Raw genomic sequence first — 288,358 nt, 5'->3', positions numbered from 1 at the left:
GTTTCCCACAACAGCAGCTTTAAACACAGTGCTAATGGTCGCTTAATAGTCACGAGGACTGCGGGGCTGTAAATGATACCTGCCCTCAAAAAATGTCCTGGGGTAGGGAATAGGCAAGAAATTTCAACACATGACAAAGTTTTCAAGAAGTCAATATGAGAGGGAAGTTGTACTCACTCTTTAAAAAAAAAGGAAAAGAAAAAAAAAGACATGCCTATAGCTCAGTATAAGGAATTATTAGCTGCATGCAAATCCCACGTCCACAAAGGTTTCAGCTCACACCAGTCAAATGACCATCAGCAAAAAGTCTACAAACTATAAATGCTGAAGAGGTTTTAGGGAACTGTGTACCTTCTAGCTGCTGATGGGGTGTAAAGTGCTAACAGCACTAATGAAAACTGAATGCAGCTGCTTTAAAAGGTAAAAATTGAGCTACCGTATGATGCGGCAGGGCACCTTCTGGGCCTATAACCTAAGACCACCAGAATCGGAAAGACAGAGGCAGGCAAATGTGCACTGCAGCAATATTGAAAGAGCCAAGACATGGAAGCAAAAAAAAGCTCCATAAACAGATGAATGGACAAAGAAGAAGTGGTATATGTACAGAATGGAATATTAGCCACGAAAAAAAATAAAAGAATGGCATATGCAGCACCACGGATGAGCCTAGAGATAATCACACAACGTGAAGTAAGTCAGATTGCGAAAGACAAATGTTCTACGATATCACTTATGTTATCTGAAAATTCATAAAAATGAACATATTTCCATAGGGAAAGACAATCTCAGATGGAGAAGACAAACTTATGGTTAAGCCAAAGAAAAGGTGTGAGGAATGGACAAATTAGGATATTGGGGTTAACAAACATATACTAATACATATAAAATATATCATCCCCAAAGACCTATGGAATACCAAGAGTGGTCTATTCAACACTCTACAATAACCTACATGGAAAAGGACACAAAGATCAATAGATATATGTATATGTGTACATGAACAAGATTCTGTGCAGCTAGAACAAAAGACATTTTAAAATCCAATTTGCTCTGATAAAAATGAAAACTTAAAGACACAAACAAGAATTAAGGAGGCTAAAACTTATGGGGGTTTGTCCTGACACATTCCACTCTAATCTGCAACCTAAAAGCACAACTTGCAGCAAGGTTCTCTTTCCCTAGCAAGCAGAGTTGGCAACGTAGAAATGCTGCCACCTTAAGGCCGTTTCCTCAAACAGCAGCTTTAAATCCACTGCTAATGGTCACTGATATTCACAAGGACTGCAGGGCTGTAAATGACTCATGCCCTCAAAAACTGTCCTGGGGTAGGGAATGGCCAAAAAAATCCAAACGCGGCAAATTTTTCAAGAAGGAAATTTGAAGTTGTAAGTTTAGCTGAATCTTAAAAAAAAATGAAAAGGACATTGATCCACGCAAAACATCAGGAATTATTAGACGCATGCAAATCCAATCTACACAAACGTATCACCTCACACCAGTCAGAATGACCATCAGCAAAACGTCAACAAACAATAGATGTTGAAGAAGTTGTGGAGAATAGCGTAACCTCTCGGTCTAAGTGGGATGTAAACTGGTCACCGCCAATAATAGGAACAGAATGGCAGTGCGTTGAAAGGTAAAAATTGAGTCCCCATATGATCCGGAAGGCCCGCTATTGGGCCTGTCACCTGTGAAAGCCAGAATCAAAAAGACACAGGATGGAACATCGTGTATTGCAGCAGTATTTACAATAGCCAAGACATGGAAGCAACAAAAATGTCCATCATCAGATGAATGGACGAAAAAGTGGTCCATGTACACAATGCAATATTAGACACAGAAAAGAATGAAACAATGCCGTTTGCAGCACCATAGACGAGGCTACAGACAATCACACAACTTGAAGTAAGTCAGAAAGCGAGAGACACATATCCTATGATATCACGTATAGGTCTTATGTAAAAATTGATAGGAATGAACCTATTTCCACAGAGAAGGACACTCACGTGTTCAGAAAACAAGCTTGTGCTTAACCAAACGGAAAGGTGTGAGGAATGTATAACGGAGGATATTGGGTTTAACAGACATATGCTAATACTTATAAAATATATAATCATCAGACATACCGAATACCAAGAGAGGTCTACACAACATTCTGTAATAATCTCTACGGAACAGGATCCAAACATGAAAAGATATATGAATCAATGAAAGACATTCTGTACACCTAGAACAAACACAACATTGCAATCAAATTTGCTCTGAGAAAAATGAAAATTAAACTGAGAATATCAACAACAAATAAGTAGACATAGTTTCTGGGGGTTTGTCCTGGCACATTCCACTCTACTTTACAACCTACAAACAGGACTTCCAGGAAGGCTGTGTTGCCCTAGTAACCAGAGTTGGGAATATAGAAATGCTGCCCCCTTGTGGCCGTTTCCTGCAACAGCAGCTTTAAATGCAGAACTAATGGTCATGTGATATTCACAATTACTACAGGGCTGTAAAGGACACCTGCCCTCAAAAAATGTCCTGGTGCAGGTAATGGCCACAGGAATTCAGGGAACATGGCAAATTTTTCAAGGAAACAATTTGAAGAGGTGAGTTTCTCTGTTTTACTTAAAAAAAAAACGTAGATGAAAGCTCAATATCGGGAATTATTAGACGCATGCAAATCCAACCTACAAGAAGGTATCACCACCCAACACTCAAAATGCCATCAGTAAAAAGTCTACAAACAATAAATTCTGAAGGGGTTTTAGAGAACTGTGTACCCTCTAGTTGCTGGTGGCATGTAAACTGGTAACAGCCAGTAGTGAGAACAGAATGGAGGTGCGTTGAAAGGGAAAAATTTGAACCACCATATGATCTAGTAGGCCCACTGCTGGGCCTAATCCCTGAGAAGACCAGAATCCAAAAGACACAGGCTGGCAATCCTGCACTGCATCAATATTTAGCATTGCCAAGACTTGGAAGTAACCAAAATGTCCATCCACAGATGAATGCACAAAGAAGAAGTGGTCCATGTACACAATGCAATATTCGCCATGGAAAAGGATGAAACACTGCTCTTTGCAGCACCATAGATGAGCCTAGAGATAATCACAGAACATGAGGTAAGTCGGAAAGCAGCCGACAAGTAACCTGTGATACCACTCCTAGCTGTTACCTAACAACTGACACGTATGAACATATTTCCACAGAGAAAGACTCTCACAGACTTAGAAAACAAACTATGGTTATCTAAAAGGAAAGGTGGGAGGAATGGATACATTAAGATTAGGGTTACCGTACGTATACAAATACATATTAAACACACGTATCAAAAAGACCGACCATATACCAAGGGAGGTCTACTGAACGCTCTGTAATAATTTACACGGGGGCTTGCCTGGTGGCACCGTGGTTAAGAATCCACCTGCCAATGCAGGGGACACAGGTTCGATCCCTGGTTCGGGAAGGTCCCACATGCAGCAGAGCAACTAAGCCCGTGCACCACAACTAATGAGCCTACGCTCTGGAGCCCATGAGCCATAACTACTGAGCCCATGCGCCACAACTACTGAAGCCCACACGCCTAGAGCCCGTGCTCCGCAACAAGAGAAGCCACTGCAGTGAGAAGCCGGTGCACCGCAACGGAGAGTAGCCCCCGCTCACCGCAACTGGAGAAAGCCCACATGCAGCAACGAAGATCCAACTCAGCCAAAAATAAATAAATAAATAAAATAAATTTATTTAAAAAAATAATAGTAATTTACATGGGAAGAGGATCTGTACATGAGTAGATATATATAATGTTCAATTGAACCTGATTGTGCACACCCAGAACAAACACTATTCTGCTCATTACCCCAATTTAAAAAATTAAAACCACGAACAACAATTAATGAGACATAAAGTTATTGGGGTTTTCCCTGGCACATCCCATTCTAATTTACAACCTAGGAACACAACTTTCAGGAAGGCTCTGCTGCCCTAGTAACCAGACTTGGGAATGGAGAAATGCTGCCGCCTTGTGGCCGTTTCCCACAACAGCAGCTTTAAACACAGGGCTAAGGGTCACTTGAGATTCACAGTAATTGTAGGGCCGTAAATGACACGTGTCCTCAAAAAATGTCCTGGGGTAGGTAATGGCCAAGAAAGTTCACAACACGGAAAATTTTTCAAGAAAACAATTTGAAGAGGTAAGTGTTACTCACTCGGTTGTTTTAAAAAAAGAAGAACATGGATAAAAGCTCAATATCAGGAATTATTGGTTGGATGCAAATCCAAACTACAAAAAGATTTCACCACCCAATATTCAAAATGCCATCCGTAAAAAGTCTACAAACAATGCATGCTGACGGGTTGGGGGAGAAATGCATACCCACTATGCTGTTGGTTGGATGTAAACTGGTAACAGCTAATCATGAGAACAGAACGGAGCTGCGTTTAAAAGGTAAAAATTGAGCTACCATATCATGCGGCCGATCCCCTAATGGGCCTATACCCTAAGAAGACCAGAATGGGAAAGGCACAGACAGGCAAACATGCACTGCAGCAATATTTACAATAGCCAAGCCATGCAAGCAAACAAAATGTCCATCAACAGATAAATGGACAAAGAAGAAGTGGTGTACGTACCGAATGGAATAGTAGCCTCGGGAAAAAAATGAACAATGCCGTTTTCAGGACTACACATGAGCCTAGAAATAATCATAGTACGTTAAGTAAGTCAAAAAGGAATGACAAATATCCTATGATATCATTTATACGTGTTATCCATCCTAAGATTGCTCCCAATGAACATATTTCCACAGAAAAACACACTCACAGACTTATAAAACAAACTAATGGTTAACCAAAATGAAAGGTGGGAGGATGGATAAATTAGGATTATGGGGGTAGCATACATATACTAATGTATGTTAAATGTATATAAACATATAACATATAAACTATATGAATTATATAATCACCAATACATATAAAATATATCATGACAAAACACCTACCAAATACCAAGGGAGGTCTACTCAACATTCTGTAATAACGTACATGGTAACAGGATCCGAAGATGAACAGACATATGTATGAATCATTGACCAGATTCTGTACAGCCAGACAATCACAACACTCTAATCAAATTTCCTCCGATAAGAAATATAAATTAAATTTAAAAAACGAACATAAGTAAGGAGACATAAACTTCTGGGGGCTTGTCCCAGCACATTCCACTCTAATTTACAACCGAGGAACACGACGTCCAGGAAGACTCTGTTGCCCTAGTAACAAGAGTTGAGAACGTAATAATGCTGCCGCCTTGTGGCTGTTTCCCACAACAGCAGCTTTAAACACAGTGCTAATGGTCGCTTAATAGTCACGAGGACTGCGGGGCTGTAAATGATACCTGCCCTCAAAAAATGTCCTGGGGTAGGGAATAGGCAAGAAATTTCAACACATGACAAAGTTTTCAAGAAGTCAATATGACAGGGAAGTTGTACTCACTCTTTAAAAAAAAAGGAAAAGAAAAAAAAAGACATGCCTATAGCTCAGTATAAGGAATTATTAGCTGCATGCAAATCCCACGTCCACAAAGGTTTCAGCTCACACCAGTCAAATGACCATCAGCAAAAAGTCTACAAACTATAAATGCTGAAGAGGTTTTAGGGAACTGTGTACCTTCTAGCTGCTGATGGGGTGTAAAGTGCTAACAGCACTAATGAAAACTGAATGCAGCTGCTTTAAAAGGTAAAAATTGAGCTACCGTATGATGCGGCAGGGCACCTTCTGGGCCTATAACCTAAGACCACCAGAATCGGAAAGACAGAGGCAGGCAAATGTGCACTGCAGCAATATTGAAAGAGCCAAGACATGGAAGCAAAAAAAAGCTCCATAAACAGATGAATGGACAAAGAAGAAGTGGTATATGTACAGAATGGAATATTAGCCACGAAAAAAAATAAAAGAATGGCATATGCAGCACCACGGATGAGCCTACAGATAATCACACAACGTGAAGTAAGTCAGATTGCGAAAGACAAATGTTCTACGATATCACTTATGTTATCTGAAAATTCATAAAAATGAACATATTTCCATAGGGAAAGACAATCTCAGATGGAGAAGACAAACTTATGGTTAAGCCAAAGAAAAGGTGTGAGGAATGGACAAATTAGGATATTGGGGTTAACAAACATATACTAATACATATAAAATATATCATCCCCAAAGACCTATGGAATACCAAGAGTGGTCTATTCAACACTCTACAATAACCTACATGGAAAAGGACACAAAGATCAATAGATATATGTATATGTGTACATGAACAAGATTCTGTGCAGCTAGAACAAAAGACATTTTAAAATCCAATTTGCTCTGATAAAAATGAAAACTTAAAGACACAAACAAGAATTAAGGAGGCTAAAACTTATGGGGGTTTGTCCTGACACATTCCACTCTAATCTGCAACCTAAAAGCACAACTTGCAGCAAGGTTCTGTTTCCCTAGCAAGCAGAGTTGGCAACGTAGAAATGCTGCCACCTTAAGGCCGTTTCCTCAAACAGCAGCTTTAAATCCACTGCTAATGGTCACTGATATTCACAAGGACTGCAGGGCTGTAAATGACTCATGCCCTCAAAAACTGTCCTGGGGTAGGGAATGGCCAAAAAAATCCAAACGCGGCAAATTTTTCAAGAAGGAAATTTGAAGTTGTAAGTTTAGCTGAATCTTAAAAAAAAATGAAAAGGACATTGATCCACGCAAAACATCAGGAATTATTAGACGCATGCAAATCCAATCTACACAAACGTATCACCTCACACCAGTCAGAATGACCATCAGCAAAACGTCAACAAACAATAGATGTTGAAGAAGTTGTGGAGAATAGCGTAACCTCTCGGTCTAAGTGGGATGTAAACTGGTCACCGCCAATAATAGGAACAGAATGGCAGTGCGTTGAAAGGTAAAAATTGAGTCCCCATATGATCCGGAAGGCCCGCTATTGGGCCTGTCACCTGTGAAAGCCAGAATCAAAAAGACACAGGATGGAACATCGTGTATTGCAGCAGTATTTACAATAGCCAAGACATGGAAGCAACAAAAATGTCCATCATCAGATGAATGGACGAAAAAGTGGTCCATGTACACAATGCAATATTAGACACAGAAAAGAATGAAACAATGCCGTTTGCAGCACCATAGACGAGGCTACAGACAATCACACAACTTGAAGTAAGTCAGAAAGCGAGAGACACATATCCTATGATATCACGTATAGGTCTTATGTAAAAATTGATAGGAATGAACCTATTTCCACAGAGAAGGACACTCACGTGTTCAGAAAACAAGCTTGTGCTTAACCAAACGGAAAGGTGTGAGGAATGTATAACGGAGGATATTGGGTTTAACAGACATATGCTAATACTTATAAAATATATAATCATCAGACATACCGAATACCAAGAGAGGTCTACACAACATTCTGTAATAATCTCTACGGAACAGGATCCAAACATGAAAAGATATATGAATCAATGAAAGACATTCTGTACACCTAGAACAAACACAACATTGCAATCAAATTTGCTCTGAGAAAAATGAAAATTAAACTGAGAATATCAACAACAAATAAGTAGACATAGTTTCTGGGGGTTTGTCCTGGCACATTCCACTCTACTTTACAACCTACAAACAGGACTTCCAGGAAGGCTGTGTTGCCCTAGTAACCAGAGTTGGGAATATAGAAATGCTGCCCCCTTGTGGCCGTTTCCTGCAACAGCAGCTTTAAATGCAGAACTAATGGTCATGTGATATTCACAATTACTACAGGGCTGTAAAGGACACCTGCCCTCAAAAAATGTCCTGGTGCAGGTAATGGCCACAGGAATTCAGGGAACATGGCAAATTTTTCAAGGAAACAATTTGAAGAGGTGAGTTTCTCTGTTTTACTTAAAAAAAAAACGTAGATGAAAGCTCAATATCGGGAATTATTAGACGCATGCAAATCCAACCTACAAGAAGGTATCACCACCCAACACTCAAAATGCCATCAGTAAAAGGTCTACAAACAATAAATTCTGAAGGGGTTTTAGAGAACTGTGTACCCTCTAGTTGCTGGTGGCATGTAAACTGGTAACAGCCAGTAGTGAGAACAGAATGGAGGTGCGTTGAAAGGGAAAAATTTGAACCACCATATGATCTAGTAGGCCCACTGCTGGGCCTAATCCCTGAGAAGACCAGAATCCAAAAGACACAGGCTGGCAATCCTGCACTGCATCAATATTTAGCATTGCCAAGACTTGGAAGTAACCAAAATGTCCATCCACAGATGAATGCACAAAGAAGAAGTGGTCCATGTACACAATGCAATATTCGCCATGGAAAAGGATGAAACACTGCTCTTTGCAGCACCATAGATGAGCCTAGAGATAATCACAGAACATGAGGTAAGTCGGAAAGCAGCCGACAAGTAACCTGTGATACCACTCCTAGCTGTTACCTAACAACTGACACGTATGAACATATTTCCACAGAGAAAGACTCTCACAGACTTAGAAAACAAACTATGGTTATCTAAAAGGAAAGGTGGGAGGAATGGATACATTAAGATTAGGGTTACCGTACGTATACAAATACATATTAAACACACGTATCAAAAAGACCGACCATATACCAAGGGAGGTCTACTGAACGCTCTGTAATAATTTACACGGGGGCTTGCCTGGTGGCACCGTGGTTAAGAATCCACCTGCCAATGCAGGGGACACAGGTTCGATCCCTGGTTCGGGAAGGTCCCACATGCAGCAGAGCAACTAAGCCCGTGCACCACAACTAATGAGCCTACGCTCTGGAGCCCATGAGCCATAACTACTGAGCCCATGCGCCACAACTACTGAAGCCCACACGCCTAGAGCCCGTGCTCCGCAACAAGAGAAGCCACTGCAGTGAGAAGCCGGTGCACCGCAACGGAGAGTAGCCCCCGCTCACCGCAACTGGAGAAAGCCCACATGCAGCAACGAAGATCCAACTCAGCCAAAAATAAATAAATAAATAAAATAAATTTATTTAAAAAAATAATAGTAATTTACATGGGAAGAGGATCTGTACATGAGTAGATATATATAATGTTCAATTGAACCTGATTGTGCACACCCAGAACAAACACTATTCTGCTCATTACCCCAATTTAAAAAATTAAAACCACGAACAACAATTAATGAGACATAAAGTTATTGGGGTTTTCCCTGGCACATCCCATTCTAATTTACAACCTAGGAACACAACTTTCAGGAAGGCTCTGCTGCCCTAGTAACCAGACTTGGGAATGGAGAAATGCTGCCGCCTTGTGGCCGTTTCCCACAACAGCAGCTTTAAACACAGGGCTAAGGGTCACTTGAGATTCACAGTAATTGTAGGGCCGTAAATGACACGTGTCCTCAAAAAATGTCCTGGGGTAGGTAATGGCCAAGAAAGTTCACAACACGGAAAATTTTTCAAGAAAACAATTTGAAGAGGTAAGTGTTACTCACTCGGTTGTTTTAAAAAAAGAAGAACATGGATAAAAGCTCAATATCAGGAATTATTGGTTGGATGCAAATCCAAACTACAAAAAGATTTCACCACCCAATATTCAAAATGCCATCCGTAAAAAGTCTACAAACAATGCATGCTGACGGGTTGGGGGAGAAATGCATACCCACTATGCTGTTGGTTGGATGTAAACTGGTAACAGCTAATCATGAGAACAGAACGGAGCTGCGTTTAAAAGGTAAAAATTGAGCTACCATATCATGCGGCCGATCCCCTAATGGGCCTATACCCTAAGAAGACCAGAATGGGAAAGGCACAGACAGGCAAACATGCACTGCAGCAATATTTACAATAGCCAAGCCATGCAAGCAAACAAAATGTCCATCAACAGATAAATGGACAAAGAAGAAGTGGTGTACGTACCGAATGGAATAGTAGCCTCGGGAAAAAAATGAACAATGCCGTTTTCAGGACTACACATGAGCCTAGAAATAATCATAGTACGTTAAGTAAGTCAAAAAGGAATGACAAATATCCTATGATATCATTTATACGTGTTATCCATCCTAAGATTGCTCCCAATGAACATATTTCCACAGAAAAACACACTCACAGACTTATAAAACAAACTAATGGTTAACCAAAATGAAAGGTGGGAGGATGGATAAATTAGGATTATGGGGGTAGCATACATATACTAATGTATGTTAAATGTATATAAACATATAACATATAAACTATATGAATTATATAATCACCAATACATATAAAATATATCATGACAAAACACCTACCAAATACCAAGGGAGGTCTACTCAACATTCTGTAATAACGTACATGGTAACAGGATCCGAAGATGAACAGACATATGTATGAATCATTGACCAGATTCTGTACAGCCAGACAATCACAACACTCTAATCAAATTTCCTCCGATAAGAAATATAAATTAAATTTAAAAAACGAACATAAGTAAGGAGACATAAACTTCTGGGGGCTTGTCCCAGCACATTCCACTCTAATTTACAACCGAGGAACACGACGTCCAGGAAGACTCTGTTGCCCTAGTAACAAGAGTTGAGAACGTAATAATGCTGCCGCCTTGTGGCTGTTTCCCACAACAGCAGCTTTAAACACAGTGCTAATGGTCGCTTAATAGTCACGAGGACTGCGGGGCTGTAAATGATACCTGCCCTCAAAAAATGTCCTGGGGTAGGGAATAGGCAAGAAATTTCAACACATGACAAAGTTTTCAAGAAGTCAATATGAGAGGGAAGTTGTACTCACTCTTTAAAAAAAAAGGAAAAGAAAAAAAAAGACATGCCTATAGCTCAGTATAAGGAATTATTAGCTGCATGCAAATCCCACGTCCACAAAGGTTTCAGCTCACACCAGTCAAATGACCATCAGCAAAAAGTCTACAAACTATAAATGCTGAAGAGGTTTTAGGGAACTGTGTACCTTCTAGCTGCTGATGGGGTGTAAAGTGCTAACAGCACTAATGAAAACTGAATGCAGCTGCTTTAAAAGGTAAAAATTGAGCTACCGTATGATGCGGCAGGGCACCTTCTGGGCCTATAACCTAAGACCACCAGAATCGGAAAGACAGAGGCAGGCAAATGTGCACTGCAGCAATATTGAAAGAGCCAAGACATGGAAGCAAAAAAAAGCTCCATAAACAGATGAATGGACAAAGAAGAAGTGGTATATGTACAGAATGGAATATTAGCCACGAAAAAAAATAAAAGAATGGCATATGCAGCACCACGGATGAGCCTAGAGATAATCACACAACGTGAAGTAAGTCAGATTGCGAAAGACAAATGTTCTACGATATCACTTATGTTATCTGAAAATTCATAAAAATGAACATATTTCCATAGGGAAAGACAATCTCAGATGGAGAAGACAAACTTATGGTTAAGCCAAAGAAAAGGTGTGAGGAATGGACAAATTAGGATATTGGGGTTAACAAACATATACTAATACATATAAAATATATCATCCCCAAAGACCTATGGAATACCAAGAGTGGTCTATTCAACACTCTACAATAACCTACATGGAAAAGGACACAAAGATCAATAGATATATGTATATGTGTACATGAACAAGATTCTGTGCAGCTAGAACAAAAGACATTTTAAAATCCAATTTGCTCTGATAAAAATGAAAACTTAAAGACACAAACAAGAATTAAGGAGGCTAAAACTTATGGGGGTTTGTCCTGACACATTCCACTCTAATCTGCAACCTAAAAGCACAACTTGCAGCAAGGTTCTGTTTCCCTAGCAAGCAGAGTTGGCAACGTAGAAATGCTGCCACCTTAAGGCCGTTTCCTCAAACAGCAGCTTTAAATCCACTGCTAATGGTCACTGATATTCACAAGGACTGCAGGGCTGTAAATGACTCATGCCCTCAAAAACTGTCCTGGGGTAGGGAATGGCCAAAAAAATCCAAACGCGGCAAATTTTTCAAGAAGGAAATTTGAAGTTGTAAGTTTAGCTGAATCTTAAAAAAAAATGAAAAGGACATTGATCCACGCAAAACATCAGGAATTATTAGACGCATGCAAATCCAATCTACACAAACGTATCACCTCACACCAGTCAGAATGACCATCAGCAAAACGTCAACAAACAATAGATGTTGAAGAAGTTGTGGAGAATAGCGTAACCTCTCGGTCTAAGTGGGATGTAAACTGGTCACCGCCAATAATAGGAACAGAATGGCAGTGCGTTGAAAGGTAAAAATTGAGTCCCCATATGATCCGGAAGGCCCGCTATTGGGCCTGTCACCTGTGAAAGCCAGAATCAAAAAGACACAGGATGGAACATCGTGTATTGCAGCAGTATTTACAATAGCCAAGACATGGAAGCAACAAAAATGTCCATCATCAGATGAATGGACGAAAAAGTGGTCCATGTACACAATGCAATATTAGACACAGAAAAGAATGAAACAATGCCGTTTGCAGCACCATAGACGAGGCTACAGACAATCACACAACTTGAAGTAAGTCAGAAAGCGAGAGACACATATCCTATGATATCACGTATAGGTCTTATGTAAAAATTGATAGGAATGAACCTATTTCCACAGAGAAGGACACTCACGTGTTCAGAAAACAAGCTTGTGCTTAACCAAACGGAAAGGTGTGAGGAATGTATAACGGAGGATATTGGGTTTAACAGACATATGCTAATACTTATAAAATATATAATCATCAGACATACCGAATACCAAGAGAGGTCTACACAACATTCTGTAATAATCTCTACGGAACAGGATCCAAACATGAAAAGATATATGAATCAATGAAAGACATTCTGTACACCTAGAACAAACACAACATTGCAATCAAATTTGCTCTGAGAAAAATGAAAATTAAACTGAGAATATCAACAACAAATAAGTAGACATAGTTTCTGGGGGTTTGTCCTGGCACATTCCACTCTACTTTACAACCTACAAACAGGACTTCCAGGAAGGCTGTGTTGCCCTAGTAACCAGAGTTGGGAATATAGAAATGCTGCCCCCTTGTGGCCGTTTCCTGCAACAGCAGCTTTAAATGCAGAACTAATGGTCATGTGATATTCACAATTACTACAGGGCTGTAAAGGACACCTGCCCTCAAAAAATGTCCTGGTGCAGGTAATGGCCACAGGAATTCAGGGAACATGGCAAATTTTTCAAGGAAACAATTTGAAGAGGTGAGTTTCTCTGTTTTACTTAAAAAAAAAACGTAGATGAAAGCTCAATATCGGGAATTATTAGACGCATGCAAATCCAACCTACAAGAAGGTATCACCACCCAACACTCAAAATGCCATCAGTAAAAGGTCTACAAACAATAAATTCTGAAGGGGTTTTAGAGAACTGTGTACCCTCTAGTTGCTGGTGGCATGTAAACTGGTAACAGCCAGTAGTGAGAACAGAATGGAGGTGCGTTGAAAGGGAAAAATTTGAACCACCATATGATCTAGTAGGCCCACTGCTGGGCCTAATCCCTGAGAAGACCAGAATCCAAAAGACACAGGCTGGCAATCCTGCACTGCATCAATATTTAGCATTGCCAAGACTTGGAAGTAACCAAAATGTCCATCCACAGATGAATGCACAAAGAAGAAGTGGTCCATGTACACAATGCAATATTCGCCATGGAAAAGGATGAAACACTGCTCTTTGCAGCACCATAGATGAGCCTAGAGATAATCACAGAACATGAGGTAAGTCGGAAAGCAGCCGACAAGTAACCTGTGATACCACTCCTAGCTGTTACCTAACAACTGACACGTATGAACATATTTCCACAGAGAAAGACTCTCACAGACTTAGAAAACAAACTATGGTTATCTAAAAGGAAAGGTGGGAGGAATGGATACATTAAGATTAGGGTTACCGTACGTATACAAATACATATTAAACACACGTATCAAAAAGACCGACCATATACCAAGGGAGGTCTACTGAACGCTCTGTAATAATTTACACGGGGGCTTGCCTGGTGGCACCGTGGTTAAGAATCCACCTGCCAATGCAGGGGACACAGGTTCGATCCCTGGTTCGGGAAGGTCCCACATGCAGCAGAGCAACTAAGCCCGTGCACCACAACTAATGAGCCTACGCTCTGGAGCCCATGAGCCATAACTACTGAGCCCATGCGCCACAACTACTGAAGCCCACACGCCTAGAGCCCGTGCTCCACAACAAGAGAAGCCACTGCAGTGAGAAGCCGGTGCACCGCAACGGAGAGTAGCCCCCGCTCACCGCAACTGGAGAAAGCCCACATGCAGCAACGAAGATCCAACTCAGCCAAAAATAAATAAATAAATAAAATAAATTTATTTAAAAAAATAATAGTAATTTACATGGGAAGAGGATCTGTACATGAGTAGATATATATAATGTTCAATTGAACCTGATTGTGCACACCCAGAACAAACACTATTCTGCTCATTACCCCAATTTAAAAAATTAAAACCACGAACAACAATTAATGAGACATAAAGTTATTGGGGTTTTCCCTGGCACATCCCATTCTAATTTACAACCTAGGAACACAACTTTCAGGAAGGCTCTGCTGCCCTAGTAACCAGACTTGGGAATGGAGAAATGCTGCCGCCTTGTGGCCGTTTCCCACAACAGCAGCTTTAAACACAGGGCTAAGGGTCACTTGAGATTCACAGTAATTGTAGGGCCGTAAATGACACGTGTCCTCAAAAAATGTCCTGGGGTAGGTAATGGCCAAGAAAGTTCACAACACGGAAAATTTTTCAAGAAAACAATTTGAAGAGGTAAGTGTTACTCACTCGGTTGTTTTAAAAAAAGAAGAACATGGATAAAAGCTCAATATCAGGAATTATTGGTTGGATGCAAATCCAAACTACAAAAAGATTTCACCACCCAATATTCAAAATGCCATCCGTAAAAAGTCTACAAACAATGCATGCTGACGGGTTGGGGGAGAAATGCATACCCACTATGCTGTTGGTTGGATGTAAACTGGTAACAGCTAATCATGAGAACAGAACGGAGCTGCGTTTAAAAGGTAAAAATTGAGCTACCATATCATGCGGCCGATCCCCTAATGGGCCTATACCCTAAGAAGACCAGAATGGGAAAGGCACAGACAGGCAAACATGCACTGCAGCAATATTTACAATAGCCAAGCCATGCAAGCAAACAAAATGTCCATCAACAGATAAATGGACAAAGAAGAAGTGGTGTACGTACCGAATGGAATAGTAGCCTCGGGAAAAAAATGAACAATGCCGTTTTCAGGACTACACATGAGCCTAGAAATAATCATAGTACGTTAAGTAAGTCAAAAAGGAATGACAAATATCCTATGATATCATTTATACGTGTTATCCATCCTAAGATTGCTCCCAATGAACATATTTCCACAGAAAAACACACTCACAGACTTATAAAACAAACTAATGGTTAACCAAAATGAAAGGTGGGAGGATGGATAAATTAGGATTATGGGGGTAGCATACATATACTAATGTATGTTAAATGTATATAAACATATAACATATAAACTATATGAATTATATAATCACCAATACATATAAAATATATCATGACAAAACACCTACCAAATACCAAGGGAGGTCTACTCAACATTCTGTAATAACGTACATGGTAACAGGATCCGAAGATGAACAGACATATGTATGAATCATTGACCAGATTCTGTACAGCCAGACAATCACAACACTCTAATCAAATTTCCTCCCATAAGAAATATAAATTAAATTTAAAAAACGAACATAAGTAAGGAGACATAAACTTCTGGGGGCTTGTCCCAGCACATTCCACTCTAATTTACAACCGAGGAACACGACGTCCAGGAAGACTCTGTTGCCCTAGTAACAAGAGTTGAGAACGTAATAATGCTGCCGCCTTGTGGCTGTTTCCCACAACAGCAGCTTTAAACACAGTGCTAATGGTCGCTTAATAGTCACGAGGACTGCGGGGCTGTAAATGATACCTGCCCTCAAAAAATGTCCTGGGGTAGGGAATAGGCAAGAAATTTCAACACATGACAAAGTTTTCAAGAAGTCAATATGAGAGGGAAGTTGTACTCACTCTTTAAAAAAAAAGGAAAAGAAAAAAAAAGACATGCCTATAGCTCAGTATAAGGAATTATTAGCTGCATGCAAATCCCACGTCCACAAAGGTTTCAGCTCACACCAGTCAAATGACCATCAGCAAAAAGTCTACAAACTATAAATGCTGAAGAGGTTTTAGGGAACTGTGTACCTTCTAGCTGCTGATGGGGTGTAAAGTGCTAACAGCACTAATGAAAACTGAATGCAGCTGCTTTAAAAGGTAAAAATTGAGCTACCGTATGATGCGGCAGGGCACCTTCTGGGCCTATAACCTAAGACCACCAGAATCGGAAAGACAGAGGCAGGCAAATGTGCACTGCAGCAATATTGAAAGAGCCAAGACATGGAAGCAAAAAAAAGCTCCATAAACAGATGAATGGACAAAGAAGAAGTGGTATATGTACAGAATGGAATATTAGCCACGAAAAAAAATAAAAGAATGGCATATGCAGCACCACGGATGAGCCTAGAGATAATCACACAACGTGAAGTAAGTCAGATTGCGAAAGACAAATGTTCTACGATATCACTTATGTTATCTGAAAATTCATAAAAATGAACATATTTCCATAGGGAAAGACAATCTCAGATGGAGAAGACAAACTTATGGTTAAGCCAAAGAAAAGGTGTGAGGAATGGACAAATTAGGATATTGGGGTTAACAAACATATACTAATACATATAAAATATATCATCCCCAAAGACCTATGGAATACCAAGAGTGGTCTATTCAACACTCTACAATAACCTACATGGAAAAGGACACAAAGATCAATAGATATATGTATATGTGTACATGAACAAGATTCTGTGCAGCTAGAACAAAAGACATTTTAAAATCCAATTTGCTCTGATAAAAATGAAAACTTAAAGACACAAACAAGAATTAAGGAGGCTAAAACTTATGGGGGTTTGTCCTGACACATTCCACTCTAATCTGCAACCTAAAAGCACAACTTGCAGCAAGGTTCTGTTTCCCTAGCAAGCAGAGTTGGCAACGTAGAAATGCTGCCACCTTAAGGCCGTTTCCTCAAACAGCAGCTTTAAATCCACTGCTAATGGTCACTGATATTCACAAGGACTGCAGGGCTGTAAATGACTCATGCCCTCAAAAACTGTCCTGGGGTAGGGAATGGCCAAAAAAATCCAAACGCGGCAAATTTTTCAAGAAGGAAATTTGAAGTTGTAAGTTTAGCTGAATCTTAAAAAAAAATGAAAAGGACATTGATCCACGCAAAACATCAGGAATTATTAGACGCATGCAAATCCAATCTACACAAACGTATCACCTCACACCAGTCAGAATGACCATCAGCAAAACGTCAACAAACAATAGATGTTGAAGAAGTTGTGGAGAATAGCGTAACCTCTCGGTCTAAGTGGGATGTAAACTGGTCACCGCCAATAATAGGAACAGAATGGCAGTGCGTTGAAAGGTAAAAATTGAGTCCCCATATGATCCGGAAGGCCCGCTATTGGGCCTGTCACCTGTGAAAGCCAGAATCAAAAAGACACAGGATGGAACATCGTGTATTGCAGCAGTATTTACAATAGCCAAGACATGGAAGCAACAAAAATGTCCATCATCAGATGAATGGACGAAAAAGTGGTCCATGTACACAATGCAATATTAGACACAGAAAAGAATGAAACAATGCCGTTTGCAGCACCATAGACGAGGCTACAGACAATCACACAACTTGAAGTAAGTCAGAAAGCGAGAGACACATATCCTATGATATCACGTATAGGTCTTATGTAAAAATTGATAGGAATGAACCTATTTCCACAGAGAAGGACACTCACGTGTTCAGAAAACAAGCTTGTGCTTAACCAAACGGAAAGGTGTGAGGAATGTATAACGGAGGATATTGGGTTTAACAGACATATGCTAATACTTATAAAATATATAATCATCAGACATACCGAATACCAAGAGAGGTCTACACAACATTCTGTAATAATCTCTACGGAACAGGATCCAAACATGAAAAGATATATGAATCAATGAAAGACATTCTGTACACCTAGAACAAACACAACATTGCAATCAAATTTGCTCTGAGAAAAATGAAAATTAAACTGAGAATATCAACAACAAATAAGTAGACATAGTTTCTGGGGGTTTGTCCTGGCACATTCCACTCTACTTTACAACCTACAAACAGGACTTCCAGGAAGGCTGTGTTGCCCTAGTAACCAGAGTTGGGAATATAGAAATGCTGCCCCCTTGTGGCCGTTTCCTGCAACAGCAGCTTTAAATGCAGAACTAATGGTCATGTGATATTCACAATTACTACAGGGCTGTAAAGGACACCTGCCCTCAAAAAATGTCCTGGTGCAGGTAATGGCCACAGGAATTCAGGGAACATGGCAAATTTTTCAAGGAAACAATTTGAAGAGGTGAGTTTCTCTGTTTTACTTAAAAAAAAAACGTAGATGAAAGCTCAATATCGGGAATTATTAGACGCATGCAAATCCAACCTACAAGAAGGTATCACCACCCAACACTCAAAATGCCATCAGTAAAAAGTCTACAAACAATAAATTCTGAAGGGGTTTTAGAGAACTGTGTACCCTCTAGTTGCTGGTGGCATGTAAACTGGTAACAGCCAGTAGTGAGAACAGAATGGAGGTGCGTTGAAAGGGAAAAATTTGAACCACCATATGATCTAGTAGGCCCACTGCTGGGCCTAATCCCTGAGAAGACCAGAATCCAAAAGACACAGGCTGGCAATCCTGCACTGCATCAATATTTAGCATTGCCAAGACTTGGAAGTAACCAAAATGTCCATCCACAGATGAATGCACAAAGAAGAAGTGGTCCATGTACACAATGCAATATTCGCCATGGAAAAGGATGAAACACTGCTCTTTGCAGCACCATAGATGAGCCTAGAGATAATCACAGAACATGAGGTAAGTCGGAAAGCAGCCGACAAGTAACCTGTGATACCACTCCTAGCTGTTACCTAACAACTGACACGTATGAACATATTTCCACAGAGAAAGACTCTCACAGACTTAGAAAACAAACTATGGTTATCTAAAAGGAAAGGTGGGAGGAATGGATACATTAAGATTAGGGTTACCGTACGTATACAAATACATATTAAACACACGTATCAAAAAGACCGACCATATACCAAGGGAGGTCTACTGAACGCTCTGTAATAATTTACACGGGGGCTTGCCTGGTGGCACCGTGGTTAAGAATCCACCTGCCAATGCAGGGGACACAGGTTCGATCCCTGGTTCGGGAAGGTCCCACATGCAGCAGAGCAACTAAGCCCGTGCACCACAACTAATGAGCCTACGCTCTGGAGCCCATGAGCCATAACTACTGAGCCCATGCGCCACAACTACTGAAGCCCACACGCCTAGAGCCCGTGCTCCACAACAAGAGAAGCCACTGCAGTGAGAAGCCGGTGCACCGCAACGGAGAGTAGCCCCCGCTCACCGCAACTGGAGAAAGCCCACATGCAGCAACGAAGATCCAACTCAGCCAAAAATAAATAAATAAATAAAATAAATTTATTTAAAAAAATAATAGTAATTTACATGGGAAGAGGATCTGTACATGAGTAGATATATATAATGTTCAATTGAACCTGATTGTGCACACCCAGAACAAACACTATTCTGCTCATTACCCCAATTTAAAAAATTAAAACCACGAACAACAATTAATGAGACATAAAGTTATTGGGGTTTTCCCTGGCACATCCCATTCTAATTTACAACCTAGGAACACAACTTTCAGGAAGGCTCTGCTGCCCTAGTAACCAGACTTGGGAATGGAGAAATGCTGCCGCCTTGTGGCCGTTTCCCACAACAGCAGCTTTAAACACAGGGCTAAGGGTCACTTGAGATTCACAGTAATTGTAGGGCCGTAAATGACACGTGTCCTCAAAAAATGTCCTGGGGTAGGTAATGGCCAAGAAAGTTCACAACACGGAAAATTTTTCAAGAAAACAATTTGAAGAGGTAAGTGTTACTCACTCGGTTGTTTTAAAAAAAGAAGAACATGGATAAAAGCTCAATATCAGGAATTATTGGTTGGATGCAAATCCAAACTACAAAAAGATTTCACCACCCAATATTCAAAATGCCATCCGTAAAAAGTCTACAAACAATGCATGCTGACGGGTTGGGGGAGAAATGCATACCCACTATGCTGTTGGTTGGATGTAAACTGGTAACAGCTAATCATGAGAACAGAATGGAGCTGCGTTTAAAAGGTAAAAATTGAGCTACCATATCATGCGGCCGATCCCCTAATGGGCCTATACCCTAAGAAGACCAGAATGGGAAAGGCACAGACAGGCAAACATGCACTGCAGCAATATTTACAATAGCCAAGCCATGCAAGCAAACAAAATGTCCATCAACAGATAAATGGACAAAGAAGAAGTGGTGTACGTACCGAATGGAATAGTAGCCTCGGGAAAAAAATGAACAATGCCGTTTTCAGGACTACACATGAGCCTAGAAATAATCATAGTACGTTAAGTAAGTCAAAAAGGAATGACAAATATCCTATGATATCATTTATACGTGTTATCCATCCTAAGATTGCTCCCAATGAACATATTTCCACAGAAAAACACACTCACAGACTTATAAAACAAACTAATGGTTAACCAAAATGAAAGGTGGGAGGATGGATAAATTAGGATTATGGGGGTAGCATACATATACTAATGTATGTTAAATGTATATAAACATATAACATATAAACTATATGAATTATATAATCACCAATACATATAAAATATATCATGACAAAACACCTACCAAATACCAAGGGAGGTCTACTCAACATTCTGTAATAACGTACATGGTAACAGGATCCGAAGATGAACAGACATATGTATGAATCATTGACCAGATTCTGTACAGCCAGACAATCACAACACTCTAATCAAATTTCCTCCGATAAGAAATATAAATTAAATTTAAAAAACGAACATAAGTAAGGAGACATAAACTTCTGGGGGCTTGTCCCAGCACATTCCACTCTAATTTACAACCGAGGAACACGACGTCCAGGAAGACTCTGTTGCCCTAGTAACAAGAGTTGAGAACGTAATAATGCTGCCGCCTTGTGGCTGTTTCCCACAACAGCAGCTTTAAACACAGTGCTAATGGTCGCTTAATAGTCACGAGGACTGCGGGGCTGTAAATGATACCTGCCCTCAAAAAATGTCCTGGGGTAGGGAATAGGCAAGAAATTTCAACACATGACAAAGTTTTCAAGAAGTCAATATGAGAGGGAAGTTGTACTCACTCTTTAAAAAAAAAGGAAAAGAAAAAAAAAGACATGCCTATAGCTCAGTATAAGGAATTATTAGCTGCATGCAAATCCCACGTCCACAAAGGTTTCAGCTCACACCAGTCAAATGACCATCAGCAAAAAGTCTACAAACTATAAATGCTGAAGAGGTTTTAGGGAACTGTGTACCTTCTAGCTGCTGATGGGGTGTAAAGTGCTAACAGCACTAATGAAAACTGAATGCAGCTGCTTTAAAAGGTAAAAATTGAGCTACCGTATGATGCGGCAGGGCACCTTCTGGGCCTATAACCTAAGACCACCAGAATCGGAAAGACAGAGGCAGGCAAATGTGCACTGCAGCAATATTGAAAGAGCCAAGACATGGAAGCAAAAAAAAGCTCCATAAACAGATGAATGGACAAAGAAGAAGTGGTATATGTACAGAATGGAATATTAGCCACGAAAAAAAATAAAAGAATGGCATATGCAGCACCACGGATGAGCCTAGAGATAATCACACAACGTGAAGTAAGTCAGATTGCGAAAGACAAATGTTCTACGATATCACTTATGTTATCTGAAAATTCATAAAAATGAACATATTTCCATAGGGAAAGACAATCTCAGATGGAGAAGACAAACTTATGGTTAAGCCAAAGAAAAGGTGTGAGGAATGGACAAATTAGGATATTGGGGTTAACAAACATATACTAATACATATAAAATATATCATCCCCAAAGACCTATGGAATACCAAGAGTGGTCTATTCAACACTCTACAATAACCTACATGGAAAAGGACACAAAGATCAATAGATATATGTATATGTGTACATGAACAAGATTCTGTGCAGCTAGAACAAAAGACATTTTAAAATCCAATTTGCTCTGATAAAAATGAAAACTTAAAGACACAAACAAGAATTAAGGAGGCTAAAACTTATGGGGGTTTGTCCTGACACATTCCACTCTAATCTGCAACCTAAAAGCACAACTTGCAGCAAGGTTCTGTTTCCCTAGCAAGCAGAGTTGCCAACGTAGAAATGCTGCCACCTTAAGGCCGTTTCCTCAAACAGCAGCTTTAAATCCACTGCTAATGGTCACTGATATTCACAAGGACTGCAGGGCTGTAAATGACTCATGCCCTCAAAAACTGTCCTGGGGTAGGGAATGGCCAAAAAAATCCAAACGCGGCAAATTTTTCAAGAAGGAAATTTGAAGTTGTAAGTTTAGCTGAATCTTAAAAAAAAATGAAAAGGACATTGATCCACGCAAAACATCAGGAATTATTAGACGCATGCAAATCCAATCTACACAAACGTATCACCTCACACCAGTCAGAATGACCATCAGCAAAACGTCAACAAACAATAGATGTTGAAGAAGTTGTGGAGAATAGCGTAACCTCTCGGTCTAAGTGGGATGTAAACTGGTCACCGCCAATAATAGGAACAGAATGGCAGTGCGTTGAAAGGTAAAAATTGAGTCCCCATATGATCCGGAAGGCCCGCTATTGGGCCTGTCACCTGTGAAAGCCAGAATCAAAAAGACACAGGATGGAACATCGTGTATTGCAGCAGTATTTACAATAGCCAAGACATGGAAGCAACAAAAATGTCCATCATCAGATGAATGGACGAAAAAGTGGTCCATGTACACAATGCAATATTAGACACAGAAAAGAATGAAACAATGCCGTTTGCAGCACCATAGACGAGGCTACAGACAATCACACAACTTGAAGTAAGTCAGAAAGCGAGAGACACATATCCTATGATATCACGTATAGGTCTTATGTAAAAATTGATAGGAATGAACCTATTTCCACAGAGAAGGACACTCACGTGTTCAGAAAACAAGCTTGTGCTTAACCAAACGGAAAGGTGTGAGGAATGTATAACGGAGGATATTGGGTTTAACAGACATATGCTAATACTTATAAAATATATAATCATCAGACATACCGAATACCAAGAGAGGTCTACACAACATTCTGTAATAATCTCTACGGAACAGGATCCAAACATGAAAAGATATATGAATCAATGAAAGACATTCTGTACACCTAGAACAAACACAACATTGCAATCAAATTTGCTCTGAGAAAAATGAAAATTAAACTGAGAATATCAACAACAAATAAGTAGACATAGTTTCTGGGGGTTTGTCCTGGCACATTCCACTCTACTTTACAACCTACAAACAGGACTTCCAGGAAGGCTGTGTTGCCCTAGTAACCAGAGTTGGGAATATAGAAATGCTGCCCCCTTGTGGCCGTTTCCTGCAACAGCAGCTTTAAATGCAGAACTAATGGTCATGTGATATTCACAATTACTACAGGGCTGTAAAGGACACCTGCCCTCAAAAAATGTCCTGGTGCAGGTAATGGCCACAGGAATTCAGGGAACATGGCAAATTTTTCAAGGAAACAATTTGAAGAGGTGAGTTTCTCTGTTTTACTTAAAAAAAAAACGTAGATGAAAGCTCAATATCGGGAATTATTAGACGCATGCAAATCCAACCTACAAGAAGGTATCACCACCCAACACTCAAAATGCCATCAGTAAAAAGTCTACAAACAATAAATTCTGAAGGGGTTTTAGAGAACTGTGTACCCTCTAGTTGCTGGTGGCATGTAAACTGGTAACAGCCAGTAGTGAGAACAGAATGGAGGTGCGTTGAAAGGGAAAAATTTGAACCACCATATGATCTAGTAGGCCCACTGCTGGGCCTAATCCCTGAGAAGACCAGAATCCAAAAGACACAGGCTGGCAATCCTGCACTGCATCAATATTTAGCATTGCCAAGACTTGGAAGTAACCAAAATGTCCATCCACAGATGAATGCACAAAGAAGAAGTGGTCCATGTACACAATGCAATATTCGCCATGGAAAAGGATGAAACACTGCTCTTTGCAGCACCATAGATGAGCCTAGAGATAATCACAGAACATGAGGTAAGTCGGAAAGCAGCCGACAAATAACCTGTGATACCACTCCTAGCTGTTACCTAACAACTGACACGTATGAACATATTTCCACAGAGAAAGACTCTCACAGACTTAGAAAACAAACTATGGTTATCTAAAAGGAAAGGTGGGAGGAATGGACACATTAAGATTAGGGTTACCGTACGTATACAAATACATATTAAACACACGTATCAAAAAGACCGACCATATACCAAGGGAGGTCTACTGAACGCTCTGTAATAATTTACACGGGGGCTTGCCTGGTGGCACCGTGGTTAAGAATCCACCTGCCAATGCAGGGGACACAGGTTCGATCCCTGGTTCGGGAAGGTCCCACATGCAGCAGAGCAACTAAGCCCGTGCACCACAACTAATGAGCCTACGCTCTGGAGCCCATGAGCCATAACTACTGAGCCCATGCACCACAACTACTGAAGCCCACACGCCTAGAGCCCGTGCTCCGCAACAAGAGAAGCCACTGCAGTGAGAAGCCGGTGCACCGCAACGGAGAGTAGCCCCCGCTCACCGCAACTGGAGAAAGCCCACATGCAGCAACGAAGATCCAACTCAGCCAAAAATAAGTAAATAAATAAAATAAATTTATTTAAAAAAATAATAGTAATTTACATGGGAAGAGGATCTGTACATGAGTAGATATATATAATGTTCAATTGAACCTGATTGTGCACACCCAGAACAAACACTATTCTGCTCATTACCCCAATTTAAAAAATTAAAACCACGAACAACAATTAATGAGACATAAAGTTATTGGGGTTTTCCCTGGCACATCCCATTCTAATTTACAACCTAGGAACACAACTTTCAGGAAGGCTCTGCTGCCCTAGTAACCAGACTTGGGAATGGAGAAATGCTGCCGCCTTGTGGCCGTTTCCCACAACAGCAGCTTTAAACACAGGGCTAAGGGTCACTTGAGATTCACAGTAATTGTAGGGCCGTAAATGACACGTGTCCTCAAAAAATGTCCTGGGGTAGGTAATGGCCAAGAAAGTTCACAACACGGAAAATTTTTCAAGAAAACAATTTGAAGAGGTAAGTGTTACTCACTCGGTTGTTTTAAAAAAAGAAGAACATGGATAAAAGCTCAATATCAGGAATTATTGGTTGGATGCAAATCCAAACTACAAAAAGATTTCACCACCCAATATTCAAAATGCCATCTGTAAAAAGTCTACAAACAATGCATGCTGACGGGTTGGGGGAGAAATGCATACCCACTATGCTGTTGGTTGGATGTAAACTGGTAACAGCTAATCATGAGAACAGAACAGAGCTGCGTTTAAAAGGTAAAAATTGAGCTACCATATCATGCGGCCGATCCCCTAATGGGCCTATACCCTAAGAAGACCAGAATGGGAAAGGCACAGACAGGCAAACATGCACTGCAGCAATATTTACAATAGCCAAGCCATGCAAGCAAACAAAATGTCCATCAACAGATAAATGGACAAAGAAGAAGTGGTGTACGTACCGAATGGAATAGTAGCCTCGGGAAAAAAATGAACAATGCCGTTTTCAGGACTACACATGAGCCTAGAAATAATCATAGTACGTTAAGTAAGTCAAAAAGGAATGACAAATATCCTATGATATCATTTATACGTGTTATCCATCCTAAGATTGCTCCCAATGAACATATTTCCACAGAAAAACACACTCACAGACTTATAAAACAAACTAATGGTTAACCAAAATGAAAGGTGGGAGGATGGATAAATTAGGATTATGGGGGTAGCATACATATACTAATGTATGTTAAATGTATATAAACATATAACATATAAACTATATGAATTATATAATCACCAATACATATAAAATATATCATGACAAAACACCTACCAAATACCAAGGGAGGTCTACTCAACATTCTGTAATAACGTACATGGTAACAGGATCCGAAGATGAACAGACATATGTATGAATCATTGACCAGATTCTGTACAGCCAGACAATCACAACACTCTAATCAAATTTCCTCCGATAAGAAATATAAATTAAATTTAAAAAACGAACATAAGTAAGGAGACATAAACTTCTGGGGGCTTGTCCCAGCACATTCCACTCTAATTTACAACCGAGGAACACGACGTCCAGGAAGACTCTGTTGCCCTAGTAACAAGAGTTGAGAACGTAATAATGCTGCCGCCTTGTGGCTGTTTCCCACAACAGCAGCTTTAAACACAGTGCTAATGGTCGCTTAATAGTCACGAGGACTGCGGGGCTGTAAATGATACCTGCCCTCAAAAAATGTCCTGGGGTAGGGAATAGGCAAGAAATTTCAACACATGACAAAGTTTTCAAGAAGTCAATATGAGAGGGAAGTTGTACTCACTCTTTAAAAAAAAAGGAAAAGAAAAAAAAAGACATGCCTATAGCTCAGTATAAGGAATTATTAGCTGCATGCAAATCCCACGTCCACAAAGGTTTCAGCTCACACCAGTCAAATGACCATCAGCAAAAAGTCTACAAACTATAAATGCTGAAGAGGTTTTAGGGAACTGTGTACCTTCTAGCTGCTGATGGGGTGTAAAGTGCTAACAGCACTAATGAAAACTGAATGCAGCTGCTTTAAAAGGTAAAAATTGAGCTACCGTATGATGCGGCAGGGCACCTTCTGGGCCTATAACCTAAGACCACCAGAATCGGAAAGACAGAGGCAGGCAAATGTGCACTGCAGCAATATTGAAAGAGCCAAGACATGGAAGCAAAAAAAAGCTCCATAAACAGATGAATGGACAAAGAAGAAGTGGTATATGTACAGAATGGAATATTAGCCACGAAAAAAAATAAAAGAATGGCATATGCAGCACCACGGATGAGCCTAGAGATAATCACACAACGTGAAGTAAGTCAGATTGCGAAAGACAAATGTTCTACGATATCACTTATGTTATCTGAAAATTCATAAAAATGAACATATTTCCATAGGGAAAGACAATCTCAGATGGAGAAGACAAACTTATGGTTAAGCCAAAGAAAAGGTGTGAGGAATGGACAAATTAGGATATTGGGGTTAACAAACATATACTAATACATATAAAATATATCATCCCCAAAGACCTATGGAATACCAAGAGTGGTCTATTCAACACTCTACAATAACCTACATGGAAAAGGACACAAAGATCAATAGATATATGTATATGTGTACATGAACAAGATTCTGTGCAGCTAGAACAAAAGACATTTTAAAATCCAATTTGCTCTGATAAAAATGAAAACTTAAAGACACAAACAAGAATTAAGGAGGCTAAAACTTATGGGTGTTTGTCCTGACACATTCCACTCTAATCTGCAACCTAAAAGCACAACTTGCAGCAAGGTTCTGTTTCCCTAGCAAGCAGAGTTGGCAACGTAGAAATGCTGCCACCTTAAGGCCGTTTCCTCAAACAGCAGCTTTAAATCCACTGCTAATGGTCACTGATATTCACAAGGACTGCAGGGCTGTAAATGACTCATGCCCTCAAAAACTGTCCTGGGGTAGGGAATGGCCAAAAAAATCCAAACGCGGCAAATTTTTCAAGAAGGAAATTTGAAGTTGTAAGTTTAGCTGAATCTTAAAAAAAAATGAAAAGGACATTGATCCACGCAAAACATCAGGAATTATTAGACGCATGCAAATCCAATCTACACAAACGTATCACCTCACACCAGTCAGAATGACCATCAGCAAAACGTCAACAAACAATAGATGTTGAAGAAGTTGTGGAGAATAGCGTAACCTCTCGGTCTAAGTGGGATGTAAACTGGTCACCGCCAATAATAGGAACAGAATGGCAGTGCGTTGAAAGGTAAAAATTGAGTCCCCATATGATCCGGAAGGCCCGCTATTGGGCCTGTCACCTGTGAAAGCCAGAATCAAAAAGACACAGGATGGAACATCGTGTATTGCAGCAGTATTTACAATAGCCAAGACATGGAAGCAACAAAAATGTCCATCATCAGATGAATGGACGAAAAAGTGGTCCATGTACACAATGCAATATTAGACACAGAAAAGAATGAAACAATGCCGTTTGCAGCACCATAGACGAGGCTACAGACAATCACACAACTTGAAGTAAGTCAGAAAGCGAGAGACACATATCCTATGATATCACGTATAGGTCTTATGTAAAAATTGATAGGAATGAACCTATTTCCACAGAGAAGGACACTCACGTGTTCAGAAAACAAGCTTGTGCTTAACCAAACGGAAAGGTGTGAGGAATGTATAACGGAGGATATTGGGTTTAACAGACATATGCTAATACTTATAAAATATATAATCATCAGACATACCGAATACCAAGAGAGGTCTACACAACATTCTGTAATAATCTCTACGGAACAGGATCCAAACATGAAAAGATATATGAATCAATGAAAGACATTCTGTACACCTAGAACAAACACAACATTGCAATCAAATTTGCTCTGAGAAAAATGAAAATTAAACTGAGAATATCAACAACAAATAAGTAGACATAGTTTCTGGGGGTTTGTCCTGGCACATTCCACTCTACTTTACAACCTACAAACAGGACTTCCAGGAAGGCTGTGTTGCCCTAGTAACCAGAGTTGGGAATATAGAAATGCTGCCCCCTTGTGGCCGTTTCCTGCAACAGCAGCTTTAAATGCAGAACTAATGGTCATGTGATATTCACAATTACTACAGGGCTGTAAAGGACACCTGCCCTCAAAAAATGTCCTGGTGCAGGTAATGGCCACAGGAATTCAGGGAACATGGCAAATTTTTCAAGGAAACAATTTGAAGAGGTGAGTTTCTCTGTTTTACTTAAAAAAAAACGTAGATGAAAGCTCAATATCGGGAATTATTAGACGCATGCAAATCCAACCTACAAGAAGGTATCACCACCCAACACTCAAAATGCCATCAGTAAAAAGTCTACAAACAATAAATTCTGAAGGGGTTTTAGAGAACTGTGTACCCTCTAGTTGCTGGTGGCATGTAAACTGGTAACAGCCAGTAGTGAGAACAGAATGGAGGTGCGTTGAAAGGGAAAAATTTGAACCACCATATGATCTAGTAGGCCCACTGCTGGGCCTAATCCCTGAGAAGACCAGAATCCAAAAGACACAGGCTGGCAATCCTGCACTGCATCAATATTTAGCATTGCCAAGACTTGGAAGTAACCAAAATGTCCATCCACAGATGAATGCACAAAGAAGAAGTGGTCCATGTACACAATGCAATATTCGCCATGGAAAAGGATGAAACACTGCTCTTTGCAGCACCATAGATGAGCCTAGAGATAATCACAGAACATGAGGTAAGTCGGAAAGCAGCCGACAAATAACCTGTGATACCACTCCTAGCTGTTACCTAACAACTGACACGTATGAACATATTTCCACAGAGAAAGACTCTCACAGACTTAGAAAACAAACTATGGTTATCTAAAAGGAAAGGTGGGAGGAATGGACACATTAAGATTAGGGTTACCGTACGTATACAAATACATATTAAACACACGTATCAAAAAGACCGACCATATACCAAGGGAGGTCTACTGAACGCTCTGTAATAATTTACACGGGGGCTTGCCTGGTGGCACCGTGGTTAAGAATCCACCTGCCAATGCAGGGGACACAGGTTCGATCCCTGGTTCGGGAAGGTCCCACATGCAGCAGAGCAACTAAGCCCGTGCACCACAACTAATGAGCCTACGCTCTGGAGCCCATGAGCCATAACTACTGAGCCCATGCACCACAACTACTGAAGCCCACACGCCTAGAGCCCGTGCTCCGCAACAAGAGAAGCCACTGCAGTGAGAAGCCGGTGCACCGCAACGGAGAGTAGCCCCCGCTCACCGCAACTGGAGAAAGCCCACATGCAGCAACGAAGATCCAACTCAGCCAAAAATAAGTAAATAAATAAAATAAATTTATTTAAAAAAATAATAGTAATTTACATGGGAAGAGGATCTGTACATGAGTAGATATATATAATGTTCAATTGAACCTGATTGTGCACACCCAGAACAAACACTATTCTGCTCATTACCCCAATTTAAAAAATTAAAACCACGAACAACAATTAATGAGACATAAAGTTATTGGGGTTTTCCCTGGCACATCCCATTCTAATTTACAACCTAGGAACACAACTTTCAGGAAGGCTCTGCTGCCCTAGTAACCAGACTTGGGAATGGAGAAATGCTGCCGCCTTGTGGCCGTTTCCCACAACAGCAGCTTTAAACACAGGGCTAAGGGTCACTTGAGATTCACAGTAATTGTAGGGCCGTAAATGACACGTGTCCTCAAAAAATGTCCTGGGGTAGGTAATGGCCAAGAAAGTTCACAACACGGAAAATTTTTCAAGAAAACAATTTGAAGAGGTAAGTGTTACTCACTCGGTTGTTTTAAAAAAAGAAGAACATGGATAAAAGCTCAATATCAGGAATTATTGGTTGGATGCAAATCCAAACTACAAAAAGATTTCACCACCCAATATTCAAAATGCCATCCGTACAAAGTCTACAAACAATGCATGCTGACGGGTTGGGGGAGAAATGCATACCCACTATGCTGTTGGTTGGATGTAAACTGGTAACAGCTAATCATGAGAACAGAACGGAGCTGCGTTTAAAAGGTAAAAATTGAGCTACCATATCATGCGGCCGATCCCCTAATGGGCCTATACCCTAAGAAGACCAGAATGGGAAAGGCACAGACAGGCAAACATGCACTGCAGCAATATTTACAATAGCCAAGCCATGCAAGCAAACAAAATGTCCATCAACAGATAAATGGACAAAGAAGAAGTGGTGTACGTACCGAATGGAATAGTAGCCTCGGGAAAAAAATGAACAATGCCGTTTTCAGGACTACACATGAGCCTAGAAATAATCATAGTACGTTAAGTAAGTCAAAAAGGAATGACAAATATCCTATGATATCATTTATACGTGTTATCCATCCTAAGATTGCTCCCAATGAACATATTTCCACAGAAAAACACACTCACAGACTTATAAAACAAACTAATGGTTAACCAAAATGAAAGGTGGGAGGATGGATAAATTAGGATTATGGGGGTAGCATACATATACTAATGTATGTTAAATGTATATAAACATATAACATATAAACTATATGAATTATATAATCACCAATACATATAAAATATATCATGACAAAACACCTACCAAATACCAAGGGAGGTCTACTCAACATTCTGTAATAACGTACATGGTAACAGGATCCGAAGATGAACAGACATATGTATGAATCATTGACCAGATTCTGTACAGCCAGACAATCACAACACTCTAATCAAATTTCCTCCGATAAGAAATATAAATTAAATTTAAAAAACGAACATAAGTAAGGAGACATAAACTTCTGGGGGCTTGTCCCAGCACATTCCACTCTAATTTACAACCGAGGAACACGACGTCCAGGAAGACTCTGTTGCCCTAGTAACAAGAGTTGAGAACGTAATAATGCTGCCGCCTTGTGGCTGTTTCCCACAACAGCAGCTTTAAACACAGTGCTAATGGTCGCTTAATAGTCACGAGGACTGCGGGGCTGTAAATGATACCTGCCCTCAAAAAATGTCCTGGGGTAGGGAATAGGCAAGAAATTTCAACACATGACAAAGTTTTCAAGAAGTCAATATGAGAGGGAAGTTGTACTCACTCTTTAAAAAAAAAGGAAAAGAAAAAAAAAGACATGCCTATAGCTCAGTTTAAGGAATTATTAGCTGCATGCAAATCCCACGTCCACAAAGGTTTCAGCTCACACCAGTCAAATGACCATCAGCAAAAAGTCTACAAACTATAAATGCTGAAGAGGTTTTAGGGAACTGTGTACCTTCTAGCTGCTGATGGGGTGTAAAGTGCTAACAGCACTAATGAAAACTGAATGCAGCTGCTTTAAAAGGTAAAAATTGAGCTACCGTATGATGCGGCAGGGCACCTTCTGGGCCTATAACCTAAGACCACCAGAATCGGAAAGACAGAGGCAGGCAAATGTGCACTGCAGCAATATTGAAAGAGCCAAGACATGGAAGCAAAAAAAAGCTCCATAAACAGATGAATGGACAAAGAAGAAGTGGTATATGTACAGAATGGAATATTAGCCACGAAAAAAAATAAAAGAATGGCATATGCAGCACCACGGATGAGCCTAGAGATAATCACACAACGTGAAGTAAGTCAGATTGCGAAAGACAAATGTTCTACGATATCACTTATGTTATCTGAAAATTCATAAAAATGAACATATTTCCATAGGGAAAGACAATCTCAGATGGAGAAGACAAACTTATGGTTAAGCCAAAGAAAAGGTGTGAGGAATGGACAAATTAGGATATTGGGGTTAACAAACATATACTAATACATATAAAATATATCATCCCCAAAGACCTATGGAATACCAAGAGTGGTCTATTCAACACTCTACAATAACCTACATGGAAAAGGACACAAAGATCAATAGATATATGTATATGTGTACATGAACAAGATTCTGTGCAGCTAGAACAAAAGACATTTTAAAATCCAATTTGCTCTGATAAAAATGAAAACTTAAAGACACAAACAAGAATTAAGGAGGCTAAAACTTATGGGGGTTTGTCCTGACACATTCCACTCTAATCTGCAACCTAAAAGCACAACTTGCAGCAAGGTTCTGTTTCCCTAGCAAGCAGAGTTGCCAACGTAGAAATGCTGCCACCTTAAGGCCGTTTCCTCTAACAGCAGCTTTAAATCCACTGCTAATGGTCACTGATATTCACAAGGAGTGCAGGGCTGTAAATGACTCATGCCCTCAAAAACTGTCCTGGGGTAGGGAATGGCCAAAAAAATCCAAACGCGGCAAATTTTTCAAGAAGGAAATTTGAAGTTGTAAGTTTAGCTGAATCTTAAAAAAAAATGAAAAGGACATTGATCCACGCAAAACATCAGGAATTATTAGACGCATGCAAATCCAATCTACACAAACGTATCACCTCACACCAGTCAGAATGACCATCAGCAAAACGTCAACAAACAATAGATGTTGAAGAAGTTGTGGAGAATAGCGTAACCTCTCGGTCTAAGTGGGATGTAAACTGGTCACCGCCAATAATAGGAACAGAATGGCAGTGCGTTGAAAGGTAAAAATTGAGTCCCCATATGATCCGGAAGGCCCGCTATTGGGCCTGTCACCTGTGAAAGCCAGAATCAAAAAGACACAGGATGGAACATCGTGTATTGCAGCAGTATTTACAATAGCCAAGACATGGAAGCAACAAAAATGTCCATCATCAGATGAATGGACGAAAAAGTGGTCCATGTACACAATGCAATATTAGACACAGAAAAGAATGAAACAATGCCGTTTGCAGCACCATAGACGAGGCTACAGACAATCACACAACTTGAAGTAAGTCAGAAAGCGAGAGACACATATCCTATGATATCACGTATAGGTCTTATGTAAAAATTGATAGGAATGAACCTATTTCCACAGAGAAGGACACTCACGTGTTCAGAAAACAAGCTTGTGCTTAACCAAACGGAAAGGTGTGAGGAATGTATAACGGAGGATATTGGGTTTAACAGACATATGCTAATACTTATAAAATATATAATCATCAGACATACCGAATACCAAGAGAGGTCTACACAACATTCTGTAATAATCTCTACGGAACAGGATCCAAACATGAAAAGATATATGAATCAATGAAAGACATTCTGTACACCTAGAACAAACACAACATTGCAATCAAATTTGCTCTGAGAAAAATGAAAATTAAACTGAGAATATCAACAACAAATAAGTAGACATAGTTTCTGGGGGTTTGTCCTGGCACATTCCACTCTACTTTACAACCTACAAACAGGACTTCCAGGAAGGCTGTGTTGCCCTAGTAACCAGAGTTGGGAATATAGAAATGCTGCCCCCTTGTGGCCGTTTCCTGCAACAGCAGCTTTAAATGCAGAACTAATGGTCATGTGATATTCACAATTACTACAGGGCTGTAAAGGACACCTGCCCTCAAAAAATGTCCTGGTGCAGGTAATGGCCACAGGAATTCAGGGAACATGGCAAATTTTTCAAGGAAACAATTTGAAGAGGTGAGTTTCTCTGTTTTACTTAAAAAAAAACGTAGATGAAAGCTCAATATCGGGAATTATTAGACGCATGCAAATCCAACCTACAAGAAGGTATCACCACCCAACACTCAAAATGCCATCAGTAAAAAGTCTACAAACAATAAATTCTGAAGGGGTTTTAGAGAACTGTGTACCCTCTAGTTGCTGGTGGCATGTAAACTGGTAACAGCCAGTAGTGAGAACAGAATGGAGGTGCGTTGAAAGGGAAAAATTTGAACCACCATATGATCTAGTAGGCCCACTGCTGGGCCTAATCCCTGAGAAGACCAGAATCCAAAAGACACAGGCTGGCAATCCTGCACTGCATCAATATTTAGCATTGCCAAGACTTGGAAGTAACCAAAATGTCCATCCACAGATGAATGCACAAAGAAGAAGTGGTCCATGTACACAATGCAATATTCGCCATGGAAAAGGATGAAACACTGCTCTTTGCAGCACCATAGATGAGCCTAGAGATAATCACAGAACATGAGGTAAGTCGGAAAGCAGCCGACAAATAACCTGTGATACCACTCCTAGCTGTTACCTAACAACTGACACGTATGAACATATTTCCACAGAGAAAGACTCTCACAGACTTAGAAAACAAACTATGGTTATCTAAAAGGAAAGGTGGGAGGAATGGACACATTAAGATTAGGGTTACCGTACGTATACAAATACATATTAAACACACGTATCAAAAAGACCGACCATATACCAAGGGAGGTCTACTGAACGCTCTGTAATAATTTACACGGGGGCTTGCCTGGTGGCACCATGGTTAAGAATCCACCTGCCAATGCAGGGGACACAGGTTGGATCCCTGGTTCGGGAAGGTCCCACATGCAGCAGAGCAACTAAGCCCGTGCACCACAACTAATGAGCCTACGCTCTGGAGCCCATGAGCCATAACTACTGAGCCCATGCACCACAACTACTGAAGCCCACACGCCTAGAGCCCGTGCTCCGCAACAAGAGAAGCCACTGCAGTGAGAAGCCGGTGCACCGCAACGGAGAGTAGCCCCCGCTCACCGCAACTGGAGAAAGCCCACATGCAGCAACGAAGATCCAACTCAGCCAAAAATAAATAAATAAATAAAATAAATTTATTTAAAAAAATAATAGTAATTTACATGGGAAGAGGATCTGTACATGAGTAGATATATATAATGTTCAATTGAACCTGATTGTGCACACCCAGAACAAACACTATTCTGCTCATTACCCCAATTTAAAAAATTAAAACCACGAACAACAATTAATGAGACATAAAGTTATTGGGGTTTTCCCTGGCACATCCCATTCTAATTTACAACCTAGGAACACAACTTTCAGGAAGGCTCTGCTGCCCTAGTAACCAGACTTGGGAATGGAGAAATGCTGCCGCCTTGTGGCCGTTTCCCACAACAGCAGCTTTAAACACAGGGCTAAGGGTCACTTGAGATTCACAGTAATTGTAGGGCCGTAAATGACACGTGTCCTCAAAAAATGTCCTGGGGTAGGTAATGGCCAAGAAAGTTCACAACACGGAAAATTTTTCAAGAAAACAATTTGAAGAGGTAAGTGTTACTCACTCGGTTGTTTTAAAAAAAGAAGAACATGGATAAAAGCTCAATATCAGGAATTATTGGTTGGATGCAAATCCAAACTACAAAAAGATTTCACCACCCAATATTCAAAATGCCATCCGTACAAAGTCTACAAACAATGCATGCTGACGGGTTGGGGGAGAAATGCATACCCACTATGCTGTTGGTTGGATGTAAACTGGTAACAGCTAATCATGAGAACAGAACGGAGCTGCGTTTAAAAGGTAAAAATTGAGCTACCATATCATGCGGCCGATCCCCTAATGGGCCTATACCCTAAGAAGACCAGAATGGGAAAGGCACAGACAGGCAAACATGCACTGCAGCAATATTTACAATAGCCAAGCCATGCAAGCAAACAAAATGTCCATCAACAGATAAATGGACAAAGAAGAAGTGGTGTACGTACCGAATGGAATAGTAGCCTCGGGAAAAAAATGAACAATGCCGTTTTCAGGACTACACATGAGCCTAGAAATAATCATAGTACGTTAAGTAAGTCAAAAAGGAATGACAAATATCCTATGATATCATTTATACGTGTTATCCATCCTAAGATTGCTCCCAATGAACATATTTCCACAGAAAAACACACTCACAGACTTATAAAACAAACTAATGGTTAACCAAAATGAAAGGTGGGAGGATGGATAAATTAGGATTATGGGGGTAGCATACATATACTAATGTATGTTAAATGTATGTAAACATATAACATATAAACTATATGAATTATATAATCACCAATACATATAAAATATATCATGACAAAACACCTACCAAATACCAAGGGAGGTCTACTCAACATTCTGTAATAACGTACATGGTAACAGGATCCGAAGATGAACAGACATATGTATGAATCATTGACCAGATTCTGTACAGCCAGACAATCACAACACTCTAATCAAATTTCCTCCGATAAGAAATATAAATTAAATTTAAAAAACGAACATAAGTAAGGAGACATAAACTTCTGGGGGCTTGTCCCAGCACATTCCACTCTAATTTACAACCGAGGAACACGACGTCCAGGAAGACTCTGTTGCCCTAGTAACAAGAGTTGAGAACGTAATAATGCTGCCGCCTTGTGGCTGTTTCCCACAACAGCAGCTTTAAACACAGTGCTAATGGTCGCTTAATAGTCACGAGGACTGCGGGGCTGTAAATGATACCTGCCCTCAAAAAATGTCCTGGGGTAGGGAATAGGCAAGAAATTTCAACACATGACAAAGTTTTCAAGAAGTCAATATGAGAGGGAAGTTGTACTCACTCTTTAAAAAAAAAGGAAAAGAAAAAAAAAGACATGCCTATAGCTCAGTTTAAGGAATTATTAGCTGCATGCAAATCCCACGTCCACAAAGGTTTCAGCTCACACCAGTCAAATGACCATCAGCAAAAAGTCTACAAACTATAAATGCTGAAGAGGTTTTAGGGAACTGTGTACCTTCTAGCTGCTGATGGGGTGTAAAGTGCTAACAGCACTAATGAAAACTGAATGCAGCTGCTTTAAAAGGTAAAAATTGAGCTACCGTATGATGCGGCAGGGCACCTTCTGGGCCTATAACCTAAGACCACCAGAATCGGAAAGACAGAGGCAGGCAAATGTGCACTGCAGCAATATTGAAAGAGCCAAGACATGGAAGCAAAAAAAAGCTCCATAAACAGATGAATGGACAAAGAAGAAGTGGTATATGTACAGAATGGAATATTAGCCACGAAAAAAAATAAAAGAATGGCATATGCAGCACCACGGATGAGCCTAGAGATAATCACACAACGTGAAGTAAGTCAGATTGCGAAAGACAAATGTTCTACGATATCACTTATGTTATCTGAAAATTCATAAAAATGAACATATTTCCATAGGGAAAGACAATCTCAGATGGAGAAGACAAACTTATGGTTAAGCCAAAGAAAAGGTGTGAGGAATGGACAAATTAGGATATTGGGGTTAACAAACATATACTAATACATATAAAATATATCATCCCCAAAGACCTATGGAATACCAAGAGTGGTCTATTCAACACTCTACAATAACCTACATGGAAAAGGACACAAAGATCAATAGATATATGTATATGTGTACATGAACAAGATTCTGTGCAGCTAGAACAAAAGACATTTTAAAATCCAATTTGCTCTGATAAAAATGAAAACTTAAAGACACAAACAAGAATTAAGGAGGCTAAAACTTATGGGGGTTTGTCCTGACACATTCCACTCTAATCTGCAACCTAAAAGCACAACTTGCAGCAAGGTTCTGTTTCCCTAGCAAGCAGAGTTGGCAACGTAGAAATGCTGCCACCTTAAGGCCGTTTCCTCAAACAGCAGCTTTAAATCCACTGCTAATGGTCACTGATATTCACAAGGACTGCAGGGCTGTAAATGACTCATGCCCTCAAAAACTGTCCTGGGGTAGGGAATGGCCAAAAAAATCCAAACGCGGCAAATTTTTCAAGAAGGAAATTTGAAGTTGTAAGTTTAGCTGAATCTTAAAAAAAAATGAAAAGGACATTGATCCACGCAAAACATCAGGAATTATTAGACGCATGCAAATCCAATCTACACAAACGTATCACCTCACACCAGTCAGAATGACCATCAGCAAAACGTCAACAAACAATAGATGTTGAAGAAGTTGTGGAGAATAGCGTAACCTCTCGGTCTAAGTGGGATGTAAACTGGTCACCGCCAATAATAGGAACAGAATGGCAGTGCGTTGAAAGGTAAAAATTGAGTCCCCATATGATCCGGAAGGCCCGCTATTGGGCCTGTCACCTGTGAAAGCCAGAATCAAAAAGACACAGGATGGAACATCGTGTATTGCAGCAGTATTTACAATAGCCAAGACATGGAAGCAACAAAAATGTCCATCATCAGATGAATGGACGAAAAAGTGGTCCATGTACACAATGCAATATTAGACACAGAAAAGAATGAAACAATGCCGTTTGCAGCACCATAGACGAGGCTACAGACAATCACACAACTTGAAGTAAGTCAGAAAGCGAGAGACACATATCCTATGATATCACGTATAGGTCTTATGTAAAAATTGATAGGAATGAACCTATTTCCACAGAGAAGGACACTCACGTGTTCAGAAAACAAGCTTGTGCTTAACCAAACGGAAAGGTGTGAGGAATGTATAACGGAGGATATTGGGTTTAACAGACATATGCTAATACTTATAAAATATATAATCATCAGACATACCGAATACCAAGAGAGGTCTACACAACATTCTGTAATAATCTCTACGGAACAGGATCCAAACATGAAAAGATATATGAATCAATGAAAGACATTCTGTACACCTAGAACAAACACAACATTGCAATCAAATTTGCTCTGAGAAAAATGAAAATTAAACTGAGAATATCAACAACAAATAAGTAGACATAGTTTCTGGGGGTTTGTCCTGGCACATTCCACTCTACTTTACAACCTACAAACAGGACTTCCAGGAAGGCTGTGTTGCCCTAGTAACCAGAGTTGGGAATATAGAAATGCTGCCCCCTTGTGGCCGTTTCCTGCAACAGCAGCTTTAAATGCAGAACTAATGGTCATGTGATATTCACAATTACTACAGGGCTGTAAAGGACACCTGCCCTCAAAAAATGTCCTGGTGCAGGTAATGGCCACAGGAATTCAGGGAACATGGCAAATTTTTCAAGGAAACAATTTGAAGAGGTGAGTTTCTCTGTTTTACTTAAAAAAAAAAAACGTAGATGAAAGCTCAATATCGGGAATTATTAGACGCATGCAAATCCAACCTACAAGAAGGTATCACCACCCAACACTCAAAATGCCATCAGTAAAAAGTCTACAAACAATAAATTCTGAAGGGGTTTTAGAGAACTGTGTACCCTCTAGTTGCTGGTGGCATGTAAACTGGTAACAGCCAGTAGTGAGAACAGAATGGAGGTGCGTTGAAAGGGAAAAATTTGAACCACCATATGATCTAGTAGGCCCACTGCTGGGCCTAATCCCTGAGAAGACCAGAATCCAAAAGACACAGGCTGGCAATCCTGCACTGCATCAATATTTAGCATTGCCAAGACTTGGAAGTAACCAAAATGTCCATCCACAGATGAATGCACAAAGAAGAAGTGGTCCATGTACACAATGCAATATTCGCCATGGAAAAGGATGAAACACTGCTCTTTGCAGCACCATAGATGAGCCTAGAGATAATCACAGAACATGAGGTAAGTCGGAAAGCAGCCGACAAATAACCTGTGATACCACTCCTAGCTGTTACCTAACAACTGACACGTATGAACATATTTCCACAGAGAAAGACTCTCACAGACTTAGAAAACAAACTATGGTTATCTAAAAGGAAAGGTGGGAGGAATGGATACATTAAGATTAGGGTTACCGTACGTATACAAATACATATTAAACACACGTATCAAAAAGACCGACCATATACCAAGGGAGGTCTACTGAACGCTCTGTAATAATTTACACGGGGGCTTGCCTGGTGGCACCGTGGTTAAGAATCCACCTGCCAATGCAGGGGACACAGGTTCGATCCCTGGTTCGGGAAGGTCCCACATGCAGCAGAGCAACTAAGCCCGTGCACCACAACTAATGAGCCTACGCTCTGGAGCCCATGAGCCATAACTACTGAGCCCATGCACCACAACTACTGAAGCCCACACGCCTAGAGCCCGTGCTCCGCAACAAGAGAAGCCACTGCAGTGAGAAGCCGGTGCACCGCAACGGAGAGTAGCCCCCGCTCACTGCAACTGGAGAAAGCCCACATGCAGCAACGAAGATCCAACTCAGCCAAAAATAAATAAATAAATAAAATAAATTTATTTAAAAAAATAATAGTAATTTACATGGGAAGAGGATCTGTACATGAGTAGATATATATAATGTTCAATTGAACCTGATTGTGCACACCCAGAACAAACACTATTCTGCTCATTACCCCAATTTAAAAAATTAAAACCACGAACAACAATTAATGAGACATAAAGTTATTGGGGTTTTCCCTGGCACATCCCATTCTAATTTACAACCTAGGAACACAACTTTCAGGAAGGCTCTGCTGCCCTAGTAACCAGACTTGGGAATGGAGAAATGCTGCCGCCTTGTGGCCGTTTCCCACAACAGCAGCTTTAAACACAGGGCTAAGGGTCACTTGAGATTCACAGTAATTGTAGGGCCGTAAATGACACGTGTCCTCAAAAAATGTCCTGGGGTAGGTAATGGCCAAGAAAGTTCACAACACGGAAAATTTTTCAAGAAAACAATTTGAAGAGGTAAGTGTTACTCACTCGGTTGTTTTAAAAAAAGAAGAACATGGATAAAAGCTCAATATCAGGAATTATTGGTTGGATGCAAATCCAAACTACAAAAAGATTTCACCACCCAATATTCAAAATGCCATCCGTAAAAAGTCTACAAACAATGCATGCTGACGGGTTGGGGGAGAAATGCATACCCACTATGCTGTTGGTTGGATGTAAACTGGTAACAGCTAATCATGAGAACAGAACGGAGCTGCGTTTAAAAGGTAAAAATTGAGCTACCATATCATGCGGCCGATCCCCTAATGGGCCTATACCCTAAGAAGACCAGAATGGGAAAGGCACAGACAGGCAAACATGCACTGCAGCAATATTTACAATAGCCAAGCCATGCAAGCAAACAAAATGTCCATCAACAGATAAATGGACAAAGAAGAAGTGGTGTACGTACCGAATGGAATAGTAGCCTCGGGAAAAAAATGAACAATGCCGTTTTCAGGACTACACATGAGCCTAGAAATAATCATAGTACGTTAAGTAAGTCAAAAAGGAATGACAAATATCCTATGATATCATTTATACGTGTTATCCATCCTAAGATTGCTCCCAATGAACATATTTCCACAGAAAAACACACTCACAGACTTATAAAACAAACTAATGGTTAACCAAAATGAAAGGTGGGAGGATGGATAAATTAGGATTATGGGGGTAGCATACATATACTAATGTATGTTAAATGTATATAAACATATAACATATAAACTATATGAATTATATAATCACCAATACATATAAAATATATCATGACAAAACACCTACCAAATACCAAGGGAGGTCTACTCAACATTCTGTAATAACGTACATGGTAACAGGATCCGAAGATGAACAGACATATGTATGAATCATTGACCAGATTCTGTACAGCCAGACAATCACAACACTCTAATCAAATTTCCTCCGATAAGAAATATAAATTAAATTTAAAAAACGAACATAAGTAAGGAGACATAAACTTCTGGGGGCTTGTCCCAGCACATTCCACTCTAATTTACAACCGAGGAACACGACGTCCAGGAAGACTCTGTTGCCCTAGTAACAAGAGTTGAGAACGTAATAATGCTGCCGCCTTGTGGCTGTTTCCCACAACAGCAGCTTTAAACACAGTGCTAATGGTCGCTTAATAGTCACGAGGACTGCGGGGCTGTAAATGATACCTGCCCTCAAAAAATGTCCTGGGGTAGGGAATAGGCAAGAAATTTCAACACATGACAAAGTTTTCAAGAAGTCAATATGAGAGGGAAGTTGTACTCACTCTTTAAAAAAAAAGGAAAAGAAAAAAAAAGACATGCCTATAGCTCAGTATAAGGAATTATTAGCTGCATGCAAATCCCACGTCCACAAAGGTTTCAGCTCACACCAGTCAAATGACCATCAGCAAAAAGTCTACAAACTATAAATGCTGAAGAGGTTTTAGGGAACTGTGTACCTTCTAGCTGCTGATGGGGTGTAAAGTGCTAACAGCACTAATGAAAACTGAATGCAGCTGCTTTAAAAGGTAAAAATTGAGCTACCGTATGATGCGGCAGGGCACCTTCTGGGCCTATAACCTAAGACCACCAGAATCGGAAAGACAGAGGCAGGCAAATGTGCACTGCAGCAATATTGAAAGAGCCAAGACATGGAAGCAAAAAAAAGCTCCATAAACAGATGAATGGACAAAGAAGAAGTGGTATATGTACAGAATGGAATATTAGCCACGAAAAAAAATAAAAGAATGGCATATGCAGCACCACGGATGAGCCTAGAGATAATCACACAACGTGAAGTAAGTCAGATTGCGAAAGACAAATGTTCTACGATATCACTTATGTTATCTGAAAATTCATAAAAATGAACATATTTCCATAGGGAAAGACAATCTCAGATGGAGAAGACAAACTTATGGTTAAGCCAAAGAAAAGGTGTGAGGAATGGACAAATTAGGATATTGGGGTTAACAAACATATACTAATACATATAAAATATATCATCCCCAAAGACCTATGGAATACCAAGAGTGGTCTATTCAACACTCTACAATAACCTACATGGAAAAGGACACAAAGATCAATAGATATATGTATATGTGTACATGAACAAGATTCTGTGCAGCTAGAACAAAAGACATTTTAAAATCCAATTTGCTCTGATAAAAATGAAAACTTAAAGACACAAACAAGAATTAAGGAGGCTAAAACTTATGGGGGTTTGTCCTGACACATTCCACTCTAATCTGCAACCTAAAAGCACAACTTGCAGCAAGGTTCTGTTTCCCTAGCAAGCAGAGTTGGCAACGTAGAAATGCTGCCACCTTAAGGCCGTTTCCTCAAACAGCAGCTTTAAATCCACTGCTAATGGTCACTGATATTCACAAGGACTGCAGGGCTGTAAATGACTCATGCCCTCAAAAACTGTCCTGGGGTAGGGAATGGCCAAAAAAATCCAAACGCGGCAAATTTTTCAAGAAGGAAATTTGAAGTTGTAAGTTTAGCTGAATCTTAAAAAAAAATGAAAAGGACATTGATCCACGCAAAACATCAGGAATTATTAGACGCATGCAAATCCAATCTACACAAACGTATCACCTCACACCAGTCAGAATGACCATCAGCAAAACGTCAACAAACAATAGATGTTGAAGAAGTTGTGGAGAATAGCGTAACCTCTCGGTCTAAGTGGGATGTAAACTGGTCACCGCCAATAATAGGAACAGAATGGCAGTGCGTTGAAAGGTAAAAATTGAGTCCCCATATGATCCGGAAGGCCCGCTATTGGGCCTGTCACCTGTGAAAGCCAGAATCAAAAAGACACAGGATGGAACATCGTGTATTGCAGCAGTATTTACAATAGCCAAGACATGGAAGCAACAAAAATGTCCATCATCAGATGAATGGACGAAAAAGTGGTCCATGTACACAATGCAATATTAGACACAGAAAAGAATGAAACAATGCCGTTTGCAGCACCATAGACGAGGCTACAGACAATCACACAACTTGAAGTAAGTCAGAAAGCGAGAGACACATATCCTATGATATCACGTATAGGTCTTATGTAAAAATTGATAGGAATGAACCTATTTCCACAGAGAAGGACACTCACGTGTTCAGAAAACAAGCTTGTGCTTAACCAAACGGAAAGGTGTGAGGAATGTATAACGGAGGATATTGGGTTTAACAGACATATGCTAATACTTATAAAATATATAATCATCAGACATACCGAATACCAAGAGAGGTCTACACAACATTCTGTAATAATCTCTACGGAACAGGATCCAAACATGAAAAGATATATGAATCAATGAAAGACATTCTGTACACCTAGAACAAACACAACATTGCAATCAAATTTGCTCTGAGAAAAATGAAAATTAAACTGAGAATATCAACAACAAATAAGTAGACATAGTTTCTGGGGGTTTGTCCTGGCACATTCCACTCTACTTTACAACCTACAAACAGGACTTCCAGGAAGGCTGTGTTGCCCTAGTAACCAGAGTTGGGAATATAGAAATGCTGCCCCCTTGTGGCCGTTTCCTGCAACAGCAGCTTTAAATGCAGAACTAATGGTCATGTGATATTCACAATTACTACAGGGCTGTAAAGGACACCTGCCCTCAAAAAATGTCCTGGTGCAGGTAATGGCCACAGGAATTCAGGGAACATGGCAAATTTTTCAAGGAAACAATTTGAAGAGGTGAGTTTCTCTGTTTTACTTAAAAAAAAAAACGTAGATGAAAGCTCAATATCGGGAATTATTAGACGCATGCAAATCCAACCTACAAGAAGGTATCACCACCCAACACTCAAAATGCCATCAGTAAAAAGTCTACAAACAATAAATTCTGAAGGGGTTTTAGAGAACTGTGTACCCTCTAGTTGCTGGTGGCATGTAAACTGGTAACAGCCAGTAGTGAGAACAGAATGGAGGTGCGTTGAAAGGGAAAAATTTGAACCACCATATGATCTAGTAGGCCCACTGCTGGGCCTAATCCCTGAGAAGACCAGAATCCAAAAGACACAGGCTGGCAATCCTGCACTGCATCAATATTTAGCATTGCCAAGACTTGGAAGTAACCAAAATGTCCATCCACAGATGAATGCACAAAGAAGAAGTGGTCCATGTACACAATGCAATATTCGCCATGGAAAAGGATGAAACACTGCTCTTTGCAGCACCATAGATGAGCCTAGAGATAATCACAGAACATGAGGTAAGTCGGAAAGCAGCCGACAAATAACCTGTGATACCACTCCTAGCTGTTACCTAACAACTGACACGTATGAACATATTTCCACAGAGAAAGACTCTCACAGACTTAGAAAACAAACTATGGTTATCTAAAAGGAAAGGTGGGAGGAATGGATACATTAAGATTAGGGTTACCGTACGTATACAAATACATATTAAACACACGTATCAAAAAGACCGACCATATACCAAGGGAGGTCTACTGAACGCTCTGTAATAATTTACACGGGGGCTTGCCTGGTGGCACCGTGGTTAAGAATCCACCTGCCAATGCAGGGGACACAGGTTCGATCCCTGGTTCGGGAAGGTCCCACATGCAGCAGAGCAACTAAGCCCGTGCACCACAACTAATGAGCCTACGCTCTGGAGCCCATGAGCCATAACTACTGAGCCCATGCACCACAACTACTGAAGCCCACACGCCTAGAGCCCGTGCTCCGCAACAAGAGAAGCCACTGCAGTGAGAAGCCGGTGCACCGCAACGGAGAGTAGCCCCCGCTCACTGCAACTGGAGAAAGCCCACATGCAGCAACGAAGATCCAACTCAGCCAAAAATAAATAAATAAATAAAATAAATTTATTTAAAAAAATAATAGTAATTTACATGGGAAGAGGATCTGTACATGAGTAGATATATATAATGTTCAATTGAACCTGATTGTGCACACCCAGAACAAACACTATTCTGCTCATTACCCCAATTTAAAAAATTAAAACCACGAACAACAATTAATGAGACATAAAGTTATTGGGGTTTTCCCTGGCACATCCCATTCTAATTTACAACCTAGGAACACAACTTTCAGGAAGGCTCTGCTGCCCTAGTAACCAGACTTGGGAATGGAGAAATGCTGCCGCCTTGTGGCCGTTTCCCACAACAGCAGCTTTAAACACAGGGCTAAGGGTCACTTGAGATTCACAGTAATTGTAGGGCCGTAAATGACACGTGTCCTCAAAAAATGTCCTGGGGTAGGTAATGGCCAAGAAAGTTCACAACACGGAAAATTTTTCAAGAAAACAATTTGAAGAGGTAAGTGTTACTCACTCGGTTGTTTTAAAAAAAGAAGAACATGGATAAAAGCTCAATATCAGGAATTATTGGTTGGATGCAAATCCAAACTACAAAAAGATTTCACCACCCAATATTCAAAATGCCATCCGTAAAAAGTCTACAAACAATGCATGCTGACGGGTTGGGGGAGAAATGCATACCCACTATGCTGTTGGTTGGATGTAAACTGGTAACAGCTAATCATGAGAACAGAACGGAGCTGCGTTTAAAAGGTAAAAATTGAGCTACCATATCATGCGGCCGATCCCCTAATGGGCCTATACCCTAAGAAGACCAGAATGGGAAAGGCACAGACAGGCAAACATGCACTGCAGCAATATTTACAATAGCCAAGCCATGCAAGCAAACAAAATGTCCATCAACAGATAAATGGACAAAGAAGAAGTGGTGTACGTACCGAATGGAATAGTAGCCTCGGGAAAAAAATGAACAATGCCGTTTTCAGGACTACACATGAGCCTAGAAATAATCATAGTACGTTAAGTAAGTCAAAAAGGAATGACAAATATCCTATGATATCATTTATACGTGTTATCCATCCTAAGATTGCTCCCAATGAACATATTTCCACAGAAAAACACACTCACAGACTTATAAAACAAACTAATGGTTAACCAAAATGAAAGGTGGGAGGATGGATAAATTAGGATTATGGGGGTAGCATACATATACTAATGTATGTTAAATGTATATAAACATATAACATATAAACTATATGAATTATATAATCACCAATACATATAAAATATATCATGACAAAACACCTACCAAATACCAAGGGAGGTCTACTCAACATTCTGTAATAACGTACATGGTAACAGGATCCGAAGATGAACAGACATATGTATGAATCATTGACCAGATTCTGTACAGCCAGACAATCACAACACTCTAATCAAATTTCCTCCGATAAGAAATATAAATTAAATTTAAAAAACGAACATAAGTAAGGAGACATAAACTTCTGGGGGCTTGTCCCAGCACATTCCACTCTAATTTACAACCGAGGAACACGACGTCCAGGAAGACTCTGTTGCCCTAGTAACAAGAGTTGAGAACGTAATAATGCTGCCGCCTTGTGGCTGTTTCCCACAACAGCAGCTTTAAACACAGTGCTAATGGTCGCTTAATAGTCACGAGGACTGCGGGGCTGTAAATGATACCTGCCCTCAAAAAATGTCCTGGGGTAGGGAATAGGCAAGAAATTTCAACACATGACAAAGTTTTCAAGAAGTCAATATGAGAGGGAAGTTGTACTCACTCTTTAAAAAAAAAGGAAAAGAAAAAAAAAGACATGCCTATAGCTCAGTATAAGGAATTATTAGCTGCATGCAAATCCCACGTCCACAAAGGTTTCAGCTCACACCAGTCAAATGACCATCAGCAAAAAGTCTACAAACTATAAATGCTGAAGAGGTTTTAGGGAACTGTGTACCTTCTAGCTGCTGATGGGGTGTAAAGTGCTAACAGCACTAATGAAAACTGAATGCAGCTGCTTTAAAAGGTAAAAATTGAGCTACCGTATGATGCGGCAGGGCACCTTCTGGGCCTATAACCTAAGACCACCAGAATCGGAAAGACAGAGGCAGGCAAATGTGCACTGCAGCAATATTGAAAGAGCCAAGACATGGAAGCAAAAAAAAGCTCCATAAACAGATGAATGGACAAAGAAGAAGTGGTATATGTACAGAATGGAATATTAGCCACGAAAAAAAATAAAAGAATGGCATATGCAGCACCACGGATGAGCCTAGAGATAATCACACAACGTGAAGTAAGTCAGATTGCGAAAGACAAATGTTCTACGATATCACTTATGTTATCTGAAAATTCATAAAAATGAACATATTTCCATAGGGAAAGACAATCTCAGATGGAGAAGACAAACTTATGGTTAAGCCAAAGAAAAGGTGTGAGGAATGGACAAATTAGGATATTGGGGTTAACAAACATATACTAATACATATAAAATATATCATCCCCAAAGACCTATGGAATACCAAGAGTGGTCTATTCAACACTCTACAATAACCTACATGGAAAAGGACACAAAGATCAATAGATATATGTATATGTGTACATGAACAAGATTCTGTGCAGCTAGAACAAAAGACATTTTAAAATCCAATTTGCTCTGATAAAAATGAAAACTTAAAGACACAAACAAGAATTAAGGAGGCTAAAACTTATGGGGGTTTGTCCTGACACATTCCACTCTAATCTGCAACCTAAAAGCACAACTTGCAGCAAGGTTCTGTTTCCCTAGCAAGCAGAGTTGGCAACGTAGAAATGCTGCCACCTTAAGGCCGTTTCCTCAAACAGCAGCTTTAAATCCACTGCTAATGGTCACTGATATTCACAAGGACTGCAGGGCTGTAAATGACTCATGCCCTCAAAAACTGTCCTGGGGTAGGGAATGGCCAAAAAAATCCAAACGCGGCAAATTTTTCAAGAAGGAAATTTGAAGTTGTAAGTTTAGCTGAATCTTAAAAAAAAATGAAAAGGACATTGATCCACGCAAAACATCAGGAATTATTAGACGCATGCAAATCCAATCTACACAAACGTATCACCTCACACCAGTCAGAATGACCATCAGCAAAACGTCAACAAACAATAGATGTTGAAGAAGTTGTGGAGAATAGCGTAACCTCTCGGTCTAAGTGGGATGTAAACTGGTCACCGCCAATAATAGGAACAGAATGGCAGTGCGTTGAAAGGTAAAAATTGAGTCCCCATATGATCCGGAAGGCCCGCTATTGGGCCTGTCACCTGTGAAAGCCAGAATCAAAAAGACACAGGATGGAACATCGTGTATTGCAGCAGTATTTACAATAGCCAAGACATGGAAGCAACAAAAATGTCCATCATCAGATGAATGGACGAAAAAGTGGTCCATGTACACAATGCAATATTAGACACAGAAAAGAATGAAACAATGCCGTTTGCAGCACCATAGACGAGGCTACAGACAATCACACAACTTGAAGTAAGTCAGAAAGCGAGAGACACATATCCTATGATATCACGTATAGGTCTTATGTAAAAATTGATAGGAATGAACCTATTTCCACAGAGAAGGACACTCACGTGTTCAGAAAACAAGCTTGTGCTTAACCAAACGGAAAGGTGTGAGGAATGTATAACGGAGGATATTGGGTTTAACAGACATATGCTAATACTTATAAAATATATAATCATCAGACATACCGAATACCAAGAGAGGTCTACACAACATTCTGTAATAATCTCTACGGAACAGGATCCAAACATGAAAAGATATATGAATCAATGAAAGACATTCTGTACACCTAGAACAAACACAACATTGCAATCAAATTTGCTCTGAGAAAAATGAAAATTAAACTGAGAATATCAACAACAAATAAGTAGACATAGTTTCTGGGGGTTTGTCCTGGCACATTCCACTCTACTTTACAACCTACAAACAGGACTTCCAGGAAGGCTGTGTTGCCCTAGTAACCAGAGTTGGGAATATAGAAATGCTGCCCCCTTGTGGCCGTTTCCTGCAACAGCAGCTTTAAATGCAGAACTAATGGTCATGTGATATTCACAATTACTACAGGGCTGTAAAGGACACCTGCCCTCAAAAAATGTCCTGGTGCAGGTAATGGCCACAGGAATTCAGGGAACATGGCAAATTTTTCAAGGAAACAATTTGAAGAGGTGAGTTTCTCTGTTTTACTTAAAAAAAAAAACGTAGATGAAAGCTCAATATCGGGAATTATTAGACGCATGCAAATCCAACCTACAAGAAGGTATCACCACCCAACACTCAAAATGCCATCAGTAAAAAGTCTACAAACAATAAATTCTGAAGGGGTTTTAGAGAACTGTGTACCCTCTAGTTGCTGGTGGCATGTAAACTGGTAACAGCCAGTAGTGAGAACAGAATGGAGGTGCGTTGAAAGGGAAAAATTTGAACCACCATATGATCTAGTAGGCCCACTGCTGGGCCTAATCCCTGAGAAGACCAGAATCCAAAAGACACAGGCTGGCAATCCTGCACTGCATCAATATTTAGCATTGCCAAGACTTGGAAGTAACCAAAATGTCCATCCACAGATGAATGCACAAAGAAGAAGTGGTCCATGTACACAATGCAATATTCGCCATGGAAAAGGATGAAACACTGCTCTTTGCAGCACCATAGATGAGCCTAGAGATAATCACAGAACATGAGGTAAGTCGGAAAGCAGCCGACAAATAACCTGTGATACCACTCCTAGCTGTTACCTAACAACTGACACGTATGAACATATTTCCACAGAGAAAGACTCTCACAGACTTAGAAAACAAACTATGGTTATCTAAAAGGAAAGGTGGGAGGAATGGATACATTAAGATTAGGGTTACCGTACGTATACAAATACATATTAAACACACGTATCAAAAAGACCGACCATATACCAAGGGAGGTCTACTGAACGCTCTGTAATAATTTACACGGGGGCTTGCCTGGTGGCACCGTGGTTAAGAATCCACCTGCCAATGCAGGGGACACAGGTTCGATCCCTGGTTCGGGAAGGTCCCACATGCAGCAGAGCAACTAAGCCCGTGCACCACAACTAATGAGCCTACGCTCTGGAGCCCATGAGCCATAACTACTGAGCCCATGCACCACAACTACTGAAGCCCACACGCCTAGAGCCCGTGCTCCGCAACAAGAGAAGCCACTGCAGTGAGAAGCCGGTGCACCGCAACGGAGAGTAGCCCCCGCTCACCGCAACTGGAGAAAGCCCACATGCAGCAACGAAGATCCAACTCAGCCAAAAATAAATAAATAAATAAAATAAATTTATTTAAAAAAATAATAGTAATTTACATGGGAAGAGGATCTGTACATGAGTAGATATATATAATGTTCAATTGAACCTGATTGTGCACACCCAGAACAAACACTATTCTGCTCATTACCCCAATTTAAAAAATTAAAACCACGAACAACAATTAATGAGACATAAAGTTATTGGGGTTTTCCCTGGCACATCCCATTCTAATTTACAACCTAGGAACACAACTTTCAGGAAGGCTCTGCTGCCCTAGTAACCAGACTTGGGAATGGAGAAATGCTGCCGCCTTGTGGCCGTTTCCCACAACAGCAGCTTTAAACACAGGGCTAAGGGTCACTTGAGATTCACAGTAATTGTAGGGCCGTAAATGACACGTGTCCTCAAAAAATGTCCTGGGGTAGGTAATGGCCAAGAAAGTTCACAACACGGAAAATTTTTCAAGAAAACAATTTGAAGAGGTAAGTGTTACTCACTCGGTTGTTTTAAAAAAAGAAGAACATGGATAAAAGCTCAATATCAGGAATTATTGGTTGGATGCAAATCCAAACTACAAAAAGATTTCACCACCCAATATTCAAAATGCCATCCGTACAAAGTCTACAAACAATGCATGCTGACGGGTTGGGGGAGAAATGCATACCCACTATGCTGTTGGTTGGATGTAAACTGGTAACAGCTAATCATGAGAACAGAATGGAGCTGCGTTTAAAAGGTAAAAATTGAGCTACCATATCATGCGGCCGATCCCCTAATGGGCCTATACCCTAAGAAGACCAGAATGGGAAAGGCACAGACAGGCAAACATGCACTGCAGCAATATTTACTATAGCCAAGCCATGCAAGCAAACAAAATGTCCATCAACAGATAAATGGACAAAGAAGAAGTGGTGTACGTACCGAATGGAATAGTAGCCTCGGGAAAAAAATGAACAATGCCGTTTTCAGGACTACACATGAGCCTAGAAATAATCATAGTACGTTAAGTAAGTCAAAAAGGAATGACAAATATCCTATGATATCATTTATACGTGTTATCCATCCTAAGATTGCTCCCAATGAACATATTTCCACAGAAAAACACACTCACAGACTTATAAAACAAACTAATGGTTAACCAAAATGAAAGGTGGGAGGATGGATAAATTAGGATTATGGGGGTAGCATACATATACTAATGTATGTTAAATGTATATAAACATATAACATATAAACTATATGAATTATATAATCACCAATACATATAAAATATATCATGACAAAACACCTACCAAATACCAAGGGAGGTCTACTCAACATTCTGTAATAACGTACATGGTAACAGGATCCGAAGATGAACAGACATATGTATGAATCATTGACCAGATTCTGTACAGCCAGACAATCACAACACTCTAATCAAATTTCCTCCGATAAGAAATATAAATTAAATTTAAAAAACGAACATAAGTAAGGAGACATAAACTTCTGGGGGCTTGTCCCAGCACATTCCACTCTAATTTACAACCGAGGAACACGACGTCCAGGAAGACTCTGTTGCCCTAGTAACAAGAGTTGAGAACGTAATAATGCTGCCGCCTTGTGGCTGTTTCCCACAACAGCAGCTTTAAACACAGTGCTAATGGTCGCTTAATAGTCACGAGGACTGCGGGGCTGTAAATGATACCTGCCCTCAAAAAATGTCCTGGGGTAGGGAATAGGCAAGAAATTTCAACACATGACAAAGTTTTCAAGAAGTCAATATGAGAGGGAAGTTGTACTCACTCTTTAAAAAAAAAGGAAAAGAAAAAAAAAGACATGCCTATAGCTCAGTATAAGGAATTATTAGCTGCATGCAAATCCCACGTCCACAAAGGTTTCAGCTCACACCAGTCAAATGACCATCAGCAAAAAGTCTACAAACTATAAATGCTGAAGAGGTTTTAGGGAACTGTGTACCTTCTAGCTGCTGATGGGGTGTAAAGTGCTAACAGCACTAATGAAAACTGAATGCAGCTGCTTTAAAAGGTAAAAATTGAGCTACCGTATGATGCGGCAGGGCACCTTCTGGGCCTATAACCTAAGACCACCAGAATCGGAAAGACAGAGGCAGGCAAATGTGCACTGCAGCAATATTGAAAGAGCCAAGACATGGAAGCAAAAAAAAGCTCCATAAACAGATGAATGGACAAAGAAGAAGTGGTATATGTACAGAATGGAATATTAGCCACGAAAAAAAATAAAAGAATGGCATATGCAGCACCACGGATGAGCCTAGAGATAATCACACAACGTGAAGTAAGTCAGATTGCGAAAGACAAATGTTCTACGATATCACTTATGTTATCTGAAAATTCATAAAAATGAACATATTTCCATAGGGAAAGACAATCTCAGATGGAGAAGACAAACTTATGGTTAAGCCAAAGAAAAGGTGTGAGGAATGGACAAATTAGGATATTGGGGTTAACAAACATATACTAATACATATAAAATATATCATCCCCAAAGACCTATGGAATACCAAGAGTGGTCTATTCAACACTCTACAATAACCTACATGGAAAAGGACACAAAGATCAATAGATATATGTATATGTGTACATGAACAAGATTCTGTGCAGCTAGAACAAAAGACATTTTAAAATCCAATTTGCTCTGATAAAAATGAAAACTTAAAGACACAAACAAGAATTAAGGAGGCTAAAACTTATGGGGGTTTGTCCTGACACATTCCACTCTAATCTGCAACCTAAAAGCACAACTTGCAGCAAGGTTCTGTTTCCCTAGCAAGCAGAGTTGGCAACGTAGAAATGCTGCCACCTTAAGGCCGTTTCCTCAAACAGCAGCTTTAAATCCACTGCTAATGGTCACTGATATTCACAAGGACTGCAGGGCTGTAAATGACTCATGCCCTCAAAAACTGTCCTGGGGTAGGGAATGGCCAAAAAAATCCAAACGCGGCAAATTTTTCAAGAAGGAAATTTGAAGTTGTAAGTTTAGCTGAATCTTAAAAAAAAATGAAAAGGACATTGATCCACGCAAAACATCAGGAATTATTAGACGCATGCAAATCCAATCTACACAAACGTATCACCTCACACCAGTCAGAATGACCATCAGCAAAACGTCAACAAACAATAGATGTTGAAGAAGTTGTGGAGAATAGCGTAACCTCTCGGTCTAAGTGGGATGTAAACTGGTCACCGCCAATAATAGGAACAGAATGGCAGTGCGTTGAAAGGTAAAAATTGAGTCCCCATATGATCCGGAAGGCCCGCTATTGGGCCTGTCACCTGTGAAAGCCAGAATCAAAAAGACACAGGATGGAACATCGTGTATTGCAGCAGTATTTACAATAGCCAAGACATGGAAGCAACAAAAATGTCCATCATCAGATGAATGGACGAAAAAGTGGTCCATGTACACAATGCAATATTAGACACAGAAAAGAATGAAACAATGCCGTTTGCAGCACCATAGACGAGGCTACAGACAATCACACAACTTGAAGTAAGTCAGAAAGCGAGAGACACATATCCTATGATATCACGTATAGGTCTTATGTAAAAATTGATAGGAATGAACCTATTTCCACAGAGAAGGACACTCACGTGTTCAGAAAACAAGCTTGTGCTTAACCAAACGGAAAGGTGTGAGGAATGTATAACGGAGGATATTGGGTTTAACAGACATATGCTAATACTTATAAAATATATAATCATCAGACATACCGAATACCAAGAGAGGTCTACACAACATTCTGTAATAATCTCTACGGAACAGGATCCAAACATGAAAAGATATATGAATCAATGAAAGACATTCTGTACACCTAGAACAAACACAACATTGCAATCAAATTTGCTCTGAGAAAAATGAAAATTAAACTGAGAATATCAACAACAAATAAGTAGACATAGTTTCTGGGGGTTTGTCCTGGCACATTCCACTCTACTTTACAACCTACAAACAGGACTTCCAGGAAGGCTGTGTTGCCCTAGTAACCAGAGTTGGGAATATAGAAATGCTGCCCCCTTGTGGCCGTTTCCTGCAACAGCAGCTTTAAATGCAGAACTAATGGTCATGTGATATTCACAATTACTACAGGGCTGTAAAGGACACCTGCCCTCAAAAAATGTCCTGGTGCAGGTAATGGCCACAGGAATTCAGGGAACATGGCAAATTTTTCAAGGAAACAATTTGAAGAGGTGAGTTTCTCTGTTTTACTTAAAAAAAAAACGTAGATGAAAGCTCAATATCGGGAATTATTAGACGCATGCAAATCCAACCTACAAGAAGGTATCACCACCCAACACTCAAAATGCCATCAGTAAAAAGTCTACAAACAATAAATTCTGAAGGGGTTTTAGAGAACTGTGTACCCTCTAGTTGCTGGTGGCATGTAAACTGGTAACAGCCAGTAGTGAGAACAGAATGGAGGTGCGTTGAAAGGGAAAAATTTGAACCACCATATGATCTAGTAGGCCCACTGCTGGGCCTAATCCCTGAGAAGACCAGAATCCAAAAGACACAGGCTGGCAATCCTGCACTGCATCAATATTTAGCATTGCCAAGACTTGGAAGTAACCAAAATGTCCATCCACAGATGAATGCACAAAGAAGAAGTGGTCCATGTACACAATGCAATATTCGCCATGGAAAAGGATGAAACACTGCTCTTTGCAGCACCATAGATGAGCCTAGAGATAATCACAGAACATGAGGTAAGTCGGAAAGCAGCCGACAAATAACCTGTGATACCACTCCTAGCTGTTACCTAACAACTGACACGTATGAACATATTTCCACAGAGAAAGACTCTCACAGACTTAGAAAACAAACTATGGTTATCTAAAAGGAAAGGTGGGAGGAATGGACACATTAAGATTAGGGTTACCGTACGTATACAAATACATATTAAACACACGTATCAAAAAGACCGACCATATACCAAGGGAGGTCTACTGAACGCTCTGTAATAATTTACACGGGGGCTTGCCTGGTGGCACCGTGGTTAAGAATCCACCTGCCAATGCAGGGGACACAGGTTCGATCCCTGGTTCGGGAAGGTCCCACATGCAGCAGAGCAACTAAGCCCGTGCACCACAACTAATGAGCCTACGCTCTGGAGCCCATGAGCCATAACTACTGAGCCCATGCACCACAACTACTGAAGCCCACACGCCTAGAGCCCGTGCTCCGCAACAAGAGAAGCCACTGCAGTGAGAAGCCGGTGCACCGCAACGGAGAGTAGCCCCCGCTCACCGCAACTGGAGAAAGCCCACATGCAGCAACGAAGATCCAACTCAGCCAAAAATAAATAAATAAATAAAATAAATTTATTTAAAAAAATAATAGTAATTTACATGGGAAGAGGATCTGTACATGAGTAGATATATATAATGTTCAATTGAACCTGATTGTGCACACCCAGAACAAACACTATTCTGCTCATTACCCCAATTTAAAAAATTAAAACCACGAACAACAATTAATGAGACATAAAGTTATTGGGGTTTTCCCTGGCACATCCCATTCTAATTTACAACCTAGGAACACAACTTTCAGGAAGGCTCTGCTGCCCTAGTAACCAGACTTGGGAATGGAGAAATGCTGCCGCCTTGTGGCCGTTTCCCACAACAGCAGCTTTAAACACAGGGCTAAGGGTCACTTGAGATTCACAGTAATTGTAGGGCCGTAAATGACACGTGTCCTCAAAAAATGTCCTGGGGTAGGTAATGGCCAAGAAAGTTCACAACACGGAAAATTTTTCAAGAAAACAATTTGAAGAGGTAAGTGTTACTCACTCGGTTGTTTTAAAAAAAGAAGAACATGGATAAAAGCTCAATATCAGGAATTATTGGTTGGATGCAAATCCAAACTACAAAAAGATTTCACCACCCAATATTCAAAATGCCATCCGTAAAAAGTCTACAAACAATGCATGCTGACGGGTTGGGGGAGAAATGCATACCCACTATGCTGTTGGTTGGATGTAAACTGGTAACAGCTAATCATGAGAACAGAACGGAGCTGCGTTTAAAAGGTAAAAATTGAGCTACCATATCATGCGGCCGATCCCCTAATGGGCCTATACCCTAAGAAGACCAGAATGGGAAAGGCACAGACAGGCAAACATGCACTGCAGCAATATTTACAATAGCCAAGCCATGCAAGCAAACAAAATGTCCATCAACAGATAAATGGACAAAGAAGAAGTGGTGTACGTACCGAATGGAATAGTAGCCTCGGGAAAAAAATGAACAATGCCGTTTTCAGGACTACACATGAGCCTAGAAATAATCATAGTACGTTAAGTAAGTCAAAAAGGAATGACAAATATCCTATGATATCATTTATACGTGTTATCCATCCTAAGATTGCTCCCAATGAACATATTTCCACAGAAAAACACACTCACAGACTTATAAAACAAACTAATGGTTAACCAAAATGAAAGGTGGGAGGATGGATAAATTAGGATTATGGGGGTAGCATACATATACTAATGTATGTTAAATGTATATAAACATATAACATATAAACTATATGAATTATATAATCACCAATACATATAAAATATATCATGACAAAACACCTACCAAATACCAAGGGAGGTCTACTCAACATTCTGTAATAACGTACATGGTAACAGGATCCGAAGATGAACAGACATATGTATGAATCATTGACCAGATTCTGTACAGCCAGACAATCACAACACTCTAATCAAATTTCCTCCGATAAGAAATATAAATTAAATTTAAAAAACGAACATAAGTAAGGAGACATAAACTTCTGGGGGCTTGTCCCAGCACATTCCACTCTAATTTACAACCGAGGAACACGACGTCCAGGAAGACTCTGTTGCCCTAGTAACAAGAGTTGAGAACGTAATAATGCTGCCGCCTTGTGGCTGTTTCCCACAACAGCAGCTTTAAACACAGTGCTAATGGTCGCTTAATAGTCACGAGGACTGCGGGGCTGTAAATGATACCTGCCCTCAAAAAATGTCCTGGGGTAGGGAATAGGCAAGAAATTTCAACACATGACAAAGTTTTCAAAAAGTCAATATGACAGGGAAGTTGTACTCACTCTTTAAAAAAAAAGGAAAAGAAAAAAAAAGACATGCCTATAGCTCAGTATAAGGAATTATTAGCTGCATGCAAATCCCACGTCCACAAAGGTTTCAGCTCACACCAGTCAAATGACCATCAGCAAAAAGTCTACAAACTATAAATGCTGAAGAGGTTTTAGGGAACTGTGTACCTTCTAGCTGCTGATGGGGTGTAAAGTGCTAACAGCACTAATGAAAACTGAATGCAGCTGCTTTAAAAGGTAAAAATTGAGCTACCGTATGATGCGGCAGGGCACCTTCTGGGCCTATAACCTAAGACCACCAGAATCGGAAAGACAGAGGCAGGCAAATGTGCACTGCAGCAATATTGAAAGAGCCAAGACATGGAAGCAAAAAAAAGCTCCATAAACAGATGAATGGACAAAGAAGAAGTGGTATATGTACAGAATGGAATATTAGCCACGAAAAAAAATAAAAGAATGGCATATGCAGCACCACGGATGAGCCTACAGATAATCACACAACGTGAAGTAAGTCAGATTGCGAAAGACAAATGTTCTACGATATCACTTATGTTATCTGAAAATTCATAAAAATGAACATATTTCCATAGGGAAAGACAATCTCAGATGGAGAAGACAAACTTATGGTTAAGCCAAAGAAAAGGTGTGAGGAATGGACAAATTAGGATATTGGGGTTAACAAACATATACTAATACATATAAAATATATCATCCCCAAAGACCTATGGAATACCAAGAGTGGTCTATTCAACACTCTACAATAACCTACATGGAAAAGGACACAAAGATCAATAGATATATGTATATGTGTACATGAACAAGATTCTGTGCAGCTAGAACAAAAGACATTTTAAAATCCAATTTGCTCTGATAAAAATGAAAACTTAAAGACACAAACAAGAATTAAGGAGGCTAAAACTTATGGGGGTTTGTCCTGACACATTCCACTCTAATCTGCAACCTAAAAGCACAACTTGCAGCAAGGTTCTGTTTCCCTAGCAAGCAGAGTTGGCAACGTAGAAATGCTGCCACCTTAAGGCCGTTTCCTCAAACAGCAGCTTTAAATCCACTGCTAATGGTCACTGATATTCACAAGGACTGCAGGGCTGTAAATGACTCATGCCCTCAAAAACTGTCCTGGGGTAGGGAATGGCCAAAAAAATCCAAACGCGGCAAATTTTTCAAGAAGGAAATTTGAAGTTGTAAGTTTAGCTGAATCTTAAAAAAAAATGAAAAGGACATTGATCCACGCAAAACATCAGGAATTATTAGACGCATGCAAATCCAATCTACACAAACGTATCACCTCACACCAGTCAGAATGACCATCAGCAAAACGTCAACAAACAATAGATGTTGAAGAAGTTGTGGAGAATAGCGTAACCTCTCGGTCTAAGTGGGATGTAAACTGGTCACCGCCAATAATAGGAACAGAATGGCAGTGCGTTGAAAGGTAAAAATTGAGTCCCCATATGATCCGGAAGGCCCGCTATTGGGCCTGTCACCTGTGAAAGCCAGAATCAAAAAGACACAGGATGGAACATCGTGTATTGCAGCAGTATTTACAATAGCCAAGACATGGAAGCAACAAAAATGTCCATCATCAGATGAATGGACGAAAAAGTGGTCCATGTACACAATGCAATATTAGACACAGAAAAGAATGAAACAATGCCGTTTGCAGCACCATAGACGAGGCTACAGACAATCACACAACTTGAAGTAAGTCAGAAAGCGAGAGACACATATCCTATGATATCACGTATAGGTCTTATGTAAAAATTGATAGGAATGAACCTATTTCCACAGAGAAGGACACTCACGTGTTCAGAAAACAAGCTTGTGCTTAACCAAACGGAAAGGTGTGAGGAATGTATAACGGAGGATATTGGGTTTAACAGACATATGCTAATACTTATAAAATATATAATCATCAGACATACCGAATACCAAGAGAGGTCTACACAACATTCTGTAATAATCTCTACGGAACAGGATCCAAACATGAAAAGATATATGAATCAATGAAAGACATTCTGTACACCTAGAACAAACACAACATTGCAATCAAATTTGCTCTGAGAAAAATGAAAATTAAACTGAGAATATCAACAACAAATAAGTAGACATAGTTTCTGGGGGTTTGTCCTGGCACATTCCACTCTACTTTACAACCTACAAACAGGACTTCCAGGAAGGCTGTGTTGCCCTAGTAACCAGAGTTGGGAATATAGAAATGCTGCCCCCTTGTGGCCGTTTCCTGCAACAGCAGCTTTAAATGCAGAACTAATGGTCATGTGATATTCACAATTACTACAGGGCTGTAAAGGACACCTGCCCTCAAAAAATGTCCTGGTGCAGGTAATGGCCACAGGAATTCAGGGAACATGGCAAATTTTTCAAGGAAACAATTTGAAGAGGTGAGTTTCTCTGTTTTACTTAAAAAAAAAAGTAGATGAAAGCTCAATATCGGGAATTATTAGACGCATGCAAATCCAACCTACAAGAAGGTATCACCACCCAACACTCAAAATGCCATCAGTAAAAAGTCTACAAACAATAAATTCTGAAGGGGTTTTAGAGAACTGTGTACCCTCTAGTTGCTGGTGGCATGTAAACTGGTAACAGCCAGTAGTGAGAACAGAATGGAGGTGCGTTGAAAGGGAAAAATTTGAACCACCATATGATCTAGTAGGCCCACTGCTGGGCCTAATCCCTGAGAAGACCAGAATCCAAAAGACACAGGCTGGCAATCCTGCACTGCATCAATATTTAGCATTGCCAAGACTTGGAAGTAACCAAAATGTCCATCCACAGATGAATGCACAAAGAAGAAGTGGTCCATGTACACAATGCAATATTCGCCATGGAAAAGGATGAAACACTGCTCTTTGCAGCACCATAGATGAGCCTAGAGATAATCACAGAACATGAGGTAAGTCGGAAAGCAGCCGACAAATAACCTGTGATACCACTCCTAGCTGTTACCTAACAACTGACACGTATGAACATATTTCCACAGAGAAAGACTCTCACAGACTTAGAAAACAAACTATGGTTATCTAAAAGGAAAGGTGGGAGGAATGGATACATTAAGATTAGGGTTACCGTACGTATACAAATACATATTAAACACACGTATCAAAAAGACCGACCATATACCAAGGGAGGTCTACTGAACGCTCTGTAATAATTTACACGGGGGCTTGCCTGGTGGCACCGTGGTTAAGAATCCACCTGCCAATGCAGGGGACACAGGTTCGATCCCTGGTTCGGGAAGGTCCCACATGCAGCAGAGCAACTAAGCCCGTGCACCACAACTAATGAGCCTACGCTCTGGAGCCCATGAGCCATAACTACTGAGCCCATGCACCACAACTACTGAAGCCCACACACCTAGAGCCCGTGCTCCGCAACAAGAGAAGCCACTGCAGTGAGAAGCCGGTGCACCGCAACGGAGAGTAGCCCCCGCTCACCGCAACTGGAGAAAGCCCACATGCAGCAACGAAGATCCAACTCAGCCAAAAATAAATAAATAAATAAAATAAATTTATTTAAAAAAATAATAGTAATTTACATGGGAAGAGGATCTGTACATGAGTAGATATATATAATGTTCAATTGAACCTGATTGTGCACACCCAGAACAAACACTATTCTGCTCATTACCCCAATTTAAAAAATTAAAACCACGAACAACAATTAATGAGACATAAAGTTATTGGGGTTTTCCCTGGCACATCCCATTCTAATTTACAACCTAGGAACACAACTTTCAGGAAGGCTCTGCTGCCCTAGTAACCAGACTTGGGAATGGAGAAATGCTGCCGCCTTGTGGCCGTTTCCCACAACAGCAGCTTTAAACACAGGGCTAAGGGTCACTTGAGATTCACAGTAATTGTAGGGCCGTAAATGACACGTGTCCTCAAAAAATGTCCTGGGGTAGGTAATGGCCAAGAAAGTTCACAACACGGAAAATTTTTCAAGAAAACAATTTGAAGAGGTAAGTGTTACTCACTCGGTTGTTTTAAAAAAAGAAGAACATGGATAAAAGCTCAATATCAGGAATTATTGGTTGGATGCAAATCCAAACTACAAAAAGATTTCACCACCCAATATTCAAAATGCCATCCGTACAAAGTCTACAAACAATGCATGCTGACGGGTTGGGGGAGAAATGCATACCCACTATGCTGTTGGTTGGATGTAAACTGGTAACAGCTAATCATGAGAACAGAACGGAGCTGCGTTTAAAAGGTAAAAATTGAGCTACCATATCATGCGGCCGATCCCCTAATGGGCCTATACCCTAAGAAGACCAGAATGGGAAAGGCACAGACAGGCAAACATGCACTGCAGCAATATTTACTATAGCCAAGCCATGCAAGCAAACAAAATGTCCATCAACAGATAAATGGACAAAGAAGAAGTGGTGTACGTACCGAATGGAATAGTAGCCTCGGGAAAAAAATGAACAATGCCGTTTTCAGGACTACACATGAGCCTAGAAATAATCATAGTACGTTAAGTAAGTCAAAAAGGAATGACAAATATCCTATGATATCATTTATACGTGTTATCCATCCTAAGATTGCTCCCAATGAACATATTTCCACAGAAAAACACACTCACAGACTTATAAAACAAACTAATGGTTAACCAAAATGAAAGGTGGGAGGATGGATAAATTAGGATTATGGGGGTAGCATACATATACTAATGTATGTTAAATGTATATAAACATATAACATATAAACTATATGAATTATATAATCACCAATACATATAAAATATATCATGACAAAACACCTACCAAATACCAAGGGAGGTCTACTCAACATTCTGTAATAACGTACATGGTAACAGGATCCGAAGATGAACAGACATATGTATGAATCATTGACCAGATTCTGTACAGCCAGACAATCACAACACTCTAATCAAATTTCCTCCGATAAGAAATATAAATTAAATTTAAAAAACGAACATAAGTAAGGAGACATAAACTTCTGGGGGCTTGTCCCAGCACATTCCACTCTAATTTACAACCGAGGAACACGACGTCCAGGAAGACTCTGTTGCCCTAGTAACAAGAGTTGAGAACGTAATAATGCTGCCGCCTTGTGGCTGTTTCCCACAACAGCAGCTTTAAACACAGTGCTAATGGTCGCTTAATAGTCACGAGGACTGCGGGGCTGTAAATGATACCTGCCCTCAAAAAATGTCCTGGGGTAGGGAATAGGCAAGAAATTTCAACACATGACAAAGTTTTCAAGAAGTCAATGTGAGAGGGAAGTTGTACTCACTCTTTAAAAAAAAAGGAAAAGAAAAAAAAAGACATGCCTATAGCTCAGTATAAGGAATTATTAGCTGCATGCAAATCCCACGTCCACAAAGGTTTCAGCTCACACCAAATGACCATCAGCAAAAAGTCTACAAACTATAAATGCTGAAGAGGTTTTAGGGAACTGTGTACCTTCTAGCTGCTGATGGGGTGTAAAGTGCTAACAGCACTAATGAAAACTGAATGCAGCTGCTTTAAAAGGTAAAAATTGAGCTACCGTATGATGCGGCAGGGCACCTTCTGGGCCTATAACCTAAGACCACCAGAATCGGAAAGACAGAGGCAGGCAAATGTGCACTGCAGCAATATTGAAAGAGCCAAGACATGGAAGCAAAAAAAAGCTCCATAAACAGATGAATGGACAAAGAAGAAGTGGTATATGTACAGAATGGAATATTAGCCACGAAAAAAAATAAAAGAATGGCATATGCAGCACCACGGATGAGCCTAGAGATAATCACACAACGTGAAGTAAGTCAGATTGCGAAAGACAAATGTTCTACGATATCACTTATGTTATCTGAAAATTCATAAAAATGAACATATTTCCATAGGGAAAGACAATCTCAGATGGAGAAGACAAACTTATGGTTAAGCCAAAGAAAAGGTGTGAGGAATGGACAAATTAGGATATTGGGGTTAACAAACATATACTAATACATATAAAATATATCATCCCCAAAGACCTATGGAATACCAAGAGTGGTCTATTCAACACTCTACAATAACCTACATGGAAAAGGACACAAAGATCAATAGATATATGTATATGTGTACATGAACAAGATTCTGTGCAGCTAGAACAAAAGACATTTTAAAATCCAATTTGCTCTGATAAAAATGAAAACTTAAAGACACAAACAAGAATTAAGGAGGCTAAAACTTATGGGGGTTTGTCCTGACACATTCCACTCTAATCTGCAACCTAAAAGCACAACTTGCAGCAAGGTTCTGTTTCCCTAGCAAGCAGAGTTGGCAACGTAGAAATGCTGCCACCTTAAGGCCGTTTCCTCAAACAGCAGCTTTAAATCCACTGCTAATGGTCACTGATATTCACAAGGACTGCAGGGCTGTAAATGACTCATGCCCTCAAAAACTGTCCTGGGGTAGGGAATGGCCAAAAAAATCCAAACGCGGCAAATTTTTCAAGAAGGAAATTTGAAGTTGTAAGTTTAGCTGAATCTTAAAAAAAAATGAAAAGGACATTGATCCACGCAAAACATCAGGAATTATTAGACGCATGCAAATCCAATCTACACAAACGTATCACCTCACACCAGTCAGAATGACCATCAGCAAAACGTCAACAAACAATAGATGTTGAAGAAGTTGTGGAGAATAGCGTAACCTCTCGGTCTAAGTGGGATGTAAACTGGTCACCGCCAATAATAGGAACAGAATGGCAGTGCGTTGAAAGGTAAAAATTGAGTCCCCATATGATCCGGAAGGCCCGCTATTGGGCCTGTCACCTGTGAAAGCCAGAATCAAAAAGACACAGGATGGAACATCGTGTATTGCAGCAGTATTTACAATAGCCAAGACATGGAAGCAACAAAAATGTCCATCATCAGATGAATGGACGAAAAAGTGGTCCATGTACACAATGCAATATTAGACACAGAAAAGAATGAAACAATGCCGTTTGCAGCACCATAGACGAGGCTACACACAATCACACAACTTGAAGTAAGTCAGAAAGCGAGAGACACATATCCTATGATATCACGTATAGGTCTTATGTAAAAATTGATAGGAATGAACCTATTTCCACAGAGAAGGACACTCACGTGTTCAGAAAACAAGCTTGTGCTTAACCAAACGGAAAGGTGTGAGGAATGTATAACGGAGGATATTGGGTTTAACAGACATATGCTAATACTTATAAAATATATAATCATCAGACATACCGAATACCAAGAGAGGTCTACACAACATTCTGTAATAATCTCTACGGAACAGGATCCAAACATGAAAAGATATATGAATCAATGAAAGACATTCTGTACACCTAGAACAAACACAACATTGCAATCAAATTTGCTCTGAGAAAAATGAAAATTAAACTGAGAATATCAACAACAAATAAGTAGACATAGTTTCTGGGGGTTTGTCCTGGCACATTCCACTCTACTTTACAACCTACAAACAGGACTTCCAGGAAGGCTGTGTTGCCCTAGTAACCAGAGTTGGGAATATAGAAATGCTGCCCCCTTGTGGCCGTTTCCTGCAACAGCAGCTTTAAATGCAGAACTAATGGTCATGTGATATTCACAATTACTACAGGGCTGTAAAGGACACCTGCCCTCAAAAAATGTCCTGGTGCAGGTAATGGCCACAGGAATTCAGGGAACATGGCAAATTTTTCAAGGAAACAATTTGAAGAGGTGAGTTTCTCTGTTTTACTTAAAAAAAAACGTAGATGAAAGCTCAATATCGGGAATTATTAGACGCATGCAAATCCAACCTACAAGAAGGTATCACCACCCAACACTCAAAATGCCATCAGTAAAAAGTCTACAAACAATAAATTCTGAAGGGGTTTTAGAGAACTGTGTACCCTCTAGTTGCTGGTGGCATGTAAACTGGTAACAGCCAGTAGTGAGAACAGAATGGAGGTGCGTTGAAAGGGAAAAATTTGAACCACCATATGATCTAGTAGGCCCACTGCTGGGCCTAATCCCTGAGAAGACCAGAATCCAAAAGACACAGGCTGGCAATCCTGCACTGCATCAATATTTAGCATTGCCAAGACTTGGAAGTAACCAAAATGTCCATCCACAGATGAATGCACAAAGAAGAAGTGGTCCATGTACACAATGCAATATTCGCCATGGAAAAGGATGAAACACTGCTCTTTGCAGCACCATAGATGAGCCTAGAGATAATCACAGAACATGAGGTAAGTCGGAAAGCAGCCGACAAATAACCTGTGATACCACTCCTAGCTGTTACCTAACAACTGACACGTATGAACATATTTCCACAGAGAAAGACTCTCACAGACTTAGAAAACAAACTATGGTTATCTAAAAGGAAAGGTGGGAGGAATGGATACATTAAGATTAGGGTTACCGTACGTATACAAATACATATTAAACACACGTATCAAAAAGACCGACCATATACCAAGGGAGGTCTACTGAACGCTCTGTAATAATTTACACGGGGGCTTGCCTGGTGGCACCGTGGTTAAGAATCCACCTGCCAATGCAGGGGACACAGGTTCGATCCCTGGTTCGGGAAGGTCCCACATGCAGCAGAGCAACTAAGCCCGTGCACCACAACTAATGAGCCTACGCTCTGGAGCCCATGAGCCATAACTACTGAGCCCATGCACCACAACTACTGAAGCCCACACACCTAGAGCCCGTGCTCCGCAACAAGAGAAGCCACTGCAGTGAGAAGCCGGTGCACCGCAACGGAGAGTAGCCCCCGCTCACCGCAACTGGAGAAAGCCCACATGCAGCAACGAAGATCCAACTCAGCCAAAAATAAATAAATAAATAAAATAAATTTATTTAAAAAAATAATAGTAATTTACATGGGAAGAGGATCTGTACATGAGTAGATATATATAATGTTCAATTGAACCTGATTGTGCACACCCAGAACAAACACTATTCTGCTCATTACCCCAATTTAAAAAATTAAAACCACGAACAACAATTAATGAGACATAAAGTTATTGGGGTTTTCCCTGGCACATCCCATTCTAATTTACAACCTAGGAACACAACTTTCAGGAAGGCTCTGCTGCCCTAGTAACCAGACTTGGGAATGGAGAAATGCTGCCGCCTTGTGGCCGTTTCCCACAACAGCAGCTTTAAACACAGGGCTAAGGGTCACTTGAGATTCACAGTAATTGTAGGGCCGTAAATGACACGTGTCCTCAAAAAATGTCCTGGGGTAGGTAATGGCCAAGAAAGTTCACAACACGGAAAATTTTTCAAGAAAACAATTTGAAGAGGTAAGTGTTACTCACTCGGTTGTTTTAAAAAAAGAAGAACATGGATAAAAGCTCAATATCAGGAATTATTGGTTGGATGCAAATCCAAACTACAAAAAGATTTCACCACCCAATATTCAAAATGCCATCCGTAAAAAGTCTACAAACAATGCATGCTGACGGGTTGGGGGAGAAATGCATACCCACTATGCTGTTGGTTGGATGTAAACTGGTAACAGCTAATCATGAGAACAGAACGGAGCTGCGTTTAAAAGGTAAAAATTGAGCTACCATATCATGCGGCCGATCCCCTAATGGGCCTATACCCTAAGAAGACCAGAATGGGAAAGGCACAGACAGGCAAACATGCACTGCAGCAATATTTACAATAGCCAAGCCATGCAAGCAAACAAAATGTCCATCAACAGATAAATGGACAAAGAAGAAGTGGTGTACGTACCGAATGGAATAGTAGCCTCGGGAAAAAAATGAACAATGCCGTTTTCAGGACTACACATGAGCCTAGAAATAATCATAGTACGTTAAGTAAGTCAAAAAGGAATGACAAATATCCTATGATATCATTTATACGTGTTATCCATCCTAAGATTGCTCCCAATGAACATATTTCCACAGAAAAACACACTCACAGACTTATAAAACAAACTAATGGTTAACCAAAATGAAAGGTGGGAGGATGGATAAATTAGGATTATGGGGGTAGCATACATATACTAATGTATGTTAAATGTATATAAACATATAACATATAAACTATATGAATTATATAATCACCAATACATATAAAATATATCATGACAAAACACCTACCAAATACCAAGGGAGGTCTACTCAACATTCTGTAATAACGTACATGGTAACAGGATCCGAAGATGAACAGACATATGTATGAATCATTGACCAGATTCTGTACAGCCAGACAATCACAACACTCTAATCAAATTTCCTCCGATAAGAAATATAAATTAAATTTAAAAAACGAACATAAGTAAGGAGACATAAACTTCTGGGGGCTTGTCCCAGCACATTCCACTCTAATTTACAACCGAGGAACACGACGTCCAGGAAGACTCTGTTGCCCTAGTAACAAGAGTTGAGAACGTAATAATGCTGCCGCCTTGTGGCTGTTTCCCACAACAGCAGCTTTAAACACAGTGCTAATGGTCGCTTAATAGTCACGAGGACTGCGGGGCTGTAAATGATACCTGCCCTCAAAAAATGTCCTGGGGTAGGGAATAGGCAAGAAATTTCAACACATGACAAAGTTTTCAAGAAGTCAATGTGAGAGGGAAGTTGTACTCACTCTTTAAAAAAAAAGGAAAAGAAAAAAAAAGACATGCCTATAGCTCAGTATAAGGAATTATTAGCTGCATGCAAATCCCACGTCCACAAAGGTTTCAGCTCACACCAAATGACCATCAGCAAAAAGTCTACAAACTATAAATGCTGAAGAGGTTTTAGGGAACTGTGTACCTTCTAGCTGCTGATGGGGTGTAAAGTGCTAACAGCACTAATGAAAACTGAATGCAGCTGCTTTAAAAGGTAAAAATTGAGCTACCGTATGATGCGGCAGGGCACCTTCTGGGCCTATAACCTAAGACCACCAGAATCGGAAAGACAGAGGCAGGCAAATGTGCACTGCAGCAATATTGAAAGAGCCAAGACATGGAAGCAAAAAAAAGCTCCATAAACAGATGAATGGACAAAGAAGAAGTGGTATATGTACAGAATGGAATATTAGCCACGAAAAAAAATAAAAGAATGGCATATGCAGCACCACGGATGAGCCTAGAGATAATCACACAACGTGAAGTAAGTCAGATTGCGAAAGACAAATGTTCTACGATATCACTTATGTTATCTGAAAATTCATAAAAATGAACATATTTCCATAGGGAAAGACAATCTCAGATGGAGAAGACAAACTTATGGTTAAGCCAAAGAAAAGGTGTGAGGAATGGACAAATTAGGATATTGGGGTTAACAAACATATACTAATACATATAAAATATATCATCCCCAAAGACCTATGGAATACCAAGAGTGGTCTATTCAACACTCTACAATAACCTACATGGAAAAGGACACAAAGATCAATAGATATATGTATATGTGTACATGAACAAGATTCTGTGCAGCTAGAACAAAAGACATTTTAAAATCCAATTTGCTCTGATAAAAATGAAAACTTAAAGACACAAACAAGAATTAAGGAGGCTAAAACTTATGGGGGTTTGTCCTGACACATTCCACTCTAATCTGCAACCTAAAAGCACAACTTGCAGCAAGGTTCTGTTTCCCTAGCAAGCAGAGTTGGCAACGTAGAAATGCTGCCACCTTAAGGCCGTTTCCTCAAACAGCAGCTTTAAATCCACTGCTAATGGTCACTGATATTCACAAGGACTGCAGGGCTGTAAATGACTCATGCCCTCAAAAACTGTCCTGGGGTAGGGAATGGCCAAAAAAATCCAAACGCGGCAAATTTTTCAAGAAGGAAATTTGAAGTTGTAAGTTTAGCTGAATCTTAAAAAAAAATGAAAAGGACATTGATCCACGCAAAACATCAGGAATTATTAGACGCATGCAAATCCAATCTACACAAACGTATCACCTCACACCAGTCAGAATGACCATCAGCAAAACGTCAACAAACAATAGATGTTGAAGAAGTTGTGGAGAATAGCGTAACCTCTCGGTCTAAGTGGGATGTAAACTGGTCACCGCCAATAATAGGAACAGAATGGCAGTGCGTTGAAAGGTAAAAATTGAGTCCCCATATGATCCGGAAGGCCCGCTATTGGGCCTGTCACCTGTGAAAGCCAGAATCAAAAAGACACAGGATGGAACATCGTGTATTGCAGCAGTATTTACAATAGCCAAGACATGGAAGCAACAAAAATGTCCATCATCAGGTGAATGGACGAAAAAGTGGTCCATGTACACAATGCAATATTAGACACAGAAAAGAATGAAACAATGCCGTTTGCAGCACCATAGACGAGGCTACAGACAATCACACAACTTGAAGTAAGTCAGAAAGCGAGAGACACATATCCTATGATATCACGTATAGGTCTTATGTAAAAATTGATAGGAATGAACCTATTTCCACAGAGAAGGACACTCACGTGTTCAGAAAACAAGCTTGTGCTTAACCAAACGGAAAGGTGTGAGGAATGTATAACGGAGGATATTGGGTTTAACAGACATATGCTAATACTTATAAAATATATAATCATCAGACATACCGAATACCAAGAGAGGTCTACACAACATTCTGTAATAATCTCTACGGAACAGGATCCAAACATGAAAAGATATATGAATCAATGAAAGACATTCTGTACACCTAGAACAAACACAACATTGCAATCAAATTTGCTCTGAGAAAAATGAAAATTAAACTGAGAATATCAACAACAAATAAGTAGACATAGTTTCTGGGGGTTTGTCCTGGCACATTCCACTCTACTTTACAACCTACAAACAGGACTTCCAGGAAGGCTGTGTTGCCCTAGTAACCAGAGTTGGGAATATAGAAATGCTGCCCCCTTGTGGCCGTTTCCTGCAACAGCAGCTTTAAATGCAGAACTAATGGTCATGTGATATTCACAATTACTACAGGGCTGTAAAGGACACCTGCCCTCAAAAAATGTCCTGGTGCAGGTAATGGCCACAGGAATTCAGGGAACATGGCAAATTTTTCAAGGAAACAATTTGAAGAGGTGAGTTTCTCTGTTTTACTTAAAAAAAAACGTAGATGAAAGCTCAATATCGGGAATTATTAGACGCATGCAAATCCAACCTACAAGAAGGTATCACCACCCAACACTCAAAATGCCATCAGTAAAAAGTCTACAAACAATAAATTCTGAAGGGGTTTTAGAGAACTGTGTACCCTCTAGTTGCTGGTGGCATGTAAACTGGTAACAGCCAGTAGTGAGAACAGAATGGAGGTGCGTTGAAAGGGAAAAATTTGAACCACCATATGATCTAGTAGGCCCACTGCTGGGCCTAATCCCTGAGAAGACCAGAATCCAAAAGACACAGGCTGGCAATCCTGCACTGCATCAATATTTAGCATTGCCAAGACTTGGAAGTAACCAAAATGTCCATCCACAGATGAATGCACAAAGAAGTGGTCCATGTACACAATGCAATATTCGCCATGGAAAAGGATGAAACACTGCTCTTTGCAGCACCATAGATGAGCCTAGAGATAATCACAGAACATGAGGTAAGTCGGAAAGCAGCCGACAAATAACCTGTGATACCACTCCTAGCTGTTACCTAACAACTGACACGTATGAACATATTTCCACAGAGAAAGACTCTCACAGACTTAGAAAACAAACTATGGTTATCTAAAAGGAAAGGTGGGAGGAATGGATACATTAAGATTAGGGTTACCGTACGTATACAAATACATATTAAACACACGTATCAAAAAGACCGACCATATACCAAGGGAGGTCTACTGAACGCTCTGTAATAATTTACACGGGGGCTTGCCTGGTGGCACCGTGGTTAAGAATCCACCTGCCAATGCAGGGGACACAGGTTCGATCCCTGGTTCGGGAAGGTCCCACATGCAGCAGAGCAACTAAGCCCGTGCACCACAACTAATGAGCCTACGCTCTGGAGCCCATGAGCCATAACTACTGAGCCCATGCACCACAACTACTGAAGCCCACACACCTAGAGCCCGTGCTCCGCAACAAGAGAAGCCACTGCAGTGAGAAGCTGGTGCACCGCAACGGAGAGTAGCCCCCGCTCACCGCAACTGGAGAAAGCCCACATGCAGCAACGAAGATCCAACTCAGCCAAAAATAAATAAATAAATAAAATAAATTTATTTAAAAAAATAATAGTAATTTACATGGGAAGAGGATCTGTACATGAGTAGATATATATAATGTTCAATTGAACCTGATTGTGCACACCCAGAACAAACACTATTCTGCTCATTACCCCAATTTAAAAAATTAAAACCACGAACAACAATTAATGAGACATAAAGTTATTGGGGTTTTCCCTGGCACATCCCATTCTAATTTACAACCTAGGAACACAACTTTCAGGAAGGCTCTGCTGCCCTAGTAACCAGACTTGGGAATGGAGAAATGCTGCCGCCTTGTGGCCGTTTCCCACAACAGCAGCTTTAAACACAGGGCTAAGGGTCACTTGAGATTCACAGTAATTGTAGGGCCGTAAATGACACGTGTCCTCAAAAAATGTCCTGGGGTAGGTAATGGCCAAGAAAGTTCACAACACGGAAAATTTTTCAAGAAAACAATTTGAAGAGGTAAGTGTTACTCACTCGGTTGTTTTAAAAAAAGAAGAACATGGATAAAAGCTCAATATCAGGAATTATTGGTTGGATGCAAATCCAAACTACAAAAAGATTTCACCACCCAATATTCAAAATGCCATCCGTAAAAAGTCTACAAACAATGCATGCTGACGGGTTGGGGGAGAAATGCATACCCACTATGCTGTTGGTTGGATGTAAACTGGTAACAGCTAATCATGAGAACAGAACGGAGCTGCGTTTAAAAGGTAAAAATTGAGCTACCATATCATGCGGCCGATCCCCTAATGGGCCTATACCCTAAGAAGACCAGAATGGGAAAGGCACAGACAGGCAAACATGCACTGCAGCAATATTTACAATAGCCAAGCCATGCAAGCAAACAAAATGTCCATCAACAGATAAATGGACAAAGAAGAAGTGGTGTACGTACCGAATGGAATAGTAGCCTCGGGAAAAAAATGAACAATGCCGTTTTCAGGACTACACATGAGCCTAGAAATAATCATAGTACGTTAAGTAAGTCAAAAAGGAATGACAAATATCCTATGATATCATTTATACGTGTTATCCATCCTAAGATTGCTCCCAATGAACATATTTCCACAGAAAAACACACTCACAGACTTATAAAACAAACTAATGGTTAACCAAAATGAAAGGTGGGAGGATGGATAAATTAGGATTATGGGGGTAGCATACATATACTAATGTATGTTAAATGTATATAAACATATAACATATAAACTATATGAATTATATAATCACCAATACATATAAAATATATCATGACAAAACACCTACCAAATACCAAGGGAGGTCTACTCAACATTCTGTAATAACGTACATGGTAACAGGATCCGAAGATGAACAGACATATGTATGAATCATTGACCAGATTCTGTACAGCCAGACAATCACAACACTCTAATCAAATTTCCTCCGATAAGAAATATAAATTAAATTTAAAAAACGAACATAAGTAAGGAGACATAAACTTCTGGGGGCTTGTCCCAGCACATTCCACTCTAATTTACAACCGAGGAACACGACGTCCAGGAAGACTCTGTTGCCCTAGTAACAAGAGTTGAGAACGTAATAATGCTGCCGCCTTGTGGCTGTTTCCCACAACAGCAGCTTTAAACACAGTGCTAATGGTCGCTTAATAGTCACGAGGACTGCGGGGCTGTAAATGATACCTGCCCTCAAAAAATGTCCTGGGGTAGGGAATAGGCAAGAAATTTCAACACATGACAAAGTTTTCAAGAAGTCAATGTGAGAGGGAAGTTGTACTCACTCTTTAAAAAAAAAGGAAAAGAAAAAAAAAGACATGCCTATAGCTCAGTATAAGGAATTATTAGCTGCATGCAAATCCCACGTCCACAAAGGTTTCAGCTCACACCAAATGACCATCAGCAAAAAGTCTACAAACTATAAATGCTGAAGAGGTTTTAGGGAACTGTGTACCTTCTAGCTGCTGATGGGGTGTAAAGTGCTAACAGCACTAATGAAAACTGAATGCAGCTGCTTTAAAAGGTAAAAATTGAGCTACCGTATGATGCGGCAGGGCACCTTCTGGGCCTATAACCTAAGACCACCAGAATCGGAAAGACAGAGGCAGGCAAATGTGCACTGCAGCAATATTGAAAGAGCCAAGACATGGAAGCAAAAAAAAGCTCCATAAACAGATGAATGGACAAAGAAGAAGTGGTATATGTACAGAATGGAATATTAGCCACGAAAAAAAATAAAAGAATGGCATATGCAGCACCACGGATGAGCCTAGAGATAATCACACAACGTGAAGTAAGTCAGATTGCGAAAGACAAATGTTCTACGATATCACTTATGTTATCTGAAAATTCATAAAAATGAACATATTTCCATAGGGAAAGACAATCTCAGATGGAGAAGACAAACTTATGGTTAAGCCAAAGAAAAGGTGTGAGGAATGGACAAATTAGGATATTGGGGTTAACAAACATATACTAATACATATAAAATATATCATCCCCAAAGACCTATGGAATACCAAGAGTGGTCTATTCAACACTCTACAATAACCTACATGGAAAAGGACACAAAGATCAATAGATATATGTATATGTGTACATGAACAAGATTCTGTGCAGCTAGAACAAAAGACATTTTAAAATCCAATTTGCTCTGATAAAAATGAAAACTTAAAGACACAAACAAGAATTAAGGAGGCTAAAACTTATGGGGGTTTGTCCTGACACATTCCACTCTAATCTGCAACCTAAAAGCACAACTTGCAGCAAGGTTCTGTTTCCCTAGCAAGCAGAGTTGGCAACGTAGAAATGCTGCCACCTTAAGGCCGTTTCCTCAAACAGCAGCTTTAAATCCACTGCTAATGGTCACTGATATTCACAAGGACTGCAGGGCTGTAAATGACTCATGCCCTCAAAAACTGTCCTGGGGTAGGGAATGGCCAAAAAAATCCAAACGCGGCAAATTTTTCAAGAAGGAAATTTGAAGTTGTAAGTTTAGCTGAATCTTAAAAAAAAATGAAAAGGACATTGATCCACGCAAAACATCAGGAATTATTAGACGCATGCAAATCCAATCTACACAAACGTATCACCTCACACCAGTCAGAATGACCATCAGCAAAACGTCAACAAACAATAGATGTTGAAGAAGTTGTGGAGAATAGCGTAACCTCTCGGTCTAAGTGGGATGTAAACTGGTCACCGCCAATAATAGGAACAGAATGGCAGTGCGTTGAAAGGTAAAAATTGAGTCCCCATATGATCCGGAAGGCCCGCTATTGGGCCTGTCACCTGTGAAAGCCAGAATCAAAAAGACACAGGATGGAACATCGTGTATTGCAGCAGTATTTACAATAGCCAAGACATGGAAGCAACAAAAATGTCCATCATCAGATGAATGGACGAAAAAGTGGTCCATGTACACAATGCAATATTAGACACAGAAAAGAATGAAACAATGCCGTTTGCAGCACCATAGACGAGGCTACAGACAATCACACAACTTGAAGTCAGTCAGAAAGCGAGAGACACATATCCTATGATATCACGTATAGGTCTTATGTAAAAATTGATAGGAATGAACCTATTTCCACAGAGAAGGACACTCACGTGTTCAGAAAACAAGCTTGTGCTTAACCAAACGGAAAGGTGTGAGGAATGTATAACGGAGGATATTGGGTTTAACAGACATATGCTAATACTTATAAAATATATAATCATCAGACATACCGAATACCAAGAGAGGTCTACACAACATTCTGTAATAATCTCTACGGAACAGGATCCAAACATGAAAAGATATATGAATCAATGAAAGACATTCTGTACACCTAGAACAAACACAACATTGCAATCAAATATGCTCTGAGAAAAATGAAAATTAAACTGAGAATATCAACAACAAATAAGTAGACATAGTTTCTGGGGGTTTGTCCTGGCACATTCCACTCTACTTTACAACCTACAAACAGGACTTCCAGGAAGGCTGTGTTGCCCTAGTAACCAGAGTTGGGAATATAGAAATGCTGCCCCCTTGTGGCCGTTTCCTGCAACAGCAGCTTTAAATGCAGAACTAATGGTCATGTGATAGTCACAATTACTACAGGGCTGTAAAGGACACCTGCCCTCAAAAAATGTCCTGGTGCAGGTAATGGCCACAGGAATTCAGGGAACATGGCAAATTTTTCAAGGAAACAATTTGAAGAGGTGAGTTTCTCTGTTTTACTTAAAAAAAAACGTAGATGAAAGCTCAATATCGGGAATTATTAGACGCATGCAAATCCAACCTACAAGAAGGTATCACCACCCAACACTCAAAATGCCATCAGTAAAAAGTCTACAAACAATAAATTCTGAAGGGGTTTTAGAGAACTGTGTACCCTCTAGTTGCTGGTGGCATGTAAACTGGTAACAGCCAGTAGTGAGAACAGAATGGAGGTGCGTTGAAAGGGAAAAATTTGAACCACCATATGATCTAGTAGGCCCACTGCTGGGCCTAATCCCTGAGAAGACCAGAATCCAAAAGACACAGGCTGGCAATCCTGCACTGCATCAATATTTAGCATTGCCAAGACTTGGAAGTAACCAAAATGTCCATCCACAGATGAATGCACAAAGAAGAAGTGGTCCATGTACACAATGCAATATTCGCCATGGAAAAGGATGAAACACTGCTCTTTGCAGCACCATAGATGAGCCTAGAGATAATCACAGAACATGAGGTAAGTCGGAAAGCAGCCGACAAATAACCTGTGATACCACTCCTAGCTGTTACCTAACAACTGACACGTATGAACATATTTCCACAGAGAAAGACTCTCACAGACTTAGAAAACAAACTATGGTTATCTAAAAGGAAAGGTGGGAGGAATGGATACATTAAGATTAGGGTTACCGTACGTATACAAATACATATTAAACACACGTATCAAAAAGACCGACCATATACCAAGGGAGGTCTACTGAACGCTCTGTAATAATTTACACGGGGGCTTGCCTGGTGGCACCGTGGTTAAGAATCCACCTGCCAATGCAGGGGACACAGGTTCGATCCCTGGTTCGGGAAGGTCCCACATGCAGCAGAGCAACTAAGCCCGTGCACCACAACTAATGAGCCTACGCTCTGGAGCCCATGAGCCATAACTACTGAGCCCATGCACCACAACTACTGAAGCCCACACACCTAGAGCCCGTGCTCCGCAACAAGAGAAGCCACTGCAGTGAGAAGCCGGTGCACCGCAACGGAGAGTAGCCCCCGCTCACCGCAACTGGAGAAAGCCCACATGCAGCAACGAAGATCCAACTCAGCCAAAAATAAATAAATAAATAAAATAAATTTATTTAAAAAAATAATAGTAATTTACATGGGAAGAGGATCTGTACATGAGTAGATATATATAATGTTCAATTGAACCTGATTGTGCACACCCAGAACAAACACTATTCTGCTCATTACCCCAATTTAAAAAATTAAAACCACGAACAACAATTAATGAGACATAAAGTTATTGGGGTTTTCCCTGGCACATCCCATTCTAATTTACAACCTAGGAACACAACTTTCAGGAAGGCTCTGCTGCCCTAGTAACCAGACTTGGGAATGGAGAAATGCTGCCGCCTTGTGGCCGTTTCCCACAACAGCAGCTTTAAACACAGGGCTAAGGGTCACTTGAGATTCACAGTAATTGTAGGGCCGTAAATGACACGTGTCCTCAAAAAATGTCCTGGGGTAGGTAATGGCCAAGAAAGTTCACAACACGGAAAATTTTTCAAGAAAACAATTTGAAGAGGTAAGTGTTACTCACTCGGTTGTTTTAAAAAAAGAAGAACATGGATAAAAGCTCAATATCAGGAATTATTGGTTGGATGCAAATCCAAACTACAAAAAGATTTCACCACCCAATATTCAAAATGCCATCCGTACAAAGTCTACAAACAATGCATGCTGACGGGTTGGGGGAGAAATGCATACCCACTATGCTGTTGGTTGGATGTAAACTGGTAACAGCTAATCATGAGAACAGAACGGAGCTGCGTTTAAAAGGTAAAAATTGAGCTACCATATCATGCGGCCGATCCCCTAATGGGCCTATACCCTAAGAAGACCAGAATGGGAAAGGCACAGACAGGCAAACATGCACTGCAGCAATATTTACAATAGCCAAGCCATGCAAGCAAACAAAATGTCCATCAACAGATAAATGGACAAAGAAGAAGTGGTGTACGTACCGAATGGAATAGTAGCCTCGGGAAAAAAATGAACAATGCCGTTTTCAGGACTACACATGAGCCTAGAAATAATCATAGTACGTTAAGTAAGTCAAAAAGGAATGACAAATATCCTATGATATCATTTATACGTGTTATCCATCCTAAGATTGCTCCCAATGAACATATTTCCACAGAAAAACACACTCACAGACTTATAAAACAAACTAATGGTTAACCAAAATGAAAGGTGGGAGGATGGATAAATTAGGATTATGGGGGTAGCATACATATACTAATGTATGTTAAATGTATATAAACATATAACATATAAACTATATGAATTATATAATCACCAATACATATAAAATATATCATGACAAAACACCTACCAAATACCAAGGGAGGTCTACTCAACATTCTGTAATAACGTACATGGTAACAGGATCCGAAGATGAACAGACATATGTATGAATCATTGACCAGATTCTGTACAGCCAGACAATCACAACACTCTAATCAAATTTCCTCCGATAAGAAATATAAATTAAATTTAAAAAACGAACATAAGTAAGGAGACATAAACTTCTGGGGGCTTGTCCCAGCACATTCCACTCTAATTTACAACCGAGGAACACGACGTCCAGGAAGACTCTGTTGCCCTAGTAACAAGAGTTGAGAACGTAATAATGCTGCCGCCTTGTGGCTGTTTCCCACAACAGCAGCTTTAAACACAGTGCTAATGGTCGCTTAATAGTCACGAGGACTGCGGGGCTGTAAATGATACCTGCCCTCAAAAAATGTCCTGGGGTAGGGAATAGGCAAGAAATTTCAACACATGACAAAGTTTTCAAGAAGTCAATATGAGAGGGAAGTTGTACTCACTCTTTAAAAAAAAAGGAAAAGAAAAAAAAAGACATGCCTATAGCTCAGTTTAAGGAATTATTAGCTGCATGCAAATCCCACGTCCACAAAGGTTTCAGCTCACACCAGTCAAATGACCATCAGCAAAAAGTCTACAAACTATAAATGCTGAAGAGGTTTTAGGGAACTGTGTACCTTCTAGCTGCTGATGGGGTGTAAAGTGCTAACAGCACTAATGAAAACTGAATGCAGCTGCTTTAAAAGGTAAAAATTGAGCTACCGTATGATGCGGCAGGGCACCTTCTGGGCCTATAACCTAAGACCACCAGAATCGGAAAGACAGAGGCAGGCAAATGTGCACTGCAGCAATATTGAAAGAGCCAAGACATGGAAGCAAAAAAAAGCTCCATAAACAGATGAATGGACAAAGAAGAAGTGGTATATGTACAGAATGGAATATTAGCCACGAAAAAAAATAAAAGAATGGCATATGCAGCACCACGGATGAGCCTAGAGATAATCACACAACGTGAAGTAAGTCAGATTGCGAAAGACAAATGTTCTACGATATCACTTATGTTATCTGAAAATTCATAAAAATGAACATATTTCCATAGGGAAAGACAATCTCAGATGGAGAAGACAAACTTATGGTTAAGCCAAAGAAAAGGTGTGAGGAATGGACAAATTAGGATATTGGGGTTAACAAACATATACTAATACATATAAAATATATCATCCCCAAAGACCTATGGAATACCAAGAGTGGTCTATTCAACACTCTACAATAACCTACATGGAAAAGGACACAAAGATCAATAGATATATGTATATGTGTACATGAACAAGATTCTGTGCAGCTAGAACAAAAGACATTTTAAAATCCAATTTGCTCTGATAAAAATGAAAACTTAAAGACACAAACAAGAATTAAGGAGGCTAAAACTTATGGGGGTTTGTCCTGACACATTCCACTCTAATCTGCAACCTAAAAGCACAACTTGCAGCAAGGTTCTGTTTCCCTAGCAAGCAGAGTTGGCAACGTAGAAATGCTGCCACCTTAAGGCCGTTTCCTCAAACAGCAGCTTTAAATCCACTGCTAATGGTCACTGATATTCACAAGGACTGCAGGGCTGTAAATGACTCATGCCCTCAAAAACTGTCCTGGGGTAGGGAATGGCCAAAAAAATCCAAACGCGGCAAATTTTTCAAGAAGGAAATTTGAAGTTGTAAGTTTAGCTGAATCTTAAAAAAAAATGTAAAGGACATTGATCCACGCAAAACATCAGGAATTATTAGACGCATGCAAATCCAATCTACACAAACGTATCACCTCACACCAGTCAGAATGACCATCAGCAAAACGTCAACAAACAATAGATGTTGAAGAAGTTGTGGAGAATAGCGTAACCTCTCGGTCTAAGTGGGATGTAAACTGGTCACCGCCAATAATAGGAACAGAATGGCAGTGCGTTGAAAGGTAAAAATTGAGTCCCCATATGATCCGGAAGGCCCGCTATTGGGCCTGTCACCTGTGAAAGCCAGAATCAAAAAGACACAGGATGGAACATCGTGTATTGCAGCAGTATTTACAATAGCCAAGACATGGAAGCAACAAAAATGTCCATCATCAGATGAATGGACGAAAAAGTGGTCCATGTACACAATGCAATATTAGACACAGAAAAGAATGAAACAATGCCGTTTGCAGCACCATAGACGAGGCTACAGACAATCACACAACTTGAAGTCAGTCAGAAAGCGAGAGACACATATCCTATGATATCACGTATAGGTCTTATGTAAAAATTGATAGGAATGAACCTATTTCCACAGAGAAGGACACTCACGTGTTCAGAAAACAAGCTTGTGCTTAACCAAACGGAAAGGTGTGAGGAATGTATAACGGAGGATATTGGGTTTAACAGACATATGCTAATACTTATAAAATATATAATCATCAGACATACCGAATACCAAGAGAGGTCTACACAACATTCTGTAATAATCTCTACGGAACAGGATCCAAACATGAAAAGATATATGAATCAATGAAAGACATTCTGTACACCTAGAACAAACACAACATTGCAATCAAATTTGCTCTGAGAAAAATGAAAATTAAACTGAGAATATCAACAACAAATAAGTAGACATAGTTTCTGGGGGTTTGTCCTGGCACATTCCACTCTACTTTACAACCTACAAACAGGACTTCCAGGAAGGCTGTGTTGCCCTAGTAACCAGAGTTGGGAATATAGAAATGCTGCCCCCTTGTGGCCGTTTCCTGCAACAGCAGCTTTAAATGCAGAACTAATGGTCATGTGATAGTCACAATTACTACAGGGCTGTAAAGGACACCTGCCCTCAAAAAATGTCCTGGTGCAGGTAATGGCCACAGGAATTCAGGGAACATGGCAAATTTTTCAAGGAAACAATTTGAAGAGGTGAGTTTCTCTGTTTTACTTAAAAAAAAACGTAGATGAAAGCTCAATATCGGGAATTATTAGACGCATGCAAATCCAACCTACAAGAAGGTATCACCACCCAACACTCAAAATGCCATCAGTAAAAAGTCTACAAACAATAAATTCTGAAGGGGTTTTAGAGAACTGTGTACCCTCTAGTTGCTGATGGCATGTAAACTGGTAACAGCCAGTAGTGAGAACAGAATGGAGGTGCGTTGAAAGGGAAAAATTTGAACCACCATATGATCTAGTAGGCCCACTGCTGGGCCTAATCCCTGAGAAGACCAGAATCCAAAAGACACAGGCTGGCAATCCTGCACTGCATCAATATTTAGCATTGCCAAGACTTGGAAGTAACCAAAATGTCCATCCACAGATGAATGCGCAAAGAAGAAGTGGTCCATGTACACAATGCAATATTCGCCATGGAAAAGGATGAAACACTGCTCTTTGCAGCACCATAGATGAGCCTAGAGATAATCACAGAACATGAGGTAAGTCGGAAAGCAGCCGACAAATAACCTGTGATACCACTCCTAGCTGTTACCTAACAACTGACACGTATGAACATATTTCCACAGAGAAAGACTCTCACAGACTTAGAAAACAAACTATGGTTATCTAAAAGGAAAGGTGGGAGGAATGGATACATTAAGATTAGGGTTACCGTACGTATACAAATACATATTAAACACACGTATCAAAAAGACCGACCATATACCAAGGGAGGTCTACTGAACGCTCTGTAATAATTTACACGGGGGCTTGCCTGGTGGCACCGTGGTTAAGAATCCACCTGCCAATGCAGGGGACACAGGTTCGATCCCTGGTTCGGGAAGGTCCCACATGCAGCAGAGCAACTAAGCCCGTGCACCACAACTAATGAGCCTACGCTCTGGAGCCCATGAGCCATAACTACTGAGCCCATGCACCACAACTACTGAAGCCCACACACCTAGAGCCCGTGCTCCGCAACAAGAGAAGCCACTGCAGTGAGAAGCCGGTGCACCGCAACGGAGAGTAGCCCCCGCTCACCGCAACTGGAGAAAGCCCACATGCAGCAACGAAGATCCAACTCAGCCAAAAATAAATAAATAAATAAAATAAATTTATTTAAAAAAATAATAGTAATTTACATGGGAAGAGGATCTGTACATGAGTAGATATATATAATGTTCAATTGAACCTGATTGTGCACACCCAGAACAAACACTATTCTGCTCATTACCCCAATTTAAAAAATTAAAACCACGAACAACAATTAATGAGACATAAAGTTATTGGGGTTTTCCCTGGCACATCCCATTCTAATTTACAACCTAGGAACACAACTTTCAGGAAGGCTCTGCTGCCCTAGTAACCAGACTTGGGAATGGAGAAATGCTGCCGCCTTGTGGCCGTTTCCCACAACAGCAGCTTTAAACACAGGGCTAAGGGTCACTTGAGATTCACAGTAATTGTAGGGCCGTAAATGACACGTGTCCTCAAAAAATGTCCTGGGGTAGGTAATGGCCAAGAAAGTTCACAACACGGAAAATTTTTCAAGAAAACAATTTGAAGAGGTAAGTGTTACTCACTCGGTTGTTTTAAAAAAAGAAGAACATGGATAAAAGCTCAATATCAGGAATTATTGGTTGGATGCAAATCCAAACTACAAAAAGATTTCACCACCCAATATTCAAAATGCCATCCGTAAAAAGTCTACAAACAATGCATGCTGACGGGTTGGGGGAGAAATGCATACCCACTATGCTGTTGGTTGGATGTAAACTGGTAACAGCTAATCATGAGAACAGAACGGAGCTGCGTTTAAAAGGTAAAAATTGAGCTACCATATCATGCGGCCGATCCCCTAATGGGCCTATACCCTAAGAAGACCAGAATGGGAAAGGCACAGACAGGCAAACATGCACTGCAGCAATATTTACAATAGCCAAGCCATGCAAGCAAACAAAATGTCCATCAACAGATAAATGGACAAAGAAGAAGTGGTGTACGTACCGAATGGAATAGTAGCCTCGGGAAAAAAATGAACAATGCCGTTTTCAGGACTACACATGAGCCTAGAAATAATCATAGTACGTTAAGTAAGTCAAAAAGGAATGACAAATATCCTATGATATCATTTATACGTGTTATCCATCCTAAGATTGCTCCCAATGAACATATTTCCACAGAAAAACACACTCACAGACTTATAAAACAAACTAATGGTTAACCAAAATGAAAGGTGGGAGGATGGATAAATTAGGATTATGGGGGTAGCATACATATACTAATGTATGTTAAATGTATATAAACATATAACATATAAACTATATGAATTATATAATCACCAATACATATAAAATATATCATGACAAAACACCTACCAAATACCAAGGGAGGTCTACTCAACATTCTGTAATAACGTACATGGTAACAGGATCCGAAGATGAACAGACATATGTATGAATCATTGACCAGATTCTGTACAGCCAGACAATCACAACACTCTAATCAAATTTCCTCCGATAAGAAATATAAATTAAATTTAAAAAACGAACATAAGTAAGGAGACATAAACTTCTGGGGGCTTGTCCCAGCACATTCCACTCTAATTTACAACCGAGGAACACGACGTCCAGGAAGACTCTGTTGCCCTAGTAACAAGAGTTGAGAACGTAATAATGCTGCCGCCTTGTGGCTGTTTCCCACAACAGCAGCTTTAAACACAGTGCTAATGGTCGCTTAATAGTCACGAGGACTGCGGGGCTGTAAATGATACCTGCCCTCAAAAAATGTCCTGGGGTAGGGAATAGGCAAGAAATTTCAACACATGACAAAGTTTTCAAGAAGTCAATATGAGAGGGAAGTTGTACTCACTCTTTAAAAAAAAAGGAAAAGAAAAAAAAAGACATGCCTATAGCTCAGTATAAGGAATTATTAGCTGCATGCAAATCCCACGTCCACAAAGGTTTCAGCTCACACCAGTCAAATGACCATCAGCAAAAAGTCTACAAACTATAAATGCTGAAGAGGTTTTAGGGAACTGTGTACCTTCTAGCTGCTGATGGGGTGTAAAGTGCTAACAGCACTAATGAAAACTGAATGCAGCTGCTTTAAAAGGTAAAAATTGAGCTACCGTATGATACGGCAGGGCACCTTCTGGGCCTATAACCTAAGACCACCAGAATCGGAAAGACAGAGGCAGGCAAATGTGCACTGCAGCAATATTGAAAGAGCCAAGACATGGAAGCAAAAAAAAGCTCCATAAACAGATGAATGGACAAAGCAGAAGTGGTATATGTACAGAATGGAATATTAGCCACGAAAAAAAATAAAAGAATGGCATATGCAGCACCACGGATGAGCCTAGAGATAATCACACAACGTGAAGTAAGTCAGATTGCGAAAGACAAATGTTCTACGATATCACTTATGTTATCTGAAAATTCATAAAAATGAACATATTTCCATAGGGAAAGACAATCTCAGATGGAGAAGACAAACTTATGGTTAAGCCAAAGAAAAGGTGTGAGGAATGGACAAATTAGGATATTGGGGTTAACAAACATATACTAATACATATAAAATATATCATCCCCAAAGACCTATGGAATACCAAGAGTGGTCTATTCAACACTCTACAATAACCTACATGGAAAAGGACACAAAGATCAATAGATATATGTATATGTGTACATGAACAAGATTCTGTGCAGCTAGAACAAAAGACATTTTAAAATCCAATTTGCTCTGATAAAAATGAAAACTTAAAGACACAAACAAGAATTAAGGAGGCTAAAACTTATGGGGGTTTGTCCTGACACATTCCACTCTAATCTGCAACCTAAAAGCACAACTTGCAGCAAGGTTCTGTTTCCCTAGCAAGCAGAGTTGGCAACGTAGAAATGCTGCCACCTTAAGGCCGTTTCCTCAAACAGCAGCTTTAAATCCACTGCTAATGGTCACTGATATTCACAAGGACTGCAGGGCTGTAAATGACTCATGCCCTCAAAAACTGTCCTGGGGTAGGGAATGGCCAAAAAAATCCAAACGCGGCAAATTTTTCAAGAAGGAAATTTGAAGTTGTAAGTTTAGCTGAATCTTAAAAAAAAATGTAAAGGACATTGATCCACGCAAAACATCAGGAATTATTAGACGCATGCAAATCCAATCTACACAAACGTATCACCTCACACCAGTCAGAATGACCATCAGCAAAACGTCAACAAACAATAGATGTTGAAGAAGTTGTGGAGAATAGCGTAACCTCTCGGTCTAAGTGGGATGTAAACTGGTCACCGCCAATAATAGGAACAGAATGGCAGTGCGTTGAAAGGTAAAAATTGAGTCCCCATATGATCCGGAAGGCCCGCTATTGGGCCTGTCACCTGTGAAAGCCAGAATCAAAAAGACACAGGATGGAACATCGTGTATTGCAGCAGTATTTACAATAGCCAAGACATGGAAGCAACAAAAATGTCCATCATCAGATGAATGGACGAAAAAGTGGTCCATGTACACAATGCAATATTAGACACAGAAAAGAATGAAACAATGCCGTTTGCAGCACCATAGACGAGGCTACAGACAATCACACAACTTGAAGTCAGTCAGAAAGCGAGAGACACATATCCTATGATATCACGTATAGGTCTTATGTAAAAATTGATAGGAATGAACCTATTTCCACAGAGAAGGACACTCACGTGTTCAGAAAACAAGCTTGTGCTTAACCAAACGGAAAGGTGTGAGGAATGTATAACGGAGGATATTGGGTTTAACAGACATATGCTAATACTTATAAAATATATAATCATCAGACATACCGAATACCAAGAGAGGTCTACACAACATTCTGTAATAATCTCTACGGAACAGGATCCAAACATGAAAAGATATATGAATCAATGAAAGACATTCTGTACACCTAGAACAAACACAACATTGCAATCAAATTTGCTCTGAGAAAAATGAAAATTAAACTGAGAATATCAACAACAAATAAGTAGACATAGTTTCTGGGGGTTTGTCCTGGCACATTCCACTCTACTTTACAACCTACAAACAGGACTTCCAGGAAGGCTGTGTTGCCCTAGTAACCAGAGTTGGGAATATAGAAATGCTGCCCCCTTGTGGCCGTTTCCTGCAACAGCAGCTTTAAATGCAGAACTAATGGTCATGTGATAGTCACAATTACTACAGGGCTGTAAAGGACACCTGCCCTCAAAAAATGTCCTGGTGCAGGTAATGGCCACAGGAATTCAGGGAACATGGCAAATTTTTCAAGGAAACAATTTGAAGAGGTGAGTTTCTCTGTTTTACTTAAAAAAAAACGTAGATGAAAGCTCAATATCGGGAATTATTAGACGCATGCAAATCCAACCTACAAGAAGGTATCACCACCCAACACTCAAAATGCCATCAGTAAAAAGTCTACAAACAATAAATTCTGAAGGGGTTTTAGAGAACTGTGTACCCTCTAGTTGCTGATGGCATGTAAACTGGTAACAGCCAGTAGTGAGAACAGAATGGAGGTGCGTTGAAAGGGAAAAATTTGAACCACCATATGATCTAGTAGGCCCACTGCTGGGCCTAATCCCTGAGAAGACCAGAATCCAAAAGACACAGGCTGGCAATCCTGCACTGCATCAATATTTAGCATTGCCAAGACTTGGAAGTAACCAAAATGTCCATCCACAGATGAATGCGCAAAGAAGAAGTGGTCCATGTACACAATGCAATATTCGCCATGGAAAAGGATGAAACACTGCTCTTTGCAGCACCATAGATGAGCCTAGAGATAATCACAGAACATGAGGTAAGTCGGAAAGCAGCCGACAAATAACCTGTGATACCACTCCTAGCTGTTACCTAACAACTGACACGTATGAACATATTTCCACAGAGAAAGACTCTCACAGACTTAGAAAACAAACTATGGTTATCTAAAAGGAAAGGTGGGAGGAATGGATACATTAAGATTAGGGTTACCGTACGTATACAAATACATATTAAACACACGTATCAAAAAGACCGACCATATACCAAGGGAGGTCTACTGAACGCTCTGTAATAATTTACACGGGGGCTTGCCTGGTGGCACCGTGGTTAAGAATCCACCTGCCAATGCAGGGGACACAGGTTCGATCCCTGGTTCGGGAAGGTCCCACATGCAGCAGAGCAACTAAGCCCGTGCACCACAACTAATGAGCCTACGCTCTGGAGCCCATGAGCCATAACTACTGAGCCCATGCACCACAACTACTGAAGCCCACACACCTAGAGCCCGTGCTCCGCAACAAGAGAAGCCACTGCAGTGAGAAGCCGGTGCACCGCAACGGAGAGTAGCCCCCGCTCACCGCAACTGGAGAAAGCCCACATGCAGCAACGAAGATCCAACTCAGCCAAAAATAAATAAATAAATAAAATAAATTTATTTAAAAAAAATAATAGTAATTTACATGGGAAGAGGATCTGTACATGAGTAGATATATATAATGTTCAATTGAACCTGATTGTGCACACCCAGAACAAACACTATTCTGCTCATTACCCCAATTTAAAAAATTAAAACCACGAACAACAATTAATGAGACATAAAGTTATTGGGGTTTTCCCTGGCACATCCCATTCTAATTTACAACCTAGGAACACAACTTTCAGGAAGGCTCTGCTGCCCTAGTAACCAGACTTGGGAATGGAGAAATGCTGCCGCCTTGTGGCCGTTTCCCACAACAGCAGCTTTAAACACAGGGCTAAGGGTCACTTGAGATTCACAGTAATTGTAGGGCCGTAAATGACACGTGTCCTCAAAAAATGTCCTGGGGTAGGTAATGGCCAAGAAAGTTCACAACACGGAAAATTTTTCAAGAAAACAATTTGAAGAGGTAAGTGTTACTCACTCGGTTGTTTTAAAAAAAGAAGAACATGGATAAAAGCTCAATATCAGGAATTATTGGTTGGATGCAAATCCAAACTACAAAAAGATTTCACCACCCAATATTCAAAATGCCATCCGTACAAAGTCTACAAACAATGCATGCTGACGGGTTGGGGGAGAAATGCATACCCACTATGCTGTTGGTTGGATGTAAACTGGTAACAGCTAATCATGAGAACAGAACGGAGCTGCGTTTAAAAGGTAAAAATTGAGCTACCATATCATGCGGCCGATCCCCTAATGGGCCTATACCCTAAGAAGACCAGAATGGGAAAGGCACAGACAGGCAAACATGCACTGCAGCAATATTTACAATAGCCAAGCCATGCAAGCAAACAAAATGTCCATCAACAGATAAATGGACAAAGAAGAAGTGGTGTACGTACCGAATGGAATAGTAGCCTCGGGAAAAAAATGAACAATGCCGTTTTCAGGACTACACATGAGCCTAGAAATAATCATAGTACGTTAAGTAAGTCAAAAAGGAATGACAAATATCCTATGATATCATTTATACGTGTTATCCATCCTAAGATTGCTCCCAATGAACATATTTCCACAGAAAAACACACTCACAGACTTATAAAACAAACTAATGGTTAACCAAAATGAAAGGTGGGAGGATGGATAAATTAGGATTATGGGGGTAGCATACATATACTAATGTATGTTAAATGTATATAAACATATAACATATAAACTATATGAATTATATAATCACCAATACATATAAAATATATCATGACAAAACACCTACCAAATACCAAGGGAGGTCTACTCAACATTCTGTAATAACGTACATGGTAACAGGATCCGAAGATGAACAGACATATGTATGAATCATTGACCAGATTCTGTACAGCCAGACAATCACAACACTCTAATCAAATTTCCTCCGATAAGAAATATAAATTAAATTTAAAAAACGAACATAAGTAAGGAGACATAAACTTCTGGGGGCTTGTCCCAGCACATTCCACTCTAATTTACAACCGAGGAACACGACGTCCAGGAAGACTCTGTTGCCCTAGTAACAAGAGTTGAGAACGTAATAATGCTGCCGCCTTGTGGCTGTTTCCCACAACAGCAGCTTTAAACACAGTGCTAATGGTCGCTTAATAGTCACGAGGACTGCGGGGCTGTAAATGATACCTGCCCTCAAAAAATGTCCTGGGGTAGGGAATAGGCAAGAAATTTCAACACATGACAAAGTTTTCAAGAAGTCAATATGAGAGGGAAGTTGTACTCACTCTTTAAAAAAAAAGGAAAAGAAAAAAAAAGACATGCCTATAGCTCAGTATAAGGAATTATTAGCTGCATGCAAATCCCACGTCCACAAAGGTTTCAGCTCACACCAGTCAAATGACCATCAGCAAAAAGTCTACAAACTATAAATGCTGAAGAGGTTTTAGGGAACTGTGTACCTTCTAGCTGCTGATGGGGTGTAAAGTGCTAACAGCACTAATGAAAACTGAATGCAGCTGCTTTAAAAGGTAAAAATTGAGCTACCGTATGATACGGCAGGGCACCTTCTGGGCCTATAACCTAAGACCACCAGAATCGGAAAGACAGAGGCAGGCAAATGTGCACTGCAGCAATATTGAAAGAGCCAAGACATGGAAGCAAAAAAAAGCTCCATAAACAGATGAATGGACAAAGCAGAAGTGGTATATGTACAGAATGGAATATTAGCCACGAAAAAAAATAAAAGAATGGCATATGCAGCACCACGGATGAGCCTAGAGATAATCACACAACGTGAAGTAAGTCAGATTGCGAAAGACAAATGTTCTACGATATCACTTATGTTATCTGAAAATTCATAAAAATGAACATATTTCCATAGGGAAAGACAATCTCAGATGGAGAAGACAAACTTATGGTTAAGCCAAAGAAAAGGTGTGAGGAATGGACAAATTAGGATATTGGGGTTAACAAACATATACTAATACATATAAAATATATCATCCCCAAAGACCTATGGAATACCAAGAGTGGTCTATTCAACACTCTACAATAACCTACATGGAAAAGGACACAAAGATCAATAGATATATGTATATGTGTACATGAACAAGATTCTGTGCAGCTAGAACAAAAGACATTTTAAAATCCAATTTGCTCTGATAAAAATGAAAACTTAAAGACACAAACAAGAATTAAGGAGGCTAAAACTTATGGGGGTTTGTCCTGACACATTCCACTCTAATCTGCAACCTAAAAGCACAACTTGCAGCAAGGTTCTGTTTCCCTAGCAAGCAGAGTTGGCAACGTAGAAATGCTGCCACCTTAAGGCCGTTTCCTCAAACAGCAGCTTTAAATCCACTGCTAATGGTCACTGATATTCACAAGGACTGCAGGGCTGTAAATGACTCATGCCCTCAAAAACTGTCCTGGGGTAGGGAATGGCCAAAAAAATCCAAACGCGGCAAATTTTTCAAGAAGGAAATTTGAAGTTGTAAGTTTAGCTGAATCTTAAAAAAAAATGAAAAGGACATTGATCCACGCAAAACATCAGGAATTATTAGACGCATGCAAATCCAATCTACACAAACGTATCACCTCACACCAGTCAGAATGACCATCAGCAAAACGTCAACAAACAATAGATGTTGAAGAAGTTGTGGAGAATAGCGTAACCTCTCGGTCTAAGTGGGATGTAAACTGGTCACCGCCAATAATAGGAACAGAATGGCAGTGCGTTGAAAGGTAAAAATTGAGTCCCCATATGATCCGGAAGGCCCGCTATTGGGCCTGTCACCTGTGAAAGCCAGAATCAAAAAGACACAGGATGGAACATCGTGTATTGCAGCAGTATTTACAATAGCCAAGACATGGAAGCAACAAAAATGTCCATCATCAGATGAATGGACGAAAAAGTGGTCCATGTACACAATGCAATATTAGACACAGAAAAGAATGAAACAATGCCGTTTGCAGCACCATAGACGAGGCTACAGACAATCACACAACTTGAAGTAAGTCAGAAAGCGAGAGACACATATCCTATGATATCACGTATAGGTCTTATGTAAAAATTGATAGGAATGAACCTATTTCCACAGAGAAGGACACTCACGTGTTCAGAAAACAAGCTTGTGCTTAACCAAACGGAAAGGTGTGAGGAATGTATAACGGAGGATATTGGGTTTAACAGACATATGCTAATACTTATAAAATATATAATCATCAGACATACCGAATACCAAGAGAGGTCTACACAACATTCTGTAATAATCTCTACGGAACAGGATCCAAACATGAAAAGATATATGAATCAATGAAAGACATTCTGTACACCTAGAACAAACACAACATTGCAATCAAATTTGCTCTGAGAAAAATGAAAATTAAACTGAGAATATCAACAACAAATAAGTAGACATAGTTTCTGGGGGTTTGTCCTGGCACATTCCACTCTACTTTACAACCTACAAACAGGACTTCCAGGAAGGCTGTGTTGCCCTAGTAACCAGAGTTGGGAATATAGAAATGCTGCCCCCTTGTGGCCGTTTCCTGCAACAGCAGCTTTAAATGCAGAACTAATGGTCATGTGATATTCACAATTACTACAGGGCTGTAAAGGACACCTGCCCTCAAAAAATGTCCTGGTGCAGGTAATGGCCACAGGAATTCAGGGAACATGGCAAATTTTTCAAGGAAACAATTTGAAGAGGTGAGTTTCTCTGTTTTACTTAAAAAAAAAACGTAGATGAAAGCTCAATATCGGGAATTATTAGACGCATGCAAATCCAACCTACAAGAAGGTATCACCACCCAACACTCAAAATGCCATCAGTAAAAAGTCTACAAACAATAAATTCTGAAGGGGTTTTAGAGAACTGTGTACCCTCTAGTTGCTGGTGGCATGTAAACTGGTAACAGCCAGTAGTGAGAACAGAATGGAGGTGCGTTGAAAGGGAAAAATTTGAACCACCATATGATCTAGTAGGCCCACTGCTGGGCCTAATCCCTGAGAAGACCAGAATCCAAAAGACACAGGCTGGCAATCCTGCACTGCATCAATATTTAGCATTGCCAAGACTTGGAAGTAACCAAAATGTCCATCCACAGATGAATGCACAAAGAAGAAGTGGTCCATGTACACAATGCAATATTCGCCATGGAAAAGGATGAAACACTGCTCTTTGCAGCACCATAGATGAGCCTAGAGATAATCACAGAACATGAGGTAAGTCGGAAAGCAGCCGACAAATAACCTGTGATACCACTCCTAGCTGTTACCTAACAACTGACACGTATGAACATATTTCCACAGAGAAAGACTCTCACAGACTTAGAAAACAAACTATGGTTATCTAAAAGGAAAGGTGGGAGGAATGGACACATTAAGATTAGGGTTACCGTACGTATACAAATACATATTAAACACACGTATCAAAAAGACCGACCATATACCAAGGGAGGTCTACTGAACGCTCTGTAATAATTTACACGGGGGCTTGCCTGGTGGCACCGTGGTTAAGAATCCACCTGCCAATGCAGGGGACACAGGTTCGATCCCTGGTTCGGGAAGGTCCCACATGCAGCAGAGCAACTAAGCCCGTGCACCACAACTAATGAGCCTACGCTCTGGAGCCCATGAGCCATAACTACTGAGCCCATGCACCACAACTACTGAAGCCCACACGCCTAGAGCCCGTGCTCCGCAACAAGAGAAGCCACTGCAGTGAGAAGCCGGTGCACCGCAACGGAGAGTAGCCCCCGCTCACCGCAACTGGAGAAAGCCCACATGCAGCAACGAAGATCCAACTCAGCCAAAAATAAATAAATAAATAAAATAAATTTATTTAAAAAAATAATAGTAATTTACATGGGAAGAGGATCTGTACATGAGTAGATATATATAATGTTCAATTGAACCTGATTGTGCACACCCAGAACAAACACTATTCTGCTCATTACCCCAATTTAAAAAATTAAAACCACGAACAACAATTAATGAGACATAAAGTTATTGGGGTTTTCCCTGGCACATCCCATTCTAATTTACAACCTAGGAACACAACTTTCAGGAAGGCTCTGCTGCCCTAGTAACCAGACTTGGGAATGGAGAAATGCTGCCGCCTTGTGGCCGTTTCCCACAACAGCAGCTTTAAACACAGGGCTAAGGGTCACTTGAGATTCACAGTAATTGTAGGGCCGTAAATGACACGTGTCCTCAAAAAATGTCCTGGGGTAGGTAATGGCCAAGAAAGTTCACAACACGGAAAATTTTTCAAGAAAACAATTTGAAGAGGTAAGTGTTACTCACTCGGTTGTTTTAAAAAAAGAAGAACATGGATAAAAGCTCAATATCAGGAATTATTGGTTGGATGCAAATCCAAACTACAAAAAGATTTCACCACCCAATATTCAAAATGCCATCCGTACAAAGTCTACAAACAATGCATGCTGACGGGTTGGGGGAGAAATGCATACCCACTATGCTGTTGGTTGGATGTAAACTGGTAACAGCTAATCATGAGAACAGAACGGAGCTGCGTTTAAAAGGTAAAAATTGAGCTACCATATCATGCGGCCGATCCCCTAATGGGCCTATACCCTAAGAAGACCAGAATGGGAAAGGCACAGACAGGCAAACATGCACTGCAGCAATATTTACAATAGCCAAGCCATGCAAGCAAACAAAATGTCCATCAACAGATAAATGGACAAAGAAGAAGTGGTGTACGTACCGAATGGAATAGTAGCCTCGGGAAAAAAATGAACAATGCCGTTTTCAGGACTACACATGAGCCTAGAAATAATCATAGTACGTTAAGTAAGTCAAAAAGGAATGACAAATATCCTATGATATCATTTATACGTGTTATCCATCCTAAGATTGCTCCCAATGAACATATTTCCACAGAAAAACACACTCACAGACTTATAAAACAAACTAATGGTTAACCAAAATGAAAGGTGGGAGGATGGATAAATTAGGATTATGGGGGTAGCATACATATACTAATGTATGTTAAATGTATATAAACATATAACATATAAACTATATGAATTATATAATCACCAATACATATAAAATATATCATGACAAAACACCTACCAAATACCAAGGGAGGTCTACTCAACATTCTGTAATAACGTACATGGTAACAGGATCCGAAGATGAACAGACATATGTATGAATCATTGACCAGATTCTGTACAGCCAGACAATCACAACACTCTAATCAAATTTCCTCCGATAAGAAATATAAATTAAATTTAAAAAACGAACATAAGTAAGGAGACATAAACTTCTGGGGGCTTGTCCCAGCACATTCCACTCTAATTTACAACCGAGGAACACGACGTCCAGGAAGACTCTGTTGCCCTAGTAACAAGAGTTGAGAACGTAATAATGCTGCCGCCTTGTGGCTGTTTCCCACAACAGCAGCTTTAAACACAGTGCTAATGGTCGCTTAATAGTCACGAGGACTGCGGGGCTGTAAATGATACCTGCCCTCAAAAAATGTCCTGGGGTAGGGAATAGGCAAGAAATTTCAACACATGACAAAGTTTTCAAGAAGTCAATATGAGAGGGAAGTTGTACTCACTCTTTAAAAAAAAAGGAAAAGAAAAAAAAAGACATGCCTATAGCTCAGTATAAGGAATTATTAGCTGCATGCAAATCCCACGTCCACAAAGGTTTCAGCTCACACCAGTCAAATGACCATCAGCAAAAAGTCTACAAACTATAAATGCTGAAGAGGTTTTAGGGAACTGTGTACCTTCTAGCTGCTGATGGGGTGTAAAGTGCTAACAGCACTAATGAAAACTGAATGCAGCTGCTTTAAAAGGTAAAAATTGAGCTACCGTATGATACGGCAGGGCACCTTCTGGGCCTATAACCTAAGACCACCAGAATCGGAAAGACAGAGGCAGGCAAATGTGCACTGCAGCAATATTGAAAGAGCCAAGACATGGAAGCAAAAAAAAGCTCCATAAACAGATGAATGGACAAAGCAGAAGTGGTATATGTACAGAATGGAATATTAGCCACGAAAAAAAATAAAAGAATGGCATATGCAGCACCACGGATGAGCCTAGAGATAATCACACAACGTGAAGTAAGTCAGATTGCGAAAGACAAATGTTCTACGATATCACTTATGTTATCTGAAAATTCATAAAAATGAACATATTTCCATAGGGAAAGACAATCTCAGATGGAGAAGACAAACTTATGGTTAAGCCAAAGAAAAGGTGTGAGGAATGGACAAATTAGGATATTGGGGTTAACAAACATATACTAATACATATAAAATATATCATCCCCAAAGACCTATGGAATACCAAGAGTGGTCTATTCAACACTCTACAATAACCTACATGGAAAAGGACACAAAGATCAATAGATATATGTATATGTGTACATGAACAAGATTCTGTGCAGCTAGAACAAAAGACATTTTAAAATCCAATTTGCTCTGATAAAAATGAAAACTTAAAGACACAAACAAGAATTAAGGAGGCTAAAACTTATGGGGGTTTGTCCTGACACATTCCACTCTAATCTGCAACCTAAAAGCACAACTTGCAGCAAGGTTCTGTTTCCCTAGCAAGCAGAGTTGGCAACGTAGAAATGCTGCCACCTTAAGGCCGTTTCCTCAAACAGCAGCTTTAAATCCACTGCTAATGGTCACTGATATTCACAAGGACTGCAGGGCTGTAAATGACTCATGCCCTCAAAAACTGTCCTGGGGTAGGGAATGGCCAAAAAAATCCAAACGCGGCAAATTTTTCAAGAAGGAAATTTGAAGTTGTAAGTTTAGCTGAATCTTAAAAAAAAATGAAAAGGACATTGATCCACGCAAAACATCAGGAATTATTAGACGCATGCAAATCCAATCTACACAAACGTATCACCTCACACCAGTCAGAATGACCATCAGCAAAACGTCAACAAACAATAGATGTTGAAGAAGTTGTGGAGAATAGCGTAACCTCTCGGTCTAAGTGGGATGTAAACTGGTCACCGCCAATAATAGGAACAGAATGGCAGTGCGTTGAAAGGTAAAAATTGAGTCCCCATATGATCCGGAAGGCCCGCTATTGGGCCTGTCACCTGTGAAAGCCAGAATCAAAAAGACACAGGATGGAACATCGTGTATTGCAGCAGTATTTACAATAGCCAAGACATGGAAGCAACAAAAATGTCCATCATCAGATGAATGGACGAAAAAGTGGTCCATGTACACAATGCAATATTAGACACAGAAAAGAATGAAACAATGCCGTTTGCAGCACCATAGACGAGGCTACAGACAATCACACAACTTGAAGTAAGTCAGAAAGCGAGAGACACATATCCTATGATATCACGTATAGGTCTTATGTAAAAATTGATAAGAATGAACCTATTTCCACAGAGAAGGACACTCACGTGTTCAGAAAACAAGCTTGTGCTTAACCAAACGGAAAGGTGTGAGGAATGTATAACGGAGGATATTGGGTTTAACAGACATATGCTAATACTTATAAAATATATAATCATCAGACATACCGAATACCAAGAGAGGTCTACACAACATTCTGTAATAATCTCTACGGAACAGGATCCAAACATGAAAAGATATATGAATCAATGAAAGACATTCTGTACACCTAGAACAAACACAACATTGCAATCAAATTTGCTCTGAGAAAAATGAAAATTAAACTGAGAATATCAACAACAAATAAGTAGACATAGTTTCTGGGGGTTTGTCCTGGCACATTCCACTCTACTTTACAACCTACAAACAGGACTTCCAGGAAGGCTGTGTTGCCCTAGTAACCAGAGTTGGGAATATAGAAATGCTGCCCCCTTGTGGCCGTTTCCTGCAACAGCAGCTTTAAATGCAGAACTAATGGTCATGTGATATTCACAATTACTACAGGGCTGTAAAGGACACCTGCCCTCAAAAAATGTCCTGGTGCAGGTAATGGCCACAGGAATTCAGGGAACATGGCAAATTTTTCAAGGAAACAATTTGAAGAGGTGAGTTTCTCTGTTTTACTTAAAAAAAACGTAGATGAAAGCTCAATATCGGGAATTATTAGACGCATGCAAATCCAACCTACAAGAAGGTATCACCACCCAACACTCAAAATGCCATCAGTAAAAAGTCTACAAACAATAAATTCTGAAGGGGTTTTAGAGAACTGTGTACCCTCTAGTTGCTGGTGGCATGTAAACTGGTAACAGCCAGTAGTGAGAACAGAATGGAGGTGCGTTGAAAGGGAAAAATTTGAACCACCATATGATCTAGTAGGCCCACTGCTGGGCCTAATCCCTGAGAAGACCAGAATCCAAAAGACACAGGCTGGCAATCCTGCACTGCATCAATATTTAGCATTGCCAAGACTTGGAAGTAACCAAAATGTCCATCCACAGATGAATGCGCAAAGAAGAAGTGGTCCATGTACACAATGCAATATTCGCCATGGAAAAGGATGAAACACTGCTCTTTGCAGCACCATAGATGAGCCTAGAGATAATCACAGAACATGAGGTAAGTCGGAAAGCAGCCGACAAATAACCTGTGATACCACTCCTAGCTGTTACCTAACAACTGACACGTATGAACATATTTCCACAGAGAAAGACTCTCACAGACTTAGAAAACAAACTATGGTTATCTAAAAGGAAAGGTGGGAGGAATGGATACATTAAGATTAGGGTTACCGTACGTATACAAATACATATTAAACACACGTATCAAAAAGACCGACCATATACCAAGGGAGGTCTACTGAACGCTCTGTAATAATTTACACGGGGGCTTGCCTGGTGGCACCGTGGTTAAGAATCCACCTGCCAATGCAGGGGACACAGGTTCGATCCCTGGTTCGGGAAGGTCCCACATGCAGCAGAGCAACTAAGCCCGTGCACCACAACTAATGAGCCTACGCTCTGGAGCCCATGAGCCATAACTACTGAGCCCATGCACCACAACTACTGAAGCCCACACACCTAGAGCCCGTGCTCCGCAACAAGAGAAGCCACTGCAGTGAGAAGCCGGTGCACCGCAACGGAGAGTAGCCCCCGCTCACCGCAACTGGAGAAAGCCCACATGCAGCAACGAAGATCCAACTCAGCCAAAAATAAATAAATAAATAAAATAAATTTATTTAAAAAAATACTAGTAATTTACATGGGAAGAGGATCTGTACATGAGTAGATATATATAATGTTCAATTGAACCTGATTGTGCACACCCAGAACAAACACTATTCTGCTCATTACCCCAATTTAAAAAATTAAAACCACGAACAACAATTAATGAGACATAAAGTTATTGGGGTTTTCCCTGGCACATCCCATTCTAATTTACAACCTAGGAACACAACTTTCAGGAAGGCTCTGCTGCCCTAGTAACCAGACTTGGGAATGGAGAAATGCTGCCGCCTTGTGGCCGTTTCCCACAACAGCAGCTTTAAACACAGGGCTAAGGGTCACTTGAGATTCACAGTAATTGTAGGGCCGTAAATGACACGTGTCCTCAAAAAATGTCCTGGGGTAGGTAATGGCCAAGAAAGTTCACAACACGGAAAATTTTTCAAGAAAACAATTTGAAGAGGTAAGTGTTACTCACTCGGTTGTTTTAAAAAAAGAAGAACATGGATAAAAGCTCAATATCAGGAATTATTGGTTGGATGCAAATCCAAACTACAAAAAGATTTCACCACCCAATATTCAAAATGCCATCCGTACAAAGTCTACAAACAATGCATGCTGACGGGTTGGGGGAGAAATGCATACCCACTATGCTGTTGGTTGGATGTAAACTGGTAACAGCTAATCATGAGAACAGAACGGAGCTGCGTTTAAAAGGTAAAAATTGAGCTACCATATCATGCGGCCGATCCCCTAATGGGCCTATACCCTAAGAAGACCAGAATGGGAAAGGCACAGACAGGCAAACATGCACTGCAGCAATATTTACAATAGCCAAGCCATGCAAGCAAACAAAATGTCCATCAACAGATAAATGGACAAAGAAGAAGTGGTGTACGTACCGAATGGAATAGTAGCCTCGGGAAAAAAATGAACAATGCCGTTTTCAGGACTACACATGAGCCTAGAAATAATCATAGTACGTTAAGTAAGTCAAAAAGGAATGACAAATATCCTATGATATCATTTATACGTGTTATCCATCCTAAGATTGCTCCCAATGAACATATTTCCACAGAAAAACACACTCACAGACTTATAAAACAAACTAATGGTTAACCAAAATGAAAGGTGGGAGGATGGATAAATTAGGATTATGGGGGTAGCATACATATACTAATGTATGTTAAATGTATATAAACATATAACATATAAACTATATGAATTATATAATCACCAATACATATAAAATATATCATGACAAAACACCTACCAAATACCAAGGGAGGTCTACTCAACATTCTGTAATAACGTACATGGTAACAGGATCCGAAGATGAACAGACATATGTATGAATCATTGACCAGATTCTGTACAGCCAGACAATCACAACACTCTAATCAAATTTCCTCCGATAAGAAATATAAATTAAATTTAAAAAACGAACATAAGTAAGGAGACATAAACTTCTGGGGGCTTGTCCCAGCACATTCCACTCTAATTTACAACCGAGGAACACGACGTCCAGGAAGACTCTGTTGCCCTAGTAACAAGAGTTGAGAACGTAATAATGCTGCCGCCTTGTGGCTGTTTCCCACAACAGCAGCTTTAAACACAGTGCTAATGGTCGCTTAATAGTCACGAGGACTGCGGGGCTGTAAATGATACCTGCCCTCAAAAAATGTCCTGGGGTAGGGAATAGGCAAGAAATTTCAACACATGACAAAGTTTTCAAGAAGTCAACATGAGAGGGAAGTTGTACTCACTCTTTAAAAAAAAAGGAAAAGAAAAAAAAAGACATGCCTATAGCTCAGTATAAGGAATTATTAGCTGCATGCAAATCCCACGTCCACAAAGGTTTCAGCTCACACCAGTCAAATGACCATCAGCAAAAAGTCTACAAACTATAAATGCTGAAGAGGTTTTAGGGAACTGTGTACCTTCTAGCTGCTGATGGGGTGTAAAGTGCTAACAGCACTAATGAAAACTGAATGCAGCTGCTTTAAAAGGTAAAAATTGAGCTACCGTATGATGCGGCAGGGCACCTTCTGGGCCTATAACCTAAGACCACCAGAATCGGAAAGACAGAGGCAGGCAAATGTGCACTGCAGCAATATTGAAAGAGCCAAGACATGGAAGCAAAAAAAAGCTCCATAAACAGATGAATGGACAAAGAAGAAGTGGTATATGTACAGAATGGAATATTAGCCACGAAAAAAAATAAAAGAATGGCATATGCAGCACCACGGATGAGCCTAGAGATAATCACACAACGTGAAGTAAGTCAGATTGCGAAAGACAAATGTTCTACGATATCACTTATGTTATCTGAAAATTCATAAAAATGAACATATTTCCATAGGGAAAGACAATCTCAGATGGAGAAGACAAACTTATGGTTAAGCCAAAGAAAAGGTGTGAGGAATGGACAAATTAGGATATTGGGGTTAACAAACATATACTAATACATATAAAATATATCATCCCCAAAGACCTATGGAATACCAAGAGTGGTCTATTCAACACTCTACAATAACCTACATGGAAAAGGACACAAAGATCAATAGATATATGTATATGTGTACATGAACAAGATTCTGTGCAGCTAGAACAAAAGACATTTTAAAATCCAATTTGCTCTGATAAAAATGAAAACTTAAAGACACAAACAAGAATTAAGGAGGCTAAAACTTATGGGGGTTTGTCCTGACACATTCCACTCTAATCTGCAACCTAAAAGCACAACTTGCAGCAAGGTTCTGTTTCCCTAGCAAGCAGAGTTGGCAACGTAGAAATGCTGCCACCTTAAGGCCGTTTCCTCAAACAGCAGCTTTAAATCCACTGCTAATGGTCACTGATATTCACAAGGACTGCAGGGCTGTAAATGACTCATGCCCTCAAAAACTGTCCTGGGGTAGGGAATGGCCAAAAAAATCCAAACGCGGCAAATTTTTCAAGAAGGAAATTTGAAGTTGTAAGTTTAGCTGAATCTTAAAAAAAAATGAAAAGGACATTGATCCACGCAAAACATCAGGAATTATTAGACGCATGCAAATCCAATCTACACAAACGTATCACCTCACACCAGTCAGAATGACCATCAGCAAAACGTCAACAAACAATAGATGTTGAAGAAGTTGTGGAGAATAGCGTAACCTCTCGGTCTAAGTGGGATGTAAACTGGTCACCGCCAATAATAGGAACAGAATGGCAGTGCGTTGAAAGGTAAAAATTGAGTCCCCATATGATCCGGAAGGCCCGCTATTGGGCCTGTCACCTGTGAAAGCCAGAATCAAAAAGACACAGGATGGAACATCGTGTATTGCAGCAGTATTTACAATAGCCAAGACATGGAAGCAACAAAAATGTCCATCATCAGATGAATGGACGAAAAAGTGGTCCATGTACACAATGCAATATTAGACACAGAAAAGAATGAAACAATGCCGTTTGCAGCACCATAGACGAGGCTACAGACAATCACACAACTTGAAGTAAGTCAGAAAGCGAGAGACACATATCCTATGATATCACGTATAGGTCTTATGTAAAAATTGATAGGAATGAACCTATTTCCACAGAGAAGGACACTCACGTGTTCAGAAAACAAGCTTGTGCTTAACCAAACGGAAAGGTGTGAGGAATGTATAACGGAGGATATTGGGTTTAACAGACATATGCTAATACTTATAAAATATATAATCATCAGACATACCGAATACCAAGAGAGGTCTACACAACATTCTGTAATAATCTCTACGGAACAGGATCCAAACATGAAAAGATATATGAATCAATGAAAGACATTCTGTACACCTAGAACAAACACAACATTGCAATCAAATTTGCTCTGAGAAAAATGAAAATTAAACTGAGAATATCAACAACAAATAAGTAGACATAGTTTCTGGGGGTTTGTCCTGGCACATTCCACTCTACTTTACAACCTACAAACAGGACTTCCAGGAAGGCTGTGTTGCCCTAGTAACCAGAGTTGGGAATATAGAAATGCTGCCCCCTTGTGGCCGTTTCCTGCAACAGCAGCTTTAAATGCAGAACTAATGGTCATGTGATATTCACAATTACTACAGGGCTGTAAAGGACACCTGCCCTCAAAAAATGTCCTGGTGCAGGTAATGGCCACAGGAATTCAGGGAACATGGCAAATTTTTCAAGGAAACAATTTGAAGAGGTGAGTTTCTCTGTTTTACTTAAAAAAAAACGTAGATGAAAGCTCAATATCGGGAATTATTAGACGCATGCAAATCCAACCTACAAGAAGGTATCACCACCCAACACTCAAAATGCCATCAGTAAAAAGTCTACAAACAATAAATTCTGAAGGGGTTTTAGAGAACTGTGTACCCTCTAGTTGCTGGTGGCATGTAAACTGGTAACAGCCAGTAGTGAGAACAGAATGGAGGTGCGTTGAAAGGGAAAAATTTGAACCACCATATGATCTAGTAGGCCCACTGCTGGGCCTAATCCCTGAGAAGACCAGAATCCAAAAGACACAGGCTGGCAATCCTGCACTGCATCAATATTTAGCATTGCCAAGACTTGGAAGTAACCAAAATGTCCATCCACAGATGAATGCGCAAAGAAGAAGTGGTCCATGTACACAATGCAATATTCGCCATGGAAAAGGATGAAACACTGCTCTTTGCAGCACCATAGATGAGCCTAGAGATAATCACAGAACATGAGGTAAGTCGGAAAGCAGCCGACAAATAACCTGTGATACCACTCCTAGCTGTTACCTAACAACTGACACGTATGAACATATTTCCACAGAGAAAGACTCTCACAGACTTAGAAAACAAACTATGGTTATCTAAAAGGAAAGGTGGGAGGAATGGATACATTAAGATTAGGGTTACCGTACGTATACAAATACATATTAAACACACGTATCAAAAAGACCGACCATATACCAAGGGAGGTCTACTGAACGCTCTGTAATAATTTACACGGGGGCTTGCCTGGTGGCACCGTGGTTAAGAATCCACCTGCCAATGCAGGGGACACAGGTTCGATCCCTGGTTCGGGAAGGTCCCACATGCAGCAGAGCAACTAAGCCCGTGCACCACAACTAATGAGCCTACGCTCTGGAGCCCATGAGCCATAACTACTGAGCCCATGCACCACAACTACTGAAGCCCACACACCTAGAGCCCGTGCTCCGCAACAAGAGAAGCCACTGCAGTGAGAAGCCGGTGCACCGCAACGGAGAGTAGCCCCCGCTCACCGCAACTGGAGAAAGCCCACATGCAGCAACGAAGATCCAACTCAGCCAAAAATAAATAAATAAATAAAATAAATTTATTTAAAAAAATAATAGTAATTTACATGGGAAGAGGATCTGTACATGAGTAGATATATATAATGTTCAATTGAACCTGATTGTGCACACCCAGAACAAACACTATTCTGCTCATTACCCCAATTTAAAAAATTAAAACCACGAACAACAATTAATGAGACATAAAGTTATTGGGGTTTTCCCTGGCACATCCCATTCTAATTTACAACCTAGGAACACAACTTTCAGGAAGGCTCTGCTGCCCTAGTAACCAGACTTGGGAATGGAGAAATGCTGCCGCCTTGTGGCCGTTTCCCACAACAGCAGCTTTAAACACAGGGCTAAGGGTCACTTGAGATTCACAGTAATTGTAGGGCCGTAAATGACACGTGTCCTCAAAAAATGTCCTGGGGTAGGTAATGGCCAAGAAAGTTCACAACACGGAAAATTTTTCAAGAAAACAATTTGAAGAGGTAAGTGTTACTCACTCGGTTGTTTTAAAAAAAGAAGAACATGGATAAAAGCTCAATATCAGGAATTATTGGTTGGATGCAAATCCAAACTACAAAAAGATTTCACCACCCAATATTCAAAATGCCATCCGTACAAAGTCTACAAACAATGCATGCTGACGGGTTGGGGGAGAAATGCATACCCACTATGCTGTTGGTTGGATGTAAACTGGTAACAGCTAATCATGAGAACAGAACGGAGCTGCGTTTAAAAGGTAAAAATTGAGCTACCATATCATGCGGCCGATCCCCTAATGGGCCTATACCCTAAGAAGACCAGAATGGGAAAGGCACAGACAGGCAAACATGCACTGCAGCAATATTTACAATAGCCAAGCCATGCAAGCAAACAAAATGTCCATCAACAGATAAATGGACAAAGAAGAAGTGGTGTACGTACCGAATGGAATAGTAGCCTCGGGAAAAAAATGAACAATGCCGTTTTCAGGACTACACATGAGCCTAGAAATAATCATAGTACGTTAAGTAAGTCAAAAAGGAATGACAAATATCCTATGATATCATTTATACGTGTTATCCATCCTAAGATTGCTCCCAATGAACATATTTCCACAGAAAAACACACTCACAGACTTATAAAACAAACTAATGGTTAACCAAAATGAAAGGTGGGAGGATGGATAAATTAGGATTATGGGGGTAGCATACATATACTAATGTATGTTAAATGTATATAAACATATAACATATAAACTATATGAATTATATAATCACCAATACATATAAAATATATCATGACAAAACACCTACCAAATACCAAGGGAGGTCTACTCAACATTCTGTAATAACGTACATGGTAACAGGATCCGAAGATGAACAGACATATGTATGAATCATTGACCAGATTCTGTACAGCCAGACAATCACAACACTCTAATCAAATTTCCTCCGATAAGAAATATAAATTAAATTTAAAAAACGAACATAAGTAAGGAGACATAAACTTCTGGGGGCTTGTCCCAGCACATTCCACTCTAATTTACAACCGAGGAACACGACGTCCAGGAAGACTCTGTTGCCCTAGTAACAAGAGTTGAGAACGTAATAATGCTGCCGCCTTGTGGCTGTTTCCCACAACAGCAGCTTTAAACACAGTGCTAATGGTCGCTTAATAGTCACGAGGACTGCGGGGCTGTAAATGATACCTGCCCTCAAAAAATGTCCTGGGGTAGGGAATAGGCAAGAAATTTCAACACATGACAAAGTTTTCAAGAAGTCAATATGAGAGGGAAGTTGTACTCACTCTTTAAAAAAAAAGGAAAAGAAAAAAAAAGACATGCCTATAGCTCAGTATAAGGAATTATTAGCTGCATGCAAATCCCACGTCCACAAAGGTTTCAGCTCACACCAGTCAAATGACCATCAGCAAAAAGTCTACAAACTATAAATGCTGAAGAGGTTTTAGGGAACTGTGTACCTTCTAGCTGCTGATGGGGTGTAAAGTGCTAACAGCACTAATGAAAACTGAATGCAGCTGCTTTAAAAGGTAAAAATTGAGCTACCGTATGATGCGGCAGGGCACCTTCTGGGCCTATAACCTAAGACCACCAGAATCGGAAAGACAGAGGCAGGCAAATGTGCACTGCAGCAATATTGAAAGAGCCAAGACATGGAAGCAAAAAAAAGCTCCATAAACAGATGAATGGACAAAGAAGAAGTGGTATATGTACAGAATGGAATATTAGCCACGAAAAAAAATAAAAGAATGGCATATGCAGCACCACGGATGAGCCTAGAGATAATCACACAACGTGAAGTAAGTCAGATTGCGAAAGACAAATGTTCTACGATATCACTTATGTTATCTGAAAATTCATAAAAATGAACATATTTCCATAGGGAAAGACAATCTCAGATGGAGAAGACAAACTTATGGTTAAGCCAAAGAAAAGGTGTGAGGAATGGACAAATTAGGATATTGGGGTTAACAAACATATACTAATACATATAAAATATATCATCCCCAAAGACCTATGGAATACCAAGAGTGGTCTATTCAACACTCTACAATAACCTACATGGAAAAGGACACAAAGATCAATAGATATATGTATATGTGTACATGAACAAGATTCTGTGCAGCTAGAACAAAAGACATTTTAAAATCCAATTTGCTCTGATAAAAATGAAAACTTAAAGACACAAACAAGAATTAAGGAGGCTAAAACTTATGGGGGTTTGTCCTGACACATTCCACTCTAATCTGCAACCTAAAAGCACAACTTGCAGCAAGGTTCTGTTTCCCTAGCAAGCAGAGTTGGCAACGTAGAAATGCTGCCACCTTAAGGCCGTTTCCTCAAACAGCAGCTTTAAATCCACTGCTAATGGTCACTGATATTCACAAGGACTGCAGGGCTGTAAATGACTCATGCCCTCAAAAACTGTCCTGGGGTAGGGAATGGCCAAAAAAATCCAAACGCGGCAAATTTTTCAAGAAGGAAATTTGAAGTTGTAAGTTTAGCTGAATCTTAAAAAAAAATGAAAAGGACATTGATCCACGCAAAACATCAGGAATTATTAGACGCATGCAAATCCAATCTACACAAACGTATCACCTCACACCAGTCAGAATGACCATCAGCAAAACGTCAACAAACAATAGATGTTGAAGAAGTTGTGGAGAATAGCGTAACCTCTCGGTCTAAGTGGGATGTAAACTGGTCACCGCCAATAATAGGAACAGAATGGCAGTGCGTTGAAAGGTAAAAATTGAGTCCCCATATGATCCGGAAGGCCCGCTATTGGGCCTGTCACCTGTGAAAGCCAGAATCAAAAAGACACAGGATGGAACATCGTGTATTGCAGCAGTATTTACAATAGCCAAGACATGGAAGCAACAAAAATGTCCATCATCAGATGAATGGACGAAAAAGTGGTCCATGTACACAATGCAATATTAGACACAGAAAAGAATGAAACAATGCCGTTTGCAGCACCATAGACGAGGCTACAGACAATCACACAACTTGAAGTAAGTCAGAAAGCGAGAGACACATATCCTATGATATCACGTATAGGTCTTATGTAAAAATTGATAGGAATGAACCTATTTCCACAGAGAAGGACACTCACGTGTTCAGAAAACAAGCTTGTGCTTAACCAAACGGAAAGGTGTGAGGAATGTATAACGGAGGATATTGGGTTTAACAGACATATGCTAATACTTATAAAATATATAATCATCAGACATACCGAATACCAAGAGAGGTCTACACAACATTCTGTAATAATCTCTACGGAACAGGATCCAAACATGAAAAGATATATGAATCAATGAAAGACATTCTGTACACCTAGAACAAACACAACATTGCAATCAAATTTGCTCTGAGAAAAATGAAAATTAAACTGAGAATATCAACAACAAATAAGTAGACATAGTTTCTGGGGGTTTGTCCTGGCACATTCCACTCTACTTTACAACCTACAAACAGGACTTCCAGGAAGGCTGTGTTGCCCTAGTAACCAGAGTTGGGAATATAGAAATGCTGCCCCCTTGTGGCCGTTTCCTGCAACAGCAGCTTTAAATGCAGAACTAATGGTCATGTGATAGTCACAATTACTACAGGGCTGTAAAGGACACCTGCCCTCAAAAAATGTCCTGGTGCAGGTAATGGCCACAGGAATTCAGGGAACATGGCAAATTTTTCAAGGAAACAATTTGAAGAGGTGAGTTTCTCTGTTTTACTTAAAAAAAAACGTAGATGAAAGCTCAATATCGGGAATTATTAGACGCATGCAAATCCAACCTACAAGAAGGTATCACCACCCAACACTCAAAATGCCATCAGTAAAAAGTCTACAAACAATAAATTCTGAAGGGGTTTTAGAGAACTGTGTACCCTCTAGTTGCTGGTGGCATGTAAACTGGTAACAGCCAGTAGTGAGAACAGAATGGAGGTGCGTTGAAAGGGAAAAATTTGAACCACCATATGATCTAGTAGGCCCACTGCTGGGCCTAATCCCTGAGAAGACCAGAATCCAAAAGACACAGGCTGGCAATCCTGCACTGCATCAATATTTAGCATTGCCAAGACTTGGAAGTAACCAAAATGTCCATCCACAGATGAATGCGCAAAGAAGAAGTGGTCCATGTACACAATGCAATATTCGCCATGGAAAAGGATGAAACACTGCTCTTTGCAGCACCATAGATGAGCCTAGAGATAATCACAGAACATGAGGTAAGTCGGAAAGCAGCCGACAAATAACCTGTGATACCACTCCTAGCTGTTACCTAACAACTGACACGTATGAACATATTTCCACAGAGAAAGACTCTCACAGACTTAGAAAACAAACTATGGTTATCTAAAAGGAAAGGTGGGAGGAATGGATACATTAAGATTAGGGTTACCGTACGTATACAAATACATATTAAACACACGTATCAAAAAGACCGACCATATACCAAGGGAGGTCTACTGAACGCTCTGTAATAATTTACACGGGGGCTTGCCTGGTGGCACCGTGGTTAAGAATCCACCTGCCAATGCAGGGGACACAGGTTCGATCCCTGGTTCGGGAAGGTCCCACATGCAGCAGAGCAACTAAGCCCGTGCACCACAACTAATGAGCCTACGCTCTGGAGCCCATGAGCCATAACTACTGAGCCCATGCACCACAACTACTGAAGCCCACACACCTAGAGCCCGTGCTCCACAACAAGAGAAGCCACTGCAGTGAGAAGCCGGTGCACCGCAACGGAGAGTAGCCCCCGCTCACCGCAACTGGAGAAAGCCCACATGCAGCAACGAAGATCCAACTCAGCCAAAAATAAATAAATAAATAAAATAAATTTATTTAAAAAAATAATAGTAATTTACATGGGAAGAGGATCTGTACATGAGTAGATATATATAATGTTCAATTGAACCTGATTGTGCACACCCAGAACAAACACTATTCTGCTCATTACCCCAATTTAAAAAATTAAAACCACGAACAACAATTAATGAGACATAAAGTTATTGGGGTTTTCCCTGGCACATCCCATTCTAATTTACAACCTAGGAACACAACTTTCAGGAAGGCTCTGCTGCCCTAGTAACCAGACTTGGGAATGGAGAAATGCTGCCGCCTTGTGGCCGTTTCCCACAACAGCAGCTTTAAACACAGGGCTAAGGGTCACTTGAGATTCACAGTAATTGTAGGGCCGTAAATGACACGTGTCCTCAAAAAATGTCCTGGGGTAGGTAATGGCCAAGAAAGTTCACAACACGGAAAATTTTTCAAGAAAACAATTTGAAGAGGTAAGTGTTACTCACTCGGTTGTTTTAAAAAAAGAAGAACATGGATAAAAGCTCAATATCAGGAATTATTGGTTGGATGCAAATCCAAACTACAAAAAGATTTCACCACCCAATATTCAAAATGCCATCCGTACAAAGTCTACAAACAATGCATGCTGACGGGTTGGGGGAGAAATGCATACCCACTATGCTGTTGGTTGGATGTAAACTGGTAACAGCTAATCATGAGAACAGAACGGAGCTGCGTTTAAAAGGTAAAAATTGAGCTACCATATCATGCGGCCGATCCCCTAATGGGCCTATACCCTAAGAAGACCAGAATGGGAAAGGCACAGACAGGCAAACATGCACTGCAGCAATATTTACAATAGCCAAGCCATGCAAGCAAACAAAATGTCCATCAACAGATAAATGGACAAAGAAGAAGTGGTGTACGTACCGAATGGAATAGTAGCCTCGGGAAAAAAATGAACAATGCCGTTTTCAGGACTACACATGAGCCTAGAAATAATCATAGTACGTTAAGTAAGTCAAAAAGGAATGACAAATATCCTATGATATCATTTATACGTGTTATCCATCCTAAGATTGCTCCCAATGAACATATTTCCACAGAAAAACACACTCACAGACTTATAAAACAAACTAATGGTTAACCAAAATGAAAGGTGGGAGGATGGATAAATTAGGATTATGGGGGTAGCATACATATACTAATGTATGTTAAATGTATATAAACATATAACATATAAACTATATGAATTATATAATCACCAATACATATAAAATATATCATGACAAAACACCTACCAAATACCAAGGGAGGTCTACTCAACATTCTGTAATAACGTACATGGTAACAGGATCCGAAGATGAACAGACATATGTATGAATCATTGACCAGATTCTGTACAGCCAGACAATCACAACACTCTAATCAAATTTCCTCCGATAAGAAATATAAATTAAATTTAAAAAACGAACATAAGTAAGGAGACATAAACTTCTGGGGGCTTGTCCCAGCACATTCCACTCTAATTTACAACCGAGGAACACGACGTCCAGGAAGACTCTGTTGCCCTAGTAACAAGAGTTGAGAACGTAATAATGCTGCCGCCTTGTGGCTGTTTCCCACAACAGCAGCTTTAAACACAGTGCTAATGGTCGCTTAATAGTCACGAGGACTGCGGGGCTGTAAATGATACCTGCCCTCAAAAAATGTCCTGGGGTAGGGAATAGGCAAGAAATTTCAACACATGACAAAGTTTTCAAGAAGTCAACATGAGAGGGAAGTTGTACTCACTCTTTAAAAAAAAAGGAAAAGAAAAAAAAAGACATGCCTATAGCTCAGTATAAGGAATTATTAGCTGCATGCAAATCCCACGTCCACAAAGGTTTCAGCTCACACCAGTCAAATGACCATCAGCAAAAAGTCTACAAACTATAAATGCTGAAGAGGTTTTAGGGAACTGTGTACCTTCTAGCTGCTGATGGGGTGTAAAGTGCTAACAGCACTAATGAAAACTGAATGCAGCTGCTTTAAAAGGTAAAAATTGAGCTACCGTATGATGCGGCAGGGCACCTTCTGGGCCTATAACCTAAGACCACCAGAATTGGAAAGACAGAGGCAGGCAAATGTGCACTGCAGCAATATTGAAAGAGCCAAGACATGGAAGCAAAAAAAAGCTCCATAAACAGATGAATGGACAAAGAAGAAGTGGTATATGTACAGAATGGAATATTAGCCACGAAAAAAAATAAAAGAATGGCATATGCAGCACCACGGATGAGCCTAGAGATAATCACACAACGTGAAGTAAGTCAGATTGCGAAAGACAAATGTTCTACGATATCACTTATGTTATCTGAAAATTCATAAAAATGAACATATTTCCATAGGGAAAGACAATCTCAGATGGAGAAGACAAACTTATGGTTAAGCCAAAGAAAAGGTGTGAGGAATGGACAAATTAGGATATTGGGGTTAACAAACATATACTAATACATATAAAATATATCATCCCCAAAGACCTATGGAATACCAAGAGTGGTCTATTCAACACTCTACAATAACCTACATGGAAAAGGACACAAAGATCAATAGATATAAGTATATGTGTACATGAACAAGATTCTGTGCAGCTAGAACAAAAGACATTTTAAAATCCAATTTGCTCTGATAAAAATGAAAACTTAAAGACACAAACAAGAATTAAGGAGGCTAAAACTTATGGGGGTTTGTCCTGACACATTCCACTCTAATCTGCAACCTAAAAGCACAACTTGCAGCAAGGTTCTGTTTCCCTAGCAAGCAGAGTTGCCAACGTAGAAATGCTGCCACCTTAAGGCCGTTTCCTCAAACAGCAGCTTTAAATCCACTGCTAATGGTCACTGATATTCACAAGGACTGCAGGGCTGTAAATGACTCATGCCCTCAAAAACTGTCCTGGGGTAGGGAATGGCCAAAAAAATCCAAACGCGGCAAATTTTTCAAGAAGGAAATTTGAAGTTGTAAGTTTAGCTGAATCTTAAAAAAAAATGAAAAGGACATTGATCCACGCAAAACATCAGGAATTATTAGACACATGCAAATCCAATCTACACAAACGTATCACCTCACACCAGTCAGAATGACCATCAGCAAAACGTCAACAAACAATAGATGTTGAAGAAGTTGTGGAGAATAGCGTAACCTCTCGGTCTAAGTGGGATGTAAACTGGTCACCGCCAATAATAGGAACAGAATGGCAGTGCGTTGAAAGGTAAAAATTGAGTCCCCATATGATCCGGAAGGCCCGCTATTGGGCCTGTCACCTGTGAAAGCCAGAATCAAAAAGACACAGGATGGAACATCGTGTATTGCAGCAGTATTTACAATAGCCAAGACATGGAAGCAACAAAAATGTCCATCATCAGATGAATGGACGAAAAAGTGGTCCATGTACACAATGCAATATTAGACACAGAAAAGAATGAAACAATGCCGTTTGCAGCACCATAGACGAGGCTACAGACAATCACACAACTTGAAGTAAGTCAGAAAGCGAGAGACACATATCCTATGATATCACGTATAGGTCTTATGTAAAAATTGATAGGAATGAACCTATTTCCACAGAGAAGGACACTCACGTGTTCAGAAAACAAGCTTGTGCTTAACCAAACGGAAAGGTGTGAGGAATGTATAACGGAGGATATTGGGTTTAACAGACATATGCTAATACTTATAAAATATATAATCATCAGACATACCGAATACCAAGAGAGGTCTACACAACATTCTGTAATAATCTCTACGGAACAGGATCCAAACATGAAAAGATATATGAATCAATGAAAGACATTCTGTACACCTAGAACAAACACAACATTGCAATCAAATTTGCTCTGAGAAAAATGAAAATTAAACTGAGAATATCAACAACAAATAAGTAGACATAGTTTCTGGGGGTTTGTCCTGGCACATTCCACTCTACTTTACAACCTACAAACAGGACTTCCAGGAAGGCTGTGTTGCCCTAGTAACCAGAGTTGGGAATATAGAAATGCTGCCCCCTTGTGGCCGTTTCCTGCAACAGCAGCTTTAAATGCAGAACTAATGGTCATGTGATATTCACAATTACTACAGGGCTGTAAAGGACACCTGCCCTCAAAAAATGTCCTGGTGCAGGTAATGGCCACAGGAATTCAGGGAACATGGCAAATTTTTCAAGGAAACAATTTGAAGAGGTGAGTTTCTCTGTTTTACTTAAAAAAAAACGTAGATGAAAGCTCAATATCGGGAATTATTAGACGCATGCAAATCCAACCTACAAGAAGGTATCACCACCCAACACTCAAAATGCCATCAGTAAAAAGTCTACAAACAATAAATTCTGAAGGGGTTTTAGAGAACTGTGTACCCTCTAGTTGCTGGTGGCATGTAAACTGGTAACAGCCAGTAGTGAGAACAGAATGGAGGTGCGTTGAAAGGGAAAAATTTGAACCACCATATGATCTAGTAGGCCCACTGCTGGGCCTAATCCCTGAGAAGACCAGAATCCAAAAGACACAGGCTGGCAATCCTGCACTGCATCAATATTTAGCATTGCCAAGACTTGGAAGTAACCAAAATGTCCATCCACAGATGAATGCGCAAAGAAGAAGTGGTCCATGTACACAATGCAATATTCGCCATGGAAAAGGATGAAACACTGCTCTTTGCAGCACCATAGATGAGCCTAGAGATAATCACAGAACATGAGGTAAGTCGGAAAGCAGCCGACAAATAACCTGTGATACCACTCCTAGCTGTTACCTAACAACTGACACGTATGAACATATTTCCACAGAGAAAGACTCTCACAGACTTAGAAAACAAACTATGGTTATCTAAAAGGAAAGGTGGGAGGAATGGATACATTAAGATTAGGGTTACCGTACGTATACAAATACATATTAAACACACGTATCAAAAAGACCGACCATATACCAAGGGAGGTCTACTGAACGCTCTGTAATAATTTACACGGGGGCTTGCCTGGTGGCACCATGGTTAAGAATCCACCTGCCAATGCAGGGGACACAGGTTCGATCCCTGGTTCGGGAAGGTCCCACATGCAGCAGAGCAACTAAGCCCGTGCACCACAACTAATGAGCCTACGCTCTGGAGCCCATGAGCCATAACTACTGAGCCCATGCACCACAACTACTGAAGCCCACACACCTAGAGCCCGTGCTCCGCAACAAGAGAAGCCACTGCAGTGAGAAGCCGGTGCACCGCAACGGAGAGTAGCCCCCGCTCACCGCAACTGGAGAAAGCCCACATGCAGCAACGAAGATCCAACTCAGCCAAAAATAAATAAATAAATAAAATAAATTTATTTAAAAAAATAATAGTAATTTACATGGGAAGAGGATCTGTACATGAGTAGATATATATAATGTTCAATTGAACCTGATTGTGCACACCCAGAACAAACACTATTCTGCTCATTACCCCAATTTAAAAAATTAAAACCACGAACAACAATTAATGAGACATAAAGTTATTGGGGTTTTCCCTGGCACATCCCATTCTAATTTACAACCTAGGAACACAACTTTCAGGAAGGCTCTGCTGCCCTAGTAACCAGACTTGGGAATGGAGAAATGCTGCCGCCTTGTGGCCGTTTCCCACAACAGCAGCTTTAAACACAGGGCTAAGGGTCACTTGAGATTCACAGTAATTGTAGGGCCGTAAATGACACGTGTCCTCAAAAAATGTCCTGGGGTAGGTAATGGCCAAGAAAGTTCACAACACGGAAAATTTTTCAAGAAAACAATTTGAAGAGGTAAGTGTTACTCACTCGGTTGTTTTAAAAAAAGAAGAACATGGATAAAAGCTCAATATCAGGAATTATTGGTTGGATGCAAATCCAAACTACAAAAAGATTTCACCACCCAATATTCAAAATGCCATCCGTACAAAGTCTACAAACAATGCATGCTGACGGGTTGGGGGAGAAATGCATACCCACTATGCTGTTGGTTGGATGTAAACTGGTAACAGCTAATCATGAGAACAGAACGGAGCTGCGTTTAAAAGGTAAAAATTGAGCTACCATATCATGCGGCCGATCCCCTAATGGGCCTATACCCTAAGAAGACCAGAATGGGAAAGGCACAGACAGGCAAACATGCACTGCAGCAATATTTACAATAGCCAAGCCATGCAAGCAAACAAAATGTCCATCAACAGATAAATGGACAAAGAAGAAGTGGTATACGTACCGAATGGAATAGTAGCCTCGGGAAAAAAATGAACAATGCCGTTTTCAGGACTACACATGAGCCTAGAAATAATCATAGTACGTTAAGTAAGTCAAAAAGGAATGACAAATATCCTATGATATCATTTATACGTGTTATCCATCCTAAGATTGCTCCCAATGAACATATTTCCACAGAAAAACACACTCACAGACTTATAAAACAAACTAATGGTTAACCAAAATGAAAGGTGGGAGGATGGATAAATTAGGATTATGCGGGTAGCATACATATACTAATGTATGTTAAATGTATATAAACATATAACATATAAACTATATGAATTATATAATCACCAATACATATAAAATATATCATGACAAAACACCTACCAAATACCAAGGGAGGTCTACTCAACATTCTGTAATAACGTACATGGTAACAGGATCCGAAGATGAACAGACATATGTATGAATCATTGACCAGATTCTGTACAGCCAGACAATCACAACACTCTAATCAAATTTCCTCCGATAAGAAATATAAATTAAATTTAAAAAACGAACATAAGTAAGGAGACATAAACTTCTGGGGGCTTGTCCCAGCACATTCCACTCTAATTTACAACCGAGGAACACGACGTCCAGGAAGACTCTGTTGCCCTAGTAACAAGAGTTGAGAACGTAATAATGCTGCCGCCTTGTGGCTGTTTCCCACAACAGCAGCTTTAAACACAGTGCTAATGGTCGCTTAATAGTCACGAGGACTGCGGGGCTGTAAATGATACCTGCCCTCAAAAAATGTCCTGGGGTAGGGAATAGGCAAGAAATTTCAACACATGACAAAGTTTTCAAGAAGTCAACATGAGAGGGAAGTTGTACTCACTCTTTAAAAAAAAAGGAAAAGAAAAAAAAAGACATGCCTATAGCTCAGTATAAGGAATTATTAGCTGCATGCAAATCCCACGTCCACAAAGGTTTCAGCTCACACCAGTCAAATGACCATCAGCAAAAAGTCTACAAACTATAAATGCTGAAGAGGTTTTAGGGAACTGTGTACCTTCTAGCTGCTGATGGGGTGTAAAGTGCTAACAGCACTAATGAAAACTGAATGCAGCTGCTTTAAAAGGTAAAAATTGAGCTACCGTATGATGCGGCAGGGCACCTTCTGGGCCTATAACCTAAGACCACCAGAATCGGAAAGACAGAGGCAGGCAAATGTGCACTGCAGCAATATTGAAAGAGCCAAGACATGGAAGCAAAAAAAAGCTCCATAAACAGATGAATGGACAAAGAAGAAGTGGTATATGTACAGAATGGAATATTAGCCACGAAAAAAAATAAAAGAATGGCATATGCAGCACCACGGATGAGCCTAGAGATAATCACACAACGTGAAGTAAGTCAGATTGCGAAAGACAAATGTTCTACGATATCACTTATGTTATCTGAAAATTCATAAAAATGAACATATTTCCATAGGGAAAGACAATCTCAGATGGAGAAGACAAACTTATGGTTAAGCCAAAGAAAAGGTGTGAGGAATGGACAAATTAGGATATTGGGGTTAACAAACATATACTAATACATATAAAATATATCATCCCCAAAGACCTATGGAATACCAAGAGTGGTCTATTCAACACTCTACAATAACCTACATGGAAAAGGACACAAAGATCAATAGATATATGTATATGTGTACATGAACAAGATTCTGTGCAGCTAGAACAAAAGACATTTTAAAATCCAATTTGCTCTGATAAAAATGAAAACTTAAAGACACAAACAAGAATTAAGGAGGCTAAAACTTATGGGGGTTTGTCCTGACACATTCCACTCTAATCTGCAACCTAAAAGCACAACTTGCAGCAAGGTTCTGTTTCCCTAGCAAGCAGAGTTGGCAACGTAGAAATGCTGCCACCTTAAGGCCGTTTCCTCAAACAGCAGCTTTAAATCCACTGCTAATGGTCACTGATATTCACAAGGACTGCAGGGCTGTAAATGACTCATGCCCTCAAAAACTGTCCTGGGGTAGGGAATGGCCAAAAAAATCCAAACGCGGCAAATTTTTCAAGAAGGAAATTTGAAGTTGTAAGTTTAGCTGAATCTTAAAAAAAAATGAAAAGGACATTGATCCACGCAAAACATCAGGAATTATTAGACGCATGCAAATCCAATCTACACAAACGTATCACCTCACACCAGTCAGAATGACCATCAGCAAAACGTCAACAAACAATAGATGTTGAAGAAGTTGTGGAGAATAGCGTAACCTCTCGGTCTAAGTGGGATGTAAACTGGTCACCGCCAATAATAGGAACAGAATGGCAGTGCGTTGAAAGGTAAAAATTGAGTCCCCATATGATCCGGAAGGCCCGCTATTGGGCCTGTCACCTGTGAAAGCCAGAATCAAAAAGACACAGGATGGAACATCGTGTATTGCAGCAGTATTTACAATAGCCAAGACATGGAAGCAACAAAAATGTCCATCATCAGATGAATGGACGAAAAAGTGGTCCATGTACACAATGCAATATTAGACACAGAAAAGAATGAAACAATGCCGTTTGCAGCACCATAGACGAGGCTACAGACAATCACACAACTTGAAGTAAGTCAGAAAGCGAGAGACACATATCCTATGATATCACGTATAGGTCTTATGTAAAAATTGATAGGAATGAACCTATTTCCACAGAGAAGGACACTCACGTGTTCAGAAAACAAGCTTGTGCTTAACCAAACGGAAAGGTGTGAGGAATGTATAACGGAGGATATTGGGTTTAACAGACATATGCTAATACTTATAAAATATATAATCATCAGACATACCGAATACCAAGAGAGGTCTACACAACATTCTGTAATAATCTCTACGGAACAGGATCCAAACATGAAAAGATATATGAATCAATGAAAGACATTCTGTACACCTAGAACAAACACAACATTGCAATCAAATTTGCTCTGAGAAAAATGAAAATTAAACTGAGAATATCAACAACAAATAAGTAGACATAGTTTCTGGGGGTTTGTCCTGGCACATTCCACTCTACTTTACAACCTACAAACAGGACTTCCAGGAAGGCTGTGTTGCCCTAGTAACCAGAGTTGGGAATATAGAAATGCTGCCCCCTTGTGGCCGTTTCCTGCAACAGCAGCTTTAAATGCAGAACTAATGGTCATGTGATATTCACAATTACTACAGGGCTGTAAAGGACACCTGCCCTCAAAAAATGTCCTGGTGCAGGTAATGGCCACAGGAATTCAGGGAACATGGCAAATTTTTCAAGGAAACAATTTGAAGAGGTGAGTTTCTCTGTTTTACTTAAAAAAAAACGTAGATGAAAGCTCAATATCGGGAATTATTAGACGCATGCAAATCCAACCTACAAGAAGGTATCACCACCCAACACTCAAAATGCCATCAGTAAAAAGTCTACAAACAATAAATTCTGAAGGGGTTTTAGAGAACTGTGTACCCTCTAGTTGCTGGTGGCATGTAAACTGGTAACAGCCAGTAGTGAGAACAGAATGGAGGTGCGTTGAAAGGGAAAAATTTGAACCACCATATGATCTAGTAGGCCCACTGCTGGGCCTAATCCCTGAGAAGACCAGAATCCAAAAGACACAGGCTGGCAATCCTGCACTGCATCAATATTTAGCATTGCCAAGACTTGGAAGTAACCAAAATGTCCATCCACAGATGAATGCGCAAAGAAGAAGTGGTCCATGTACACAATGCAATATTCGCCATGGAAAAGGATGAAACACTGCTCTTTGCAGCACCATAGATGAGCCTAGAGATAATCACAGAACATGAGGTAAGTCGGAAAGCAGCCGACAAATAACCTGTGATACCACTCCTAGCTGTTACCTAACAACTGACACGTATGAACATATTTCCACAGAGAAAGACTCTCACAGACTTAGAAAACAAACTATGGTTATCTAAAAGGAAAGGTGGGAGGAATGGATACATTAAGATTAGGGTTACCGTACGTATACAAATACATATTAAACACACGTATCAAAAAGACCGACCATATACCAAGGGAGGTCTACTGAACGCTCTGTAATAATTTACACGGGGGCTTGCCTGGTGGCACCGTGGTTAAGAATCCACCTGCCAATGCAGGGGACACAGGTTCGATCCCTGGTTCGGGAAGGTCCCACATGCAGCAGAGCAACTAAGCCCGTGCACCACAACTAATGAGCCTACGCTCTGGAGCCCATGAGCCATAACTACTGAGCCCATGCACCACAACTACTGAAGCCCACACACCTAGAGCCCGTGCTCCGCAACAAGAGAAGCCACTGCAGTGAGAAGCCGGTGCACCGCAACGGAGAGTAGCCCCCGCTCACCGCAACTGGAGAAAGCCCACATGCAGCAACGAAGATCCAACTCAGCCAAAAATAAATAAATAAATAAAATAAATTTATTTAAAAAAATAATAGTAATTTACATGGGAAGAGGATCTGTACATGAGTAGATATATATAATGTTCAATTGAACCTGATTGTGCACACCCAGAACAAACACTATTCTGCTCATTACCCCAATTTAAAAAATTAAAACCACGAACAACAATTAATGAGACATAAAGTTATTGGGGTTTTCCCTGGCACATCCCATTCTAATTTACAACCTAGGAACACAACTTTCAGGAAGGCTCTGCTGCCCTAGTAACCAGACTTGGGAATGGAGAAATGCTGCCGCCTTGTGGCCGTTTCCCACAACAGCAGCTTTAAACACAGGGCTAAGGGTCACTTGAGATTCACAGTAATTGTAGGGCCGTAAATGACACGTGTCCTCAAAAAATGTCCTGGGGTAGGTAATGGCCAAGAAAGTTCACAACACGGAAAATTTTTCAAGAAAACAATTTGAAGAGGTAAGTGTTACTCACTCGGTTGTTTTAAAAAAAGAAGAACATGGATAAAAGCTCAATATCAGGAATTATTGGTTGGATGCAAATCCAAACTACAAAAAGATTTCACCACCCAATATTCAAAATGCCATCCGTACAAAGTCTACAAACAATGCATGCTGACGGGTTGGGGGAGAAATGCATACCCACTATGCTGTTGGTTGGATGTAAACTGGTAACAGCTAATCATGAGAACAGAACGGAGCTGCGTTTAAAAGGTAAAAATTGAGCTACCATATCATGCGGCCGATCCCCTAATGGGCCTATACCCTAAGAAGACCAGAATGGGAAAGGCACAGACAGGCAAACATGCACTGCAGCAATATTTACAATAGCCAAGCCATGCAAGCAAACAAAATGTCCATCAACAGATAAATGGACAAAGAAGAAGTGGTGTACGTACCGAATGGAATAGTAGCCTCGGGAAAAAAATGAACAATGCCGTTTTCAGGACTACACATGAGCCTAGAAATAATCATAGTACGTTAAGTAAGTCAAAAAGGAATGACAAATATCCTATGATATCATTTATACGTGTTATCCATCCTAAGATTGCTCCCAATGAACATATTTCCACAGAAAAACACACTCACAGACTTATAAAACAAACTAATGGTTAACCAAAATGAAAGGTGGGAGGATGGATAAATTAGGATTATGGGGGTAGCATACATATACTAATGTATGTTAAATGTATATAAACATATAACATATAAACTATATGAATTATATAATCACCAATACATATAAAATATATCATGACAAAACACCTACCAAATACCAAGGGAGGTCTACTCAACATTCTGTAATAACGTACATGGTAACAGGATCCGAAGATGAACAGACATATGTATGAATCATTGACCAGATTCTGTACAGCCAGACAATCACAACACTCTAATCAAATTTCCTCCGATAAGAAATATAAATTAAATTTAAAAAACGAACATAAGTAAGGAGACATAAACTTCTGGGGGCTTGTCCCAGCACATTCCACTCTAATTTACAACCGAGGAACACGACGTCCAGGAAGACTCTGTTGCCCTAGTAACAAGAGTTGAGAACGTAATAATGCTGCCGCCTTGTGGCTGTTTCCCACAACAGCAGCTTTAAACACAGTGCTAATGGTCGCTTAATAGTCACGAGGACTGCGGGGCTGTAAATGATACCTGCCCTCAAAAAATGTCCTGGGGTAGGGAATAGGCAAGAAATTTCAACACATGACAAAGTTTTCAAGAAGTCAACATGACAGGGAAGTTGTACTCACTCTTTAAAAAAAAAGGAAAAGAAAAAAAAAGACATGCCTATAGCTCAGTATAAGGAATTATTAGCTGCATGCAAATCCCACGTCCACAAAGGTTTCAGCTCACACCAGTCAAATGACCATCAGCAAAAAGTCTACAAACTATAAATGCTGAAGAGGTTTTAGGGAACTGTGTACCTTCTAGCTGCTGATGGGGTGTAAAGTGCTAACAGCACTAATGAAAACTGAATGCAGCTGCTTTAAAAGGTAAAAATTGAGCTACCGTATGATGCGGCAGGGCACCTTCTGGGCCTATAACCTAAGACCACCAGAATCGGAAAGACAGAGGCAGGCAAATGTGCACTGCAGCAATATTGAAAGAGCCAAGACATGGAAGCAAAAAAAAGCTCCATAAACAGATGAATGGACAAAGAAGAAGTGGTATATGTACAGAATGGAATATTAGCCACGAAAAAAAATAAAAGAATGGCATATGCAGCACCACGGATGAGCCTAGAGATAATCACACAACGTGAAGTAAGTCAGATTGCGAAAGACAAATGTTCTACGATATCACTTATGTTATCTGAAAATTCATAAAAATGAACATATTTCCATAGGGAAAGACAATCTCAGATGGAGAAGACAAACTTATGGTTAAGCCAAAGAAAAGGTGTGAGGAATGGACAAATTAGGATATTGGGGTTAACAAACATATACTAATACATATAAAATATATCATCCCCAAAGACCTATGGAATACCAAGAGTGGTCTATTCAACACTCTACAATAACCTACATGGAAAAGGACACAAAGATCAATAGATATATGTATATGTGTACATGAACAAGATTCTGTGCAGCTAGAACAAAAGACATTTTAAAATCCAATTTGCTCTGATAAAAATGAAAACTTAAAGACACAAACAAGAATTAAGGAGGCTAAAACTTATGGGGGTTTGTCCTGACACATTCCACTCTAATCTGCAACCTAAAAGCACAACTTGCAGCAAGGTTCTGTTTCCCTAGCAAGCAGAGTTGCCAACGTAGAAATGCTGCCACCTTAAGGCCGTTTCCTCAAACAGCAGCTTTAAATCCACTGCTAATGGTCACTGATATTCACAAGGACTGCAGGGCTGTAAATGACTCATGCCCTCAAAAACTGTCCTGGGGTAGGGAATGGCCAAAAAAATCCAAACGCGGCAAATTTTTCAAGAAGGAAATTTGAAGTTGTAAGTTTAGCTGAATCTTAAAAAAAAATGAAAAGGACATTGATCCACGCAAAACATCAGGAATTATTAGACGCATGCAAATCCAATCTACACAAACGTATCACCTCACACCAGTCAGAATGACCATCAGCAAAACGTCAACAAACAATAGATGTTGAAGAAGTTGTGGAGAATAGCGTAACCTCTCGGTCTAAGTGGGATGTAAACTGGTCACCGCCAATAATAGGAACAGAATGGCAGTGCGTTGAAAGGTAAAAATTGAGTCCCCATATGATCCGGAAGGCCCGCTATTGGGCCTGTCACCTGTGAAAGCCAGAATCAAAAAGACACAGGATGGAACATCGTGTATTGCAGCAGTATTTACAATAGCCAAGACATGGAAGCAACAAAAATGTCCATCATCAGATGAATGGACGAAAAAGTGGTCCATGTACACAATGCAATATTAGACACAGAAAAGAATGAAACAATGCCGTTTGCAGCACCATAGACGAGGCTACAGACAATCACACAACTTGAAGTAAGTCAGAAAGCGAGAGACACATATCCTATGATATCACGTATAGGTCTTATGTAAAAATTGATAGGAATGAACCTATTTCCACAGAGAAGGACACTCACGTGTTCAGAAAACAAGCTTGTGCTTAACCAAACGGAAAGGTGTGAGGAATGTATAACGGAGGATATTGGGTTTAACAGACATATGCTAATACTTATAAAATATATAATCATCAGACATACCGAATACCAAGAGAGGTCTACACAACATTCTGTAATAATCTCTACGGAACAGGATCCAAACATGAAAAGATATATGAATCAATGAAAGACATTCTGTACACCTCGAACAAACACAACATTGCAATCAAATTTGCTCTGAGAAAAATGAAAATTAAACTGAGAATATCAACAACAAATAAGTAGACATAGTTTCTGGGGGTTTGTCCTGGCACATTCCACTCTACTTTACAACCTACAAACAGGACTTCCAGGAAGGCTGTGTTGCCCTAGTAACCAGAGTTGGGAATATAGAAATGCTGCCCCCTTGTGGCCGTTTCCTGCAACAGCAGCTTTAAATGCAGAACTAATGGTCATGTGATATTCACAATTACTACAGGGCTGTAAAGGACACCTGCCCTCAAAAAATGTCCTGGTGCAGGTAATGGCCACAGGAATTCAGGGAACATGGCAAATTTTTCAAGGAAACAATTTGAAGAGGTGAGTTTCTCTGTTTTACTTAAAAAAAAACGTAGATGAAAGCTCAATATCGGGAATTATTAGACGCATGCAAATCCAACCTACAAGAAGGTATCACCACCCAACACTCAAAATGCCATCAGTAAAAAGTCTACAAACAATAAATTCTGAAGGGGTTTTAGAGAACTGTGTACCCTCTAGTTGCTGGTGGCATGTAAACTGGTAACAGCCAGTAGTGAGAACAGAATGGAGGTGCGTTGAAAGGGAAAAATTTGAACCACCATATGATCTAGTAGGCCCACTGCTGGGCCTAATCCCTGAGAAGACCAGAATCCAAAAGACACAGGCTGGCAATCCTGCACTGCATCAATATTTAGCATTGCCAAGACTTGGAAGTAACCAAAATGTCCATCCACAGATGAATGCGCAAAGAAGAAGTGGTCCATGTACACAATGCAATATTCGCCATGGAAAAGGATGAAACACTGCTCTTTGCAGCACCATAGATGAGCCTAGAGATAATCACAGAACATGAGGTAAGTCGGAAAGCAGCCGACAAATAACCTGTGATACCACTCCTAGCTGTTACCTAACAACTGACACGTATGAACATATTTCCACAGAGAAAGACTCTCACAGACTTAGAAAACAAACTATGGTTATCTAAAAGGAAAGGTGGGAGGAATGGATACATTAAGATTAGGGTTACCGTACGTATACAAATACATATTAAACACACGTATCAAAAAGACCGACCATATACCAAGGGAGGTCTACTGAACGCTCTGTAATAATTTACACGGGGGCTTGCCTGGTGGCACCGTGGTTAAGAATCCACCTGCCAATGCAGGGGACACAGGTTCGATCCCTGGTTCGGGAAGGTCCCACATGCAGCAGAGCAACTAAGCCCGTGCACCACAACTAATGAGCCTACGCTCTGGAGCCCATGAGCCATAACTACTGAGCCCATGCACCACAACTACTGAAGCCCACACACCTAGAGCCCGTGCTCTGCAACAAGAGAAGCCACTGCAGTGAGAAGCCGGTGCACCGCAACGGAGAGTAGCCCCCGCTCACCGCAACTGGAGAAAGCCCACATGCAGCAACGAAGATCCAACTCAGCCAAAAATAAATAAATAAATAAAATAAATTTATTTAAAAAAATAATAGTAATTTACATGGGAAGAGGATCTGTACATGAGTAGATATATATAATGTTCAATTGAACCTGATTGTGCACACCCAGAACAAACACTATTCTGCTCATTACCCCAATTTAAAAAATTAAAACCACGAACAACAATTAATGAGACATAAAGTTATTGGGGTTTTCCCTGGCACATCCCATTCTAATTTACAACCTAGGAACACAACTTTCAGGAAGGCTCTGCTGCCCTAGTAACCAGACTTGGGAATGGAGAAATGCTGCCGCCTTGTGGCCGTTTCCCACAACAGCAGCTTTAAACACAGGGCTAAGGGTCACTTGAGATTCACAGTAATTGTAGGGCCGTAAATGACACGTGTCCTCAAAAAATGTCCTGGGGTAGGTAATGGCCAAGAAAGTTCACAACACGGAAAATTTTTCAAGAAAACAATTTGAAGAGGTAAGTGTTACTCACTCGGTTGTTTTAAAAAAAGAAGAACATGGATAAAAGCTCAATATCAGGAATTATTGGTTGGATGCAAATCCAAACTACAAAAAGATTTCACCACCCAATATTCAAAATGCCATCCGTACAAAGTCTACAAACAATGCATGCTGACGGGTTGGGGGAGAAATGCATACCCACTATGCTGTTGGTTGGATGTAAACTGGTAACAGCTAATCATGAGAACAGAATGGAGCTGCGTTTAAAAGGTAAAAATTGAGCTACCATATCATGCGGCCGATCCCCTAATGGGCCTATACCCTAAGAAGACCAGAATGGGAAAGGCACAGACAGGCAAACATGCACTGCAGCAATATTTACAATAGCCAAGCCATGCAAGCAAACAAAATGTCCATCAACAGATAAATGGACAAAGAAGAAGTGGTGTACGTACCGAATGGAATAGTAGCCTCGGGAAAAAAATGAACAATGCCGTTTTCAGGACTACACATGAGCCTAGAAATAATCATAGTACGTTAAGTAAGTCAAAAAGGAATGACAAATATCCTATGATATCATTTATACGTGTTATCCATCCTAAGATTGCTCCCAATGAACATATTTCCACAGAAAAACACACTCACAGACTTATAAAACAAACTAATGGTTAACCAAAATGAAAGGTGGGAGGATGGATAAATTAGGATTATGGGGGTAGCATACATATACTAATGTATGTTAAATGTATATAAACATATAACATATAAACTATATGAATTATATAATCACCAATACATATAAAATATATCATGACAAAACACCTACCAAATACCAAGGGAGGTCTACTCAACATTCTGTAATAACGTACATGGTAACAGGATCCGAAGATGAACAGACATATGTATGAATCATTGACCAGATTCTGTACAGCCAGACAATCACAACACTCTAATCAAATTTCCTCCGATAAGAAATATAAATTAAATTTAAAAAACGAACATAAGTAAGGAGACATAAACTTCTGGGGGCTTGTCCCAGCACATTCCACTCTAATTTACAACCGAGGAACACGACGTCCAGGAAGACTCTGTTGCCCTAGTAACAAGAGTTGAGAACGTAATAATGCTGCCGCCTTGTGGCTGTTTCCCACAACAGCAGCTTTAAACACAGTGCTAATGGTCGCTTAATAGTCACGAGGACTGCGGGGCTGTAAATGATACCTGCCCTCAAAAAATGTCCTGGGGTAGGGAATAGGCAAGAAATTTCAACACATGACAAAGTTTTCAAGAAGTCAACATGAGAGGGAAGTTGTACTCACTCTTTAAAAAAAAAGGAAAAGAAAAAAAAAGACATGCCTATAGCTCAGTATAAGGAATTATTAGCTGCATGCAAATCCCACGTCCACAAAGGTTTCAGCTCACACCAGTCAAATGACCATCAGCAAAAAGTCTACAAACTATAAATGCTGAAGAGGTTTTAGGGAACTGTGTACCTTCTAGCTGCTGATGGGGTGTAAAGTGCTAACAGCACTAATGAAAACTGAATGCAGCTGCTTTAAAAGGTAAAAATTGAGCTACCGTATGATGCGGCAGGGCACCTTCTGGGCCTATAACCTAAGACCACCAGAATCGGAAAGACAGAGGCAGGCAAATGTGCACTGCAGCAATATTGAAAGAGCCAAGACATGGAAGCAAAAAAAAGCTCCATAAACAGATGAATGGACAAAGAAGAAGTGGTATATGTACAGAATGGAATATTAGCCACGAAAAAAAATAAAAGAATGGCATATGCAGCACCACGGATGAGCCTAGAGATAATCACACAACGTGAAGTAAGTCAGATTGCGAAAGACAAATGTTCTACGATATCACTTATGTTATCTGAAAATTCATAAAAATGAACATATTTCCATAGGGAAAGACAATCTCAGATGGAGAAGACAAACTTATGGTTAAGCCAAAGAAAAGGTGTGAGGAATGGACAAATTAGGATATTGGGGTTAACAAACATATACTAATACATATAAAATATATCATCCCCAAAGACCTATGGAATACCAAGAGTGGTCTATTCAACACTCTACAATAACCTACATGGAAAAGGACACAAAGATCAATAGATATATGTATATGTGTACATGAACAAGATTCTGTGCAGCTAGAACAAAAGACATTTTAAAATCCAATTTGCTCTGATAAAAATGAAAACTTAAAGACACAAACAAGAATTAAGGAGGCTAAAACTTATGGGTGTTTGTCCTGACACATTCCACTCTAATCTGCAACCTAAAAGCACAACTTGCAGCAAGGTTCTGTTTCCCTAGCAAGCAGAGTTGCCAACGTAGAAATGCTGCCACCTTAAGGCCGTTTCCTCAAACAGCAGCTTTAAATCCACTGCTAATGGTCACTGATATTCACAAGGACTGCAGGGCTGTAAATGACTCATGCCCTCAAAAACTGTCCTGGGGTAGGGAATGGCCAAAAAAATCCAAACGCGGCAAATTTTTCAAGAAGGAAATTTGAAGTTGTAAGTTTAGCTGAATCTTAAAAAAAAATGAAAAGGACATTGATACACGCAAAACATCAGGAATTATTAGACGCATGCAAATCCAATCTACACAAACGTATCACCTCACACCAGTCAGAATGACCATCAGCAAAACGTCAACAAACAATAGATGTTGAAGAAGTTGTGGAGAATAGCGTAACCTCTCGGTCTAAGTGGGATGTAAACTGGTCACCGCCAATAATAGGAACAGAATGGCAGTGCGTTGAAAGGTAAAAATTGAGTCCCCATATGATCCGGAAGGCCCGCTATTGGGCCTGTCACCTGTGAAAGCCAGAATCAAAAAGACACAGGATGGAACATCGTGTATTGCAGCAGTATTTACAATAGCCAAGACATGGAAGCAACAAAAATGTCCATCATCAGATGAATGGACGAAAAAGTGGTCCATGTACACAATGCAATATTAGACACAGAAAAGAATGAAACAATGCCGTTTGCAGCACCATAGACGAGGCTACAGACAATCACACAACTTGAAGTAAGTCAGAAAGCGAGAGACACATATCCTATGATATCACGTATAGGTCTTATGTAAAAATTGATAGGAATGAACCTATTTCCACAGAGAAGGACACTCACGTGTTCAGAAAACAAGCTTGTGCTTAACCAAACGGAAAGGTGTGAGGAATGTATAACGGAGGATATTGGGTTTAACAGACATATGCTAATACTTATAAAATATATAATCATCAGACATACCGAATACCAAGAGAGGTCTACACAACATTCTGTAATAATCTCTACGGAACAGGATCCAAACATGAAAAGATATATGAATCAATGAAAGACATTCTGTACACCTCGAACAAACACAACATTGCAATCAAATTTGCTCTGAGAAAAATGAAAATTAAACTGAGAATATCAACAACAAATAAGTAGACATAGTTTCTGGGGGTTTGTCCTGGCACATTCCACTCTACTTTACAACCTACAAACAGGACTTCCAGGAAGGCTGTGTTGCCCTAGTAACCAGAGTTGGGAATATAGAAATGCTGCCCCCTTGTGGCCGTTTCCTGCAACAGCAGCTTTAAATGCAGAACTAATGGTCATGTGATATTCACAATTACTACAGGGCTGTAAAGGACACCTGCCCTCAAAAAATGTCCTGGTGCAGGTAATGGCCACAGGAATTCAGGGAACATGGCAAATTTTTCAAGGAAACAATTTGAAGAGGTGAGTTTCTCTGTTTTACTTAAAAAAAAAACGTAGATGAAAGCTCAATATCGGGAATTATTAGACGCATGCAAATCCAACCTACAAGAAGGTATCACCACCCAACACTCAAAATGCCATCAGTAAAAAGTCTACAAACAATAAATTCTGAAGGGGTTTTAGAGAACTGTGTACCCTCTAGTTGCTGGTGGCATGTAAACTGGTAACAGCCAGTAGTGAGAACAGAATGGAGGTGCGTTGAAAGGGAAAAATTTGAACCACCATATGATCTAGTAGGCCCACTGCTGGGCCTAATCCCTGAGAAGACCAGAATCCAAAAGACACAGGCTGGCAATCCTGCACTGCATCAATATTTAGCATTGCCAAGACTTGGAAGTAACCAAAATGTCCATCCACAGATGAATGCACAAAGAAGAAGTGGTCCATGTACACAATGCAATATTCGCCATGGAAAAGGATGAAACACTGCTCTTTGCAGCACCATAGATGAGCCTAGAGATAATCACAGAACATGAGGTAAGTCGGAAAGCAGCCGACAAATAACCTGTGATACCACTCCTAGCTGTTACCTAACAACTGACACGTATGAACATATTTCCACAGAGAAAGACTCTCACAGACTTAGAAAACAAACTATGGTTATCTAAAAGGAAAGGTGGGAGGAATGGATACATTAAGATTAGGGTTACCGTACGTATACAAATACATATTAAACACACGTATCAAAAAGACCGACCATATACCAAGGGAGGTCTACTGAACGCTCTGTAATAATTTACACGGGGGCTTGCCTGGTGGCACCGTGGTTAAGAATCCACCTGCCAATGCAGGGGACACAGGTTCGATCCCTGGTTCGGGAAGGTCCCACATGCAGCAGAGCAACTAAGCCCGTGCACCACAACTAATGAGCCTACGCTCTGGAGCCCATGAGCCATAACTACTGAGCCCATGCACCACAACTACTGAAGCCCACACGCCTAGAGCCCGTGCTCCGCAACAAGAGAAGCCACTGCAGTGAGAAGCCGGTGCACCGCAACGGAGAGTAGCCCCCGCTCACCGCAACTGGAGAAAGCCCACATGCAGCAACGAAGATCCAACTCAGCCAAAAATAAATAAATAAATAAAATAAATTTATTTAAAAAAATAATAGTAATTTACATGGGAAGAGGATCTGTACATGAGTAGATATATATAATGTTCAATTGAACCTGATTGTGCACACCCAGAACAAACACTATTCTGCTCATTACCCCAATTTAAAAAATTAAAACCACGAACAACAATTAATGAGACATAAAGTTATTGGGGTTTTCCCTGGCACATCCCATTCTAATTTACAACCTAGGAACACAACTTTCAGGAAGGCTCTGCTGCCCTAGTAACCAGACTTGGGAATGGAGAAATGCTGCCGCCTTGTGGCCGTTTCCCACAACAGCAGCTTTAAACACAGGGCTAAGGGTCACTTGAGATTCACAGTAATTGTAGGGCCGTAAATGACACGTGTCCTCAAAAAATGTCCTGGGGTAGGTAATGGCCAAGAAAGTTCACAACACGGAAAATTTTTCAAGAAAACAATTTGAAGAGGTAAGTGTTACTCACTCGGTTGTTTTAAAAAAAGAAGAACATGGATAAAAGCTCAATATCAGGAATTATTGGTTGGATGCAAATCCAAACTACAAAAAGATTTCACCACCCAATATTCAAAATGCCATCCGTACAAAGTCTACAAACAATGCATGCTGACGGGTTGGGGGAGAAATGCATACCCACTATGCTGTTGGTTGGATGTAAACTGGTAACAGCTAATCATGAGAACAGAACGGAGCTGCGTTTAAAAGGTAAAAATTGAGCTACCATATCATGCGGCCGATCCCCTAATGGGCCTATACCCTAAGAAGACCAGAATGGGAAAGGCACAGACAGGCAAACATGCACTGCAGCAATATTTACAATAGCCAAGCCATGCAAGCAAACAAAATGTCCATCAACAGATAAATGGACAAAGAAGAAGTGGTGTACGTACCGAATGGAATAGTAGCCTCGGGAAAAAAATGAACAATGCCGTTTTCAGGACTACACATGAGCCTAGAAATAATCATAGTACGTTAAGTAAGTCAAAAAGGAATGACAAATATCCTATGATATCATTTATACGTGTTATCCATCCTAAGATTGCTCCCAATGAACATATTTCCACAGAAAAACACACTCACAGACTTATAAAACAAACTAATGGTTAACCAAAATGAAAGGTGGGAGGATGGATAAATTAGGATTATGGGGGTAGCATACATATACTAATGTATGTTAAATGTATATAAACATATAACATATAAACTATATGAATTATATAATCACCAATACATATAAAATATATCATGACAAAACACCTACCAAATACCAAGGGAGGTCTACTCAACATTCTGTAATAACGTACATGGTAACAGGATCCGAAGATGAACAGACATATGTATGAATCATTGACCAGATTCTGTACAGCCAGACAATCACAACACTCTAATCAAATTTCCTCCGATAAGAAATATAAATTAAATTTAAAAAACGAACATAAGTAAGGAGACATAAACTTCTGGGGGCTTGTCCCAGCACATTCCACTCTAATTTACAACCGAGGAACACGACGTCCAGGAAGACTCTGTTGCCCTAGTAACAAGAGTTGAGAACGTAATAATGCTGCCGCCTTGTGGCTGTTTCCCACAACAGCAGCTTTAAACACAGTGCTAATGGTCGCTTAATAGTCACGAGGACTGCGGGGCTGTAAATGATACCTGCCCTCAAAAAATGTCCTGGGGTAGGGAATAGGCAAGAAATTTCAACACATGACAAAGTTTTCAAGAAGTCAACATGAGAGGGAAGTTGTACTCACTCTTTAAAAAAAAAGGAAAAGAAAAAAAAAGACATGCCTATAGCTCAGTATAAGGAATTATTAGCTGCATGCAAATCCCACGTCCACAAAGGTTTCAGCTCACACCAGTCAAATGACCATCAGCAAAAAGTCTACAAACTATAAATGCTGAAGAGGTTTTAGGGAACTGTGTACCTTCTAGCTGCTGATGGGGTGTAAAGTGCTAACAGCACTAATGAAAACTGAATGCAGCTGCTTTAAAAGGTAAAAATTGAGCTACCGTATGATGCGGCAGGGCACCTTCTGGGCCTATAACCTAAGACCACCAGAATCGGAAAGACAGAGGCAGGCAAATGTGCACTGCAGCAATATTGAAAGAGCCAAGACATGGAAGCAAAAAAAAGCTCCATAAACAGATGAATGGACAAAGAAGAAGTGGTATATGTACAGAATGGAATATTAGCCACGAAAAAAAATAAAAGAATGGCATATGCAGCACCACGGATGAGCCTAGAGATAATCACACAACGTGAAGTAAGTCACATTGCGAAAGACAAATGTTCTACGATATCACTTATGTTATCTGAAAACTCATAAAAATGAACATATTTCCATAGGGAAAGACAATCTCAGATGGAGAAGACAAACTTATGGTTAAGCCAAAGAAAAGGTGTGAGGAATGGACAAATTAGGATATTGGGGTTAACAAACATATACTAATACATATAAAATATATCATCCCCAAAGACCTATGGAATACCAAGAGTGGTCTATTCAACACTCTACAATAACCTACATGGAAAAGGACACAAAGATCAATAGATATATGTATATGTGTACATGAACAAGATTCTGTGCAGCTAGAAGAAAAGACATTTTAAAATCCAATTTGCTCTGATAAAAATGAAAACTTAAAGACACAAACAAGAATTAAGGAGGCTAAAACTTATGGGGGTTTGTCCTGACACATTCCACTCTAATCTGCAACCTAAAAGCACAACTTGCAGCAAGGTTCTGTTTCCCTAGCAAGCAGAGTTGGCAACGTAGAAATGCTGCCACCTTAAGGCCGTTTCCTCAAACAGCAGCTTTAAATCCACTGCTAATGGTCACTGATATTCACAAGGACTGCAGGGCTGTAAATGACTCATGCCCTCAAAAACTGTCCTGGGGTAGGGAATGGCCAAAAAAATCCAAACGCGGCAAATTTTTCAAGAAGGAAATTTGAAGTTGTAAGTTTAGCTGAATCTTAAAAAAAAATGAAAAGGACATTGATCCACGCAAAACATCAGGAATTATTAGACGCATGCAAATCCAATCTACACAAACGTATCACCTCACACCAGTCAGAATGACCATCAGCAAAACGTCAACAAACAATAGATGTTGAAGAAGTTGTGGAGAATAGCGTAACCTCTCGGTCTAAGTGGGATGTAAACTGGTCACCGCCAATAATAGGAACAGAATGGCAGTGCGTTGAAAGGTAAAAATTGAGTCCCCATATGATCCGGAAGGCCCGCTATTGGGCCTGTCACCTGTGAAAGCCAGAATCAAAAAGACACAGGATGGAACATCGTGTATTGCAGCAGTATTTACAATAGCCAAGACATGGAAGCAACAAAAATGTCCATCATCAGATGAATGGACGAAAAAGTGGTCCATGTACACAATGCAATATTAGACACAGAAAAGAATGAAACAATGCCGTTTGCAGCACCATAGATGAGGCTACAGACAATCACACAACTTGAAGTAAGTCAGAAAGCGAGAGACACATATCCTATGATATCACGTATAGGTCTTATGTAAAAATTGATAGGAATGAACCTATTTCCACAGAGAAGGACACTCACGTGTTCAGAAAACAAGCTTGTGCTTAACCAAACGGAAAGGTGTGAGGAATGTATAACGGAGGATATTGGGTTTAACAGACATATGCTAATACTTATAAAATATATAATCATCAGACATACCGAATACCAAGAGAGGTCTACACAACATTCTGTAATAATCTCTACGGAACAGGATCCAAACATGAAAAGATATATGAATCAATGAAAGACATTCTGTACACCTAGAACAAACACAACATTGCAATCAAATTTGCTCTGAGAAAAATGAAAATTAAACTGAGAATATCAACAACAAATAAGTAGACATAGTTTCTGGGGGTTTGTCCTGGCACATTCCACTCTACTTTACAACCTACAAACAGGACTTCCAGGAAGGCTGTGTTGCCCTAGTAACCAGAGTTGGGAATATAGAAATGCTGCCCCCTTGTGGCCGTTTCCTGCAACAGCAGCTTTAAATGCAGAACTAATGGTCATGTGATATTCACAATTACTACAGGGCTGTAAAGGACACCTGCCCTCAAAAAATGTCCTGGTGCAGGTAATGGCCACAGGAATTCAGGGAACATGGCAAATTTTTCAAGGAAACAATTTGAAGAGGTGAGTTTCTCTGTTTTACTTAAAAAAAAAACGTAGATGAAAGCTCAATATCGGGAATTATTAGACGCATGCAAATCCAACCTACAAGAAGGTATCACCACCCAACACTCAAAATGCCATCAGTAAAAAGTCTACAAACAATAAATTCTGAAGGGGTTTTAGAGAACTGTGTACCCTCTAGTTGCTGGTGGCATGTAAACTGGTAACAGCCAGTAGTGAGAACAGAATGGAGGTGCGTTGAAAGGGAAAAATTTGAACCACCATATGATCTAGTAGGCCCACTGCTGGGCCTAATCCCTGAGAAGACCAGAATCCAAAAGACACAGGCTGGCAATCCTGCACTGCATCAATATTTAGCATTGCCAAGACTTGGAAGTAACCAAAATGTCCATCCACAGATGAATGCACAAAGAAGAAGTGGTCCATGTACACAATGCAATATTCGCCATGGAAAAGGATGAAACACTGCTCTTTGCAGCACCATAGATGAGCCTAGAGATAATCACAGAACATGAGGTAAGTCGGAAAGCAGCCGACAAATAACCTGTGATATCACTCCTAGCTGTTACCTAACAACTGACACGTATGAACATATTTCCACAGAGAAAGACTCTCACAGACTTAGAAAACAAACTATGGTTATCTAAAAGGAAAGGTGGGAGGAATGGACACATTAAGATTAGGGTTACCGTACGTATACAAATACATATTAAACACACGTATCAAAAAGACCGACCATATACCAAGGGAGGTCTACTGAACGCTCTGTAATAATTTACACGGGGGCTTGCCTGGTGGCACCGTGGTTAAGAATCCACCTGCCAATGCAGGGGACACAGGTTCGATCCCTGGTTCGGGAAGGTCCCACATGCAGCAGAGCAACTAAGCCCGTGCACCACAACTAATGAGCCTACGCTCTGGAGCCCATGAGCCATAACTACTGAGCCCATGCACCACAACTACTGAAGCCCACATGCCTAGAGCCCGTGCTCCGCAACAAGAGAAGCCACTGCAGTGAGAAGCCGGTGCACCGCAACGGAGAGTAGCCCCCGCTCACCGCAACTGGAGAAAGCCCACATGCAGCAACGAAGATCCAACTCAGCCAAAAATAAATAAATAAATAAAATAAATTTATTTTAAAAAATAATAGTAATTTACATGGGAAGAGGATCTGTACATGAGTAGATATATATAATGTTCAATTGAACCTGATTGTGCACACCCAGAACAAACACTATTCTGCTCATTACCCCAATTTAAAAAATTAAAACCACGAACAACAATTAATGAGACATAAAGTTATTGGGGTTTTCCCTGGCACATCCCATTCTAATTTACAACCTAGGAACACAACTTTCAGGAAGGCTCTGCTGCCCTAGTAACCAGACTTGGGAATGGAGAAATGCTGCCGCCTTGTGGCCGTTTCCCACAACAGCAGCTTTAAACACAGGGCTAAGGGTCACTTGAGATTCACAGTAATTGTAGGGCCGTAAATGACACGTGTCCTCAAAAAATGTCCTGGGGTAGGTAATGGCCAAGAAAGTTCACAACACGGAAAATTTTTCAAGAAAACAATTTGAAGAGGTAAGTGTTACTCACTCGGTTGTTTTAAAAAAAGAAGAACATGGATAAAAGCTCAATATCAGGAATTATTGGTTGGATGCAAATCCAAACTACAAAAAGATTTCACCACCCAATATTCAAAATGCCATCCATAAAAAGTCTACAAACAATGCATGCTGACGGGTTGGGGGAGAAATGCATACCCACTATGCTGTTGGTTGGATGTAAACTGGTAACAGCTAATCATGAGAACAGAACGGAGCTGCGTTTAAAAGGTAAAAATTGAGCTACCATATCATGCGGCCGATCCCCTAATGGGCCTATACCCTAAGAAGACCAGAATGGGAAAGGCACAGACAGGCAAACATGCACTGCAGCAATATTTACAATAGCCAAGCCATGCAAGCAAACAAAATGTCCATCAACAGATAAATGGACAAAGAAGAAGTGGTGTACGTACCGAATGGAATAGTAGCCTCGGGAAAAAAATGAACAATGCCGTTTTCAGGACTACACATGAGCCTAGAAATAATCATAGTACGTTAAGTAAGTCAAAAAGGAATGACAAATATCCTATGATATCATTTATACGTGTTATCCATCCTAAGATTGCTCCCAATGAACATATTTCCACAGAAAAACACACTCACAGACTTATAAAACAAACTAATGGTTAACCAAAATGAAAGGTGGGAGGATGGATAAATTAGGATTATGGGGGTAGCATACATATACTAATGTATGTTAAATGTATATAAACATATAACATATAAACTATATGAATTATATAATCACCAATACATATAAAATATATCATGACAAAACACCTACCAAATACCAAGGGAGGTCTACTCAACATTCTGTAATAACGTACATGGTAACAGGATCCGAAGATGAACAGACATATGTATGAATCATTGACCAGATTCTGTACAGCCAGACAATCACAACACTCTAATCAAATTTCCTCCGATAAGAAATATAAATTAAATTTAAAAAACGAACATAAGTAAGGAGACATAAACTTCTGGGGGCTTGTCCCAGCACATTCCACTCTAATTTACAACCGAGGAACACGACGTCCAGGAAGACTCTGTTGCCCTAGTAACAAGAGTTGAGAACGTAATAATGCTGCCGCCTTGTGGCTGTTTCCCACAACAGCAGCTTTAAACACAGTGCTAATGGTCGCTTAATAGTCACGAGGACTGCGGGGCTGTAAATGATACCTGCCCTCAAAAAATGTCCTGGGGTAGGGAATAGGCAAGAAATTTCAACACATGACAAAGTTTTCAAGAAGTCAATATGAGAGGGAAGTTGTACTCACTCTTTAAAAAAAAAGGAAAAGAAAAAAAAAGACATGCCTATAGCTCAGTATAAGGAATTATTAGCTGCATGCAAATCCCACGTCCACAAAGGTTTCAGCTCACACCAGTCAAATGAGCATCAGCAAAAAGTCTACAAACTATAAACGCTGAAGAGGTTTTAGGGAACTGTGTACCTTCTAGCTGCTGATGGGGTGTAAAGTGCTAACAGCACTAATGAAAACTGAATGCAGCTGCTTTAAAAGGTAAAAATTGAGCTACCGTATGATGCGGCAGGGCACCTTCTGGGCCTATAACCTAAGACCACCAGAATCGGAAAGACAGAGGCAGGCAAATGTGCACTGCAGCAATATTGAAAGAGCCAAGACATGGAAGCAAAAAAAAGCTCCATAAACAGATGAATGGACAAAGAAGAAGTGGTATATGTACAGAATGGAATATTAGCCACGAAAAAAAATAAAAGAATGGCATATGCAGCACCACGGATGAGCCTAGAGATAATCACACAACGTGAAGTAAGTCAGATTGCGAAAGACAAATGTTCTACGATATCACTTATGTTATCTGAAAATTCATAAAAATGAACATATTTCCATAGGGAAAGACAATCTCAGATGGAGAAGACAAACTTATGGTTAAGCCAAAGAAAAGGTGTGAGGAATGGACAAATTAGGATATTGGGGTTAACAAACATATACTAATACATATAAAATATATCATCCCCAAAGACCTATGGAATACCAAGAGTGGTCTATTCAACACTCTACAATAACCTACATGGAAAAGGACACAAAGATCAATAGATATATGTATATGTGTACATGAACAAGATTCTGTGCAGCTAGAACAAAAGACATTTTAAAATCCAATTTGCTCTGATAAAAATGAAAACTTAAAGACACAAACAAGAATTAAGGAGGCTAAAACTTATGGGGGTTTGTCGTGACACATTCCACTCTAATCTGCAACCTAAAAGCACAACTTGCAGCAAGGTTCTGTTTCCCTAGCAAGCAGAGTTGCCAACGTAGAAATGCTGCCACCTTAAGGCCGTTTCCTCAAACAGCAGCTTTAAATCCACTGCTAATGGTCACTGATATTCACAAGGACTGCAGGGCTGTAAATGACTCATGCCCTCAAAAACTGTCCTGGGGTAGGGAATGGCCAAAAAAATCCAAACGCGGCAAATTTTTCAAGAAGGAAATTTGAAGTTGTAAGTTTAGCTGAATCTTAAAAAAAAATGAAAAGGACATTGATCCACGCAAAACATCAGGAATTATTAGACGCATGCAAATCCAATCTACACAAACGTATCACCTCACACCAGTCAGAATGACCATCAGCAAAACGTCAACAAACAATAGATGTTGAAGAAGTTGTGGAGAATAGCGTAACCTCTCGGTCTAAGTGGGATGTAAACTGGTCACCGCCAATAATAGGAACAGAATGGCAGTGCGTTGAAAGGTAAAAATTGAGTCCCCATATGATCCGGAAGGCCCGCTATTGGGCCTGTCACCTGTGAAAGCCAGAATCAAAAAGACACAGGATGGAACATCGTGTATTGCAGCAGTATTTACAATAGCCAAGACATGGAAGCAACAAAAATGTCCATCATCAGATGAATGGACGAAAAAGTGGTCCATGTACACAATGCAATATTAGACACAGAAAAGAATGAAACAATGCCGTTTGCAGCACCATAGACGAGGCTACAGACAATCACACAACTTGAAGTAAGTCAGAAAGCGAGAGACACATATCCTATGATATCACGTATAGGTCTTATGTAAAAATTGATAGGAATGAACCTATTTCCACAGAGAAGGACACTCACGTGTTCAGAAAACAAGCTTGTGCTTAACCAAACGGAAAGGTGTGAGGAATGTATAACGGAGGATATTGGGTTTAACAGACATATGCTAATACTTATAAAATATATAATCATCAGACATACCGAATACCAAGAGAGGTCTACACAACATTCTGTAATAATCTCTACGGAACAGGATCCAAACATGAAAAGATATATGAATCAATGAAAGACATTCTGTACACCTAGAACAAACACAACATTGCAATCAAATTTGCTCTGAGAAAAATGAAAATTAAACTGAGAATATCAACAACAAATAAGTAGACATAGTTTCTGGGGGTTTGTCCTGGCACATTCCACTCTACTTTACAACCTACAAACAGGACTTCCAGGAAGGCTGTGTTGCCCTAGTAACCAGAGTTGGGAATATAGAAATGCTGCCCCCTTGTGGCCGTTTCCTGCAACAGCAGCTTTAAATGCAGAACTAATGGTCATGTGATATTCACAATTACTACAGGGCTGTAAAGGACACCTGCCCTCAAAAAATGTCCTGGTGCAGGTAATGGCCACAGGAATTCAGGGAACATGGCAAATTTTTCAAGGAAACAATTTGAAGAGGTGAGTTTCTCTGTTTTACTTAAAAAAAAACGTAGATGAAAGCTCAATATCGGGAATTATTAGACGCATGCAAATCCAACCTACAAGAAGGTATCACCACCCAACACTCAAAATGCCATCAGTAAAAAGTCTACAAACAATAAATTCTGAAGGGGTTTTAGAGAACTGTGTACCCTCTAGTTGCTGGTGGCATGTAAACTGGTAACAGCCAGTAGTGAGAACAGAATGGAGGTGCGTTGAAAGGGAAAAATTTGAACCACCATATGATCTAGTAGGCCCACTGCTGGGCCTAATCCCTGAGAAGACCAGAATCCAAAAGACACAGGCTGGCAATCCTGCACTGCATCAATATTTAGCATTGCCAAGACTTGGAAGTAACCAAAATGTCCATCCACAGATGAATGCGCAAAGAAGAAGTGGTCCATGTACACAATGCAATATTCGCCATGGAAAAGGATGAAACACTGCTCTTTGCAGCACCATAGATGAGCCTAGAGATAATCACAGAACATGAGGTAAGTCGGAAAGCAGCCGACAAATAACCTGTGATACCACTCCTAGCTGTTACCTAACAACTGACACGTATGAACATATTTCCACAGAGAAAGACTCTCACAGACTTAGAAAACAAACTATGGTTATCTAAAAGGAAAGGTGGGAGGAATGGATACATTAAGATTAGGGTTACCGTACGTATACAAATACATATTAAACACACGTATCAAAAAGACCGACCATATACCAAGGGAGGTCTACTGAACGCTCTGTAATAATTTACACGGGGGCTTGCCTGGTGGCACCGTGGTTAAGAATCCACCTGCCAATGCAGGGGACACAGGTTCGATCCCTGGTTCGGGAAGGTCCCACATGCAGCAGAGCAACTAAGCCCGTGCACCACAACTAATGAGCCTACGCTCTGGAGCCCATGAGCCATAACTACTGAGCCCATGCACCACAACTACTGAAGCCCACACGCCTAGAGCCCGTGCTCCGCAACAAGAGAAGCCACTGCAGTGAGAAGCCGGTGCACCGCAACGGAGAGTAGCCCCCGCTCACCGCAACTGGAGAAAGCCCACATGCAGCAACGAAGATCCAACTCAGCCAAAAATAAATAAATAAATAAAATAAATTTATTTAAAAAAATACTAGTAATTTACATGGGAAGAGGATCTGTACATGAGTAGATATATATAATGTTCAATTGAACCTGATTGTGCACACCCAGAACAAACACTATTCTGCTCATTACCCCAATTTAAAAAATTAAAACCACGAACAACAATTAATGAGACATAAAGTTATTGGGGTTTTCCCTGGCACATCCCATTCTAATTTACAACCTAGGAACACAACTTTCAGGAAGGCTCTGCTGCCCTAGTAACCAGACTTGGGAATGGAGAAATGCTGCCGCCTTGTGGCCGTTTCCCACAACAGCAGCTTTAAACACAGGGCTAAGGGTCACTTGAGATTCACAGTAATTGTAGGGCCGTAAATGACACGTGTCCTCAAAAAATGTCCTGGGGTAGGTAATGGCCAAGAAAGTTCACAACACGGAAAATTTTTCAAGAAAACAATTTGAAGAGGTAAGTGTTACTCACTCGGTTGTTTTAAAAAAAGAAGAACATGGATAAAAGCTCAATATCAGGAATTATTGGTTGGATGCAAATCCAAACTACAAAAAGATTTCACCACCCAATATTCAAAATGCCATCCGTAAAAAGTCTACAAACAATGCATGCTGACGGGTTGGGGGAGAAATGCATACCCACTATGCTGTTGGTTGGATGTAAACTGGTAACAGCTAATCATGAGAACAGAACGGAGCTGCGTTTAAAAGGTAAAAATTGAGCTACCATATCATGCGGCCGATCCCCTAATGGGCCTATACCCTAAGAAGACCAGAATGGGAAAGGCACAGACAGGCAAACATGCACTGCAGCAATATTTACAATAGCCAAGCCATGCAAGCAAACAAAATGTCCATCAACAGATAAATGGACAAAGAAGAAGTGGTGTACGTACCGAATGGAATAGTAGCCTCGGGAAAAAAATGAACAATGCCGTTTTCAGGACTACACATGAGCCTAGAAATAATCATAGTACGTTAAGTAAGTCAAAAAGGAATGACAAATATCCTATGATATCATTTATACGTGTTATCCATCCTAAGATTGCTCCCAATGAACATATTTCCACAGAAAAACACACTCACAGACTTATAAAACAAACTAATGGTTAACCAAAATGAAAGGTGGGAGGATGGATAAATTAGGATTATGGGGGTAGCATACATATACTAATGTATGTTAAATGTATATAAACATATAACATATAAACTATATGAATTATATAATCACCAATACATATAAAATATATCATGACAAAACACCTACCAAATACCAAGGGAGGTCTACTCAACATTCTGTAATAACGTACATGGTAACAGGATCCGAAGATGAACAGACATATGTATGAATCATTGACCAGATTCTGTACAGCCAGACAATCACAACACTCTAATCAAATTTCCTCCGATAAGAAATATAAATTAAATTTAAAAAACGAACATAAGTAAGGAGACATAAACTTCTGGGGGCTTGTCCCAGCACATTCCACTCTAATTTACAACCGAGGAACACGACGTCCAGGAAGACTCTGTTGCCCTAGTAACAAGAGTTGAGAACGTAATAATGCTGCCGCCTTGTGGCTGTTTCCCACAACAGCAGCTTTAAACACAGTGCTAATGGTCGCTTAATAGTCACGAGGACTGCGGGGCTGTAAATGATACCTGCCCTCAAAAAATGTCCTGGGGTAGGGAATAGGCAAGAAATTTCAACACATGACAAAGTTTTCAAGAAGTCAATATGAGAGGGAAGTTGTACTCACTCTTTAAAAAAAAGGAAAAGAAAAAAAAAGACATGCCTATAGCTCAGTATAAGGAATTATTAGCTGCATGCAAATCCCACGTCCACAAAGGTTTCAGCTCACACCAGTCAAATGACCATCAGCAAAAAGTCTACAAACTATAAATGCTGAAGAGGTTTTAGGGAACTGTGTACCTTCTAGCTGCTGATGGGGTGTAAAGTGCTAACAGCACTAATGAAAACTGAATGCAGCTGCTTTAAAAGGTAAAAATTGAGCTACCGTATGATGCGGCAGGGCACCTTCTGGGCCTATAACCTAAGACCACCAGAATCGGAAAGACAGAGGCAGGCAAATGTGCACTGCAGCAATATTGAAAGAGCCAAGACATGGAAGCAAAAAAAAGCTCCATAAACAGATGAATGGACAAAGAAGAAGTGGTATATGTACAGAATGGAATATTAGCCACGAAAAAAAATAAAAGAATGGCATATGCAGCACCACGGATGAGCCTAGAGATAATCACACAACGTGAAGTAAGTCAGATTGCGAAAGACAAATGTTCTACGATATCACTTATGTTATCTGAAAATTCATAAAAATGAACATATTTCCATAGGGAAAGACGATCTCAGATGGAGAAGACAAACTTATGGTTAAGCCAAAGAAAAGGTGTGAGGAATGGACAAATTAGGATATTGGGGTTAACAAACATATACTAATACATATAAAATATATCATCCCCAAAGACCTATGGAATACCAAGAGTGGTCTATTCAACACTCTACAATAACCTACATGGAAAAGGACACAAAGATCAATAGATATATGTATATGTGTACATGAACAAGATTCTGTGCAGCTAGAACAAAAGACATTTTAAAATCCAATTTGCTCTGATAAAAATGAAAACTTAAAGACACAAACAAGAATTAAGGAGGCTAAAACTTATGGGGGTTTGTCCTGACACATTCCACTCTAATCTGCAACCTAAAAGCACAACTTGCAGCAAGGTTCTGTTTCCCTAGCAAGCAGAGTTGGCAACGTAGAAATGCTGCCACCTTAAGGCCGTTTCCTCAAACAGCAGCTTTAAATCCACTGCTAATGGTCACTGATATTCACAAGGACTGCAGGGCTGTAAATGACTCATGCCCTCAAAAACTGTCCTGGGGTAGGGAATGGCCAAAAAAATCCAAACGCGGCAAATTTTTCAAGAAGGAAATTTGAAGTTGTAAGTTTAGCTGAATCTTAAAAAAAAATGAAAAGGACATTGATCCACGCAAAACATCAGGAATTATTAGACGCATGCAAATCCAATCTACACAAACGTATCACCTCACACCAGTCAGAATGACCATCAGCAAAACGTCAACAAACAATAGATGTTGAAGAAGTTGTGGAGAATAGCGTAACCTCTCGGTCTAAGTGGGATGTAAACTGGTCACCGCCAATAATAGGAACAGAATGGCAGTGCGTTGAAAGGTAAAAATTGAGTCCCCATATGATCCGGAAGGCCCGCTATTGGGCCTGTCACCTGTGAAAGCCAGAATCAAAAAGACACAGGATGGAACATCGTGTATTGCAGCAGTATTTACAATAGCCAAGACATGGAAGCAACAAAAATGTCCATCATCAGATGAATGGACGAAAAAGTGGTCCATGTACACAATGCAATATTAGACACAGAAAAGAATGAAACAATGCCGTTTGCAGCACCATAGACGAGGCTACAGACAATCACACAACTTGAAGTAAGTCAGAAAGCGAGAGACACATATCCTATGATATCACGTATAGGTCTTATGTAAAAATTGATAGGAATGAACCTATTTCCACAGAGAAGGACACTCACGTGTTCAGAAAACAAGCTTGTGCTTAACCAAACGGAAAGGTGTGAGGAATGTATAACGGAGGATATTGGGTTTAACAGACATATGCTAATACTTATAAAATATATAATCATCAGACATACCGAATACCAAGAGAGGTCTACACAACATTCTGTAATAATCTCTACGGAACAGGATCCAAACATGAAAAGATATATGAATCAATGAAAGACATTCTGTACACCTAGAACAAACACAACATTGCAATCAAATTTGCTCTGAGAAAAATGAAAATTAAACTGAGAATATCAACAACAAATAAGTAGACATAGTTTCTGGGGGTTTGTCCTGGCACATTCCACTCTACTTTACAACCTACAAACAGGACTTCCAGGAAGGCTGTGTTGCCCTAGTAACCAGAGTTGGGAATATAGAAATGCTGCCCCCTTGTGGCCGTTTCCTGCAACAGCAGCTTTAAATGCAGAACTAATGGTCATGTGATATTCACAATTACTACAGGGCTGTAAAGGACACCTGCCCTCAAAAAATGTCCTGGTGCAGGTAATGGCCACAGGAATTCAGGGAACATGGCAAATTTTTCAAGGAAACAATTTGAAGAGGTGAGTTTCTCTGTTTTACTTTAAAAAAAAACGTAGATGAAAGCTCAATATCGGGAATTATTAGACGCATGCAAATCCAACCTACAAGAAGGTATCACCACCCAACACTCAAAATGCCATCAGTAAAAAGTCTACAAACAATAAATTCTGAAGGGGTTTTAGAGAACTGTGTACCCTCTAGTTGCTGGTGGCATGTAAACTGGTAACAGCCAGTAGTGAGAACAGAATGGAGGTGCGTTGAAAGGGAAAAATTTGAACCACCATATGATCTAGTAGGCCCACTGCTGGGCCTAATCCCTGAGAAGACCAGAATCCAAAAGACACAGGCTGGCAATCCTGCACTGCATCAATATTTAGCATTGCCAAGACTTGGAAGTAACCAAAATGTCCATCCACAGATGAATGCACAAAGAAGAAGTGGTCCATGTACACAATGCAATATTCGCCATGGAAAAGGATGAAACACTGCTCTTTGCAGCACCATAGATGAGCCTAGAGATAATCACAGAACATGAGGTAAGTCGGAAAGCAGCCGACAAATAACCTGTGATATCACTCCTAGCTGTTACCTAACAACTGACACGTATGAACATATTTCCACAGAGAAAGACTCTCACAGACTTAGAAAACAAACTATGGTTATCTAAAAGGAAAGGTGGGAGGAATGGACACATTAAGATTAGGGTTACCGTACGTATACAAATACATATTAAACACACGTATCAAAAAGACCGACCATATACCAAGGGAGGTCTACTGAACGCTCTGTAATAATTTACACGGGGGCTTGCCTGGTGGCACCGTGGTTAAGAATCCACCTGCCAATGCAGGGGACACAGGTTCGATCCCTGGTTCGGGAAGGTCCCACATGCAGCAGAGCAACTAAGCCCGTGCACCACAACTAATGAGCCTACGCTCTGGAGCCCATGAGCCATAACTACTGAGCCCATGCACCACAACTACTGAAGCCCACACGCCTAGAGCCCGTGCTCCGCAACAAGAGAAGCCACTGCAGTGAGAAGCCGGTGCACCGCAACGGAGAGTAGCCCCCGCTCACCGCAACTGGAGAAAGCCCACATGCAGCAACGAAGATCCAACTCAGCCAAAAATAAATAAATAAATAAAATAAATTTATTTAAAAAAATAATAGTAATTTACATGGGAAGAGGATCTGTACATGAGTAGATATATATAATGTTCAATTGAACCTGATTGTGCACACCCAGAACAAACACTATTCTGCTCATTACCCCAATTTAAAAAATTAAAACCACGAACAACAATTAATGAGACATAAAGTTATTGGGGTTTTCCCTGGCACATCCCATTCTAATTTACAACCTAGGAACACAACTTTCAGGAAGGCTCTGCTGCCCTAGTAACCAGACTTGGGAATGGAGAAATGCTGCCGCCTTGTGGCCGTTTCCCACAACAGCAGCTTTAAACACAGGGCTAAGGGTCACTTGAGATTCACAGTAATTGTAGGGCCGTAAATGACACGTGTCCTCAAAAAATGTCCTGGGGTAGGTAATGGCCAAGAAAGTTCACAACACGGAAAATTTTTCAGGAAAACAATTTGAAGAGGTAAGTGTTACTCACTCGGTTGTTTTAAAAAAAGAAGAACATGGATAAAAGCTCAATATCAGGAATTATTGGTTGGATGCAAATCCAAACTACAAAAAGATTTCACCACCCAATATTCAAAATGCCATCCATAAAAAGTCTACAAACAATGCATGCTGACGGGTTGGGGGAGAAATGCATACCCACTATGCTGTTGGTTGGATGTAAACTGGTAACAGCTAATCATGAGAACAGAACGGAGCTGCGTTTAAAAGGTAAAAATTGAGCTACCATATCATGCGGCCGATCCCCTAATGGGCCTATACCCTAAGAAGACCAGAATGGGAAAGGCACAGACAGGCAAACATGCACTGCAGCAATATTTACAATAGCCAAGCCATGCAAGCAAACAAAATGTCCATCAACAGATAAATGGACAAAGAAGAAGTGGTGTACGTACCGAATGGAATAGTAGCCTCGGGAAAAAAATGAACAATGCCGTTTTCAGGACTACACATGAGCCTAGAAATAATCATAGTACGTTAAGTAAGTCAAAAAGGAATGACAAATATCCTATGATATCATTTATACGTGTTATCCATCCTAAGATTGCTCCCAATGAACATATTTCCACAGAAAAACACACTCACAGACTTATAAAACAAACTAATGGTTAACCAAAATGAAAGGTGGGAGGATGGATAAATTAGGATTATGGGGGTAGCATACATATACTAATGTATGTTAAATGTATATAAACATATAACATATAAACTATATGAATTATATAATCACCAATACATATAAAATATATCATGACAAAACACCTACCAAATACCAAGGGAGGTCTACTCAACATTCTGTAATAACGTACATGGTAACAGGATCCGAAGATGAACAGACATATGTATGAATCATTGACCAGATTCTGTACAGCCAGACAATCACAACACTCTAATCAAATTTCCTCCGATAAGAAATATAAATTAAATTTAAAAAACGAACATAAGTAAGGAGACATAAACTTCTGGGGGCTTGTCCCAGCACATTCCACTCTAATTTACAACCGAGGAACACGACGTCCAGGAAGACTCTGTTGCCCTAGTAACAAGAGTTGAGAACGTAATAATGCTGCCGCCTTGTGGCTGTTTCCCACAACAGCAGCTTTAAACACAGTGCTAATGGTCGCTTAATAGTCACGAGGACTGCGGGGCTGTAAATGATACCTGCCCTCAAAAAATGTCCTGGGGTAGGGAATAGGCAAGAAATTTCAACACATGACAAAGTTTTCAAGAAGTCAATATGAGAGGGAAGTTGTACTCACTCTTTAAAAAAAAAGGAAAAGAAAAAAAAAGACATGCCTATAGCTCAGTATAAGGAATTATTAGCTGCATGCAAATCCCACGTCCACAAAGGTTTCAGCTCACACCAGTCAAATGACCATCAGCAAAAAGTCTACAAACTATAAATGCTGAAGAGGTTTTAGGGAACTGTGTACCTTCTAGCTGCTGATGGGGTGTAAAGTGCTAACAGCACTAATGAAAACTGAATGCAGCTGCTTTAAAAGGTAAAAATTGAGCTACCGTATGATGCGGCAGGGCACCTTCTGGGCCTATAACCTAAGACCACCAGAATCGGAAAGACAGAGGCAGGCAAATGTGCACTGCAGCAATATTGAAAGAGCCAAGACATGGAAGCAAAAAAAAGCTCCATAAACAGATGAATGGACAAAGAAGAAGTGGTATATGTACAGAATGGAATATTAGCCACGAAAAAAAATAAAAGAATGGCATATGCAGCACCACGGATGAGCCTAGAGATAATCACACAACGTGAAGTAAGTCAGATTGCGAAAGACAAATGTTCTACGATATCACTTATGTTATCTGAAAATTCATAAAAATGAACATATTTCCATAGGGAAAGACAATCTCAGATGGAGAAGACAAACTTATGGTTAAGCCAAAGAAAAGGTGTGAGGAATGGACAAATTAGGATATTGGGGTTAACAAACATATACTAATACATATAAAATATATCATCCCCAAAGACCTATGGAATACCAAGAGTGGTCTATTCAACACTCTACAATAACCTACATGGAAAAGGACACAAAGATCAATAGATATATGTATATGTGTACATGAACAAGATTCTGTGCAGCTAGAACAAAAGACATTTTAAAATCCAATTTGCTCTGATAAAAATGAAAACTTAAAGACACAAACAAGAATTAAGGAGGCTAAAACTTATGGGGGTTTGTCCTGACACATTCCACTCTAATCTGCAACCTAAAAGCACAACTTGCAGCAAGGTTCTGTTTCCCTAGCAAGCAGAGTTGCCAACGTAGAAATGCTGCCACCTTAAGGCCGTTTCCTCAAACAGCAGCTTTAAATCCACTGCTAATGGTCACTGATATTCACAAGGACTGCAGGGCTGTAAATGACTCATGCCCTCAAAAACTGTCCTGGGGTAGGGAATGGCCAAAAAAATCCAAACGCGGCAAATTTTTCAAGAAGGAAATTTGAAGTTGTAAGTTTAGCTGAATCTTAAAAAAAAATGAAAAGGACATTGATCCACGCAAAACATCAGGAATTATTAGACGCATGCAAATCCAATCTACACAAACGTATCACCTCACACCAGTCAGAATGACCATCAGCAAAACGTCAACAAACAATAGATGTTGAAGAAGTTGTGGAGAATAGCGTAACCTCTCGGTCTAAGTGGGATGTAAACTGGTCACCGCCAATAATAGGAACAGAATGGCAGTGCGTTGAAAGGTAAAAATTGAGTCCCCATATGATCCGGAAGGCCCGCTATTGGGCCTGTCACCTGTGAAAGCCAGAATCAAAAAGACACAGGATGGAACATCGTGTATTGCAGCAGTATTTACAATAGCCAAGACATGGAAGCAACAAAAATGTCCATCATCAGATGAATGGACGAAAAAGTGGTCCATGTACACAATGCAATATTAGACACAGAAAAGAATGAAACAATGCCGTTTGCAGCACCATAGACGAGGCTACAGACAATCACACAACTTGAAGTAAGTCAGAAAGCGAGAGACACATATCCTATGATATCACGTATAGGTCTTATGTAAAAATTGATAGGAATGAACCTATTTCCACAGAGAAGGACACTCACGTGTTCAGAAAACAAGCTTGTGCTTAACCAAACGGAAAGGTGTGAGGAATGTATAACGGAGGATATTGGGTTTAACAGACATATGCTAATACTTATAAAATATATAATCATCAGACATACCGAATACCAAGAGAGGTCTACACAACATTCTGTAATAATCTCTACGGAACAGGATCCAAACATGAAAAGATATATGAATCAATGAAAGACATTCTGTACACCTAGAACAAACACAACATTGCAATCAAATTTGCTCTGAGAAAAATGAAAATTAAACTGAGAATATCAACAACAAATAAGTAGACATAGTTTCTGGGGGTTTGTCCTGGCACATTCCACTCTACTTTACAACCTACAAACAGGACTTCCAGGAAGGCTGTGTTGCCCTAGTAACCAGAGTTGGGAATATAGAAATGCTGCCCCCTTGTGGCCGTTTCCTGCAACAGCAGCTTTAAATGCAGAACTAATGGTCATGTGATATTCACAATTACTACAGGGCTGTAAAGGACACCTGCCCTCAAAAAATGTCCTGGTGCAGGTAATGGCCACAGGAATTCAGGGAACATGGCAAATTTTTCAAGGAAACAATTTGAAGAGGTGAGTTTCTCTGTTTTACTTTAAAAAAAAACGTAGATGAAAGCTCAATATCGGGAATTATTAGACGCATGCAAATCCAACCTACAAGAAGGTATCACCACCCAACACTCAAAATGCCATCAGTAAAAAGTCTACAAACAATAAATTCTGAAGGGGTTTTAGAGAACTGTGTACCCTCTAGTTGCTGGTGGCATGTAAACTGGTAACAGCCAGTAGTGAGAACAGAATGGAGGTGCGTTGAAAGGGAAAAATTTGAACCACCATATGATCTAGTAGGCCCACTGCTGGGCCTAATCCCTGAGAAGACCAGAATCCAAAAGACACAGGCTGGCAATCCTGCACTGCATCAATATTTAGCATTGCCAAGACTTGGAAGTAACCAAAATGTCCATCCACAGATGAATGCACAAAGAAGAAGTGGTCCATGTACACAATGCAATATTCGCCATGGAAAAGGATGAAACACTGCTCTTTGCAGCACCATAGATGAGCCTAGAGATAATCACAGAACATGAGGTAAGTCGGAAAGCAGCCGACAAATAACCTGTGATATCACTCCTAGCTGTTACCTAACAACTGACACGTATGAACATATTTCCACAGAGAAAGACTCTCACAGACTTAGAAAACAAACTATGGTTATCTAAAAGGAAAGGTGGGAGGAATGGACACATTAAGATTAGGGTTACCGTACGTATACAAATACATATTAAACACACGTATCAAAAAGACCGACCATATACCAAGGGAGGTCTACTGAACGCTCTGTAATAATTTACACGGGGGCTTGCCTGGTGGCACCGTGGTTAAGAATCCACCTGCCAATGCAGGGGACACAGGTTCGATCCCTGGTTCGGGAAGGTCCCACATGCAGCAGAGCAACTAAGCCCGTGCACCACAACTAATGAGCCTACGCTCTGGAGCCCATGAGCCATAACTACTGAGCCCATGCACCACAACTACTGAAGCCCACACGCCTAGAGCCCGTGCTCCGCAACAAGAGAAGCCACTGCAGTGAGAAGCCGGTGCACCGCAACGGAGAGTAGCCCCCGCTCACCGCAACTGGAGAAAGCCCACATGCAGCAACGAAGATCCAACTCAGCCAAAAATAAATAAATAAATAAAATAAATTTATTTAAAAAAATAATAGTAATTTACATGGGAAGAGGATCTGTACATGAGTAGATATATATAATGTTCAATTGAACCTGATTGTGCACACCCAGAACAAACACTATTCTGCTCATTACCCCAATTTAAAAAATTAAAACCACGAACAACAATTAATGAGACATAAAGTTATTGGGGTTTTCCCTGGCACATCCCATTCTAATTTACAACCTAGGAACACAACTTTCAGGAAGGCTCTGCTGCCCTAGTAACCAGACTTGGGAATGGAGAAATGCTGCCGCCTTGTGGCCGTTTCCCACAACAGCAGCTTTAAACACAGGGCTAAGGGTCACTTGAGATTCACAGTAATTGTAGGGCCGTAAATGACACGTGTCCTCAAAAAATGTCCTGGGGTAGGTAATGGCCAAGAAAGTTCACAACACGGAAAATTTTTCAGGAAAACAATTTGAAGAGGTAAGTGTTACTCACTCGGTTGTTTTAAAAAAAGAAGAACATGGATAAAAGCTCAATATCAGGAATTATTGGTTGGATGCAAATCCAAACTACAAAAAGATTTCACCACCCAATATTCAAAATGCCATCCATAAAAAGTCTACAAACAATGCATGCTGACGGGTTGGGGGAGAAATGCATACCCACTATGCTGTTGGTTGGATGTAAACTGGTAACAGCTAATCATGAGAACAGAACGGAGCTGCATTTAAAAGGTAAAAATTGAGCTACCATATCATGCGGCCGATCCCCTAATGGGCCTATACCCTAAGAAGACCAGAATGGGAAAGGCACAGACAGGCAAACATGCACTGCAGCAATATTTACAATAGCCAAGCCATGCAAGCAAACAAAATGTCCATCAACAGATAAATGGACAAAGAAGAAGTGGTGTACGTACCGAATGGAATAGTAGCCTCGGGAAAAAAATGAACAATGCCGTTTTCAGGACTACACATGAGCCTAGAAATAATCATAGTACGTTAAGTAAGTCAAAAAGGAATGACAAATATCCTATGATATCATTTATACGTGTTATCCATCCTAAGATTGCTCCCAATGAACATATTTCCACAGAAAAACACACTCACAGACTTATAAAACAAACTAATGGTTAACCAAAATGAAAGGTGGGAGGATGGATAAATTAGGATTATGGGGGTAGCATACATATACTAATGTATGTTAAATGTATATAAACATATAACATATAAACTATATGAATTATATAATCACCAATACATATAAAATATATCATGACAAAACACCTACCAAATACCAAGGGAGGTCTACTCAACATTCTGTAATAACGTACATGGTAACAGGATCCGAAGATGAACAGACATATGTATGAATCATTGACCAGATTCTGTACAGCCAGACAATCACAACACTCTAATCAAATTTCCTCCGATAAGAAATATAAATTAAATTTAAAAAACGAACATAAGTAAGGAGACATAAACTTCTGGGGGCTTGTCCCAGCACATTCCACTCTAATTTACAACCGAGGAACACGACGTCCAGGAAGACTCTGTTGCCCTAGTAACAAGAGTTGAGAACGTAATAATGCTGCCGCCTTGTGGCTGTTTCCCACAACAGCAGCTTTAAACACAGTGCTAATGGTCGCTTAATAGTCACGAGGACTGCGGGGCTGTAAATGATACCTGCCCTCAAAAAATGTCCTGGGGTAGGGAATAGGCAAGAAATTTCAACACATGACAAAGTTTTCAAGAAGTCAACATGAGAGGGAAGTTGTACTCACTCTTTAAAAAAAAAGGAAAAGAAAAAAAAAGACATGCCTATAGCTCAGTATAAGGAATTATTAGCTGCATGCAAATCCCACGTCCACAAAGGTTTCAGCTCACACCAGTCAAATGACCATCAGCAAAAAGTCTACAAACTATAAATGCTGAAGAGGTTTTAGGGAACTGTGTACCTTCTAGCTGCTGATGGGGTGTAAAGTGCTAACAGCACTAATGAAAACTGAATGCAGCTGCTTTAAAAGGTAAAAATTGAGCTACCGTATGATGCGGCAGGGCACCTTCTGGGCCTATAACCTAAGACCACCAGAATCGGAAAGACAGAGGCAGGCAAATGTGCACTGCAGCAATATTGAAAGAGCCAAGACATGGAAGCAAAAAAAAGCTCCATAAACAGATGAATGGACAAAGAAGAAGTGGTATATGTACAGAATGGAATATTAGCCACGAAAAAAAATAAAAGAATGGCATATGCAGCACCACGGATGAGCCTAGAGATAATCACACAACGTGAAGTAAGTCAGATTGCGAAAGACAAATGTTCTACGATATCACTTATGTTATCTGAAAATTCATAAAAATGAACATATTTCCATAGGGAAAGACGATCTCAGATGGAGAAGACAAACTTATGGTTAAGCCAAAGAAAAGGTGTGAGGAATGGACAAATTAGGATATTGGGGTTAACAAACATATACTAATACATATAAAATATATCATCCCCAAAGACCTATGGAATACCAAGAGTGGTCTATTCAACACTCTACAATAACCTACATGGAAAAGGACACAAAGATCAATAGATATATGTATATGTGTACATGAACAAGATTCTGTGCAGCTAGAACAAAAGACATTTTAAAATCCAATTTGCTCTGATAAAAATGAAAACTTAAAGACACAAACAAGAATTAAGGAGGCTAAAACTTATGGGGGTTTGTCCTGACACATTCCACTCTAATCTGCAACCTAAAAGCACAACTTGCAGCAAGGTTCTGTTTCCCTAGCAAGCAGAGTTGGCAACGTAGAAATGCTGCCACCTTAAGGCCGTTTCCTCAAACAGCAGCTTTAAATCCACTGCTAATGGTCACTGATATTCACAAGGACTGCAGGGCTGTAAATGACTCATGCCCTCAAAAACTGTCCTGGGGTAGGGAATGGCCAAAAAAATCCAAACGCGGCAAATTTTTCAAGAAGGAAATTTGAAGTTGTAAGTTTAGCTGAATCTTAAAAAAAAATGAAAAGGACATTGATCCACGCAAAACATCAGGAATTATTAGACGCATGCAAATCCAATCTACACAAACGTATCACCTCACACCAGTCAGAATGACCATCAGCAAAACGTCAACAAACAATAGATGTTGAAGAAGTTGTGGAGAATAGCGTAACCTCTCGGTCTAAGTGGGATGTAAACTGGTCACCGCCAATAATAGGAACAGAATGGCAGTGCGTTGAAAGGTAAAAATTGAGTCCCCATATGATCCGGAAGGCCCGCTATTGGGCCTGTCACCTGTGAAAGCCAGAATCAAAAAGACACAGGATGGAACATCGTGTATTGCAGCAGTATTTACAATAGCCAAGACATGGAAGCAACAAAAATGTCCATCATCAGATGAATGGACGAAAAAGTGGTCCATGTACACAATGCAATATTAGACACAGAAAAGAATGAAACAATGCCGTTTGCAGCACCATAGACGAGGCTACAGACAATCACACAACTTGAAGTAAGTCAGAAAGCGAGAGACACATATCCTATGATATCACGTATAGGTCTTATGTAAAAATTGATAGGAATGAACCTATTTCCACAGAGAAGGACACTCACGTGTTCAGAAAACAAGCTTGTGCTTAACCAAACGGAAAGGTGTGAGGAATGTATAACGGAGGATATTGGGTTTAACAGACATATGCTAATACTTATAAAATATATAATCATCAGACATACCGAATACCAAGAGAGGTCTACACAACATTCTGTAATAATCTCTACGGAACAGGATCCAAACATGAAAAGATATATGAATCAATGAAAGACATTCTGTACACCTAGAACAAACACAACATTGCAATCAAATTTGCTCTGAGAAAAATGAAAATTAAACTGAGAATATCAACAACAAATAAGTAGACATAGTTTCTGGGGGTTTGTCCTGGCACATTCCACTCTACTTTACAACCTACAAACAGGACTTCCAGGAAGGCTGTGTTGCCCTAGTAACCAGAGTTGGGAATATAGAAATGCTGCCCCCTTGTGGCCGTTTCCTGCAACAGCAGCTTTAAATGCAGAACTAATGGTCATGTGATATTCACAATTACTACAGGGCTGTAAAGGACACCTGCCCTCAAAAAATGTCCTGGTGCAGGTAATGGCCACAGGAATTCAGGGAACATGGCAAATTTTTCAAGGAAACAATTTGAAGAGGTGAGTTTCTCTGTTTTACTTTAAAAAAAAACGTAGATGAAAGCTCAATATCGGGAATTATTAGACGCATGCAAATCCAACCTACAAGAAGGTATCACCACCCAACACTCAAAATGCCATCAGTAAAAAGTCTACAAACAATAAATTCTGAAGGGGTTTTAGAGAACTGTGTACCCTCTAGTTGCTGGTGGCATGTAAACTGGTAACAGCCAGTAGTGAGAACAGAATGGAGGTGCGTTGAAAGGGAAAAATTTGAACCACCATATGATCTAGTAGGCCCACTGCTGGGCCTAATCCCTGAGAAGACCAGAATCCAAAAGACACAGGCTGGCAATCCTGCACTGCATCAATATTTAGCATTGCCAAGACTTGGAAGTAACCAAAATGTCCATCCACAGATGAATGCACAAAGAAGAAGTGGTCCATGTACACAATGCAATATTCGCCATGGAAAAGGATGAAACACTGCTCTTTGCAGCACCATAGATGAGCCTAGAGATAATCACAGAACATGAGGTAAGTCGGAAAGCAGCCGACAAATAACCTGTGATATCACTCCTAGCTGTTACCTAACAACTGACACGTATGAACATATTTCCACAGAGAAAGACTCTCACAGACTTAGAAAACAAACTATGGTTATCTAAAAGGAAAGGTGGGAGGAATGGACACATTAAGATTAGGGTTACCGTACGTATACAAATACATATTAAACACACGTATCAAAAAGACCGACCATATACCAAGGGAGGTCTACTGAACGCTCTGTAATAATTTACACGGGGGCTTGCCTGGTGGCACCGTGGTTAAGAATCCACCTGCCAATGCAGGGGACACAGGTTCGATCCCTGGTTCGGGAAGGTCCCACATGCAGCAGAGCAACTAAGCCCGTGCACCACAACTAATGAGCCTACGCTCTGGAGCCCATGAGCCATAACTACTGAGCCCATGCACCACAACTACTGAAGCCCACACGCCTAGAGCCCGTGCTCCGCAACAAGAGAAGCCACTGCAGTGAGAAGCCGGTGCACCGCAACGGAGAGTAGCCCCCGCTCACCGCAACTGGAGAAAGCCCACATGCAGCAACGAAGATCCAACTCAGCCAAAAATAAATAAATAAATAAAATAAATTTATTTAAAAAAATAATAGTAATTTACATGGGAAGAGGATCTGTACATGAGTAGATATATATAATGTTCAATTGAACCTGATTGTGCACACCCAGAACAAACACTATTCTGCTCATTACCCCAATTTAAAAAATTAAAACCACGAACAACAATTAATGAGACATAAAGTTATTGGGGTTTTCCCTGGCACATCCCATTCTAATTTACAACCTAGGAACACAACTTTCAGGAAGGCTCTGCTGCCCTAGTAACCAGACTTGGGAATGGAGAAATGCTGCCGCCTTGTGGCCGTTTCCCACAACAGCAGCTTTAAACACAGGGCTAAGGGTCACTTGAGATTCACAGTAATTGTAGGGCCGTAAATGACACGTGTCCTCAAAAAATGTCCTGGGGTAGGTAATGGCCAAGAAAGTTCACAACACGGAAAATTTTTCAGGAAAACAATTTGAAGAGGTAAGTGTTACTCACTCGGTTGTTTTAAAAAAAGAAGAACATGGATAAAAGCTCAATATCAGGAATTATTGGTTGGATGCAAATCCAAACTACAAAAAGATTTCACCACCCAATATTCAAAATGCCATCCATAAAAAGTCTACAAACAATGCATGCTGACGGGTTGGGGGAGAAATGCATACCCACTATGCTGTTGGTTGGATGTAAACTGGTAACAGCTAATCATGAGAACAGAACGGAGCTGCGTTTAAAAGGTAAAAATTGAGCTACCATATCATGCGGCCGATCCCCTAATGGGCCTATACCCTAAGAAGACCAGAATGGGAAAGGCACAGACAGGCAAACATGCACTGCAGCAATATTTACAATAGCCAAGCCATGCAAGCAAACAAAATGTCCATCAACAGATAAATGGACAAAGAAGAAGTGGTGTACGTACCGAATGGAATAGTAGCCTCGGGAAAAAAATGAACAATGCCGTTTTCAGGACTACACATGAGCCTAGAAATAATCATAGTACGTTAAGTAAGTCAAAAAGGAATGACAAATATCCTATGATATCATTTATACGTGTTATCCATCCTAAGATTGCTCCCAATGAACATATTTCCACAGAAAAACACACTCACAGACTTATAAAACAAACTAATGGTTAACCAAAATGAAAGGTGGGAGGATGGATAAATTAGGATTATGGGGGTAGCATACATATACTAATGTATGTTAAATGTATATAAACATATAACATATAAACTATATGAATTATATAATCACCAATACATATAAAATATATCATGACAAAACACCTACCAAATACCAAGGGAGGTCTACTCAACATTCTGTAATAACGTACATGGTAACAGGATCCGAAGATGAACAGACATATGTATGAATCATTGACCAGATTCTGTACAGCCAGACAATCACAACACTCTAATCAAATTTCCTCCGATAAGAAATATAAATTAAATTTAAAAAACGAACATAAGTAAGGAGACATAAACTTCTGGGGGCTTGTCCCAGCACATTCCACTCTAATTTACAACCGAGGAACACGACGTCCAGGAAGACTCTGTTGCCCTAGTAACAAGAGTTGAGAACGTAATAATGCTGCCGCCTTGTGGCTGTTTCCCACAACAGCAGCTTTAAACACAGTGCTAATGGTCGCTTAATAGTCACGAGGACTGCGGGGCTGTAAATGATACCTGCCCTCAAAAAATGTCCTGGGGTAGGGAATAGGCAAGAAATTTCAACACATGACAAAGTTTTCAAGAAGTCAACATGAGAGGGAAGTTGTACTCACTCTTTAAAAAAAAAGGAAAAGAAAAAAAAAGACATGCCTATAGCTCAGTATAAGGAATTATTAGCTGCATGCAAATCCCACGTCCACAAAGGTTTCAGCTCACACCAGTCAAATGACCATCAGCAAAAAGTCTACAAACTATAAATGCTGAAGAGGTTTTAGGGAACTGTGTACCTTCTAGCTGCTGATGGGGTGTAAAGTGCTAACAGCACTAATGAAAACTGAATGCAGCTGCTTTAAAAGGTAAAAATTGAGCTACCGTATGATGCGGCAGGACACCTTCTGGGCCTATAACCTAAGACCACCAGAATCGGAAAGACAGAGGCAGGCAAATGTGCACTGCAGCAATATTGAAAGAGCCAAGACATGGAAGCAAAAAAAAGCTCCATAAACAGATGAATGGACAAAGAAGAAGTGGTATATGTACAGAATGGAATATTAGCCACGAAAAAAAATAAAAGAATGGCATATGCAGCACCACGGATGAGCCTAGAGATAATCACACAACGTGAAGTAAGTCAGATTGCGAAAGACAAATGTTCTACGATATCACTTATGTTATCTGAAAATTCATAAAAATGAACATATTTCCATAGGGAAAGACAATCTCAGATGGAGAAGACAAACTTATGGTTAAGCCAAAGAAAAGGTGTGAGGAATGGACAAATTAGGATATTGGGGTTAACAAACATATACTAATACATATAAAATATATCATCCCCAAAGACCTATGGAATACCAAGAGTGGTCTATTCAACACTCTACAATAACCTACATGGAAAAGGACACAAAGATCAATAGATATATGTATATGTGTACATGAACAAGATTCTGTGCAGCTAGAACAAAAGACATTTTAAAATCCAATTTGCTCTGATAAAAATGAAAACTTAAAGACACAAACAAGAATTAAGGAGGCTAAAACTTATGGGGGTTTGTCCTGACACATTCCACTCTAATCTGCAACCTAAAAGCACAACTTGCAGCAAGGTTCTGTTTCCCTAGCAAGCAGAGTTGGCAACGTAGAAATGCTGCCACCTTAAGGCCGTTTCCTCAAACAGCAGCTTTAAATCCACTGCTAATGGTCACTGATATTCACAAGGACTGCAGGGCTGTAAATGACTCATGCCCTCAAAAACTGTCCTGGGGTAGGGAATGGCCAAAAAAATCCAAACGCGGCAAATTTTTCAAGAAGGAAATTTGAAGTTGTAAGTTTAGCTGAATCTTAAAAAAAAATGAAAAGGACATTGATCCACGCAAAACATCAGGAATTATTAGACGCATGCAAATCCAATCTACACAAACGTATCACCTCACACCAGTCAGAATGACCATCAGCAAAACGTCAACAAACAATAGATGTTGAAGAAGTTGTGGAGAATAGCGTAACCTCTCGGTCTAAGTGGGATGTAAACTGGTCACCGCCAATAATAGGAACAGAATGGCAGTGCGTTGAAAGGTAAAAATTGAGTCCCCATATGATCCGGAAGGCCCGCTATTGGGCCTGTCACCTGTGAAAGCCAGAATCAAAAAGACACAGGATGGAACATCGTGTATTGCAGCAGTATTTACAATAGCCAAGACATGGAAGCAACAAAAATGTCCATCATCAGATGAATGGACGAAAAAGTGGTCCATGTACACAATGCAATATTAGACACAGAAAAGAATGAAACAATGCCGTTTGCAGCACCATAGACGAGGCTACAGACAATCACACAACTTGAAGTAAGTCAGAAAGCGAGAGACACATATCCTATGATATCACGTATAGGTCTTATGTAAAAATTGATAGGAATGAACCTATTTCCACAGAGAAGGACACTCACGTGTTCAGAAAACAAGCTTGTGCTTAACCAAACGGAAAGGTGTGAGGAATGTATAACGGAGGATATTGGGTTTAACAGACATATGCTAATACTTATAAAATATATAATCATCAGACATACCGAATACCAAGAGAGGTCTACACAACATTCTGTAATAATCTCTACGGAACAGGATCCAAACATGAAAAGATATATGAATCAATGAAAGACATTCTGTACACCTAGAACAAACACAACATTGCAATCAAATTTGCTCTGAGAAAAATGAAAATTAAACTGAGAATATCAACAACAAATAAGTAGACATAGTTTCTGGGGGTTTGTCCTGGCACATTCCACTCTACTTTACAACCTACAAACAGGACTTCCAGGAAGGCTGTGTTGCCCTAGTAACCAGAGTTGGGAATATAGAAATGCTGCCCCCTTGTGGCCGTTTCCTGCAACAGCAGCTTTAAATGCAGAACTAATGGTCATGTGATATTCACAATTACTACAGGGCTGTAAAGGACACCTGCCCTCAAAAAATGTCCTGGTGCAGGTAATGGCCACAGGAATTCAGGGAACATGGCAAATTTTTCAAGGAAACAATTTGAAGAGGTGAGTTTCTCTGTTTTACTTTAAAAAAAAACGTAGATGAAAGCTCAATATCGGGAATTATTAGACGCATGCAAATCCAACCTACAAGAAGGTATCACCACCCAACACTCAAAATGCCATCAGTAAAAAGTCTACAAACAATAAATTCTGAAGGGGTTTTAGAGAACTGTGTACCCTCTAGTTGCTGGTGGCATGTAAACTGGTAACAGCCAGTAGTGAGAACAGAATGGAGGTGCGTTGAAAGGGAAAAATTTGAACCACCATATGATCTAGTAGGCCCACTGCTGGGCCTAATCCCTGAGAAGACCAGAATCCAAAAGACACAGGCTGGCAATCCTGCACTGCATCAATATTTAGCATTGCCAAGACTTGGAAGTAACCAAAATGTCCATCCACAGATGAATGCACAAAGAAGAAGTGGTCCATGTACACAATGCAATATTCGCCATGGAAAAGGATGAAACACTGCTCTTTGCAGCACCATAGATGAGCCTAGAGATAATCACAGAACATGAGGTAAGTCGGAAAGCAGCCGACAAATAACCTGTGATATCACTCCTAGCTGTTACCTAACAACTGACACGTATGAACATATTTCCACAGAGAAAGACTCTCACAGACTTAGAAAACAAACTATGGTTATCTAAAAGGAAAGGTGGGAGGAATGGACACATTAAGATTAGGGTTACCGTACGTATACAAATACATATTAAACACACGTATCAAAAAGACCGACCATATACCAAGGGAGGTCTACTGAACGCTCTGTAATAATTTACACGGGGGCTTGCCTGGTGGCACCGTGGTTAAGAATCCACCTGCCAATGCAGGGGACACAGGTTCGATCCCTGGTTCGGGAAGGTCCCACATGCAGCAGAGCAACTAAGCCCGTGCACCACAACTAATGAGCCTACGCTCTGGAGCCCATGAGCCATAACTACTGAGCCCATGCACCACAACTACTGAAGCCCACACGCCTAGAGCCCGTGCTCCGCAACAAGAGAAGCCACTGCAGTGAGAAGCCGGTGCACCGCAACGGAGAGTAGCCCCCGCTCACCGCAACTGGAGAAAGCCCACATGCAGCAACGAAGATCCAACTCAGCCAAAAATAAATAAATAAATAAAATAAATTTATTTAAAAAAATAATAGTAATTTACATGGGAAGAGGATCTGTACATGAGTAGATATATATAATGTTCAATTGAACCTGATTGTGCACACCCAGAACAAACACTATTCTGCTCATTACCCCAATTTAAAAAATTAAAACCACGAACAACAATTAATGAGACATAAAGTTATTGGGGTTTTCCCTGGCACATCCCATTCTAATTTACAACCTAGGAACACAACTTTCAGGAAGGCTCTGCTGCCCTAGTAACCAAACTTGGGAATGGAGAAATGCTGCCGCCTTGTGGCCGTTTCCCACAACAGCAGCTTTAAACACAGGGCTAAGGGTCACTTGAGATTCACAGTAATTGCAGGGCCGTAAATGACACGTGTCCTCAAAACATGTCCTGGGGTAGGTAATGGCCAAGAAAGTTCACAACACGGAAAATTTTTCAAGAAAACAATTTGAAGAGGTAAGTGTTACTCACTCGGTTGTTTTAAAAAAAGAAGAACATGGATAAAAGCTCAATATCAGGAATTATTGGTTGGATGCAAATCCAAACTACAAAAAGATTTCACCACCCAATATTCAAAATGCCATCCGTACAAAGTCTACAAACAATGCATGCTGACGGGTTGGGGGAGAAATGCATACCCACTATGCTGTTGGTTGGATGTAAACTGGTAACAGCTAATCATGAGAACAGAACGGAGCTGCGTTTAAAAGGTAAAAATTGAGCTACCATATCATGCGGCCGATCCCCTAATGGGCCTATACCCTAAGAAGACCAGAATGGGAAAGGCACAGACAGGCAAACATGCACTGCAGCAATATTTACAATAGCCAAGCCATGCAAGCAAACAAAATGTCCATCAACAGATAAATGGACAAAGAAGAAGTGGTGTACGTACCGAATGGAATAGTAGCCTCGGGAAAAAAATGAACAATGCCGTTTTCAGGACTACACATGAGCCTAGAAATAATCATAGTACGTTAAGTAAGTCAAAAAGGAATGACAAATATCCTATGATATCATTTATACGTGTTATCCATCCTAAGATTGCTCCCAATGAACATATTTCCACAGAAAAACACACTCACAGACTTATAAAACAAACTAATGGTTAACCAAAATGAAAGGTGGGAGGATGGATAAATTAGGATTATGGGGGTAGCATACATATACTAATGTATGTTAAATGTATATAAACATATAACATATAAACTATATGAATTATATAATCACCAATACATATAAAATATATCATGACAAAACACCTACCAAATACCAAGGGAGGTCTACTCAACATTCTGTAATAACGTACATGGTAACAGGATCCGAAGATGAACAGACATATGTATGAATCATTGACCAGATTCTGTACAGCCAGACAATCACAACACTCTAATCAAATTTCCTCCGATAAGAAATATAAATTAAATTTAAAAAACGAACATAAGTAAGGAGACATAAACTTCTGGGGGCTTGTCCCAGCACATTCCACTCTAATTTACAACCGAGGAACACGACGTCCAGGAAGACTCTGTTGCCCTAGTAACAAGAGTTGAGAACGTAATAATGCTGCCGCCTTGTGGCTGTTTCCCACAACAGCAGCTTTAAACACAGTGCTAATGGTCGCTTAATAGTCACGAGGACTGCGGGGCTGTAAATGATACCTGCCCTCAAAAAATGTCCTGGGGTAGGGAATAGGCAAGAAATTTCAACACATGACAAAGTTTTCAAGAAGTCAATATGAGAGGGAAGTTGTACTCACTCTTTAAAAAAAAAGGAAAAGAAAAAAAAAGACATGCCTATAGCTCAGTATAAGGAATTATTAGCTGCATGCAAATCCCACGTCCACAAAGGTTTCAGCTCACACCAGTCAAATGACCATCAGCAAAAAGTCTACAAACTATAAATGCTGAAGAGGTTTTAGGGAACTGTGTACCTTCTAGCTGCTGATGGGGTGTAAAGTGCTAACAGCACTAATGAAAACTGAATGCAGCTGCTTTAAAAGGTAAAAATTGAGCTACCGTATGATGCGGCAGGGCACCTTCTGGGCCTATAACCTAAGACCACCAGAATCGGAAAGACAGAGGCAGGCAAATGTGCACTGCAGCAATATTGAAAGAGCCAAGACATGGAAGCAAAAAAAAGCTCCATAAACAGATGAATGGACAAAGAAGAAGTGGTATATGTACAGAATGGAATATTAGCCACGAAAAAAAATAAAAGAATGGCATATGCAGCACCACGGATGAGCCTAGAGATAATCACACAACGTGAAGTAAGTCAGATTGCGAAAGACAAATGTTCTACGATATCACTTATGTTATCTGAAAATTCATAAAAATGAACATATTTCCATAGGGAAAGACAATCTCAGATGGAGAAGACAAACTTATGGTTAAGCCAAAGAAAAGGTGTGAGGAATGGACAAATTAGGATATTGGGGTTAACAAACATATACTAATACATATAAAATATATCATCCCCAAAGACCTATGGAATACCAAGAGTGGTCTATTCAACACTCTACAATAACCTACATGGAAAAGGACACAAAGATCAATAGATATATGTATATGTGTACATGAACAAGATTCTGTGCAGCTAGAACAAAAGACATTTTAAAATCCAATTTGCTCTGATAAAAATGAAAACTTAAAGACACAAACAAGAATTAAGGAGGCTAAAACTTATGGGGGTTTGTCCTGACACATTCCACTCTAATCTGCAACCTAAAAGCACAACTTGCAGCAAGGTTCTGTTTCCCTAGCAAGCAGAGTTGGCAACGTAGAAATGCTGCCACCTTAAGGCCGTTTCCTCAAACAGCAGCTTTAAATCCACTGCTAATGGTCACTGATATTCACAAGGACTGCAGGGCTGTAAATGACTCATGCCCTCAAAAACTGTCCTGGGGTAGGGAATGGCCAAAAAAATCCAAACGCGGCAAATTTTTCAAGAAGGAAATTTGAAGTTGTAAGTTTAGCTGAATCTTAAAAAAAAATGAAAAGGACATTGATCCACGCAAAACATCAGGAATTATTAGACGCATGCAAATCCAATCTACACAAACGTATCACCTCACACCAGTCAGAATGACCATCAGCAAAACGTCAACAAACAATAGATGTTGAAGAAGTTGTGGAGAATAGCGTAACCTCTCGGTCTAAGTGGGATGTAAACTGGTCACCGCCAATAATAGGAACAGAATGGCAGTGCGTTGAAAGGTAAAAATTGAGTCCCCATATGATCCGGAAGGCCCGCTATTGGGCCTGTCACCTGTGAAAGCCAGAATCAAAAAGACACAGGATGGAACATCGTGTATTGCAGCAGTATTTACAATAGCCAAGACATGGAAGCAACAAAAATGTCCATCATCAGATGAATGGACGAAAAAGTGGTCCATGTACACAATGCAATATTAGACACAGAAAAGAATGAAACAATGCCGTTTGCAGCACCATAGACGAGGCTACAGACAATCACACAACTTGAAGTAAGTCAGAAAGCGAGAGACACATATCCTATGATATCACGTATAGGTCTTATGTAAAAATTGATAGGAATGAACCTATTTCCACAGAGAAGGACACTCACGTGTTCAGAAAACAAGCTTGTGCTTAACCAAACGGAAAGGTGTGAGGAATGTATAACGGAGGATATTGGGTTTAACAGACATATGCTAATACTTATAAAATATATAATCATCAGACATACCGAATACCAAGAGAGGTCTACACAACATTCTGTAATAATCTCTACGGAACAGGATCCAAACATGAAAAGATATATGAATCAATGAAAGACATTCTGTACACCTAGAACAAACACAACATTGCAATCAAATTTGCTCTGAGAAAAATGAAAATTAAACTGAGAATATCAACAACAAATAAGTAGACATAGTTTCTGGGGGTTTGTCCTGGCACATTCCACTCTACTTTACAACCTACAAACAGGACTTCCAGGAAGGCTGTGTTGCCCTAGTAACCAGAGTTGGGAATATAGAAATGCTGCCCCCTTGTGGCCGTTTCCTGCAACAGCAGCTTTAAATGCAGAACTAATGGTCATGTGATATTCACAATTACTACAGGGCTGTAAAGGACACCTGCCCTCAAAAAATGTCCTGGTGCAGGTAATGGCCACAGGAATTCAGGGAACATGGCAAATTTTTCAAGGAAACAATTTGAAGAGGTGAGTTTCTCTGTTTTACTTTAAAAAAAAACGTAGATGAAAGCTCAATATCGGGAATTATTAGACGCATGCAAATCCAACCTACAAGAAGGTATCACCACCCAACACTCAAAATGCCATCAGTAAAAAGTCTACAAACAATAAATTCTGAAGGGGTTTTAGAGAACTGTGTACCCTCTAGTTGCTGGTGGCATGTAAACTGGTAACAGCCAGTAGTGAGAACAGAATGGAGGTGCGTTGAAAGGGAAAAATTTGAACCACCATATGATCTAGTAGGCCCACTGCTGGGCCTAATCCCTGAGAAGACCAGAATCCAAAAGACACAGGCTGGCAATCCTGCACTGCATCAATATTTAGCATTGCCAAGACTTGGAAGTAACCAAAATGTCCATCCACAGATGAATGCACAAAGAAGAAGTGGTCCATGTACACAATGCAATATTCGCCATGGAAAAGGATGAAACACTGCTCTTTGCAGCACCATAGATGAGCCTAGAGATAATCACAGAACATGAGGTAAGTCGGAAAGCAGCCGACAAATAACCTGTGATATCACTCCTAGCTGTTACCTAACAACTGACACGTATGAACATATTTCCACAGAGAAAGACTCTCACAGACTTAGAAAACAAACTATGGTTATCTAAAAGGAAAGGTGGGAGGAATGGACACATTAAGATTAGGGTTACCGTACGTATACAAATACATATTAAACACACGTATCAAAAAGACCGACCATATACCAAGGGAGGTCTACTGAACGCTCTGTAATAATTTACACGGGGGCTTGCCTGGTGGCACCGTGGTTAAGAATCCACCTGCCAATGCAGGGGACACAGGTTCGATCCCTGGTTCGGGAAGGTCCCACATGCAGCAGAGCAACTAAGCCCGTGCACCACAACTAATGAGCCTACGCTCTGGAGCCCATGAGCCATAACTACTGAGCCCATGCACCACAACTACTGAAGCCCACACGCCTAGAGCCCGTGCTCCGCAACAAGAGAAGCCACTGCAGTGAGAAGCCGGTGCACCGCAACGGAGAGTAGCCCCCGCTCACCGCAACTGGAGAAAGCCCACATGCAGCAACGAAGATCCAACTCAGCCAAAAATAAATAAATAAATAAAATAAATTTATTTAAAAAAATAATAGTAATTTACATGGGAAGAGGATCTGTACATGAGTAGATATATATAATGTTCAATTGAACCTGATTGTGCACACCCAGAACAAACACTATTCTGCTCATTACCCCAATTTAAAAAATTAAAACCACGAACAACAATTAATGAGACATAAAGTTATTGGGGTTTTCCCTGGCACATCCCATTCTAATTTACAACCTAGGAACACAACTTTCAGGAAGGCTCTGCTGCCCTAGTAACCAGACTTGGGAATGGAGAAATGCTGCCGCCTTGTGGCCGTTTCCCACAACAGCAGCTTTAAACACAGGGCTAAGGGTCACTTGAGATTCACAGTAATTGTAGGGCCGTAAATGACACGTGTCCTCAAAAAATGTCCTGGGGTAGGTAATGGCCAAGAAAGTTCACAACACGGAAAATTTTTCAGGAAAACAATTTGAAGAGGTAAGTGTTACTCACTCGGTTGTTTTAAAAAAAGAAGAACATGGATAAAAGCTCAATATCAGGAATTATTGGTTGGATGCAAATCCAAACTACAAAAAGATTTCACCACCCAATATTCAAAATGCCATCCATAAAAAGTCTACAAACAATGCATGCTGACGGGTTGGGGGAGAAATGCATACCCACTATGCTGTTGGTTGGATGTAAACTGGTAACAGCTAATCATGAGAACAGAACGGAGCTGCGTTTAAAAGGTAAAAATTGAGCTACCATATCATGCGGCCGATCCCCTAATGGGCCTATACCCTAAGAAGACCAGAATGGGAAAGGCACAGACAGGCAAACATGCACTGCAGCAATATTTACAATAGCCAAGCCATGCAAGCAAACAAAATGTCCATCAACAGATAAATGGACAAAGAAGAAGTGGTGTACGTACCGAATGGAATAGTAGCCTCGGGAAAAAAATGAACAATGCCGTTTTCAGGACTACACATGAGCCTAGAAATAATCATAGTACGTTAAGTAAGTCAAAAAGGAATGACAAATATCCTATGATATCATTTATACGTGTTATCCATCCTAAGATTGCTCCCAATGAACATATTTCCACAGAAAAACACACTCACAGACTTATAAAACAAACTAATGGTTAACCAAAATGAAAGGTGGGAGGATGGATAAATTAGGATTATGGGGGTAGCATACATATACTAATGTATGTTAAATGTATATAAACATATAACATATAAACTATATGAATTATATAATCACCAATACATATAAAATATATCATGACAAAACACCTACCAAATACCAAGGGAGGTCTACTCAACATTCTGTAATAACGTACATGGTAACAGGATCCGAAGATGAACAGACATATGTATGAATCATTGACCAGATTCTGTACAGCCAGACAATCACAACACTCTAATCAAATTTCCTCCGATAAGAAATATAAATTAAATTTAAAAAACGAACATAAGTAAGGAGACATAAACTTCTGGGGGCTTGTCCCAGCACATTCCACTCTAATTTACAACCGAGGAACACGACGTCCAGGAAGACTCTGTTGCCCTAGTAACAAGAGTTGAGAACGTAATAATGCTGCCGCCTTGTGGCTGTTTCCCACAACAGCAGCTTTAAACACAGTGCTAATGGTCGCTTAATAGTCACGAGGACTGCGGGGCTGTAAATGATACCTGCCCTCAAAAAATGTCCTGGGGTAGGGAATAGGCAAGAAATTTCAACACATGACAAAGTTTTCAAGAAGTCAATATGAGAGGGAAGTTGTACTCACTCTTTAAAAAAAAAGGAAAAGAAAAAAAAAGACATGCCTATAGCTCAGTATAAGGAATTATTAGCTGCATGCAAATCCCACGTCCACAAAGGTTTCAGCTCACACCAGTCAAATGACCATCAGCAAAAAGTCTACAAACTATAAATGCTGAAGAGGTTTTAGGGAACTGTGTACCTTCTAGCTGCTGATGGGGTGTAAAGTGCTAACAGCACTAATGAAAACTGAATGCAGCTGCTTTAAAAGGTAAAAATTGAGCTACCGTATGATGCGGCAGGGCACCTTCTGGGCCTATAACCTAAGACCACCAGAATCGGAAAGACAGAGGCAGGCAAATGTGCACTGCAGCAATATTGAAAGAGCCAAGACATGGAAGCAAAAAAAAGCTCCATAAACAGATGAATGGACAAAGAAGAAGTGGTATATGTACAGAATGGAATATTAGCCACGAAAAAAAATAAAAGAATGGCATATGCAGCACCACGGATGAGCCTAGAGATAATCACACAACGTGAAGTAAGTCAGATTGCGAAAGACAAATGTTCTACGATATCACTTATGTTATCTGAAAATTCATAAAAATGAACATATTTCCATAGGGAAAGACAATCTCAGATGGAGAAGACAAACTTATGGTTAAGCCAAAGAAAAGGTGTGAGGAATGGACAAATTAGGATATTGGGGTTAACAAACATATACTAATACATATAAAATATATCATCCCCAAAGACCTATGGAATACCAAGAGTGGTCTATTCAACACTCTACAATAACCTACATGGAAAAGGACACAAAGATCAATAGATATATGTATATGTGTACATGAACAAGATTCTGTGCAGCTAGAACAAAAGACATTTTAAAATCCAATTTGCTCTGATAAAAATGAAAACTTAAAGACACAAACAAGAATTAAGGAGGCTAAAACTTATGGGGGTTTGTCCTGACACATTCCACTCTAATCTGCAACCTAAAAGCACAACTTGCAGCAAGGTTCTGTTTCCCTAGCAAGCAGAGTTGCCAACGTAGAAATGCTGCCACCTTAAGGCCGTTTCCTCAAACAGCAGCTTTAAATCCACTGCTAATGGTCACTGATATTCACAAGGACTGCAGGGCTGTAAATGACTCATGCCCTCAAAAACTGTCCTGGGGTAGGGAATGGCCAAAAAAATCCAAACGCGGCAAATTTTTCAAGAAGGAAATTTGAAGTTGTAAGTTTAGCTGAATCTTAAAAAAAAATGAAAAGGACATTGATCCACGCAAAACATCAGGAATTATTAGACGCATGCAAATCCAATCTACACAAACGTATCACCTCACACCAGTCAGAATGACCATCAGCAAAACGTCAACAAACAATAGATGTTGAAGAAGTTGTGGAGAATAGCGTAACCTCTCGGTCTAAGTGGGATGTAAACTGGTCACCGCCAATAATAGGAACAGAATGGCAGTGCGTTGAAAGGTAAAAATTGAGTCCCCATATGATCCGGAAGGCCCGCTATTGGGCCTGTCACCTGTGAAAGCCAGAATCAAAAAGACACAGGATGGAACATCGTGTATTGCAGCAGTATTTACAATAGCCAAGACATGGAAGCAACAAAAATGTCCATCATCAGATGAATGGACGAAAAAGTGGTCCATGTACACAATGCAATATTAGACACAGAAAAGAATGAAACAATGCCGTTTGCAGCACCATAGACGAGGCTACAGACAATCACACAACTTGAAGTAAGTCAGAAAGCGAGAGACACATATCCTATGATATCACGTATAGGTCTTATGTAAAAATTGATAGGAATGAACCTATTTCCACAGAGAAGGACACTCACGTGTTCAGAAAACAAGCTTGTGCTTAACCAAACGGAAAGGTGTGAGGAATGTATAACGGAGGATATTGGGTTTAACAGACATATGCTAATACTTATAAAATATATAATCATCAGACATACCGAATACCAAGAGAGGTCTACACAACATTCTGTAATAATCTCTACGGAACAGGATCCAAACATGAAAAGATATATGAATCAATGAAAGACATTCTGTACACCTAGAACAAACACAACATTGCAATCAAATTTGCTCTGAGAAAAATGAAAATTAAACTGAGAATATCAACAACAAATAAGTAGACATAGTTTCTGGGGGTTTGTCCTGGCACATTCCACTCTACTTTACAACCTACAAACAGGACTTCCAGGAAGGCTGTGTTGCCCTAGTAACCAGAGTTGGGAATATAGAAATGCTGCCCCCTTGTGGCCGTTTCCTGCAACAGCAGCTTTAAATGCAGAACTAATGGTCATGTGATATTCACAATTACTACAGGGCTGTAAAGGACACCTGCCCTCAAAAAATGTCCTGGTGCAGGTAATGGCCACAGGAATTCAGGGAACATGGCAAATTTTTCAAGGAAACAATTTGAAGAGGTGAGTTTCTCTGTTTTACTTAAAAAAAAAGTAGATGAAAGCTCAATATCGGGAATTATTAGACGCATGCAAATCCAACCTACAAGAAGGTATCACCACCCAACACTCAAAATGCCATCAGTAAAAAGTCTACAAACAATAAATTCTGAAGGGGTTTTAGAGAACTGTGTACCCTCTAGTTGCTGGTGGCATGTAAACTGGTAACAGCCAGTAGTGAGAACAGAATGGAGGTGCGTTGAAAGGGAAAAATTTGAACCACCATATGATCTAGTAGGCCCACTGCTGGGCCTAATCCCTGAGAAGACCAGAATCCAAAAGACACAGGCTGGCAATCCTGCACTGCATCAATATTTAGCATTGCCAAGACTTGGAAGTAACCAAAATGTCCATCCACAGATGAATGCACAAAGAAGAAGTGGTCCATGTACACAATGCAATATTCGCCATGGAAAAGGATGAAACACTGCTCTTTGCAGCACCATAGATGAGCCTAGAGATAATCACAGAACATGAGGTAAGTCGGAAAGCAGCCGACAAATAACCTGTGATATCACTCCTAGCTGTTACCTAACAACTGACACGTATGAACATATTTCCACAGAGAAAGACTCTCACAGACTTAGAAAACAAACTATGGTTATCTAAAAGGAAAGGTGGGAGGAATGGACACATTAAGATTAGGGTTACCGTACGTATACAAATACATATTAAACACACGTATCAAAAAGACCGACCATATACCAAGGGAGGTCTACTGAACGCTCTGTAATAATTTACACGGGGGCTTGCCTGGTGGCACCGTGGTTAAGAATCCACCTGCCAATGCAGGGGACACAGGTTCGATCCCTGGTTCGGGAAGGTCCCACATGCAGCAGAGCAACTAAGCCCGTGCACCACAACTAATGAGCCTACGCTCTGGAGCCCATGAGCCATAACTACTGAGCCCATGCACCACAACTACTGAAGCCCACACACCTAGAGCCTGTGCTCCGCAACAAGAGAAGCCACTGCAGTGAGAAGCCGGTGCACCGCAACGGAGAGTAGCCCCCGCTCACCGCAACTGGAGAAAGCCCACATGCAGCAACGAAGATCCAACTCAGCCAAAAATAAATAAATAAATAAAATAAATTTATTTAAAAAAATAATAGTAATTTACATGGGAAGAGGATCTGTACATGAGTAGATATATATAATGTTCAATTGAACCTGATTGTGCACACCCAGAACAAACACTATTCTGCTCATTACCCCAATTTAAAAAATTAAAACCACGAACAACAATTAATGAGACATAAAGTTATTGGGGTTTTCCCTGGCACATCCCATTCTAATTTACAACCTAGGAACACAACTTTCAGGAAGGCTCTGCTGCCCTAGTAACCAGACTTGGGAATGGAGAAATGCTGCCGCCTTGTGGCCGTTTCCCACAACAGCAGCTTTAAACACAGGGCTAAGGGTCACTTGAGATTCACAGTAATTGTAGGGCCGTAAATGACACGTGTCCTCAAAACATGTCCTGGGGTAGGTAATGGCCAAGAAAGTTCACAACACGGAAAATTTTTCAAGAAAACAATTTGAAGAGGTAAGTGTTACTCACTCGGTTGTTTTAAAAAAAGAAGAACATGGATAAAAGCTCAATATCAGGAATTATTGGTTGGATGCAAATCCAAACTACAAAAAGATTTCACCACCCAATATTCAAAATGCCATCCGTAAAAAGTCTACAAACAATGCATGCTGACGGGTTGGGGGAGAAATGCATACCCACTATGCTGTTGGTTGGATGTAAACTGGTAACAGCTAATCATGAGAACAGAACGGAGCTGCGTTTAAAAGGTAAAAATTGAGCTACCATATCATGCGGCCGATCCCCTAATGGGCCTATACCCTAAGAAGACCAGAATGGGAAAGGCACAGACAGGCAAACATGCACTGCAGCAATATTTACAATAGCCAAGCCATGCAAGCAAACAAAATGTCCATCAACAGATAAATGGACAAAGAAGAAGTGGTGTACGTACCGAATGGAATAGTAGCCTCGGGAAAAAAATGAACAATGCCGTTTTCAGGACTACACATGAGCCTAGAAATAATCATAGTACGTTAAGTAAGTCAAAAAGGAATGACAAATATCCTATGATATCATTTATACGTGTTATCCATCCTAAGATTGCTCCCAATGAACATATTTCCACAGAAAAACACACTCACAGACTTATAAAACAAACTAATGGTTAACCAAAATGAAAGGTGGGAGGATGGATAAATTAGGATTATGGGGGTAGCATACATATACTAATGTATGTTAAATGTATATAAACATATAACATATAAACTATATGAATTATATAATCACCAATACATATAAAATATATCATGACAAAACACCTACCAAATACCAAGGGAGGTCTACTCAACATTCTGTAATAACGTACATGGTAACAGGATCCGAAGATGAACAGACATATGTATGAATCATTGACCAGATTCTGTACAGCCAGACAATCACAACACTCTAATCAAATTTCCTCTGATAAGAAATATAAATTAAATTTAAAAAACGAACATAAGTAAGGAGACATAAACTTCTGGGGGCTTGTCCCAGCACATTCCACTCTAATTTACAACCGAGGAACACGACGTCCAGGAAGACTCTGTTGCCCTAGTAACAAGAGTTGAGAACGTAATAATGCTGCCGCCTTGTGGCTGTTTCCCACAACAGCAGCTTAAAACACAGTGCTAATGGTCGCTTAATAGTCACGAGGACTGCAGGGCTGTAAATGATACCTGCCCTCAAAAAATGTCCTGGGGTAGGGAATAGGCAAGAAATTTCAACACATGACAAAGTTTTCAAGAAGTCAATATGAGAGGGAAGTTGTACTCACTCTTTAAAAAAAAAGGAAAAGAAAAAAAAAGACATGCCTATAGCTCAGTATAAGGAATTATTAGCTGCATGCAAATCCCACGTCCACAAAGGTTTCAGCTCACACCAGTCAAATGACCATCAGCAAAAAGTCTACAAACTATAAATGCTGAAGAGGTTTTAGGGAACTGTGTACCTTCTAGCTGCTGATGGGGTGTAAAGTGCTAACAGCACTAATGAAAACTGAATGCAGCTGCTTTAAAAGGTAAAAATTGAGCTACCGTATGATGCGGCAGGGCACCTTCTGGGCCTATAACCTAAGACCACCAGAATCGGAAAGACAGAGGCAGGCAAATGTGCACTGCAGCAATATTGAAAGAGCCAAGACATGGAAGCAAAAAAAAGCTCCATAAACAGATGAATGGACAAAGAAGAAGTGGTATATGTACAGAATGGAATATTAGCCACGAAAAAAAATAAAAGAATGGCATATGCAGCACCACGGATGAGCCTAGAGATAATCACACAACGTGAAGTAAGTCAGATTGCGAAAGACAAATGTTCTACGATATCACTTATGTTATCTGAAAATTCATAAAAATGAACATATTTCCATAGGGAAAGACAATCTCAGATGGAGAAGACAAACTTATGGTTAAGCCAAAGAAAAGGTGTGAGGAATGGACAAATTAGGATATTGGGGTTAACAAACATATACTAATACATATAAAATATATCATCCCCAAAGACCTATGGAATACCAAGAGTGGTCTATTCAACACTCTACAATAACCTACATGGAAAAGGACACAAAGATCAATAGATATATGTATATGTGTACATGAACAAGATTCTGTGCAGCTAGAACAAAAGACATTTTAAAATCCAATTTGCTCTGATAAAAATGAAAACTTAACGACACAAACAAGAATTAAGGAGGCTAAAACTTATGGGGGTTTGTCCTGACACATTCCACTCTAATCTGCAACCTAAAAGCACAACTTGCAGCAAGGTTCTGTTTCCCTAGCAAGCAGAGTTGCCAACGTAGAAATGCTGCCACCTTAAGGCCGTTTCCTCAAACAGCAGCTTTAAATCCACTGCTAATGGTCACTGATATTCACAAGGACTGCAGGGCTGTAAATGACTCATGCCCTCAAAAACTGTCCTGGGGTAGGGAATGGCCAAAAAAATCCAAACGCGGCAAATTTTTAAAGAAGGAAATTTGAAGTTGTAAGTTTAGCTGAATCTTAAAAAAAAATGAAAAGGACATTGATCCACGCAAAACATCAGGAATTATTAGATGCATGCAAATCCAATCTACACAAACGTATCACCTCACACCAGTCAGAATGACCATCAGCAAAACGTCAACAAACAATAGATGTTGAAGAAGTTGTGGAGAATAGCGTAACCTCTCGGTCTAAGTGGGATGTAAACTGGTCACCGCCAATAATAGGAACAGAATGGCAGTGCGTTGAAAGGTAAAAATTGAGTCCCCATATGATCCGGAAGGCCCGCTATTGGGCCTGTCACCTGTGAAAGCCAGAATCAAAAAGACACAGGATGGAACATCGTGTATTGCAGCAGTATTTACAATAGCCAAGACATGGAAGCAACAAAAATGTCCATCATCAGATGAATGGACGAAAAAGTGGTCCATGTACACAATGCAATATTAGACACAGAAAAGAATGAAACAATGCCGTTTGCAGCACCATAGACGAGGCTACAGACAATCACACAACTTGAAGTAAGTCAGAAAGCGAGAGACACATATCCTATGATATCACGTATAGGTCTTATGTAAAAATTGATAGGAATGAACCTATTTTCACAGAGAAGGACACTCACGTGTTCAGAAAACAAGCTTGTGCTTAACCAAACGGAAAGGTGTGAGGAATGTATAACGGAGGATATTGGGTTTAACAGACATATGCTAATACTTATAAAATATATAATCATCAGACATACCGAATACCAAGAGAGGTCTACACAACATTCTGTAATAATCTCTACGGAACAGGATCCAAACATGAAAAGATATATGAATCAATGAAAGACATTCTGTACACCTAGAACAAACACAACATTGCAATCAAATTTGCTCTGAGAAAAATGAAAATTAAACTGAGAATATCAACAACAAATAAGTAGACATAGTTTCTGGGGGTTTGTCCTGGCACATTCCACTCTACTTTACAACCTACAAACAGGACTTCCAGGAAGGCTGTGTTGCCCTAGTAACCAGAGTTGGGAATATAGAAATGCTGCCCCCTTGTGGCCGTTTCCTGCAACAGCAGCTTTAAATGCAGAACTAATGGTCATGTGATATTCACAATTACTACAGGGCTGTAAAGGACACCTGCCCTCAAAAAATGTCCTGGTGCAGGTAATGGCCACAGGAATTCAGGGAACATGGCAAATTTTTCAAGGAAACAATTTGAAGAGGTGAGTTTCTCTGTTTTACTTAAAAAAAAAACGTAGATGAAAGCTCAATATCGGGAATTATTAGACGCATGCAAATCCAACCTACAAGAAGGTATCACCACCCAACACTCAAAATGCCATCAGTAAAAAGTCTACAAACAATAAATTCTGAAGGGGTTTTAGAGAACTGTGTACCCTCTAGTTGCTGGTGGCATGTAAACTGGTAACAGCCAGTAGTGAGAACAGAATGGAGGTGCGTTGAAAGGGAAAAATTTGAACCACCATATGATCTAGTAGGCCCACTGCTGGGCCTAATCCCTGAGAAGACCAGAATCCAAAAGACACAGGCTGGCAATCCTGCACTGCATCAATATTTAGCATTGCCAAGACTTGGAAGTAACCAAAATGTCCATCCACAGATGAATGCGCAAAGAAGAAGTGGTCCATGTACACAATGCAATATTCGCCATGGAAAAGGATGAAACACTGCTCTTTGCAGCACCATAGATGAGCCTAGAGATAATCACAGAACATGAGGTAAGTCGGAAAGCAGCCGACAAATAACCTGTGATATCACTCCTAGCTGTTACCTAACAACTGACACGTATGAACATATTTCCACAGAGAAAGACTCTCACAGACTTAGAAAACAAACTATGGTTATCTAAAAGGAAAGGTGGGAGGAATGGACACATTAAGATTAGGGTTACCGTACGTATACAAATACATATTAAACACACGTATCAAAAAGACCGACCATATACCAAGGGAGGTCTACTGAACGCTCTGTAATAATTTACACGGGGGCTTGCCTGGTGGCACCGTGGTTAAGAATCCACCTGCCAATGCAGGGGACACAGGTTCGATCCCTGGTTCGGGAAGGTCCCACATGCAGCAGAGCAACTAAGCCCGTGCACCACAACTAATGAGCCTACGCTCTGGAGCCCATGAGCCATAACTACTGAGCCCATGCACCACAACTACTGAAGCCCACACGCCTAGAGCCCGTGCTCCGCAACAAGAGAAGCCACTGCAGTGAGAAGCCGGTGCACCGCAACGGAGAGTAGCCCCCGCTCACCGCAACTGGAGAAAGCCCACATGCAGCAACGAAGATCCAACTCAGCCAAAAATAAATAAATAAATAAAATAAATTTATTTAAAAAAATAATAGTAATTTACATGGGAAGAGGATCTGTACATGAGTAGATATATATAATGTTCAATTGAACCTGATTGTGCACACCCAGAACAAACACTATTCTGCTCATTACCCCAATTTAAAAAATTAAAACCACGAACAACAATTAATGAGACATAAAGTTATTGGGGTTTTCCCTGGCACATCCCATTCTAATTTACAACCTAGGAACACAACTTTCAGGAAGGCTCTGCTGCCCTAGTAACCAGACTTGGGAATGGAGAAATGCTGCCGCCTTGTGGCCGTTTCCCACAACAGCAGCTTTAAACACAGGGCTAAGGGTCACTTGAGATTCACAGTAATTGTAGGGCCGTAAATGACACGTGTCCTCAAAACATGTCCTGGGGTAGGTAATGGCCAAGAAAGTTCACAACACGGAAAATTTTTCAAGAAAACAATTTGAAGAGGTAAGTGTTACTCACTCGGTTGTTTTAAAAAAAGAAGAACATGGATAAAAGCTCAATATCAGGAATTATTGGTTGGATGCAAATCCAAACTACAAAAAGATTTCACCACCCAATATTCAAAATGCCATCCGTACAAAGTCTACAAACAATGCATGCTGACGGGTTGGGGGAGAAATGCATACCCACTATGCTGTTGGTTGGATGTAAACTGGTAACAGCTAATCATGAGAACAGAACGGAGCTGCGTTTAAAAGGTAAAAATTGAGCTACCATATCATGCGGCCGATCCCCTAATGGGCCTATACCCTAAGAAGACCAGAATGGGAAAGGCACAGACAGGCAAACATGCACTGCAGCAATATTTACAATAGCCAAGCCATGCAAGCAAACAAAATGTCCATCAACAGATAAATGGACAAAGAAGAAGTGGTGTACGTACCGAATGGAATAGTAGCCTCGGGAAAAAAATGAACAATGCCGTTTTCAGGACTACACATGAGCCTAGAAATAATCATAGTACGTTAAGTAAGTCAAAAAGGAATGACAAATATCCTATGATATCATTTATACGTGTTATCCATCCTAAGATTGCTCCCAATGAACATATTTCCACAGAAAAACACACTCACAGACTTATAAAACAAACTAATGGTTAACCAAAATGAAAGGTGGGAGGATGGATAAATTAGGATTATGGGGGTAGCATACATATACTAATGTATGTTAAATGTATATAAACATATAACATATAAACTATATGAATTATATAATCACCAATACATATAAAATATATCATGACAAAACACCTACCAAATACCAAGGGAGGTCTACTCAACATTCTGTAATAACGTACATGGTAACAGGATCCGAAGATGAACAGACATATGTATGAATCATTGACCAGATTCTGTACAGCCAGACAATCACAACACTCTAATCAAATTTCCTCCGATAAGAAATATAAATTAAATTTAAAAAACGAACATAAGTAAGGAGACATAAACTTCTGGGGGCTTGTCCCAGCACATTCCACTCTAATTTACAACCGAGGAACACGACGTCCAGGAAGACTCTGTTGCCCTAGTAACAAGAGTTGAGAACGTAATAATGCTGCCGCCTTGTGGCTGTTTCCCACAACAGCAGCTTTAAACACAGTGCTAATGGTCGCTTAATAGTCACGAGGACTGCAGGGCTGTAAATGATACCTGCCCTCAAAAAATGTCCTGGGGTAGGGAATAGGCAAGAAATTTCAACACATGACAAAGTTTTCAAGAAGTCAATATGAGAGGGAAGTTGTACTCACTCTTTAAAAAAAAAGGAAAAGAAAAAAAAAGACATGCCTATAGCTCAGTATAAGGAATTATTAGCTGCATGCAAATCCCACGTCCACAAAGGTTTCAGCTCACACCAGTCAAATGACCATCAGCAAAAAGTCTACAAACTATAAATGCTGAAGAGGTTTTAGGGAACTGTGTACCTTCTAGCTGCTGATGGGGTGTAAAGTGCTAACAGCACTAATGAAAACTGAATGCAGCTGCTTTAAAAGGTAAAAATTGAGCTACCGTATGATGCGGCAGGGCACCTTCTGGGCCTATAACCTAAGACCACCAGAATCGGAAAGACAGAGGCAGGCAAATGTGCACTGCAGCAATATTGAAAGAGCCAAGACATGGAAGCAAAAAAAAGCTCCATAAACAGATGAATGGACAAAGAAGAAGTGGTATATGTACAGAATGGAATATTAGCCACGAAAAAAAATAAAAGAATGGCATATGCAGCACCACGGATGAGCCTAGAGATAATCACACAACGTGAAGTAAGTCAGATTGCGAAAGACAAATGTTCTACGATATCACTTATGTTATCTGAAAATTCATAAAAATGAACATATTTCCATAGGGAAAGACAATCTCAGATGGAGAAGACAAACTTATGGTTAAGCCAAAGAAAAGGTGTGAGGAATGGACAAATTAGGATATTGGGGTTAACAAACATATACTAATACATATAAAATATATCATCCCCAAAGACCTATGGAATACCAAGAGTGGTCTATTCAACACTCTACAATAACCTACATGGAAAAGGACACAAAGATCAATAGATATATGTATATGTGTACATGAACAAGATTCTGTGCAGCTAGAACAAAAGACATTTTAAAATCCAATTTGCTCTGATAAAAATGAAAACTTAAAGACACAAACAAGAATTAAGGAGGCTAAAACTTATGGGGGTTTGTCCTGACACATTCCACTCTAATCTGCAACCTAAAAGCACAACTTGCAGCAAGGTTCTGTTTCCCTAGCAAGCAGAGTTGGCAACGTAGAAATGCTGCCACCTTAAGGCCGTTTCCTCAAACAGCAGCTTTAAATCCACTGCTAATGGTCACTGATATTCACAAGGACTGCAGGGCTGTAAATGACTCATGCCCTCAAAAACTGTCCTGGGGTAGGGAATGGCCAAAAAAATCCAAACGCGGCAAATTTTTCAAGAAGGAAATTTGAAGTTGTAAGTTTAGCTGAATCTTAAAAAAAAATGAAAAGGACATTGATCCACGCAAAACATCAGGAATTATTAGACGCATGCAAATCCAATCTACACAAACGTATCACCTCACACCAGTCAGAATGACCATCAGCAAAACGTCAACAAACAATAGATGTTGAAGAAGTTGTGGAGAATAGCGTAACCTCTCGGTCTAAGTGGGATGTAAACTGGTCACCGCCAATAATAGGAACAGAATGGCAGTGCGTTGAAAGGTAAAAATTGAGTCCCCATATGATCCGGAAGGCCCGCTATTGGGCCTGTCACCTGTGAAAGCCAGAATCAAAAAGACACAGGATGGAACATCGTGTATTGCAGCAGTATTTACAATAGCCAAGACATGGAAGCAACAAAAATGTCCATCATCAGATGAATGGACGAAAAAGTGGTCCATGTACACAATGCAATATTAGACACAGAAAAGAATGAAACAATGCCGTTTGCAGCACCATAGATGAGGCTACAGACAATCACACACCTTGAAGTAAGTCAGAAAGCGAGAGACACATATCCTATGATATCACGTATAGGTCTTATGTAAAAATTGATAGGAATGAACCTATTTCCACAGAGAAGGACACTCACGTGTTCAGAAAACAAGCTTGTGCTTAACCAAACGGAAAGGTGTGAGGAATGTATAACGGAGGATATTGGGTTTAACAGACATATGCTAATACTTATAAAATATATAATCATCAGACATACCGAATACCAAGAGAGGTCTACACAACATTCTGTAATAATCTCTACGGAACAGGATCCAAACATGAAAAGATATATGAATCAATGAAAGACATTCTGTACACCTAGAACAAACACAACATTGCAATCAAATTTGCTCTGAGAAAAATGAAAATTAAACTGAGAATATCAACAACAAATAAGTAGACATAGTTTCTGGGGGTTTGTCCTGGCACATTCCACTCTACTTTACAACCTACAAACAGGACTTCCAGGAAGGCTGTGTTGCCCTAGTAACCAGAGTTGGGAATATAGAAATGCTGCCCCCTTGTGGCCGTTTCCTGCAACAGCAGCTTTAAATGCAGAACTAATGGTCATGTGATATTCACAATTACTACAGGGCTGTAAAGGACACCTGCCCTCAAAAAATGTCCTGGTGCAGGTAATGGCCACAGGAATTCAGGGAACATGGCAAATTTTTCAAGGAAACAATTTGAAGAGGTGAGTTTCTCTGTTTTACTTAAAAAAAAAACGTAGATGAAAGCTCAATATCGGGAATTATTAGACGCATGCAAATCCAACCTACAAGAAGGTATCACCACCCAACACTCAAAATGCCATCAGTAAAAAGTCTACAAACAATAAATTCTGAAGGGGTTTTAGAGAACTGTGTACCCTCTAGTTGCTGGTGGCATGTAAACTGGTAACAGCCAGTAGTGAGAACAGAATGGAGGTGCGTTGAAAGGGAAAAATTTGAACCACCATATGATCTAGTAGGCCCACTGCTGGGCCTAATCCCTGAGAAGACCAGAATCCAAAAGACACAGGCTGGCAATCCTGCACTGCATCAATATTTAGCATTGCCAAGACTTGGAAGTAACCAAAATGTCCATCCACAGATGAATGCACAAAGAAGAAGTGGTCCATGTACACAATGCAATATTCGCCATGGAAAAGGATGAAACACTGCTCTTTGCAGCACCATAGATGAGCCTAGAGATAATCACAGAACATGAGGTAAGTCGGAAAGCAGCCGACAAATAACCTGTGATACCACTCCTAGCTGTTACCTAACAACTGACACGTATGAACATATTTCCACAGAGAAAGACTCTCACAGACTTAGAAAACAAACTATGGTTATCTAAAAGGAAAGGTGGGAGGAATGGACACATTAAGATTAGGGTTACCGTACGTATACAAATACATATTAAACACACGTATCAAAAAGACCGACCATATACCAAGGGAGGTCTACTGAACGCTCTGTAATAATTTACACGGGGGCTTGCCTGGTGGCACCGTGGTTAAGAATCCACCTGCCAATGCAGGGGACACAGGTTCGATCCCTGGTTCGGGAAGGTCCCACATGCAGCAGAGCAACTAAGCCCGTGCACCACAACTAATGAGCCTACGCTCTGGAGCCCATGAGCCATAACTACTGAGCCCATGCACCACAACTACTGAAGCCCACACGCCTAGAGCCCGTGCTCCGCAACAAGAGAAGCCACTGCAGTGAGAAGCCGGTGCACCGCAACGGAGAGTAGCCCCCGCTCACCGCAACTGGAGAAAGCCCACATGCAGCAACGAAGATCCAACTCAGCCAAAAATAAGTAAATAAATAAAATAAATTTATTTAAAAAAATACTAGTAATTTACATGGGAAGAGGATCTGTACATGAGTAGATATATATAATGTTCAATTGAACCTGATTGTGCACACCCAGAACAAACACTATTCTGCTCATTACCCCAATTTAAAAAATTAAAACCACGAACAACAATTAATGAGACATAAAGTTATTGGGGTTTTCCCTGGCACATCCCATTCTAATTTACAACCTAGGAACACAACTTTCAGGAAGGCTCTGCTGCCCTAGTAACCAGACTTGGGAATGGAGAAATGCTGCCGCCTTGTGGCCGTTTCCCACAACAGCAGCTTTAAACACAGGGCTAAGGGTCACTTGAGATTCACAGTAATTGTAGGGCCGTAAATGACACGTGTCCTCAAAAAATGTCCTGGGGTAGGTAATGGCCAAGAAAGTTCACAACACGGAAAATTTTTCAAGAAAACAATTTGAAGAGGTAAGTGTTACTCACTCGGTTGTTTTAAAAAAAGAAGAACATGGATAAAAGCTCAATATCAGGAATTATTGGTTGGATGCAAATCCAAACTACAGAAAGATTTCACCACCCAATATTCAAAATGCCATCCGTAAAAAGTCTACAAACAATGCATGCTGACGGGTTGGGGGAGAAATGCATACCCACTATGCTGTTGGTTGGATGTAAACTGGTAACAGCTAATCATGAGAACAGAACGGAGCTGCGTTTAAAAGGTAAAAATTGAGCTACCATATCATGCGGCCGATCCCCTAATGGGCCTATACCCTAAGAAGACCAGAATGGGAAAGGCACAGACAGGCAAACATGCACTGCAGCAATATTTACAATAGCCAAGCCATGCAAGCAAACAAAATGTCCATCAACAGATAAATGGACAAAGAAGAAGTGGTGTACGTACCGAATGGAATAGTAGCCTCGGGAAAAAAATGAACAATGCCGTTTTCAGGACTACACATGAGCCTAGAAATAATCATAGTACGTTAAGTAAGTCAAAAAGGAATGACAAATATCCTATGATATCATTTATACGTGTTATCCATCCTAAGATTGCTCCCAATGAACATATTTCCACAGAAAAACACACTCACAGACTTATAAAACAAACTAATGGTTAACCAAAATGAAAGGTGGGAGGATGGATAAATTAGGATTATGGGGGTAGCATACATATACTAATGTATGTTAAATGTATATAAACATATAACATATAAACTATATGAATTATATAATCACCAATACATATAAAATATATCATGACAAAACACCTACCAAATACCAAGGGAGGTCTACTCAACATTCTGTAATAACGTACATGGTAACAGGATCCGAAGATGAACAGACATATGTATGAATCATTGACCAGATTCTGTACAGCCAGACAATCACAACACTCTAATCAAATTTCCTCCGATAAGAAATATAAATTAAATTTAAAAAACGAACATAAGTAAGGAGACATAAACTTCTGGGGGCTTGTCCCAGCACATTCCACTCTAATTTACAACCGAGGAACACGACGTCCAGGAAGACTCTGTTGCCCTAGTAACAAGAGTTGAGAACATAATAATGCTGCCGCCTTGTGGCTGTTTCCCACAACAGCAGCTTTAAACACAGTGCTAATGGTCGCTTAATAGTCACGAGGACTGCGGGGCTGTAAATGATACCTGCCCTCAAAAAATGTCCTGGGGTAGGGAATAGGCAAGAAATTTCAACACATGACAAAGTTTTCAAGAAGTCAATATGAGAGGGAAGTTGTACTCACTCTTTAAAAAAAAAGGAAAAGAAAAAAAAAAGACATGCCTATAGCTCAGTATAAGGAATTATTAGCTGCATGCAAATCCCACGTCCACAAAGGTTTCAGCTCACACCAGTCAAATGACCATCAGCAAAAAGTCTACAAACTATAAATGCTGAAGAGGTTTTAGGGAACTGTGTACCTTCTAGCTGCTGATGGGGTGTAAAGTGCTAACAGCACTAATGAAAACTGAATGCAGCTGCTTTAAAAGGTAAAAATTGAACTACCGTATGATGCGGCAGGGCACCTTCTGGGCCTATAACCTAAGACCACCAGAATCGGAAAGACAGAGGCAGGCAAATGTGCACTGCAGCAATACTGAAAGAGCCAAGACATGGAAGCAAAAAAAAGCTCCATAAACAGATGAATGGACAAAGCAGAAGTGGTATATGTACAGAATGGAATATTAGCCACGAAAAAAAATAAAAGAATGGCATATGCAGCACCACGGATGAGCCTAGAGATAATCACACAACGTGAAGTAAGTCAGATTGCGAAAGACAAATGTTCTACGATATCACTTATGTTATCTGAAAATTCATAAAAATGAACATATTTCCATAGGGAAAGACAATCTCAGATGGAGAAGACAAACTTATGGTTAAGCCAAAGAAAAGGTGTGAGGAATGGACAAATTAGGATATTGGGGTTAACAAACATATACTAATACATATAAAATATATCATCCCCAAAGACCTATGGAATACCAAGAGTGGTCTATTCAACACTCTACAATAACCTACATGGAAAAGGACACAAAGATCAATAGATATATGTATATGTGTACATGAACAAGATTCTGTGCAGCTAGAACAAAAGACATTTTAAAATCCAATTTGCTCTGATAAAAATGAAAACTTAAAGACACAAACAAGAATTAAGGAGGCTAAAACTTATGGGGGTTTGTCCTGACACATTCCACTCTAATCTGCAACCTAAAAGCACAACTTGCAGCAAGGTTCTGTTTCCCTAGCAAGCAGAGTTGGCAACGTAGAAATGCTGCCACCTTAAGGCCGTTTCCTCAAACAGCAGCTTTAAATCCACTGCTAATGGTCACTGATATTCACAAGGACTGCAGGGCTGTAAATGACTCATGCCCTCAAAAACTGTCCTGGGGTAGGGAATGGCCAAAAAAATCCAAACGTGGCAAATTTTTCAAGAAGGAAATTTGAAGTTGTAAGTTTAGCTGAATCTTAAAAAAAAAATGAAAAGGACATTGATACACGCAAAACATCATGAATTATTAGACGCATGCAAATCCAATCTACACAAACGTATCACCTCACACCAGTCAGAATGACCATCAGCAAAACGTCAACAAACAATAGATGTTGAAGAAGTTGTGGAGAATAGCCTAACCTCTCGGTCTAAGTGGGATGTAAACTGGTCACCGCCAATAATAGGAACAGAATGGCAGTGCGTTGAAAGGTAAAAATTGAGTCCCCATATGATCCGGAAGGCCCGCTATTGGGCCTGTCACCTGTGAAAGCCAGAATCAAAAAGACACAGGATGGAACATCGTGTATTGCAGCAGTATTTACAATAGCCAAGACATGGAAGCAACAAAAATGTCCATCATCAGATGAATGGACGAAAAAGTGGTCCATGTACACAATGCAATATTAGACACAGAAAAGAATGAAACAATGCCGTTTGCAGCACCATAGACGAGGCTACAGACAATCACACAACTTGAAGTAAGTCAGAAAGCGAGAGACACATATCCTATGATATCACGTATAGGTCTTATGTAAAAATTGATAGGAATGAACCTATTTCCACAGAGAAGGACACGCACGTGTTCAGAAAACAAGCTTGTGCTTAACCAAACGGAAAGGTGTGAGGAATGTATAACGGAGGATATTGGGTTTAACAGACATATGCTAATACTTATAAAATATATAATCATCAGACATACCGAATACCAAGAGAGGTCTACACAACATTCTGTAATAATCTCTACGGAACAGGATCCAAACATGAAAAGATATATGAATCAATGAAAGACATTCTGTACACCTAGAACAAACACAACATTGCAATCAAATTTGCTCTGAGAAAAATGAAAATTAAACTGAGAATATCAACAACAAATAAGTAGACATAGTTTCTGGGGGTTTGTCCTGGCACATTCCACTCTACTTTACAACCTACAAACAGGACTTCCAGGAAGGCTGTGTTGCCCTAGTAACCAGAGTTGGGAATATAGAAATGCTGCCCCCTTGTGGCCGTTTCCTGCAACAGCAGCTTTAAATGCAGAACTAATGGTCATGTGATATTCACAATTACTACAGGGCTGTAAAGGACACCTGCCCTCAAAAAATGTCCTGGTGCAGGTAATGGCCACAGGAATTCAGGGAACATGGCAAATTTTTCAAGGAAACAATTTGAAGAGGTGAGTTTCTCTGTTTTACTTAAAAAAAAAACGTAGATGAAAGCTCAATATCGGGAATTATTAGACGCATGCAAATCCAACCTACAAGAAGGTATCACCACCCAACACTCAAAATGCCATCAGTAAAAAGTCTACAAACAATAAATTCTGAAGGGGTTTTAGAGAACTGTGTACCCTCTAGTTGCTGGTGGCATGTAAACTGGTAACAGCCAGTAGTGAGAACAGAATGGAGGTGCGTTGAAAGGGAAAAATTTGAACCACCATATGATCTAGTAGGCCCACTGCTGGGCCTAATCCCTGAGAAGACCAGAATCCAAAAGACACAGGCTGGCAATCCTGCACTGCATCAATATTTAGCATTGCCAAGACTTGGAAGTAACCAAAATGTCCATCCACAGATGAATGCACAAAGAAGAAGTGGTCCATGTACACAATGCAATATTCGCCATGGAAAAGGATGAAACACTGCTCTTTGCAGCACCATAGATGAGCCTAGAGATAATCACAGAACATGAGGTAAGTCGGAAAGCAGCCGACAAATAACCTGTGATACCACTCCTAGCTGTTACCTAACAACTGACACGTATGAACATATTTCCACAGAGAAAGACTCTCACAGACTTAGAAAACAAACTATGGTTATCTAAAAGGAAAGGTGGGAGGAATGGACACATTAAGATTAGGGTTACCGTACGTATACAAATACATATTAAACACACGTATCAAAAAGACCGACCATATACCAAGGGAGGTCTACTGAACGCTCTGTAATAATTTACACGGGGGCTTGCCTGGTGGCACCGTGGTTAAGAATCCACCTGCCAATGCAGGGGACACAGGTTCGATCCCTGGTTCGGGAAGGTCCCACATGCAGCAGAGCAACTAAGCCCGTGCACCACAACTAATGAGCCTACGCTCTGGAGCCCATGAGCCATAACTACTGAGCCCATGCACCACAACTACTGAAGCCCACACGCCTAGAGCCCGTGCTCCGCAACAAGAGAAGCCACTGCAGTGAGAAGCCGGTGCACCGCAACGGAGAGTAGCCCCCGCTCACCGCAACTGGAGAAAGCCCACATGCAGCAACGAAGATCCAACTCAGCCAAAAATAAGTAAATAAATAAAATAAATTTATTTAAAAAAATACTAGTAATTTACATGGGAAGAGGATCTGTACATGAGTAGATATATATAATGTTCAATTGAACCTGATTGTGCACACCCAGAACAAACACTATTCTGCTCATTACCCCAATTTAAAAAATTAAAACCACGAACAACAATTAATGAGACATAAAGTTATTGGGGTTTTCCCTGGCACATCCCATTCTAATTTACAACCTAGGAACACAACTTTCAGGAAGGCTCTGCTGCCCTAGTAACCAGACTTGGGAATGGAGAAATGCTGCCGCCTTGTGGCCGTTTCCCACAACAGCAGCTTTAAACACAGGGCTAAGGGTCACTTGAGATTCACAGTAATTGTAGGGCCGTAAATGACACGTGTCCTCAAAAAATGTCGTGGGGTAGGTAATGGCCAAGAAAGTTCACAACACGGAAAATTTTTCAAGAAAACAATTTGAAGAGGTAAGTGTTACTCACTCGGTTGTTTTAAAAAAAGAAGAACATGGATAAAAGCTCAATATCAGGAATTATTGGTTGGATGCAAATCCAAACTACAGAAAGATTTCACCACCCAATATTCAAAATGCCATCCGTAAAAAGTCTACAAACAATGCATGCTGACGGGTTGGGGGAGAAATGCATACCCACTATGCTGTTGGTTGGATGTAAACTGGTAACAGCTAATCATGAGAACAGAACGGAGCTGCGTTTAAAAGGTAAAAATTGAGCTACCATATCATGCGGCCGATCCCCTAATGGGCCTATACCCTAAGAAGACCAGAATGGGAAAGGCACAGACAGGCAAACATGCACTGCAGCAATATTTACAATAGCCAAGCCATGCAAGCAAACAAAATGTCCATCAACAGATAAATGGACAAAGAAGAAGTGGTGTACGTACCGAATGGAATAGTAGCCTCGGGAAAAAAATGAACAATGCCGTTTTCAGGACTACACATGAGCCTAGAAATAATCATAGTACGTTAAGTAAGTCAAAAAGGAATGACAAATATCCTATGATATCATTTATACGTGTTATCCATCCTAAGATTGCTCCCAATGAACATATTTCCACAGAAAAACACACTCACAGACTTATAAAACAAACTAATGGTTAACCAAAATGAAAGGTGGGAGGATGGATAAATTAGGATTATGGGGGTAGCATACATATACTAATGTATGTTAAATGTATATAAACATATAACATATAAACTATATGAATTATATAATCACCAATACATATAAAATATATCATGACAAAACACCTACCAAATACCAAGGGAGGTCTACTCAACATTCTGTAATAACGTACATGGTAACAGGATCCGAAGATGAACAGACATATGTATGAATCATTGACCAGATTCTGTACAGCCAGACAATCACAACACTCTAATCAAATTTCCTCCGATAAGAAATATAAATTAAATTTAAAAAACGAACATAAGTAAGGAGACATAAACTTCTGGGGGCTTGTCCCAGCACATTCCACTCTAATTTACAACCGAGGAACACGACGTCCAGGAAGACTCTGTTGCCCTAGTAACAAGAGTTGAGAACGTAATAATGCTGCCGCCTTGTGGCTGTTTCCCACAACAGCAGCTTTAAACACAGTGCTAATGGTCGCTTAATAGTCACGAGGACTGTGGGGCTGTAAATGATACCTGCCCTCAAAAAATGTCCTGGGGTAGGGAATAGGCAAGAAATTTCAACACATGACAAAGTTTTCAAGAAGTCAATATGAGAGGGAAGTTGTACTCACTCTTTAAAAAAAAAGGAAAAGAAAAAAAAAGACATGCCTATAGCTCAGTATAAGGAATTATTAGCTGCATGCAAATCCCACGTCCACAAAGGTTTCAGCTCACACCAGTCAAATGACCATCAGCAAAAAGTCTACAAACTATAAATGCTGAAGAGGTTTTAGGGAACTGTGTACCTTCTAGCTGCTGATGGGGTGTAAAGTGCTAACAGCACTAATGAAAACTGAATGCAGCTGCTTTAAAAGGTAAAAATTGAGCTACCGTATGATGCGGCAGGGCACCTTCTGGGCCTATAACCTAAGACCACCAGAATCGGAAAGACAGAGGCAGGCAAATGTGCACTGCAGCAATATTGAAAGAGCCAAGACATGGAAGCAAAAAAAAGCTCCATAAACAGATGAATGGACAAAGAAGAAGTGGTATATGTACAGAATGGAATATTAGCCACGAAAAAAAATAAAAGAATGGCATATGCAGCACCACGGATGAGCCTAGAGATAATCACACAACGTGAAGTAAGTCAGATTGCGAAAGACAAATGTTCTACGATATCACTTATGTTATCTGAAAATTCATAAAAATGAACATATTTCCATAGGGAAAGACAATCTCAGATGGAGAAGACAAACTTATGGTTAAGCCAAAGAAAAGGTGTGAGGAATGGACAAATTAGGATATTGGGGTTAACAAACATATACTAATACATATAAAATATATCATCCCCAAAGACCTATGGAATACCAAGAGTGGTCTATTCAACACTCTACAATAACCTACATGGAAAAGGACACAAAGATCAATAGATATATGTATATGTGTACATGAACAAGATTCTGTGCAGCTAGAACAAAAGACATTTTAAAATCCAATTTGCTCTGATAAAAATGAAAACTTAAAGACACAAACAAGAATTAAGGAGGCTAAAACTTATGGGGGTTTGTCCTGACACATTCCACTCTAATCTGCAACCTAAAAGCACAACTTGCAGCAAGGTTCTGTTTCCCTAGCAAGCAGAGTTGGCAACGTAGAAATGCTGCCACCTTAAGGCCGTTTCCTCAAACAGCAGCTTTAAATCCACTGCTAATGGTCACTGATATTCACAAGGACTGCAGGGCTGTAAATGACTCATGCCCTCAAAAACTGTCCTGGGGTAGGGAATGGCCAAAAAAATCCAAACGCGGCAAATTTTTCAAGAAGGAAATTTGAAGTTGTAAGTTTAGCTGAATCTTAAAAAAAAATGAAAAGGACATTGATCCACGCAAAACATCAGGAATTATTAGACGCATGCAAATCCAATCTACACAAACGTATCACCTCACACCAGTCAGAATGACCATCAGCAAAACGTCAACAAACAATAGATGTTGAAGAAGTTGTGGAGAATAGCGTAACCTCTCGGTCTAAGTGGGATGTAAACTGGTCACCGCCAATAATAGGAACAGAATGGCAGTGCGTTGAAAGGTAAAAATTGAGTCCCCATATGATCCGGAAGGCCCGCTATTGGGCCTGTCACCTGTGAAAGCCAGAATCAAAAAGACACAGGATGGAACATCGTGTATTGCAGCAGTATTTACAATAGCCAAGACATGGAAGCAACAAAAATGTCCATCATCAGATGAATGGACGAAAAAGTGGTCCATGTACACAATGCAATATTAGACACAGAAAAGAATGAAACAATGCCGTTTGCAGCACCATAGATGAGGCTACAGACAATCACACACCTTGAAGTAAGTCAGAAAGCGAGAGACACATATCCTATGATATCACGTATAGGTCTTATGTAAAAATTGATAGGAATGAACCTATTTCCACAGAGAAGGACACTCACGTGTTCAGAAAACAAGCTTGTGCTTAACCAAACGGAAAGGTGTGAGGAATGTATAACGGAGGATATTGGGTTTAACAGACATATGCTAATACTTATAAAATATATAATCATCAGACATACCGAATACCAAGAGAGGTCTACACAACATTCTGTAATAATCTCTACGGAACAGGATCCAAACATGAAAAGATATATGAATCAATGAAAGACATTCTGTACACCTAGAACAAACACAACATTGCAATCAAATTTGCTCTGAGAAAAATGAAAATTAAACTGAGAATATCAACAACAAATAAGTAGACATAGTTTCTGGGGGTTTGTCCTGGCACATTCCACTCTACTTTACAACCTACAAACAGGACTTCCAGGAAGGCTGTGTTGCCCTAGTAACCAGAGTTGGGAATATAGAAATGCTGCCCCCTTGTGGCCGTTTCCTGCAACAGCAGCTTTAAATGCAGAACTAATGGTCATGTGATATTCACAATTACTACAGGGCTGTAAAGGACACCTGCCCTCAAAAAATGTCCTGGTGCAGGTAATGGCCACAGGAATTCAGGGAACATGGCAAATTTTTCAAGGAAACAATTTGAAGAGGTGAGTTTCTCTGTTTTACTTAAAAAAAAAACGTAGATGAAAGCTCAATATCGGGAATTATTAGACGCATGCAAATCCAACCTACAAGAAGGTATCACCACCCAACACTCAAAATGCCATCAGTAAAAAGTCTACAAACAATAAATTCTGAAGGGGTTTTAGAGAACTGTGTACCCTCTAGTTGCTGGTGGCATGTAAACTGGTAACAGCCAGTAGTGAGAACAGAATGGAGGTGCGTTGAAAGGGAAAAATTTGAACCACCATATGATCTAGTAGGCCCACTGCTGGGCCTAATCCCTGAGAAGACCAGAATCCAAAAGACACAGGCTGGCAATCCTGCACTGCATCAATATTTAGCATTGCCAAGACTTGGAAGTAACCAAAATGTCCATCCACAGATGAATGCACAAAGAAGAAGTGGTCCATGTACACAATGCAATATTCGCCATGGAAAAGGATGAAACACTGCTCTTTGCAGCACCATAGATGAGCCTAGAGATAATCACAGAACATGAGGTAAGTCGGAAAGCAGCCGACAAATAACCTGTGATACCACTCCTAGCTGTTACCTAACAACTGACACGTATGAACATATTTCCACAGAGAAAGACTCTCACAGACTTAGAAAACAAACTATGGTTATCTAAAAGGAAAGGTGGGAGGAATGGACACATTAAGATTAGGGTTACCGTACGTATACAAATACATATTAAACACACGTATCAAAAAGACCGACCATATACCAAGGGAGGTCTACTGAACGCTCTGTAATAATTTACACGGGGGCTTGCCTGGTGGCACCGTGGTTAAGAATCCACCTGCCAATGCAGGGGACACAGGTTCGATCCCTGGTTCGGGAAGGTCCCACATGCAGCAGAGCAACTAAGCCCGTGCACCACAACTAATGAGCCTACGCTCTGGAGCCCATGAGCCATAACTACTGAGCCCATGCACCACAACTACTGAAGCCCACACGCCTAGAGCCCGTGCTCCGCAACAAGAGAAGCCACTGCAGTGAGAAGCCGGTGCACCGCAACGGAGAGTAGCCCCCGCTCACCGCAACTGGAGAAAGCCCACATGCAGCAACGAAGATCCAACTCAGCCAAAAATAAGTAAATAAATAAAATAAATTTATTTAAAAAAATAATAGTAATTTACATGGGAAGAGGATCTGTACATGAGTAGATATATATAATGTTCAATTGAACCTGATTGTGCACACCCAGAACAAACACTATTCTGCTCATTACCCCAATTTAAAAAATTAAAACCACGAACAACAATTAATGAGACATAAAGTTATTGGGGTTTTCCCTGGCACATCCCATTCTAATTTACAACCTAGGAACACAACTTTCAGGAAGGCTCTGCTGCCCTAGTAACCAGACTTGGGAATGGAGAAATGCTGCCGCCTTGTGGCCGTTTCCCACAACAGCAGCTTTAAACACAGGGCTAAGGGTCACTTGAGATTCACAGTAATTGTAGGGCCGTAAATGACACGTGTCCTCAAAAAATGTCCTGGGGTAGGTAATGGCCAAGAAAGTTCACAACACGGAAAATTTTTCAAGAAAACAATTTGAAGAGGTAAGTGTTACTCACTCGGTTGTTTTAAAAAAAGAAGAACATGGATAAAAGCTCAATATCAGGAATTATTGGTTGGATGCAAATCCAAACTACAGAAAGATTTCACCACCCAATATTCAAAATGCCATCCGTAAAAAGTCTACAAACAATGCATGCTGACGGGTTGGGGGAGAAATGCATACCCACTATGCTGTTGGTTGGATGTAAACTGGTAACAGCTAATCATGAGAACAGAACGGAGCTGCGTTTAAAAGGTAAAAATTGAGCTACCATATCATGCGGCCGATCCCCTAATGGGCCTATACCCTAAGAAGACCAGAATGGGAAAGGCACAGACAGGCAAACATGCACTGCAGCAATATTTACAATAGCCAAGCCATGCAAGCAAACAAAATGTCCATCAACAGATAAATGGACAAAGAAGAAGTGGTGTACGTACCGAATGGAATAGTAGCCTCGGGAAAAAAATGAACAATGCCGTTTTCAGGACTACACATGAGCCTAGAAATAATCATAGTACGTTAAGTAAGTCAAAAAGGAATGACAAATATCCTATGATATCATTTATACGTGTTATCCATCCTAAGATTGCTCCCAATGAACATATTTCCACAGAAAAACACACTCACAGACTTATAAAACAAACTAATGGTTAACCAAAATGAAAGGTGGGAGGATGGATAAATTAGGATTATGGGGGTAGCATACATATACTAATGTATGTTAAATGTATATAAACATATAACATATAAACTATATGAATTATATAATCACCAATACATATAAAATATATCATGACAAAACACCTACCAAATACCAAGGGAGGTCTACTCAACATTCTGTAATAACGTACATGGTAACAGGATCCGAAGATGAACAGACATATGTATGAATCATTGACCAGATTCTGTACAGCCAGACAATCACAACACTCTAATCAAATTTCCTCCGATAAGAAATATAAATTAAATTTAAAAAACGAACATAAGTAAGGAGACATAAACTTCTGGGGGCTTGTCCCAGCACATTCCACTCTAATTTACAACCGAGGAACACGACGTCCAGGAAGACTCTGTTGCCCTAGTAACAAGAGTTGAGAACATAATAATGCTGCCGCCTTGTGGCTGTTTCCCACAACAGCAGCTTTAAACACAGTGCTAATGGTCGCTTAATAGTCACGAGGACTGCGGGGCTGTAAATGATACCTGCCCTCAAAAAATGTCCTGGGGTAGGGAATAGGCAAGAAATTTCAACACATGACAAAGTTTTCAAGAAGTCAATATGAGAGGGAAGTTGTACTCACTCTTTAAAAAAAAAGGAAAAGAAAAAAAAAAGACATGCCTATAGCTCAGTATAAGGAATTATTAGCTGCATGCAAATCCCACGTCCACAAAGGTTTCAGCTCACACCAGTCAAATGACCATCAGCAAAAAGTCTACAAACTATAAATGCTGAAGAGGTTTTAGGGAACTGTGTACCTTCTAGCTGCTGATGGGGTGTAAAGTGCTAACAGCACTAATGAAAACTGAATGCAGCTGCTTTAAAAGGTAAAAATTGAACTACCGTATGATGCGGCAGGGCACCTTCTGGGCCTATAACCTAAGACCACCAGAATCGGAAAGACAGAGGCAGGCAAATGTGCACTGCAGCAATACTGAAAGAGCCAAGACATGGAAGCAAAAAAAAGCTCCATAAACAGATGAATGGACAAAGCAGAAGTGGTATATGTACAGAATGGAATATTAGCCACGAAAAAAAATAAAAGAATGGCATATGCAGCACCACGGATGAGCCTAGAGATAATCACACAACGTGAAGTAAGTCAGATTGCGAAAGACAAATGTTCTACGATATCACTTATGTTATCTGAAAATTCATAAAAATGAACATATTTCCATAGGGAAAGACAATCTCAGATGGAGAAGACAAACTTATGGTTAAGCCAAAGAAAAGGTGTGAGGAATGGACAAATTAGGATATTGGGGTTAACAAACATATACTAATACATATAAAATATATCATCCCCAAAGACCTATGGAATACCAAGAGTGGTCTATTCAACACTCTACAATAACCTACATGGAAAAGGACACAAAGATCAATAGATATATGTATATGTGTACATGAACAAGATTCTGTGCAGCTAGAACAAAAGACATTTTAAAATCCAATTTGCTCTGATAAAAATGAAAACTTAAAGACACAAACAAGAATTAAGGAGGCTAAAACTTATGGGGGTTTGTCCTGACACATTCCACTCTAATCTGCAACCTAAAAGCACAACTTGCAGCAAGGTTCTGTTTCCCTAGCAAGCAGAGTTGGCAACGTAGAAATGCTGCCACCTTAAGGCCGTTTCCTCAAACAGCAGCTTTAAATCCACTGCTAATGGTCACTGATATTCACAAGGACTGCAGGGCTGTAAATGACTCATGCCCTCAAAAACTGTCCTGGGGTAGGGAATGGCCAAAAAAATCCAAACGTGGCAAATTTTTCAAGAAGGAAATTTGAAGTTGTAAGTTTAGCTGAATCTTAAAAAAAAAATGAAAAGGACATTGATACACGCAAAACATCATGAATTATTAGACGCATGCAAATCCAATCTACACAAACGTATCACCTCACACCAGTCAGAATGACCATCAGCAAAACGTCAACAAACAATAGATGTTGAAGAAGTTGTGGAGAATAGCCTAACCTCTCGGTCTAAGTGGGATGTAAACTGGTCACCGCCAATAATAGGAACAGAATGGCAGTGCGTTGAAAGGTAAAAATTGAGTCCCCATATGATCCGGAAGGCCCGCTATTGGGCCTGTCACCTGTGAAAGCCAGAATCAAAAAGACACAGGATGGAACATCGTGTATTGCAGCAGTATTTACAATAGCCAAGACATGGAAGCAACAAAAATGTCCATCATCAGATGAATGGACGAAAAAGTGGTCCATGTACACAATGCAATATTAGACACAGAAAAGAATGAAACAATGCCGTTTGCAGCACCATAGACGAGGCTACAGACAATCACACAACTTGAAGTAAGTCAGAAAGCGAGAGACACATATCCTATGATATCACGTATAGGTCTTATGTAAAAATTGATAGGAATGAACCTATTTCCACAGAGAAGGACACGCACGTGTTCAGAAAACAAGCTTGTGCTTAACCAAACGGAAAGGTGTGAGGAATGTATAACGGAGGATATTGGGTTTAACAGACATATGCTAATACTTATAAAATATATAATCATCAGACATACCGAATACCAAGAGAGGTCTACACAACATTCTGTAATAATCTCTACGGAACAGGATCCAAACATGAAAAGATATATGAATCAATGAAAGACATTCTGTACACCTAGAACAAACACAACATTGCAATCAAATTTGCTCTGAGAAAAATGAAAATTAAACTGAGAATATCAACAACAAATAAGTAGACATAGTTTCTGGGGGTTTGTCCTGGCACATTCCACTCTACTTTACAACCTACAAACAGGACTTCCAGGAAGGCTGTGTTGCCCTAGTAACCAGAGTTGGGAATATAGAAATGCTGCCCCCTTGTGGCCGTTTCCTGCAACAGCAGCTTTAAATGCAGAACTAATGGTCATGTGATATTCACAATTACTACAGGGCTGTAAAGGACACCTGCCCTCAAAAAATGTCCTGGTGCAGGTAATGGCCACAGGAATTCAGGGAACATGGCAAATTTTTCAAGGAAACAATTTGAAGAGGTGAGTTTCTCTGTTTTACTTAAAAAAAAAACGTAGATGAAAGCTCAATATCGGGAATTATTAGACGCATGCAAATCCAACCTACAAGAAGGTATCACCACCCAACACTCAAAATGCCATCAGTAAAAAGTCTACAAACAATAAATTCTGAAGGGGTTTTAGAGAACTGTGTACCCTCTAGTTGCTGGTGGCATGTAAACTGGTAACAGCCAGTAGTGAGAACAGAATGGAGGTGCGTTGAAAGGGAAAAATTTGAACCACCATATGATCTAGTAGGCCCACTGCTGGGCCTAATCCCTGAGAAGACCAGAATCCAAAAGACACAGGCTGGCAATCCTGCACTGCATCAATATTTAGCATTGCCAAGACTTGGAAGTAACCAAAATGTCCATCCACAGATGAATGCACAAAGAAGAAGTGGTCCATGTACACAATGCAATATTCGCCATGGAAAAGGATGAAACACTGCTCTTTGCAGCACCATAGATGAGCCTAGAGATAATCACAGAACATGAGGTAAGTCGGAAAGCAGCCGACAAATTACCTGTGATACCACTCCTAGCTGTTACCTAACAACTGACACGTATGAACATATTTCCACAGAGAAAGACTCTCACAGACTTAGAAAACAAACTATGGTTATCTAAAAGGAAAGGTGGGAGGAATGGACACATTAAGATTAGGGTTACCGTACGTATACAAATACATATTAAACACACGTATCAAAAAGACCGACCATATACCAAGGGAGGTCTACTGAACGCTCTGTAATAATTTACACGGGGGCTTGCCTGGTGGCACCGTGGTTAAGAATCCACCTGCCAATGCAGGGGACACAGGTTCGATCCCTGGTTCGGGAAGGTCCCACATGCAGCAGAGCAACTAAGCCCGTGCACCACAACTAATGAGCCTACGCTCTGGAGCCCATGAGCCATAACTACTGAGCCCATGCACCACAACTACTGAAGCCCACACGCCTAGAGCCCGTGCTCCGCAACAAGAGAAGCCACTGCAGTGAGAAGCCGGTGCACCGCAACGGAGAGTAGCCCCCGCTCACCGCAACTGGAGAAAGCCCACATGCAGCAACGAAGATCCAACTCAGCCAAAAATAAGTAAATAAATAAAATAAATTTATTTAAAAAAATACTAGTAATTTACATGGGAAGAGGATCTGTACATGAGTAGATATATATAATGTTCAATTGAACCTGATTGTGCACACCCAGAACAAACACTATTCTGCTCATTACCCCAATTTAAAAAATTAAAACCACGAACAACAATTAATGAGACATAAAGTTATTGGGGTTTTCCCTGGCACATCCCATTCTAATTTACAACCTAGGAACACAACTTTCAGGAAGGCTCTGCTGCCCTAGTAACCAGACTTGGGAATGGAGAAATGCTGCCGCCTTGTGGCCGTTTCCCACAACAGCAGCTTTAAACACAGGGCTAAGGGTCACTTGAGATTCACAGTAATTGTAGGGCCGTAAATGACACGTGTCCTCAAAAAATGTCGTGGGGTAGGTAATGGCCAAGAAAGTTCACAACACGGAAAATTTTTCAAGAAAACAATTTGAAGAGGTAAGTGTTACTCACTCGGTTGTTTTAAAAAAAGAAGAACATGGATAAAAGCTCAATATCAGGAATTATTGGTTGGATGCAAATCCAAACTACAGAAAGATTTCACCACCCAATATTCAAAATGCCATCCGTAAAAAGTCTACAAACAATGCATGCTGACGGGTTGGGGGAGAAATGCATACCCACTATGCTGTTGGTTGGATGTAAACTGGTAACAGCTAATCATGAGAACAGAACGGAGCTGCGTTTAAAAGGTAAAAATTGAGCTACCATATCATGCGGCCGATCCCCTAATGGGCCTATACCCTAAGAAGACCAGAATGGGAAAGGCACAGACAGGCAAACATGCACTGCAGCAATATTTACAATAGCCAAGCCATGCAAGCAAACAAAATGTCCATCAACAGATAAATGGACAAAGAAGAAGTGGTGTACGTACCGAATGGAATAGTAGCCTCGGGAAAAAAATGAACAATGCCGTTTTCAGGACTACACATGAGCCTAGAAATAATCATAGTACGTTAAGTAAGTCAAAAAGGAATGACAAATATCCTATGATATCATTTATACGTGTTATCCATCCTAAGATTGCTCCCAATGAACATATTTCCACAGAAAAACACACTCACAGACTTATAAAACAAACTAATGGTTAACCAAAATGAAAGGTGGGAGGATGGATAAATTAGGATTATGGGGGTAGCATACATATACTAATGTATGTTAAATGTATATAAACATATAACATATAAACTATATGAATTATATAATCACCAATACATATAAAATATATCATGACAAATCACCTACCAAATACCAAGGGAGGTCTACTCAACATTCTGTAATAACGTACATGGTAACAGGATCCGAAGATGAACAGACATATGTATGAATCATTGACCAGATTCTGTACAGCCAGACAATCACAACACTCTAATCAAATTTCCTCCGATAAGAAATATAAATTAAATTTAAAAAACGAACATAAGTAAGGAGACATAAACTTCTGGGGGCTTGTCCCAGCACATTCCACTCTAATTTACAACCGAGGAACACGACGTCCAGGAAGACTCTGTTGCCCTAGTAACAAGAGTTGAGAACGTAATAATGCTGCCGCCTTGTGGCTGTTTCCCACAACAGCAGCTTTAAACACAGTGCTAATGGTCGCTTAATAGTCACGAGGACTGCGGGGCTGTAAATGATACCTGCCCTCAAAAAATGTCCTGGGGTAGGGAATAGGCAAGAAATTTCAACACATGACAAAGTTTTCAAGAAGTCAATATGAGAGGGAAGTTGTACTCACTCTTTAAAAAAAAGGAAAAGAAAAAAAAAAGACATGCCTATAGCTCAGTATAAGGAATTATTAGCTGCATGCAAATCCCACGTCCACAAAGGTTTCAGCTCACACCAGTCAAATGACCATCAGCAAAAAGTCTACAAACTATAAATGCTGAAGAGGTTTTAGGGAACTGTGTACCTTCTAGCTGCTGATGGGGTGTAAAGTGCTAACAGCACTAATGAAAACTGAATGCAGCTGCTTTAAAAGGTAAAAATTGAGCTACCGTATGATGCGGCAGGGCACCTTCTGGGCCTATAACCTAAGACCACCAGAATCGGAAAGACAGAGGCAGGCAAATGTGCACTGCAGCAATATTGAAAGAGCCAAGACATGGAAGCAAAAAAAAGCTCCATAAACAGATGAATGGACAAAGAAGAAGTGGTATATGTACAGAATGGAATATTAGCCACGAAAAAAAATAAAAGAATGGCATATGCAGCACCACGGATGAGCCTAGAGATAATCACACAACGTGAAGTAAGTCAGATTGCGAAAGACAAATGTTCTACGATATCACTTATGTTATCTGAAAATTCATAAAAATGAACATATTTCCATAGGGAAAGACAATCTCAGATGGAGAAGACAAACTTATGGTTAAGCCAAAGAAAAGGTGTGAGGAATGGACAAATTAGGATATTGGGGTTAACAAACATATACTAATACATATAAAATATATCATCCCCAAAGACCTATGGAATACCAAGAGTGGTCTATTCAACACTCTACAATAACCTACATGGAAAAGGACACAAAGATCAATAGATATATGTATATGTGTACATGAACAAGATTCTGTGCAGCTAGAACAAAAGACATTTTAAAATCCAATTTGCTCTGATAAAAATGAAAACTTAAAGACACAAACAAGAATTAAGGAGGCTAAAACTTATGGGGGTTTGTCCTGACACATTCCACTCTAATCTGCAACCTAAAAGCACAACTTGCAGCAAGGTTCTGTTTCCCTAGCAAGCAGAGTTGGCAACGTAGAAATGCTGCCACCTTAAGGCCGTTTCCTCAAACAGCAGCTTTAAATCCACTGCTAATGGTCACTGATATTCACAAGGACTGCAGGGCTGTAAATGACTCATGCCCTCAAAAACTGTCCTGGGGTAGGGAATGGCCAAAAAAATCCAAACGCGGCAAATTTTTCAAGAAGGAAATTTGAAGTTGTAAGTTTAGCTGAATCTTAAAAAAAAAATGAAAAGGACATTGATACACGCAAAACATCATGAATTATTAGACGCATGCAAATCCAATCTACACAAACGTATCACCTCACACCAGTCAGAATGACCATCAGCAAAACGTCAACAAACAATAGATGTTGAAGAAGTTGTGGAGAATAGCGTAACCTCTCGGTCTAAGTGGGATGTAAACTGGTCACCGCCAATAATAGGAACAGAATGGCAGTGCGTTGAAAGGTAAAAATTGAGTCCCCATATGATCCGGAAGGCCCGCTATTGGGCCTGTCACCTGTGAAAGCCAGAATCAAAAAGACACAGGATGGAACATCGTGTATTGCAGCAGTATTTACAATAGCCAAGACATGGAAGCAACAAAAATGTCCATCATCAGATGAATGGACGAAAAAGTGGTCCATGTACACAATGCAATATTAGACACAGAAAAGAATGAAACAATGCCGTTTGCAGCACCATAGACGAGGCTACAGACAATCACACACCTTGAAGTAAGTCAGAAAGCGAGAGACACATATCCTATGATATCACGTATAGGTCTTATGTAAAAATTGATAGGAATGAACCTATTTCCACAGAGAAGGACACTCACGTGTTCAGAAAACAAGCTTGTGCTTAACCAAACGGAAAGGTGTGAGGAATGTATAACGGAGGATATTGGGTTTAACAGACATATGCTAATACTTATAAAATATATAATCATCAGACATACCGAATACCAAGAGAGGTCTACACAACATTCTGTAATAATCTCTACGGAACAGGATCCAAACATGAAAAGATATATGAATCAATGAAAGACATTCTGTACACCTAGAACAAACACAACATTGCAATCAAATTTGCTCTGAGAAAAATGAAAATTAAACTGAGAATATCAACAACAAATAAGTAGACATAGTTTCTGGGGGTTTGTCCTGGCACATTCCACTCTACTTTACAACCTACAAACAGGACTTCCAGGAAGGCTGTGTTGCCCTAGTAACCAGAGTTGGGAATATAGAAATGCTGCCCCCTTGTGGCCGTTTCCTGCAACAGCAGCTTTAAATGCAGAACTAATGGTCATGTGATATTCACAATTACTACAGGGCTGTAAAGGACACCTGCCCTCAAAAAATGTCCTGGTGCAGGTAATGGCCACAGGAATTCAGGGAACATGGCAAATTTTTCAAGGAAACAATTTGAAGAGGTGAGTTTCTCTGTTTTACTTAAAAAAAAAACGTAGATGAAAGCTCAATATCGGGAATTATTAGACGCATGCAAATCCAACCTACAAGAAGGTATCACCACCCAACACTCAAAATGCCATCAGTAAAAAGTCTACAAACAATAAATTCTGAAGGGGTTTTAGAGAACTGTGTACCCTCTAGTTGCTGGTGGCATGTAAACTGGTAACAGCCAGTAGTGAGAACAGAATGGAGGTGCGTTGAAAGGGAAAAATTTGAACCACCATATGATCTAGTAGGCCCACTGCTGGGCCTAATCCCTGAGAAGACCAGAATCCAAAAGACACAGGCTGGCAATCCTGCACTGCATCAATATTTAGCATTGCCAAGACTTGGAAGTAACCAAAATGTCCATCCACAGATGAATGCACAAAGAAGAAGTGGTCCATGTACACAATGCAATATTCGCCATGGAAAAGGATGAAACACTGCTCTTTGCAGCACCATAGATGAGCCTAGAGATAATCACAGAACATGAGGTAAGTCGGAAAGCAGCCGACAAATAACCTGTGATATCACTCCTAGCTGTTACCTAACAACTGACACGTATGAACATATTTCCACAGAGAAAGACTCTCACAGACTTAGAAAACAAACTATGGTTATCTAAAAGGAAAGGTGGGAGGAATGGACACATTAAGATTAGGGTTACCGTACGTATACAAATACATATTAAACACACGTATCAAAAAGACCGACCATATACCAAGGGAGGTCTACTGAACGCTCTGTAATAATTTACACGGGGGCTTGCCTGGTGGCACCGTGGTTAAGAATCCACCTGCCAATGCAGGGGACACAGGTTCGATCCCTGGTTCGGGAAGGTCCCACATGCAGCAGAGCAACTAAGCCCGTGCACCACAACTAATGAGCCTACGCTCTGGAGCCCATGAGCCATAACTACTGAGCCCATGCACCACAACTACTGAAGCCCACACGCCTAGAGCCCGTGCTCCGCAACAAGAGAAGCCACTGCAGTGAGAAGCCGGTGCACCGCAACGGAGAGTAGCCCCCGCTCACCGCAACTGGAGAAAGCCCACATGCAGCAACGAAGATCCAACTCAGCCAAAAAGAAGTAAATAAATAAAATAAATTTATTTAAAAAAATAATAGTAATTTACATGGGAAGAGGATCTGTACATGAGTAGATATATATAATGTTCAATTGAACCTGATTGTGCACACCCAGAACAAACACTATTCTGCTCATTACCCCAATTTAAAAAATTAAAACCACGAACAACAATTAATGAGACATAAAGTTATTGGGGTTTTCCCTGGCACATCCCATTCTAATTTACAACCTAGGAACACAACTTTCAGGAAGGCTCTGCTGCCCTAGTAACCAGACTTGGGAATGGAGAAATGCTGCCGCCTTGTGGCCGTTTCCCACAACAGCAGCTTTAAACACAGGGCTAAGGGTCACTTGAGATTCACAGTAATTGTAGGGCCGTAAATGACACGTGTCCTCAAAAAATGTCCTGGGGTAGGTAATGGCCAAGAAAGTTCACAACACGGAAAATTTTTCAAGAAAACAATTTGAAGAGGTAAGTGTTACTCACTCGGTTGTTTTAAAAAAAGAAGAACATGGATAAAAGCTCAATATCAGGAATTATTGGTTGGATGCAAATCCAAACTACAGAAAGATTTCACCACCCAATATTCAAAGTGCCATCCGTAAAAAGTCTACAAACAATGCATGCTGACGGGTTGGGGGAGAAATGCATACCCACTATGCTGTTGGTTGGATGTAAACTGGTAACAGCTAATCATGAGAACAGAACGGAGCTGCGTTTAAAAGGTAAAAATTGAGCTACCATATCATGCGGCCGATCCCCTAATGGGCCTATACCCTAAGAAGACCAGAATGGGAAAGGCACAGACAGGCAAACATGCACTGCAGCAATATTTACAATAGCCAAGCCATGCAAGCAAACAAAATGTCCATCAACAGATAAATGGACAAAGAAGAAGTGGTGTACGTACCGAATGGAATAGTAGCCTCGGGAAAAAAATGAACAATGCCGTTTTCAGGACTACACATGAGCCTAGAAATAATCATAGTACGTTAAGTAAGTCAAAAAGGAATGACAAATATCCTATGATATCATTTATACGTGTTATCCATCCTAAGATTGCTCCCAATGAACATATTTCCACAGAAAAACACACTCACAGACTTATAAAACAAACTAATGGTTAACCAAAATGAAAGGTGGGAGGATGGATAAATTAGGATTATGGGGGTAGCATACATATACTAATGTATGTTAAATGTATATAAACATATAACATATAAACTATATGAATTATATAATCACCAATACATATAAAATATATCATGACAAAACACCTACCAAATACCAAGGGAGGTCTACTCAACATTCTGTAATAACGTACATGGTAACAGGATCCGAAGATGAACAGACATATGTATGAATCATTGACCAGATTCTGTACAGCCAGACAATCACAACACTCTAATCAAATTTCCTCCGATAAGAAATATAAATTAAATTTAAAAAACGAACATAAGTAAGGAGACATAAACTTCTGGGGGCTTGTCCCAGCACATTCCACTCTAATTTACAACCGAGGAACACGACGTCCAGGAAGACTCTGTTGCCCTAGTAACAAGAGTTGAGAACGTAATAATGCTGCCGCCTTGTGGCTGTTTCCCACAACAGCAGCTTTAAACACAGTGCTAATGGTCGCTTAATAGTCACGAGGACTGCGGGGCTGTAAATGATACCTGCCCTCAAAAAATGTCCTGGGGTAGGGAATAGGCAAGAAATTTCAACACATGACAAAGTTTTCAAGAAGTCAATATGAGAGGGAAGTTGTACTCACTCTTTAAAAAAAAAGGAAAAGAAAAAAAAAAGACATGCCTATAGCTCAGTATAAGGAATTATTAGCTGCATGCAAATCCCACGTCCACAAAGGTTTCAGCTCACACCAGTCAAATGACCATCAGCAAAAAGTCTACAAACTATAAATGCTGAAGAGGTTTTAGGGAACTGTGTACCTTCTAGCTGCTGATGGGGTGTAAAGTGCTAACAGCACTAATGAAAACTGAATGCAGCTGCTTTAAAAGGTAAAAATTGAACTACCGTATGATGCGGCAGGGCACCTTCTGGGCCTATAACCTAAGACCACCAGAATCGGAAAGACAGAGGCAGGCAAATGTGCACTGCAGCAATACTGAAAGAGCCAAGACATGGAAGCAAAAAAAAGCTCCATAAACAGATGAATGGACAAAGCAGAAGTGGTATATGTACAGAATGGAATATTAGCCACGAAAAAAAATAAAAGAATGGCATATGCAGCACCACGGATGAGCCTAGAGATAATCACACAACGTGAAGTAAGTCAGATTGCGAAAGACAAATGTTCTACGATATCACTTATGTTATCTGAAAATTCATAAAAATGAACATATTTCCATAGGGAAAGACGATCTCAGATGGAGAAGACAAACTTATGGTTAAGCCAAAGAAAAGGTGTGAGGAATGGACAAATTAGGATATTGGGGTTAACAAACATATACTAATACATATAAAATATATCATCCCCAAAGACCTATGGAATACCAAGAGTGGTCTATTCAACACTCTACAATAACCTACATGGAAAAGGACACAAAGATCAATAGATATATGTATATGTGTACATGAACAAGATTCTGTGCAGCTAGAACAAAAGACATTTTAAAATCCAATTTGCTCTGATAAAAATGAAAACTTAAAGACACAAACAAGAATTAAGGAGGCTAAAACTTATGGGGGTTTGTCCTGACACATTCCACTCTAATCTGCAACCTAAAAGCACAACTTGCAGCAAGGTTCTCTTTCCCTAGCAAGCAGAGTTGGCAACGTAGAAATGCTGCCACCTTAAGGCCGTTTCCTCAAACAGCAGCTTTAAATCCACTGCTAATGGTCACTGATATTCACAAGGACTGCAGGGCTGTAAATGACTCATGCCCTCAAAAACTGTCCTGGGGTAGGGAATGGCCAAAAAAATCCAAACGCGGCAAATTTTTCAAGAAGGAAATTTGAAGTTGTAAGTTTAGCTGAATCTTAAAAAAAAATGAAAAGGACATTGATCCACGCAAAACATCAGGAATTATTAGACGCATGCAAATCCAATCTACACAAACGTATCACCTCACACCAGTCAGAATGACCATCAGCAAAACGTCAACAAACAATAGATGTTGAAGAAGTTGTGGAGAATAGCGTAACCTCTCGGTCTAAGTGGGATGTAAACTGGTCACCGCCAATAATAGGAACAGAATGGCAGTGCGTTGAAAGGTAAAAATTGAGTCCCCATATGATCCGGAAGGCCCGCTATTGGGCCTGTCACCTGTGAAAGCCAGAATCAAAAAGACACAGGATGGAACATCTTGTATTGCAGCAGTATTTACAATAGCCAAGACATGAAAGCAACAAAAATGTCCATCATCAGATGAATGGACGAAAAAGTGGTCCATGTACACAATGCAATATTAGACACAGAAAAGAATGAAACAATGCCGTTTGCAGCACCATAGACGAGGCTACACACAATCACACAACTTGAAGTAAGTCAGAAAGCGAGAGACACATATCCTATGATATCACGTATAAGTCTTATCTAAAAATTGATAGGAATGAACCTATTTCCACAGAGAAGGACACTCACGTGTTCAGAAAACAAGCTTGTGCTTAACCAAACGGAAAGGTGTGAGGAATGTATAACGGAGGATATTGGGTTTAACAGACATATGCTAATACTTATAAAATATATAATCATCAGACATACCGAATACCAAGAGAGGTCTACACAACATTCTGTAATAATCTCTACGGAACAGGATCCAAACATGAAAAGATATATGAATCAATGAAAGACATTCTGTACACCTAGAACAAACACAACATTGCAATCAAATTTGCTCTGAGAAAAATGAAAATTAAACTGAGAATATCAACAACAAATAAGTAGACATAGTTTCTGGGGGTTTGTCCTGGCACATTCCACTCTACTTTACAACCTACAAACAGGACTTCCAGGAAGGCTGTGTTGCCCTAGTAACCAGAGTTGGGAATAGAGAAATGCTGCCCCCTTGTGGCCGTTTCCTGCAACAGCAGCTTTAAATGCAGAACTAATGGTCATGTGATATTCACAATTACTACAGGGCTGTAAAGGACACCTGCCCTCAAAAAATGTCCTGGTGCAGGTAATGGCCACAGGAATTCAGGGAACATGGCAAATTTTTCAAGGAAACAATTTGAAGAGGTGAGTTTCTCTGTTTTACTTAAAAAAAAAACGTAGATGAAAGCTCAATATCGGGAATTATTAGACGCATGCAAATCCAACCTACAAGAAGGTATCACCACCCAACACTCAAAATGCCATCAGTAAAAAGTCTACAAACAATAAATTCTGAAGGGGTTTTAGAGAACTGTGTACCCTCTAGTTGCTGGTGGCATGTAAACTGGTAACAGCCAGTAGTGAGAACAGAATGGAGGTGCGTTGAAAGGGAAAAATTTGAACCACCATATGATCTAGTAGGCCCACTGCTGGGCCTAATCCCTGAGAAGACCAGAATCCAAAAGACACAGGCTGGCAATCCTGCACTGCATCAATATTTAGCATTGCCAAGACTTGGAAGTAACCAAAATGTCCATCCACAGATGAATGCACAAAGAAGAAGTGGTCCATGTACACAATGCAATATTCGCCATGGAAAAGGATGAAACACTGCTCTTTGCAGCACCATAGATGAGCCTAGAGATAATCACAGAACATGAGGTAAGTTGGAAAGCAGCCGACAAATAACCTGTGATATCACTCCTAGCTGTTACCTAACAACTGACACGTATGAACATATTTCCACAGAGAAAGACTCTCACAGACTTAGAAAACAAACTATGGTTATCTAAAAGGAAAGGTGGGAGGAATGGACACATTAAGATTAGGGTTACCGTACGTATACAAATACATATTAAACACACGTATCAAAAAGACCGACCATATACCAAGGGAGGTCTACTGAACGCTCTGTAATAATTTACACGGGGGCTTGCCTGGTGGCACCGTGGTTAAGAATCCACCTGCCAATGCAGGGGACACAGGTTCGATCCCTGGTTCGGGAAGGTCCCACATGCAGCAGAGCAACTAAGCCCGTGCACCACAACTAATGAGCCTACGCTCTGGAGCCCATGAGCCATAACTACTGAGCCCATGCACCACAACTACTGAAGCCCACACGCCTAGAGCCCGTGCTCCGCAACAAGAGAAGCCACTGCAGTGAGAAGCCGGTGCACCGCAACGGAGAGTAGCCCCCGCTCACCGCAACTGGAGAAAGCCCACATGCAGCAACGAAGATCCAACTCAGCCAAAAAGAAGTAAATAAATAAAATAAATTTATTTAAAAAAATACTAGTAATTTACATGGGAAGAGGATCTGTACATGAGTAGATATATATAATGTTCAATTGAACCTGATTGTGCACACCCAGAACAAACACTATTCTGCTCATTACCCCAATTTAAAAAATTAAAACCACGAACAACAATTAATGAGACATAAAGTTATTGGGGTTTTCCCTGGCACATCCCATTCTAATTTACAACCTAGGAACACAACTTTCAGGAAGGCTCTGCTGCCCTAGTAACCAGACTTGGGAATGGAGAAATGCTGCCGCCTTGTGGCCGTTTCCCACAACAGCAGCTTTAAACACAGGGCTAAGGGTCACTTGAGATTCACAGTAATTGTAGGGCCGTAAATGACACGTGTCCTCAAAAAATGTCCTGGGGTAGGTAATGGCCAAGAAAGTTCACAACACGGAAAATTTTTCAAGAAAACAATTTGAAGAGGTAAGTGTTACTCACTCGGTTGTTTTAAAAAAAGAAGAACATGGATAAAAGCTCAATATCAGGAATTATTGGTTGGATGCAAATCCAAACTACAGAAAGATTTCACCACCCAATATTCAAAATGCCATCCGTAAAAAGTCTACAAACAATGCATGCTGACGGGTTGGGGGAGAAATGCATACCCACTATGCTGTTGGTTGGATGTAAACTGGTAACAGCTAATCATGAGAACAGAACGGAGCTGCGTTTAAAAGGTAAAAATTGAGCTACCATATCACGCGGCCGATCCCCTAATGGGCCTATACCCTAAGAAGACCAGAATGGGAAAGGCACAGACAGGCAAACATGCACTGCAGCAATATTTACAATAGCCAAGCCATGCAAGCAAACAAAATGTCCATCAACAGATAAATGGACAAAGAAGAAGTGGTGTACGTACCGAATGGAATAGTAGCCTCGGGAAAAAAATGAACAATGCCGTTTTCAGGACTACACATGAGCCTAGAAATAATCATAGTACGTTAAGTAAGTCAAAAAGGAATGACAAATATCCTATGATATCATTTATACGTGTTATCCATCCTAAGATTGCTCCCAATGAACATATTTCCACAGAAAAACACACTCACAGACTTATAAAACAAACTAATGGTTAACCAAAATGAAAGGTGGGAGGATGGATAAATTAGGATTATGGGGGTAGCATACATATACTAATGTATGTTAAATGTATATAAACATATAACATATAAACTATATGAATTATATAATCACCAATACATATAAAATATATCATGACAAAACACCTACCAAATACCAAGGGAGGTCTACTCAACATTCTGTAATAACGTACATGGTAACAGGATCCGAAGATGAACAGACATATGTATGAATCATTGACCAGATTCTGTACAGCCAGACAATCACAACACTCTAATCAAATTTCCTCCGATAAGAAATATAAATTAAATTTAAAAAACGAACATAAGTAAGGAGACATAAACTTCTGGGGGCTTGTCCCAGCACATTCCACTCTAATTTACAACCGAGGAACACGACGTCCAGGAAGACTCTGTTGCCCTAGTAACAAGAGTTGAGAACGTAATAATGCTGCCGCCTTGTGGCTGTTTCCCACAACAGCAGCTTTAAACACAGTGCTAATGGTCGCTTAATAGTCACGAGGACTGCGGGGCTGTAAATGATACCTGCCCTCAAAAAATGTCCTGGGGTAGGGAATAGGCAAGAAATTTCAACACATGACAAAGTTTTCAAGAAGTCAATATGAGAGGGAAGTTGTACTCACTCTTTAAAAAAAAAGGAAAAGAAAAAAAAAAGACATGCCTATAGCTCAGTATAAGGAATTATTAGCTGCATGCAAATCCCACGTCCACAAAGGTTTCAGCTCACACCAGTCAAATGACCATCAGCAAAAAGTCTACAAACTATAAATGCTGAAGAGGTTTTAGGGAACTGTGTACCTTCTAGCTGCTGATGGGGTGTAAAGTGCTAACAGCACTAATGAAAACTGAATGCAGCTGCTTTAAAAGGTAAAAATTGAGCTACCGTATGATGCGGCAGGGCACCTTCTGGGCCTATAACCTAAGACCACCAGAATCGGAAAGACAGAGGCAGGCAAATGTGCACTGCAGCAATATTGAAAGAGCCAAGACATGGAAGCAAAAAAAAGCTCCATAAACAGATGAATGGACAAAGCAGAAGTGGTATATGTACAGAATGGAATATTAGCCACGAAAAAAAATAAAAGAATGGCATATGCAGCACCACGGATGAGCCTAGAGATAATCACACAACGTGAAGTAAGTCAGATTGCGAAAGACAAATGTTCTACGATATCACTTATGTTATCTGAAAATTCATAAAAATGAACATATTTCCATAGGGAAAGACAATCTCAGATGGAGAAGACAAACTTATGGTTAAGCCAAAGAAAAGGTGTGAGGAATGGACAAATTAGGATATTGGGGTTAACAAACATATACTAATACATATAAAATATATCATCCCCAAAGACCTATGGAATACCAAGAGTGGTCTATTCAACACTCTACAATAACCTACATGGAAAAGGACACAAAGATCAATAGATATATGTATATGTGTACATGAACAAGATTCTGTGCAGCTAGAACAAAAGACATTTTAAAATCCAATTTGCTCTGATAAAAATGAAAACTTAAAGACACAAACAAGAATTAAGGAGGCTAAAACTTATGGGGGTTTGTCCTGACACATTCCACTCTAATCTGCAACCTAAAAGCACAACTTGCAACAAGGTTCTGTTTCCCTAGCAAGCAGAGTTGGCAACGTAGAAATGCTGCCACCTTAAGGCCGTTTCCTCAAACAGCAGCTTTAAATCCACTGCTAATGGTCACTGATATTCACAAGGACTGCAGGGCTGTAAATGACTCATGCCCTCAAAAACTGTCCTGGGGTAGGGAATGGCCAAAAAAATCCAAACGCGGCAAATTTTTCAAGAAGGAAATTTGAAGTTGTAAGTTTAGCTGAATCTTAAAAAAAAATGAAAAGGACATTGATCCACGCAAAACATCAGGAATTATTAGACGCATGCAAATCCAATCAACACAAACGTATCACCTCACACCAGTCAGAATGACCATCAGCAAAACGTCAACAAACAATAGATGTTGAAGAAGTTGTGGAGAATAGCGTAACCTCTCGGTCTAAGTGGGATGTAAACTGGTCACCGCCAATAATAGGAACAGAATGGCAGTGCGTTGAAAGGTAAAAATTGAGTCCCCATATGATCCGGAAGGCCCGCTATTGGGCCTGTCACCTGTGAAAGCCAGAATCAAAAAGACACAGGATGGAACATCGTGTATTGCAGCAGTATTTACAATAGCCAAGACATGGAAGCAACAAAAATGTCCATCATCAGATGAATGGACGAAAAAGTGGTCCATGTACACAATGCAATATTAGACACAGAAAAGAATGAAACAATGCCGTTTGCAGCACCATAGACGAGGCTACAGACAATCACACAACTTGAAGTAAGTCAGAAAGCGAGAGACACATATCCTATGATATCACGTATAGGTCTTATGTAAAAATTGATAGGAATGAACCTATTTCCACAGAGAAGGACACTCACGTGTTCAGAAAACAAGCTTGTGCTTAACCAAACGGAAAGGTGTGAGGAATGTATAACGGAGGATATTGGGTTTAACAGACATATGCTAATACTTATAAAATATATAATCATCAGACATACCGAATACCAAGAGAGGTCTACACAACATTCTGTAATAATCTCTACGGAACAGGATCCAAACATGAAAAGATATATGAATCAATGAAAGACATTCTGTACACCTAGAACAAACACAACATTGCAATCAAATTTGCTCTGAGAAAAATGAAAATTAAACTGAGAATATCAACAACAAATAAGTAGACATAGTTTCTGGGGGTTTGTCCTGGCACATTCCACTCTACTTTACAACCTACAAACAGGACTTCCAGGAAGGCTGTGTTGCCCTAGTAACCAGAGTTGGGAATATAGAAATGCTGCCCCCTTGTGGCCGTTTCCTGCAACAGCAGCTTTAAATGCAGAACTAATGGTCATGTGATATTCACAATTACTACAGGGCTGTAAAGGACACCTGCCCTCAAAAAATGTCCTGGTGCAGGTAATGGCCACAGGAATTCAGGGAACATGGCAAATTTTTCAAGGAAACAATTTGAAGAGGTGAGTTTCTCTGTTTTACTTAAAAAAAAAACGTAGATGAAAGCTCAATATCGGGAATTATTAGACGCATGCAAATCCAACCTACAAGAAGGTATCACCACCCAACACTCAAAATGCCATCAGTAAAAAGTCTACAAACAATAAATTCTGAAGGGGTTTTAGAGAACTGTGTACCCTCTAGTTGCTGGTGGCATGTAAACTGGTAACAGCCAGTAGTGAGAACAGAATGGAGGTGCATTGAAAGGGAAAAATTTGAACCACCATATGATCTAGTAGGCCCACTGCTGGGCCTAATCCCTGAGAAGACCAGAATCCAAAAGACACAGGCTGGCAATCCTGCACTGCATCAATATTTAGCATTGCCAAGACTTGGAAGTAACCAAAATGTCCATCCACAGATGAATGCACAAAGAAGAAGTGGTCCATGTACACAATGCAATATTCGCCATGGAAAAGGATGAAACACTGCTCTTTGCAGCACCATAGATGAGCCTAGAGATAATCACAGAACATGAGGTAAGTCGGAAAGCAGCCGACAAATAACCTGTGATATCACTCCTAGCTGTTACCTAACAACTGACACGTATGAACATATTTCCACAGAGAAAGACTCTCACAGACTTAGAAAACAAACTATGGTTATCTAAAAGGAAAGGTGGGAGGAATGGACACATTAAGATTAGGGTTACCGTACGTATACAAATACATATTAAACACACGTATCAAAAAGACCGACCATATACCAAGGGAGGTCTACTGAACGCTCTGTAATAATTTACACGGGGGCTTGCCTGGTGGCACCGTGGTTAAGAATCCACCTGCCAATGCAGGGGACACAGGTTCGATCCCTGGTTCGGGAAGGTCCCACATGCAGCAGAGCAACTAAGCCCGTGCACCACAACTAATGAGCCTACGCTCTGGAGCCCATGAGCCATAACTACTGAGCCCATGCACCACAACTACTGAAGCCCACACGCCTAGAGCCCGTGCTCCGCAACAAGAGAAGCCACTGCAGTGAGAAGCCGGTGCACCGCAACGGAGAGTAGCCCCCGCTCACCGCAACTGGAGAAAGCCCACATGCAGCAACGAAGATCCAACTCAGCCAAAAATAAGTAAATAAATAAAATAAATTTATTTAAAAAAATAATAGTAATTTACATGGGAAGAGGATCTGTACATGAGTAGATATATATAATGTTCAATTGAACCTGATTGTGCACACCCAGAACAAACACTATTCTGCTCATTACCCCAATTTAAAAAATTAAAACCACGAACAACAATTAATGAGACATAAAGTTATTGGGGTTTTCCCTGGCACATCCCATTCTAATTTACAACCTAGGAACACAACTTTCAGGAAGGCTCTGCTGCCCTAGTAACCAGACTTGGGAATGGAGAAATGCTGCCGCCTTGTGGCCGTTTCCCACAACAGCAGCTTTAAACACAGGGCTAAGGGTCACTTGAGATTCACAGTAATTGTAGGGCCGTAAATGACACGTGTCCTCAAAAAATGTCCTGGGGTAGGTAATGGCCAAGAAAGTTCACAACACGGAAAATTTTTCAAGAAAACAATTTGAAGAGGTAAGTGTTACTCACTCGGTTGTTTTAAAAAAAGAAGAACATGGATAAAAGCTCAATATCAGGAATTATTGGTTGGATGCAAATCCAAACTACAGAAAGATTTCACCACCCAATATTCAAAATGCCATCCGTAAAAAGTCTACAAACAATGCATGCTGACGGGTTGGGGGAGAAATGCATACCCACTATGCTGTTGGTTGGATGTAAACTGGTAACAGCTAATCATGAGAACAGAACGGAGCTGCGTTTAAAAGGTAAAAATTGAGCTACCATATCATGCGGCCGATCCCCTAATGGGCCTATACCCTAAGAAGACCAGAATGGGAAAGGCACAGACAGGCAAACATGCACTGCAGCAATATTTACAATAGCCAAGCCATGCAAGCAAACAAAATGTCCATCAACAGATAAATGGACAAAGAAGAAGTGGTGTACGTACCGAATGGAATAGTAGCCTCGGGAAAAAAATGAACAATGCCATTTTCAGGACTACACATGAGCCTAGAAATAATCATAGTACGTTAAGTAAGTCAAAAAGGAATGACAAATATCCTATGATATCATTTATACGTGTTATCCATCCTAAGATTGCTCCCAATGAACATATTTCCACAGAAAAACACACTCACAGACTTATAAAACAAACTAATGGTTAACCAAAATGAAAGGTGGGAGGATGGATAAATTAGGATTATGGGGGTAGCATACATATACTAATGTATGTTAAATGTATATAAACATATAACATATAAACTATATGAATTATATAATCACCAATATATATAAAATATATCATGACAAAACACCTACCAAATACCAAGGGAGGTCTACTCAACATTCTGTAATAACGTACATGGTAACAGGATCCGAAGATGAACAGACATATGTATGAATCATTGACCAGATTCTGTACAGCCAGGCAATCACAACACTCTAATCAAATTTCCTCCGATAAGAAATATAAATTAAATTTAAAAAACGAACATAAGTAAGGAGACATAAACTTCTGGGGGCTTGTCCCAGCACATTCCACTCTAATTTACAACCGAGGAACACGACATCCAGAAGACTCTGTTGCCCTAGTAACAAGAGTTGAGAACGTAATAATGCTGCCGCCTTGTGGCTGTTTCCCACAACAGCAGCTTTAAACACAGTGCTAATGGTCGCTTAATAGTCACGAGGACTGCGGGGCTGTAAATGATACCTGCCCTCAAAAAATGTCCTGGGGTAGGGAATAGGCAAGAAATTTCAACACATGACAAAGTTTTCAAGAAGTCAATATGAGAGGGAAGTTGTACTCACTCTTTAAAAAAAAAGGAAAAGGAAAAAAAAAGACATGCCTATAGCTCAATATAAGGAATTATTAGCTGCATGCACATCCCACGTCCACAAAGGTTTCAACTCACACCAGTCAAATGACCATCAGCAAAAAGTCTACAAACTATAAATGCTGAAGAGGTTTTAGGGAACTGTGTACCTTCTAGCTGCTGATGGGGTGTAAAGTGCTAACAGCACTAATGAAAACTGAATGCAGCTGCTTTAAAAGGTAAAAATTGAGCTACCGTATGATGCGGCAGGGCACCTTCTGGGCCTATAACCTAAGACCACCAGAATCGGAAAGACAGAGGCAGGCAAATGTGCACTGCAGCAATATTGAAAGAGCCAAGACATGGAAGCAAAAAAAAGCTCCATAAACAGATGAATGGACAAAGAAGAAGTGGTATATGTACAGAATGGAATATTAGCCATGAAAAAAAAATAAAAGAATGGCATATGCAGCACCACGGATGAGCCTAGAGATAATCACACAACGTGAAGTAAGTCAGATTGCGAAAGACAAATGTTCTACGATATCACTTATGTTATCTGAAAATTCATAAAAATGAACATATTTCCATAGGGAAAGACGATCTCAGATGGAGAAGACAAACTTATGGTTAAGCCAAAGAAAAGGTGTGAGGAATGGACAAATTAGGATATTGGGGTTAACAAACATATACTAATACATATAAAATATATCATCCCCAAAGACCTATGGAATACCAAGAGTGGTCTATTCAACACTCTACAATAACCTACATGGAAAAGGACACAAAGATCAATAGATATATGTATATGTGTACATGAACAAGATTCTGTGCAGCTAGAACAAAAGACATTTTAAAATCCAATTTGCTCTGATAAAAATGAAAACTTAAAGACACAAACAAGAATTAAGGAGGCTAAAACTTATGGGGGTTTGTCCTGACACATTCCACTCTAATCTGCAACCTAAAAGCACAACTTGCAGCAAGGTTCTGTTTCCCTAGCAAGCAGAGTTGGCAACGTAGAAATGCTGCCACCTTAAGGCCGTTTCCTCAAACAGCAGCTTTAAATCCACTGCTAATGGTCACTGATATTCACAAGGACTGCAGGGCTGTAAATGACTCATGCCCTCAAAAACTGTCCTGGGGTAGGGAATGGCCAAAAAAATCCAAACGCGGCAAATTTTTCAAGAAGGAAATTTGAAGTTGTAAGTTTAGCTGAATCTTAAAAAAAAATGAAAAGGACATTGATCCACGCAAAACATCAGGAATTATTAGACGCATGCAAATCCAATCTACACAAACGTATCACCTCACACCAGTCAGAATGACCATCAGCAAAACGTCAACAAACAATAGATGTTGAAGAAGTTGTGGAGAATAGCGTAACCTCTCGGTCTAAGTGGGATGTAAACTGGTCACCGCCAATAATAGGAACAGAATGGCAGTGCGTTGAAAGGTAAAAATTGAGTCCCCATATGATCCGGAAGGCCCGCTATTGGGCCTGTCACCTGTGAAAGCCAGAATCAAAAAGACACAGGATGGAACATCGTGTATTGCAGCAGTATTTACAATAGCCAAGACATGGAAGCAACAAAAATGTCCATCATCAGATGAATGGACGAAAAAGTGGTCCACGTACACAATGCAATATTAGACACAGAAAAGAATGAAACAATGCCGTTTGCAGCACCATAGACGAGGCTACAGACAATCACACAACTTGAAGTAAGTCAGAAAGCGAGAGACACATATCCTATGATATCACGTATAGGTCTTATGTAAAAATTGATAGGAATGAACCTATTTCCACAGAGAAGGACACTCACGTGTTCAGAAAACAAGCTTGTGCTTAACCAAACGGAAAGGTGTGAGGAATGTATAACGGAGGATATTGGGTTTAACAGACATATGCTAATACTTATAAAATATATAATCATCAGACATACCGAATACCAAGAGAGGTCTACACAACATTCTGTAATAATCTCTACGGAACAGGATCCAAACATGAAAAGATATATGAATCAATGAAAGACATTCTGTACACCTAGAACAAACACAACATTGCAATCAAATTTGCTCTGAGAAAAATGAAAATTAAACTGAGAATATCAACAACAAATAAGTAGACATAGTTTCTGGGGGTTTGTCCTGGCACATTCCACTCTACTTTACAACCTACAAACAGGACTTCCAGGAAGGCTGTGTTGCCCTAGTAACCAGAGTTGGGAATATAGAAATGCTGCCCCCTTGTGGCCGTTTCCTGCAACAGCAGCTTTAAATGCAGAACTAATGGTCATGTGATATTCACAATTACTACAGGGCTGTAAAGGACACCTGCCCTCAAAAAATGTCCTGGTGCAGGTAATGGCCACAGGAATTCAGGGAACATGGCAAATTTTTCAAGGAAACAATTTGAAGAGGTGAGTTTCTCTGTTTTACTTAAAAAAAAAACGTAGATGAAAGCTCAATATCGGGAATTATTAGACGCATGCAAATCCAACCTACAAGAAGGTATCACCACCCAACACTCAAAATGCCATCAGTAAAAAGTCTACAAACAATAAATTCTGAAGGGGTTTTAGAGAACTGTGTACCCTCTAGTTGCTGGTGGCATGTAAACTGGTAACAGCCAGTAGTGAGAACAGAATGGAGGTGCGTTGAAAGGGAAAAATTTGAACCACCATATGATCTAGTAGGCCCACTGCTGGGCCTAATCCCTGAGAAGACCAGAATCCAAAAGACACAGGCTGGCAATCCTGCACTGCATCAATATTTAGCATTGCCAAGACTTGGAAGTAACCAAAATGTCCATCCACAGATGAATGCACAAAGAAGAAGTGGTCCATGTACACAATGCAATATTCGCCATGGAAAAGGATGAAACACTGCTCTTTGCAGCACCATAGATGAGCCTAGAGATAATCACAGAACATGAGGTAAGTCGGAAAGCAGCCGACAAATAACCTGTGATATCACTCCTAGCTGTTACCTAACAACTGACACGTATGAACATATTTCCACAGAAAAAGACTCTCACAGACTTAGAAAACAAACTATGGTTATCTAAAAGGAAAGGTGGGAGGAATGGACACATTAAGATTAGGGTTACCGTACGTATACAAATACATATTAAACACACGTATCAAAAAGACCGACCATATACCAAGGAAGGTCTACTGAACGCTCTGTAATAATTTACACGGGGGCTTGCCTGGTGGCACCGTGGTTAAGAATCCACCTGCCAATGCAGGGGACACAGGTTCGATCCCTGGTTCGGGAAGGTCTCACATGCAGCAGAGCAACTAAGCCCGTGCACCACAACTAATGAGCCTACGCTCTGGAGCCCATGAGCCATAACTACTGAGCCCATGCACCACAACTACTGAAGCCCACACGCCTAGAGCCCGTGCTCCGCAACAAGAGAAGCCACTGCAGTGAGAAGTCGGTGCACCGCAACAGAGAGTAGCCCCCGCTCACCGCAACTGGAGAAAGCCCACATGCAGCAACGAAGATCCAACTCAGCCAAAAATAAATAAATAAATAAAATAAATTTATTTAAAAAAATAATAGTAATTTACATGGGAAGAGGATCTGTACATGAGTAGATATATATAATGTTCAATTGAACCTGACTGTGCACACCCAGAACAAACACTATTCTGCTCATTACCCCAATTTAAAAAATTAAAACCACGAACAACAATTAATGAGACATAAAGTTATTGGGGTTTTCCCTGGCACATCCCATTCTAATTTACAACCTAGGAACACAACTTTCAGGAAGGCTCTGCTGCCCTAGTAACCAGACTTGGGAATGGAGAAATGCTGCCGCCTTGTGGCCGTTTCCCACAACAGCAGCTTTAAACACAGGGCTAAGGGTCACTTGAGATTCACAGTAATTGTAGGGCCGTAAATGACACGTGTCCTCAAAAAATGTCCTGGGGTAGGTAATGGCCAAGAAAGTTCACAACACGGAAAATTTTTCAAGAAAACAATTTGAAGAGGTAAGTGTTACTCACTCGGTTGTTTTAAAAAAAGAAGAACATGGATAAAAGCTCAATATCAGGAATTATTGGTTGGATGCAAATCCAAACTACAAAAAGATTTCACCACCCAATATTCAAAATGCCATCCGTAAAAAGTCTACAAACAATGCATGCTGACGGGTTGGGGGAGAAATGCATACCCACTATGCTGTTAGTTGGATGTAAACTGGTAACAGCTAATCATGAGAACAGAACGGAGCTGCGTTTAAAAGGTAAAAATTGAGCTACCATATCATGCGGCCGATCCCCTAATGGGCCTATACCCTAAGAAGACCAGAATGGGAAAGGCACAGACAGGCAAACATGCACTGCAGCAATATTTACAATAGCCAAGCCATGCAAGCAAACAAAATGTCCATCAACAGATAAATGGACAAAGAAGAAGTGGTGTACGTACCGAATGGAATAGTAGCCTCGGGAAAAAAATGAACAATGCCGTTTTCAGGACTACACATGAGCCTAGAAATAATCATAGTACGTTAAGTAAGTCAAAAAGGAATGACAAATATCCTATGATATCATTTATACGTGTTATCCATCCTAAGATTGCTCCCAATGAACATATTTCCACAGAAAAACACACTCACAGACTTATAAAACAAACTAATGGTTAACCAAAATGAAAGGTGGGAGGATGGATAAATTAGGATTATGGGGGTAGCATACATATACTAATGTATGTTAAATGTATATAAACATATAACATATAAACTATATGAATTATATAATCACCAATACATATAAAATATATCATGACAAAACACCTACCAAATACCAAGGGAGGTCTACTCAACATTCTGTAATAACGTACATGGTAACAGGATCCGAAGATGAACAGACATATGTATGAATCATTGACCAGATTCTGTACAGCCAGACAATCACAACACTCTAATCAAATTTCCTCCGATAAGAAATATAAATTAAATTTAAAAAACGAACATAAGTAAGGAGACATAAACTTCTGGGGGCTTGTCCCAGCACATTCCACTCTAATTTACAACCGAGGAACACGACGTCCAGGAAGACTCTGTTGCCCTAGTAACAAGAGTTGAGAACGTAATAATGCTGCCGCCTTGTGGCTGTTTCCCACAACAGCAGCTTTAAACACAGTGCTAATGGTCGCTTAATAGTCACGAGGACTGCGGGGCTGTAAATGATACCTGCCCTCAAAAAATGTCCTGGGGTAGGGAATAGGCAAGAAATTTCAACACATGACAAAGTTTTCAAGAAGTCAATATGAGAGGGAAGTTGTACTCACTCTTTAAAAAAAAAGGAAAAGAAAAAAAAGACATGCCTATAGCTCAATATAAGGAATTATTAGCTGCATGCAAATCCCACGTCCACAAAGGTTTCAACTCACACCAGTCAAATGACCATCAGCAAAAAGTCTACAAACTATAAATGCTGAAGAGGTTTTAGGGAACTGTGTACCTTCTAGCTGCTGATTGGGGTGTAAAGTGCTAACAGCACTAATGAAAACTGAATGCAGCTGCTTTAAAAGGTAAAAATTGAGCTACCGTATGATGCGGCAGGGCACCTTCTGGGCCTATAACCTAAGACCACCAGAATCGGAAAGACAGAGGCAGGCAAATGTGCACTGCAGCAATATTGAAAGAGCCAAGACATGGAAGCAAAAAAAAGCTCCATAAACAGATGAATGGACAAAGCAGAAGTGGTATATGTACAGAATGGAATATTAGCCACGAAAAAAAATAAAAGAATGGCATATGCAGCACCACGGATGAGCCTAGAGATAATCACACAACGTGAAGTAAGTCAGATTGCGAAAGACAAATGTTCTACGATATCACTTATGTTATCTGAAAATTCATAAAAATGAACATATTTCCATAGGGAAAGACGATCTCAGATGGAGAAGACAAACTTATGGTTAAGCCAAAGAAAAGGTGTGAGGAATGGACAAATTAGGATATTGGGGTTAACAAACATATACTAATACATATAAAATATATCATCCCCAAAGACCTATGGAATACCAAGAGTGGTCTATTCAACACTCTACAATAACCTACATGGAAAAGGACACAAAGATCAATAGATATATGTATATGTGTACATGAACAAGATTCTGTGCAGCTAGAACAAAAGACATTTTAAAATCCAATTTGCTCTGATAAAAATGAAAACTTAAAGACACAAACAAGAATTAAGGAGGCTAAAACTTATGGGGGTTTGTCCTGACACATTCCACTCTAATCTGCAACCTAAAAGCACAACTTGCAGCAAGGTTCTGTTTCCCTAGCAAGCAGAGTTGGCAACGTAGAAATGCTGCCACCTTAAGGCCGTTTCCTCAAACAGCAGCTTTAAATCCACTGCTAATGGTCACTGATATTCACAAGGACTGCAGGGCTGTAAATGACTCATGCCCTCAAAAACTGTCCTGGGGTAGGGAATGGCCAAAAAAATCCAAACGCGGCAAATTTTTCAAGAAGGAAATTTGAAGTTGTAAGTTTAGCTGAATCTTAAAAAAAAATGAAAAGGACATTGATCCACGCAAAACATCAGGAATTATTAGACGCATGCAAATCCAATCTACACAAACGTATCACCTCACACCAGTCAGAATGACCATCAGCAAAACGTCAACAAACAATAGATGTTGAAGAAGTTGTGGAGAATAGCGTAACCTCTCGGTCTAAGTGGGATGTAAACTGGTCACCGCCAATAATAGGAACAGAATGGCAGTGCGTTGAAAGGTAAAAATTGAGTCCCCATATGATCCGGAAGGCCCGCTATTGGGCCTGTCACCTGTGAAAGCCAGAATCAAAAAGACACAGGATGGAACATCGTGTATTGCAGCAGTATTTACAATAGCCAAGACATGGAAGCAACAAAAATGTCCATCATCAGATGAATGGACGAAAAAGTGGTCCATGTACACAATGCAATATTAGACACAGAAAAGAATGAAACAATGCCGTTTGCAGCACCATAGACGAGGCTACAGACAATCACACAACTTGAAGTAAGTCAGAAAGCGAGAGACACATATCCTATGATATCACGTATAGGTCTTATGTAAAAATTGATAGGAATGAACCTATTTCCACAGAGAAGGACACTCACGTGTTCAGAAAACAAGCTTGTGCTTAACCAAACGGAAAGGTGTGAGGAATGTATAACGGAGGATATTGGGTTTAACAGACATATGCTAATACTTATAAAATATATAATCATCAGACATACCGAATACCAAGAGAGGTCTACACAACATTCTGTAATAATCTCTACGGAACAGGATCCAAACATGAAAAGATATATGAATCAATGAAAGACATTCTGTACACCTAGAACAAACACAACATTGCAATCAAATTTGCTCTGAGAAAAATGAAAATTAAACTGAGAATATCAACAACAAATAAGTAGACATAGTTTCTGGGGGTTTGTCCTGGCACATTCCACTCTACTTTACAACCTACAAACAGGACTTCCAGGAAGGCTGTGTTGCCCTAGTAACCAGAGTTGGGAATAGAGAAATGCTGCCCCCTTGTGGCCGTTTCCTGCAACAGCAGCTTTAAATGCAGAACTAATAGTCATGTGATATTCACAATTACTACAGGGCTGTAAAGGACACCTGCCCTCAAAAAATGTCCTGGTGCAGGTAATGGCCACAGGAATTCAGGGAACATGGCAAATTTTTCAAGGAAACAATTTGAAGAGGTGAGTTTCTCTGTTTTACTTAAAAAAAAAACGTAGATGAAAGCTCAATATCGGGAATTATTAGACGCATGCAAATCCAACCTACAAGAAGGTATCACCACCCAACACTCAAAATGCCATCAGTAAAAAGTCTACAAACAATAAATTCTGAAGGGGTTTTAGAGAACTGTGTACCCTCTAGTTGCTGGTGGCATGTAAACTGGTAACAGCCAGTAGTGAGAACAGAATGGAGGTGCGTTGAAAGGGAAAAATTTGAACCACCATATGATCTAGTAGGCCCACTGCTGGGCCTAATCCCTGAGAAGACCAGAATCCAAAAGACACAGGCTGGCAATCCTGCACTGCATCAATATTTAGCATTGCCAAGACCTGGAAGTAACCAAAATGTCCATCCACAGATGAATGCACAAAGAAGAAGTGGTCCATGTACACAATGCAATATTCGCCATGGAAAAGGATGAAACACTGCTCTTTGCAGCACCATAGATGAGCCTAGAGATAATCACAGAACATGAGGTAAGTCGGAAAGCAGCCGACAAATAACCTGTGATACCACTCCTAGCTGTTACCTAACAACTGACACGTATGAACATATTTCCACAGAGAAAGACTCTCACAGACTTAGAAAACAAACTATGGTTATCTAAAAGGAAAGGTGGGAGGAATGGACACATTAAGATTAGGGTTACCGTACGTATACAAATACATATTAAACACACGTATCAAAAAGACCGACCATATACCAAGGGAGGTCTACTGAACGCTCTGTAATAATTTACACGGGGGCTTGCCTGGTGGCACCGTGGTTAAGAATCCACCTGCCAATGCAGGGGACACAGGTTCGATCCCTGGTTCGGGAAGGTCCCACATGCAGCAGAGCAACTAAGCCCGTGCACCACAACTAATGAGCCTACGCTCTGGAGCCCATGAGCCATAACTACTGAGCCCATGCACCACAACTACTGAAGCCCACACGCCTAGAGCCCGTGCTCCGCAACAAGAGAAGCCACTGCAGTGAGAAGCCGGTGCACCGCAACGGAGAGTAGCCCCCGCTCACCGCAACTGGAGAAAGCCCACATGCAGCAACGAAGATCCAACTCAGCCAAAAATAAGTAAATAAATAAAATAAATTTATTTTAAAAAATACTAGTAATTTACATGGGAAGAGGATCTGTACATGAGTAGATATATATAATGTTCAATTGAACCTGATTGTGCACACCCAGAACAAACACTATTCTGCTCATTACCCCAATTTAAAAAATTAAAACCACGAACAACAATTAATGAGACATAAAGTTATTGGGGTTTTCCCTGGCACATCCCATTCTAATTTACAACCTAGGAACACAACTTTCAGGAAGGCTCTGCTGCCCTAGTAACCAGACTTGGGAATGGAGAAATGCTGCCGCCTTGTGGCCGTTTCCCACAACAGCAGCTTTAAACACAGGGCTAAGGGTCACTTGAGATTCACAGTAATTGTAGGGCCGTAAATGACACGTGTCCTCAAAAAATGTCCTGGGGTAGGTAATGGCCAAGAAAGTTCACAACACGGAAAATTTTTCAAGAAAACAATTTGAAGAGGTAAGTGTTACTCACTCGGTTGTTTTAAAAAAAGAAGAACATGGATAAATGCTCAATATCAGGAATTATTGGTTGGATGCAAATCCAAACTACAAAAAGATTTCACCACCCAATATTCAAAATGCCATCCGTACAAAGTCTACAAACAATGCATGCTGATGGGTTGGGGGAGAAATGCATACCCACTATGCTGTTAGTTGGATGTAAACTGGTAACAGCTAATCATGAGAACAGAACGGAGCTGCGTTTAAAAGGTAAAAATTGAGCTACCATATCATGCGGCCGATCCCCTAATGGGCCTATACCCTAAGAAGACCAGAATGGGAAAGGCACAGACAGGCAAACATGCACTGCAGCAATATTTACAATAGCCAAGCCATGCAAGCAAACAAAATGTCCATCAACAGATAAATGGACAAAGAAGACGTGGTGTACGTACCGAATGGAATAGTAGCCTCGGGAAAAAAATGAACAATGCTGTTTTCAGGACTACACATGAGCCTAGAAATAATCATAGTACGTTAAGTAAGTCAAAAAGGAATGACAAATATCCTATGATATCATTTATACGTGTTATCCATCCTAAGATTGCTCCCAATGAACATATTTCCACAGAAAAACACACTCACAGACTTATAAAACAAACTAATGGTTAACCAAAATGAAAGGTGGGAGGATGGATAAATTAGGATTATGGGGGTAGCATACATATACTAATGTATGTTAAATGTATATAAACATATAACATATAAACTATATGAATTATATAATCACCAATACATATAAAATATATCATGACAAAACACCTACCAAATACCAAGGGAGGTCTACTCAACATTCTGTAATAACGTACATGGTAACAGGATCCGAAGATGAACAGACATATGTATGAATCATTGACCAGATTCTGTACAGCCAGACAATCACAACACTCTAATCAAATTTCCTCCGATAAGAAATATAAATTAAATTTAAAAAACGAACATAAGTAAGGAGACATAAACTTCTGGGGGCTTGTCCCAGCACATTCCACTCTAATTTACAACCGAGGAACACGACGTCCAGGAAGACTCTGTTGCCCTAGTAACAAGAGTTGAGAACGTAATAATGCTGCCGCCTTGTGGCTGTTTCCCACAACAGCAGCTTTAAACACAGTGCTAATGGTCGCTTAATAGTCACGAGGACTGCGGGGCTGTAAATGATACCTGCCCTCAAAAAATGTCCTGGGGTAGGGAATAGGCAAGAAATTTCAACACATGACAAAGTTTTCAAGAAGTCAATATGAGAGGGAAGTTGTACTCACTCTTTAAAAAAAAAGGAAAAGAAAAAAAAGACATGCCTATAGCTCAATATAAGGAATTATTAGCTGCATGCAAATCCCACGTCCACAAAGGTTTCAACTCACACCAGTCAAATGACCATCAGCAAAAAGTCTACAAACTATAAATGCTGAAGAGGTTTTAGGGAACTGTGTACCTTCTAGCTGCTGATTGGGGTGTAAAGTGCTAACAGCACTAATGAAAACTGAATGCAGCTGCTTTAAAAGGTAAAAATTGAGCTACCGTATGATGCGGCAGGGCACCTTCTGGGCCTATAACCTAAGACCACCAGAATCGGAAAGACAGAGGCAGGCAAATGTGCACTGCAGCAATATTGAAAGAGCCAAGACATGGAAGCAAAAAAAAGCTCCATAAACAGATGAATGGACAAAGCAGAAGTGGTATATGTACAGAATGGAATATTAGCCACGAAAAAAAATAAAAGAATGGCATGTGCAGCACCACGGATGAGCCTAGAGATAATCACACAACGTGAAGTAAGTCAGATTGCGAAAGACAAATGTTCTACGATATCACTTATGTTATCTGAAAATTCATAAAAATGAACATATTTCCATAGGGAAAGACGATCTCAGATGGAGAAGACAAACTTATGGTTAAGCCAAAGAAAAGGTGTGAGGAATGGACAAATTAGGATATTGGGGTTAACAAACATATACTAATACATATAAAATATATCATCCCCAAAGACCTATGGAATACCAAGAGTGGTCTATTCAACACTCTACAATAACCTACATGGAAAAGGACACAAAGATCAATAGATATATGTATATGTGTACATGAACAAGATTCTGTGCAGCTAGAACAAAAGACATTTTAAAATCCAATTTGCTCTGATAAAAATGAAAACTTAAAGACACAAACAAGAATTAAGGAGGCTAAAACTTATGGGGGTTTGTCCTGACACATTCCACTCTAATCTGCAACCTAAAAGCACAACTTGCAGCAAGGTTCTGTTTCCCTAGCAAGCAGAGTTGGCAACGTAGAAATGCTGCCACCTTAAGGCCGTTTCCTCAAACAGCAGCTTTAAATCCACTGCTAATGGTCACTGATATTCACAAGGACTGCAGGGCTGTAAATGACTCATGCCCTCAAAAACTGTCCTGGGGTAGGGAATGGCCAAAAAAATCCAAACGCGGCAAATTTTTCAAGAAGGAAATTTGAAGTTGTAAGTTTAGCTGAATCTTAAAAAAAAATGAAAAGGACATTGATCCACGCAAAACATCAGGAATTATTAGACGCATGCAAATCCAATCTACACAAACGTATCACCTCACACCAGTCAGAATGACCATCAGCAAAACGTCAACAAACAATAGATGTTGAAGAAGTTGTGGAGAATAGCGTAACCTCTCGGTCTAAGTGGGATGTAAACTGGTCACCGCCAATAATAGGAACAGAATGGCAGTGCGTTGAAAGGTAAAAATTGAGTCCCCATATGATCCGGAAGGCCCGCTATTGGGCCTGTCACCTGTGAAAGCCAGAATCAAAAAGACACAGGATGGAACATCGTGTATTGCAGCAGTATTTACAATAGCCAAGACATGGAAGCAACAAAAATGTCCATCATCAGATGAATGGACGAAAAAGTGGTCCATGTACACAATGCAATATTAGACACAGAAAAGAATGAAACAATGCCGTTTGCAGCACCATAGACGAGGCTACAGACAATCACACAACTTGAAGTAAGTCAGAAAGAGAGAGACACATATCCTATGATATCACGTATAGGTCTTATCTAAAAATTGATAGGAATGAACCTATTTCCACAGAGAAGGACACTCACGTGTTCAGAAAACAAGCTTGTGCTTAACCAAACGGAAAGGTGTGAGGAATGTATAACGGAGGATATTGGGTTTAACAGACATATGCTAATACTTATAAAATATATAATCATCAGACATACCGAATACCAAGAGAGGTCTACACAACATTCTGTAATAATCTCTACGGAACAGGATCCAAACATGAAAAGATATATGAATCAATGAAAGACATTCTGTACACCTAGAACAAACACAACATTGCAATCAAATTTGCTCTGAGAAAAATGAAAATTAAACTGAGAATATCAACAACAAATAAGTAGACATAGTTTCTGGGGGTTTGTCCTGGCACATTCCACTCTACTTTACAACCTACAAACAGGACTTCCAGGAAGGCTGTGTTGCCCTAGTAACCAGAGTTGGGAATAGAGAAATGCTGCCCCCTTGTGGCCGTTTCCTGCAACAGCAGCTTTAAATGCAGAACTAATAGTCATGTGATATTCACAATTACTACAGGGCTGTAAAGGACACCTGCCCTCAAAAAATGTCCTGGTGCAGGTAATGGCCACAGGAATTCAGGGAACATGGCAAATTTTTCAAGGAAACAATTTGAAGAGGTGAGTTTCTCTGTTTTACTTAAAAAAAAAACGTAGATGAAAGCTCAATATCGGGAATTATTAGACGCATGCAAATCCAACCTACAAGAAGGTATCACCACCCAACACTCAAAATGCCATCAGTAAAAAGTCTACAAACAATAAATTCTGAAGGGGTTTTAGAGAACTGTGTACCCTCTAGTTGCTGGTGGCATGTAAACTGGTAACAGCCAGTAGTGAGAACAGAATGGAGGTGCGTTGAAAGGGAAAAATTTGAACCACCATATGATCTAGTAGGCCCACTGCTGGGCCTAATCCCTGAGAAGACCAGAATCCAAAAGACACAGGCTGGCAATCCTGCACTGCATCAATATTTAGCATTGCCAAGACCTGGAAGTAACCAAAATGTCCATCCACAGATGAATGCACAAAGAAGAAGTGGTCCATGTACACAATGCAATATTCGCCATGGAAAAGGATGAAACACTGCTCTTTGCAGCACCATAGATGAGCCTAGAGATAATCACAGAACATGAGGTAAGTCGGAAAGCAGCCGACAAATAACCTGTGATACCACTCCTAGCTGTTACCTAACAACTGACACGTATGAACATATTTCCACAGAGAAAGACTCTCACAGACTTAGAAAACAAACTATGGTTATCTAAAAGGAAAGGTGGGAGGAATGGACACATTAAGATTAGGGTTACCGTACGTATACAAATACATATTAAACACACGTATCAAAAAGACCGACCATATACCAAGGGAGGTCTACTGAACGCTCTGTAATAATTTACACGGGGGCTTGCCTGGTGGCACCGTGGTTAAGAATCCACCTGCCAATGCAGGGGACACAGGTTCGATCCCTGGTTCGGGAAGGTCCCACATGCAGCAGAGCAACTAAGCCCGTGCACCACAACTAATGAGCCTACGCTCTGGAGCCCATGAGCCATAACTACTGAGCCCATGCACCACAACTACTGAAGCCCACACGCCTAGAGCCCGTGCTCCGCAACAAGAGAAGCCACTGCAGTGAGAAGCCGGTGCACCGCAACGGAGAGTAGCCCCCGCTCACCGCAACTGGAGAAAGCCCACATGCAGCAACGAAGATCCAACTCAGCCAAAAATAAGTAAATAAATAAAATAAATTTATTTTAAAAAATACTAGTAATTTACATGGGAAGAGGATCTGTACATGAGTAGATATATATAATGTTCAATTGAACCTGATTGTGCACACCCAGAACAAACACTATTCTGCTCATTACCCCAATTTAAAAAATTAAAACCACGAACAACAATTAATGAGACATAAAGTTATTGGGGTTTTCCCTGGCACATCCCATTCTAATTTACAACCTAGGAACACAACTTTCAGGAAGGCTCTGCTGCCCTAGTAACCAGACTTGGGAATGGAGAAATGCTGCCGCCTTGTGGCCGTTTCCCACAACAGCAGCTTTAAACACAGGGCTAAGGGTCACTTGAGATTCACAGTAATTGTAGGGCCGTAAATGACACGTGTCCTCAAAAAATGTCCTGGGGTAGGTAATGGCCAAGAAAGTTCACAACACGGAAAATTTTTCAAGAAAACAATTTGAAGAGGTAAGTGTTACTCACTCGGTTGTTTTAAAAAAAGAAGAACATGGATAAATGCTCAATATCAGGAATTATTGGTTGGATGCAAATCCAAACTACAAAAAGATTTCACCACCCAATATTCAAAATGCCATCCGTACAAAGTCTACAAACAATGCATGCTGATGGGTTGGGGGAGAAATGCATACCCACTATGCTGTTAGTTGGATGTAAACTGGTAACAGCTAATCATGAGAACAGAACGGAGCTGCGTTTAAAAGGTAAAAATTGAGCTACCATATCATGCGGCCGATCCCCTAATGGGCCTATACCCTAAGAAGACCAGAATGGGAAAGGCACAGACAGGCAAACATGCACTGCAGCAATATTTACAATAGCCAAGCCATGCAAGCAAACAAAATGTCCATCAACAGATAAATGGACAAAGAAGACGTGGTGTACGTACCGAATGGAATAGTAGCCTCGGGAAAAAAATGAACAATGCTGTTTTCAGGACTACACATGAGCCTAGAAATAATCATAGTACGTTAAGTAAGTCAAAAAGGAATGACAAATATCCTATGATATCATTTATACGTGTTATCCATCCTAAGATTGCTCCCAATGAACATATTTCCACAGAAAAACACACTCACAGACTTATAAAACAAACTAATGGTTAACCAAAATGAAAGGTGGGAGGATGGATAAATTAGGATTATGGGGGTAGCATACATATACTAATGTATGTTAAATGTATATAAACATATAACATATAAACTATATGAATTATATAATCACCAATACATATAAAATATATCATGACAAAACACCTACCAAATACCAAGGGAGGTCTACTCAACATTCTGTAATAACGTACATGGTAACAGGATCCGAAGATGAACAGACATATGTATGAATCATTGACCAGATTCTGTACAGCCAGACAATCACAACACTCTAATCAAATTTCCTCCGATAAGAAATATAAATTAAATTTAAAAAACGAACATAAGTAAGGAGACATAAACTTCTGGGGGCTTGTCCCAGCACATTCCACTCTAATTTACAACCGAGGAACACGACGTCCAGGAAGACTCTGTTGCCCTAGTAACAAGAGTTGAGAACGTAATAATGCTGCCGCCTTGTGGCTGTTTCCCACAACAGCAGCTTTAAACACAGTGCTAATGGTCGCTTAATAGTCACGAGGACTGCGGGGCTGTAAATGATACCTGCCCTCAAAAAATGTCCTGGGGTAGGGAATAGGCAAGAAATTTCAACACATGACAAAGTTTTCAAGAAGTCAATATGAGAGGGAAGTTGTACTCACTCTTTAAAAAAAAAGGAAAAGAAAAAAAAGACATGCCTATAGCTCAATATAAGGAATTATTAGCTGCATGCAAATCCCACGTCCACAAAGGTTTCAACTCACACCAGTCAAATGACCATCAGCAAAAAGTCTACAAACTATAAATGCTGAAGAGGTTTTAGGGAACTGTGTACCTTCTAGCTGCTGATTGGGGTGTAAAGTGCTAACAGCACTAATGAAAACTGAATGCAGCTGCTTTAAAAGGTAAAAATTGAGCTACCGTATGATGCGGCAGGGCACCTTCTGGGCCTATAACCTAAGACCACCAGAATCGGAAAGACAGAGGCAGGCAAATGTGCACTGCAGCAATATTGAAAGAGCCAAGACATGGAAGCAAAAAAAAGCTCCATAAACAGATGAATGGACAAAGCAGAAGTGGTATATGTACAGAATGGAATATTAGCCACGAAAAAAAATAAAAGAATGGCATGTGCAGCACCACGGATGAGCCTAGAGATAATCACACAACGTGAAGTAAGTCAGATTGCGAAAGACAAATGTTCTACGATATCACTTATGTTATCTGAAAATTCATAAAAATGAACATATTTCCATAGGGAAAGACGATCTCAGATGGAGAAGACAAACTTATGGTTAAGCCAAAGAAAAGGTGTGAGGAATGGACAAATTAGGATATTGGGGTTAACAAACATATACTAATACATATAAAATATATCATCCCCAAAGACCTATGGAATACCAAGAGTGGTCTATTCAACACTCTACAATAACCTACATGGAAAAGGACACAAAGATCAATAGATATATGTATATGTGTACATGAACAAGATTCTGTGCAGCTAGAACAAAAGACATTTTAAAATCCAATTTGCTCTGATAAAAATGAAAACTTAAAGACACAAACAAGAATTAAGGAGGCTAAAACTTATGGGGGTTTGTCCTGACACATTCCACTCTAATCTGCAACCTAAAAGCACAACTTGCAGCAAGGTTCTGTTTCCCTAGCAAGCAGAGTTGGCAACGTAGAAATGCTGCCACCTTAAGGCCGTTTCCTCAAACAGCAGCTTTAAATCCACTGCTAATGGTCACTGATATTCACAAGGACTGCAGGGCTGTAAATGACTCATGCCCTCAAAAACTGTCCTGGGGTAGGGAATGGCCAAAAAAATCCAAACGCGGCAAATTTTTCAAGAAGGAAATTTGAAGTTGTAAGTTTAGCTGAATCTTAAAAAAAAATGAAAAGGACATTGATCCACGCAAAACATCAGGAATTATTAGACGCATGCAAATCCAATCTACACAAACGTATCACCTCACACCAGTCAGAATGACCATCAGCAAAACGTCAACAAACAATAGATGTTGAAGAAGTTGTGGAGAATAGCGTAACCTCTCGGTCTAAGTGGGATGTAAACTGGTCACCGCCAATAATAGGAACAGAATGGCAGTGCGTTGAAAGGTAAAAATTGAGTCCCCATATGATCCGGAAGGCCCGCTATTGGGCCTGTCACCTGTGAAAGCCAGAATCAAAAAGACACAGGATGGAACATCGTGTATTGCAGCAGTATTTACAATAGCCAAGACATGGAAGCAACAAAAATGTCCATCATCAGATGAATGGACGAAAAAGTGGTCCATGTACACAATGCAATATTAGACACAGAAAAGAATGAAACAATGCCGTTTGCAGCACCATAGACGAGGCTACAGACAATCACACAACTTGAAGTAAGTCAGAAAGAGAGAGACACATATCCTATGATATCACGTATAGGTCTTATCTAAAAATTGATAGGAATGAACCTATTTCCACAGAGAAGGACACTCACGTGTTCAGAAAACAAGCTTGTGCTTAACCAAACGGAAAGGTGTGAGGAATGTATAACGGAGGATATTGGGTTTAACAGACATATGCTAATACTTATAAAATATATAATCATCAGACATACCGAATACCAAGAGAGGTCTACACAACATTCTGTAATAATCTCTACGGAACAGGATCCAAACATGAAAAGATATATGAATCAATGAAAGACATTCTGTACACCTAGAACAAACACAACATTGCAATCAAATTTGCTCTGAGAAAAATGAAAATTAAACTGAGAATATCAACAACAAATAAGTAGACATAGTTTCTGGGGGTTTGTCCTGGCACATTCCACTCTACTTTACAACCTACAAACAGGACTTCCAGGAAGGCTGTGTTGCCCTAGTAACCAGAGTTGGGAATAGAGAAATGCTGCCCCCTTGTGGCCGTTTCCTGCAACAGCAGCTTTAAATGCAGAACTAATAGTCATGTGATATTCACAATTACTACAGGGCTGTAAAGGACACCTGCCCTCAAAAAATGTCCTGGTGCAGGTAATGGCCACAGGAATTCAGGGAACATGGCAAATTTTTCAAGGAAACAATTTGAAGAGGTGAGTTTCTCTGTTTTACTTAAAAAAAAAACGTAGATGAAAGCTCAATATCGGGAATTATTAGACGCATGCAAATCCAACCTACAAGAAGGTATCACCACCCAACACTCAAAATGCCATCAGTAAAAAGTCTACAAACAATAAATTCTGAAGGGGTTTTAGAGAACTGTGTACCCTCTAGTTGCTGGTGGCATGTAAACTGGTAACAGCCAGTAGTGAGAACAGAATGGAGGTGCGTTGAAAGGGAAAAATTTGAACCACCATATGATCTAGTAGGCCCACTGCTGGGCCTAATCCCTGAGAAGACCAGAATCCAAAAGACACAGGCTGGCAATCCTGCACTGCATCAATATTTAGCATTGCCAAGACCTGGAAGTAACCAAAATGTCCATCCACAGATGAATGCACAAAGAAGAAGTGGTCCATGTACACAATGCAATATTCGCCATGGAAAAGGATGAAACACTGCTCTTTGCAGCACCATAGATGAGCCTAGAGATAATCACAGAACATGAGGTAAGTCGGAAAGCAGCCGACAAATAACCTGTGATACCACTCCTAGCTGTTACCTAACAACTGACACGTATGAACATATTTCCACAGAGAAAGACTCTCACAGACTTAGAAAACAAACTATGGTTATCTAAAAGGAAAGGTGGGAGGAATGGACACATTAAGATTAGGGTTACCGTACGTATACAAATACATATTAAACACACGTATCAAAAAGACCGACCATATACCAAGGGAGGTCTACTGAACGCTCTGTAATAATTTACACGGGGGCTTGCCTGGTGGCACCGTGGTTAAGAATCCACCTGCCAATGCAGGGGACACAGGTTCGATCCCTGGTTCGGGAAGGTCCCACATGCAGCAGAGCAACTAAGCCCGTGCACCACAACTAATGAGCCTACGCTCTGGAGCCCATGAGCCATAACTACTGAGCCCATGCACCACAACTACTGAAGCCCACACGCCTAGAGCCCGTGCTCCGCAACAAGAGAAGCCACTGCAGTGAGAAGCCGGTGCACCGCAACGGAGAGTAGCCCCCGCTCACCGCAACTGGAGAAAGCCCACATGCAGCAACGAAGATCCAACTCAGCCAAAAATAAGTAAATAAATAAAATAAATTTATTTAAAAAAATACTAGTAATTTACATGGGAAGAGGATCTGTACATGAGTAGATGTATATAATGTTCAATTGAACCTGATTGTGCACACCCAGAACAAACACTATTCTGCTCATTACCCCAATTTAAAAAATTAAAACCACGAACAACAATTAATGAGACATAAAGTTATTGGGGTTTTCCCTGGCACATCCCATTCTAATTTACAACCTAGGAACACAACTTTCAGGAAGGCTCTGCTGCCCTAGTAACCAGACTTGGGAATGGAGAAATGCTGCCGCCTTGTGGCCGTTTCCCACAACAGCAGCTTTAAACACAGGGCTAAGGGTCACTTGAGATTCACAGTAATTGTAGGGCCGTAAATGACACGTGTCCTCAAAAAATGTCCTGGGGTAGGTAATGGCCAAGAAAGTTCACAACACGGAAAATTTTTCAAGAAAACAATTTGAAGAGGTAAGTGTTACTCACTCGGTTGTTTTAAAAAAAGAAGAACATGGATAAATGCTCAATATCAGGAATTATTGGTTGGATGCAAATCCAAACTACAAAAAGATTTCACCACCCAATATTCAAAATGCCATCCGTACAAAGTCTACAAACAATGCATGCTGATGGGTTGGGGGAGAAATGCATACCCACTATGCTGTTAGTTGGATGTAAACTGGTAACAGCTAATCATGAGAACAGAACGGAGCTGCGTTTAAAAGGTAAAAATTGAGCTACCATATCATGCGGCCGATCCCCTAATGGGCCTATACCCTAAGAAGACCAGAATGGGAAAGGCACAGACAGGCAAACATGCACTGCAGCAATATTTACAATAGCCAAGCCATGCAAGCAAACAAAATGTCCATCAACAGATAAATGGACAAAGAAGACGTGGTGTACGTACCGAATGGAATAGTAGCCTCGGGAAAAAAATGAACAATGCTGTTTTCAGGACTACACATGAGCCTAGAAATAATCATAGTACGTTAAGTAAGTCAAAAAGGAATGACAAATATCCTATGATATCATTTATACGTGTTATCCATCCTAAGATTGCTCCCAATGAACATATTTCCACAGAAAAACACACTCACAGACTTATAAAACAAACTAATGGTTAACCAAAATGAAAGGTGGGAGGATGGATAAATTAGGATTATGGGGGTAGCATACATATACTAATGTATGTTAAATGTATATAAACATATAACATATAAACTATATGAATTATATAATCACCAATACATATAAAATATATCATGACAAAACACCTACCAAATACCAAGGGAGGTCTACTCAACATTCTGTAATAACGTACATGGTAACAGGATCCGAAGATGAACAGACATATGTATGAATCATTGACCAGATTCTGTACAGCCAGACAATCACAACACTCTAATCAAATTTCCTCCGATAAGAAATATAAATTAAATTTAAAAAACGAACATAAGTAAGGAGACATAAACTTCTGGGGGCTTGTCCCAGCACATTCCACTCTAATTTACAACCGAGGAACACGACGTCCAGGAAGACTCTGTTGCCCTAGTAACAAGAGTTGAGAACGTAATAATGCTGCCGCCTTGTGGCTGTTTCCCACAACAGCAGCTTTAAACACAGTGCTAATGGTCGCTTAATAGTCACGAGGACTGCGGGGCTGTAAATGATACCTGCCCTCAAAAAATGTCCTGGGGTAGGGAATAGGCAAGAAATTTCAACACATGACAAAGTTTTCAAGAAGTCAATATGAGAGGGAAGTTGTACTCACTCTTTAAAAAACTAGGAAAAGAAAAAAAAAGACATGCCTATAGCTCAGTATAAGGAATTATTAGCTGCATGCAAATCCCACGTCCACAAAGGTTTCAGCTCACACCAGTCAAATGACCATCAGCAAAAAGTCTACAAACTATAAATGCTGAAGAGGTTTTAGGGAACTGTGTACCTTCTAGCTGCTGATGGGGTGTAAAGTGCTAACAGCACTAATGAAAACTGAATGCAGCTGCTTTAAAAGGTAAAAATTGAGCTACCGTATGATGCGGCAGGGCACCTTCTGGGCCTATAACCTAAGACCACCAGAATCGGAAAGACAGAGGCAGGCAAATGTGCACTGCAGCAATATTGAAAGAGCCAAGACATGGAAGCAAAAAAAAGCTCCATAAACAGATGAATGGACAAAGCAGAAGTGGTATATGTACAGAATGGAATATTAGCCACGAAAAAAAATAAAAGAATGGCATATGCAGCACCACGGATGAGCCTAGAGATAATCACACAACGTGAAGTAAGTCAGATTGCGAAAGACAAATGTTCTACGATATCACTTATGTTATCTGAAAATTCATAAAAATGAACATATTTCCATAGGGAAAGACGATCTCAGATGGAGAAGACAAACTTATGGTTAAGCCAAAGAAAAGGTGTGAGGAATGGACAAATTAGGATATTGGGGTTAACAAACATATACTAATACATATAAAATATATCATCCCCAAAGACCTATGGAATACCAAGAGTGGTCTATTCAACACTCTACAATAACCTACATGGAAAAGGACACAAAGATCAATAGATATATGTATATGTGTACATGAACAAGATTCTGTGCAGCTAGAACAAAAGACATTTTAAAATCCAATTTGCTCTGATAAAAATGAAAACTTAAAGACACAAACAAGAATTAAGGAGGCTAAAACTTATGGGGGTTTGTCCTGACACATTCCACTCTAATCTGCAACCTAAAAGCACAACTTGCAGCAAGGTTCTGTTTCCCTAGCAAGCAGAGTTGGCAACGTAGAAATGCTGCCACCTTAAGGCCGTTTCCTCAAACAGCAGCTTTAAATCCACTGCTAATGGTCACTGATATTCACAAGGACTGCAGGGCTGTAAATGACTCATGCCCTCAAAAACTGTCCTGGGGTAGGGAATGGCCAAAAAAATCCAAACGCGGCAAATTTTTCAAGAAGGAAATTTGAAGTTGTAAGTTTAGCTGAATCTTAAAAAAAAATGAAAAGGACATTGATCCACGCAAAACATCAGGAATTATTAGACGCATGCAAATCCAATCTACACAAACGTATCACCTCACACCAGTCAGAATGACCATCAGCAAAACGTCAACAAACAATAGATGTTGAAGAAGTTGTGGAGAATAGCGTAACCTCTCGGTCTAAGTGGGATGTAAACTGGTCACCGCCAATAATAGGAACAGAATGGCAGTGCGTTGAAAGGTAAAAATTGAGTCCCCATATGATCCGGAAGGCCCGCTATTGGGCCTGTCACCTGTGAAAGCCAGAATCAAAAAGACACAGGATGGAACATCGTGTATTGCAGCAGTATTTACAATAGCCAAGACATGGAAGCAACAAAAATGTCCATCATCAGATGAATGGACGAAAAAGTGGTCCATGTACACAATGCAATATTAGACACAGAAAAGAATGAAACAATGCCGTTTGCAGCACCATAGACGAGGCTACAGACAATCACACAACTTGAAGTAAGTCAGAAAGAGAGAGACACATATCCTATGATATCACGTATAGGTCTTATCTAAAAATTGATAGGAATGAACCTATTTCCACAGAGAAGGACACTCACGTGTTCAGAAAACAAGCTTGTGCTTAACCAAACGGAAAGGTGTGAGGAATGTATAACGGAGGATATTGGGTTTAACAGACATATGCTAATACTTATAAAATATATAATCATCAGACATACCGAATACCAAGAGAGGTCTACACAACATTCTGTAATAATCTCTACGGAACAGGATCCAAACATGAAAAGATATATGAATCAATGAAAGACATTCTGTACACCTAGAACAAACACAACATTGCAATCAAATTTGCTCTGAGAAAAATGAAAATTAAACTGAGAATATCAACAACAAATAAGTAGACATAGTTTCTGGGGGTTTGTCCTGGCACATTCCACTCTACTTTACAACCTACAAACAGGACTTCCAGGAAGGCTGTGTTGCCCTAGTAACCAGAGTTGGGAATAGAGAAATGCTGCCCCCTTGTGGCCGTTTCCTGCAACAGCAGCTTTAAATGCAGAACTAATAGTCATGTGATATTCACAATTACTACAGGGCTGTAAAGGACACCTGCCCTCAAAAAATGTCCTGGTGCAGGTAATGGCCACAGGAATTCAGGGAACATGGCAAATTTTTCAAGGAAACAATTTGAAGAGGTGAGTTTCTCTGTTTTACTTAAAAAAAAAACGTAGATGAAAGCTCAATATCGGGAATTATTAGACGCATGCAAATCCAACCTACAAGAAGGTATCACCACCCAACACTCAAAATGCCATCAGTAAAAAGTCTACAAACAATAAATTCTGAAGGGGTTTTAGAGAACTGTGTACCCTCTAGTTGCTGGTGGCATGTAAACTGGTAACAGCCAGTAGTGAGAACAGAATGGAGGTGCGTTGAAAGGGAAAAATTTGAACCACCATATGATCTAGTAGGCCCACTGCTGGGCCTAATCCCTGAGAAGACCAGAATCCAAAAGACACAGGCTGGCAATCCTGCACTGCATCAATATTTAGCATTGCCAAGACCTGGAAGTAACCAAAATGTCCATCCACAGATGAATGCACAAAGAAGAAGTGGTCCATGTACACAATGCAATATTCGCCATGGAAAAGGATGAAACACTGCTCTTTGCAGCACCATAGATGAGCCTAGAGATAATCACAGAACATGAGGTAAGTCGGAAAGCAGCCGACAAATAACCTGTGATACCACTCCTAGCTGTTACCTAACAACTGACACGTATGAACATATTTCCACAGAGAAAGACTCTCACAGACTTAGAAAACAAACTATGGTTATCTAAAAGGAAAGGTGGGAGGAATGGACACATTAAGATTAGGGTTACCGTACGTATACAAATACATATTAAACACACGTATCAAAAAGACCGACCATATACCAAGGGAGGTCTACTGAACGCTCTGTAATAATTTACACGGGGGCTTGCCTGGTGGCACCGTGGTTAAGAATCCACCTGCCAATGCAGGGGACACAGGTTCGATCCCTGGTTCGGGAAGGTCCCACATGCAGCAGAGCAACTAAGCCCGTGCACCACAACTAATGAGCCTACGCTCTGGAGCCCATGAGCCATAACTACTGAGCCCATGCACCACAACTACTGAAGCCCACACGCCTAGAGCCCGTGCTCCGCAACAAGAGAAGCCACTGCAGTGAGAAGCCGGTGCACCGCAACGGAGAGTAGCCCCCGCTCACCGCAACTGGAGAAAGCCCACATGCAGCAACGAAGATCCAACTCAGCCAAAAATAAGTAAATAAATAAAATAAATTTATTTAAAAAAATACTAGTAATTTACATGGGAAGAGGATCTGTACATGAGTAGATGTATATAATGTTCAATTGAACCTGATTGTGCACACCCAGAACAAACACTATTCTGCTCATTACCCCAATTTAAAAAATTAAAACCACGAACAACAATTAATGAGACATAAAGTTATTGGGGTTTTCCCTGGCACATCCCATTCTAATTTACAACCTAGGAACACAACTTTCAGGAAGGCTCTGCTGCCCTAGTAACCAGACTTGGGAATGGAGAAATGCTGCCGCCTTGTGGCCGTTTCCCACAACAGCAGCTTTAAACACAGGGCTAAGGGTCACTTGAGATTCACAGTAATTGTAGGGCCGTAAATGACACGTGTCCTCAAAAAATGTCCTGGGGTAGGTAATGGCCAAGAAAGTTCACAACACGGAAAATTTTTCAAGAAAACAATTTGAAGAGGTAAGTGTTACTCACTCGGTTGTTTTAAAAAAAGAAGAACATGGATAAATGCTCAATATCAGGAATTATTGGTTGGATGCAAATCCAAACTACAAAAAGATTTCACCACCCAATATTCAAAATGCCATCCGTACAAAGTCTACAAACAATGCATGCTGATGGGTTGGGGGAGAAATGCATACCCACTATGCTGTTAGTTGGATGTAAACTGGTAACAGCTAATCATGAGAACAGAACGGAGCTGCGTTTAAAAGGTAAAAATTGAGCTACCATATCATGCGGCCGATCCCCTAATGGGCCTATACCCTAAGAAGACCAGAATGGGAAAGGCACAGACAGGCAAACATGCACTGCAGCAATATTTACAATAGCCAAGCCATGCAAGCAAACAAAATGTCCATCAACAGATAAATGGACAAAGAAGACGTGGTGTACGTACCGAATGGAATAGTAGCCTCGGGAAAAAAATGAACAATGCTGTTTTCAGGACTACACATGAGCCTAGAAATAATCATAGTACGTTAAGTAAGTCAAAAAGGAATGACAAATATCCTATGATATCATTTATACGTGTTATCCATCCTAAGATTGCTCCCAATGAACATATTTCCACAGAAAAACACACTCACAGACTTATAAAACAAACTAATGGTTAACCAAAATGAAAGGTGGGAGGATGGATAAATTAGGATTATGGGGGTAGCATACATATACTAATGTATGTTAAATGTATATAAACATATAACATATAAACTATATGAATTATATAATCACCAATACATATAAAATATATCATGACAAAACACCTACCAAATACCAAGGGAGGTCTACTCAACATTCTGTAATAACGTACATGGTAACAGGATCCGAAGATGAACAGACATATGTATGAATCATTGACCAGATTCTGTACAGCCAGACAATCACAACACTCTAATCAAATTTCCTCCGATAAGAAATATAAATTAAATTTAAAAAACGAACATAAGTAAGGAGACATAAACTTCTGGGGGCTTGTCCCAGCACATTCCACTCTAATTTACAACCGAGGAACACGACGTCCAGGAAGACTCTGTTGCCCTAGTAACAAGAGTTGAGAACGTAATAATGCTGCCGCCTTGTGGCTGTTTCCCACAACAGCAGCTTTAAACACAGTGCTAATGGTCGCTTAATAGTCACGAGGACTGCGGGGCTGTAAATGATACCTGCCCTCAAAAAATGTCCTGGGGTAGGGAATAGGCAAGAAATTTCAACACATGACAAAGTTTTCAAGAAGTCAATATGAGAGGGAAGTTGTACTCACTCTTTAAAAAACTAGGAAAAGAAAAAAAAAGACATGCCTATAGCTCAGTATAAGGAATTATTAGCTGCATGCAAATCCCACGTCCACAAAGGTTTCAGCTCACACCAGTCAAATGACCATCAGCAAAAAGTCTACAAACTATAAATGCTGAAGAGGTTTTAGGGAACTGTGTACCTTCTAGCTGCTGATGGGGTGTAAAGTGCTAACAGCACTAATGAAAACTGAATGCAGCTGCTTTAAAAGGTAAAAATTGAGCTACCGTATGATGCGGCAGGGCACCTTCTGGGCCTATAACCTAAGACCACCAGAATCGGAAAGACAGAGGCAGGCAAATGTGCACTGCAGCAATATTGAAAGAGCCAAGACATGGAAGCAAAAAAAAGCTCCATAAACAGATGAATGGACAAAGCAGAAGTGGTATATGTACAGAATGGAATATTAGCCACGAAAAAAAATAAAAGAATGGCATATGCAGCACCACGGATGAGCCTAGAGATAATCACACAACGTGAAGTAAGTCAGATTGCGAAAGACAAATGTTCTACGATATCACTTATGTTATCTGAAAATTCATAAAAATGAACATATTTCCATAGGGAAAGACGATCTCAGATGGAGAAGACAAACTTATGGTTAAGCCAAAGAAAAGGTGTGAGGAATGGACAAATTAGGATATTGGGGTTAACAAACATATACTAATACATATAAAATATATCATCCCCAAAGACCTATGGAATACCAAGAGTGGTCTATTCAACACTCTACAATAACCTACATGGAAAAGGACACAAAGATCAATAGATATATGTATATGTGTACATGAACAAGATTCTGTGCAGCTAGAACAAAAGACATTTTAAAATCCAATTTGCTCTGATAAAAATGAAAACTTAAAGACACAAACAAGAATTAAGGAGGCTAAAACTTATGGGGGTTTGTCCTGACACATTCCACTCTAATCTGCAACCTAAAAGCACAACTTGCAGCAAGGTTCTGTTTCCCTAGCAAGCAGAGTTGGCAACGTAGAAATGCTGCCACCTTAAGGCCGTTTCCTCAAACAGCAGCTTTAAATCCACTGCTAATGGTCACTGATATTCACAAGGACTGCAGGGCTGTAAATGACTCATGCCCTCAAAAACTGTCCTGGGGTAGGGAATGGCCAAAAAAATCCAAACGCGGCAAATTTTTCAAGAAGGAAATTTGAAGTTGTAAGTTTAGCTGAATCTTAAAAAAAAATGAAAAGGACATTGATCCACGCAAAACATCAGGAATTATTAGACGCATGCAAATCCAATCTACACAAACGTATCACCTCACACCAGTCAGAATGACCATCAGCAAAACGTCAACAAACAATAGATGTTGAAGAAGTTGTGGAGAATAGCGTAACCTCTCGGTCTAAGTGGGATGTAAACTGGTCACCGCCAATAATAGGAACAGAATGGCAGTGCGTTGAAAGGTAAAAATTGAGTCCCCATATGATCCGGAAGGCCCGCTATTGGGCCTGTCACCTGTGAAAGCCAGAATCAAAAAGACACAGGATGGAACATCGTGTATTGCAGCAGTATTTACAATAGCCAAGACATGGAAGCAACAAAAATGTCCATCATCAGATGAATGGACGAAAAAGTGGTCCATGTACACAATGCAATATTAGACACAGAAAAGAATGAAACAATGCCGTTTGCAGCACCATAGACGAGGCTACAGACAATCACACAACTTGAAGTAAGTCAGAAAGCGAGAGACACATATCCTATGATATCACGTATAGGTCTTATCTAAAAATTGATAGGAATGAACCTATTTCCACAGAGAAGGACACGCACGTGTTCAGAAAACAAGCTTGTGCTTAACCAAACGGAAAGGTGTGAGGAATGTATAACGGAGGATATTGGGTTTAACAGACATATGCTAATACTTATAAAATATATAATCATCAGACATACCGAATACCAAGAGAGGTCTACACAACATTCTGTAATAATCTCTACGGAACAGGATCCAAACATGAAAAGATATATGAATCAATGAAAGACATTCTGTACACCTAGAACAAACACAACATTGCAATCAAATTTGCTCTGAGAAAAATGAAAATTAAACTGAGAATATCAACAACAAATAAGTAGACATAGTTTCTGGGGGTTTGTCCTGGCACATTCCACTCTACTTTACAACCTACAAACAGGACTTCCAGGAAGGCTGTGTTGCCCTAGTAACCAGAGTTGGGAATATAGAAATGCTGCCCCCTTGTGGCCGTTTCCTGCAACAGCAGCTTTAAATGCAGAACTAATGGTCATGTGATATTCACAATTACTACAGGGCTGTAAAGGACACCTGCCCTCAAAAAATGTCCTGGTGCAGGTAATGGCCACAGGAATTCAGGGAACATGGCAAATTTTTCAAGGAAACAATTTGAAGAGGTGAGTTTCTCTGTTTTACTTAAAAAAAAAACGTAGATGAAAGCTCAATATCGGGAATTATTAGACGCATGCAAATCCAACCTACAAGAAGGTATCACCACCCAACACTCAAAATGCCATCAGTAAAAAGTCTACAAACAATAAATTCTGAAGGGGTTTTCGAGAACTGTGTACCCTCTAGTTGCTGGTGGCATGTAAACTGGTAACAGCCAGTAGTGAGAACAGAATGGAGGTGCGTTGAAAGGGAAAAATTTGAACCACCATATGATCTAGTAGGCCCACTGCTGGGCCTAATCCCTGAGAAGACCAGAATCCAAAAGACACAGGCTGGCAATCCTGCACTGCATCAATATTTAGCATTGCCAAGACTTGGAAGTAACCAAAATGTCCATCCACAGATGAATGCACAAAGAAGAAGTGGTCCATGTACACAATGCAATATTCGCCATGGAAAAGGATGAAACACTGCTCTTTGCAGCACCATAGATGAGCCTAGAGATAATCACAGAACATGAGGTAAGTCGGAAAGCAGCCGACAAATAACCTGTGATACCACTCCTAGCTGTTACCTAACAACTGACACGTATGAACATATTTCCACAGAGAAAGACTCTCACAGACTTAGAAAACAAACTATGGTTATCTAAAAGGAAAGGTGGGAGGAATGGACACATTAAGATTAGGGTTACCGTACGTATACAAATACATATTAAACACACGTATCAAAAAGACCGACCATATACCAAGGGAGGTCTACTGAACGCTCTGTAATAATTTACACGGGGGCTTGCCTGGTGGCACCGTGGTTAAGAATCCACCTGCCAATGCAGGGGACACAGGTTCGATCCCTGGTTCGGGAAGGTCCCACATGCAGCAGAGCAACTAAGCCCGTGCACCACAACTAATGAGCCTACGCTCTGGAGCCCATGAGCCATAACTACTGAGCCCATGCACCACAACTACTGAAGCCCACACGCCTAGAGCCCGTGCTCCGCAACAAGAGAAGCCACTGCAGTGAGAAGCCGGTGCACCGCAACGGAGAGTAGCCCCCGCTCACCGCAACTGGAGAAAGCCCACATGCAGCAACGAAGATCCAACTCAGCCAAAAATAAGTAAATAAATAAAATAAATTTATTTAAAAAAATACTAGTAATTTACATGGGAAGAGGATCTGTACATGAGTAGATATATATAATGTTCAATTGAACCTGATTGTGCACACCCAGAACAAACACTATTCTGCTCATTACCCCAATTTAAAAAATTAAAACCACGAACAACAATTAATGAGACATAAAGTTATTGGGGTTTTCCCTGGCACATCCCATTCTAATTTACAACCTAGGAACACAACTTTCAGGAAGGCTCTGCTGCCCTAGTAACCAGACTTGGGAATGGAGAAATGCTGCCGCCTTGTGGCCGTTTCCCACAACAGCAGCTTTAAACACAGGGCTAAGGGTCACTTGAGATTCACAGTAATTGTAGGGCCGTAAATGACACGTGTCCTCAAAAAATGTCCTGGGGTAGGTAATGGCCAAGAAAGTTCACAACACGGAAAATTTTTCAAGAAAACAATTTGAAGAGGTAAGTGTTACTCACTCGGTTGTTTTAAAAAAAGAAGAACATGGATAAAAGCTCAATATCAGGAATTATTGGTTGGATGCAAATCCAAACTACAAAAAGATTTCACCACCCAATATTCAAAATGCCATCCGTAAAAAGTCTACAAACAATGCATGCTGATGGGTTGGGGGAGAAATGCATACCCACTATGCTGTTAGTTGGATGTAAACTGGTAACAGCTAATCATGAGAACAGAACGGAGCTGCGTTTAAAAGGTAAAAATTGAGCTACCGTATCATGCGGCCAATCCCCTAATGGGCCTATACCCTAAGAAGACCAGAATGGGAAAGGCACAGACAGGCAAACATGCACTGCAGCAATATTTACAATAGCCAAGCCATGCAAGCAAACAAAATGTCCATCAACAGACAAATGGACAAAGAAGAAGTGGTGTACGTACCGAATGGAATAGTAGCCTCGGGAAAAAAATGAACAATGCCGTTTTCAGGACTTCACATGAGCCTAGAAATAATCATAGTACGTTAAGTAAGTCAAAAAGGAATGACAAATATCCTATGATATCATTTATACGTGTTATCCATCCTAAGATTGCTCCCAATGAACATATTTCCACAGAAAAACACACTCACAGACTTATAAAACAAACTAATGGTTAACCAAAATGAAAGGTGGGAGGATGGATAAATTAGGATTATGGGGGTAGCATACATATACTAATGTATGTTAAATGTATATAAACATATAACATATAAACTATATGAATTATATAATCACCAATACATATAAAATATATCATGACAAAACACCTACCAAATACCAAGGGAGGTCTACTCAACATTCTGTAATAACGTACATGGTAACAGGATCCGAAGATGAACAGACATATGTATGAATCATTGACCAGATTCTGTACAGCCAGACAATCACAACACTCTAATCAAATTTCCTCCGATAAGAAATATAAATTAAATTTAAAAAACGAACATAAGTAAGGAGACATAAACTTCTGGGGGCTTGTCCCAGCACATTCCACTCTAATTTACAACCGAGGAACACGACGTCCAGGAAGACTCTGTTGCCCTAGTAACAAGAGTTGAGAACGTAATAATGCTGCCGCCTTGTGGCTGTTTCCCACAACAGCAGCTTTAAACACAGTGCTAATGGTCGCTTAATAGTCACGAGGACTGCGGGGCTGTAAATGATACCTGCCCTCAAAAAATGTCCTGGGGTAGGGAATAGGCAAGAAATTTCAACACATGACAAAGTTTTCAAGAAGTCAATATGAGAGGGAAGTTGTACTCACTCTTTAAAAAACTAGGAAAAGAAAAAAAAAGACATGCCTATAGCTCAGTATAAGGAATTATTAGCTGCATGCAAATCCCACGTCCACAAAGGTTTCAGCTCACACCAGTCAAATGACCATCAGCAAAAAGTCTACAAACTATAAATGCTGAAGAGGTTTTAGGGAACTGTGTACCTTCTAGCTGCTGATGGGGTGTAAAGTGCTAACAGCACTAATGAAAACTTAATGCAGCTGCTTTAAAAGGTAAAAATTGAGCTACCGTATGATGCGGCAGGGCACCTTCTGGGCCTATAACCTAAGACCACCAGAATCGGAAAGACAGAGGCAGGCAAATGTGCACTGCAGCAATATTGAAAGAGCCAAGACATAGAAGCAAAAAAAAAGCTCCATAAACAGATGAATGGACAAAGCAGAAGTGGTATATGTACAGAATGGAATATTAGCCACGAAAAAAAAATAAAAGAATGGCATATGCAGCACCACGGATGAGCCTAGAGATAATCACACAACGTGAAGTAAGTCAGATTGCGAAAGACAAATGTTCTACGATATCACTTATGTTATCTGAAAATTCATAAAAATGAACATATTTCCATAGGGAAAGACGATCTCAGATGGAGAAGACAAACTTATGGTTAAGCCAAAGAAAAGGTGTGAGGAATGGACAAATTAGGATATTGGGGTTAACAAACATATACTAATACATATAAAATATATCATCCCCAAAGACCTATGGAATACCAAGAGTGGTCTATTCAACACTCTACAATAACCTACATGGAAAAGGACACAAAGATCAATAGATATATGTATATGTGTACATGAACAAGATTCTGTGCAGCTAGAACAAAAGACATTTTAAAATCCAATTTGCTCTGATAAAAATGAAAACTTAAAGACACAAACAAGAATTAAGGAGGCTAAAACTTATGGGGGTTTGTCCTGACACATTCCACTCTAATCTGCAACCTAAAAGCACAACTTGCAGCAAGGTTCTGTTTCCCTAGCAAGCAGAGTTGGCAACGTAGAAATGCTGCCACCTTAAGGCCGTTTCCTCAAACAGCAGCTTTAAATCCACTGCTAATGGTCACTGATATTCACAAGGACTGCAGGGCTGTAAATGACTCATGCCCTCAAAAACTGTCCTGGGGTAGGGAATGGCCAAAAAAATCCAAACGCGGCAAATTTTTCAAGAAGGAAATTTGAAGTTGTAAGTTTAGCTGAATCTTAAAAAAAAATGAAAAGGACATTGATCCACGCAAAACATCAGGAATTATTAGACGCATGCAAATCCAATCTACACAAACGTATCACCTCACACCAGTCAGAATGACCATCAGCAAAACGTCAACAAACAATAGATGTTGAAGAAGTTGTGGAGAATAGCGTAACCTCTCGGTCTAAGTGGGATGTAAACTGGTCACCGCCAATAATAGGAACAGAATGGCAGTGCGTTGAAAGGTAAAAATTGAGTCCCCATATGATCCGGAAGGCCCGCTATTGGGCCTGTCACCTGTGAAAGCCAGAATCAAAAAGACACAGGATGGAACATCGTGTATTGCAGCAGTATTTACAATAGCCAAGACATGGAAGCAACAAAAATGTCCATCATCAGATGAATGGACGAAAAAGTGGTCCATGTACACAATGCAATATTAGACACAGAAAAGAATGAAACAATGCCGTTTGCAGCACCATAGACGAGGCTACAGACAATCACACAACTTGAAGTAAGTCAGAAAGCGAGAGACACATATCCTATGATATCACGTATAGGTCTTATCTAAAAATTGATAGGAATGAACCTATTTCCACAGAGAAGGACACTCACGTGTTCAGAAAACAAGCTTGTGCTTAACCAAACGGAAAGGTGTGAGGAATGTATAACGGAGGATATTGGGTTTAACAGACATATGCTAATACTTATAAAATATATAATCATCAGACATACCGAATACCAAGAGAGGTCTACACAACATTCTGTAATAATCTCTACGGAACAGGATCCAAACATGAAAAGATATATGAATCAATGAAAGACATTCTGTACACCTAGAACAAACACAACATTGCAATCAAATTTGCTCTGAGAAAAATGAAAATTAAACTGAGAATATCAACAACAAATAAGTAGACATAGTTTCTGGGGGTTTGTCCTGGCACATTCCACTCTACTTTACAACCTACAAACAGGACTTCCAGGAAGGCTGTGTTGCCCTAGTAACCAGAGTTGGGAATATAGAAATGCTGCCCCCTTGTGGCCGTTTCCTGCAACAGCAGCTTTAAATGCAGAACTAATGGTCATGTGATATTCACAATTACTACAGGGCTGTAAAGGACACCTGCCCTCAAAAAATGTCCTGGTGCAGGTAATGGCCACAGGAATTCAGGGAACATGGCAAATTTTTCAAGGAAACAATTTGAAGAGGTGAGTTTCTCTGTTTTACTTAAAAAAAAAACGTAGATGAAAGCTCAATATCGGGAATTATTAGACGCATGCAAATCCAACCTACAAGAAGGTATCACCACCCAACACTCAAAATGCCATCAGTAAAAAGTCTACAAACAATAAATTCTGAAGGGGTTTTCGAGAACTGTGTACCCTCTAGTTGCTGGTGGCATGTAAACTGGTAACAGCCAGTAGTGAGAACAGAATGGAGGTGCGTTGAAAGGGAAAAATTTGAACCACCATATGATCTAGTAGGCCCACTGCTGGGCCTAATCCCTGAGAAGACCAGAATCCAAAAGACACAGGCTGGCAATCCTGCACTGCATCAATATTTAGCATTGCCAAGACTTGGAAGTAACCAAAATGTCCATCCACAGATGAATGCACAAAGAAGAAGTGGTCCATGTACACAATGCAATATTCGCCATGGAAAAGGATGAAACACTGCTCTTTGCAGCACCATAGATGAGCCTAGAGATAATCACAGAACATGAGGTAAGTCGGAAAGCAGCCGACAAATAACCTGTGATACCACTCCTAGCTGTTACCTAACAACTGACACGTATGAACATATTTCCACAGAGAAAGACTCTCACAGACTTAGAAAACAAACTATGGTTATCTAAAAGGAAAGGTGGGAGGAATGGACACATTAAGATTAGGGTTACCGTACGTATACAAATACATATTAAACACACGTATCAAAAAGACCGACCATATACCAAGGGAGGTCTACTGAACGCTCTGTAATAATTTACACGGGGGCTTGCCTGGTGGCACCGTGGTTAAGAATCCACCTGCCAATGCAGGGGACACAGGTTCGATCCCTGGTTCGGGAAGGTCCCACATGCAGCAGAGCAACTAAGCCCGTGCACCACAACTAATGAGCCTACGCTCTGGAGCCCATGAGCCATAACTACTGAGCCCATGCACCACAACTACTGAAGCCCACACGCCTAGAGCCCGTGCTCCGCAACAAGAGAAGCCACTGCAGTGAGAAGCCGGTGCACCGCAACGGAGAGTAGCCCCCGCTCACCGCAACTGGAGAAAGCCCACATGCAGCAACGAAGATCCAACTCAGCCAAAAATAAGTAAATAAATAAAATAAATTTATTTAAAAAAATACTAGTAATTTACATGGGAAGAGGATCTGTACATGAGTAGATATATATAATGTTCAATTGAACCTGATTGTGCACACCCAGAACAAACACTATTCTGCTCATTACCCCAATTTAAAAAATTAAAACCACGAACAACAATTAATGAGACATAAAGTTATTGGGGTTTTCCCTGGCACATCCCATTCTAATTTACAACCTAGGAACACAACTTTCAGGAAGGCTCTGCTGCCCTAGTAACCAGACTTGGGAATGGAGAAATGCTGCCGCCTTGTGGCCGTTTCCCACAACAGCAGCTTTAAACACAGGGCTAAGGGTCACTTGAGATTCACAGTAATTGTAGGGCCGTAAATGACACGTGTCCTCAAAAAATGTCCTGGGGTAGGTAATGGCCAAGAAAGTTCACAACACGGAAAATTTTTCAAGAAAACAATTTGAAGAGGTAAGTGTTACTCACTCGGTTGTTTTAAAAAAAGAAGAACATGGATAAAAGCTCAATATCAGGAATTATTGGTTGGATGCAAATCCAAACTACAAAAAGATTTCACCACCCAATATTCAAAATGCCATCCGTAAAAAGTCTACAAACAATGCATGCTGATGGGTTGGGGGAGAAATGCATACCCACTATGCTGTTAGTTGGATGTAAACTGGTAACAGCTAATCATGAGAACAGAACGGAGCTGCGTTTAAAAGGTAAAAATTGAGCTACCGTATCATGCGGCCAATCCCCTAATGGGCCTATACCCTAAGAAGACCAGAATGGGAAAGGCACAGACAGGCAAACATGCACTGCAGCAATATTTACAATAGCCAAGCCATGCAAGCAAACAAAATGTCCATCAACAGACAAATGGACAAAGAAGAAGTGGTGTACGTACCGAATGGAATAGTAGCCTCGGGAAAAAAATGAACAATGCCGTTTTCAGGACTTCACATGAGCCTAGAAATAATCATAGTACGTTAAGTAAGTCAAAAAGGAATGACAAATATCCTATGATATCATTTATACGTGTTATCCATCCTAAGATTGCTCCCAATGAACATATTTCCACAGAAAAACACACTCACAGACTTATAAAACAAACTAATGGTTAACCAAAATGAAAGGTGGGAGGATGGATAAATTAGGATTATGGGGGTAGCATACATATACTAATGTATGTTAAATGTATATAAACATATAACATATAAACTATATGAATTATATAATCACCAATACATATAAAATATATCATGACAAAACACCTACCAAATACCAAGGGAGGTCTACTCAACATTCTGTAATAACGTACATGGTAACAGGATCCGAAGATGAACAGACATATGTATGAATCATTGACCAGATTCTGTACAGCCAGACAATCACAACACTCTAATCAAATTTCCTCCGATAAGAAATATAAATTAAATTTAAAAAACGAACATAAGTAAGGAGACATAAACTTCTGGGGGCTTGTCTCAGCACATTCCACTCTAATTTACAACCGAGGAACACGACGTCCAGGAAGACTCTGTTGCCCTAGTAACAAGAGTTGAGAACGTAATAATGCTGCCGCCTTGTGGCTGTTTCCCACAACAGCAGCTTTAAACACAGTGCTAATGGTCGCTTAATAGTCACGAGGACTGCGGGGCTGTAAATGATACCTGCCCTCAAAAAATGTCCTGGGGTAGGGAATAGGCAAGAAATTTCAACACATGACAAAGTTTTCAAGAAGTCAATATGAGAGGGAAGTTGTACTCACTCTTTAAAAAACTAGGAAAAGAAAAAAAAAGACATGCCTATAGCTCAGTATAAGGAATTATTAGCTGCATGCAAATCCCACGTCCACAAAGGTTTCAGCTCACACCAGTCAAATGACCATCAGCAAAAAGTCTACAAACTATAAATGCTGAAGAGGTTTTAGGGAACTGTGTACCTTCTAGCTGCTGATGGGGTGTAAAGTGCTAACAGCACTAATGAAAACTGAATGCAGCTGCTTTAAAAGGTAAAAATTGAGCTACCGTATGATGCGGCAGGGCACCTTCTGGGCCTATAACCTAAGACCACCAGAATCGGAAAGACAGAGGCAGGCAAATGTGCACTGCAGCAATATTGAAAGAGCCAAGACATGGAAGCAAAAAAAAAGCTCCATAAACAGATGAATGGACAAAGCAGAAGTGGTATATGTACAGAATGGAATATTAGCCACGAAAAAAAAATAAAAGAATGGCATATGCAGCACCACGGATGAGCCTAGAGATAATCACACAACGTGAAGTAAGTCAGATTGCGAAAGACAAATGTTCTACGATATCACTTATGTTATCTGAAAATTCATAAAAATGAACATATTTCCATAGGGAAAGACGATCTCAGATGGAGAAGACAAACTTATGGTTAAGCCAAAGAAAAGGTGTGAGGAATGGACAAATTAGGATATTGGGGTTAACAAACATATACTAATACATATAAAATATATCATCCCCAAAGACCTATGGAATACCAAGAGTGGTCTATTCAACACTCTACAATAACCTACATGGAAAAGGACACAAAGATCAATAGATATATGTATATGTGTACATGAACAAGATTCTGTGCAGCTAGAACAAAAGACATTTTAAAATCCAATTTGCTCTGATAAAAATGAAAACTTAAAGACACAAACAAGAATTAAGGAGGCTAAAACTTATGGGGGTTTGTCCTGACACATTCCACTCTAATCTGCAACCTAAAAGCACAACTTGCAGCAAGGTTCTGTTTCCCTAGCAAGCAGAGTTGGCAACGTAGAAATGCTGCCACCTTAAGGCCGTTTCCTCAAACAGCAGCTTTAAATCCACTGCTAATGGTCACTGATATTCACAAGGACTGCAGGGCTGTAAATGACTCATGCCCTCAAAAACTGTCCTGGGGTAGGGAATGGCCAAAAAAATCCAAACGCGGCAAATTTTTCAAGAAGGAAATTTGAAGTTGTAAGTTTAGCTGAATCTTAAAAAAAAATGAAAAGGACATTGATCCACGCAAAACATCAGGAATTATTAGACGCATGCAAATCCAATCTACACAAACGTATCACCTCACACCAGTCAGAATGACCATCAGCAAAACGTCAACAAACAATAGATGTTGAAGAAGTTGTGGAGAATAGCGTAACCTCTCGGTCTAAGTGGGATGTAAACTGGTCACCGCCAATAATAGGAACAGAATGGCAGTGCGTTGAAAGGTAAAAATTGAGTCCCCATATGATCCGGAAGGCCCGCTATTGGGCCTGTCACCTGTGAAAGCCAGAATCAAAAAGACACAGGATGGAACATCGTGTATTGCAGCAGTATTTACAATAGCCAAGACATGGAAGCAACAAAAATGTCCATCATCAGATGAATGGACGAAAAAGTGGTCCATGTACACAATGCAATATTAGACACAGAAAAGAATGAAACAATGCCGTTTGCAGCACCATAGACGAGGCTACAGACAATCACACAACTTGAAGTAAGTCAGAAAGCGAGAGACACATATCCTATGATATCACGTATAGGTCTTATCTAAAAATTGATAGGAATGAACCTATTTCCACAGAGAAGGACACTCACGTGTTCAGAAAACAAGCTTGTGCTTAACCAAACGGAAAGGTGTGAGGAATGTATAACGGAGGATATTGGGTTTAACAGACATATGCTAATACTTATAAAATATATAATCATCAGACATACCGAATACCAAGAGAGGTCTACACAACATTCTGTAATAATCTCTACGGAACAGGATCCAAACATGAAAAGATATATGAATCAATGAAAGACATTCTGTACACCTAGAACAAACACAACATTGCAATCAAATTTGCTCTGAGAAAAATGAAAATTAAACTGAGAATATCAACAACAAATAAGTAGACATAGTTTCTGGGGGTTTGTCCTGGCACATTCCACTCTACTTTACAACCTACAAACAGGACTTCCAGGAAGGCTGTGTTGCCCTAGTAACCAGAGTTGGGAATATAGAAATGCTGCCCCCTTGTGGCCGTTTCCTGCAACAGCAGCTTTAAATGCAGAACTAATGGTCATGTGATATTCACAATTACTACAGGGCTGTAAAGGACACCTGCCCTCAAAAAATGTCCTGGTGCAGGTAATGGCCACAGGAATTCAGGGAACATGGCAAATTTTTCAAGGAAACAATTTGAAGAGGTGAGTTTCTCTGTTTTACTTAAAAAAAAAACGTAGATGAAAGCTCAATATCGGGAATTATTAGACGCATGCAAATCCAACCTACAAGAAGGTATCACCACCCAACACTCAAAATGCCATCAGTAAAAAGTCTACAAACAATAAATTCTGAAGGGGTTTTCGAGAACTGTGTACCCTCTAGTTGCTGGTGGCATGTAAACTGGTAACAGCCAGTAGTGAGAACAGAATGGAGGTGCGTTGAAAGGGAAAAATTTGAACCACCATATGATCTAGTAGGCCCACTGCTGGGCCTAATCCCTGAGAAGACCAGAATCCAAAAGACACAGGCTGGCAATCCTGCACTGCATCAATATTTAGCATTGCCAAGACTTGGAAGTAACCAAAATGTCCATCCACAGATGAATGCACAAAGAAGAAGTGGTCCATGTACACAATGCAATATTCGCCATGGAAAAGGATGAAACACTGCTCTTTGCAGCACCATAGATGAGCCTAGAGATAATCACAGAACATGAGGTAAGTCGGAAAGCAGCCGACAAATAACCTGTGATACCACTCCTAGCTGTTACCTAACAACTGACACGTATGAACATATTTCCACAGAGAAAGACTCTCACAGACTTAGAAAACAAACTATGGTTATCTAAAAGGAAAGGTGGGAGGAATGGACACATTAAGATTAGGGTTACCGTACGTATACAAATACATATTAAACACACGTATCAAAAAGACCGACCATATACCAAGGGAGGTCTACTGAACGCTCTGTAATAATTTACACGGGGGCTTGCCTGGTGGCACCGTGGTTAAGAATCCACCTGCCAATGCAGGGGACACAGGTTCGATCCCTGGTTCGGGAAGGTCCCACATGCAGCAGAGCAACTAAGCCCGTGCACCACAACTAATGAGCCTACGCTCTGGAGCCCATGAGCCATAACTACTGAGCCCATGCACCACAACTACTGAAGCCCACACGCCTAGAGCCCGTGCTCCGCAACAAGAGAAGCCACTGCAGTGAGAAGCCGGTGCACCGCAACGGAGAGTAGCCCCCGCTCACCGCAACTGGAGAAAGCCCACATGCAGCAACGAAGATCCAACTCAGCCAAAAATAAGTAAATAAATAAAATAAATTTATTTAAAAAAATACTAGTAATTTACATGGGAAGAGGATCTGTACATGAGTAGATATATATAATGTTCAATTGAACCTGATTGTGCACACCCAGAACAAACACTATTCTGCTCATTACCCCAATTTAAAAAATTAAAACCACGAACAACAATTAATGAGACATAAAGTTATTGGGGTTTTCCCTGGCACATCCCATTCTAATTTACAACCTAGGAACACAACTTTCAGGAAGGCTCTGCTGCCCTAGTAACCAGACTTGGGAATGGAGAAATGCTGCCGCCTTGTGGCCGTTTCCCACAACAGCAGCTTTAAACACAGGGCTAAGGGTCACTTGAGATTCACAGTAATTGTAGGGCCGTAAATGACACGTGTCCTCAAAAAATGTCCTGGGGTAGGTAATGGCCAAGAAAGTTCACAACACGGAAAATTTTTCAAGAAAACAATTTGAAGAGGTAAGTGTTACTCACTCGGTTGTTTTAAAAAAAGAAGAACATGGATAAAAGCTCAATATCAGGAATTATTGGTTGGATGCAAATCCAAACTACAAAAAGATTTCACCACCCAATATTCAAAATGCCATCCGTAAAAAGTCTACAAACAATGCATGCTGATGGGTTGGGGGAGAAATGCATACCCACTATGCTGTTAGTTGGATGTAAACTGGTAACAGCTAATCATGAGAACAGAACGGAGCTGCGTTTAAAAGGTAAAAATTGAGCTACCGTATCATGCGGCCAATCCCCTAATGGGCCTATACCCTAAGAAGACCAGAATGGGAAAGGCACAGACAGGCAAACATGCACTGCAGCAATATTTACAATAGCCAAGCCATGCAAGCAAACAAAATGTCCATCAACAGACAAATGGACAAAGAAGAAGTGGTGTACGTACCGAATGGAATAGTAGCCTCGGGAAAAAAATGAACAATGCCGTTTTCAGGACTTCACATGAGCCTAGAAATAATCATAGTACGTTAAGTAAGTCAAAAAGGAATGACAAATATCCTATGATATCATTTATACGTGTTATCCATCCTAAGATTTCTCCCAATGAACATATTTCCACAGAAAAACACACTCACAGACTTATAAAACAAACTAATGGTTAACCAAAATGAAAGGTGGGAGGATGGATAAATTAGGATTATGGGGGTAGCATACATATACTAATGTATGTTAAATGTATATAAACATATAACATATAAACTATATGAATTATATAATCACCAATACATATAAAATATATCATGACAAAACACCTACCAAATACCAAGGGAGGTCTACTCAACATTCTGTAATAACGTACATGGTAACAGGATCCGAAGATGAACAGACATATGTATGAATCATTGACCAGATTCTGTACAGCCAGACAATCACAACACTCTAATCAAATTTCCTCCGATAAGAAATATAAATTAAATTTAAAAAACGAACATAAGTAAGGAGACATAAACTTCTGGGGGCTTGTCTCAGCACATTCCACTCTAATTTACAACCGAGGAACACGACGTCCAGGAAGACTCTGTTGCCCTAGTAACAAGAGTTGAGAACGTAATAATGCTGCCGCCTTGTGGCTGTTTCCCACAACAGCAGCTTTAAACACAGTGCTAATGGTCGCTTAATAGTCACGAGGACTGCGGGGCTGTAAATGATACCTGCCCTCAAAAAATGTCCTGGGGTAGGGAATAGGCAAGAAATTTCAACACATGACAAAGTTTTCAAGAAGTCAATATGAGAGGGAAGTTGTACTCACTCTTTAAAAAACTAGGAAAAGAAAAAAAAAGACATGCCTATAGCTCAGTATAAGGAATTATTAGCTGCATGCAAATCCCACGTCCACAAAGGTTTCAGCTCACACCAGTCAAATGACCATCAGCAAAAAGTCTACAAACTATAAATGCTGAAGAGGTTTTAGGGAACTGTGTACCTTCTAGCTGCTGATGGGGTGTAAAGTGCTAACAGCACTAATGAAAACTTAATGCAGCTGCTTTAAAAGGTAAAAATTGAGCTACCGTATGATGCGGCAGGGCACCTTCTGGGCCTATAACCTAAGACCACCAGAATCGGAAAGACAGAGGCAGGCAAATGTGCACTGCAGCAATATTGAAAGAGCCAAGACATGGAAGCAAAAAAAAAGCTCCATAAACAGATGAATGGACAAAGCAGAAGTGGTATATGTACAGAATGGAATATTAGCCACGAAAAAAAAATAAAAGAATGGCATATGCAGCACCACGGATGAGCCTAGAGATAATCACACAACGTGAAGTAAGTCAGATTGCGAAAGACAAATGTTCTACGATATCACTTATGTTATCTGAAAATTCATAAAAATGAACATATTTCCATAGGGAAAGACGATCTCAGATGGAGAAGACAAACTTATGGTTAAGCCAAAGAAAAGGTGTGAGGAATGGACAAATTAGGATATTGGGGTTAACAAACATATACTAATACATATAAAATATATCATCCCCAAAGACCTATGGAATACCAAGAGTGGTCTATTCAACACTCTACAATAACCTACATGGAAAAGGACACAAAGATCAATAGATATATGTATATGTGTACATGAACAAGATTCTGTGCAGCTAGAACAAAAGACATTTTAAAATCCAATTTGCTCTGATAAAAATGAAAACTTAAAGACACAAACAAGAATTAAGGAGGCTAAAACTTATGGGGGTTTGTCCTGACACATTCCACTCTAATCTGCAACCTAAAAGCACAACTTGCAGCAAGGTTCTGTTTCCCTAGCAAGCAGAGTTGGCAACGTAGAAATGCTGCCACCTTAAGGCCGTTTCCTCAAACAGCAGCTTTAAATCCACTGCTAATGGTCACTGATATTCACAAGGACTGCAGGGCTGTAAATGACTCATGCCCTCAAAAACTGTCCTGGGGTAGGGAATGGCCAAAAAAATCCAAACGCGGCAAATTTTTCAAGAAGGAAATTTGAAGTTGTAAGTTTAGCTGAATCTTAAAAAAAAATGAAAAGGACATTGATCCACGCAAAACATCAGGAATTATTAGACGCATGCAAATCCAATCTACACAAACGTATCACCTCACACCAGTCAGAATGACCATCAGCAAAACGTCAACAAACAATAGATGTTGAAGAAGTTGTGGAGAATAGCGTAACCTCTCGGTCTAAGTGGGATGTAAACTGGTCACCGCCAATAATAGGAACAGAATGGCAGTGCGTTGAAAGGTAAAAATTGAGTCCCCATATGATCCGGAAGGCCCGCTATTGGGCCTGTCACCTGTGAAAGCCAGAATCAAAAAGACACAGGATGGAACATCGTGTATTGCAGCAGTATTTACAATAGCCAAGACATGGAAGCAACAAAAATGTCCATCATCAGATGAATGGACGAAAAAGTGGTCCATGTACACAATGCAATATTAGACACAGAAAAGAATGAAACAATGCCGTTTGCAGCACCATAGACGAGGCTACAGACAATCACACAACTTGAAGTAAGTCAGAAAGCGAGAGACACATATCCTATGATATCACGTATAGGTCTTATCTAAAAATTGATAGGAATGAACCTATTTCCACAGAGAAGGACACTCACGTGTTCAGAAAACAAGCTTGTGCTTAACCAAACGGAAAGGTGTGAGGAATGTATAACGGAGGATATTGGGTTTAACAGACATATGCTAATACTTATAAAATATATAATCATCAGACATACCGAATACCAAGAGAGGTCTACACAACATTCTGTAATAATCTCTACGGAACAGGATCCAAACATGAAAAGATATATGAATCAATGAAAGACATTCTGTACACCTAGAACAAACACAACATTGCAATCAAATTTGCTCTGAGAAAAATGAAAATTAAACTGAGAATATCAACAACAAATAAGTAGACATAGTTTCTGGGGGTTTGTCCTGGCACATTCCACTCTACTTTACAACCTACAAACAGGACTTCCAGGAAGGCTGTGTTGCCCTAGTAACCAGAGTTGGGAATATAGAAATGCTGCCCCCTTGTGGCCGTTTCCTGCAACAGCAGCTTTAAATGCAGAACTAATGGTCATGTGATATTCACAATTACTACAGGGCTGTAAAGGACACCTGCCCTCAAAAAATGTCCTGGTGCAGGTAATGGCCACAGGAATTCAGGGAACATGGCAAATTTTTCAAGGAAACAATTTGAAGAGGTGAGTTTCTCTGTTTTACTTAAAAAAAAAACGTAGATGAAAGCTCAATATCGGGAATTATTAGACGCATGCAAATCCAACCTACAAGAAGGTATCACCACCCAACACTCAAAATGCCATCAGTAAAAAGTCTACAAACAATAAATTCTGAAGGGGTTTTAGAGAACTGTGTACCCTCTAGTTGCTGGTGGCATGTAAACTGGTAACAGCCAGTAGTGAGAACAGAATGGAGGTGCGTTGAAAGGGAAAAATTTGAACCACCATATGATCTAGTAGGCCCACTGCTGGGCCTAATCCCTGAGAAGACCAGAATCCAAAAGACACAGGCTGGCAATCCTGCACTGCATCAATATTTAGCATTGCCAAGACTTGGAAGTAACCAAAATGTCCATCCACAGATGAATGCACAAAGAAGAAGTGGTCCATGTACACAATGCAATATTCGCCATGGAAAAGGATGAAACACTGCTCTTTGCAGCACCATAGATGAGCCTAGAGATAATCACAGAACATGAGGTAAGTCGGAAAGCAGCCGACAAATAACCTGTGATACCACTCCTAGCTGTTACCTAACAACTGACACGTATGAACATATTTCCACAGAGAAAGACTCTCACAGACTTAGAAAACAAACTATGGTTATCTAAAAGGAAAGGTGGGAGGAATGGACACATTAAGATTAGGGTTACCGTACGTATACAAATACATATTAAACACACGTATCAAAAAGACCGACCATATACCAAGGGAGGTCTACTGAACGCTCTGTAATAATTTACACGGGGGCTTGCCTGGTGGCACCGTGGTTAAGAATCCACCTGCCAATGCAGGGGACACAGGTTCGATCCCTGGTTCGGGAAGGTCCCACATGCAGCAGAGCAACTAAGCCCGTGCACCACAACTAATGAGCCTACGCTCTGGAGCCCATGAGCCATAACTACTGAGCCCATGCACCACAACTACTGAAGCCCACACGCCTAGAGCCCGTGCTCCGCAACAAGAGAAGCCACTGCAGTGAGAAGCCGGTGCACCGCAACGGAGAGTAGCCCCCGCTCACCGCAACTGGAGAAAGCCCACATGCAGCAACGAAGATCCAACTCAGCCAAAAATAAGTAAATAAATAAAATAAATTTATTTAAAAAAATACTAGTAATTTACATGGGAAGAGGATCTGTACATGAGTAGATATATATAATGTTCAATTGAACCTGATTGTGCACACCCAGAACAAACACTATTCTGCTCATTACCCCAATTTAAAAAATTAAAACCACGAACAACAATTAATGAGACATAAAGTTATTGGGGTTTTCCCTGGCACATCCCATTCTAATTTACAACCTAGGAACACAACTTTCAGGAAGGCTCTGCTGCCCTAGTAACCAGACTTGGGAATGGAGAAATGCTGCCGCCTTGTGGCCGTTTCCCACAACAGCAGCTTTAAACACAGGGCTAAGGGTCACTTGAGATTCACAGTAATTGTAGGGCCGTAAATGACACGTGTCCTCAAAAAATGTCCTGGGGTAGGTAATGGCCAAGAAAGTTCACAACACGGAAAATTTTTCAAGAAAACAATTTGAAGAGGTAAGTGTTACTCACTCGGTTGTTTTAAAAAAAGAAGAACATGGATAAAAGCTCAATATCAGGAATTATTGGTTGGATGCAAATCCAAACTACAAAAAGATTTCACCACCCAATATTCAAAATGCCATCCGTAAAAAGTCTACAAACAATGCATGCTGATGGGTTGGGGGAGAAATGCATACCCACTATGCTGTTAGTTGGATGTAAACTGGTAACAGCTAATCATGAGAACAGAACGGAGCTGCGTTTAAAAGGTAAAAATTGAGCTACCGTATCATGCGGCCAATCCCCTAATGGGCCTATACCCTAAGAAGACCAGAATGGGAAAGGCACAGACAGGCAAACATGCACTGCAGCAATATTTACAATAGCCAAGCCATGCAAGCAAACAAAATGTCCATCAACAGATAAATGGACAAAGAAGAAGTGGTGTACGTACCGAATGGAATAGTAGCCTCGGGAAAAAAATGAACAATGCCGTTTTCAGGACTTCACATGAGCCTAGAAATAATCATAGTACGTTAAGTAAGTCAAAAAGGAATGACAAATATCCTATGATATCATTTATACGTGTTATCCATCCTAAGATTGCTCCCAATGAACATATTTCCACAGAAAAACACACTCACAGACTGATAAAACAAACTAATGGTTAACCAAAATGAAAGGTGGGAGGATGGATAAATTAGGATTATGGGGGTAGCATACATATACTAATGTATGTTAAATGTATATAAACATATAACATATAAACTATATGAATTATATAATCACCAATACATATAAAATATATCATGACAAAACACCTACCAAATACCAAGGGAGGTCTACTCAACATTCTGTAATAACGTACATGGTAACAGGATCCGAAGATGAACAGACATATGTATGAATCATTGACCAGATTCTGTACAGCCAGACAATCACAACACTCTAATCAAATTTCCTCCGATAAGAAATATAAATTAAATTTAAAAAACGAACATAAGTAAGGAGACATAAACTTCTGGGGGCTTGTCCCAGCACATTCCACTCTAATTTACAACCGAGGAACACGACGTCCAGGAAGACTCTGTTGCCCTAGTAACAAGAGTTGAGAACGTAATAATGCTGCCGCCTTGTGGCTGTTTCCCACAACAGCAGCTTTAAACACAGTGCTAATGGTCGCTTAATAGTCACGAGGACTGTGGGGCTGTAAATGATACCTGCCCTCAAAAAATGTCCTGGGGTAGGGAATAGGCAAGAAATTTCAACACATGACAAAGTTTTCAAGAAGTCAATATGAGAGGGAAGTTGTACTCACTCTTTAAAAAACTAGGAAAAGAAAAAAAAAGACATGCCTATAGCTCAGTATAAGGAATTATTAGCTGCATGCAAATCCCACGTCCACAAAGGTTTCAGCTCACACCAGTCAAATGACCATCAGCAAAAAGTCTACAAACTATAAATGCTGAAGAGGTTTTAGGGAACTGTGTACCTTCTAGCTGCTGATGGGGTGTAAAGTGCTAACAGCACTAATGAAAACTGAATGCAGCTGCTTTAAAAGGTAAAAATTGAGCTACCGTATGATGCGGCAGGGCACCTTCTGGGCCTATAACCTAAGACCACCAGAATCGGAAAGACAGAGGCAGGCAAATGTGCACTGCAGCAATATTGAAAGAGCCAAGACATGGAAGCAAAAAAAAAGCTCCATAAACAGATGAATGGACAAAGCAGAAGTGGTATATGTACAGAATGGAATATTAGCCACGAAAAAAAAATAAAAGAATGGCATATGCAGCACCACAGATGAGCCTAGAGATAATCACACAACGTGAAGTAAGTCAGATTGCGAAAGACAAATGTTCTACGATATCACTTATGTTATCTGAAAATTCATAAAAATGAACATATTTCCATAGGGAAAGACGATCTCAGATGGAGAAGACAAACTTATGGTTAAGCCAAAGAAAAGGTGTGAGGAATGGACAAATTAGGATATTGGGGTTAACAAACATATACTAATACATATAAAATATATCATCCCCAAAGACCTATGGAATACCAAGAGTGGTCTATTCAACACTCTACAATAACCTACATGGAAAAGGACACAAAGATCAATAGATATATGTATATGTGTACATGAACAAGATTCTGTGCAGCTAGAACAAAAGACATTTTAAAATCCAATTTGCTCTGATAAAAATGAAAACTTAAAGACACAAACAAGAATTAAGGAGGCTAAAACTTATGGGGGTTTGTCCTGACACATTCCACTCTAATCTGCAACCTAAAAGCACAACTTGCAGCAAGGTTCTGTTTCCCTAGCAAGCAGAGTTGGCAACGTAGAAATGCTGCCACCTTAAGGCCGTTTCCTCAAACAGCAGCTTTAAATCCACTGCTAATGGTCACTGATATTCACAAGGACTGCAGGGCTGTAAATGACTCATGCCCTCAAAAACTGTCCTGGGGTAGGGAATGGCCAAAAAAATCCAAACGCGGCAAATTTTTCAAGAAGGAAATTTGAAGTTGTAAGTTTAGCTGAATCTTAAAAAAAAATGAAAAGGACATTGATCCACGCAAAACATCAGGAATTATTAGACGCATGCAAATCCAATCTACACAAACGTATCACCTCACACCAGTCAGAATGACCATCAGCAAAACGTCAACAAACAATAGATGTTGAAGAAGTTGTGGAGAATAGCGTAACCTCTCGGTCTAAGTGGGATGTAAACTGGTCACCGCCAATAATAGGAACAGAATGGCAGTGCGTTGAAAGGTAAAAATTGAGTCCCCATATGATCCGGAAGGCCCGCTATTGGGCCTGTCACCTGTGAAAGCCAGAATCAAAAAGACACAGGATGGAACATCGTGTATTGCAGCAGTATTTACAATAGCCAAGACATGGAAGCAACAAAAATGTCCATGATCAGATGAATGGACGAAAAAGTGGTCCATGTACACAATGCAATATTAGACACAGAAAAGAATGAAACAATGCCGTTTGCAGCACCATAGACGAGGCTACAGACAATCACACAACTTGAAGTAAGTCAGAAAGCGAGAGACACATATCCTATGATATCACGTATAGGTCTTATCTAAAAATTGATAGGAATGAACCTATTTCCACAGAGAAGGACACTCACGTGTTCAGAAAACAAGCTTGTGCTTAACCAAACGGAAAGGTGTGAGGAATGTATAACGGAGGATATTGGGTTTAACAGACATATGCTAATACTTATAAAATATATAATCATCAGACATACCGAATACCAAGAGAGGTCTACACAACATTCTGTAATAATCTCTACGGAACAGGATCCAAACATGAAAAGATATATGAATCAATGAAAGACATTCTGTACACCTAGAACAAACACAACATTGCAATCAAATTTGCTCTGAGAAAAATGAAAATTAAACTGAGAATATCAACAACAAATAAGTAGACATAGTTTCTGGGGGTTTGTCCTGGCACATTCCACTCTACTTTACAACCTACAAACAGGACTTCCAGGAAGGCTGTGTTGCCCTAGTAACCAGAGTTGGGAATATAGAAATGCTGCCCCCTTGTGGCCGTTTCCTGCAACAGCAGCTTTAAATGCAGAACTAATGGTCATGTGATATTCACAATTACTACAGGGCTGTAAAGGACACCTGCCCTCAAAAAATGTCCTGGTGCAGGTAATGGCCACAGGAATTCAGGGAACATGGCAAATTTTTCAAGGAAACAATTTGAAGAGGTGAGTTTCTCTGTTTTACTTAAAAAAAAAACGTAGATGAAAGCTCAATATCGGGAATTATTAGACGCATGCAAATCCAACCTACAAGAAGGTATCACCACCCAACACTCAAAATGCCATCAGTAAAAAGTCTACAAACAATAAATTCTGAAGGGGTTTTAGAGAACTGTGTACCCTCTAGTTGCTGGTGGCATGTAAACTGGTAACAGCCAGTAGTGAGAACAGAATGGAGGTGCGTTGAAAGGGAAAAATTTGAACCACCATATGATCTAGTAGGCCCACTGCTGGGCCTAATCCCTGAGAAGACCAGAATCCAAAAGACACAGGCTGGCAATCCTGCACTGCATCAATATTTAGCATTGCCAAGACTTGGAAGTAACCAAAATGTCCATCCACAGATGAATGCACAAAGAAGAAGTGGTCCATGTACACAATGCAATATTCGCCATGGAAAAGGATGAAACACTGCTCTTTGCAGCACCATAGATGAGCCTAGAGATAATCACAGAACATGAGGTAAGTCGGAAAGCAGCCGACAAATAACCTGTGATACCACTCCTAGCTGTTACCTAACAACTGACACGTATGAACATATTTCCACAGAGAAAGACTCTCACAGACTTAGAAAACAAACTATGGTTATCTAAAAGGAAAGGTGGGAGGAATGGACACATTAAGATTAGGGTTACCGTACGTATACAAATACATATTAAACACACGTATCAAAAAGACCGACCATATACCAAGGGAGGTCTACTGAACGCTCTGTAATAATTTACACGGGGGCTTGCCTGGTGGCACCGTGGTTAAGAATCCACCTGCCAATGCAGGGGACACAGGTTCGATCCCTGGTTCGGGAAGGTCCCACATGCAGCAGAGCAACTAAGCCCGTGCACCACAACTAATGAGCCTACGCTCTGGAGCCCATGAGCCATAACTACTGAGCCCATGCACCACAACTACTGAAGCCCACACGCCTAGAGCCCGTGCTCCGCAACAAGAGAAGCCACTGCAGTGAGAAGCCGGTGCACCGCAACGGAGAGTAGCCCCCGCTCACCGCAACTGGAGAAAGCCCACATGCAGCAACGAAGATCCAACTCAGCCAAAAATAAGTAAATAAATAAAATAAATTTATTTAAAAAAATACTAGTAATTTACATGGGAAGAGGATCTGTACATGAGTAGATATATATAATGTTCAATTGAACCTGATTGTGCACACCCAGAACAAACACTATTCTGCTCATTACCCCAATTTAAAAAATTAAAACCACGAACAACAATTAATGAGACATAAAGTTATTGGGGTTTTCCCTGGCACATCCCATTCTAATTTACAACCTAGGAACACAACTTTCAGGAAGGCTCTGCTGCCCTAGTAACCAGACTTGGGAATGGAGAAATGCTGCCGCCTTGTGGCCGTTTCCCACAACAGCAGCTTTAAACACAGGGCTAAGGGTCACTTGAGATTCACAGTAATTGTAGGGCCGTAAATGACACGTGTCCTCAAAAAATGTCCTGGGGTAGGTAATGGCCAAGAAAGTTCACAACACGGAAAATTTTTCAAGAAAACAATTTGAAGAGGTAAGTGTTACTCACTCGGTTGTTTTAAAAAAAGAAGAACATGGATAAAAGCTCAATATCAGGAATTATTGGTTGGATGCAAATCCAAACTACAAAAAGATTTCACCACCCAATATTCAAAATGCCATCCGTAAAAAGTCTACAAACAATGCATGCTGATGGGTTGGGGGAGAAATGCATACCCACTATGCTGTTAGTTGGATGTAAACTGGTAACAGCTAATCATGAGAACAGAACGGAGCTGCGTTTAAAAGGTAAAAATTGAGCTACCGTATCATGCGGCCAATCCCCTAATGGGCCTATACCCTAAGAAGACCAGAATGGGAAAGGCACAGACAGGCAAACATGCACTGCAGCAATATTTACAATAGCCAAGCCATGCAAGCAAACAAAATGTCCATCAACAGACAAATGGACAAAGAAGAAGTGGTGTACGTACCGAATGGAATAGTAGCCTCGGGAAAAAAATGAACAATGCCGTTTTCAGGACTTCACATGAGCCTAGAAATAATCATAGTACGTTAAGTAAGTCAAAAAGGAATGACAAATATCCTATGATATCATTTATACGTGTTATCCATCCTAAGATTGCTCCCAATGAACATATTTCCACAGAAAAACACACTCACAGACTGATAAAACAAACTAATGGTTAACCAAAATGAAAGGTGGGAGGATGGATAAATTAGGATTATGGGGGTAGCATACATATACTAATGTATGTTAAATGTATATAAACATATAACATATAAACTATATGAATTATATAATCACCAATACATATAAAATATATCATGACAAAACACCTACCAAATACCAAGGGAGGTCTACTCAACATTCTGTAATAACGTACATGGTAACAGGATCCGAAGATGAACAGACATATGTATGAATCATTGACCAGATTCTGTACAGCCAGACAATCACAACACTCTAATCAAATTTCCTCCGATAAGAAATATAAATTAAATTTAAAAAACGAACATAAGTAAGGAGACATAAACTTCTGGGGGCTTGTCCCAGCACATTCCACTCTAATTTACAACCGAGGAACACGACGTCCAGGAAGACTCTGTTGCCCTAGTAACAAGAGTTGAGAACGTAATAATGCTGCCGCCTTGTGGCTGTTTCCCACAACAGCAGCTTTAAACACAGTGCTAATGGTCGCTTAATAGTCACGAGGACTGTGGGGCTGTAAATGATACCTGCCCTCAAAAAATGTCCTGGGGTAGGGAATAGGCAAGAAATTTCAACACATGACAAAGTTTTCAAGAAGTCAATATGAGAGGGAAGTTGTACTCACTCTTTAAAAAACTAGGAAAAGAAAAAAAAAGACATGCCTATAGCTCAGTATAAGGAATTATTAGCTGCATGCAAATCCCACGTCCACAAAGGTTTCAGCTCACACCAGTCAAATGACCATCAGCAAAAAGTCTACAAACTATAAATGCTGAAGAGGTTTTAGGGAACTGTGTACCTTCTAGCTGCTGATGGGGTGTAAAGTGCTAACAGCACTAATGAAAACTGAATGCAGCTGCTTTAAAAGGTAAAAATTGAGCTACCGTATGATGCGGCAGGGCACCTTCTGGGCCTATAACCTAAGACCACCAGAATCGGAAAGACAGAGGCAGGCAAATGTGCACTGCAGCAATATTGAAAGAGCCAAGACATGGAAGCAAAAAAAAAGCTCCATAAACAGATGAATGGACAAAGCAGAAGTGGTATATGTACAGAATGGAATATTAGCCACGAAAAAAAAATAAAAGAATGGCATATGCAGCACCACAGATGAGCCTAGAGATAATCACACAACGTGAAGTAAGTCAGATTGCGAAAGACAAATGTTCTACGATATCACTTATGTTATCTGAAAATTCATAAAAATGAACATATTTCCATAGGGAAAGACGATCTCAGATGGAGAAGACAAACTTATGGTTAAGCCAAAGAAAAGGTGTGAGGAATGGACAAATTAGGATATTGGGGTTAACAAACATATACTAATACATATAAAATATATCATCCCCAAAGACCTATGGAATACCAAGAGTGGTCTATTCAACACTCTACAATAACCTACATGGAAAAGGACACAAAGATCAATAGATATATGTATATGTGTACATGAACAAGATTCTGTGCAGCTAGAACAAAAGACATTTTAAAATCCAATTTGCTCTGATAAAAATGAAAACTTAAAGACACAAACAAGAATTAAGGAGGCTAAAACTTATGGGGGTTTGTCCTGACACATTCCACTCTAATCTGCAACCTAAAAGCACAACTTGCAGCAAGGTTCTGTTTCCCTAGCAAGCAGAGTTGGCAACGTAGAAATGCTGCCACCTTAAGGCCGTTTCCTCAAACAGCAGCTTTAAATCCACTGCTAATGGTCACTGATATTCACAAGGACTGCAGGGCTGTAAATGACTCATGCCCTCAAAAACTGTCCTGGGGTAGGGAATGGCCAAAAAAATCCAAACGCGGCAAATTTTTCAAGAAGGAAATTTGAAGTTGTAAGTTTAGCTGAATCTTAAAAAAAAATGAAAAGGACATTGATCCACGCAAAACATCAGGAATTATTAGACGCATGCAAATCCAATCTACACAAACGTATCACCTCACACCAGTCAGAATGACCATCAGCAAAACGTCAACAAACAATAGATGTTGAAGAAGTTGTGGAGAATAGCGTAACCTCTCGGTCTAAGTGGGATGTAAACTGGTCACCGCCAATAATAGGAACAGAATGGCAGTGCGTTGAAAGGTAAAAATTGAGTCCCCATATGATCCGGAAGGCCCGCTATTGGGCCTGTCACCTGTGAAAGCCAGAATCAAAAAGACACAGGATGGAACATCGTGTATTGCAGCAGTATTTACAATAGCCAAGACATGGAAGCAACAAAAATGTCCATCATCAGATGAATGGACGAAAAAGTGGTCCATGTACACAATGCAATATTAGACACAGAAAAGAATGAAACAATGCCGTTTGCAGCACCATAGACGAGGCTACAGACAATCACACAACTTGAAGTAAGTCAGAAAGCGAGAGACACATATCCTATGATATCACGTATAGGTCTTATGTAAAAATTGATAGGAATGAACCTATTTCCACAGAGAAGGACACTCACGTGTTCAGAAAACAAGCTTGTGCTTAACCAAACGGAAAGGTGTGAGGAATGTATAACGGAGGATATTGGGTTTAACAGACATATGCTAATACTTATAAAATATATAATCATCAGACATACCGAATACCAAGAGAGGTCTACACAACATTCTGTAATAATCTCTACGGAACAGGATCCAAACATGAAAAGATATATGAATCAATGAAAGACATTCTGTACACCTAGAACAAACACAACATTGCAATCAAATTTGCTCTGAGAAAAATGAAAATTAAACTGAGAATATCAACAACAAATAAGTAGACATAGTTTCTGGGGGTTTGTCCTGGCACATTCCACTCTACTTTACAACCTACAAACAGGACTTCCAGGAAGGCTGTGTTGCCCTAGTAACCAGAGTTGGGAATATAGAAATGCTGCCCCCTTGTGGCCGTTTCCTGCAACAGCAGCTTTAAATGCAGAACTAATGGTCATGTGATATTCACAATTACTACAGGGCTGTAAAGGACACCTGCCCTCAAAAAATGTCCTGGTGCAGGTAATGGCCACAGGAATTCAGGGAACATGGCAAATTTTTCAAGGAAACAATTTGAAGAGGTGAGTTTCTCTGTTTTACTTAAAAAAAAAACGTAGATGAAAGCTCAATATCGGGAATTATTAGACGCATGCAAATCCAACCTACAAGAAGGTATCACCACCCAACACTCAAAATGCCATCAGTAAAAAGTCTACAAACAATAAATTCTGAAGGGGTTTTAGAGAACTGTGTACCCTCTAGTTGCTGGTGGCATGTAAACTGGTAACAGCCAGTAGTGAGAACAGAATGGAGGTGCGTTGAAAGGGAAAAATTTGAACCACCATATGATCTAGTAGGCCCACTGCTGGGCCTAATCCCTGAGAAGACCAGAATCCAAAAGACACAGGCTGGCAATCCTGCACTGCATCAATATTTAGCATTGCCAAGACTTGGAAGTAACCAAAATGTCCATCCACAGATGAATGCACAAAGAAGAAGTGGTCCATGTACACAATGCAATATTCGCCATGGAAAAGGATGAAACACTGCTCTTTGCAGCACCATAGATGAGCCTAGAGATAATCACAGAACATGAGGTAAGTCGGAAAGCAGCCGACAAATAACCTGTGATACCACTCCTAGCTGTTACCTAACAACTGACACGTATGAACATATTTCCACAGAGAAAGACTCTCACAGACTTAGAAAACAAACTATGGTTATCTAAAAGGAAAGGTGGGAGGAATGGACACATTAAGATTAGGGTTACCGTACGTATACAAATACATATTAAACACACGTATCAAAAAGACCGACCATATACCAAGGGAGGTCTACTGAACGCTCTGTAATAATTTACACGGGGGCTTGCCTGGTGGCACCGTGGTTAAGAATCCACCTGCCAATGCAGGGGACACAGGTTCGATCCCTGGTTCGGGAAGGTCCCACATGCAGCAGAGCAACTAAGCCCGTGCACCACAACTAATGAGCCTACGCTCTGGAGCCCATGAGCCATAACTACTGAGCCCATGCACCACAACTACTGAAGCCCACACGCCTAGAGCCCGTGCTCCGCAACAAGAGAAGCCACTGCAGTGAGAAGCCGGTGCACCGCAACGGAGAGTAGCCCCCGCTCACCGCAACTGGAGAAAGCCCACATGCAGCAACGAAGATCCAACTCAGCCAAAAATAAGTAAATAAATAAAATAAATTTATTTAAAAAAATAATAGTAATTTACATGGGAAGAGGACCTGTACATGAGTAGATATATATAATGTTCAATTGAACCTGATTGTGCACACCCAGAACAAACACTATTCTGCTCATTACCCCAATTTAAAAAATTAAAACCACGAACAACAATTAATGAGACATAAAGTTATTGGGGTTTTCCCTGGCACATCCCATTCTAATTTACAACCTAGGAACACAACTTTCAGGAAGGCTCTGCTGCCCTAGTAACCAGACTTGGGAATGGAGAAATGCTGCCGCCTTGTGGCCGTTTCCCACAACAGCAGCTTTAAACACAGGGCTAAGGGTCACTTGAGATTCACAGTAATTGTAGGGCCGTAAATGACACGTGTCCTCAAAAAATGTCCTGGGGTAGGTAATGGCCAAGAAAGTTCACAACACGGAAAATTTTTCAAGAAAACAATTTGAAGAGGTAAGTGTTACTCACTCGGTTGTTTTAAAAAAAGAAGAACATGGATAAAAGCTCAATATCAGGAATTATTGGTTGGATGCAAATCCAAACTACAAAAAGATTTCACCACCCAATATTCAAAATGCCATCCGTAAAAAGTCTACAAACAATGCATGCTGATGGGTTGGGGGAGAAATGCATACCCACTATGCTGTTAGTTGGATGTAAACTGGTAACAGCTAATCATGAGAACAGAACGGAGCTGCGTTTAAAAGGTAAAAATTGAGCTACCGTATCATGCGGCCAATCCCCTAATGGGCCTATACCCTAAGAAGACCAGAATGGGAAAGGCACAGACAGGCAAACATGCACTGCAGCAATATTTACAATAGCCAAGCCATGCAAGCAAACAAAATGTCCATCAACAGACAAATGGACAAAGAAGAAGTGGTGTACGTACCGAATGGAATAGTAGCCTCGGGAAAAAAATGAACAATGCCGTTTTCAGGACTTCACATGAGCCTAGAAATAATCATAGTACGTTAAGTAAGTCAAAAAGGAATGACAAATATCCTATGATATCATTTATACGTGTTATCCATCCTAAGATTGCTCCCAATGAACATATTTCCACAGAAAAACACACTCACAGACTGATAAAACAAACTAATGGTTAACCAAAATGAAAGGTGGGAGGATGGATAAATTAGGATTATGGGGGTAGCATACATATACTAATGTATGTTAAATGTATATAAACATATAACATATAAACTATATGAATTATATAATCACCAATACATATAAAATATATCATGACAAAACACCTACCAAATACCAAGGGAGGTCTACTCAACATTCTGTAATAACGTACATGGTAACAGGATCCGAAGATGAACAGACATATGTATGAATCATTGACCAGATTCTGTACAGCCAGACAATCACAACACTCTAATCAAATTTCCTCCGATAAGAAATATAAATTAAATTTAAAAAACGAACATAAGTAAGGAGACATAAACTTCTGGGGGCTTGTCCCAGCACATTCCACTCTAATTTACAACCGAGGAACACGACGTCCAGGAAGACTCTGTTGCCCTAGTAACAAGAGTTGAGAACGTAATAATGCTGCCGCCTTGTGGCTGTTTCCCACAACAGCAGCTTTAAACACAGTGCTAATGGTCGCTTAATAGTCACGAGGACTGTGGGGCTGTAAATGATACCTGCCCTCAAAAAATGTCCTGGGGTAGGGAATAGGCAAGAAATTTCAACACATGACAAAGTTTTCAAGAAGTCAATATGAGAGGGAAGTTGTACTCACTCTTTAAAAAACTAGGAAAAGAAAAAAAAAGACATGCCTATAGCTCAGTATAAGGAATTATTAGCTGCATGCAAATCCCACGTCCACAAAGGTTTCAGCTCACACCAGTCAAATGACCATCAGCAAAAAGTCTACAAACTATAAATGCTGAAGAGGTTTTAGGGAACTGTGTACCTTCTAGCTGCTGATGGGGTGTAAAGTGCTAACAGCACTAATGAAAACTGAATGCAGCTGCTTTAAAAGGTAAAAATTGAGCTACCGTATGATGCGGCAGGGCACCTTCTGGGCCTATAACCTAAGACCACCAGAATCGGAAAGACAGAGGCAGGCAAATGTGCACTGCAGCAATATTGAAAGAGCCAAGACATGGAAGCAAAAAAAAAGCTCCATAAACAGATGAATGGACAAAGCAGAAGTGGTATATGTACAGAATGGAATATTAGCCACGAAAAAAAAATAAAAGAATGGCATATGCAGCACCACAGATGAGCCTAGAGATAATCACACAACGTGAAGTAAGTCAGATTGCGAAAGACAAATGTTCTACGATATCACTTATGTTATCTGAAAATTCATAAAAATGAACATATTTCCATAGGGAAAGACGATCTCAGATGGAGAAGACAAACTTATGGTTAAGCCAAAGAAAAGGTGTGAGGAATGGACAAATTAGGATATTGGGGTTAACAAACATATACTAATACATATAAAATATATCATCCCCAAAGACCTATGGAATACCAAGAGTGGTCTATTCAACACTCTACAATAACCTACATGGAAAAGGACACAAAGATCAATAGATATATGTATATGTGTACATGAACAAGATTCTGTGCAGCTAGAACAAAAGACATTTTAAAATCCAATTTGCTCTGATAAAAATGAAAACTTAAAGACACAAACAAGAATTAAGGAGGCTAAAACTTATGGGGGTTTGTCCTGACACATTCCACTCTAATCTGCAACCTAAAAGCACAACTTGCAGCAAGGTTCTGTTTCCCTAGCAAGCAGAGTTGGCAACGTAGAAATGCTGCCACCTTAAGGCCGTTTCCTCAAACAGCAGCTTTAAATCCACTGCTAATGGTCACTGATATTCACAAGGACTGCAGGGCTGTAAATGACTCATGCCCTCAAAAACTGTCCTGGGGTAGGGAATGGCCAAAAAAATCCAAACGCGGCAAATTTTTCAAGAAGGAAATTTGAAGTTGTAAGTTTAGCTGAATCTTAAAAAAAAATGAAAAGGACATTGATCCACGCAAAACATCAGGAATTATTAGACGCATGCAAATCCAATCTACACAAACGTATCACCTCACACCAGTCAGAATGACCATCAGCAAAACGTCAACAAACAATAGATGTTGAAGAAGTTGTGGAGAATAGCGTAACCTCTCGGTCTAAGTGGGATGTAAACTGGTCACCGCCAATAATAGGAACAGAATGGCAGTGCGTTGAAAGGTAAAAATTGAGTCCCCATATGATCCGGAAGGCCCGCTATTGGGCCTGTCACCTGTGAAAGCCAGAATCAAAAAGACACAGGATGGAACATCGTGTATTGCAGCAGTATTTACAATAGCCAAGACATGGAAGCAACAAAAATGTCCATCATCAGATGAATGGACGAAAAAGTGGTCCATGTACACAATGCAATATTAGACACAGAAAAGAATGAAACAATGCCGTTTGCAGCACCATAGACGAGGCTACAGACAATCACACAACTTGAAGTAAGTCAGAAAGCGAGAGACACATATCCTATGATATCACGTATAGGTCTTATGTAAAAATTGATAGGAATGAACCTATTTCCACAGAGAAGGACACTCACGTGTTCAGAAAACAAGCTTGTGCTTAACCAAACGGAAAGGTGTGAGGAATGTATAACGGAGGATATTGGGTTTAACAGACATATGCTAATACTTATAAAATATATAATCATCAGACATACCGCATACCAAGAGAGGTCTACACAACATTCTGTAATAATCTCTACGGAACAGGATCCAAACATGAAAAGATATATGAATCAATGAAAGACATTCTGTACACCTAGAACAAACACAACATTGCAATCAAATTTGCTCTGAGAAAAATGAAAATTAAACTGAGAATATCAACAACAAATAAGTAGACATAGTTTCTGGGGGTTTGTCCTGGCACATTCCACTCTACTTTACAACCTACAAACAGGACTTCCAGGAAGGCTGTGTTGCCCTAGTAACCAGAGTTGGGAATATAGAAATGCTGCCCCCTTGTGGCCGTTTCCTGCAACAGCAGCTTTAAATGCAGAACTAATGGTCATGTGATATTCACAATTACTACAGGGCTGTAAAGGACACCTGCCCTCAAAAAATGTCCTGGTGCAGGTAATGGCCACAGGAATTCAGGGAACATGGCAAATTTTTCAAGGAAACAATTTGAAGAGGTGAGTTTCTCTGTTTTACTTAAAAAAAAAACGTAGATGAAAGCTCAATATCGGGAATTATTAGACGCATGCAAATCCAACCTACAAGAAGGTATCACCACCCAACACTCAAAATGCCATCAGTAAAAAGTCTACAAACAATAAATTCTGAAGGGGTTTTAGAGAACTGTGTACCCTCTAGTTGCTGGTGGCATGTAAACTGGTAACAGCCAGTAGTGAGAACAGAATGGAGGTGCGTTGAAAGGGAAAAATTTGAACCACCATATGATCTAGTAGGCCCACTGCTGGGCCTAATCCCTGAGAAGACCAGAATCCAAAAGACACAGGCTGGCAATCCTGCACTGCATCAATATTTAGCATTGCCAAGACTTGGAAGTAACCAAAATGTCCATCCACAGATGAATGCACAAAGAAGAAGTGGTCCATGTACACAATGCAATATTCGCCATGGAAAAGGATGAAACACTGCTCTTTGCAGCACCATAGATGAGCCTAGAGATAATCACAGAACATGAGGTAAGTCGGAAAGCAGCCGACAAATAACCTGTGATACCACTCCTAGCTGTTACCTAACAACTGACACGTATGAACATATTTCCACAGAGAAAGACTCTCACAGACATAGAAAACAAACTATGGTTATCTAAAAGGAAAGGTGGGAGGAATGGACACATTAAGATTAGGGTTACCGTACGTATACAAATACATATTAAACACACGTATCAAAAAGACCGACCATATACCAAGGGAGGTCTACTGAACGCTCTGTAATAATTTACACGGGGGCTTGCCTGGTGGCACCGTGGTTAAGAATCCACCTGCCAATGCAGGGGACACAGGTTCGATCCCTGGTTCGGGAAGGTCCCACATGCAGCAGAGCAACTAAGCCCGTGCACCACAACTAATGAGCCTACGCTCTGGAGCCCATGAGCCATAACTACTGAGCCCATGCACCACAACTACTGAAGCCCACACGCCTAGAGCCCGTGCTCCGCAACAAGAGAAGCCACTGCAGTGAGAAGCCGGTGCACCGCAACGGAGAGTAGCCCCCGCTCACCGCAACTGGAGAAAGCCCACATGCAGCAACGAAGATCCAACTCAGCCAAAAATAAATAAATAAATAAAATAAATTTATTTAAAAAAATACTAGTAATTTACATGGGAAGAGGATCTGTACATGAGTAGATATATATAATGTTCAATTGAACCTGACTGTGCACACCCAGAACAAACACTATTCTGCTCATTACCCCAATTTAAAAAATTAAAACCACGAACAACAATTAATGAGACATAAAGTTATTGGGGTTTTCCCTGGCACATCCCATTCTAATTTACAACCTAGGAACACAACTTTCAGGAAGGCTCTGCTGCCCTAGTAACCAGACTTGGGAATGGAGAAATGCTGCCGCCTTGTGGCCGTTTCCCACAACAGCAGCTTTAAACACAGGGCTAAGGGTCACTTGAGATTCACAGTAATTGTAGGGCCGTAAATGACACGTGTCCTCAAAAAATGTCCTGGGGTAGGTAATGGCCAAGAAAGTTCACAACACGGAAAATTTTTCAAGAAAACAATTTGAAGAGGTAAGTGTTACTCACTCGGTTGTTTTAAAAAAAGAAGAACATGGATAAAAGCTCAATATCAGGAATTATTGGTTGGATGCAAATCCAAACTACAAAAAGATTTCACCACCCAATATTCAAAATGCCATCCGTAAAAAGTCTACAAACAATGCATGCTGATGGGTTGGGGGAGAAATGCATACCCACTATGCTGTTAGTTGGATGTAAACTGGTAACAGCTAATCATGAGAACAGAACGGAGCTGCGTTTAAAAGGTAAAAATTGAGCTACCGTATCATGCGGCCGATCCCCTAATGGGCCTATACCCTAAGAAGACCAGAATGGGAAAGGCACAGACAGGCAAACATGCACTGCAGCAATATTTACAATAGCCAAGCCATGCAAGCAAACAAAATGTCCATCAACAGATAAATGGACAAAGAAGAAGTGGTGTACGTACCGAATGGAATAGTAGCCTCGGGAAAAAAATGAACAATGCCGTTTTCAGGACTACACATGAGCCTAGAAATAATCATAGTACGTTAAGTAAGTCAAAAAGGAATGACAAATATCCTATGATATCATTTATACGTGTTATCCATCCTAAGATTGCTCCCAATGAACATATTTCCACAGAAAAACACACTCACAGACTTATAAAACAAACTAATGGTTAACCAAAATGAAAGGTGGGAGGATGGATAAATTAGGATTATGGGGGTAGCATACATATACTAATGTATGTTAAATGTATATAAACATATAACATATAAACTATATGAATTATATAATCACCAATACATATAAAATATATCATGACAAAACACCTACCAAATACCAAGGGAGGTCTACTCAACATTCTGTAATAACGTACATGGTAACAGGATCCGAAGATGAACAGACATATGTATGAATCATTGACCAGATTCTGTACAGCCAGACAATCACAACACTCTAATCAAATTTCCTCCGATAAGAAATATAAATTAAATTTAAAAAACGAACATAAGTAAGGAGACATAAACTTCTGGGGGCTTGTCCCAGCACATTCCACTCTAATTTACAACCGAGGAACACGACGTCCAGGAAGACTCTGTTGCCCTAGTAACAAGAGTTGAGAACGTAATAATGCTGCCGCCTTGTGGCTGTTTCCCACAACAGCAGCTTTAAACACAGTGCTAATGGTCGCTTAATAGTCACGAGGACTGCGGGGCTGTAAATGATACCTGCCCTCAAAAAATGTCCTGGGGTAGGGAATAGGCAAGAAATTTCAACACATGACAAAGTTTTCAAGAAGTCAATATGAGAGGGAAGTTGTACTCACTCTTTAAAAAACTAGGAAAAGAAAAAAAAAGACATGCCTATAGCTCAGTATAAGGAATTATTAGCTGCATGCAAATCCCACGTCCACAAAGGTTTCAGCTCACACCAGTCAAATGACCATCAGCAAAAAGTCTACAAACTATAAATGCTGAAGAGGTTTTAGGGAACTGTGTACCTTCTAGCTGCTGATGGGGTGTAAAGTGCTAACAGCACTAATGAAAACTGAATGCAGCTGCTTTAAAAGGTAAAAATTGAGCTACCGTATGATGCGGCAGGGCACCTTCTGGGCCTATAACCTAAGACCACCAGAATCGGAAAGACAGAGGCAGGCAAATGTGCACTGCAGCAATATTGAAAGAGCCAAGACATGGAAGCAAAAAAAAGCTCCATAAACAGATGAATGGACAAAGAAGAAGTGGTATATGTACAGAATGGAATATTAGCCACGAAAAAACATAAAAGAATGGCATATGCAGCACCACGGGTGAGCCTAGAGATAATCACACAACGTGAAGTAAGTCAGATTGCGAAAGACAAATGTTCTACGATATCACTTATGTTATCTGAAAATTCATAAAAATGAACATATTTCCATAGGGAAAGACGATCTCAGATGGAGAAGACAAACTTATGGTTAAGCCAAAGAAAAGGTGTGAGGAATGGACAAATTAGGATATTGGGGTTAACAAACATATACTAATACATATAAAATATATCATCCCCAAAGACCTATGGAATACCAAGAGTGGTCTATTCAACACTCTACAATAACCTACATGGAAAAGGACACAAAGATCAATAGATATATGTATATGTGTACATGAACAAGATTCTGTGCAGCTAGAACAAAAGACATTTTAAAATCCAATTTGCTCTGATAAAAATGAAAACTTAAAGACACAAACAAGAATTAAGGAGGCTAAAACTTATGGGGGTTTGTCCTGACACATTCCACTCTAATCTGCAACCTAAAAGCACAACTTGCAGCAAGGTTCTGTTTCCCTAGCAAGCAGAGTTGGCAACGTAGAAATGCTGCCACCTTAAGGCCGTTTCCTCAAACAGCAGCTTTAAATCCACTGCTAATGGTCACTGATATTCACAAGGACTGCAGGGCTGTAAATGACTCATGCCCTCAAAAACTGTCCTGGGGTAGGGAATGGCCAAAAAAATCCAAACGCGGCAAATTTTTCAAGAAGGAAATTTGAAGTTGTAAGTTTAGCTGAATCTTAAAAAAAAATGAAAAGGACATTGATCCATGCAAAACATCAGGAATTATTAGACGCATGCAAATCCAATCTACACAAACGTATCACCTCACACCAGTCAGAATGACCATCAGCAAAACGTCAACAAACAATAGATGTTGAAGAAGTTGTGGAGAATGGCGTAACCTCTCGGTCTAAGTGGGATGTAAACTGGTCACCGCCAATAATAGGAACAGAATGGCAGTGCGTTGAAAGGTAAAAATTGAGTCCCCATATGATCCGGAAGGCCCGCTATTGGGCCTGTCACCTGTGAAAGCCAGAATCAAAAAGACACAGGATGGAACATCGTGTATTGCAGCAGTATTTACAATAGCCAAGACATGGAAGCAACAAAAATGTCCATCATCAGATGAATGGACGAAAAAGTGGTCCATGTACACAATGCAATATTAGACACAGAAAAGAATGAAACAATGCCGTTTGCAGCACCATAGACGAGGCTACAGACAATCACACAACTTGAAGTAAGTCAGAAAGCGAGAGACACATATCCTATGATATCACGTATAGGTCTTATGTAAAAATTGATAGGAATGAACCTATTTCCACAGAGAAGGACACTCACGTGTTCAGAAAACAAGCTTGTGCTTAACCAAACGGAAAGGTGTGAGGAATGTATAACGGAGGATATTGGGTTTAACAGACATATGCTAATACTTATAAAATATATAATCATCAGACATACCGCATACCAAGAGAGGTCTACACAACATTCTGTAATAATCTCTACGGAACAGGATCCAAACATGAAAAGATATATGAATCAATGAAAGACATTCTGTACACCTAGAACAAACACAACATTGCAATCAAATTTGCTCTGAGAAAAATGAAAATTAAACTGAGAATATCAACAACAAATAAGTAGACATAGTTTCTGGGGGTTTGTCCTGGCACATTCCACTCTACTTTACAACCTACAAACAGGACTTCCAGGAAGGCTGTGTTGCCCTAGTAACCAGAGTTGGGAATATAGAAATGCTGCCCCCTTGTGGCCGTTTCCTGCAACAGCAGCTTTAAATGCAGAACTAATGGTCATGTGATATTCACAATTACTACAGGGCTGTAAAGGACACCTGCCCTCAAAAAATGTCCTGGTGCAGGTAATGGCCACAGGAATTCAGGGAACATGGCAAATTTTTCAAGGAAACAATTTGAAGAGGTGAGTTTCTCTGTTTTACTTAAAAAAAAAACGTAGATGAAAGCTCAATATCGGGAATTATTAGACGCATGCAAATCCAACCTACAAGAAGGTATCACCACCCAACACTCAAAATGCCATCAGTAAAAAGTCTACAAACAATAAATTCTGAAGGGGTTTTAGAGAACTGTGTACCCTCTAGTTGCTGGTGGCATGTAAACTGGTAACAGCCAGTAGTGAGAACAGAATGGAGGTGCGTTGAAAGGGAAAAATTTGAACCACCATATGATCTAGTAGGCCCACTGCTGGGCCTAATCCCTGAGAAGACCAGAATCCAAAAGACACAGGCTGGCAATCCTGCACTGCATCAATATTTAGCATTGCCAAGACTTGGAAGTAACCAAAATGTCCATCCACAGATGAATGCACAAAGAAGAAGTGGTCCATGTACACAATGCAATATTCGCCATGGAAAAGGATGAAACACTGCTCTTTGCAGCACCATAGATGAGCCTAGAGATAATCACAGAACATGAGGTAAGTCGGAAAGCAGCCGACAAATAACCTGTGATACCACTCCTAGCTGTTACCTAACAACTGACACGTATGAACATATTTCCACAGAGAAAGACTCTCACAGACATAGAAAACAAACTATGGTTATCTAAAAGGAAAGGTGGGAGGAATGGATACATTAAGATTAGGGTTACCGTACGTATACAAATACATATTAAACACACGTATCAAAAAGACCGACCATATACCAAGGGAGGTCTACTGAACGCTCTGTAATAATTTACACGGGGGCTTGCCTGGTGGCACCGTGGTTAAGAATCCACCTGCCAATGCAGGGGACACAGGTTCGATCCCTGGTTCGGGAAGGTCCCACATGCAGCAGAGCAACTAAGCCCGTGCACCACAACTAATGAGCCTACGCTCTGGAGCCCATGAGCCATAACTACTGAGCCCATGCACCACAACTACTGAAGCCCACACGCCTAGAGCCCGTGCTCCGCAACAAGAGAAGCCACTGCAGTGAGAAGCCGGTGCACCGCAACGGAGAGTAGCCCCCGCTCACCGCAACTGGAGAAAGCCCACATGCAGCAACGAAGATCCAACTCAGCCAAAAATAAATAAATAAATAAAATAAATTTATTTAAAAAAATAATAGTAATTTACATGGGAAGAGGATCTGTACATGAGTAGATATATATAATGTTCAATTGAACCTGATTGTGCACACCCAGAACAAACACTATTCTGCTCATTACCCCAATTTAAAAAATTAAAACCACGAACAACAATTAATGAGACATAAAGTTATTGGGGTTTTCCCTGGCACATCCCATTCTAATTTACAACCTAGGAACACAACTTTCAGGAAGGCTCTGCTGCCCTAGTAACCAGACTTGGGAATGGAGAAATGCTGCCGCCTTGTGGCCGTTTCCCACAACAGCAGCTTTAAACACAGGGCTAAGGGTCACTTGAGATTCACAGTAATTGTAGGGCCGTAAATGACACGTGTCCTCAAAAAATGTCCTGGGGTAGGTAATGGCCAAGAAAGTTCACAACACGGAAAATTTTTCAAGAAAACAATTTGAAGAGGTAAGTGTTACTCACTCGGTTGTTTTAAAAAAAGAAGAACATGGATAAAAGCTCAATATCAGGAATTATTGGTTGGATGCAAATCCAAACTACAAAAAGATTTCACCACCCAATATTCAAAATGCCATCTGTAAAAAGTCTACAAACAATGCATGCTGATGGGTTGGGGGAGAAATGCATACCCACTATGCTGTTAGTTGGATGTAAACTGGTAACAGCTAATCATGAGAACAGAACGGAGCTGCGTTTAAAAGGTAAAAATTGAGCTACCGTATCATGCGGCCGATCCCCTAATGGGCCTATACCCTAAGAAGACCAGAATGGGAAAGGCACAGACAGGCAAACATGCACTGCAGCAATATTTACAATAGCCAAGCCATGCAAGCAAACAAAATGTCCATCAACAGATAAATGGACAAAGAAGACGTGGTGTACGTACCGAATGGAATAGTAGCCTCGGGAAAAAAATGAACAATGCCGTTTTCAGGACTACACATGAGCCTAGAAATAATCATAGTACGTTAAGTAAGTCAAAAAGGAATGACAAATATCCTATGATATCATTTATACGTGTTATCCATCCTAAGATTGCTCCCAATGAACATATTTCCACAGAAAAACACACTCACAGACTTATAAAACAAACTAATGGTTAACCAAAATGAAAGGTGGGAGGATGGATAAATTAGGATTATGGGGGTAGCATACATATACTAATGTATGTTAAATGTATATAAACATATAACATATAAACTATATGAATTATATAATCACCAATACATATAAAATATATCATGACAAAACACCTACCAAATACCAAGGGAGGTCTACTCAACATTCTGTAATAACGTACATGGTAACAGGATCCGAAGATGAACAGACATATGTATGAATCATTGACCAGATTCTGTACAGCCAGACAATCACAACACTCTAATCAAATTTCCTCCGATAAGAAATATAAATTAAATTTAAAAAACGAACATAAGTAAGGAGACATAAACTTCTGGGGGCTTGTCCCAGCACATTCCACTCTAATTTACAACCGAGGAACACGACGTCCAGGAAGACTCTGTTGCCCTAGTAACAAGAGTTGAGAACGTAATAATGCTGCCGCCTTGTGGCTGTTTCCCACAACAGCAGCTTTAAACACAGTGCTAATGGTTGCTTAATAGTCACGAGGACTGCGGGGCTGTAAATGATACCTGCCCTCAAAAAATGTCCTGGGGTAGGGAATAGGCAAGAAATTTCAACACATGACAAAGTTTTCAAGAAGTCAATATGAGAGGGAAGTTGTACTCACTCTTTAAAAAAAAAGGAAAAGAAAAAAAAAGACATGCCTATAGCTCAGTATAAGGAATTATTAGCTGCATGCAAATCCCACGTCCACAAAGGTTTCAGCTCACACCAGTCAAATGACCATCAGCAAAAAGTCTACAAACTATAAATGCTGAAGAGGTTTTAGGGAACTGTGTACCTTCTAGCTGCTGATGGGGTGTAAAGTGCTAACAGCACTAATGAAAACTGAATGCAGCTGCTTTAAAAGGTAAAAATTGAGCTACCGTATGATGCGGCAGGGCACCTTCTGGGCCTATAACCTAAGACCACCAGAATCGGAAAGACAGAGGCAGGCAAATGTGCACTGCAGCAATATTGAAAGAGCCAAGACATGGAAGCAAAAAAAAGCTCCATAAACAGATGAATGGACAAAGAAGAAGTGGTATATGTACAGAATGGAATATTAGCCACGAAAAAAAATAAAAGAATGGCATATGCAGCACCACGGATGAGCCTAGAGATAATCACACCACGTGAAGTAAGTCAGATTGCGAAAGACAAATGTTCTACGATATCACTTATGTTATCTGAAAATTCATAAAAATGAACATATTTCCATAGGGAAAGACGATCTCAGATGGAGAAGACAAACTTATGGTTAAGCCAAAGAAAAGGTGTGAGGAATGGACAAATTAGGATATTGGGGTTAACAAACATATACTAATACATATAAAATATATCATCCCCAAAGACCTATGGAATACCAAGAGTGGTCTATTCAACACTCTACAATAACCTACATGGAAAAGGACACAAAGATCAATAGATATATGTATATGTGTACATGAACAATATTCTGTGCAGCTAGAACAAAAGACATTTTAAAATCCAATTTGCTCTGATAAAAATGAAAACTTAAAGACACAAACAAGAATTAAGGAGGCTAAAACTTATGGGGGTTTGTCCTGACACATTCCACTCTAATCTGCAACCTAAAAGCACAACTTGCAGCAAGGTTCTGTTTCCCTAGCAAGCAGAGTTGGCAACGTAGAAATGCTGCCACCTTAAGGCCGTTTCCTCAAACAGCAGCTTTAAATCCACTGCTAATGGTCACTGATATTCACAAGGACTGCAGGGCTGTAAATGACTCATGCCCTCAAAAACTGTCCTGGGGTAGGGAATGGCCAAAAAAATCCAAACGCGGCAAATTTTTCAAGAAGGAAATTTGAAGTTGTAAGTTTAGCTGAATCTTAAAAAAAAATGAAAAGGACATTGATCCACGCAAAACATCAGGAATTATTAGACGCATGCAA

This window comes from Eubalaena glacialis, chromosome 7 (genome assembly GCF_028564815.1).
Source record: "Eubalaena glacialis isolate mEubGla1 chromosome 7, mEubGla1.1.hap2.+ XY, whole genome shotgun sequence".
Taxonomy (NCBI): domain Eukaryota; kingdom Metazoa; phylum Chordata; class Mammalia; order Artiodactyla; family Balaenidae; genus Eubalaena; species Eubalaena glacialis.
The sequence above is the reverse complement of the archived record's forward strand: the minus strand, read 5'-3'. Positions refer to the sequence as shown.